This window comes from Salmo salar, chromosome ssa02 (assembly GCF_905237065.1).
Source record: "Salmo salar chromosome ssa02, Ssal_v3.1, whole genome shotgun sequence".
NCBI classification, from domain to species: Eukaryota; Metazoa; Chordata; class Actinopteri; order Salmoniformes; family Salmonidae; genus Salmo; species Salmo salar.
Window position 1 is genome coordinate 50,233,136 of NC_059443.1, and position 265,656 is coordinate 50,498,791.

Consider the following 265,656-nt stretch of genomic DNA (forward strand, 5'->3'; position numbering starts at 1 on the left):
TTTACAATTCCACCCCACAACCTGAGAGCTGAAATCTTGCCATCATGTTACTGACCAGTCCCCCTGAGTCAGGTAAGCCAGATAACATACATTATTCTCTCCTGTCCATCCTGTAGCAACTAGCAAGAGGAGCTCACTTTTAGTGTCTGTGCATTTACCTAATCACCAACCAGGCTGTCACTGTCACTCTTAGAAAATGTTTTTCAATAGCATTAAAAATGTTCCTCGTCGGTAGCTAAAGAACCATTCATCCAAAAATGATTAATCCACAAGTGGTTTATTTTTTCAATTCCAAACACTGATAAGAGTGCAAATACAGTTATAGCCAAATGGTGGCCCTAATATCTATTGAGAATAACCTTCCAAAGTAGAACATACCATAGTCTGTGTTTGGCATGAAAACTACCAAGATACCACAATTACTTTCTTACAAGTTATTAGCACTTGCCTTAAATACATCAGGAGTTGAGAGGGTCTACTCCTGAGCAATAGTTAAGCGTTCAAGTATTAAAATAGAGGTGAGAAACTCCAATTGCTGCCATTAGTATATCCACACCCAAGCTACCCCTCTTTAAAGCCACACAGTCAACTTCCACTCTTCTTTCGGCACACGACTTACAGTACTCGCCTAAAGTTCCTACCTCTGGAGGAATAACAAACGGAAAGCAGTCCTTACCAATTGACCCCACACATTTGTTAGGTTATGCCCCCCGCGTCCCTGCAAAGGCACATATATGATCCCGATAGAGTTTTTTTCCTCTCAAACTAGAAGGTTCAACCAGGATGCAAAAACAAATCTGCTAAATAATAGGAGGCCATGAACTCCACGGGGGAGGCAGGGAGGGGGCTTTAAAAAGGAGGGTCCACTCAGCAATTCTCACTGCAAACAGCAACGGATGATCCCGGCCAGCCAGCCAATCAGGGGGTCGACCACAGGGGCCCTGTTGCCATGACATCCGGCACTTGACCAATATAAAAAGCACAACACTTGGACAATGTATAAAGAGGTCAGCCAAACGGTCATGTCCCCACGGAAAGTGGGCACATAGTTGGATCATCTAACTTAAGTTCACTTACATCGGAATCTTTGCTTTTCTGGTGGAAGAAGATCTGGCCATTCATTTCCAGTACCTTTATTATTGCACTTTCACTACATTCTTTATCCCGGGGGAAATATTTGACTAAAATGTGCTCTACTGGCTCAAAAGCGACACAAACACTTAGACACAGCATATTTAGAACCCACCATGCTCAGAAATGTATCCTTTTACACTCACTATCAGCTATGACACCTTTTGTTAGTCCACCTTGTGCATTTAGTAATAGAAACCGCTGTAATTGTAGTGGCTACATAGTGCTCTCTAGAGGGAGCTGTGGCTTCAGCCAATACTTAATGAGATGCAGGAAATGTGTCCTCAGCCCAGGCAGGAGTGGGAGGAGTAGGACTGTAATGGCATGCTTAGTTGACAGTCTGCACAGCTCAGGATAGACTGCTGTTTTGGCACTGCAAAGATTGCTCAAGAAGAAAAAGGGGGAGGAGGAGGGTGGAAGACCTGGCACTGCATTGCAGATCATCAAATGGGAGGGAGGGAGGGGATTTCCAGAGGGATGCTGTGTGATTCCCTGTTGTAAGTCTTCAGAATATCAAATATGCCAGTCTAATGGCTCCTCTTACTCACTGCAGTTTAGTGTGTTAGGGTATGAATTTCAATTTGTCTTAATATTACAATTAATTTAATTGTATCATTATTTGTAGTTATCATCTTTGATTGAATAACTTACCCTCAATTATCCAGAGTAATTACCCTGATTATAATGGAACCTTGACTGATTGATCCTTATACACTTCACACATGGTTAAATAAAGTGTGAAGCCTTTATACATTGCATTAGGAAAGTATTCAGAGCCCTTGACATTTTCCACATTTTGTTACTTTATAGCCTTATTCTAAAACGTATAAATAAAAAAATTAAAAACATTTAAATAAGTATTCAGACCCTTTGCTATGAGACTCAAAATTGAGCTCAGGTGCATGTTCTTTCCATTAATCATCCTTGAGATGTTTCTAAAACTTGATTGGAGTCCACCTGTGGTAAATTCAATGTATTGGACATGATTTGGAAAGGTTCACATCTGTCTATATAAGGCCCCACAGTTGACAGTGCATATCAGAGCAAAAACCAAGCCAAGAGGTCGAAGGAATTGTCCATAGAGCTCCGAGACAGGATTGTGTCGAGGCACAGATCTGGGGAAGGTTACAAAAACATTTCTGCAGCCTTGAAGGTTTCCAAGAACACAGTGGCCTCCATCATTCTTAAATGGAAGAAGTTTGGAAGCCCCAAGACTCTTCCTAGAGCTGGCCGCCCGGCCAAACTGAGCAATCGGGGAGAAGGGCATTGGTCAGGGAGGTGACCAAGAGCCCGATGGTCACTCTGACAGAGCTCCAGAGTTCCTCTGTGGAGATGGGAGAACCTTCCAGAAGGACAAATATCTCTGCAGCACTCCACCAATCAGGCCTTTATGGTAGAGTGGCCAGACGGAAGCCACTCCTCAGAAAAAGGCACATGACAGCCCACTTGGAGTTTGCCAAAAGGCATCTAAAGAACTCTCAGACAATTACAAACAAGATTCTCTGGTCTGATGAAACCAAGCTTGAACTCTTTGGCCTGAATGCCAAGCGTCAAGTCTGGAGGAAACCTTGCACCATCCCTACAGTGAAGCATGGTGGTGGCAGCATCATACTGTGGGGATGTTTTTCAGTGGCAGGGACTGGAAGACTAGTCAGGATCGAGGGAAAGATGAACAGAGCAAAGTACAGAAAGATCCTTGATGAAAACCTGCTCAAGAGCGCTCAGGACCTCAGACTTGGGCTAAGGTTCACCTACCAACAGGACACTGACCTTAAGCACACAGCCAAGACAACACAGGAGTGGCTACAGGACAAGTCTCTGAATGTCCTTGAGTGGCCCAGCCAGAGCCCAGACTTAAACCCGATCTAACATCTCTGGACAGACCTGAAAATAGCTGTGCAGTGACGCTCCCCATCCAACCTGACAGAGCTTGATAGGATCTGCAGAGATGAATGGGTGAAACTCCCCAAATACAGGTGTGCCAAGCTTGTAGCATCATACCCAAGAACACTCGAGGCTGTGATCACAGCCAAAGGTGCTTCAACAAAGTACTGAGTAAAGGGTTTGAATACTTATTGTAAATGTGATATTTCCAAAATGTCTAAAAACAGTCTTTGCTTCATCGTTATGGGGTATTGTCTGTAGATTGATGAAGAAAATTGTACAAAACAGGAACACCTTCCTAATATTGAGTTGCACCCCCTTTTGCCTTCAGAACAGCCTCAATTCGTCAGGGCATGGACTCTACAAGGTGTCAAGCGTTCCACAGGGATGCTGGCCCAAGTTGACTCCAATGCTTTCCACAGTTGTGTCAAGTTGGCTGGATGTCCTTTGGGTGGTGAACCATTCTTGATTCACATAGGAAACTGTTGAGAGTGGTGCTACAGGCCAAATAAGAGCTTTATAAGAGCTAACTTCAGTAGCAAACTTCCTTGATGCTCACAGTAATGAATGAGACTTGAAATAAATGATAATCTAGGTTATCTAGGGAAGTTACTGTAAAGGGGGAAAAATGAATCCAAAGTACAAAATAATTTAATATGAACATTTTACACATTTTACAAATACTAATCTTTGTGACAGTATGTGAATAGAATGACATGTACAGTGCATTTTAGAAAGTATTCATACCCCTAGACTTTTTCCACATTTTCTTGTTACAAAGTGGGATTCAAATGGATTTCATTGTTATTTTTTGTCAACGAACTACACAAAATATTAAGTAAGTATAAGAACATTTTTAACATTTGTAAATAAAAATGAAACACTAATATCTTGATTAGATAATTATTCAACCCCCTGCGTCAATACATGTTGAGAGCTTCAAGTTCCTTGATGTCCACATCACCAACAAACTATCATGGTCCAAACACACCAAGACAGTTGTGAAGGGGGCGCGACAAAGCCTATTCCCCCTCAGGGGACTGAAAAGATTTGGCATGTGTCCTCAGATCCTCAAAAAGTTCTACAGCTGCACCATCGAGAGCATCCTGACTGGTTGCATCACTGCCTGGTATGGCAACTGCTCGGCCTTCGACCGCAAGGCACTACAGAGGGAAGTGTGTACGGCCCAGTACAACACTGGGGCCAAGCCTCCTGCCATCCAGGAACTCTATACCAGGCGGTGTCAGAGGAAGGCCCTAAAAATGTTCAAAGACTCCAGCCACCCTAATCATAGACTGTTCTCTCTGCTACCGCACGGCAAGCGGTACCGGAGCGCCATGCCTAGGTCCAACAGGCTTCTTAACAGCTTCTACCCTCAAGCCTTAAGACTCCTGAACAGCTATTAAAACATTTGGGGTTGATTGCCAAAATAGTAAACATGAAACAATTTGAGCCGCTACTTGTCCGCGGTTAAATAAATACCACACCCAGACTATTTGCAGTGCCCCCCCCGTTATGCTGCTGCTACTCTCTGTGTATTATCTATGCATAGTCACTTTAACTCTACCTACATGTACATATTACCTCGACTAACCTGTGCCGCCACATATTGACTCTGTACCGGTACCCCCTGTATAGAGCTGCACTACTGTTATTTTACTGCTGCTCTTCAATTATTTGTTATTTAGATTTTTTACTTAAAACTTATTTTCTTAAAACTGCATTGTTGGTTAAGGGCTTGTAATTTAGCAGACACTCTTTTTCAGAGTAACTTACAGGTGCAATTAGGGTTAAGTGGCTTGCTCAAGGGCACATTGACATATTTTTCACCTGGTCAGCTCAGGGATTCAAACTAGTGACCTTTAAATTACTGGCCCAATTCTCTTAACCTCTAGGCTACCTGCAGTTGAATTGGATTTGCCCCAAACATAACACTTTGTATTCAGGACAAAAAGTTAATTGCTTTGCCACATTTTTTGCAGTATTACTTTTACAATATTTACTTTACTGCATGTCTTGGAATATTTTTGTACTCTTTTCACTCTGTCAATTAGGTTATTACTGTGGAATAACTACAATGTTGTTGATCCATCCTCAGTTGTTTTCTCCTATCACAGCCATTAAACTCTATAACTGTTTTAAAGTCACCATTGGCCTCATGGTGAAATCCCTGAGTGGTTTCCTTCCTCTCCGGCAACTGAGTTAGGAAGGACACCTGTATCTTTGTTGTGACTGGGTGTATTGATACAACATAAAAAATGTAATAACTCAAAGGGATATTCATTGTCTGTATTTTGTTTTATTACCCACCTACAGTGGGGGGGGAAGTATTTGATCCCCTGCTTATTTTGTACGTTTTCCCACTGATAAAGAAAGGATCAGTCTATAATTTTAATGGTAGGTTTATTTGAACAGTGAGAGACAGAATAACAACAAAAATATCCAGAAAAACGCATGTCTAAAATGTTATAAATTGATTTGCATTTTAATGGAGGGAAATAAGTATTTGACCCCCTCTCAATCTGAAAGATTTCTGGCTCCCAGGTGTCTTTTATACAGGTAACGAGCTGAGATTAGGAGCACACTGTTAAAGGGAGTGCTCCTAACCGTAGCTTGTTAACTGTAAAAAATACATCTGTCCACAGAAGCAATCAATCAATCAGATTCCAAACTCTCCACCATGGGCAAGACCAAAGAGCTCTCCAAGGATGTCAGGGACAAGATTGTAGACCTACACAAGGCTGGAATGGGCTACAAGACCATCGCCAAGCAGCTTGGTGAGAAGGTGACAACATTTGGTGCGATTATTCGCAAATGGAAGAAACACAAAAGAACTGTCAATATCCCTCAGCCTGGGGCTCCATGCAAGATCTCACCTCGTGGGGTTGCAATGATCATGAGAACGGTGAGGAATCAGCCCAGAACTACACGGGAGGATCTTGTCAATGATCTCAAGGAAGCTGGGACCACAGTCACCAAGAAAACAATTGGTAACACACTACGCCGTGAAGGACTGAAATCCTGTAGCGCCCGCAAGGTCCCCCTGCTCAAGAATACATATACATGCCCGTCTTAAGTTTGCCAATGAACATCTGAATGATTCAGAGGACAACTGGTGAAAGTGTTGTGGTCAGATGAGACCAAAATGGAGCTCTTTGGCATCAACTCAACTCGCCGTGTTTGGAGGAGGAGGAATGATGCCTATGACCCCAAGAACACCATCTCCACCGTCAAACATGAAGGTGGAAACATTATGCTTTGGGGGTGTTTTTCTGCTAAGGGGACAGGACAACTTCACTGCATCAAAGGGACGATGGACGGGGCCATGTACCATCAAATCTTGGGTGAGAACCTCCTTCCCTCAGCCAGGCTCATTGAAAATGGGTCGTGGATTGGTATTCCAGCATGACAATGACCCAAAACACACGGCCAAGGCAACAAAGGAGTGGCTCAAGAAGAAGCACATTAAGGTCCTGGAGTGGCCTAGCCAGTCTCCAGACCTTAATCCCATAGAAAATCTGTGGAGGGAGCTGAAGGTTCGAGTTGCCAAACGTCAGCCTCAAAACCTTAATGACTTGGAGAAGATCTGCAAAGAGAAGTGGGACAAAATCCCTCCTGAGATGTGTGCAAACCTGGTGGCCAACTACAAGAAACGTCTGACCTCTGTGATTGCCAACAAGGGTTTTGCCACCAAGTACTAAGTCATGTTTTGCAGAGGGGTCAAATACTTATTTTCCTCATTAAAATGCAAATCATCTTATAACATTTTTGACATGCGTTTTTCTGGATTTTTTTGTTGTTATTCTGTCTCTCACTGTTCAAATAAACCTACCATTAAAATTATAGACTGGTCATTTCTTTGTCAGTGGGCAAACGTACAAAATCAGCAGGGGATCAAATACTTTTTACCCCCACTGTACCAATAGGTGCACTTCTTTGCAAGGCATTGGAAAACCTCCCTGTTCTTTGTGGTTTAATCTGTGTTAGAAATTCACAGCTTTGACTGAAGGACCTTACAATTATCTGTATGTGTGGGGTACAGAGAGGAGGTAGTCCTTCAAAAATCATGTTTAAAAACTATTATTGAACACAGAGTGAGTTAAGCACATTTTTACTCCTGAATGTATTTAGGCTTGCCATAACAAACGGGTTGAATACTTATTGACTCAAGACATTTCAGCTTTTCATTTTTGTAAACATTTCTAAAAACATAATTCCACTTTACGGGGGTATTGTGTGCAGGCCAGTAACAACAAATCTAAATATAATACATTTTAAATTCAAGCTGTAACAACAAAATATGGAAAAAGGCAAGGGGTGTGAATACTTTCCTTACTATTCATTATTAGTCCTTACAATTCGTTATTAGTATTCCTTCAAATCTGAAATTCCAGAACAGTGCATACAGGATATTACAGTTTAAAGGTCAAGTACAAACATTGTGGTGTAATCATGCACACAACAAACAAGGCTGTAGGAAAGACAGAAGATGTAAAAAAATAAGAATTGAATCCAATAATTTGTTTACTAATTTCAATTACTGGTGTTATTTTATGAATAACAAATGTGTACTCAAGACAGCTGCAAGGCGACCCAAGGTCAAGTTGGTCAGTTAATAAAAATAATAGAAAGGGAAAGTGTCAAGGGCCAGCATTGGGAGATACTGATTCATTTTCTATGTCTTTTATAATTGCTCAAGGAAAATACATTCAGATGCAGTTCTCATGCATTGACTACAATATTTCTTTAAATGACAAAAGTGCAACTGTGAGAATGTCCTTATTATATTCCTTATACATTATCTGTAAATGCCACACACTCAGGTGCAAAACTATTAGCACCCTTGATAAAGATAAGCAAAAAAAGACTGTATACAGTGCATTCGGAAACTATTCAGACTCCTTGACTTTTTCCACATTGTTACGTTACAGCCTTATTATACAATGGATACAATTTTAAAATGCATTAAATAACCCATAATTAAAGCAAAAACCGTTTTTAAAAAAAATCTTAGCAAATGCATTAAAAATATAAAACATAAATAACGTATTTGCATAAGTATTCAGACCCTTTGCTATTAGACTCAAAATTGAGCTCAGGTGCATACTGTTTCCATTGATCATCCTTGAGATGTTTCTACAACTTGGAGTCCACCTGTGGTCAATTCAATTGATTGGACATGATTTGGAAAGGCACACACCTGTCTATATATAAGGTCCCACAGTTGACAGTGCATGTCAGAGCAAAAACCAAGCCAAGAGGTCGAAGGAATTGTCCGTAGTGCTCAGAGACAGGATTGTGTTGAGGCACAGATCTGGGGAAGGTTACAAAAACATTTCTGCAGCATTGAAGCTCCCCAAGAACACAGTGGCCTCCACCATTCTTAAATGGAAGAAGTTTAGAACCCCCAGGACTCTTCCTAGAGCTGGCCGCCCGGTCAAACTGAGCAATCGGGGGAGAAGGGCGGGAGGTGACCAAGATCCCGATGGTCACTCTGACAGAGCTCCAGAGTTCCTCTGTGGAGATGGTTTTCCTTCTGGAAGGTTCTCCCATCTCTGCAGCACTCCACCATTCAGGCCTTTATGGTAGAGTGGCCAGACAGAAGCCACTCCTCAGTAAAAGGAACATGACAGCCCACTTGGAGTTACCAAAAGGAACCTAAAGACTCTCAGACCATGAGAAACAAGATTCTCTGGTCTGATGAAACCAAGCTTCAACTCTTTGGCCTGAATGCCAAGCGTCACGTCTGGAGGAAACCTGGCGCCATCCCTATGGTGAAGCATGGTGGTGGCAGCATCATGTTGTGGGGATGTTTTTCAGCAGCAGGGACTGGGAGACTAGTCAGGATCGAGGCAAAGATGAACAGAGCAAAGCACAGAGAGATCCTTAATGAAAACCTGCTTCAGAGCGCACAGGACCTCAGACTGGGGCGACGGTTATGAGAGCAAAATTACAAGATTATGTTATAATACTGTTATTGCATAAAATGGTTGTTTTATGCAACAGAATAGGGTTCTTAGAACTCTAATGTGTCTGTGTGAACTGAGAGTGGGCCTTTGGGGCTTAATGCTGATAGTAGATTTACGATGCCTTAGGTGATAAACCTAACAAGCCACATTCCATTCATGTGAGGGTGATTGCTCCAGTCTGACTGAAAGGTACCAGGGAGAGATGGCTCAGGTATGGATAATGATGAAGGGAACCTTGTCTTGGGGGCCAGACTCTGGTTTCCACACAATGAGAACAGTCTTTACAGTAGATACTGTCTGCTGTGAATTATTCATTTCTTTCATACAAATCCTAACCATGTGACCCATTCCACACATCTGTTGTTTGTCCTGTATACTAAGGTGGTGTATCTCTGCTATAGAAAATAGCTGTGCAGCGGTGCTCCCCATCCAACCTGACAGAGCTTGAGAGAATCTGCAGAGAAAAATCTGTAGAAACTCCCTAAACACAGGTGTGCCAAGATCGTAGCATCATACCAAAGAAGACTCAAGGTTGTAATCGGTGCAAAAGGTGCTTCAACAAAGTACTGAGTAAAGGGTCTGAATGCTTATGTAAATGTGATATTTCAGTCGTTTTTTTATACATTTGCAAACATTTCTAAAAAACAGTTTTTGCATTGTCATTATGTGGTATTGTGTGTAGATTGAAGAGGGGGGAGGGGGGACTATATAATCCATGTCAGAATAAGGCTGTAATGTAACAAAATGTGGAAAAAGTCAAGGGGTCTGAATACTTTTCGAATGCACTGTAAATATATTTTCTTACATTTTATTTTATACTAATACAATTGCACAGAGAAAATATATATCTAAAAAAGATGGGGTTAAAAATTATTGGAACTGCTAAAGATTCTTGTAAAAACAAACAAAATCTGCATTAACGTTCTACTTTTTAAATTAATCTCAGTTTAAATAACTGTATTGTGGTCTTTCATGGCTCTGTTTTACTGGGGTATAAAATGAGGTAACACGCATGTAAATATATCATCCATCGCCATGGGAAAATGCAAAAAACTCACAACAGGAACAAAAAATAGCTTATAAAACAAATATATCACTTACCACTATTATGTCAACAATTAAGAGGTTTAAAACCGTAAGCCTGCCTGATAGTGGATGCATGTGTATCTTGTCCCCACACACAGTAAGGAAGATGGTTTGGGATGTAAAGAAAAATTGAAGGGCCAAAGTTGGAGAATTATGGAAAACTTCAGGTCACCAAGTAAGTCTTTAAATCTAGAATTAGACGCCACCACCATGCAAATAGGCTCTTTGGAAGGGTTGCCAGAAAAACTTAATTGAGAGCAACCCACAATGGAAACGCTTGGAGTTTGCATTGGCACTTGGATTGGAACCTGTGCAAATAGAGCTCTTTGGCCACGCACAGGAGTGGTGGGTTTGGCATCAAAATAAGAATGCATATGCAGAAAATAACCTCATACCTACTTTAAAATATGGTGGTGGATCTTTTGATGTTATGAGCTATTTTGCTTCCACTGGTCCTGGGGCCCTTGTTAAGGTCAACGGCATCATGAGCATTTTAGCCCAAAAACCTTGTTGCCTCTGCCAGGAGGAACCCATCTTTATCAAGGGTTCCAATAATTCTAGTATCTCCTTTTACTCCTTTAACATTGCAATTCAAATGCGAAAGACACAAAATAGATGGCAATACTTTGCATATTATATCAACAGTGATGACCAAAAATGCACAACGGTTTCATAGTTTAGACAAATTCATATTGATTTCTTGCCATGACAATTTAGGATGGATGTTGGTTGAAAAGATGCCATGGTTTCCACCATACATTGAAAGTTCACAATCATGATTTTTCCTTCATTTTAATACCACAAGGAGAGAGCAATGGTGTAAATAACAAGCCACAATGCTTTCAAGATATTTGTGTAAATTTGCTTTACTAAACAAGTTTACAGTTGTTTCCAATGTGTGCTTTGAGCTAGCATAGCAACATTTGTTTGGTTGTTGACTGGAAAAAAACAAATAATATAACGGTTGGATGGGGGTGAAAACGCGTACTTTAGAAATGGCTCAAACATGTATTTTTGGTGTAACTTAAATTTAGCATCATACCGTATTATAATGACCAAGCATGCGAGGACATTTAACACACACAAAAATTCAAAATATCCAGCTTTCCCACTGAAATTATACCACACATGGTATGTGTTCATATTGTGCAACTGTGCTTATCTACATGTACCCGCTGCCATTGGGCAGTGATGGATATCCAACATAACAATCCATCATTATTTTACAAGATTGTACTTTATCCCAGTAATACATTAACCTTTGACAAACTATAATGAAAGCAAATCCATTCATGGACATTGTCATTTTAGATATGTGTATCCTCGCTGCTGCTCCACACTGCTCATGTTATCATGGCCACATCACCCCCTGCAAGTTGAAGTGCTTTGAGACCTGGTGAAAAACTATATAAATGCAATAAAATATTATTGCTAATTCCAACTGAGTGCACAGATTTTATGAAAACCTCCTTAAGGGGTTAGTCATTTTACCATGTGAAATGTGTGACCAAATTAAAAGTAAAACGAATCCAATTGAAAAGAAATTAGACAACAAATGCGTTATGCGGTTTACAGTTTGAACCCCTACAAAAGTAGATCGATTGAATATCGCACAGTATGTACCTCAAGGTGCAGAGATAATCCAGATGTGCATTTTTTTAAAATCCAGATTACCCCTATATCTAATAATAATAAGAAGAAGAAGAAGAAAATGGTAAGAAAATCCCTCATTACTCATCTGTACTAATTTAGGAACATCTTACTGCCCAAGTATTCACAAAACCTCTCTCACAATATTGCGACACCGCAGCCAGCTCCTGGATGAATTCTAGGATGTATTCACTTCATGTTCCATAGACCAATGTTGCACAACTCCAGTTCCAGTACCCCCAACAGGACACATTTTTGGTGTAGCACCGGACAAACTCACCTGATTCAACTCATTGAGGGCTTGATAATTAACAAGTTGAATCAGGTGTGCTTGCCTGGGGCTGCTGTTGAGGGTAATCAGGGACTGGAGTTGGGAAACACTGCATAGACTGCCAAAACATGCAGTGTCAAGGTTGTGAGAAGCTGTCGTCCTTATGGGAATTGGGGGATGCTGGTCGTGACATCTCAAAGAAACAGGATGAGTGAGAGGCCTTTCTCGAACTAGAGGCCTTTTTCGATTTTAGTAGTTGAAGCATCTCGGCCAGCTGTGCCTCCACCACCGCCATGCGGCCATTAAGAGACCCGATGTCTCCCCTAAGTTCCTGCTTCAGCTCCAGGAAAGAGGCGTGCATGGTCTGTACGGGTATAGGACAGACAACCAGCTTCCCTTCTGACTGCATAGAGCTCCGGTCCTGCGGAGTGTGGGAGTCACTCACGTTATCTAAGCGCAGGTCGCTCTTAGTAATACCGCTGTCACAAGAGTCCGTCTTCTTGAGAGACATCTCGTTATGGGACTTAGTCCTGTCCGGCAAGGTCTCCATGGACTCGGCCTTAGAAACGCTGCTCCACGACCCTGCTTTCACAACAGACTCCTTGAAACAACCCCAGCCCTTTTTGGTCTTTGGCGCAGGCTCTGCAGACTTGCAGCCTATGAGGTTGCCGTTTTGGATGGCAGGGGCATGAAGCATGACTCGGCTAGAGGGCCTGGAGGACAAAGACAAAGATGTGGATGAAGCTGTGGGAGTGGCAGGGCTCTCGGTCACCATGATGATGCTGGTGGAGGCGAGGACCTCATGGTCCTTGGTTTGCTCCAGGTGGACAGTGCCCTTCTCCACATCTGGTGGCTCCCCCTGACAGGTTCGCTCCACTGCCAGTCGTGCCTCCCTCTGCTGCCGGAAGCGCTGGAAGAGGCGACGGACGGGGTGGTCCGGAGGAAGGTTCAGAGGGGCCTCGTTATTCCTCTTGAGCATCTCCTCTTCCTCACGTTTCACATCACTGATCTTCCGGAACACTATCTGTAACAAGAAATCAGAACATCAGGTTGGGATCAAGCCTATCTTAAATGTATTGGGTCCAAAATGGAATTTGCTGCATAACATCTACTCAACACGTTACCCTTTAAGTATTTTAACTTTAAGTATTTCTTTGGACACTTAAACATTTCTAAACTGAAGGAAAATAGCATAATGTCCCTAAGCCTCCAAACATACACTACATGACCAAAAGTCTGTGGACACCTGTTCGTCAAACATCTCATTCCAAATCATAGACATTAATATGGAGTTGGTCCCCCCCTTTGCTGCTATAACAGCCTCCACTCTCCTGGGAAGGCTTTTTACTAGATGTTGGAACATTGCTGCTGGGACTTGCCACAAGCCACAAGAGCATTAGTGAGGTCGGGCACTGATGTTGGGCGATTAGGCATGGCTCGCAGTCGGCGTTCCAATTCATTCTAAAAGTGTTCGATAGGGTTGAGGTCAGGGCTCTGTGGAGACCAGTAAAGTTCTTCCACACCGATCTAGACAAACCATTTCTGTATGGACCTCACTTTGTGCACAGGGGCATTGTCATGCTGAAACAGGATGGAAGCACAGAATCGTCTAAAATGTCATTGTACGCTGTAGCGTTAAGATTTCTCTTTTTACTGGAACTAAAAAAGGCATATCCCGAATCATGAAATGTTCTTCGACATGGATGGTCAGATGGTGGTGATGTCCTAAGAAAGATGTACAGTAATTATTTCATAAAGCAAAAGTGTCGTAACAATAAAGTGTTGGCATTTGGGAATAGTTAATGCCTCATAAGGGAAGTTGGCACTGACTAACCAGGTTTGACTGTAATTCAAATCTCAATCGTGGAGAGTTTGGAAGTGGTAATGTTTAATTAGATCAAATGTAGGTAATATTGTGCAACATCATTACTATAAACATGTGGAACTGGCACGTTAGCATCGACTAGTAGGCAACTACTCTGAGGACAACCACTCACTGCCATAAAAATATCAGTGCGGGTTTTGTTTGTCTCATTTATTTATTTAATTATTACATTTTCAATGGCCAGATGGAAGCTCACAGGAACAAGAAGCCTGCATTGTGTTTATGTAACACAGTGGTCTTTATTTAGCTGCACTCAGCACAAACACAAAGCAGTAGCAGCAAAAAGTAAAGCAGCTACCCCTCACCATAGTTATTTATCAAGGCAGTGGAAATGCAAAGTGTGGCCCCTTTTAAAATGGAAGAATATATTGAACCACATTGAAATCATGGCAGGTGACACATAAAACAATACAAACACATAAATAAGTAATGTTGGGGATAGGAAACATAATCAAAAAGGACAAATCTTATATCGGTCTGCTAATACAAGACTATTAAAGGCCCAGTGCAATAGTTTTGTAAAAAGCAAAAACAATAATTATTTATGATTTTTCTAGGGGTGCTGTGGCTATGAGCACAGGTATGGTTTGAGAGCATTTATTTGAAACCTTGAAATTGTATTAGTCTAACCAAGTAACTGAAATTAATTGGTTTTCTCGTCACATCAGATATTTTAGAGTGAAGTGAGTGAGGTTAACATTGACCTAATGCCTGTCGAAATGCTTTAAGCAACGCTTTATTCAAACTTGCCAGATTAAGGCAAAGCACTGGTCACAATAACTTTCCATCTCAAAGCATGCAAAATGCAGCTTTAGCTGTCTGTTCAAACAGAGACCGTCTATGTCTAATACACATTCAGACTCTTCTCCAAAGACTGCTCCAAAAGGCATAGACTATCCCAAAGTGCAAATTACATTTGTGTATTCATAAAGCACAATCCCCTGAACAGCCAATCAGATCTTTTGTATTTTTGGCAGACCAGAGAGCTGAGATAACTGCTTGACCTGAGGAAGGATTCAGTATGGCTAAAAAGTAGTGCTGAACGATTAACCAACATCTGTTAAATTATTTTAATTCCATTTTGTTCATTTTTTTTCTGTGAATTCAATGCACACATTGCACAGTTTATCTAGAGATAAATCCTATCTAGCCTGAACTGTGCAATGTAGTAGGGAGTTGTAGTTTCCAACAGGCAAATATTTGAAAATAATAAATTGGCAAATATTGTACAATCCAGGTGTGCAAAGCTCTGCCAAAGGCGATTCTAACATATTGACCCAGGGGTGTGAATACTTATGTAAATTATTTTTTATGCATTTCATTTTCAATAAATTTGCTAAAATGTCTAAACATGTTTTCACTTTGTCATTGTGGGTTATTGTGTGTAGATGGGTGAGAAATCAATGTAATACATTTTGAATGAATCCGGTAACACAACAAAATTTGGAAAAGGTCAAGGGGTATGAATACTTTCTGAAGGCACTGTATCTACCTCTCCAGTATCCCTGCACATGTATTGGAACTGACCCAGTATATAGCTAACTCATGTTCTTATTTTGTATGTATTGTGTTGTACTTTCATGTTATTTTAGTACTAAATTGATATTGATTACTGCATTGTTGTGTTTTAGAGCTTGCAAGGAAGGCATTTCACTGTACTTGTGTACGTGACATTAAAATGTAACTTTTATTTTCATGACGGTCGTCATCCATAACCATTCGTTTATACGGTAATTGTGCCCGCACTACAGCTGTAGTGTTCCATCTTCAGCAAATTACAGCGCTACAATTACTCACCTGTAATATGTCGTCTAATCATGGCTACAAGAAGTCGCCACATTGCCCATAACTGTCCCCATCTTTATCTGTCTCTAGGAATGTGGCAGATTCATTCAGTTAATATTACTTTGTTCATGACCATGATACTATTTGAGATTCAGTATGGCTAACAAGAAAATGTGTTGTCCATGTAGTGACAGATCAATCTGAGTATCTTGTGTTATTAAATAGACCTTTCTCAGATCATGATTACATGTGGTCATGCAGATTGCAGAGGCTTTTCCAGAATCACTTTGGCATTAACCACGTAATCAATATCTTTATTACCCTAGTCGTTTTCATTTAGCCATTTCACCTGGTGAAATTGAATCGTGACAATGGATTAACATTTGGGTCAGGAGATTTTAAAAGTTCTTGGTAGTCGTATAATAAAACATAGACGAAGAACAAGAGAGTAGTTGGTACATAAAGCTTTGTAGAGTGGATTATTGTAGCTAGTTGTTTAATGTTATGAAACAGCTGGTCATGAAATCATGTAGATCAATGTGTTATTAGGAAATACAGCACAAATACTGTTGTATTAGACTTAGATTAGATTTAGACTTGTATCCCAGACCTGTATCCCAGATTTCTCACAAGATCAGTAATATTGGCTGAAACTTCACCAGCAACCTTTCCGTAGAGTTTCTTAATGGAGATATCTTCGATTGGTGAAAAATACAAAAGAACTTTATAGTGTAGAGGGATTATTTTTGTAAATCCTGATGTGTAATGTCAAAAGATCTGTCCTGTGAAGCGACTGCAGAGGATGCAGTATGGGGTATTGCAGGTGGAAGACCAGCACTGTGCCTACTCAAGCGAGTCAGGGTCATTTCTCACACAGGAGATCATTATTGCACAGTGCGGCAGAACGGGTCCCATGCAGCAGGGCTGGGTTTCAGATCGATCAGGGGAAGGGAGAGGCCATGAGAGGGGTAGAGACAACGAAAGGGAAATAAAGAGGAGAAAAAGATAATGGGAAGAAGATGGAGAGAGACTGGTGATGACAGACAATACCCACCTAGTGTTTAATCAGCCTAGGGTGGAGAGGTGTTACACATAGGATTCAGTGGAGGCTGCTGAGGGGAGGACGGATCATAATATTGGCTGGAACGGAGCGAATGGAATTGCATCAAACCATGTGTTTGATGTATTTGAAATTATTCCACTGATTCCGCTCCAGCCATTACCACGAGCCCGTCCTCACCAAATAAGGTGTCACCAACCTCCTGTTATAGGATTTGTCTTTTGATCAAAAAGTTGGTGGTACTTATCTTCTTAATAGTTATGTACTTTGTACAGTGAGGGAAAAAAGTATTTGGTCCCCTGCTGATTTTGTATGTTTGCCCACTGACAAAGAAATGATCAGTCTATAATTTTAATGGTAGGTTTATTTCAACAGTGAGAGACAGAATAACAACAAAAAGATCCAGAAAAACGCCTGTCAAAAATGTTATAAATTGATTTGCATTTTAATGAGGGAAATAAGTATTTGCGGAAAACTCGCACTGTCGTTGCACCAATGTACCTAACCATAAACATCAATGCCTTTCTTTAAAATCAATACACAAGTATATATTTTTAAACCTGCATATTTAGTTAATATTGCCTGCTAACATACATTTCTTGTAACTAGGGGAGTTGTGTCACTTCATTCTCATTCATTCAAACAGCACCTTAGTGTGTTTGCCAGCAGCTCTTCAAAATTCTTCAAGCATTGCGCTGGTTATGACTTCAAGCCTATCAACCCCCGAGATTAGGCTGGTGTAACCGATGTGAAATGGCTAGCTAGTTACCCGGGTGCGCGCTAATAGCGTTTGAAACGTCACTCGCTCTGATACTTGGGAGTGGTTGTTCCCTTTGCTCTACATGGGTAACGCTGCTTCGAGGGTGGCTGTTGTCGATGTGTTCCTGGTTCGAGCCCAGGTAGGAGTGAGGAGAGGGACAGAAGCTATACTGTTACACTGGCAATACTAAAGTGCCTATAAGAACATCCAATAGTCAAAGGTATATGGGAATATTACCTGGGAAAATTGAAGACTCATGTTAAAAGGAACCACCAGCTTTCATATGTTCTCATGTTCTGAGCAAGGAACTTAAACGTTAGCTTTTTTACATTGCATATATTGCACTTTTACTTTCTTCTCCAACACTTTGTCTTTGCATTATTTCAACCAAATTGAATATGTTTCATTATTTATTTGAGGCTAAATTGATAGTATTTATGTATTATATTAAGTTAAAATAAGTGTTCATTCAGTATTGTTGTAATTGTAATTATTACAAATAAATAAATAAAAGTTTAAAAAACGGCCGATTAATCGGTATCGACTTTTTTTGGTCCTCCAATAATCGGTATCGGTGTTGAGAAATCCTAATCGGTCGACCTCTAGTATGTGGTAGTACTGTAGGTACTGTATTGTAGTAGTAAAGTATTGCCCAATACTATACAGTGAGGGAATATGATTGTAGTGTGTTTTATCCCTGTTGGCTGGCTTCTACCATGCTGTGCTGGCAACATTGCCAGGCTCTGCTTTGACTTTGCCTTTAAAGGACAACTGTCTGGCATTGGTGGTCAATATTATGAACCCTGAACTATCTGATCAGCCAGTCAGAAAGGTATGGGTTTACCTCTCAAGGGTCTAGTTCTTCTTAAGGCTTTTTTTTTTACTCCAGTCACCTTTGCTCTTTGTGGATTTGAGGCCCATGCTTTTTTGTTGTTGACCACTTCATTTGTAAAAAGTGATATACACATGAAAATTAATTGAATGACTGATTACAAATTTCAATTATTGGCGCATGGACAGTGATAGAACAAGTTACTAATGTCTCTCTGTTGTAACAATATATTCCCAGAGCTTGTGTGTTAGTCTATGAATCACTTTTTGTGCAAAGTCCCTTGCTGCTGCACTCAACTGCAATGCTGGAGGTCTTTCACACTTCCTGTTTCTCACCTTGACCTTATGAATTCTGGTAAAGAAGGGAATTAAAAAAAAATAATCTTCATGGTAAAGCAGAACCGAGAAGAGGATCTGACCATAGCCCTGAAGGAGTTCCCCCACTCGCCACCTAGGTTACTTCCCCTTCTGAAATATCGCGTTTTTTTACTTTATGCCTTGGTTTGTGCAACATGATTTGGAAACAATTAACATCACTAAGGGGCAGTATTTCTAACCTTAGATCTGTGGGTTTGACAAACATTTTCCTGCAAGTCTCCCACTGACATCAATGAATGATTCACGTGAAAGTAATGCATGCTTTTCCATACTTGGAATGGGGCCCCAACAATCTAAATAAAGCATTTATGAATTGTAAACCTTCTTTTGCCAGGTAAGTTGATAGAACTGCGAAAAGTTACAGGGGCGAGGTTTGAGGTTGAATGAGTCATCCATAACTATTTAATGAATATGATGTAACAGTTAAATAAAGGTGATAAAGATTCATGCATATTTGACATCCATCTCGCAGGCACTATAAAACAAGAAGTTGAAAGCAGCCCTCTCGTCAAATGTAACAAATGTATCCACTTCGCTGTACTGTATGTCGCTTCGGATAAAAACTTTTGCTAAGTGACATTTATATACACAACCGGTCAAAGGTTTTAAAACGCCTACTCATTAAAAGGTTTTTCCTTATTTGTACTATTTTCTACATTTAAAAAATATATATTTGACCTTTATTTAACCAGGTAGGCAAGTTGAGAACAAGTTCTCATTTACAACTGCGACCTGGCCAAGATAAAGCAAAGCAGTGCGACAAAAACAACACAGAGTTACACATAAACAAATGTACAGTGAATAAGACAATAGAAAAATATATGTACAGTGTGTGCAAATGTAGAAGAGTAGGGAGGTAAGGCAATAAATAGGCCATAGAGGAAATAATTACAATTTAGCAATAACACTGGAGCATTAACACTCTTGCAAAAGAGCAAGAGGAAAAGTAACAATATGGGGATGAGGTAGTTGGGTGTGCTATTTACAGATTGGCCGTGTACAAGTACAGTGATCGGTAAGCTGCTCTGACAGCTGATTCTTAAAGTTAGAGAGGGAAATATAAGACAGAGAGGGAGATAAAAATGACATCGCTGAAGTCAAGGATCGGTAGGATGGTCAGTTTTACGAGGGTATGTTTGGCAGCATGAGTGAAGGAGGCTTTGTTGCAAAATAGAAAGCCAATTCTAGATTTAATTTTGGATTGGAGATGCTTAATGTGAGTCTGGAAGGAGAGTTTACAGTCTATTGTAGAATAATAGTGAAGACATCAAAACTATGAAATAACACATATGGAATCATGTAGTAACCAAAACAGTGTTAAAAAAAATCTAAATATATTTTATATTTGAGATTCTTCAAATAGCCACCCTTTGCCTTGATGACAGCTTTGCACACTCTTGGCATTCTCTCAACTAGCTTCACCTGGAATGCTTTTACAACAGTCTTGAAGGAGTTCCCACATATGCTGAGCACTAGTTGGCTGCTTTTCTTTCACTCTGCGATCCGACTCAATTTGGTTGAGGTCGGGGGATAGTGGAGGCCAGGTGATCTATGCAGCACTCCATCACTCTCATTCTTGGTCAAATAGCTCTTACACAGCCTAGAGGTGTGTTGGGTCATTGTCCTGTTGAAAAACAAATGATAGTCCCACTAAGCCCAAACCAGATGGGATGGTGTATCGCTGAAGTGCCTTGAATTCAAAATAAATCACAGTGTCACCAGCAAAGCACCCCCACACCATAACACCTCCTCCATGCTTCAAGGTGGGAAATACACATGTGGAGATCATCCATTCACCCACACCCCGTCTCACGGACACGGCGGTTGGAACCAAAAATCTCCAATTTGCACTCCAGACCAAAGGACACATTTCCACCGGTCTAATGTCCATTGCTTGTGTTTCTTGGCCCAAGCAAGTCTCCTCTTCTTATTGGTGTCCTTTATTAGTGGTTTTGTTGCAGCAATTTGACCATGAAGGCCTGATTCACACAGTCTCCTCTGAACAGTTGATGTTGAGCTGTGTCTATTACCTGAATTCTGTAATGCATTTATTTGGGCTGTAAATTCTCAGGCTAGTAACTCTAATGAACTTATCCTCTGCAGCAGAGGTAACTCTGGGTCTTCCTTTCCTATGGCGGTGCTAATGAGAGCCCCAATTTTGTGGTATCCAATTGGTAGTAGTTACAGTCTTGTCTCATCGCTGCAACTCCCGTACGGACTCGGGAGAGGCGAAGGTCGAGAGCCATGCGTCCTCTGAAACACAACCCAACCTAGCCGCACTGCTTCTTGACACAACGCACATCCAACCCGAAAGCCAGCCGCACCAATGTGTCGGAGGAAACACCGTACACCTGGCGACCTGGTCAGCGTGCACTGCGCCCGGTCCGCCACAGGAGTCGCTAGTGCGCGATGAGATAAGGATATCCCTGCCGGCCAAACCCTCCCTAACCCGGACGACGCTGAGCCAATTGTGCGTCGCCCCATGGACCTCCCGGTCACGGCCGGCTGCGGCAGAGCCTGGGCTTGAACCCAGAATCTCTGGTGGCACAGAAAGCTAGTTTAATGATAGAGCTTGATGGTTTTTGCGACTGTACTTGAAGAAACTTTCAAAGTTCTTGAAATTGTCCAGATTGACTGACCTTCATGTCTTAAAGTAATGATAGACTGTCATTTCTCTTTGCTTATTTGAGCTGTTCTTGTCATAATATGGACTTAGTCTTTTACCAAATAGTGCTATATTCTGTATACTCTCCCCCCCCCACACACCAAGTCACAACACAACACATTTGCTCAAACGCATTAAGATGAAAATAAATTCCACAAATTAACTTAACAAGGCACACCTGTTCATTGAAATGCATTCCAGGTGACTACCTCATGAAGATGGTTGAGAGAATTCTAAGAGTGTGCAAAGCTGTCATCAAGGCAAAAGGTGGCTACTTTGAAGAATCACAAATATAAAATATATTTGGATATGTTTAACACTTTTTTAATTACTACATGATTCCATGTGTAATTTCTGAGTTTTGATGTCTTCACTATTATTCAACAATGTAGAACATTTAAAAAAATTAAGAAAAACCCTCGAATGAGTGGGTGTTCTAAAATTTTGGGCCGGTAGTGTATATTATGCATTTTTACTTCTCTCACCTCAGATTATGCTGCAATGTCAATAGTTGCATTGCTATTTACTTTTTTAAACGAATAAATTTACAGCCTTGGAGACTTTTGATCATGTGTCATTAAATTTGGTTTATAAACTTGCATGAAATTAAGTTTACAAAATAAATCCAGACTGCATATCTCAGTATCTCTGCTAAGAGCTCATTTCATTTTGTAAAAATAGATCCACAATGGGTGTGTTCCTAATTATTCACTTTTCACAACCGATCTGAGTAAACCACTCAACAAAAATAAACTACACATATAGGAAGCTACTTCAATACTTGTTTGTGAATCTGGTCCCGTCTCTCCAGTGTATAGTTCATTCATTAAACTTATGTAACATAAACCATGTTTCCAACCACAGTTTTTATGCGAATAAAAAGGTCATACCGTATAAAAAAAAAAACACGACAGCTGTGATGGAAACAGGAAGTTTCGGTACAATTGTATAAATGCCGACAGATTTGTTCGCTTGTGTAACGGTTTTTGCAAGGAGAGGATCAAGGTGCAGCGTGGTACGTGTTCATGACGGTATTTATTAAAACTGAACACTGAATCAAAAACAAAGAGGAACAAAAAATTGAAACCTACAGTTGAAGTCGGAAGTTTACATACACCTAGGTTGGAGTCATTAAAACTAGTTTTTCAACCACTCCACAAATTTCTTGTCGACAAACTATAGTTTAGGCAAGTCGGTTAGGACATCTACTTTGAGCATGACACAAGTACTTTTTCCAACAATTATTTACAGACAGATTATTTCACTGTATCACAATTCCAGTGGGTCAGAAGTTTACATACATACAGCTTGGAAAATTCCAGAAAATTATTTCATGGCTTTAGAAGCTTCTGTTAGGCTAATTGATATCATTTGAGTCAATTGGAGGTATTTCAAGGCCTACTTTCAAACTCACTGCCTCTTTGCTTGACATCATGGGAAAATCAAAAGAAATCAGCCAAGACCTCAGAAAGAAATTGTTGACCTCCACAAGTCTGGTTCATCCTTGGGAGCAATTTCCAAACACCTGAAGGTACCACGTTCATCTGTACAAACAATAGTACGCAAGTATAAACACCATGGGACCACGCAGCTGTCATACCACTCAGGAAGGGGACGCATTCTGTCTCCTAGAGATGAACGTACTTTGGTGCAAAAAGTGCAAATCAATCCCAGAACAACAGCAAAGGACCTTGTGAAGATGCTGGAGGAAACAGGTAGAAACGTATCTATATCCACAGTAAAACGAGGCCTATATCGACATAACCTGAAAGGCCGCTCAGCAAGGAAGAAGCCACTGCTCCAAAACCGCCATAAAAAAATTCAGACTACGGTTTGCAACTGCACATCGGGACAAAGATTGTACTTTTTGGAGAAATGTCCTCTGGTCTGATGAAACAAAAATAGAGCTGTTTGGCCATAATGACCATCGTTATGTTTGGAGGAAAAAGGGGGAGGCTTACAAGCCGAAGAACACCATCCCAAACGTGAAGCACAGGGGTGGCAGCATCATGTTGTGGGGGTGCTTTGCTGCAGGAGGGACTGGTGCACTTCACAAAATAGATGGCATCATGAGGTAGGAAAATTATGTGGATATATTGAAGTAACATCTCAAGACATCAGTCAGGAAGTTAAAGCTTGGTCGCAAATAGGTCTCCCAAATGGACAATGACCCCAAGCATACTTCCAAAGTTGTGGCAAAATGGCTTAAGGACAACAAAGTCAAGGTATTGGAGTGGCCATCACAAAGCCCTGAGCTCAATCCCATATAACATTTGTGTGCAGAACTGAAAAAGCATGTGCGAGCAAGGAGGCCTACAAACCTGACTCAGTTACACCAGCTCTGTCAGGAGGAATGGGCTAAAATTCACCCAACTTATTGTGGGAAGCTTGTGGAAGGCTACCTGAAACGGTTGACCCAAGTAAAAAAATGTAAAGGCAATGCTACCAAATACTAATTGAGTGTATGTAAACTTCTGACCCACTGGGAATGTGATGAAAGAAATAAAAGCTGAAATAAATCATTCTCTCTACTATTATTCCGACATTTCACATTCTTAAAATAAATTGGTGATCCTAACTGACCTAAAACAGGGAATTTTTACTAGGATTAAATGTCAGGAATTGTGAAAAACTGAGTTTAAATGTATTTGGCTAAGGTGTATGTAAACTTCCGACTTCAAATGTATCTACTGTGTCAATTATGCAATCAATGTATTTCTGAAATCAATATGACTTAGTATACTCATCAATATTTTTATCGACATTCACTGTCTAAATGCCTAATCAGCTCGCGTTAATGCAAAAGTCTATGAAAAATGGTGGTTGTCGACAGATTTCCATGGGCATAACCTTACAGAAAGGGGCACCACGACACTATGGCGGAACCAGGCTTGTGTTCATTAGGGCACACGATAGAAAACAACAATGAGCGTTTCTAATTGGACAGGTCCAGGTAGTTCTACAATTTGGTTCCTAATGATCCCTGCCCTGTATCATACCTCACAGCAGGTTCTAGCATTAGCCAAATCAACACCTGTGGTTACCTAACCTGAAAGGTACAGTGGATTAGTGGCTGCCTGAAGAGACTTATGCACCTGAAAGCTTTTCTAGACTCAACAAAGCAATAACCTTGATGACCGCGAGAAACCGCATGCACCACGGCTAAGGGTGCAGATCGTGGCTAACCATAATAGGATATGCGGTAAAAGTGAGTCATCGTATTAGTCAACATGACCTCTATTGCCTAACATATACTCAAGTTTGAATTGCATGATGATGACAAGGACAGAGGATTGCATCTTGATGAATCAACAGCACCTTCTGATGAATAAGCTATGTCCTCCTTGTGAAGATGCTGTGCTTTCTTCAGCAAAGTTTAATCAATTTCAGTACTTGATGTTTTATAGGAAATGCTGTGGGTTTTCAGTGACGTTCTCAGTTTACAAGTTTTGAGTGGGTGTAAAAAGTCAATGAAGAAACGCGCTCATCACTACCATGGTTAAAGGCTACAAGATTATAGCACTGATATTCAGATCAATAAGACACTGCGGGCCATTTGTAAAAACAAAGGCAACATAAAAAAATTATCAATAAATCTGCATCAATAATAATCTGTGAAATTATGCATTTATAATATACTATTCAAACACCATGATGATTGTCATATTGTAACGATCCTCGCTAATGAGCCCACTTTACAATTCCCCCTAAGTGAATTAACCCTATTGGAGCAATGCGTAGCGTGTCTTTAACACAAGCGACCTGGGTTCTATAATATTTTGATAAAGGCTGATGGAGCATAGTGGAGTTGATACTTTGTTTAGAGGCCTTATCTTTTCACGGGTAAAATGACAGAAACAAAAGAGAAAAAAATGACATTTTGATAAAAATGGAGGACAAGGTGAATCCATTATTGAGTAATTATTCAACATTCTTCAAATATCACTTTGTGCATTTTACTTGTCTCTGAAAGGAAATATTGTACTATGCAATACAAAGACCGGGAACTGGCCATCATTTTGATCTCAATTCCTCTTGGTCCCAGAAAGTGAATCAATTATGAAAATCAATTATGGTGTAACCTCGTCAATTATGGTGTAACCTCGTCCCCAGCTATTGCGAGCATTGAGCGGATGTGTCTGGGAATGAGATTAACTATGGTGAAACAGCAAGGCCAGAGTCACAAATGAAGTGTGAGACACTCAGTACAACTGACTCTGCATGATGAAGGTATATTCAGCAATGACATCAGTTTTGGCAGATTGTTGTTGTTTATGCCTGTAAGGCAGAAGTCATTTTTTTATGCTGTTGTTGATGTCTAGCCAAAGGTTGCCCCACTGTGTTTGATGATGAAATATTGCTGAGTCTATCTTTAAGCTGTTCCCATGAAGAGAAGGTGCCACACCCACCAAAAAAAGCAAGCTTTGAGAAAGATCAATTGAGGTTGAAGTGTCAGCTTTTTTAAATAAATAAGAGCACCATTCATTGAGGGAGATGCCATCACCTTTGCTTTTTTGAACTACAGGACACAGAGAGATCTCTGTACCAATATCCTTAAATAGCTCTTGTTTCCCTCCAGACCACTGTTCAGAAAGGACTGGATAGGTGAAAAATAAATAACTTAGGAGTCTATCCAATCTTTTTGCCAATCAATAAGCTATTGGAGACTATCGAGACACAGTCAGAGAGAGAGCAGTGCCCCCGGGCAGCTTACCCTCTTTCTGAGGTTATAGGTGAGCAGCAGGTTGCGGGAGAAGTGGTTGGAGAAGGCCGTGTAGAACTCCAGAACTTTCTGCAGAGCGTCACGCTTGATGACGTGGAGGTCGCAGTAAGTCAAGGCCCGAACGTTGGCGCAAGCCTGGGCTAGGGTCACCTCCTTCCAGAAGACGTCCCCAAACACGTCTCCCTTTCCTGTGAAGATAAAAACAGGGGACAGAAAGGGGAGAGATAAATAGTGAGGTGAATGATAACAAGGGAAACCCCATCCATCCACAATGCTATGAATCAAACTGCCATGAAGCTAATCTTGCAGCCTTTCATGGTAATACAAAGTAAAAAGCCCAAGGTCATGCTTCTATGCTGAAATGTGCTTCAATGCAAACTGCCTGTACAATGTTAACACACAAAAAAATGGACCATTGAAAAATAGTGTGTTATGTAACTGGTAATTTAAAAAATATCTAGTTTGAGACCAATGGGGGGAAAATGATACACAGTGCATTTCTGATACCAATTGTAGAAGCCTTGTCGCCTACAAGGCAAACAGACGCTGTACTGAACCGTAAACAACATATTGTACCTCTTACTAATGTAAAGCTGCATCCCTCACTCCACCAAGCTCCTATTTTTCTGGAAACAGATCTAAAAAAGTATTAGCCAAGACTCTATAAGTCATGGTTATTAACACATATGCAGACCTTTTGTTTTTCACACATGAAAATACAAATCTGTCCCTTTCCAGTGTCCAAATACAGCTTATGGGAGCTTTTGGAGTTACAGTACAAAATCAAATGAAATTTTATTGGTCACATACACATGGTTAGCAGATGTTAATGCGAGTGTAGCGAAATGCTTGTGCTTCTAGTTCTGACAGTGCAGTAATATCTAACAAGTAATCTAACAATTGCCCAACTACCCATTTCAGTTTGTCCGTGATGTGTACGCCGAGGAACTTAAAACTTTCCACCTTCTCCACTGCTGTCCCGTCGATGTGGATAGGGGGGTGCTCCCTCTGCTGTTTCCTGAAGACCACGATCATCTCCTTTGTTTTGTTGACGTCGAGTGAGAGGTTGTTTTCCTGACACCACACTCCGAGTGCCCTCACCTCCTCCCTGTAGGCTGTCTCGTCATTGTTGGTAATCAAGCCCACTACCGTTGTGTCGTCTGCAAACTTGATGATTGAGTTGGAGGCGTGCATGGCCACGCAGTCGTGGGTGAACAGGGAGTACAGGAGGGGGCTGACCACACACCCTTGTAGGGCCCCAGTGTTGAGGGTCAGCGTGGTGGCTGAACCGATTCCGACAACACATCCCGAGAGAGCCATGTTTCCGTGAAACAGAGAATGTTACAATCTCTGATGTCTCTCTGGAAGGCAACCCTTGCTCGAATTTCATCTACCTTGTTGTCAAGAGACTGGACATTGGCGAGTAGTATACTCGGGAGTGGTGGGCGATCTGCACGTCTATGGAGCCTGACCAGGAGGCCACTCCAACTGCCCCTTCTGCGGCACCGTTGTACTGGGTCGGCTACTGGGATCAGATCCATTGTCCTGGGTGGTGGTCCGAACAGAGGATCCGCTTCGGGAAAGTCGTATTCCTGGTCGTAATGTTGGTAAGTTGATGTTGCTCCTATATCCAATAGTTCTTCACAGCTGTATGTAATAAGACTTAAGATTTCCTGGGGTAACAATGTAAGAAATAATACATAAAAAAACAAAATACTGCATAGTTTCCTCAGAACTTGGAGATGTACAATACAGCTTTGAGTGACTGGGTAAATATAGCTTTGTGAATAAAATAGACTGGGGGAAAAATATATACTGAACAAAAATATAAATGCAACATGTAAAGTTTTGGTCCCATGTTTCATAAGCTGATATAAAAGATCCCAGAGATGTTCCATTCACACAAAAAGCATATTTCTCTCAGATTTTGTGCACAAATTTGTTTACATCCCTGTTAGTGAGCATTTCTCCTTTACCAAGATAATCCATCCACCTGACAGGTGTGGCATATCAAGAAGCTGATTAAACAGCATGATCATTACACAGGTGCAGCTTGTGTTGGGAACAATAAAAGGCCACTCTAAAATGTACAATTTTGCCACAAATGTCTCAAGATGAGGGAGCGTGCAACTTGCATGCTGACTGCAGGAATGTCCACCAGAGCTGTTACCAGAAAATTGAATGTTAATTTCCCTACCATAAGCCGCCTCCAACATCATTTTAGAGAATTTGGCAGTACATTCAACCAGCCTGACAACTGCAGACCACGTGTAACCACGCCAGCCCAGGACCTTCACATCCTGCTTCTACACCTGCGGGATCGTCTGAGACCAGCCACCCGGACAGCTGATGAAACTGAGGAGTATTTCTGTCTGTAATAAAGCACTTTTGTGGGGAAAAACTAATTCTGATTGGCTGGGCCTGACTCCCAAGTGGGTGGGCCTATGCCCTCTCAGGCCCATCCATGGCTGTGCCCCTGCCCAGTCATGTGAAATCCATAGATTAGGGCCTAATGAATTTACTTCAATTGACTGATTTCCTTATCTTAACTGGTGACAGAAAATGTTCTGCCCTGCGTCCTCAGTGATGCCATTCACACACCAGCCGAATCGTTACAACTTCAGCTTTAAGATTTAGTCTGTCTGTGATGAACACAAAGTGGATATCTTTCACATCTACAAATTATGTTCTTTTATTTTTAAATTAAGCTCGAAATAAAACAATTTGCGTTTGTCATAGAGCAATGGGAATACTTTTTTTCAGCACGGAAGCTAAGACGCTCTCAAGTGGTATATGGCATGTCAGAGCGTGACATGTCCTTCCACCACAATAACAATAACAAAGTGAACTCCCCTCCTGTTTCTGTAAAAAGCTGAGGGCTGGAGAAATGTTATCACTCTCAAATTCATAGACAAGCTATGGATGCAAGGACTGACCATCCATGATATAACAATTAGTTTTAACCATGTTTTGAGGCTATATAATGTTTGTTTGGATTTACTTTGTTTACAAACATTGAACTTAAACAAGCTTATATTTTGGGTTCTGATGGGGTAATACAGTTGAACTAAGCCCATGAGCCATTTATACATTATATTCTTCAAGAATAAATGGGTACATATCATTGATTTATGTCCAGCACTTGATGTAGCAACTGCTGATTGTCCCATTATAAGGACATTTCACTCATAAATGAAAGTTGTCAGATGTTTTCGGGCCTCGAAAGTACAGTAATTTCAAGATGAAATAACCTCCCACAACATTGGTTGTGTAGATACCTCCCAAATGAATGGAAAAGTTAAGCACCGTCTAATTTCCTGGTTTCATTCGAAGCTTGACTTTTCTATTCATTTGGGGTGGAGGAATACAGCTGGATCTACACGTTGTCATGTGGTTTCATCTTGACATTAGATTACTTTAGAGGTCTGAAAACATTTGACAAACTTTGATTTGAAAGGGAAATTAATGTCCCTTTTTGATTCATTAACAGACAAACAGCTTGTCATTACACAATGGCTTGCTTTTGGGGAGACCCTTTCTTCCCTTGGCTGATATTTGAGGTGATATGTGAAAAATGGGTACGACAAGTCAAATTTCATCTGCTCAAGCCACATCTGGCACAAATTGCTTTAATGACACGTTACTCATACTAACCCAATGGGAAGAGGACATTAACATACACGACTTGGTAACATTAGCTAGGTAAATAAAATCATTTCTGCATTCTTACAAATGTAGCGGAATGCTGACGTTTAGCTGATCCATAGCTAGATAGGAGCTTTTAGGCTTACACTAGCTACCATATTAAAAGGTACCTTAGAACAAACCAGGCTTCATTTGCTCAATTTCATGGAAGTCATTATATTAGGTGGTTGGCCGAACAGAAAACCTGAATCCCCGATTTTTTTTTGTATATGTATTTTTTGTATATGGCCGTAAAACATTCTTATGACTATAACATTTGTTGGCACCTTCAATTCTTGAACATTTTCTTATAAGTGTATTTCACCACTCTGTCTGCTTAGGCAAGTTTTCAAAAATTCTGAACTTGGAACGAAATCCAGAACGCCCGTACATACCCCTCGTGATGACAGCAGCCAATGGCCTGCATCTATCTACGTCTGCGACGTAAACACAGCCTCTGGTGAAAACACTAGCTGCTGCCTGATGAAGAGGAGCGTGGTAAGCTCCCAAAGACTGAACTAGGATAAATATATTTTTAAGTGCACGTTAAATATGCAAAATGCAATACGAATTGTCTTGATCGTATGAAGCGGTAACTCTGTTAACCATTTAGCCAATTTATTGAAAGCTAGCCAATGTTACAGTTGGACTAGCGTTTCCAGCTACAGTAAACGTCAACTTGTGTTTCATTAGCCATCTGAATTACATTTTAGAATCATATTGTGGCCTGATTACATGTCTAATTTCATGTAACTAGCTGCAGGCTTAAAGAAACATTCCATCATATACTTTGTGTAGAAACCCAAATAAAAGCATGTAGATAGAAAGATGTGTGTGTGTCATGTATGCTAGAATGGACATGTTAATAAAGGAGATCTGCATATGCATATTAGCCAATACATATAGCATACTTTGCAATACAATATTCTCTAAAAACATTTGTACAATGTGCTCTGCAATAAGATTTAGAAACCAGACGAGTTCTCAAATAGCAGCTGCCCAATACCATGGTGGGCATGCATAATGTTGGATGCATTGGAATAATATAAGGTTTGAACAATAATAAAGAGCCTGTAGGCTTATAGAAAAAGCAGTTGGGGAAATGAATATTTATTTCAAATACTAAAATATTCAGTGAATGTGAGTATATTTAGGTGGTTTAAATTATTTACTTTTCTACTAACCTAGAAGTTGACGGTGCCAAAATCTTGCCAATCCATTCATTATTCTACTAACTATGACTGAGTATGAGTCATGTTTTCGTTTTCCATAATCTAAGTTTCATGCATATACATATGAACAAAGACCAGCATTACAAATAGTGTTTCACCATTTATTGAGTACGGAGACAAATAGCAAAAGGTGTCTCAAGCAGTATTTGAAGTATCTAAATATAGTGTAACCTACCAATACATGTATATCAAGTGCCGTGGAGGTAACAATCTTACAATATTGCAGTCCAGAAATGAAAGCTTTACCATCTATGCCAAAAGCCTGGGCCTCTGATGGAGATGTTACAACTGTCATCATGGCATGCTTCAGTATTCCCCCTTCTCTCTAAAAGCATTTGTGTGCCCAGGCCCCATAGGCATATCGAAAGGATCCCACCCTGCTCACCAATGTTGCTGACGGATGTAGAGAGAGACAAGTGCCTCTCACTCTAAAGCTTGTGTGGTCCAGAGACGAGAACTCTACCATCTATGGCGAAAGCCTGGGCTCCTGATTGGGGCAATATAATTCTCCCCACTGCATATTACAATAATCATCCATTTGTCACCTGTTAAACTGAATCTAAACTGAGACGCTCAAACAAGCATGTGTATCTGTAGTTGGTGTTCTTTAACTCTGAAATGCACTACACCTTGTAAGACAAAACCCACAAAGAAAAGACAACAGGCAAATGCATATGCAGTCTCAATGTCTAAATAGTGTGGATAGTACTTGGTTGATCTCTTGGAGCAGGACACAGGAGAGCTGAATAGATCATGTGAGACAATAATTAATAAAACAAATCACAGTAAAGGAATGTAGTTTGTGAGCTAGAAAATAAACATCCTTACAGTCTGAGGCAGGGTGCTCTGCAATCATCCTACTCCAACTATTGATAGGGATAATGTGACATTTCTTATTAGTCAGTATGAATTAAATTAGTGGGTCCTGCCTTGACTGTATTACACTCACACTACTTGTCCTATAGATTTTTGTAGTCTTAAATTATTACTTGAAATAAACTTGATAGCTAAAACGCTCCTTGTCTCAGAATGACATGCTAGCTAGTGATTAAGCTATCTGCTTCTGCTAGCTAGCAACATATCTACTTGCTGTAACTAGCTAGCTAACTAGCAAGCTAGCTACATTACCAATGTTGCGGTGTTCTAAATTAGGAGTAATTTTACAGTTTACATTGATGGTATCGTGTTTCTATAACTAAATAGTTAGATTACAAAAAATAAAATAAACACTTTACCTGATAGCAGTTTGTCGGACAGCAATCTCTCTCGAGGTTTCCTCAGCAGTTTACTACCTTTAGATACGGAAAACGTGGTTGGCTGACATGATCAGCAGAGATAGTACACGAGTTTTGATTAGTTTACAGTTTGATACTCGCCGATGTTTGCCTGTACAACTAGCGAACATTAAAAAAATAATAATTAAAGTGCAAGAATTGACATTACCTACCAACGGAAATACATATACACAATGTGTAAAAACCAGCTACTCCCTCGGCAGAGATCGATCATCTCGAAAACTAAAGCATAGCTTGCTACAGCGACTGAAAACGATTATTCCCTGGGGAGATGCTTCTTGCCTGGACCTCCACGCAGTCAAGCAAAACAACAAAACATTGTTGAGATTTAAAGCTACGGCGATTTTTTTTTTTTATGTAACAGGCTGTTACTACAATTTCAATTTCAGGTATTTTTAAAATCAATAAAACACGTTTTTAAAAATACGAAAAATATATGTACATTTCAGCCGTTTCAAAATCATTGCTATTACAATTTTACTGTAAGAGTGTTGTCTCAACGAGACAATTCTGTTTACAGTGCTTACAGTCTAAACGTGACAAACTCGCAAGTTTACATTCCAGTATATCTGTAGCTGAGGGTATTACTGCAAAAAGTCTAGTAAGTGTGGAGACCCTATTACTGCGGGATATTCTCCTGCTCATTTCTTAAAGGTTAAATCCCTGCTAGAGGGAGAGGGCAATCCAAATATTTATCCCTCGCGTAAATACGAGGTCCATCGTGATAACCAGTCTTCTCGCTTGACGATTTGGAGGAAAAAACAATCACCGAAAGGATGCAGAGGGCAGCCCTAGAGTATTGTAAATTCATCATCCCACTTCCTGCCAGCGTTTTTCTGTCTCAGTGACACAGCTAATCTCTGAGGATGAGTTATCAGACCATCATGCATCTGACAGAGGTCTGACTCAAGAGCGCCTCTTCTCTTTCTATTTGGAAGACACTACATGAGCACAGCATAACACCTGCAAAAGCAATTTATATTTTAGAAATTATATCACACAAGCATTTTAAAATAATAATAATTTTGATAATAATCCAGAATAATTTTGGTAGCTCATGTTGACCAATAGTGTGTGCCACAGAAAGTATTTGACTCTAGCCACAAAATTAAGGAAATTAGATGGGGGGATTTCGGCAAGGATATTTTCTTTCGTGCCGAAATCCCCCCCTCTATCTTGGGACTGCAAGGTCTGGCACACGTCAGAATCATTTTGGAAGTAACACAATGTAAACTGATGAGCACATGCCATGGTCTCCTCTAGTTCATATTGCTTTTATAATGTTAGCAAAGTACAGTATAAACAAGTGATTATATATGACATTAGAATTATGCCTTAATTAATTGACTTGATGGATCAGTTAAAAACAGTGGTAAAACATATCTTTATGATTCTGGTGGTCAATGACTTTATGTCAATCCATGGAAATGTGATGAGCATGATGAATTTGCGGTTTGTGAAGAGAATAAAGACGTTTATTCTATCACGAGGAGCGAACATTACAAGGATTGCTGGAGCGCACCTGATTAGTAGGGCTAAGTATGAACATTTTTAAACAACTGTGAAAAAAATCATTTTAAAGTGAGATGAGAAAATATGGTTAATATAGCTATTATGTAATACATTTTTGTCCGATTTAATACTGTAAGGCAAAATATTGTGGTGGCGCAACATTGCGATGTTGAGTTTATTTATTTACATTTTTGATCTTTCATTTTTTTTAAAGAAGCTCTCATGCTAGAAAAGGTTGGAGAACCCTGCTGTAGACCTACAATGCCTTTTAAATGAAAGTTTGACAAAGTTCTCTTCACATCAGGTCCCAGACAACAGAGGTTCAGTATACTCTCAAAGTATCATTTCAGAAAGTGTCGTTTGTCTTCATTTGACTTCTCATGTGGTTGAACACAGATGTAGGATCTTAATCATTATAAAAAAATATATAATGCAATGCAGGAATGTTTTACTTGTAGTGTATGAGGTTTTAAAAAGGCTTCTGAAGTTTGTAATTTCCACTTTGAAATTCCAGACTGGATTTTCAGACTGGATTTGTATCAACCTCTACAAATTTTTTTTACATCATAATGTATATAATAATTCACATTTCCTGTTGCTGCAGGATTATTTTCCTGCTGTAGCAAACTGGCTCAAATTAAGGTCCTACATCTGTACATCACCTCCAGAGATCCACACAAAGCTGATTTTGTTTATTACAGTTAGTACTACTACTGTTTGCTTTGACATGCTCACTGCTAATTTTCACAACATTCATTTCCGCATAATAACGGATTCACGAGATTCGCCCTAAGGGGTTGCACAGATGTTGTTACAGCTCTTATGAAAGTAAAAAGCATGCGACTATCAAAACATTTAGTTTGCTCAATGTAGGCCCTTGAGCATACTTCCTGAACAGATTGTATAGAGAATAGGGACTCTTTTATTCACTTTTCATTAACATTAAAAAGAAGCACAGATGTAATTTGTTATTTTGAGGCTGGCTTACGCTTTAAAGCAGCAGACGTGAACCTACATCAAGGGGTGGATCTCCGCAATCAGAGTCTCTATTGTCGTCTTGAATACTAATGTGATGCAATACCTTACAGTCAGGTGTACACAAACAGGAAACACATGTTTTTCAGCGCAATCCACTTTACTCTCACCTCAATTTCACAAATGAGCAATAAGCCAGGTCCATCAATGCTCTATGCATTTAAAGGTCACTAAGCGTAATATGGTCATAAAAACACACCATTTTATAATGCAATTGTTTTAGTGTCAAATATTGACTATACATACAGATACCAAAGATGGCCTCTTGACCATGTCTCCCTCTGGTCTTCTGGACTCAATGACACTTCCTGGATAAATTAAGGTTTAAAAATTAAGAATAAATAAACCCTCACCTAATATGGCCACAACCTCATCGTCCTGGATGACCTCCAAGGACCCGGACACCACGAAACAGAGGCTGTCTACGCTTTCGCCCGCGTGGTAGATGAGGTCTCCAGGGGCACTGTGGGTGGTCTGGAACTCCATGGCCAGGGCCCGTAGGCACCCGTCACTCGCCAGTCGGAAGGCTGGGTGCTCCTTGAACACCTTTCTGTTAAGATGGACGCAAATGTCCGCCCGCATGTCCTTGGGGCAGATCTGCAACACCTGCGGGAGATGAAGGTTACTTATACATATTCACATATTGGTTGTGGTATTTTCTTCGTGGAGTTGATAAACATCAACAAATAGGGCACTGACAGCTGTTAGTGTAGCTAGCTAGCATGCTAACCTTGTCTAACTAGCTAATGATATGGTGTTGCGTTTAAAAAATAATAAAAATGTACTACATCATATTCCAGCTCTATGGCTGGTTCTGGAGCTGGATTTGTCATAAGCATTGATTTTATTTATTTATATTTTTTATTTAACTAGGCAAGTCAGTTAAGAACAAATTCTTATTTACAATGATGGCCTACCCCGGCCAAACCTGGATGATGCTGGGCCAATTGTGCGCCTTCCTATTAGACTCCCAATCAAGGCCGGATGTGATATAGCCTGGATTCGAACCATGGACTGTAGTGACGCCTCTTGCACTGAGATGCAGTGCCTTAGACTGCTGTGCCACTCGTGAGCCCGATTTAGGGAAAGGTTTGCCACAGATGGAAACCACTGCCCTATCTTTGACTTCGCCATATATTGTCATCTACAAGGTTTTGGCATCGTTCATAAATTGCAGCCGTGAATCCACCTTATAAATAGATGAAATAATATGATGACGCTCCAGTAATATGGATAACTATTGAAAGATAGCTGATATGCGTTTTTCTACTTTGTAATGGACAAGGTGCAACCTTTGGTAGGAAGGTTTCTAGCAGGCTTTGCCTGAAGTACAGCAAAGTCAGCCTGTGCTCACAGGGAAAGTGAAATTATAGCCTACAATGACTGCTCGTGATCATGCACGCTGCAATTTTCTTTCGCAGCGTGGATAGCGGATAACGTTACACCAATCAAAGCAGTGGAGCATGCAGTGAAGCAAAACTTCGGTAGTCAAAAACGTTAATCTTGGGGCGACAGGGGGGGCGGGTTAGCAAAATGCTATCATACAGTTTTATAAAATGGTCCTGTATATATACTTTTAATACAGACTAGCTAAAATATAAGTGAAACGTGACAAATTATCCAATGGATTATGATAATGAAAAAATAATGTAAAAAAAAAAAGTGGAGGTTGAAATACATACGTTTGCACCCCCTAGTTGAATTTGTTCCATGGCTCAGGTAGCCAAGTGGCCACAAGGGTGTTTGGCTCATCTCAGTAGCGAATAGTAATAACATTGCAGCCTTTTCTGATTAATAAACAATGCATGCTGGTGGGTGGTTACATTAAAATAAAACCCAGCCCTGAAACGTAGGCTGACAATAATGTTTGTCATATCATAGGAAAAAACACCACATGCACACAGATTTGCGTGGAGTGGGCAGTTTGAATTTGTCACTTCAAGCCCAAAGATATCATACTTTGACTAAAACGATGTCTTATTGACTTAAATCATTGTGCAACATCATGGGTAAGCTCTGGCCATAGTCTTTCAGTTGAAAAAAAAGTGGATTTCTACTGGTATGGGCATTTAAAAAAGGTTTGAATGAAACAAGTCAAAAATAAGCTAAATCTCCCCCCCAAAAAAAATGAATGATCCCTGTAACATCAACTTCAAAAGGGGTGAATCTTTGCAAATTTCAGTCTCTCCCTGTTCTGGGAATAGAGGGCCAATTGCACATGATTACCTCTGCACCTCCTATTGTGTCAAATGTTAAGAGGTCATACCCAACAGGCATTTGCAGGACCAGGTCAGGAATAATTCTAATTTAGGATGAGCCGGAAGACAAATAGGACCGGTAATGTTGAAATATGACAGTAGATGACAGAACATCAGATTGTATTTGTAGTTCTGTATGAATCTATTCCCTTTTGACATAATACAATAATGATAATAATAAATTGTAGGGATGTGCATCATTCCCTTTCAAGACGATTCAAATCTAGATACGTGGGCTCCGATACGATACAGGAACGATAAGTTTTAGTTTGAAACTATTTGGTGCGATTCAGTTGAATTCGAGAATGAATCGATGCGATACAATTCGATGCAGTAATATTTGTTGTTATAAGCACATACATTTTCCATTCTAAATTTTAATCTGCTGGTGATGGAACTCATGAGCTGGGCCTCTCTGAGCTGGATCTGTCTGAGTGTGTAAATTATGCTATGGTGTATACTATGTAGGCACCTAATCTGATCCATAAAGGAGACTTTCCATCTACCACCCCAATATCAGATTAGGAGGGGTGGGGACAATGTAGCCTAATTTTTTTGTCCCCCCACTTTGGCTCTGAAATTACCATCACCCACTAATTAACTTCTAATTTTTGCAGATCAAGTGTTTGAGCTAGTAATGTACATGTATCAATATTTTTCCGTTACAAATTAGCTATGACATAGACAATAAATATATAGCACAATTTTGGATTATACCCCCATCTCAAAATCAAATGGTTTTGACCGTTTGGAAGTGTAGTGAGTTTATTTTCTCCTCCCGCTTTAGCCATGCAGTGCTCCTCCCAAAGGTGATTCCTCCTTATGAAATAATGAACTTTAACCTGTATGTCTAAAAATGACCATATACACTAATTGTTTAAAGTAAAACTACCCAAACTATTGCTGATGGGTTTCCTGCCGCAAAATCAAATCTATTGTAAACCCTGCTCAGCAGGTACATCTAGATGAGAATTGTGTTTCTGGTAGCTTACTTTTATTTTGGTTAAAACACACATTTTCAACAGTGCATTGATAACAATAACCTAGCAAATTACATACGTTGTCACTCAACTAATAAACCCTAATATCACGCAAGCCATTTTAGCATTTGAACACAGATGTGCAAAATCAGCAACACGCCTTTTACCTCGCATTGGTCAGCGTGAGAAGCTGGGCACAGTGTGCAGTTTGACTACGCTACTGATATTCCCTAGGGTTGTTCGGAATGCAAAATTACTTGTAGATCAATGACTGTCAACAGTTACATGCTTTTAGTTTGACACTGAAGGAGAGGACACATCAGTTGTCACAAAAGATGAGGTAGTTTTGGAAGGTAAAAAGAAAGTAATATGAGAAAAAAATGTTAGTGAATCGGCGATTCCTAACTTTGAATCAATTTTCTGACTAATGCATTATACATTTGGATCGGTATGGGGTCCGAGGAATGATGCAGTCATATCTTAAACATTTGAATCTGGGGCCGATGAGTATCGGTAAATCGGTAAATTGTATCAATATAATAATAATTATAATAAATTAATAATAATGTATAACAATGACAACATAATACCACCAACACATACCAGTAATATCCATGGTGATGCATAACTTTTGCTTCCTCTCACAGACCAACTTAGCCATGAAATAAAGATGCATACTGTGAGATGGTAACAAAATGGTATGGAAGTTTTTAGCCACGTTTGCGTTACCTTGTCTGTTTCAATGCCTCTAGACATGGACCATGTAGAGACAATGTAGTCCATGACGCGTTCACTGAGGCCCTTTGGCACCTGGTAGAGCTTGAGGAAGTCGCGGACGCTGTTGAGCATCTCGTGGTAGCGGTTGGTGTTGGCGTACATCTGCTGGAAGATGGTGGTCACGTTACCGAAGATGGTGGCATACAGGAGTGCTGGAAAAGACCGATAAAGAGTGTGGTCAATGTGCTGTTAAATATGGCATACTGTAGATGTGTCAACTAAAGGATTCTAGCAAACGGGACCCTTAAAATATGAGCTGGTAAGAATAATGGTTTTGAGTTTATTAGCATTTTTCCACTGACAAGACTGTTCTGTGTATTATTAATAGTGGAAGAACAGACCACTAGAGACCCAAAGGAACCATTCGTGATGTTTTCTTTTGGCAGACAACAGTCTGTAAATCTATCACAATAATATCCCCATATTCACAGTCATAACTTGGAAACATCATTATGTGCCCTTGCAAATGCAGCGATGTGTGTAGCAAAACAAGTGGCATGTTACATTTATCATATCTTCTTCTACAAGGACATTATCTCTCCATTGGTCATAATGGGCTTTGGGAGATGGTCTGTAAAGACAAATGGTGTCACGCTCCCTCTCACTTCCCACTGACTGCTGACCAATCAGCCATCATTCATTCTGTGTCTCAATCCCGCAGCTATCCAATCAATATCGGCTCTCACAATTCATACCCAAGTCAGCACTTTGCCTGAGAATGTGTCGCCCTATTCCCCTTCCAGTGTCCCACTCCTCCACAGCAGGGTCAGAGGAATCAATAGAGGTCCTGTCAACCATTAGTGATGACACTGGTGGCATCCATTTTCAAGGGAAGTGAAACATAGTGCTCGTTTTCAATCGTTCAGGTGGCACACCAAAAGCTGAAAATCACTGGCTTTATTATAATCAAAGGGTCATCATAATTGTTAAACTGAAGGGGATATTGAGCAACCTTGCCAAAGGACGTTTTAGAAGGTGGATGTCATGACTATATTATTGTTGTTGCTGACCCTCGCAGAGGCGGCGAGCGAGCACAACAGGTAAACAGTCAGGGAGACGAGAGAGGGCCTGTCATATACACAATGGGGCAACGCTCAGAGGCATTAGGCTGGGATAAAAACGTCTGTCATTTTTCCAGCTGCAGCAGTGATGAGTGATGGGCCAAATAGACCTGTCTGATCAAGCCACAGAACTGAATTATGGGTAGTCGCCTGGGATAAAAATGCAACAGGATACTGTTGATTACTGTTAAATGCAACATCTTGGGACTGTCCTGACAACATACACTAAGTTGGATCATTCAGTTATCAGAAGCAATTTAAGTGTGTCATTTAATTGTAACTGGATTCAGAGACTTGTCCCGAAGCCACTCCTGCATTGTCTTGGCTGTGTGCTTAGGGTCGTTGTCCTGTTGGAAGGTGAACCTTAGCCCCAGTCTGAGGTCCTGAGCACTCTGGAGCAGGTTTTCATCAAGGATCCCACTGTACTTCGCTCCGTTCATCTTTCCCTCGATCCTGACTATTCTACCATAAAGGCCTGATTGGTGGAGTGCTGCAAAGATGGTTGTCCTTCTGGAAGTTTCTGGAGCTTCTGGAAGGTTCTGGAGCTCTGTCAGAGTGACCATTGGGTTCTTGGTCACCTCCCTGACCAAGGCCCTTCTCCCCCGATTGCTCAGTGTGGCCGAGCAGCCAGCTCTAGGAAGATTCTTGTGGCTCCATACTTCTTCCATTTGAGAATGATGGAGGCCACTGTGTTCTTGGGGACCTTCAATGCTGCACAATTTTCTTGGTACCCTTCTCCAGATCTGTGCCTCGACACAATCCTGTCTCGGAGCTCTACGGACAATTCCTTCAACCTCATGGCTTGATTTTTGCTCTGACATGCACTGCCAACTGTGGGATTTTATATAGATAGGTGTGTACCTTTCTAAATCATGTCCAATACATTCAATTTACCACAGGTGGACTCCAATCAAGTTGTAGAAACATCTCAAGGATGATCAATGGAAACAGGATGAAATTTCGAATCTCAAAGCAAAGGGTCTGAATACTTATGTAGGTGTGTTTTTTAATTGTAATACATTTGCAAAAAATTCTAAAAACCTGTTTTCGCTTTGTCATTATGGGGTATTGTGTGCGAAAAATATATGATTTAATACATTTTAGAATAAGGCTGTAACGTAACAAAATGTGTAAAAAGGGAAGGGGTCTGAATACGTTCCAAATGCACTGTATGTATGTATATGTGTGTGTGTGTGTGTGTGTGTGTGTGTGTGTGTGTGTGTGTCTGTGTGTGTGTGTGTCTGTGTGAATGTACACTACCGTTCAAAAGTTTGGGGTCACTTAGAAATGTCCTTGTTTTTGAAAGAAAATCAGATCAGAAATACAGTGTAGACATTGTTAATGTTGTAAATGACTATTGTTGCTGGAAACAACAGATTTTTTTATGGAATATCTACATAGGCGTACAGAGGCCCATTATCAGCAACCATCACTCCTGTGTTCCAATGGCACGTTGTGTTAGCTAATCCAAGTTTATCATTTTAAAAGGCTAATTGATCGTTAGAAAACCCTTTTGCAATTATGTTAGCACAGCTGAAAACTGTTTTCCTGATTAAAGAAGCAATAAAACTGGCCTTCTTTAGACTAGTTGAGTATCTGGAGCATCAGCATTTGTAGATTCGATTACAGGCTCAAAATGGCCAGAAACAAAGACTTTCTTCTAAAACTCGTCAGTCTATTCTTGTTCTGTGAAATGAAGGCTATTCCATGCGAGAAATTGCCAAGAAACTGAAGATCTCGTCCAACTCTGTGTACTACTCCCTTCACAGAACAGCGCAAACTGGCTCTAACCAGAATAGAAAGAGGAGTGGGAAGTCCCAGTGCACAACTGAGCAAGAGGACAAGTACATTAGTGTCTAGATTGAGAAATAGATGCCTCACAAGTCCTCAACTGGCAGCTTCATTAAATAGTACCCGCAAAACACCAGTCTCAACGTCAACAATGAAGAGACGACTCCGGGATGCTAGCCATTTTACAATTTTACACTGTAGAATAATAGTGAGACATCAAAACTATGAAATAACACATATGGAATCATGTAGCAACCAAAAAAGTGTAAAATAAATAAAAATCTATTTGAGATTTGAGATTATTCAAAGTAGCCATCCTTTGCCTTGACGACAGCTTTGCACACTCTTGGCATTCTCTCAACCAGCTTCATGAGGTAGTCACCTGGAATGGAACTTCCAAACCAAGATGGCGTAGCAGTCAGAAGTCTTTATCCTTCATCTTGTCGTGTCCCATATATATATATTTTTATAACTTTTTCTTTGTATATCTTTTTATATTTTTCTAACCCCTTACTTCAAAATACTCTCCCGTAACCCGCCTCACCCAATGTGGTGTGGACCTGCTTTTTCTCTAAAGTATTTTTCTTTACCTCTATTACTGGAATCTCTCCAACATAAGCTAGCCAGCTAACTAGCCAGCTAACGGTCATCAGCTAACCTTTAACTCAGAAAGCGCTCGCCAGTTTGTACAACGCGATTCAACCAGAGCATACCGGACCTATTTTTCTCTCCATACCCCCGGATTCCTACCGCAAGCTCTGAACCTTCTCACCTTCCGACCTTCGCAGCTAACGTCCCCTGAATGCTAGCTGTCTAGAGCACAATGGACTGTTAGCTTACGAGGCCCATCGAATACATTCCGAAGCTACTAGCTAGCAGTCAGCTATCCTTTGCTAGCGGTCATCAGCTACCTTTATCCCGGATAACTCTCGCCAGTCTGTACAGCGCGACTCAAACCAGAGCTAGTCGGACTTATTCTTCTCCATATCTCCGGATTCCTACCGCAAGCTCTGAACCAATTTTATATATATATATTTCACCTGGAATTATAGCAGCTAACGTCCCCTGAACGCACAGCCACTAATCCGCGGCCTGCTAGCTATCTAAAGCACATTGGACTGCTGGCTTAAGAGGCCCTTCGGACATATTTCTTTGGCCACTATACATATTTTGCCAATTGGCCTGGTTTACCACACGGAGCCCTGCTGATCCGTCCGCTGATGTAACTGCACGAGGGGGCCACAACAGACTTTCCTCCGTCGCGTTGTCCCTCTAAGGCCTTTCTGTTAGCCTGCTAGCCCCATGCCGCTAGCTGCCTGAAGCCACGCACTGGACTCGTATGATCACCCTGCTACGCATGCCTCGCCTTAACCTGTTAGGGCTAGGGGGCAGTATTGACACGGCTGGATAAAAAAAACATACCCGATTTAATCTGGTTACCACTCCTACCCAGTAACTAGAATATGCATATACGTATTACATATGGATAGAAAACACCCTAAATTTTCTAAAACTGTTTGAATGGTGTCTGTGAGTATAACAGAACTCATTTGGCAGGCAAAACCCTGAGACATTTTCTGACAGGAAGTGGATACCTGATGTGTTGTATTGCCTTTAAACCTATCCCATTGAAAAACACAGGGGCTGAGGAATATTTTGGCACTTCCTATTGCTTCCACTAGATGTCACCAGCCTTTACAAAGTGTTTTGAGTCTTCTGGAGGGAGATCTGACCGAACAAGAGCCATGGAACGATGATGTCCCATTAGACACCTGGCGCGCGAGTTCATGTTGGGTACCCTCGTTCCAATACGTTATAAAAGAGTATGCATTCGTCCACCTTGAATATTATTCATGTTCTGGTTGAAAAAGGCCCTAATGATTTATGCTATACAACGTTTGACATGTTTGAACGAACGTAAATATATTTTTTCCCCTCGTTCATGACGAGAAGTCCGGCTGGCTTAGATCATGTGCTAACAAGACGGAGATTTTTGGACATAAATGATGAGCTTTTTTGAACAAAACTACATTCGTTATGGACCTGTGATACCTGGAAGTGACATCTGATGAAGAGAATCAAAGGTAATGGATTATTTACATAGTATTTTCGATTTTAGATCTCCCCAACATGACGTCTAGTCTGTATCGCAACGCGTATTTTTCTGGGCGCAGTGCTCAGATTATTGCAAAGTGTGATTTCCCAGTAAGGTTATTTTTAAATCTGGCAAGTTGATTGCGTTCAAGAGATGTAAATCTATAATTCTTTAAATGACAATATAATATTTTACCAATGTTTTCTAATTTTAATTATTTAATTTGTGACGCTGACTTGACTGCCGGTTATTGGAGGGAAACGATTTCCTCAACATCAATGCCATAGTAAAACGCTGTTTTTGGATATAAATATGAACTTGATAGAACTAAAAATGCATGCATTGTCTAACATAATGTCCTAGGAGTGTCATCTGATGGAGATTGTAAAAGGTTAGTGCATCATTTTAGCTGGTTTTATGGTTTTGGTGACCCTGTCTTTGAATTGACAAAACATTACACACAACTCTTGTAAATGTACTGTCCTAACATACTCTAAATTTATGCTTTCGCCGTAAAACCTTTTTGAAATCGTAAAACGTGGTTAGATGGCTAACAATTTAGTTCCACCTCCCACACACGCAGTGACATCACCTGGTTAAAATGCTATTTCTAGAGACAATATCTCTTTCATTATCACTACATGCACAGGTTTACCCCCACTGTATTCACATCCTACTATACCTTTGTCTGTACATTATGCCTTGAATATATTCTACCGTGCCCAGAAATCTGCTCCTTTTACTCTCTGTTCTGAACTTACTAGACGTCCAGGTCTGATTGCCTTTAGCCGTACCCTCATCCTACTCCTCCTCTGTTCCTCTAGTGATGTAGAGGTTAATTCAGGCCCTGCAGTGTCTAGCTCCACTCCCATCCCCCAGGCTCTCTCATTTGTTGACTTCTGCAACCGTAAAAGCCTTGGTTTCATGCATGTTAACATTAGAAGCCTCCTCCCTAACTTTTATTCACTGCCCTAGCACACTCCACCAATCCAGATGTCCTAGCCGTGTCTGAAACGTGGCTTAGGAAGACCACCAAAAACCTTAAAATTTCCATCCCTAACTATAAAATTTTCCGACAAGATAGAACTGCCAAAGGGGGTGGTGTTGCAATCTACTGCAAAGATAACCTGCAGAGTTCTGTCTTACTATCCAGGTCTGTACCCAAACAATTCGAGCTTCTACTTCTAAAAATGAACCTTTCCAGAAACAAGTCTCTCACCGTTGCCGCTTGCTATAGACCACCCTCTGCCCCCAGCTGTGCCCTCGACACCATATGTGATTTGATTGCCCCCATCTATCTTCTGAGCTCGTGCTGCAAGGTGACCTAAACTGGGACATGCTTAACACCCCGGCCATCCTACAATCTAAGCTTGATGCCCTCAATCTCACACAACTTATCAATGAACCTACCAGATATAACTCCAAATCTGTAAACACGGGCACCCTCATAGATATCATCCTAACTAACTCGCCCTCCAAATACACCTCTGCTGTTTTCAACCAAGATCTCAGCGATCACTGCCTCATTGCCTGCATCAATAATGGGAATGCGGTCAAACGACCAGCCCTTATCACTGTCAAACGCTCCATAAAACACTTCTGCGAGCATGGCTTTCTAATCAACCTGGCCGGGGTATCCTGGAATGACGTTGACCTCATCCCGACAGTAGAGGATGCCTGGTTATTCTTTAAAAGTGCCTTCCTCACCATTTTAAATAAGCATGCCCCATTCAAAAAATGTAGAACCAGGAATAGATATAGCCCTTGGTTCACTCCAGACCTGTCTGCCCTTGACCAGCACAAAAACATCCTGTGGCGTTCTGCATTAGCATCGAATAGCCCCCGTGATATGCAACTTTTCAGGGAAGTTAGGAACCAATATACACAGGCAGTTAGGAAAGCTAAGGCTAGCTTTTTTAAACAGAAATTTGCATCCTGCAGTACTAACTCAAAAAAGTTCTGGGACACTGTAAAGTCCATGGAGGATAAGAGCACCTCCTCCCAGCTACCCACTGCTCTGAGGCTAGGAAACACTGTTACAACCGATAAATCCACTATAATTGAGAATTTCAATAAGCATTTCTCTACGGCTGGCCATGCTTTCCACCTGGCTACCCCTACCCCGTTCAACTGCCCGGCACCCTCCACAGCAACCCGCCCAAGCCCCCACCATTTCTCCTTCACCCATATCCAGATAGCTGATGTTCTGAAAGAGCTGCAAAATCTGGACCCCTACAAATCAGCCGGGCTAGACAATCAGGAACCCTATCTTTCTAAAATGATCTGCCGAAATTGTTGCAACCCCTATTACTAGCCTGTTCAACCCCTCTTTCGTATCGTCTGAGATTCCCAAAGATTGAAAAGCTGCTGCGGTCATCCCCCTCTTCAAAGGGGGAGACACTCTAGACCTAAACTGCTACAGACCTATATCTATCCTACCCTGCATCTCTAAGGTCTTCGAAAGCCAAGTTAACAAACAGATTACCGACCATTTTGAATCACACCGTACCTTCTCCGCTATGCAATCTGGTTTCAGAGCCGGTCATGGGTGCACCTCAGCCCCGCTCAAGGTCCTTTCGACTCTGTCAATCACCACATTTTTGTTGGCAGACTCAACAGCCTTGGTTTCTCAAATGATTGCCTCGCCTGGTTCACCAACTACTTCTCTGATAGAGTTCAGTGTGTAAAATCGGAGGGCCTGTTGTCCGGACCTCTGGCAGTCTCTATGGGGGTGCCACAGGGTTAAATTCTCGGGCCGACTCTCTTCTCTGTATACATCAATGATGTCGCTCTTGCTGCTGGTGATTCTCTGATCCACCTCTACGCAGACGACACCATTCTGTATACCTCTGGCCCTTCTTTGGACACTGTGTTAACCTGTTAGGGCTAGGGGGCAGTATTGACACGGCTGGATAAAAAACGTACCCGATTTAATGTGGTTACTACTCCTGCCCAGTAACTAGAATATGCAAATAATTATTGGCTTTGGATAGAAAACACCCTAAAGTTTCTAAAACTGTTTGAATGGTGTCTGTGAGTATAACAGAACTCATATGGCAGGCAAAAACCTGAGAAGATTCTGAACAGGAAGTGGCCTGTCTGACAAGTTGTTGTTCATCTTGGCTCTTTTTATTGAAGACTGAGGATCTTTGCTGTAACGTGACACTTCCTACGGCTCCCATAGGCTCTCAGAGCCCGGGAAAAAGCTGAATGATATCGAGGCAGCCCCAGGCTGAAACACATTATCGCGTTTGGATAGTGGCCGATCAGAGTACTCTGAGACTCGAGGGCGCGAGATGTTTTTATTTTCTCTCTCTTTGTACGTATACACGCTTTCCAGGTCGGAATATTATCGCTTTTTCACGAGAAAAATGGCATAAAAATTGATTTTAAACAGCGGTTGACATGCTTCGAAGTACGGTAATGGAATATTTAGACATTTTTTGTCACGAAATGCGCCATGCTCGTCACCCTTATTTACCCTTTCGGATAGTGTCTTGAACGCACGAACAAAACGCCGCTATTTGGATATAACAATGGATTATTTGGGACCAAACCAACATTTGTTATTGAAGTAGAAGTCCTGGGAGTGCATTCTGACGAAGAACAGCAAAGGTAATAACATTTTTCTTATAGTAAATCTGACTTTGGTGAGTGCTAAACTTGCTGGGTGTCTAAATAGCTAGCCCTGTGATGCCGGGCTATCTACTGAGAATATTGCAAAATGTGCTTTCACCGAAAAGCTATTTTAAAATCGGACATAGCGAGTGCATAGAGGAGTTCTGTATCTATAATTCTTAAAATAATTGTTATGTTTTTTGTGAACGTTTATCGTGAGTAATTTAGTAAATTCAACGGCAGTGTTCGGTGGGAATGCTAGTCACATGCTAGTCACATGCTAATGTAAAAAGCTGGTTTTTGATATAAATATGAACTTGATTGAACAAAACATGCATGTATTATATAACATAATTACCTAGGGTTGTCATCTGATGAAGATCATCAAAGGTTAGTGCTGTATTTAGCTGTGGTTTGGGTTTATGTGACATTATATGCTAGCTTGAAAAATGGGTGTCTGATTATTTCTGGCTGGGTACTCTGCTGACATAATCTAATGTTTTGTTTTCGTTGTAAAGCCTTTTTGAAATCGGACAGTGTGGTGAGATTAACGCAAGCGTCCCACCTAGCCCATAGAGGTTAACTAACCTCCAGATGGGCTTCAATGCCATACAACTCTCCTTCCGTGGCCTCCAACTGCTTTTAAACGCAAATAAAACTAAATGCATGCTATTCAACCAATCATTGCCCGCACCTGCCCGCCCATCCAGCATCACTACTCTGGATGGCTCTGACTTAGAATACGTGGACAACAACAAATACCTAGGTGTCTGGCTAGACTGTAAACTCTCATTCTAGACTCACATTAAGCATCTCCAATCCAAACTTAAATCTAGAATCGGCTTCCTATTTTGCAACAAAGCATCCTTCACTCATGCTGCCAAACATACCCTCGTAAAACTGACCATCCTACCAATCCTCAACTTCGGCGATGTGATCTATAAAATAGCCTCCAACACTCTACTCAACAAACTGGATGCAATCTATCACAGTGCCATCCGTTTTGTCACCAAAGCCCCATACACTACCCACCACTGCGACCTATACGCTCTCGTTGGCTGGCCCTCGCTTCATACTCGTCGCCAAACCCACTGGCTACAGGTTATCTACAAGTCTCTGCTAGGTAATGCCCCGCCTTATCTCAGCTCGCTGGTCACCATAGCAGCACCCACTCGTAGCACGCGTTCCAGCAGGTATATCTCACTGGTCACCCCCAAAGGCAATTCCACTTTTGGTCGCCTTTCCTTCCAGTTCTCTGCTGCCACTGACTGGAACGAACTGCAAAAATCACTGAAGCTGGAGATTCCCATCTCCCTCACTAGCTTTAAGCACCAGCTGTCAGAGCAGCTCACAGATCACTGCACCTGTTCATAGCCCATCTGTATACTGCCAATCTATCTACCTCATCCCCATACTGTATTTATTTATTTATTTACCTTGCTCCTTTTGCACCCCAGTATCTCTACTTGCACATCTATCTTTTGCACATCTTCCATTCCAGTGTTTCATTGCCATATCGTAATTACTTCGCCACCATGGCCTATTTATTGCCTTAATTCCCTTATTTTACCTAATTTGCACTCACTGTATATAGACTTTTTGTTTTCTTTTTTCTACTGTATTATTGACTGTATGTTTTGTTCATTCCATGTGTAACTCTGTGTTGTTGTATGTGTCGAACTGCTATGTTTTATCTTGGCCAGGTCGCAGTTGCAAATGAGAACTTGTTCTCAACTAGCCTACCTGGTTAAATAAAGGTGAAATAAAACAATTTATTAAAAAAATTCAATTAACAGGTGTGCCTTGTTAAAAGTTAATTTGTGGAATTTCTTTCCTTCTTAATGCGTTTGAGCCAATCAGTTGTGTTGTGACAAGGTAGGGGTGGTATACAGAAGATAGCCCTATTTGGTAAAATACCAAGTCCATATTAATGCAAGAACAGCTCAAATAAGCAAAGAGAAACGACAGTCCATCATTACTTTAAGACATGAAGGTCAGTCAATCAAGAACATTCAAAGAACTTTGAAAGTTTCTTTAAGTGCAGTCGCAAAAACCATCAAGCGCTATGATGAAACTGGCTCTCATGAAGACCGCCACAGGAAAGGAAGACCCAGAGTTACCTCTGCTGAAGAGGATACGTTCATTAGAGTTAACTGCACCTCAGATTGCAGCCCAAATAAATGCTTCACAGAGTTCAAATCAACACCTTACAGTGAAATGCTTACTTACAAGCCCTTAACCAACAATGCAGTTAAGAAAAATACAAAGAAACAAAAGTAACAAATAATTAAAGAGCAGCAGTAAAATAACAATAGCAAGGCTACATACAGGGGTTACCGGTACAGAGTCAATGTGCGGAGGCTCCGGTTAGTCGAGGTAATTGAGGTAATATGTACATGTAGGTAGAGTTATTAAAGTGACTGCATAGATAATAAACAGAACAGCATCACCGTAAAAGAGGGGGGGGGGGGGCAATGTAAATAGAAGCCTCTTGGACCTAGACTTGGCGCTCCGGTACTGGTTGCCATGCGATAGCAGAGAGAACAGTCTATGGGCGGCTGGAGTCTTTGACAAGTTTTAGGGCCTTCCTTTGACACCGCCTGGTATGATGTACTGGTGATGTACTGGGTCGTACACACTACCCCTTGTAGTGCCTTGTGGTTGGAGGCCGAGCAGTTGCCATACCAGGCAGTGATGCAACCAGTCAGGATGCTCTCGATGGTGCAGCTGTAGAACCTTTTGAAGATCTGAGGACCCATGCCAAATCTTTTCAGTCTCCTGAGGCGGAACAGGCTTTGTCGTGCCCTCTTCAAGACTGTCTTAGTGTGCTTGGACCATGTTAGTTATGTGGACACCAAGGTAATTGAAACTCTCAACCTGCTCCACTACAGCCTGGTTGATGAGAATGTGGGCGTGGCTCGGTCCTCCTTTCCTGTAGTCCATAATCATCTTCTTTGTCTTGATCACGTTGAGGGAGAGGTTGTTGTCCTGGCACCACATGGCCAGGTCTCTGACCTCCTCCCTATAGGCTGTCTCGTCATTGTCATCAGAAAACTTAATGATGGTGTTGGAGTTGTGCCTGGCCATGCAGTCATGAGTGAACAGGGAGTACAGGAGGGGACTGAGCACGCACCCCTGAGGGGCCCCCGTGTTGAGGATCAGCATGGCGGATTGTGTTGTTACCTACCCTTACCACCTGGGGGTGGCCCGTCAGGAAGTCCAGGATAAAGTTGCAGAGGGAGGTGTTTAGTCCCAGGGTCCTTAGCTTAGTGATGAGCTTTGAGGGCAATATGGTGTTGAACGCTGAGCTGTAGTCAATGAATAGCATTCTCACGTAGGTGTTCCTTTTGTCCAGGTGTGAAAGGACAGTGTGGATTGAAATAGAGATTGCATCATCTGTGGATCTGTTGTGGCAATATGCAAATTGGAGTGGGTCTAGGGTTTCTGGGATAATGGTGTTGATGTGAGCCATGCCCAGCATTTCAAAGCACTTCATCGCTACAGACGTGAGTGCTACGGGTCGATAGTCATTTAGGCAGGTTACCTTAGTGTTCTTGGGCACAGGAACTATGGTGGTCTGCTTGAAACATGTTGGTATTTTAGACTCAGACAGAGAGAGGTTGAAAATGTCAGTGTAGACACTTGCCAGTTGGTCAGCGCATGCTCGGAGCACATGGCCTGGTAATCCGTCTGGCCCTGTGGCCTTGTGAATGTTGACCTGTTTATTGACGCTTTGCCTGTTTGATGGTTCGTTGGAGGGCATAGCGGGATTTAGAGTCCTGCTCTTTGAAAGCGGCAGCTCTACCCTTTAGCTCAGTGCGGACGTTCCCTGTAATCCATGGCTTCTGGTTGATGTATGTACGTAGAGTCACTGTGGGGACGACGTCATCGATGCACATATTTATGAAGCCAGTGACTGATGTGGTGCACTCCGGAAGAATCCAGGAACATATTCCAGTCTGTGCTATTAAAACAGTCCTGTAGCTTAGCATCTGCTTCATCTGACCACTTTTTTTATTGACCGAGTCACTGGGGCTTCCTGCTTTAGTTTTTGCTTGTAATCAGGAGGATAGAATTATGGTCAGATTTGCCAAATGGAGGGTGAGGGAAAGCTTTGTAACCGTCTCTGTGTGTGGAGTAAAGGTGGTCTAGAGTTTTTTCCCCTCTGTTCGTACATTTAACATGCTGGTAGAAATTTGGTAAAACGGATGTAAGTTTCCCCGCATTAAAGTCCCCGGCCACTAAGAGCGCAGCCTCTGGATGAGCGTTTTCCTGTTTGCTTATGGCCGCATACAGCTCAATGAGTGCGGTCTTAGTGCCAGAATCGGTTTGTGGTGGTAAATAGACAGCTACGAAGAATATAGATGAAAACTCTCTTGGTAGATAGTGTGGTCTTCAGCTTATCATGAGATACTCTACCTCAGACGAGCAAAACCTTGTGGCTTCCTTAGATATCGTGCAAAAGCTGTTGTTTACAAATATACATAGACCGCCATCCCTTGTCTTACTAGAGGCTGCTGTTCTATCCTGCCGATTCAGTGTGTAATGTGTAACCCGCCAGCTGTATGTTATTCATGTCATCGTTCAGCCACGACTCGCGATATCTCTGTCTTTTTCTCCTGCGAATGACTGGGATGAGGGCCTCGCCGGGTGTCTGGAGTAAATCCCTCTCGTCCGACTCATTAAAGAAAAATTATTTGTCCAGTTCAAGGTGAGTAATCGCTGTTCTGATGTCCAGAAGCTCTTTCCGGTCATAAGAAACGGTGGCAGCAACATTATGTCCAAAATAAGTTACAAACAATGCGAAAAAAACTACAAAATAGCACGGTTGGTTAAGAGCCCATAAAACGGCAGCCATCCCCTCTACTTAGTAACAGAAATCTCAATATCAACTGTTCAGAGGAGACTGCGTGAATCAGGCCTTCGTGGTCGAATTGCTGCAAAGAAACAACTACTAAAGGAAACCAATAATAAGAAGAGACTTGCTTGGGCCAAGAAAAATGAGCATTGGACATTAGACTGGTGGAAATCTGTCCTCTAACCGCCGTGTCTTTGTGAGACGCAGATTAGGTGAATGGATGATCTCCGCATGTGTAGTTCCCACCGTGAAGCATGGAGGAGGTGGTGTGATGGTGTGGGGGTGCTTTGCTGTTGACAGTGTCTGTGATTTATTTAGAATTCAAGGCACACTTAACCAGCATGGCTACCACAGCATTCTGCAGCGATACGCCATCCCATCTGGTTTGCACTTAGTGGAACTATTATTTGTTTTTCAACAGGACAATTACCCAAAACGCACCTCCAGGCTGTGTAAGGGCTATTTGACAAAGAAGGAGAGTGATGGAGCTGCATCAGATGACCTGGCCTCCACAATCACCGACCTCAACCCAATTTAGATGGTTTGGGATGAGTTGTACCGCAGAGTGAAGATAAAGCAGCCAACAAGTGCTCAGCATATGTGGGAACTCCTTTAAGACTGTTAGAAAAGCATTCCCAGGTGACTACCTCATGAAGCTGGTTGAGAGAATGCCAAGAGTGTGCAAAGCTGTCATCAAGGCAAAGTGTGGCTACTTTGAAGAATCTAAAATACATATACTTTTTGGTTACTCCATGATGTGTTATGTCATAGTTTTGATGTCTTCACTATTATTCTACAATGTAGAAAATAGTCAAAATTAAGAAAACCCATTGAATGAGTCGGTGAGTCCAAACTTCTGACTAGTACTGTATATTGAAAAATTAAAACAGCAATTGGTCTCACTGAGGATCGGAGATTCTGAGGTTGATTCGAGTTGTTATTTTACAGTAGTGGAACCCTCTACATGTAATATATGTCACGTTAACGAGTGGAAATGTAACCAGGCTTTGAGGCTAGGAGAAACTGGGGTAGTGAAACTATGCTGTGTGAGGTCTGCCGAACCAGGTGCTTTCATAGGGAACTGGATCATCTATTTTTACCATTGGATTCTTGAGCCTGCTCATGAAGTAGTCTCAGGTACTCAGTGCATCCCTAAAAAGATCAGTCCAAGTAATAAGGCACAGCAGATTAGAGTAATTTTTGATTGTTAAGATATTCACAAATTACTACGCTAATGAGCTAATATGGTCCACCTGGACGTTGGTTGCTATGGCAACGAGTTCCCACAAATCTAGTACCATGCAGTGGCCCAAACACACAGTGTGTTTGATTGTCCGTGGCACACATTAAGTGTGACTCCTAAATCTAAATTAAACGCAGAGCTTGCTGACAAGCCACATAGCTCATGTCTGGGGCTTTGTCCAGGCTGGCTCGCACACAGTCATTCTTCTGAGTGTAATCATCGAGACCTGAAGGCACAAACTCTCACTACTTCTCAACTCCAAATGTTGCCTCACGGGGAGTGATCACCATTAGGGCTTGCCGTCAAGCACAGGGTCTCTCTTTGGTGACACTTGGATAAGGCAGCAAGCTGGGCTTTAGCTGCAGGTAGCTAACTGTCAGAGTGAGGAATGTGTGTGTGCGTGTGTGCAAGGGTTGGATTTGCATGTTGCCTTGAGCTTTTGTTGTAGATCATTGACACCGAATGTGTCTGCTGGTTGCGGAATGTGTCTGCTGATCATGGACTTCAAGGAAACAGCGGAGGGAGCACGCCCCTATCCACATCGACGGGACCGCAATGGAGAAGATGAAAAGCTTCAAGTTCCTCGGCATACACTTCACTGACAATCTGAAATGGTCCACCCACACAGACAGTGTGGTGAATTAGGCGCAACAGCACCTCTTCAACCTCAGGAGGCTGAAGAAATGTGGCTTTTACAGATGCACAATTGAGAGCATCCTGTCGGTCTGTATCACCGCCTGGTATGGCAACTGCACCGCCCACAACCACAGGGCTCTCCAGAGGGTGGTGCGGTCTGCCCAACGCATCACCGTGGGCACTCTGCCTGCCCTCCAGGATACCTACAGCACGAGATGTCACAGGAAGGCCAAAAATATCATCAAGGACATCAACCACCCGAGCCAGGGGCTGTTCACCCCGCTATCGTCCCGAAGGCGAGGTCAGTACAGGTGCATCAAACCTGGGATCAAGAGACTGAAAAACAGATCCTATCTCAAGGCTATCTGACTGTTAAATAGCCATCACTAGCCAAGCACCACCCGGTTACTCAACCCTGCCCCTTAGAGGCTGCAGCCCTATATACATAGACATGGAATCACTGGTCACTTTAATAATGGAACACTAGTCACTTTAAAAAAAATTACATACTGCTTCATATGTATATACTGTTTTCTATTCTACTGTATTTTAGTCAACGCCACTCCGACATTGCTCGTCCTAATATTTATATATTTCTTAATTCTATTCTTTTACTTTTAGATTTGTGTGTATTGTTGTGAATTTATGATACTACTGCACTGTTGAAGCTAGGAACACAAGCATTTCGCTACACCCGTAATAACATCTGCTAAATATGTGTATGTGACCAATAACATTTGATTTGATTTGAACCAGCTACCTTGCGATTTACACCAAAAGGTCCAAACCTCTTGACAAGGTCACTAGTGCCAATAATGGCAGTTGCATGAATCAAAATCTTCAGTGAATATTCTTTTTAGGGGTAGGCAGGATGTCAGTCAACCTACCTAAGTGGTCCCCTGTCATCCTGTACCGGCCCTGGGTGCCAAGCGCCAGATAAAAAACATTCTACTTGGCAATTTTTCAACTGACTTAAAATTGCTGACAACTCAGAATCAGTATAAACTGGCACTAGGATTTTATCAGGGGGTCATATGGGCTCAGAAAATGTATTTCAATGCACTACATTGGCATCATTATGCTGATACATAATACCCATGGCCTTTAGCCAAGTCTCCCTGATTTAGCTCATATTTTGTTTCAGAATGGGTTGAGTCCTGTACTCCCCCTCCCCTTGGGCACATCACAGAAGTGACAGTTCCCACTGAGCAAGCAATGAGTCAAAGAAGGGAAAATGCGTACTATGACAAAATAGGCAGTTTACTATTCGCATGCAAAGCAATTGGTTGATATTTTGAAAATGCAATACCTGGCAGCGTCTGCATATACAATAGGGAACCGTTTGGAAGCAAGACACTTCAAATGTATATGAAGTGACTTTGCTCATTTGAGTCAATTCCTCTTTTGAGAACATTTCCATAATGTCGTCTATTCGGCACAACACTGAGGATGAAAACTGCTATTTTGAGTTTGTGTTCAAGCAAGTCGTCATTACTGGCCCAAAAGAGAACATGACTTTATCAACTTGAAAAGGGGAAATGATTAGTATTAGCTAACTCTCAGCTTACGTCAAATGTTAACCTGTCTCCTCCCCTTCATCTAGACTGAAGTGGATTTAGCAAATGACATCAATCAGGGATTATAGCTTTCACCTGGATTCACCTGGTCAGTCTGTCATGGAAAGAGCAGGTGTTTCTAAATGTATACTCAGTGTATATAAACAGTGAACAAGCCTTGTGGGAGAGAGAGAGGAGCGGGAGAGGAGGGTTGGTGTGCGTATGGGGACACAGAAGGGTATGACACGGCTGGCTGCACTGAGACAAGACCACTGTGACAGCCAGGAACAACTTGTCACACCGCCACAGAGACTGTCGTGTCATAAGCTCTGGACACCGCCAAAATGCACCGGGGGTGAGTGGACCTCCGTGTTTTACGGCGACAGTTTGCACGATTATGAATGCTCTTGTTGGGACTAAGATTTGCAGAATAGTGGCGAATGTATTTATCAAGACCTAAACAAGAACACATATTCAAATACACATACAGAAAATACAGAACATACTCCCTCACAAAAAGACCAAGACACAAATGAAATCCAACCCATAACACACACACACACACACACACTGGCAGGTGACTTAACTGGCAACATATTGTATGACTAAGCTTCTGTCCAGCTTCCAGGCTGTGGGTGGCAGACTGTCTTCCCACCACTGAGGAATAGCAGCAGGACCACCCCGCGCCCCCCGTCACTCTCGCTTCCCCTATCATCTGCCACCCTGCATCACTGTCACCCATGGGCAGTGCCAGTCTCTCCCCGAGGTGCTAAGAAAACCTCTTGATACTCCCCCTCACCTGCAACACCAACACAACAATGCTGCATATTTCTGTTGTGAAAGAAATCTAAAAACTGCTTCACTTGTGAGTTACTTAAGTTATACTATGTGTCTTATAATTTAACAACATAACATTGCATTGTTGTTTTTTACTCAAACTGATCTCCTGAGCTGGATAACTTTCCCCCCCATGTTTTATGTATTAAAAGCTAAATAAGATGAGGTTCTGTTGGTTGGAGTGTGATGCTTTGAACACTAGGATTGTGGTTTTGATTCACAATCAGAAATTGATACCAAGTCACTATGATAGCAAGTCAGTATGGATCATAATGTATTCTAAATGGTCAGCAATGCATTCTGGGATGGAATAGTAGTGGAAAGGTGCAGATCACGATTGATTCATTATTCCGCAACTGTGATATTTCACAGGGATGTTAAAGTTTACTGGTCTGTCCATAGTCATGTTAAACAAACTTTTTTTATACTTGTAAACTTCAAGCATGACACTGGCACGCAAATTGATGATGCCTGCCACAGTTGGCCCAGTCCTATCACATTTTATGTCTATTTCCAGGTAGATAATGAAAGTCTCAACTTGACCTAAAAAGACAAAACAGAACTCTCTTTCCTTTATGCAATCCATCATATTCCCCAATCTTGAGACCTGCATTGCAATTGACAATGCAATTTAAAATCACAACAGGGTTCTATGAAAAGCAATGTCCCACAATAGGACCGGGACAAAACTGTGTCAATCGCATCTCCCGTAGAAGGAGTAACCATGGGCACGCGATGAATCACTCAGTTGCCAGCTCAAAATGGATGAAAGCATTTGAAAATCCTCTTTAAATATGTACAATCTTCACAGCACAAAATTAAACAAATTGGCATACTCATAATAAACCTTAAGCACCATGTGAAATTCACAACCTGTGTCTTTTCGGAACTGATTAGAACCATCACAATGTTCATAAATGCTTCAATCAAGCATTTTTCTGTAATAACTTAATGGTAAATTTAGCTGTGATTGAGTTGTATAGTAAGTACATTAAACAGCATGTTATCTTCTACTGAATTCCTCAAGGATTCAGAGACATACTGGCCTGTTAACAATACTTCTCCCTGAAGAAGCAAGGGACACATCTGGCATGGTATTTCTTAATGAAATGTCAATTGTGTTTTTCATAAAGACAATACGGCAGTCAGAGGAGGCTGGTGGGCGGAGATATAATTGTAATGGCTGAAATGGAATCGGTGACAAGGTATCAAACATGGTTTTGATAAGGTTTAATTTGTTCCATTGATGACAGTGTGAAATTTCATGGGTAGGGTTCTTACTCACATCCGATCATCATCATTGCCACGGCGAAGAGCTTTTCTCCGTCGGTGGTGGGGGCGATGTTGCCGAAGCCGATGCTGGTCAGGCTGGTCATGGTGAAGTATAGGGAAGTGATGTAGACCGAGTCCTTGCTTGGCCCGCCCTCCCACCTCCCGGAGCCACTGGCGTTGAAGCGGTACGGCGTCCCCCCCGATTCGCTCAATATGTAGAGCCAGCTGTCCATCCTCACACTGTTGGTGTTCTCGTCGATGACCTCGTAGTCGCCGATGCTGTACCAGATGCAGGCCAACCAGTGGGCGGCCAAGCCAAAGACGCACACCAGCAGGACCAGGACAGCGGCCCCGTACTCAATATAGTGGTCCAGTTTACGGGCCACCCGACCCAAGCGAAGCAGACGGACTACTTTGAGGGAGCTGAAGAGACTGCTGATGCCCTGATGGGTAGAAAAAAAGAGGGGAATGGTTAGGCTTAGAGAGAGAATGAAAAGTAGAGCTTTACTAACCAACCAATAATTTTATTTTTTATTGAACCTTTATTTAACTACGCATGTCAGTTAAGAACAAATTCTTATTTACAATGACGTCCTACACCAGCCAAACCCGGACGACGCTGGGCCAATTGTGTGCCGCCTTATGGGACTCCCAATCATGGCCTGTTGAGACACAGCCTGGAATCGAACCAGGGTCGAACCAGGGTGTCTGTAGTGACGCCTCAAGCACTGAGATGCAGTGCCTTAGACCGCTGCGCCTCTCGGGAGCCCATTATCCATTGTTCATGGTTCTAACTATTTTAATAACTGTTCATTTATTGATTAAAGATAAACTGGAAGGGTCCCAACAGTGAACCCTGTGGAACTCCACTCCCTAAAACACTGTACAGTATATCCTGCATATGGATTTATGATAATGAATACAATGCTATTAGCAATAAAATAAAATAATAGCTGGAGGGTATGCTTTACAACATGCTACTTCCACAAAACATCACTTTTCTACAGAAGCGGGTTTAGTGAAGAATTCCACACTGCCGTGTGACAGAATAATGGTTATTTGGGTCCTGGACCAACCTCTGGAAAGTACAGTATTGGAATTAATTTAGCCCGGGGTTACTTTTGTTTTCATAGATGGGCACGGAGCAGGCACCCAAAATTAACGTTCCAGGATCTTACTCCGATAATGGAATGTGAAAGAGTACTAGGGAGGACAGGTTTCTGATCCATTTGGAGATGACACATTTAATTCCAGCATTTGAATGAGTCACTCGTATGTGGCTTTATCAAAAAATTCCATTACCCTCATTTGCTTGCTCAATTTGAATCAAGCTCTTGGTGTCTTCAAACGTCAAAATGTGATGTGAAATCAACTGCTCATCGAATCTAGATTCCCTAAAACATTTAAGACAGTGTGACATACTGTACAGAGAGGCTGAGATGTACCTGGCGCTTCCCGAAAGGGTGAATCTACATTGAGTACTGAAGGCAAACACATAATGCAGTGCGGTTTATGTAATCTCACTAGCCTCTGCTCGCATCCGCCTCCACGACGCGTGCAAACCTACTGCATCAAGCTATTTTCAGTTCACCAGGGACACATTCATAATGCAATTACGTTCAACTACAAAAAGCTGAAATGTGTCCCTGTGGCAACTTGAATGTCTCACTACAATTGTCATTGAATACAACAAGGTCACTGTGCTGAAAGCCTTTGCTTCAGAGGAGCAGAATGGATGCTAGCTGCACAATGCTTGTATCTGAAGCACAGCGCCGAATGAAAAGGAAGGATAACTGGCGTTGACAAGTGCAGCAAAGGCACATGCAACGCCCACAGGCTTTGTGGGAGCTCACTGTTGGGGTGCTATAATCTTTCGCCACACCACCCTTCGTACAACAACAGGCATACAACAGAACAGTACATAACACTGGAGATGTGGCGAGGAAATATGGTGGTTTCTGCACTTTTGTTTTGGTTCTAAGTTACAATGCCCAAAGGGCAAAAGCAGTGTTTTTACTTGTTAATTAAGCTATAATTGGCTAACAATGCTTGTTGTTTGACCCATGAAGCACGTGTTTATTCATTATTTAAATGTAATATTGACCTTTATCTGTGCCTTATGTAGTACAGAGTTATTTTTATGCTAATAATACTGTACTTGGGCGTAGGTTAGAATGGTATCACTTGCAGCATCTATTGATTACTTTAAGGTTATCAAGACTAGCGTGTGAATCAAGATGATCTGGACCATCCTACAAGGGCCTCTGTGCCAAGTTTGATTACAGTGTGTTTTACTACAGAATGTCTCGAAGAGGCATCAGAAAAATGTGCCTTACCAGCCTCCAATTCTTGTGTTCTTTTTAATATGTTAGAGGGATCTTGTCTGACTTTTTAGCCTCTATTCACAGTATTCCCCAGCAACCATTAGGCAACTGCAGGGGATGACATTTCTACTGCTGAGAAGTCCAGTCGGTGTCTATTATGCTATAATGATGTGGTGAGCTTTCCAAGAGTCAACGATGTGGTAAGCTTTCCAGATCCATAAACAATGTGTGTGTCTGTGTGTGTGTGTCTATCTGTGTGTCTGTCTGTGTGTCTCCATTCATATCCATCCATCCACAAACACACAGACCCCAGTTAGCAAACAAACCACTGACCTCGTCAACATTCTCGAAGGCGTTGATGACGTCGTACGGCAGGCAGGAGAGCAGGTCGATGACGAACCACGTCTTGACGTAGTTCATCCGGATCAGCTTGGGGTCCGAGATTACCTCTCCGGCTGGCCCCACAAACGTGGTATGGAAGTTGAGCACGATGTCCACCAGAAAGATGACATCCACGATGCTGTCCACCACCAGCCAGGTGACGTTGTTCTGCTTGGTCTGGAGGATTAGAGTAGAGAATCTTCGTTACTTAAGTAGTAGAGTAGAGAATCTTTATTACTTAAGTAGTTGAGTAGAGAATGAATATAAGTTATCCCTGAGTGGCAATTTACTTTACAGCTGGTACATAGTCAATAAAAGTACACACAAACAAAGTAAAAATCCCCAAAAACAGCTTGCTAAGGTTCGGTTTGGGGTTTAGAGTAAGGGTTAAGGTTAGGGTAAGGGTTAAGGTTAGGGTTAAGGTTAGTGGGTAGTTGAATAGAGTTTAGACCTTGAATGAGACGTTGTAGGGCACCATGATGGCTGTGTAGAAGGTCAGGATGAGGATGACCCAGTCCCAGGTGGTCTTGAAGGCGCAGTAGTGGAGGATGATGTGGGGAGGAGTTTTAGGCGTCTCCTGCTTGTACTGCGGGAGGATGTCTGAGCCCAGCTGGAGGACCTAGGTTGTTGGTTAAGAAACAGTTGGTAACAAGTCATGAATGAGTCAGTGTTTTGGCAGCTAGCTACCTTGAATTAGCCTGGTGGAACCAGCCTGATCGCTGCGTAGAATGGTGACCGCGATCAGGCTAGTTCCACAAGGCTAACACTGAATTGGACCAGCGTGTCATCTGTTTCTCCTGCTATTTACCATTTCAGGTGTGTGTTTTTACCTAGTGTACATAAAAATATGACAACATTTTAGTTTGTTATGACAGTGTCTCTTATTGTATGAGAGCGATAACTTTGACATAACACACATAATATAAAATAGTAAGTCATGGCAATATAATGACCATGCTCTGTAGTCTTTTGGACCGCACAAAGACAGTTCAGTGTTGCCTTGATTTCATCTCTCAGTATCTCTTGGAAAAAGTGACATAACTCTTTATCCCAATCAATATAACATACAAAAAAAAGTGGAATTCCTCTCTCCCTTAATATATTTTTTTAATTAATGTAACTTTCCAGGATCAACAAATAAACTAACTGTAGCCATTTTGTTTTACCTAAGCTACTGTAGCAAGCTCATCTTCCCATTAGTAAACAGAGCACCTTATCTGACCATCTAAACACAATTAGCTTTTCCACCATTTTTCAAGAAACAGGATGTTGCTAGAAGATGGTGGTGGTAAGACATCTTGGACTAGTCCCAGAAGATGTCAGAGGAGATATCTACCCAAACAATCAGTCCCCTTGGGATATCAGAGAACTAGATTTTATTTCTAGCCTAGGGATTTTCAGAGGACTAAGGACTATTCAATCAAACCAGCATTGCTGTATGGTATATGCACTGTAGACTGTAGTATAGACGGCTGCATTATTCAGAGTAAAAAAAGTGTACGTGTGCCAGTAATAATCAAGTCCATAAACAAGTCAAACATTGCTGAAGCAGATTTAATTGAATCCTGCACCTGCTGACATCTATCCTTTTACACACTGATTATAAGTGAGTGCACTGGTTATAAGTCACTCTGGATGAGAGAGTCTGCTAAATTAGTCATGTAAATGTACATTTAGGTTACACAACTCCACAGCAAAGGTCATAGGGCAGGGTTCCCCAATGGGCGGCTCACGGGACAAATTCTTTGTCAAATACTATATCTGTTTCGGCTTCTTGCGGTCAAATGCGTCAAATTATGTATAACTATGTTCCTGCCCCCCGACCATGCGCTCAAGCCCACTGCTGAATGTAATTGGGGACTTCTGCCATAAGGATTTATGGTCAGGACTATATATAGAGTGATCATTCATATTAGAGGTGTGTCTGTCTGCAGAGTAACAGTTGCCCAGGTGGCCAAGGGCTTGCGGTCTTCTGCTTTGGGAATGGAAAGACACACTTCATTAGCTCAGAAGTTGCGAGTGAGTATGGGGACAGGATTAGGCATTTCATCTGAAGCTAAACAGAAGTGGGCTTGGAAAAATGAGACGGGTGCTCCTTCCAGAAACACTTAGGCAGATGAGTGCTTATCAACAGGGACAGAGGCACACACTCTACCTCAGCCAGACGAGAGTGCTTGTGGACGTTTTCGCCCTTGTGGACGGTGGGTGCCAGCTGCTGCAACACTCCCCGGCTGCTCGTCAGGGCCCGGGTGAGCCGAGCTAATTTACCCCATCCTGAATGACAGAGTCAAAGAAATGTGGAATACCAAATCAACCCATATCCACTCCCTTTAGCCTTGAAATCAAGACTGAATCATGCTGCATTTAAACAAATGTGACACTGAGCTAAATTCAAACTGAATTTTCAGGCTACTACCCCGTAGGCATATCTGTAAATCTGAAAAGATTTACTAGGTGTATTCAATATTACGGAAATTATTCATAGCAAATTTGATGGCAAATGGAACTAATACCATATGCTTATACCTATCCATTTCTTTCAGATCTGCATGAACTGCCTAAAGACAAGGGCTAGCTAGCAGTTGATTTGGAATTGTGAGAAAGTCCAACATTACTAGCTCAAATTATCAGACAAAAATGTAAGTAGTAATGTGAAATGCTGCACTGTGGTTTCTCTCAATAATGTCAGCAACCCACATTTGTAGCTGTCTAAAACCAATCGCATCTACTATCCTCAGCGTGATCCTGTCCTCATTAAAAACAGAATCTTCCTTAGATTATCTGAAATTCAGTGTCACGCCAACCTTTCACAGAGTCATCCTCAATGGGCTGTTTGAATGCCGTGATGTCACTGAAGGTGCACAGAAACAACACCACCTTGTCCTGCTCATTCCTGATAGGAGCGATCGTAACAAAGAACCACACCGGCATCCCTGTAGGAAACACAAAATGGTGTTATGGTATCTGTTCATATTCTAATGAATCTCATAAGTAATTGATGTAACAATTTAATTTGATATGATTCAATCAACAGAGAGCAAAGAAACACTTACGATTTTTCTTATACATGAGAATTTCGAACGAATTCATCTCATAATTCTCAAAGATCTGTTGAACTTTCTCACCCGTCTCCTTGTCTGTGAGCTCCCCATACATGAAACTGAAAATTGCATTGTTGGTGCTAATTTACATACACAACAAATAAAACTGGATAATACATTCAGATTCTACCAGAGCTTAGGCAGATGTGACACTGTTCTTGAAACAAATTATCCCAGCTACAAAGGCCTCACGAAAAACATTGCGGCTCACAAACAACATGGTTAAGCCATCTGCATAAGCACTGGTCACAGCGAATGTCATGTTGAATTCACATACAGTTGAAGTCAGAAGTTTACCTACACCTTATCAAAATACATTTAAACTCAGTTTTTCACATTTCCTGACATTTAATCCTAGTAAAAATTCCCTATCTTAGGTCAGTTAGGATCACCACTTTATTTTAAGAATGTGAAATGTCAGAATAATAGTAGAGAGAATGATTTATTTCAGCTTTTATTTCTTTCATCACATTCCCAGTGGGTCAGAAGTTTACATACACTCAATTAGTATTTGGTAGCATTGCCTTTAAATTGTCTAACTTGGGTCAAACGTTTCAGGTAGCCTTCCACAAGCTTCCCACAATTAATTTGATTAATTTTGGCCCATTCCTCCTGACAGAGCTGGTGTAACTGTGTCAGGTTTGTAGGCCTCCTTGCTCACACACGCTTTTTCAGTTCTGCCCACAAATCTTCTATAGGATTGAGGTCAGGGCTTTGTGATGGCCACTCCAATACCTTGACTTTGTTGTCCTTAAGCCATTTTGCCACAACTTTGGAAATATGCTTGGGGTTATTGTCCATTTGGAAGACCCATTAGCGACCAAGCTTTAACTTCCTGACTGATGTCTTCAGATGTTGCTTCAATATATCCACATAATTTTCCTACCTCATGATGATTTTGTGAAGTGAACCAGTCCCTCCTGCAGCAAAGCACCCCCACAACATGATGTTGCCACCCCTGTGCTTCACGGTTGGGTTGGTGTTCTTCGGCTTGCAAGCCTCCCCCTTTTTCCTCCAAACATAACGATGGTCATTATGGCCAAACAGTTCTATTTTTGTTTCATCAGACCAGAGGACATTTCTCCAAGATGTACGATCTTTGTCCCCATGTGCAGTTGCAAACCGTAGTCTGGATTTTTTATGCCGTTTTTGGAGCAGTGGCTTCTTCCTTGCTGAGCTGCCTTTCAGGTTATGTCGATTAAGGACTCATTTTACTGTGGATATAGATACATTTGTACCTGTTTCCTCCAGCATCTTCACAAGGTCCTTTGCTGTTGTTCTGGGATTGAGTTGCAGTTTTCGCACCAAAGTACGTTCATCTCTAGGAGACAGAACACATCTCCTTCCTGAGCGGTATGACGGCTGCGTGGTTCCATGGTGTTTATACTTGCGTACTATTTTTTGTACAGATGAACGTGGTACTTTCAGGAATTTGGAAATTGCACCCATGGATGAATCAGATCTATGAAGGTCTACAATTTTTTTTCTGAGGTCTTGGCTGATTTCTTTTGATTTTCCCATGATGTCAAGCAAAGAGGCACTGAGCTTGAAGGTAGGCCTTGAAATACATCCACAGGTACACACCCATTGACTCAAATTATGTCAATTAGCCTATCAGAAGCTTCTAAAGCCATGAAATCATTTTCTGGAATTTGTATGTAAACTTCTGACCCACTGGAATTGTGATACAGTGAATTATAAGTGAAATAATCTGTCTGTAAGCAATTGTTGGAAAAATGACTTGTGTCATGCACAAAGTAGTTGTCTAACTGACTTGCCAAAAATATAGTTTGCTAACAAGAAATTTGTGGAGTGGTTGAAAAACTAGTTTTAATGACTCCAACCTAAGTGTATGTAAACCTCCGACTTCAACTGTACGTGTGCTAGTTCAGAGGCACATTTGAATTCCTTAGTGCCTATATTGTTTTCTCCCATTCCAAAACACTTGACTGCTGTTGACTGAAATTACCGGAATTTGCATGGAACAAACATTGTCAACTTATGTCTTATTTATATTGTAGTAACAATAGGATTACTAATGTATAGAATGTACTTGTATGTTTAAACATTTATAAACTGTGTCTCGAACCCAGATTAAGTCTATTCCTGGACTAAAAATCACTTTTATTAGATATTTTCCATTGAGTATGACTTTAAATCGGGCAATCTGCAGTTCAAACAATAAAGCGGGCACCCTGACATTTTTTGGGGTTAACAAGCTATGGGATGGGGCTGGAGAAATGTTACCACTCTCAAATTCATGGACAGAGCTATGGATACAAGGATTGACCATCCGTGATATTAAAATGATCGTTTTAACCATGTTTTGAGGCTATAAAGTGTTTGTTTACAATAATCTTTACCAACAAAAGAGTAAAACCAGCTTTTATTTTGGGTTCTGAAGGGGTATGACAGTATCTATAAGTTATATTCAAGAATCATTGGGTATATATTATAATAATTGGATGTACCAATTGCCCCTTTAAATCCAGGAGTAGGTTTAATCTGGGTCCAGGAAACCAGCCCGATATGTTTATATGTTATTGTAGATATACTGTATTTATACTCTACTGTATAGTATTGCTGTTAGTGAAACAAAATGCTGACCCACAAAATCAGTGGTGCCATAATGCAGTCATAAGTAGCAAAGTGAGTACCTGCAGGTGCTACTCTTCTGCATGACCTCAGCACGGTGGTAACCGGAGAGCTTGCAGAAGCCGTCGTTGCTGTACACAATGGGCCAGTTCACAATCTGGGCATTGCCCAGAACAAAGTTGGTATCTACCCAGGGAGGGAAAACAACATGAAATCTGTTGAGAAAGAACTGATAGAAACTACTACAGCCCTATTAACTGTCTAACTCATTATTTTACTTGGAAGTTATAAGGTACCTGGATGTAGGCCTACTTGTCTTTATTTCATGAAATCATTATTGTACTTTTAAAATTAAATTGAAAACATGGCTCAAATCTATCCAAACCTGTACACATAAGTTATCTGTGTTTCTCGTATGTAAGACGACAGTTGATGATAGTTTTTTTATTACGAATAAGTTATTGTTCTTATTCTATATTATTGGATGTAATGTATTTGTATATTGTATTGTTTTAGTGAGTATTTGTATTGTGGCTGTGTAACTGCCCATAGCTTCCCTGGGACTACAGGTGCAAATTAGCCTTTGACTTTTGTAATATTGATGTTGATTAATGTGTACTGTACCCTATATATATTTTTTTTTTATAAAAAAAAATGTTTAATCAAAATTAGTAGTCAGCTAACAAGTTAGAGTTAGGTAAAACCAGGTATTACTGTAATACTGAGCATTATGGCATATTGTTGAGTAATAACTGTTACCATCTACATCTATCTAGATAAATATCAAACAGACAAATTAGCGCATTGTAAAATAAAGTTTGAAGCATACTTAATATACTACCATACTTCTAAATATGTACTGCCAACTATAGTATGTGAATGTAAAATGTATTGGACATGAAATACATGTCGAACTCCACTATAGAAACAGGGGAAAGAAAGCATCTAAAACATTGCCATGATGATACAGCATATTGGCAAAGATGTTTTACTTGTTGTGGAAATTGAATCCGAGGCTACTGCAACAAGGTTGAGAGAAGAGTGAAAACGTGACAGTGAAATCAATATGCTGTACACAAAATCCAACAATTTCACTGTTGCCGATATGACCAATACATCATCTGCCAATATTAATCGGTCAATATTAACCTGAATATTGCATACTTTTTCATTTGCAGAAAGCTACTACATTAAACAATGTTTAAGATTCCACTGGTTCAAAGGGGTTACGATACAACACCACATATCCCTCTTGTATAGTATCGGACAGATTCAGGTGCCGGTATCCATTGTACCACAACTTTAAACCTGGTAAATGGGGTCTTGCCTGTTTTAATGCAACCTGACTAACATTATCATTGGCTGGGCAGTGGTGCCAATCATTATAACATTGTCTATCATTGGCTAGGTAGGCAGTGATGCAGTAGTAGCAGTGACCTCAGAAGGTGCTGTGTTGTGTTTAAATGTCAGGCGTCACTTTTAAGACTACATTCATTACAGTGTCATTAAAATGGCCCAGTTCTAGGTGATGAGCCAGCACATTTCAAGCAGCTGGGTGTTTTGCCCTTCGACCTTAGCTGCCCAATTCCAAAACTCTCTGAGCAAACTTTGAGCGGGGACTACCTCATTTGTGAAGTGGTCTTGGTACCATTATACATAACCTATGTGTCTATAATGGGGTGGGGGTAGAGAGAGCATAAGATGTTTTCCTCTCTTGTCTAGCACACTCAGGGGATGTATGTATCAAGCATTTCAGATCAGGAGTGCTGATTTAGGATCAAGTTCCCCCCCTCATCTTATTCATTGTGACCTAAAAGGCAATAAACACTGATCCTAAATCCGCACTCCTACTCTGATTTATTTTGTACTTACAGTATACTTAATCTCGCTCTTATCTTAAGAAAATATGTATTCTTCATACATATTAACAACACAGACCGACATGAGAATGTCACGAGACCATCACAGACATTGGGTATGTCAAAACATAATGTTTCACAAGACTGACACAACGCCTTGAAAACATGGGGAGTAGTACGGAAACTGGAGGGAGTTTATCTACTAGAGTATATCCCACATAGAATAGGATAGCATCAGGAATGAAAACTTGGGAAGCAAGTGCAAAGAATATTTGAGGGTGAAGCTATTCACCATAAGTGAGGTCTATGTGATAAAAAGTGGATAAGAAAAATGGGTCGACAGAACACAAACAAGTCTATGGTGGATGATTGGGGGAGGAACATAAAGGGGACATGACACCACTTTAAAACACTGCTTATACCTGTCTGTCTATGTGATAATGTCCAAACTGAAAAGTTAAAAAGAAAAGTAGTTAAAGCAAGAGGCAAAAAACAGTGTCAAAAACAGATAAATTAATTAACCTTTGCAAAAGTTCCCGTGGCAAGCATGTCACTTTCAGAATAAATCAACGGATTAATTTTGCCCAACAAGTCTGGGTGCCTCCGCAAACCAATACATTGAAAACCAGTTTTAATTTGGGTTTACAACATGAATCGAATAATTATGTGAAGAGGAAAATGTTAATCCATTCATTTAGTTATTTATTGCACAAATCATGTGGAATGCAGTGATGTTTTGGTTTATTTTTAGGTGCAGTACAGTTGACTGGTAAGGAATACAAATTGTAGACAGCTATTTATTTGAGTTTTTTGTTGTAAAGACAACATCCATTAAATGCCATTATTGTTTGAATTGTTGAATCATTCTTTGCATAGCATGCTGGCTGTATAAATGTATAAATCAAATAGGCTAATCAACAACAAAAAAACGGTTAACAATGACTAGTGTCAATAATCGGTTAGTTGTCCTGAGTGTTTTGGTTTTAATTAAATCAATGTTTTTCAATGATTGGACAATGGACTATCATCCACAGTGTTTCTTCCTACAACATAAAAACGAACACATTCCTACCATTGGATCTTCGGACGATGTTCTCGAGAAAAGTGTTTTGTGGGGCCACAAGTCCTCGACGTCCACCTGCCATTCCGCCTCGTCATTCAACGTCGGTATAAAGAGAACGCGTTTAGAGTGAAAGGATGCCTGAATTATCCGTAGGATGATACAGCTGCTCAAATCTCCACTCGGCTGCTTTCATGGTCCCTGTTCTGCTTAGATATGATGAGTGGAAGAATCCCTCACCTCATGCTGTTCCGACCGTTCGTCCCGTGGCAGTGCTCCCTCTGTTGAAGACGGGATGCAGGCAGACAGCGCATCACCTGTCTCTCGTCTCACATCTTTGCACATGAGTACCCCACCCCCACAATTGCGTGAAGGAATACCGAGTAGGTTACTAACAGCCCTGCGTATAGGCTATGAAGAACACGTTAGGCCTTATACTAGAACCCCAAAAATGGAAAACTGACTGGAAATGCGATTATTTTGCGCAGTGGATTCCGGGAAAACAACACAGATATATTGCACTTCACACTGGTAGGTGTTGCGACCTCATCGCTTTTTTTAGGCTAATAGGCCACAGAGGGGAATTAGAGCAGGTAGCCTGCCTTCAGGAGTGCAAGGACTAGCATCCCAAGGACTCAACACACACACACAGACAGAGAGACCAGGGTTGTGTAGGTTAGGCTACTTTCTAAATGTAATGTGTTAGTTAAGTTACTAGTTACATGTCCAGAATTGTAATCACTGATGTAACTTTTGGATTACCCAAACTCAGTAACGTAATCAGATTACTTTCAGTTACTCTTGGATTTCTTTCCCTTTAAAAGGAAAACTCCTCCCCAAAACTTCTTCTAAAACAATTTTGGTATTTGTTTCATCAGTCCATTGTTGATATAGTCCCAAAATGTTTTGCATCATGCGAAATGCATCATACTGGCTGTATTTCTGTATTTTGAAAGTTATATATCATTAAAACTTGATTGCTGACATGCAAAACATTTTGGGACTATATCAACAATGGACTGATGAAACAAATACCAAAATTGTTTTAGAATAAGACAAAAAGGATCCATCAAACGCATTTGGTGTGTCATCATAATGGTCGCTGACTTGTGGAACAAGTTTAAAAACTTTTTTCAAAACGGCCTTGAATGTCATTGAGACAACAAAGGTGTCAGTGTTTTTTTCCCCAAAAACATCCTTTATGAATTTAAAAGTAATTTCTGAATTTAGAAGTAATCTAGTTTTTAAAAAGCATCTGTAATCTGATTACAATATTTTTTGTTCAGTTAGTCCTAGTGGTTTCCCCGAGTTCAATATGGCACCATTGATTAACTCATTCTATAGGGCTTACTCAGATTGAAGAGAGTTGTAGCATAGGTATCATGGCGAAATTACATAAATTATTATGTTATGTGACAAAAGACCCCCTGATCTTGGGTAAACAGTTTATCTGTATGTGATTGAACTATGGCCTCTGCCAAGTGGCATAGTGCACTTATCCCCCCCCCCCCAATATTATGTTTTTGCCAATGAATAGATGTAAGCCTACATTACAGTTATTTACATGTGAGCAAGACTATTTTGTACAGAAATGCAGCTCATATTAGGTACACTACAGTGGCCTGCCTAATAAATTGAAAATATAGGCATTTCTTTATTCTTTATCCATATTTGTATCTTTATTCATATCCAGTTTGCCTCCTTCATAGCAAACTGCTGGGGTCCATCTTCACTGACCATCTAAAGGGCTTTGTGTTTTTTACCAACCATTGTATCCATAGTTTAGTTCATAGACTAGGCAGAGGATAATGGAATGAGGTCTACCAATGTGGATTGGGAGGGATAGCCTACTGACATTTTCAGTTAATTAGGCCCGTACTCATTTTGGATACCTAAATGGTCAAAACCATCTCCAAACGCTCTCAAAGTCACCACTCATCACTCACACGGACATAAGTCAATTACATATACCTAGTAAACATTTAATAGGCTTATACTTCCAAATCAATAAATTACATTCGAAAAACCAAATAAACAATTCATTAATTGTGGGATCTCTCGAAATAGGCTAGTGGTCTTTTGTCTCCATCTGCTGGCAAACCAAGGACAATGTTCAGAATAAAAAGTGGCTACCCAAACGACAGGTTATTTTATTTTGTACAGTTGGGCTATATTCCTCTACTTCTCATTAGCCTAATATGGGGCCATCATTGCAAACGTAGAGTTGTTTATATTTGCAAAAAATTCAAGTCAAAAATAGCCTACGTTGAAATGCTGAAAAGCTGTGTAGCCGCTTCTGTGAATAAAGACGCTTCTTTAAAAAAAAAGAGCCTCGGGTTCTATATTGGCTTTACAAAACGCATCCAACGTGTCCAAACAGACGTAGCCTATATTATGTGTAAGAAATTGTAACAAATGATATTGTTGTAGCCTATTCGTCTACGGAGCGTGACTGTAGACAACTCCATTTTCACCGGCGCACGCAGAGCCGCAGTTCGGCTTCATATAAGCAAGTGCGTAAAAGTCCTTCCGCTAGACGAATTAGTTCTTTCTGATTTTAAATATTCAAATCCTGCATGTCTGAACAGATACAAGTCGTGTGAATTACACTAAAAACAACCAATATCAGACTCAGGAACAGGCTTGAACAATGTTTTTTATATATCTTTGTAAAACCATAATAAGCTAAAAAAAAAAAAAAAGGTGGATTAATACTGGACTGTGGCACAGTGTCACAGCTGCGTAGCTGTGGGAGTTATTGAAAAGACAGTCTGTGAAAAAATATACATTGCATGGTTATATTAGGTATTCTCCAGAGGAGAACCCACAAAGATACGTAAAAATGCCTGGGATGATGGATAAAGGGTCGGAGTATCTCGGAAAGGGACGCTCTAACGGAACAAAAAGCCCTTCAAATGCATCGAATGGACATTTTTCTGATGAGAGCGGCAGTGACGACGAGCACGGTATAGCCTCGAACACTCCTTTTGCATGTCACACTGTGCATGTATTATTTTGAACGCGAAAAACAGAAAAGGTGTCTATTAATGTGTTATACACATTTTTCCTAATTGCAGATGTCGGAATGCGTGTGGGATCCGATTATCAAGCCAATATACCAGAATTTGATCCTGGTAAGGTTATGCTTGATCTACCTGACTGTATTCTGGTGGTAGCCTCGGTCTAGGTTATGACAGTACATTTAAATGAACCTTCTTACTTTACAACCCATAGTCAGTAGTCTTTTATTTCAGAATTGAGCCAGATGTGTTGAGAATTATGGGCCCATTGAAAGATGTTGTCCATGTTTGGTTTATAGAAGCGTTTTGAAACACATTTCTATTCCGAGGCTATACTTGCCCATGCTAGGCTGCTATTGGTCTCCTTCAACTGAATTGGCTTTTTGTTGCTATCTAAACAATATTAACAACAATAAAGCAGCCTCTTTAGTCCTGCATGTATTGCTTTAATTAGGCTGTTAAATAACATGAAATTACACTATATGAAAATGTGTTTTTTCTAATTATGTAATTATATATTTTTCTGTAGGTTCTACCAAGTACAGTGATAAAGATAGTGGGGGAATGTTGGTGTGGTCTCCATATCACACCATTGTCGACCCAAAATGTAAGTCCGTTTGGATTTCACAAGCATCTTATTTCTAAAGACAACTAAAAGTTGATTTTACAAAAATATTTATAAGTAGTTTAATTAAACTATGATTTTTCCCCACAGTGGATGAATATATTGCCATTGCAAAAGAGAAGCATGGATATAATGTTGAGCAGGTATGTCTGCTTTTAGGATTATTAGGGCCACTTTTACTAAGCTTTTTCACCAATGCAGAGAATCCACCTTATTTTTCAAAATCATATGAAAAACTTATTGAAGCATATTCCCAATTTTAACATTTTCCAATCCCCCCGACAGGCCTAAAATGTACAACTGTGTGAAAGCTCAGTAAATTTGACCCACAATGTATTAATAAACTACCACGACATACTTAAAAATAACATATTCAAGTGTTATTTAGGGGAATACCTACTCTACCTATTCTAGTTCTGATGCTCAAGCATTTCTGGCTTTGTGAAGCCCCATAGACCTGCCTGGTGTCCATTCTCAGTAGATTCCACTCGTTGCTGTCCCCCACAGGCATTGGGCATGCTGTTCTGGCACAAACACAACATTGAGAAGTCCCTGGCAGACCTGCCCAACTTCACCCCCTTCCCCGACGAGTGGACCGTGGAGGATAAGGTGCTGTTCGAACAAGCCTTCAGCTTCCACGGAAAAAGCTTCCACAGGATTCAACAAATGGTAACATACATATATTAATATACAGCATCTTTTACTTGAATGTGTGTCTGTATACTATTCATACAAACATACACAAGCAGTCTGGATGAATATTGCAGTTGAATTTATGGTAATTTACACTTGAGCCGACATCCGAATGCAACCTCTGTGAACGATTGCTTTTAAAAGGCGCATTGTCGACAGTGCAGTGCGCTTGTCGACAACGCGCCTTTGATTGAATCCCGGCTTTAATGTAAGTATAAATGATCGATTGGTACCATTTTCTCATCTGTTGTAGTTACCAGACAAATCCATATCCAGCCTTGTGAAGTATTACTACTCCTGGAAGAAGACCCGGTCCAGAACCAGCCTGATGGACCGCCAGGCCAGAAAGCTGGCAAACCGAAATGCCCACGATGAAAGGTAAGAGTTGTAGCTCGGCTTTTACTACTGTCTGTGAAATTCCAAGTGGTCGGAATCCAATAATGATTTGCGTTTCTTGACATTAGTGATGAAGAAATGGAGGAGGCCAACCCCATCGAAGCAAACGATAGCGATTATGACCCCACCAAGGAGACGAAAAAAGAGGTACGTTATCTAAACTTTAGAATTTAAACTGATGGAATGGCAGTTGGGATATATCAAAAAGTAATCTGACTAGCATTCACTTACAATGAGTAGTATCGTAGACAGACGCCAAAGAAAATAGTGAAATAAAATGCAAGGTGTTATGATGTGAGCGGGAAGGTTAGTGTTAGGATATACAGTAGACAAACACTATCCAGGATACACTTCCACACTCCATCCCCAGGTGGCAGTAACCTTGTCCAGGTATTGAGCCTGCTTGATAAGCGAGTCAGGTGCTGCGAATTAAGGATGATCATCTGTCAGTGTCCCAGCTTGCAAGCTGTGAGGTTGCTAGTTGGTTTGGTGGCCTAGAGGCCTTTCGTTTAGTTTTGAATCTTTAGTTTAGTCATACTTGTTTGTGGTTTCCTTTTTGAATGCATGTATTTTCGTCACCATCTGAACAAATGATAATCCACTTGGATGACCACGAGGTCAAGAGAGACATAGCTAGCCCTGGACCAAGATAAGATTGATGTCTCCCTGGGCACATGTGCATCCAACACGGTCCTCCAATGCTGATTTCTCACAAATGCACACATTCAGGTTACAGACCATGTAACTAGGCCTAGGACCACTGGATAAAGCGAGTGCAACAATATCCGTAGGCTAGTTATTGGGTTAGTAACAAAGGTCACACAAAAAATGTACAGTAAGCGATGCATAAAGTAAACGCAACAGGGCCGATTTCCACAACAACAAAGAGCGTTTGAAGCACGAGAATAAACTTTTACACAGTTTTGGTTCCATAGCTATTACGTTGTAGCAGTGAGAAGCACACCCATGCACTAGAATCCTGCATCGGGTTGGATACTCACTGTTGACCCGCAAAAAAACATTTCTGGCAGGTGGAATGAAAAGTCTTTCAACCCGTGGGTTGGATCGCAGTTCAGAACAATTATATTGCAGGTCAAAAGTTTTAAATCAACCTTTTTTTTTTACAAACCCAGGGGCTTGTTGAATTGTTGCGATTTCCATTATGTGAGCGGTGAGCCAGACATAGTCTAGGCTACCAGCCACACAGCGAGAATGGAGCAGGGAACTATTCATTATTTGTGTGTTGTTGAAACGTTCCTAATTTGTCCACGTGCTGACCTTACGTTTCCTTCCACCACGCAAGTTTATTTTCCCTGACTCCTAGCTCACGCAAAAATGGCTAAAGTAACAGGAGAAATGGAAAGAAAGGTAATGATGGTGGATTACACCATCGTGGAAACAGGTGCTCCGCGAGTGAAATCCCCGGTTTGGAAGGATTTTGTAGTCATTGTGGACAAGGAGGACAACCACCCAGTAGATGGACACACAGCCTGCAAAGTGCAAGCAGGTATTTGTTTACGATAATTCAGTTAATTATCAATGAATTACTACAATTATTCAGGCTTTTGTTCATTTAGACCATACGCAGGCTATATAAAGTCTAAACCTACTAAATAAATGTAGGATATATTTTTGCAGCCTATAGCTTATTCGATTCTGGGAATTGTTTATTTGTTTCAATTAAACAATTTGATTATCTAAACAATATTGAATGTAAAGGTATTGTTTCGTTATGTCGCCTATAGGCTTTAATTAGGTAAGAAGGCTAATTATAAGGCTTTTTTCAAAGCGATTTCAATTGTCAATGTGCACGCATTAAGAAAATAAGTTAAGGCTATCGTTCTTAATTCATGGCATGGTTTCCTTTTATCCAAATGTTTAATAGACATGCAGACAAATTCTTTCATGCAGGGAAGGGAAACCAAATTACATTTTATTTGTCACATGCGCCGAATACAACAGGTGTAGACCTTACAGTGAAATGCTTACTTACAAGCCCTTAACCAACAATGCAGTTAAGAAAATACAAAAAAAAAAGTAAGAGATAAGAATAACAAATAATTAAAGAGCATCAGTAAATAACAATAGCGGGGCTATACACAGGGGTACCGGTACAGAGTCAATGTGCGGGGCACCGATGTCGAGGTAATTGAGAAATATGTAGATGTAGGTAGAGTTATTAAGGTGACTATGCATAGATAATAACAGAGTAGCAGCAGCATAGAAGAGGGGAGGGGGGCAACACAAATAGTCTGGGTAGCCATTTGATTAGCTGTTCAGGAGTGTTATGGCTTGGGGGTAGAATCTGTTTGAAGCTTCTTGGACCTAGACTTGGCGCTCTGGTACCGCTTGCCGTTTGGTAGCAGAGAGAACAGTCTATGACTAGAGTGACTGGAGTCTTTGACAATTTTCTGGGCCTTCGTCTGACACCGCCTGGTATAGAGATCCTGGATGGCAGGAAGCTTGGCCCTGGTGATGTACTGGGCCGTACGCACTACCCTCTGTAGTGCCTTGCGGTCGGAGGCCGAGCAGTTGCCATACCAGGCAGTGATGCAACCCGTCAGATGTTCTCGATGGTGCAGCTGTAAAACATTTGAAGATATGAGGACCCATGCCAAATCTTTTTATTCTCCTGAAGGGGTATAGATTTTGTCGTGCCCTCTTCATGACTGTCTTGGTGTGCTTGGACCATGTTAGTTTGTTAGTGATGTGGACGCCAAGGAACTTGGTGAAAATTGGGGTGTGCTCGGTCCTCCTTTTCCTGTAGTCCACAATCATCTCCTTTGTCTTGATCACGTTGAGGGAGAGATTGTTGTCCTTGCACCACACGGTCAGGTCTCTGACCTCCCTATAGGCTGTCTCAACGTTGTCGGTGATCAGGCCTACCACTGTTGGGTCGTTAGCAAACTTAATGATAGTGTAGGAGTCGTGCCTGGCCGTGCAGTCATGAGTGAACAGGGCGTACAGGAGGGGACTGAGCATGCACCCCTGAGGGGCCCCCGTGTTGAGGATCAGCGTGGTGGATGTGGTGTTACCTACCCTTACCACCTGGGGGCGGCCCGTCAGGAAGTCTAGGATCCAGTTGCAGAGGGAGGTGTTTAGTCCCAGGGTCCTTAGCTTAGTGATGAGCTTTGAGGGCACTATGGTGTTGAATGCTGAACTGTAGTCAATGAATAGCATTCTCATATAGGTGTTCCTTTTTTTCAGGCGTGAAAGGGCAGTGTGGAGTCTGTGGATCTGTTGGTGCAGTATGCAAATTGGAGTGGGTCTAGGGTTTCTGGGATAATGGTGTTGATGTGAGCCATGACCAGCCTTTCAAAGCATTTCACGGCTACAGACGTGAGTGCTACGGGTCGGTAGTCATTTAGGCAGGTTACCTTAGTGTTCTTGGGCACAGAGACTATGGTGGTCTGCTTGAAACATGTTGGTATAACAGACTCAGACAGGGAGAGGTTGGAAATGTCAGTGAAGACACTTGCCAGTTGGTCAGCGCATGCTTGGAGTAGACGTCCTGGTAATCCGTCTGGCGCTACGGCCTTGTGAATGTTGACCTGTTTAAAGGTCTTACTCACATCAGGTGCGGAGAGCGTGATCACACAGTCATCCAGAACAGCTGATGCTCTCATGTATGTTTCAGTGTTACTTGCCTCGAAGCGAACATAGAAGTTATTTAGCTCATCTGGTAGGCTCGTGTCCCTGGGCAGCTCTCGGCTGTGCTTCCCTTTGTAGTCTATAATAGTTTACAAGCCCTGCCACAGCCGACGAGCGTCGGAGCCGGTGTAGCACGATTCGATCTTAGTCCAGTATTGACGCTTTGCCTGTTTGATTGTTCATCGGAGGGCATAGCGGGATTTCTTATAAGCTTCCGTGTTAGTCCCTCCTTGAAAGCGGCAGCGCTACCCTTTTAGCTCAGTGCGAATGTTGCCTGTAATCCATGGCTTCTGGTTGGGGTATGTACAGTGGGGAGAACAAGTATTTGATACACTGCCGATTTTGCAGGTTTTCCTACTTACAAAGCATATAGAGGTCTGTAATTTGTATCATAGGTACACTTCAACTGTGAGAGACGGAATCTAAAATAAAAATCCAGAAAATCACATTGTATGATTTCTAAGTAATTTATTTGCATTATATTGCATGACATAAGTATTTGATCACCTACCAACCAGTAAGAATTCTGTCTCTCACAGACCTCCTGTTCTCCACTCATTACCTGTATTAACTGCATCTGTTTGAACTCGTTACCTGTATAAAAGACACCTGTCCACACACTCAATCAAACAGACTCCAACCTCTCCACAATGGCTAAGACCAGAGAGCTGTGTAAGGACATCAGGGATAAAATTGTAGACCTGCACAAGGCTGGGATGGGCTACAGGACAATAGGCAAGCAGCTTGGTGAGAAGGCAACAACTGTTGGCGCAATTATTAGAAAATGGAAGAAGTTCAAGATGACGGTCAATCACCCTCGGTCTGGGGCTCCATGCAAGATCTCACCTCGTGGGGCATCAATGATCATGAGGAAGGTGAGGGATCAGCCCAGAACTACACGGCAGGACCTGGTCAATGACCTGAAGAGAGCTGGGACCACAGTCTCAAAGAAAACCATTAGTAACACACTACGCCGTCATGGATTAAAATCCTGCTGCGCACGCAAGGTCCCCCTGCTCAAGCCAGCGCATGTCCAGGCCCGTCTGAAGTTTGCCAATGACTATCTGGATGATCCAGAGGAGGAATGGGAGAAGGTCATGTGGTCTGATGAGACAAAAATATAGCTTTTTGGTCTAAACTCCACTCGCCGTGTTTGGAGGAAGAAGAAGGATGAGTACAACCCCAAGAACACCATCCCAACCGTGAAGAATGGAGGTGGAAACATAATTCTTTGGGGATGCTTTTCTGCAAAGGGGACAGGACGACTGCATCGTATTGAGGGGAGGATGAATGGGGCCATGTATCGCGAGATCTTGGCCAACAACCTCCTTCCCTCAGTAAGAGCATTGAAGATGGGTCGTGGCTGGGTCTTCCAGCATGACAACGACCCGAAACACACAGCCAGGGCAACTAAGGAGTGGCTCCGTAAGAAGCATCTCAAGGTCCTGGAGTGGCCTAGCCAGTCTCCAGACCTGAACCCAATAGAACATCTTTGGAGGGAGCTGAAAGTCCGTATTGCCCAGTGACAGCCCCGAAACCTGAAGGATCTGGAGAAGGTTTGTATGGAGGAGTGGGCCAAAATCCCTGCTGCATTGTGTGCAAACCTGGTCAAGAACTACAGGAAACGTATGATCTCTGTAATTGCAAACAAAGGCTTCTGTACCAAATATTAAGTTCTGCTTTTCTGATGTATCAAATACTTATGTCATGCAATAAAATGCAAATTAATTACTTAAAAATCATACAATGTGATTTTCTGGATTTTTGTTTTAGATTCCGTCTCTCACAGTTGAAGTGTACCTATGATAAAAATGACAGACCAGTACATGCTTTGTAAGTAGGAAAACCTGCAAAATCGGCAGTGTATCAAATACTTGTTCTCCCCACTGTACGTAGAGTCACTGTGGGGACAACGTCCTCAATGCACTTATTGATAAAGCCAGTGACTGACGTGGTGTACTCCTCAATGCCATCGGAAGAATCCAGGAACATATTCCAGTCTGTGCCAGCAAAACAGTCCTGTAATTTAGCATCTGCTTCATCTGACCATTTTTTTATAGCCCGAGTCACTGGTGCTTCCTGCTTTAATTTTTGCTTGTAAGCGGGAATCAGGAGGATAGAATTATGGTCAGATTTGCCAAATGGAGGGCGAGGGAGAGCTTTGTACTTGTCTCTGTGTATGGAGTAAAGGTGGTCTAGACTTTTTTCCCTCTAGTTGCACATTTAACATGCTGATAGAAATGAGGTAAAACTGATTTAAGTTTCCCTGCATTAAAGTCCCTTTCCACTAGGAGTGCCGGCTCTGAATGAGCATGTTCCTGTTTGCTTATGGCCTTATACAACTCATTGAGTTGCGGTTTTAGTGCCAGCATCTGTCTGTGGTGGTATGCAGACAGCTACGAAAAATACAGAAACTCTCTTGGTAGATAGTGTGGTCTACAGCTTATCATGAAATGGCCTAATACTCTGGTCATAATTTTTTTTAAATAAATTGATGTTATTTGGCGTGTCATAGATCGGCTCTTGGAACAATTCTATGCTGGCGGGTCGTGTTGCGGAAAAAAATCTAACTTGATATCGGATGGGGCTCGGAATTGATGTGGCGGGGATGGGTTCGGGTCTCTCTCCGTGCAGGACTCTACCATGCATATGTGCAGATACTCTGATACTGTGAGAGCACAGTCTTGCATTGCGCTCATCTGAATATCAATGGTGCTGCTCATGGCAACTTCATATCGCTGAGTCTCACTTTAATATGGCACTTCTTTGAACTTGCAAAAGCTTCAGAAAATCCACACATCCAGGTACTTTTTTGCAGGTGCGTCAGTTATAGGTGAACTCATTACCAATTAAAATGAGAGCGCCACACTGCTCTTCATCTTCCCAGGTGATTTTTCATTGATGCCTGATGAACACCGAAGAGTCGAAACGTATCAATAAAATCACCTGGGAGCATGAACAGCAGTGTGCGGCGTTTCCTTTTATTATACCTCTTAAAATATTCTCCCCGTTGTCATGTCATATGTCCTAACAATGACCCAATAGATGTTACGAACAGTTGTGACAGCTAATAGAAAGTTTACCCACGCCTTTCCAGAGCCACACGGAGCCCCAGCCCCTGAGCTCCTCCAAGATTGGGCTCGGCCGACGGGAGCACCTGACGCTCATGCACCGGCACCACTCACAGCGTTCCAAGTGCCGGCCGCCCAAGGGCATGTATCTGACCCAGGAGGATGTGGTGGCAGTGTCGTGCAGCTCCAGCGCTGCCAACACCGTCCTTCGGCAGCTGGACATGGAGCTGGTGGGCCTCAAAAGACAGGTGAGCGTTGGGGATTCTGGTCTCAATGCAGGGCAACCTGGGTCCTCAAGGTGTTGAGTTGAGGCTTTTTCACAGTACATTTTAGTAATTTATCCAGAGCAACTTACACGTATAGGAGCAATTAACGTCCTCTTAACCGCTAGGTTACCTGCCGCCTTAGTGCTTAAGAATCTTTGGCTGTATCCTGAAAGTAAAAGATAAATACACAAGATATATATATATAAAAGTTTGGCCACACCTACTCATTCAAGGGTTTTTCTTTATTTTGACTATTTTCTACATTGTAGAATAATAGTGAAAACATGAAAACTATGAAATAACATGTAGTAACCAATGGTGTTAAACAAATCTAAATATATTTTATATTTGAGATTCTTCAAAGTAGCCACACTTTGCCTTGACAGTTTGCACACTCTTGGCATTCTTTCAACCAGCTTAATGAGGAATGCTTTTCCAACAGTCTTGAAGGAGTTCCCACATATGCTGATCACTTGTTGACTGCTTTTCCTTCACTCTGCGGTCCAACTCATCCCAAACCATCTCACTTGGGTTGAGGTTGGGTGATTGTGGAGGCCAGGTCATCTAATGCAGCACTCCATCACTCTCCTTGGTCAAATAGTCCTTACACAGCCTGTGGGTGTGTTTTGGTCATTCTCCTGTTGAAAAACGAATAAGTCCCACAAAGGGCAAACCAGATGGGATGGCGAATCACTGCAGAATGCTGTGGTAGCCATGCAGGTTAAGTGTGCCTTGAATTCTAAATAAATCACTGATGGTGTCACCAGCAAAGCACCCCAACACCATCACACTTCCTATCCTCCATGCTTCACGTAGGAACCACACATGCAGAGATCATCCGTTCACCTGTTTTGCGTCACAAAGACATAGCAGTTGGAACTAAAAATCTAAACTTTGGACTCATCAGACCAAGGACAGATTTCCACTGGTCATACTGGTCTCGTGTTTCTTGGCCCAAGCAAGTCTTTTCTTCTTATTGGTATCCTTTAGTGGTTTCTTTGCGGCAATTTTACCTTGAAGGCCTGATCCATGCAATCTCCTCTGAACAGTTGATGTTGAGATGTGTCTGTTACTTGAACTCTGAATTTATTTGGGCTGCCATTTCTGAGGCTGGTAACTCTAATGAACTTATCCTCTGCAGCAGAGGTAACTCTGGGTCTTCCCTTCCTGTGGCGGTCCTCATGAGAGCGCTTGATGGTTTTTGCACTTGAAGAAACTTTCCACATTGACTGACCTTCATGTCTTAAAGTAATGATGGACTGTCGTTTCTCTTTGCTTATTTGAGCTGTTCTTGCCATAATATGGACTTGGTCTTTTACCAAATAGGGCCATCTTCTGTATATTGTGCCCTGTAAAAGTATTCATCCCCCTTGGAGTTTTTCCTATTTTCTTGCATTACAACCTGTAATTTGAATTTATTGGGATTTCATGTAACGGACGTACACAAAATAGTCCAAATTGGTGAAGTGAAATGAAAAAATATATTTTTTAAACATGGTAAAGTGGTGCGTGCATATGTATTCACCCCCTTTGCTATGAAGCCCCTAAATAAGATCTGGTGCAACCGATTACCTTCAGAAGTCATAATTAGTTAAATAAAGTCCACCTGTGTGCAATCTAAGTGTCACATGATCTGTCACATGATCTCAGTATATATATACACCTGTTCTGAAAGGCCCCAGGGTCTGCAACACCACTAAGAAAGGGGCACCACCAAGCAAGCGGCACAATGAATACCAAGGAGCTCTCCCAACCGGTCAGGGACAAAGTTGTGGAGAAGTACAGATCAGGGTTGGGTTATAAAAAAATATCAGAAACTTTGAACATCCCACGGAGCACCATAAAATACATTATTAAAAATTGAAAAAATATGGCACCACGACAATCTTGCCAAGAGAGGGCTTCCCACCAAAACTCACGGACCAGGCAAGGAGGGCATTAATCAGAGAGACAACAAAGAGACCAAAAACATACCTGAAGGAGCTGCAAAGCTCCACAGCGGTGATTGGAGTATCTGTCCATAGGACCACTTTAAGCCGCACACTCCACAGAGCTGGGCTTTACGGAAGAGTGGACAGAAAATAGCCATTGCTTAAAGAAAAAAATAAGCGAACACGTTTGGTGTTCACCAAACGGCATGTGGGAGACTCCCCAAACATATGGAAGAAGGTACTCTGGTCAGATGAGACTAAAATTGAGCTTTTTGGCCATCAAGGAAAACGCTATGTCTGGCGCAAACCCAACACCTCTCCTCACCCCGAGAACACCATCCCCACAGTGAAGCATGGTGGTGGCAGCATCATGCTGTGGGGTTGTTTTTCATTGGCAGGGACTGGGAAAATGGTCAGAATTGAAGGAATGATGGATGGCGCTAAATACAGGGAAATTCTTGAGGGAAACCTGTTTCAGTCTTCCAGAGATTTGAGACTGGGACGGAGGTTCACCTTCCAGCAGGACAATAACCCTAAGCATACTGCTAAAGCAACACTCGAGTGGTTTAAGGGGAAACATTTAAATGTCTTGGAATGGTCTAGTCAAAGCCCAGACCTCAATCCAGTTGAGAATCTGTGGTATGACTTAAAGATTGCTGCACACCAGCAGAACCCATCCAACTTGAAGGAGCTGGAGCAGTTTTGCCTTGAAGAATGGGCAAAAATCCCAGTGGCAAGATGTGCCAAGCTTATAGAGACATACCCCAAGAGACTTGTAGCTGTAATTGCTGCAAAAGGTGGCTCTACAAAGTATTGACTTTGGGGGGGTGAATAGTTATGCACGCTGAAGTTCTCTATTTTTTTTGTCTTATTTCTTTCACAAAAAAAAACAACATTTTGCATCTTCAAAGTGGTAGGCATGTTGTGTAAATCAAATGATACAAACCCCCCCCCCCAAAAAAAATGCCAAGGGGGGTGAATACTTTCACAAGGCACTGTACCACCCCTTCCTTGTCACAACACAACTGATTGGCTCAAAACGCATGAAGGACAGAAATTCCACAAATTAACTTTAACAAGGCACGCATGTTAATTGAAATCATTCCTCATGAAGCTGGTTGAGAGAATGCCAAGAGTGTGCAAAGCTGTCATCAAGGCAAATGGTGGCTATTTGAAGAATCTAAAATATATTATGATTTGTTGAACACTTTTTTTGGTTACTACATGATTCCATATGTTATTTCATAGTTTGTATGTCTTCACTATTCTACAATGTAGAAAATAGTACAAATGAAGAAGAACCCTTGAATGAGTAGGTGTGTCCAAACTTTTGACTGGTACTGTATATATACACAAATGTGGACACCCCTTCAAATTAGTAGATTTGGCTATTTCAGCCACACCCATTGTTGACTGGTGTATAAAATCGAGCACAGCCATGCAATCTCCATAGACAAACATTCACCGTAGAATGGCCTTACCGAAGAGCTCAGTAACTTTCAACGTGGCACCGTCATAGGATGCCACCTTTCCAACAATTTAGTTAATCAAATTTCTGCCCTGCTAGAGCTGCCCCGGTCAACTGTAAGCGCTGTTATTGTGAAGTGGAAACATCTAGGAGCAAAAACAGCTCAGCCGCGAAGTGGTAGGCCACACAAGCTCACAGAACGGGACTGCCGAGTGCTGAAGCGCGTCAAATTCATCTGTCCTCAGTTGCAACACTCACTACCGAGTTCCAAACTGCCTCTGGAAGCAATGTCAGCACAATAACTATTTGTCAGGAGCTTTATGAAATGGGTTTCCATTGCCAAGCAGCCGCACACAAACCTATGATCACCATGCGCAATGCCAAGCATCGGCTGGAATGGTGTAAAGCTCGCCGCCATTGGACTCTGGAGCAGTGGAAACGCGTTCTCTGGAGTGATTAATCACACTTCACGTCCGACGGACGAATCTGGGTTTGGCGGATGCCAGGAGCTACCTGCCCCAATGCATAGTGCCAACTGTAAAGTTTGGTGCAGGAATAACGGTCTGGGGTTTTTCATGGTTCGGGCTCTAGCCCCCTTAGTTCCAGTGAAAGGAAATCTTAACGCTACAGCACACCATTACCTTCTAGTTGATTGTGTTTCCAACTTTGTAGCAACAGTTTGGGGAAGGCCCTTTCCTGTTTCAGCTTGATCTAGCCTCCGTGCAAAGCGAGGTCCATACAGAAATGGTTTGTCAAGATCGGTGTGGAAGAACGTGACTGGCCTGCACAGAGCCCATCGAACATCTTGTGGATGAACTGGAACGCCGACTGCATGCCAGGCCTAATCGCCCAACATCAGTGCCCAACCTCACTAATGTTCTTGTGGCTAGATGGAAGCAAGTCCCCGCAGCAATGGTCCAACATCTATTGGAAAGCCTTCCCTGAAGAGTGGAGGCTGTTATAGCAAAGGGGGACCAACTCCATATTTATGCCCATGACTGTGGAATGAAATGTTCAAGCAACTGTCCATGTACTTTTGGTTCATGTAGTGTATCGGCACTACTTACTGCATTGTGGTGTTCTAAGCATATGTACGGTGCCTTAGAAAAGGATTCACACCCCTTGACTTTTTCGATATTTTGTGTTACAAGGTGGGATTAAAAAGGATTTGTAATTTTTTGTCAATGATTTACATGTCAAAGTGGAAGAATGTTAGTGTTTTATTTTTCTTAAATTCTCTTGAATACATGTATTCAACACGTATTAATCACCTTTGGCAGCGATTTTAAAGCTGTGAGTCTTTCTGGGTAAGTCCAAGAGATAAAAAAAAAGAAATGCAAATATTGTACATTCTTCAAGCTCTGTCAAGTTGGTCATTGCTAGACATCCATTTAAGTCTTGCCATAGATTTTCAAGCTGATTTAAGTCAAAACTCTAACTACACCACTCAGGAACTTTCAATGTCGTCTTGGTAAACAACTCCAGTGTATATTTGGCCTTGTGTTTTAGGTTATTGTCCTGCTGAAAGGTGAATTTATCTCCCAGTGTCTGTTGGAAAGCTGACTGAACCAGGTTTTGATCTAGGATTTTGCCTGTGCTTTGCTCTATTCCGTTTCTTTTTATCCACCTCCAAAAAAAGTCCTTGCCGATGACAACCATACCCATAACACGATGCAGCCACCACCATGGTTGAAAATAGTAGTTGTTGAAGTAGTTGTTACCCTTGCTCTGCAAGGGCCGCGGCTTTTGTAACGATGCTTCGTGGGTGTCAGTTGTCGATGTGTGCAGAGCGTCCCTGGTTCGAGCCCAGGTAGGGGTGAGGAGAGGGATGGAAGCTATACTGTTACATTGATGCTATTGACCCGGATCACTTGTTGCTGCGGAAAAGGAGGAGGTCAAAAGGGGGGTGAGTGTAACCGATGTGAAATGGCTAGCTAGTTAGCGGGATGCGCGCTAATAGCGTTTCAATCGGTGACGTCACTCGCTCTGAGACCTTGAAGTAGTTGTTCCCCTTGTTCTGCAAGGGCCGCGGCTTTTGTGGAGTGATGGGTAACGATGCTTCATGGGTGTCAGTTGTTGATGTGTGAAGAGGGTCCCTGGTTCGAGCCCAGGTAGGGGAAAGGAGAGGGACGGAAGCTATACTATTACACATGTTTGAGAAAACAATTCTGTACAGGCTTCCTTCTCACTCTTGACATTTAGGTTAGTATTGTGGAGTAACTACAATGTTGTTTATCCATCTCCAGCTTTCTCCGATCACAGCCATTTAAAGTCACTATTGGCCTCATGCTGTAATCCCCGAGTTTTCCTTCCTCTCCGACAACAGAGTTAGGAAGGACGCTTGTATCTTTGTAGTGACTGGGTGTATTGATACACCATCCAAAGTGTAATTAATAACTTCACCATGCTCAAAGGGATATTCATCGTCTGTTTTTTATTTTTATTTATTTTTTCATGTACCAGTAGGTGCCCTTTGAGGCATTGGAAAACCTCTCTGTGGTTGAATCTGTTTGAAATTCACTGCTCGACTGAACGACTTTACAGATAATTGTATATGTATGGGGTACAGAGATGAGGTAGTCATTTAATAAACATGTTAAACACATTGTACACAGTGAGTCCATGCAACTTATTAGGCACATAAAAGGGGTTGAATACTTGGACTCAAGACATTTCAGCTTTTCATTTTTTTATTAATTTGTAAACATTTCTAAAAACATAATTCTACTTTGACATTATGGGGTATTGTGTTTGGGCTGTAACAACAAAATGTGGATAAAGTCAAGGGATGTGAGTACTTTCTGAAGGCACTATGAATTTATCCCACAGGTTCAAAATGCAAAGCAACTGAACAGTGGTCTGAAACACAGGATGGAAGCGGGCATTGATGACTTCAGGCTGCCGGAGGTATGTGCCAAATGTTTAGATTTCAGTGAGAAAGGGACCTAGTACAAAGCTTATTTCTCAAATGGTGTGCACAAGTTTGTTTATATCCTTGTTAGTGAGCATTTCTCCTTTGCCAAATAATCCATCCACCTGACAGGTAGAAATGTTTACAAATTAATAAAAAAATGAAAATCTTATTAAAACAGCATGATCATTACACAGGGGCACCTTGTGCTGGAGACAATAAAAGGCCACTCTAAAATGTGCAGTTGTCACAAAACAATGCCACAGATGTCTCAAGTTGAGGGAGTGTGCAATTGACACGCTGACTGCAGGAATGTCCACCAGAGGTGTTGCCAGGTTATTTAATGTTCATTGCTCTACCATAAGTGGCATCCAACGTTGTGTTAGAGAATTTAATAGTAAGTCCAACCGGCCTCAACTGCAGACTTGTGTAACCAGGCCAGGACCGCCACATCCGGCTTCTTCACCTGCGGAAATGTCTGAGACAAGCCACCCCGACAGCTGATGAAACTCGTCGTCCTCACCAGGGTCTTGACCTGACTGCAGTTTGGCATCGTAACTAACTTCAGTGGGGAAATGCTCACCTTCGATGGCTGCTGGAACACTGGAGAAGTGCGCTCTTTACGGATAAATCCCAGCTTCAACTGTACCGGCCAGATGGCAGACAGCATATATGGCGTCATGTGGGCGAGCGGTTTGCTGATGTCAACGTTGTGAACAGGGCCCCATGGTGGGGGGTTATGGTATGGGCAGGCATAAGCTACGGACAACTGCATTTTATCTATGGCAATTTGAATGCACAGAGATAGCAAAGAGATCCTGAGGCCCATCATCTTGCCATTCAACCCACCACTATCACTTCATGTTTCAGCATGACAATGCACAGCCCCATGTCGCAAAGATCTGTAAACAATTCCTGGAAGCTAAAAAAATGTCCCAGTTCTTCCATGACCTGCATACTCACCAGACATGTCACCCACGACAGCGTGTTCCAGTTCCCGCCAATATCCAGCAACTTCGCACACCCACCCACAGGTCACAATCAACAGCCTGATCAACTATATGCGGAGATGTCGCGCTGCATGAGGCAAATGGTGGTCGCGGCAGATACTGACTGGTTTCTGATCCATGCCCCTACTTTTTTTTTAAGCTATCTGAGACAACAGATACATCTGTATTCCCAGTCATGTGAAATTCATAGATTAGGCCCTAATTAATTAATTTAAATGAACTGATTTCCTTATGAACTGTAACTCAGTAAAATCTTTGCAATTGTTACATTTGTTTTGTTCAGTGTATAATATCAGGTATTCTTTGTCTGTTCTAGTGCAACCAAAAAGTTAATGCCCGCTGGACAACAGACGAACAGCTTCTGGCAGTTCAAGGTAAACCTACGTTCTTTGTGCGTTTGTAGTCAGCGAATGTTCTTGTCCATGGCCCGCCAGTCTGTTTACCTTGTGCAATTTCAGAATATTTGTTGTTTCACCAGGTGTCCGCAAGTACGGGAAAGACTTCCAGGCCATTGCCGACGTTATCGGTAATAAGACGGTAGGGCAGGTAAAGAACTTCTTTGTGAACTACCGCCGCCGGTTTAACCTGGAGGAGGTGCTGCAGGAGTGGGAGGCGGAGCAGGGAACTGGCACCCCCAACGGTGACACTGCCACCTCTGGCGAGGAGGGGAAGAACAGCTCCAACACCCCTTCTGGGAAGAGTACGGACGAAGAGGAGGAGGAGGTGGTGGAGCGTTCCTTTATTCCCCTAAAACAATTTTTTTTTTACCTTCCCAGAAACCCCTTCTGTGATTTCGCTATAGTTAGCTATGGGAGTTGGCCCAACAAATCCCTAACACTGTTTCATAAAAATTCCTCCATAAAAAAAGTGTCTTAACATTATAATCAGGGCATAAGATGTCATAAGCAGTTCCTAACAATGTTAGTTGCATGTGGACATTCACACCCTGGGGGGGAAATATGCAAAACACTACATTTTCAATTCACAATTTATTATTCTACAAATTTCCCATTGACTTGATAACTTGTAGAATATCTGAATGTGGTTGACTAATGGTCTTTTACTCCTTGCATGATGTGTAGCTAAGTATTATTTCATAAGCAGTGGTAGATGACCATGCTATACAGTATAGAAAATAATCTAATACAAATACACTGCATGACCAAAAGTATGGACAACTGCTCGTCGAACATCTCATTCCAAAATCATGGGTATTGATATGGAGTAGGTCCCTCCTTTGCTACTATAACAGCCTCCACTTTTCTGGGAAGGCTTTCCACTAGATGTTGGAACATTGCTGCTGGGACTTGCTTCCATTCAGCCACAAGAGCATTAGTGAGGTCGGGCACTGATGTTGGGCGATTTGGCATGGCTCACAGTTGGCGTTCCAATTCATCCCAAAGGTGTTCGATGGAGTTGAGGTCAGGGCTCTGTGCAGGCCAGTCAAGTTCTTCCACACCGATCTCGACAAAACAAATCTACAATCTACACACAATACCCCACAATGACAGAGCAAAAACAGGTTTAGAAATGTTTGCTAATTTATAAAAAAAATAAAAATCTGATCACATTTACATAAGTATTCAGACCCTTTACTCAGTACTTTGTTGAAGCACCTTTGGCAGCGAGTGCAGCCTTGAGTCCTTGGGTATGATGCTACAAGCTTGGCACCCCTGTGTTTGGAGTTTCTCCCATTGTTGTCTGGAGATCCTCTCAAGCTCTGTCAGGTTGGATGGGGAGCGTCGCAACACAGCTATTTTCATGTCTCTCCAGAGATGCTTGATCATGTTCAAGTCCGGGCTCTAGTTGGGCCATTCAAGGGCATTCAGAGACTTGTCCCAAAGCCACTCCTGCGTTGTCTTGGCTGTGTGCTTAGGGTCATAGTCTTGTTGGACTGAGGTCTTGAGCACTGTGGAGAAGGTTTTCATCAAGGATCACTCTGTACTTTGCTCTGTTCATCTTTCCCTCGATCCTGACTAGTCTCCCAGTCCCTGCTGCTGAAAAACATCCCCACAGCATGATGCTGCCACCACCTTGCTTCACCATAGGCATGGTGCCAGGTTTCCTCCATACGTGATGCTTGGCATTCAGGCCGAAGAGTTCAAGCTTGGTTTCATCAGACCAGAGAATCTTGTTTGTAATGGTCAGAGTCTTTAGGTGCCTTTTGGCAAACTCCAAGGGGGCTTCATGTGCCTTTTAAGGAGTGGCTTCTGTCTGGCCACTCTACCATAAAGGCCAGATTGGTGGAGGACTGCAGAGATGGGAGAACCTTACAGAAGGACAACCATCTCCACAGAGGAACTCTGGAGCTCTGTCAGAGTGACCATCGGGTTCTTGGTCACCTCCCTGACCAAGGCCCTTCTCCCACGATTGCTCAGTTTGGCTGGCGGCCAGCTCTAGGAAGTGTCTTGGTAGTTTCAAACGTCCTTCATTTAAGAATGGAGGCCACTGTTTTCTTGGGGACCTTCAATGCCTAGACACAATCCTGTCTCGGAGCTCTACGGACAATTCTTTCGACCTCATGGCTTGGTTTTTCCTCTGACATGCACTGTCAACTGTGAGACCTTACATAGACAGGTGTGTGGACATGATTTGGAACAGCACAATCAATTGAATTTACCACAGGTGGACTCAATCAAGTTGTAAAAACATCAAGGATGATCAATGGAAACAGGATGCACCTGAGCTCAATTTCAATTCTCTTAGCAAAGGGTCTGAATATTTTTTATATTTTAGTCATTTAGCAGACGCTCTTATCCAGAGCGACTTACAGTAGTGAATGCATACATTTCAATTAATTTCATACTTTTTTTTTTCCCATACTGGCCCCCCGTGGGAATCGAACCCACAACCCTGGCGTTGCATACACCATGCTCTACCAACTGAGCCATAGGGAGGCTAATGAATAATATGTAAATAAAGTATTTATGTTTTTAATAGATTTGCCAAAAATTCTAAAGACCTGTTTTTGCTTTTTCATTATGGTCTGAATAATATGTAAATAAAGTATTTGTTTTTAATAGATTTGCTAAAAATTCTAAAGACCTGTTTTTGCTTTGTCATTATAGATATTGTGTGTAGATAGGAGAATACATTTTTTTAAATCAATTTTAGAATAAGACTAATGTAACACTGTGGAAAAAGTCAAGGGATCCCAATACTTTTCCGAATGCACTGTATGCTGTAATGTATTGCCCATCTGTGTTTTGGTCTGAAATCCCAACTCACGCCTCTCTCTTCCAGGGCCAGGTGACCCCCTCGTCAGGCCCTTCTCCCGCTGCAACTTTCCAGACACTGGTGACGTCGTCGGGAACCTCGCTCAACCAGCCGCCCCCGCTCCTACGGCCCTCCCTGCCGGCCACCCCAGCCCTCCACAGGCAGCCGCCCCCTCTCCAGCAGCAGGCCCGCTTCCTCCAACCCCGGCCCGTGCTCAACCAGCCCCCCCCACTCATCCGGCCCTCCAACCCCGCGCCCCCGCGCCTCAATCCCCGGCCGCTTGTCTCCACCTCCACAGGGTGCCCAGGCTCCAGCCAGCCACTCCCCACCCTGGTGGGCATCCCATTGGAGACGCCGTCCTCCTCCACGCTGCACTGAGTGTGTCCAATGGCGAAGGAAGAAAACTGAAAAATCGTGGTTGTTTTTTTTTTTACTTGGTCGTTTGTTTGCTTGTATTTTTCTTGACAATGATCTGTTGTTTTCCTGAAGGTCGTCGATCATTGGTTGTTATGAGGAAATTATGTATATTAATGAGAAAAGTAAAACCGTTGAAGTTTTTAAAGTTGATGTATATTAGGTTAGGTCTTAGTTTTTTTATTTATTTGAAATCACTTTTTTTTATTCACTCATCTTTAATAGACTTGCTTAGATGTTATGTGTTGGTGATGTTAAAGATTTACTAGAAGCATTGGTCCTTTTTGAAAGTGTTCTTGGCTTCTGGTTAATGTATATTTTACAAACTGGCAAAATTTGCAAGTAGTATATAAACAAAAGGTATATTGAAGACACTATGATGGACAATACACACAACTAGTGAAAAGGTGGCGTTGCCATATTTCTGTTGGATTCTTTGATTTGCTGTAACGCATATTTGTTCTTTGAGCGAATATAGACGTTTATCTTTTATATAAGCATTATTTATTTTTCTACTCGGTGCTATGGACTTGACTGATTTTTGCCTATGTCCAGTATAATAATAACCATTGTGTAAGTGCTCTTACACGTCTAGGACAACTGTATTTACGTGATTGAATTGATCTAAACTGGAAGAAACCTATTGAAAAAAATGATGAACCGGTTAATAAAATTAACTTGTTTAAATGTAATATTAAGCTACGAGGATGTCACTGTCAGTGAATTGATTGTTGTAGTCAGTGAGCCACATTTTCAGGAATTTGTTTAAATGATTTTCATTTAAGATATATTGAAGAACAAAATGTTTGACTTCTGTACAGTTGTGTCATTTGTTTGCTTAATTTTAAACCGTGATGATCATAACTAAATCCAAAAGCGTGGTTTTAACAGTCGCCTATCAGTAATTCCCCGTGTAAGATGTGGCATAGTCCCTAACATATCCATTCAAATATTTCTAACATTTTGTTTTATGTTGTCTGTCCAGCTATGACCAATAGTTTCTTTTACCAAGTTTTGGGAATTAATTAGTGCCACTTCATGTTCGGGGTTGAAAGATTCCGTAAAATGTTATATGTTCTCCAGAAATCCTGGTTGGAAGATTTCTGGAACATTTCTCAAATTCTGCCTAATCACTGTTAAGGAATGGAGGAAGAAATAGGCCAATTCACTACTGTACATGGTGACAAGCTTTAACATGTTGAAATGCGAACTTAAATTACCTTTAAACCACTAATACACTGAGTCATTAATCCTTTCCTGTGGAAATAATGTGGCCAGAAGTAAGTATAATCATGGACATTGAGGACTTGCATTTTGCCTTAAAAATACATGACATTGTGTTTACTATGCTATTCGCTTGCCATTATTTCGGTCTCTCGTTGCACTTGCATTTCAATCAAGCATCTTTCAAACATTTTTCAATTCCATGTCTATTGTAGTACATTTATTTGGTTTGTCTTTGTCCTATGTTGTCATAGTAAATTATTACGTTTCCCTGCCTGCTTAAATTGAAATGAATATTGCCCCAAAAATATAGCATACTAGTGCAATCCCAAATATACAACTATAAATGTAGCACTTAAATGAAAAACACACATTTGGAATTGTTGCATAGTTTGCCTTTAATTGATTTGTCTACTTTAGCCTATCATTTTATCAGCATCCAGCATTGTTTCGCTATTTGATATTTACATTTTAGTAATTTAGCAGACACTCTTATCCAGAGCAACTTACAGTAGTGAATGCATACATTTCATACATTTTTTTTGTTTTTTTGTACTGGCCCCCCGTGGGAATCGAACCCACAACCCTGGCGTTGCACACACCATGCTCTACCAACTGAGCCACAGGGAAGGCATATGATATGCCTAATTGACAATTTAATGGTTTCCCAAAATCATCACGCCTCAATGTAACTGCTGTGGAATAATTCTAAACAAATGCAATTAAGTAGTATAGTTAAAAAGCATAGGCTTATGTAAATAATACCTCCACACTGGGCAAAGACATCAGTTGATCTAGTTTTGGTTACCATGCCATTGGATTTAGGTTAAAGGTTGGGGGGGAAAAAATATGCCCTTACGTTGACTTTTTGCAAATACAGTCAGTTTCACGTTGATTCATCAGTTTTATATTGGTTAAAATTACGTGGAAACAACGTTGATTCAAGCAGTTTTGCCATGCATGTAAAAATATCAGCTGTGCTTCTTGGTGGTCTTGACTTACTAGGCCTAGGGCCTACATGATTCTGTTGTAATGTATTTGTTATATTAAAAAGCAGTATCAATGTGCTCAAAATTTCTAAATGTATGCATGTTATTTTTGACCACTTATTACATTTCCATATGCTCAAACGTGTAATACAGCAGTATTATAAGCACCACTATGACGTTTGATAGAACTACTAGCTCCGTGAACTGTAGCCTATAGTTAAATTATCACAATGTACTTGAAAATAACTAGAAACTTCTCCATTTTCAACTCTCATTTTCCAGCAAATACCATTTTAAACCTGTGGATGCATAAAAAAGGGACAATTTCTTCAGCACCCTACCTCGATACGCTTCAGGGAGGCTATGCAAGGTGCCAACCATACATTTTATTTTACAGCGTTTCAGGATACGGTCATTTAAAGGGTGTGAACCTCACACAGTGCCATTACATTCACTTCCTGAAACATTTTCCGCTCATATAGAATTTGCGGCACGCCGAGTTGTGACGTATAGCCTGGGCTACACACACTGTACTGTGCAGAAGTTTTTGCCATATGAACGTGGAGGTAAATTACAAAAGTATATCAAGAACATCGTCGCACATTCCGTTTTTAAAGACACGGTAAGAACGCACTGCATGCCTGCTCAGATCTTCAATCCAACAGTTTATTATGTAGGCTATGAAAACGAAAGCAAACTCATTTCAGTGTGCCGTTTTAACTAGAACTCCCTTGGATTTCGTCTTAACATTAAAATTATCTATTTTTATAATAATCATGACGTTTTCATCTATTGGAAACAACATTAATTATGCTGTTCTTCAGCAGTGGGGATTCCCCGACATTGTGGTGCTGCAAAGAGCGCATTATTCCGTCGCGGCTTTTTGTCTCTCTCAATATAACGTCAATGAATACCCTCGAACTGTTAATGCAATAATACAACATAAGACATGTTTTGCATATTTGTCCATTGTCTCATTAAGGATTTGCCGCGTACCATTAGCGTGGGCTGCGAGGGGGTTACCCCAAAGACAGAATCGCTGGTTCCATCAGCACTAAGCCACTAGGCTTGGGGGATTTTTGAAAGGGAGATTTTGATGAGACAATGCACTGACGACCAACGGTCCTTCATGGGTGCCGATTGAGAATTATAGGAATATTTGCTTGATTTAACATTAAACATGTTAGAAGATGGAAACTTTACCACACACTAATGCCTTAATGAACATCCCGACAAGCAGGGCTGTAAGCTAGGGTCTGAGTTTTAGTGAGGTCTGGAAGGACCCCCCACCCCCCCACCATTTCAATAGATGTTAAGACAGTTGAAGCTCATTAACTGCATTTCTATACAATTTAAAAACGCTATTTGGAGAACCTCAAAAATAAGTAAAAATGACCCCAGCCATTATAACATTGGTTGCTGTAGCGTCATTCACCTCAGTCGATCTACAAACATATACAGTTGAAGTCGGAAGTTTACATACATTTAGGTTGGAGTCATTAAAACTCATTTTTCAATCACTCCACAAATTTCTTGTTAACAAGCTATAATTTTGGCAAGTCGGTTAGGACATCTACTTTGTGCATGACACAAGTAATTTTTCCAACAATTGTTTACAGACAGATTATTTCACTTATAATTCACTGTATCACAATTCCAGTGGGTCAGAAGATTACATACTCTAAGTTGACTGTGCCTTTAAACAGCTTGTAAAATTCCAGAAAAGGATGTCATGGCTTTAGAAGCTTCTGCTAGGCCAATTGACATAATTTGAGTCAATTGGAGGTGTACCTGTGGATGTATTTCAAGGCTTACCTTCAAACTCAGTGCCTCTTTGCTTGACATCATGGGAAAATCAAAAGAAGTCAGCCAAGACCTCAGAAAAAAATTGTTGACCTCCACAAGTCTGGTTCATCCTTGGGAGCAATTTCCAAACGCCTGAAGGTACCACGTTCATCTGTACAAACAATAATGCGCAAGTATAAACAACATGGGACCACGCAGCCGTCATACCACTCAGGAAGGAGATGCGTTCTGTCTCCTAGAGATCAACGTACTTTGGTGGGGAAAGTGCAAATCAATCCCAGAACAACAGCAAAGGACTTTGTGAAGATGCTAGAGGAAACGGGTAGAAAAGTATCTATATCCACAGTAAAACGAGATCTATATCGACATAACCTGAAAGGCCACTCAGCAAGGAAGAAGCCACTGCTCCAAAACTGCCATAAAAAAGTCAGACTACGGTTTGCAATTGCACATGGGGACAAAGATCGTACTTTTTGGAGAAATGTCCTCTGGTCTGATGAAACAAAAATAGATATTGGCCATAATGACCATCGTTATGTTTGGAGGAAAAAGGGGGAGGCTTGCAAGCCGAAGAACACCATCCCATCCGTGAAACACGGGTGGCAGTATCATGTTGTGGGGATGCTTTGCTGCAGGAGGGACTGGTGCATTTCACAAAAAGATGGCATCATGGGGTAGGAAAATTATGTGGATATATTGAAGCAACATCAAGACATCAGTCAGGAAGTTAAAGCTTGGTCGCTAATGGGTCTTCCAAATGGACATTGACCCCAAGCATACTTCCAAAGTTGTGGCAAAATGGTTTAAGGACAACAAAGTCAAGGTATTGGAGTGGCCATTACAAAGCCCCGACCTCAATCCTATAGAAGATTTGTGGGCAGAACTGAAAAAGTGTGTGCTAGCAAGGTGTCCTACAAACCTGACTCAGTTACACCAGCTCTGTCAGGAGGAATGGGCCAAAATTCACCCAAATTATTGTGGGAAGCTTTTGGAAGGCTACACGAAATGTTTGACACAAGTTAAACAATTTAAAGGCAATGCTACCAAATACTAATTGAGTGTATGTAAACTTCTGACCCACTGGGAATGTGATGAAATAAATAAAAGCTGAAATAAATCTCTATTATTCTGACATTTCACATTCTTAAAATAAAGTGGTGATCCTAACTGACCTAAGACAGGGAGTTTTTTCTATGATTAAATGTCAGGAATTGTAAAAAACGGAGGGAATTTGGCTAAGGTGTATGTAAACGTCCAACTTCAACTGTAGCATATTAGCTATACAATTAGCCACTACACCTTAACTCACATCAACTCAGCACCGGAATTCAAAACTATAATTTTATATGTACAGAGGGATCTGTTGGCAGAAAAAGTATTTTGTCAACAAATAAGTTTGCTTTACAGATTTGTTGCAGTTTTACAGCCAATTTCCTGCAATTCTACACACTTTGCCATGTTTGTATAATATGAGTGAGAGTGACTACCAGAATGAATGTGGGCCCCTTGGAGGTCAGGACCCCTAGGTACATGCTTTGCGTTCCCGGTCGGTAATTCAGCCATGAAAGTTTAGCTGGCTAGACTAACGACTAATTTACCAATCTATAAAAGGTTAACAGTCATGGTCTAATTAAGTGACTGTCAGTCAGTGACAATGTATTTATTTGTATTCAAAAATATTACAGGAGGTCCAGACCTCGGTGTCCTCATATGTAGCTACAGCCCTGGTTATAAGTCCGTGTGAATAAACTCCTTAAAAAGATAGGTTTGTTTTACAATGTGGGGATTTTACATAAACCCCTCCCCCTATTTACTAAACACTTTCATGCACAAATGTTTGGCCTATATCTCATTATGGAGAGCTTTGAATGGGATTTTCTGAATGTCAAAGTCATGCAGGTAGTCAGTCAATTGCAGGACTTCTGGAATAGGAGTCTTTGTAGATGTACATTTGCATAGGTCTACAAACTGTCCAACATCTACCGCACACCTGTCAGTCTACAGGTTGGCATGGCAACAAAGGAGAGTGACCTGAGTGGATCCGGAGGACTCTCCAGGCAGAATTCGGGAGTGGCGGGACCGTGGGAATCGGACTTGACTGCAGTGCAGCACAGTTTGAAGTTTGTGAAGAAGCTGGAAGAGCACTATGTTTGTCCCACCTGTAAAGGAGTAGTTCTCAACCCACACCAAACTGGCTGCGGACACATCTTCTGCTACCGCTGCATCCAAGGGCTCCTGTAAGAATAGTAGTGATAATAAGACAGCCATTTACTGCATGTTATGTGTTCATATACATTTTTTGGGGGGGTATGATTTTGGGTCAAATCTATTTCAGTTCCAGTCAATCTAGGAGTTGAATCGAAATTCTATTTGTGATTTGAAAATGGTCCTTTCCCTTCTGAAGATTGTATTATTGTTTAAGTAAAAAATGTACCCAAGCTGACTGAAATCGAACTGGAATCAGCCCTCAATTACCAGCCCTCAATTGTGCAAGATCTGTCACAACTTAAAGGGGAAGTTCAGGATTTAGAAATTTGAAGTGGTCTTGTGTGGCTCAGTTGTTAGAGCATAGCGCTTACAATGCCAGGGTTGTGGGTTCATTTCCCACGGGGGGACCAGTACAAAAATGTATGCAGTCACTACTATAAGTCGCTCTGGATAAGAGTGTCTGCTAATTGTAAGTTAGGTGGTTCCTGAAAGTAGTCCAGGAGAAATGGTTTAGTTCTTTTTTTAAACAGCCACCACAAGACTGGAAATGAAAGCATTTGAGCATTGTTTTTTTGGTTTTTTTTAAACGGCCACATGACTATAAAGTAACATCAAACCAAATATGGAGTTAATTTCAGGTGATTCAGCCTTTAAATATATATTTATTTTAAATGCTCATGTTTGCAGTGGCTGTTTGATCTGCACTTGGAGCAGGGGTATAGAAGCAGCCCATGTCCAGGCAGTCGCACATGTCCTTGCCCAGGCAAGCAGCCATCCTTTGTACACTTTGTCCCCATGGTTGATTTGAATCTCTTTTAGCCCACCATGGGCTGGTCTTCCAAGAGTCCTTAAAGCTACAATATGTAACTTTTCGGGCAATTTGAACAAATTCACATGGAAATGTGAGATAAAGACCTGTCATCTCATTTAAATGAACTCTAATTAGCGGTAGATCTGTTCTAAGTTTTGTTTCTGCATCTTTCACTTTCGGTTTTGTAGACCAGCAAACAGCTGAACATACAATATTTTACTTGGTACAAGGATTCTCCACACTATACCTTGCTTATTTTGTCAAACTGAAATTAGGCGAACTATTAGATCCAGGAAATGTAAAAACATACAGAAATTTGGAAAAACTACAGAAGCAAAGTAAAAACAGATCCACATTCCTAATACCTTTACATATTACTAGTTACACCTGCCAAGAGGCATGTGCACATATTAATTTAAATACAACATTACATATGACAATAATCTCCTACCTATTCTAATTGTTCAAAAGGCTTTGTGAGTTAATCAAGTTGTACAATTCTGAATTTACTCTTTAATAATGTGTTAGCCCATTGAGCTAAAGGGCCATTCGTTGATACTGTAGGTAGCATATGTCATAAGTTAAAAGTCAGCAATCATATTGAAATGTGATGCTCTCTTTTGTGCAGGGAAAACTCCCCTGCCACCACCCCTGCCTGTCCTTTGGACAGAGGTTTGATCAAATCTGATGAGGTGAGATTAAGAAACCATGGTTCATTTGGGAAGAAAGCTAAATATGAAGAAATACTTTAGGCATACTTTATTCAGAATTACTTTTGCAGAGTACAGTTTTACTGATAACACAACTGATGTCTACTTTGTATTTTTATTGGTACACAAAAATATTTGGGGGTTTTACTTTTCATGAAACTTTAAGACACCCAACCTACTTCATTTGTAAGACAAACGATTGTATTGACAGAAATTAATCATGAGTTTCTTGAAATGTAAAACAATACTACACAATTGTTACCGTTTCCTGCAGGTTTTCCAAGACAATTGCTGCAAAAGGGAGATCTCAAATTTAGACGTTTACTGCACAAACTCCCCCAACTGCTCCCACAGAATGACATTATGTCGGTTGCAGGTAAATCCCACAAGACACCACAAGTACCCGATGTTACCCGTTGCTGTAGAAAATACGAGACAAACGCCAGCTGAAACAGGACTGTAAAATAAATCATTAACAAATGCTCAGACAGCAACATGACTAAACATTTGATACATGTCAGGCTCTCCCCTTCCCTCTCTTTCTCAGGAGCATCTACAGACATGTCAGTTTGAGTCATTGCAGTGTTCCAACGCAGGCTGCAGTGAGATCATGCAACGTAAGGACCTGCAGGAGCACCTCAGAATCAGCTGCTCCTATCGTATGGAGCCCTGTCACTACTGCAAGCATCCTTACACATGTTGCCAACTCGAGGTGAATGCCAGAGGAATTGACTGTTTTATAAGTCTGTTTTAATTTGTTCTTACTCTTGCAATGGTCAGGGTTTAAGTTTTCTGATATAAATGAGGACTTTCGATTTGCCGTTGTATTTGGGATTTTCTAAGATGGTGGAACGGTCCTCAGGTTCAACATAGTATTTTTACTCTGTTACGAAACCCATAACTAACCTACTGATATTGCTGCACCCGTTATGTCTAGGTGTCTTAGGCCTAGGTAACCGGATTTAAGATGTGCATATACAGTATGTGAGAAATCACTGTATGCACCTAGGTATTGAATGCATGTACCCAGGACACAGCTACCTTAACTTAGGTCCAAGGCCAGCTCCGTCTTGATCTTTTGGTCAGCCAGTCCAAGCTATTATTATTTGTTCAGATGGTGACAAAATAAATATGTACAAAAACCAAACTACGAAAAGGCCTGCCCATTCAAAGAGGTTAACTAACACAAAGAAACAAACAAAAGGCCGGCTGGGGGGCTTCTGGCCTCTCTTTCTCTTAGACTGACAATCATTTTAATTGGCTGCACCTGATGTGTTTCTCAAGGCTTAGCTCAGCATCTAGATCTGATTGCTGCCACCTGGGGATGGAATGTGGAAGTGTATCCTGGAAATGTGTCGCCTAACTCTGTGCTAACACTATGCTACCCCCCATATCATAACAAGTAATATTAAGGAAGTGGATTGTCCTTCAACTGTGTTCCCCCTCTAACCCTTGGTTGTACTACATTTAACCAAAGATTATTTTTACATAGTCTGGGAATTACGTATAGTAATTCTCCCAACAGGTGGCGCAAGTGACTTGAATATATGTTTGAATCCCTCACCCTTACTTCAGTCTCTTAACAGTTCACAAAACTACAAGTGCCTTTGACAACACTTGATCGAAGTTCTTTTCAGTCTATTATGATATGATACTGTAAGTCACTAAGAAGGAACATCCTTCTTAATAATCCCTTATTATTTCTGTTCGGACTCCACCAGGATCATGAGAGGCATTCATGCCCAGAGGTTGAAATCAAGTGCCCCAACAAATGCTCCCAGATGATTAAAAGATGCATGGTGAATATTCAGATATGACCATAATATTTGTTTTATTTGCTAAATGTATTTTTTGAAGAGACTCATTTATTGTTTGAAGAAGGATTTTCTATATTCCTTGACATTTTGCCACAAGTACGTACACTGATTGTACAAAACATTAGGAACACCTACTCTTTTCATGACAGACTGACCAGGTGAATCCAGGTGAAAGCTATGATCCCTAATTGATGTCACTTGTTAAATCCACTTCAATCAGTGTAGATGAAGAGGGGGGGGCGACAAGTTAAATAAGTATTTTTAAGACATGGATTGTGTATGTGTGCCATTCAGAAGCTAAATGGGCAAGACAAAAGATTTAAGTGCCTTTGAACGGGGTAGGTGTCAAGAACTGCAACGCTGCTGGGTTTTTCACGCTCAACAGTTTGTCTGTATCAAGAATGGTCCACCACCCAAAGGACATCCAGCCAACTTGACACAACTGTGGGAAGCATTGGAGTCAACATGGGCCAGCATCCCTGTGGAACACGTTCAACACCATGTGGAGACCATGCCCCAACGAATTGAGGCGGTTCTGGGGGGAAAAGGGGGTGAAACTCAGTATTAGAAAGTGATCCTAATGTTTTGTACACTCGGTGTATAATACACTGTACAGCTGTTTGTAAAACTGTATGAGTGTGTAGAGCTAATTTGGTTCCTGCTTCTACATCTCACCCAATCTCACTTATCCTTCTTCGTCTGACTTCTCTTCTCTATTCTCCCCTCTCTTTTTCACCTTTTTATACCCTCCCCCTCACTTTCCCTCTCTGACTAACACCTCTTTGCTTTTAATGTACTCTCTCTCTATCACACAGCTTGAAGACCATGCTAACCAGTGTCCTGAGGTGCAGACGGACTGTGTTTTTAAGAAATATGGCTGCTTTGTCCGGGTTGGTGGACATATTCTCCCACTCTCCGTGCTTTGGAATCCAATTCTACGCCAAAGGATATCTAGTTGTAGTCGGACAATCTCAATTTTTCGGTTGGGCTGGAAGCTCCAAAGTCGCAATGATTGCATTCTCAATGGGTCGAAGTCCTTATTCGACCCTCTTGGATGGGTAGTGGCTGACACAGATGTCGTGTGGTGATAAAACAATGGCCTTGTAACAATTCACTACAATAAGAAATGTCTATACGGTCTCCAGAATATCTGTCTGAGAGTGTCAGAATGAACAAAAATATATACGCAACATCCACGATTTTACTGAGTTACACATAAGGGAATCAATCAATTGAAATAAATTAATTAGCCTATGGGTGGTCATGGGAGGGCATAGGCCCACCCACTTGGGAGCCAGGCCCAGCCAATCAGAATGAGTTCATCCCCACAAAAGGGCTTTATTACAGACAGAAATACTGTCCGGGTGGCTGGTCTCAAACGATCCGCAGGTAAAGAAGCCAGATGTGGAGGTCCTGGGCTGGCGTGGTTACACGTGGTCTGAGGTTGTGAGGCCGGTTGGACGTACTGCCAAATTCTCTAAACAACGTTGGCGGTGGCTTATGGTAGAGAAATTAACAAAATTATCTGGCAATAGTTCTGGAGGACATTGCTGTAGTCAGCTTGCCAAATGCACGCTCCCTCAAAACTTCAGACATCTGTGACATTGTATTGTGTGACAAAACTGCACATTTTAGAGTGTCTTTTTATTGTCCCTAGCACAAGGTGCACTTGTGTAATGATCATGCTGTTTAATCAACTTCTTGATATGCCACACCTGGATGGAGGCGGCTGGATTATTTTAGAAAAGGAGAAATGCTCACTAACAGGAATGTAAACAAATTTGTGCACAAAATTTGAGAGAAATACGTTTTTTGTGTGTGGAACATTTCTGGGATCTTTTATTTCAGCTCATGAAACATGGGACCAACGCTTTACATGTTGCGTTTATATTTTTGTTCAGTAATGGTAATAGGTGTTTATATGAACTAGTCCTATACATTACAACCAAAAGACACATGAATTTGTCTTGGTTCAACAACAGCCTTACCCATCGTGACAAGTTAATGTCAATACAGTATGTATAATGAGTGTTATAATTTGTATGTCATTGTTTGGCATATCATTGCTAAACATGTCTAGACATGATAGGCAGTTGTATGGCAACAGATGATTGCCATACAACTAATTGTTATTTCTTTCTGTGTGGACAGGAGAGGAGAGCCCAAGTTCAAGTTCATGAGGAAACCGCTCTCAATGACCATATCCTCCTGGTTCTGGGGAGCAACACCAAGCTGGAGACACAGGTAGGACCAATCACTACCCAGAACCTTTCTCAAGTTAGGATTCAGCCCTTATAGTGTCTAGATCAGTGTACCAAAGGGCAAGTTGCACCTGGAGACTTTGACCATTCCTCTGACCCGGCAGATGGCAATCCTCCAGCAGGAGGTGCTGCTGAGGCACAAGGAGCTCCAGGAGAGGAGCCGCCAGGTCAGCGGTCTGGAGAAGGAGGTCCGCCCGCTGGCCCAGCAGGTCAGCCGATGTGACAACACCCTGTCTGCAGTACAGGTAAGAAGCATGTAACAAACTTCAAATAAATCACAGTACTTTGAAACAACACTGCATATAACTGTTGCCAGATAATTTTATGTTAATTTCTCTACCATATGTAACCAATACAACACCCAGAGGCCTGGCAGGTCTAGCGGTAATGTTTCTACAGTGTAGGTATAGGTTTGAATCTGGCCTACTGCCCTTTGACACAGCCGCTCTCCATCTTTCCCCACTTGCATCTTCTCTCTGTTTAATAAAATCTGAAAATACCTTATAAATATTTATGGAAATAATGCACTCTGTCTGCAGTACAGGTAAGAAACACTGCTGTTACTGTTAATGGAACCCAAAGCAGGAATCATTCATTCACACACTGCACTTAGTAGAATCCTTTGGTCATAGGAATCAAAACTTTAAGATTCTCATAAGAGAGACTACCTTGATTGTGTTTGAGGGCATGCAACAGAAAACGTTTTAAAACATTTTGTTTGGTGCCTAATGATTATGAACACTACCCAAGTAAATAGCAGTACTGAAAATAAAGTGTTACCGTTTTCTGGTCGTCCCTGTACAGAGGTCTCTGGAGGAGCAGAGGGACCACATCTCAAGCGTCCAGCTCCAGCTCGTGGAGCTGTCCAGTGTGTTTGGCCCTGGTGTGGCCCGGGAGGAACTGGGCCAAATCAGAGCGTCCCTGGACGCCCTCAGACAGCAGGTGTCCGTCACGGAGGGGCTCAAAGACCACCTGGGTGAGTGGAGGAGGTCCTTAATGGTCTGGGTGAACTAAAGGTGGATTAGAGATCATTATTATGGTTTCCACCGACAGTAAGTCCATGAAGTGTGAAAAGTGGGTCTTGTGAAATGTAACTGGCACTGGGTTATTTGAATTATGGTAAAACTGCCTCTGTCTTTGGCAGCATATTCCACAGAATTCAAGTAACTCAGTGGTTACCAATCCCGGGTTACTGGAAAGATGCAAGACTTTTAGGGCAATACGCTAAAGTCTCCAAGGCTTGTAACAGATTATGGAAAGACTCAAATGTTAGGCCAATGATCTTAAGTCTTTAAGGCTTTTAAGCGATTATAGGCAAATCATTAACATTGTACTGACATTTATTAAAATCACTTGTGGATTAATTAAAGTATAAAAAATTCCATCTCCCATCTTTTCCCCCAGGGGAGTTGAAGGAGACCTACATGCGCCACTCGCGCCTCCTCAGCATCCATACAGCACAGCTGGAATGCAACGAGAAGCACTTTAGAGAGCTCGAGTCCACCTCATACGATGGCAAGCTCATCTGGAAGCTCCGCGACTACCGCAAGAGGAAGGAGGCCGGGTCTCAAGGCCAGGGACCGTGCCTGAGCAGCGCGCCCTTCCACACGGGCCGCAGTGGCTACAAAATGGCCGCCAGGGCCTACCTGAACGGCGACGGGGCCGGCCGGGACACCCACCTGTCTCTCTACGTGGTCCTCATGAGGGGTGACTTTGACCCCCTCTTGCCCTGGCCCTTCAGACAGCCTGTGTCATTGTCAGTGCTGGACCAGAGCGGCACCAACAACCACCTGACTATGAGTTTCAAACCCGACCCAGAAAACACTAGCTTCCACCGGCCTGGCTCGGCCGCTGCAACCTCCAACGCCCCCACCAACGTGGCCTCTGGTTTCCAGTGCTTTGCCTCGCATGCCCAGCTGGAGACACCCAAGAACGCCATATACGTGAGAGACGATACGCTCTTTGTTAAGGTCAAAGTAGACACGAGCGGTTTGGAGGACTTGTAGAGAGGCCTTAAAGAACTGGTTCGAGATCATTTCAAAAACAGTTAGCTAATGCTACAAAGCTCAGTGCAGCTGTACTCCAAATTTAGCAAAGTAAGCAAACAGAAAGTGTCAGCAAGTCCATGCATTTTTCCCCAGATACTGAAACGATAAAGCAATACAGATATTTCAGTGAAGTATTTACATTTTTTATTGCTTTAGCCTTGTCTGCAGACTGCTTGTATGTGTTCCCTGAGGATTCCAGTGTTAATGCTCCCCACAGATATTGCATTTTGTGTTAAAGTCCTACAATCTATTAATTGTCAATTGATGACAACTCAGGGATTTTAATGGACAGCTGTTAAAAAGTAGTTGATGTTATTAAAATACACTTTAACAACTTTACTGAATAAGCCAATATACCGTACATGTTGAAGGTTTATATAAATGATTGTAAATTATTTAGAAATGTAAACATTATAAAAGTAAGAATGCTTATTCATAAAAAATATTATAAAGTGTTACCATTGAGTGAATTGTTTCATGCTTTTTTGATTCATGAATTGAATGAATGTGTTTTTCCTTAATCATTTATAAACAAAACGTATGTTTCTGCATTGTTTTAAGTAGTTAGGGAAACCAAATGTGCTTGTTCTAGTAGAGTTGAAGTGACATTATTTTGAATGCTATAAAGTAAACAAAATTATTAAATGGCTATTAAAATAAAATAACAATTCAAATGTGTGTAAGTTCTATGTAATTGTGTTACCACCTTGAAAATAAGACATACAAGGACCTTGAATTCCCTCCAATGGTAAACTTATTGGGGGAAGGGTCTATATTAAAGAAAACGATTAGCTAATCATACCCTTTTAGTATTTCTTTTTGACAATTTGAGGATTCCATTGAGGATCTAGTGTCTAAATAAAAAGTGTAGTTAGTTTTTTCCTAAGTGTCATGGCCAAATGCCAATTCCACAACAACTCTGATAGAAAAATTACATATTTACCTGATTTGTTTGATAATAATATACTGCTCAAAAAAATAAAGGGAACACTTAAACAACACATCCTAGATCTGAATGAAAGAAATAATCTTATTAAATACTTTTTTCTTTACATAGTTGAATGTGCTGACAACAAAATCACACAAAAATAATCAATGGAAATCCAATTTATCAACCCATGGAGGTCTGGATTTGGAGTCACACTCAACATTAAAGTGGAAAACCACACTACAGGCTGATCCAACTTTGATGTAATGTCCTTAAAACAAGTCAAAATGAGGCTCAGTAGTGTGTGTGGCCTCCACGTGCCTGTATGACCTCCCTACAATGCCTGGGCATGTGCCTGATGAGGTGGCGGATGGTCTCCTGAGGGATCTCCTCCCAGACCTGGACTAAAGCATCCGCCAACTCCTGGACAGTCTGTGGTGCAACGTGGCGTTGGTGGATGGAGCGAGATATGATGTCCCAGATGTGCTCAATTGGATTCAGGTCTGGGGAACGGGCGGGCCAGTCCATAGCATCAATGCCTTCCTCTTGCAGGAACTGCTGACACACTCCAGCCACATGAGGTCTAGCATTGTCTTGCATTAGGAGGAACCCAGGGCCAACCGCACCAGCATATGGTCTCACAAGGGGTCTGAGGATCTCATCTCAGTACCTAATGGCAGTCAGGCTACCTCTGGCGAGCACATGGAGGGCTGTGCGGCCCCCCAAAGAAATGCCACCCCACACCATGACTGACCCACCGCCAAACCGGTCATGCTGGAGGATGTTGCAGGCAGCAGAACGTTCTCCACGGCGTCTCCAGACTCTGTCACGTGCTCAGTGGGAACCTGCTTTCATCTGTGAAGAGCACAAGGCGCCAGCATTCAAAAGTGACCAAAACATCAGCCAGGAAGCATAGGAACTGAGAAGTGGTCTGTGGTCCCCACCTGCAGAACCACTCCTTTATTGGGGGTGTCTTGCTAATTGCCTATAATTTCCACCTGTTGTCTATTCCATTTGCACAACAGCATGTGAAATTTATTGTCAATCAGTGTTGCTTCCTAAGTGGACAGTTTGATTTCACAGAAGTGTGATTGACTTGGAGTTACATTGTGTTGTTTAAGTGTTCCCTTTATTTTTTTGAGCAGTGTATATTTAACTAATAGTATGACATTTATGTTCTATTAAATGTCTGTGTGAGCTGAGAGGAGCCTAAAAACCTACAGCTGGCATTCCATAGATAAATGTGGTGGGTGTAACCAAGAGATAGAGCCTGGAGGAATAGAACAAAACCTTTATTGTGTCTAGTCTTTCTTGCATCTGGGAAACAACACCAGAGGCAGATGACCACAGGATAAACCCAAAGTGGCTTATGGTGCCCCCAATCGGCATGGGAGGGGTGGATCCAGCCATGACTAAGCATCTTTAGTATCAGTTATATAAAAACTCTGCAATGTCTGTAAAGGTTAGGCTACTCGGCCCAACAGTCGAGTGTTGGGTTGACTAGTCTCATTATTGCAATAATTAATGAATATTAAATAAAGATGATTGTTTGAAGAAATGACAAAGTCTCTCTCAGTATGAATTTTCCACGACACAACCCATTCATGGTAAACACTGTGCATGTCGGCTCAAACGTAAATATACTTTAAAACGTAAAATGCAATGTGCTGCTCTATACCGAGTATTGCATTGAATGCCGGCCTATGTTTCCGGGATGAGTACAACAAAATGGCACTCAAGCATAACAAGAAAAAAATATTTAACACTGTAACCATTGTTTAGTGAACTACACAAATCCAAACAGTAGTTTTGCAGCACAAGACAAATTAACTAATGCTGGAAACCTAGTAGTTACCAATTATTAGCCATAAGTTAATTGTTTGAGTTGTTTAATTTTGCTCTCTTGCAGAGATACAGCAAGCCATCTTTAGTCTCTCATATCTTGCCACACAGAACTTTAAGCATACAACAGACAGTTGTTGTATAATGAGGGAAGGCATGATCATTTGGTCTCACAGAAAGCTAAAGTTGATATACATTTGATTTTTGCATTAAAACTGTTCTCATTATTCAATACGGCTATTTTTCAATGAATGTATAATGTTTGGCTCCATATTTTCTAGGCTGAGGCTGCAGATCCGAAGGTAACCGCCCTGTTAGCTCCCCTGGAAGCCTCTTCCCCAGAGCTGAAGATCCGAATCACATCCTGGCCATGTGTTTCTTTACCTCTACTTTACCCACCAATTTCTGTGGTCACCCTACCTTCCCATTTCTCACTGTCAATTGTGAACGATAATTATATTTACTAGTGAAATGACAATGCAGAATCTCCATTCCAACCATTTGATCCCAATAAGTTTCATGGGAATACGCATTAGATCTTCTTGAATTATATGCAGTGTTGTTTCAAAATACTATGTTTTATTTGAAGTTTGTTACATGGTTTGTTCCTTACATTGTGTTTACATGCATAACACTTATGTGCATCACATCTCATATTCAGCCAGTAAATATGTAGACTGTGGTTGTGAGATGCCATTCATTTGTTCTATAATGCCTTTGATAGAGATTGGCGGGGAACAATCTTTAGTAACATTTTCCTACGTACTGTATCTGAAACCACTGTGGGATGGACATGAACCTCCACAATGACAGTGTGTGCGGGTCATTATTCTCATGACTGTGTTAACGGTAAAGCAACATTATGTGAGCTTTCATGTAAAAACATTATGGGATGCCAATGCATAATAAAAAGGACACTTCAGATACAGGTATGCAGCTGTATTATACATTTCTATGGGAATGGGGTGCTTTTCTGGGTAAATACTGAAATACCAAGGCTGGGATTCAATCCGAGGCACGTTACAGAGCAGTGAACTAAGCGGAAGAAAATTTATGTGATCTATGAGAAAGAAATTGCCTTTAAAAAGGTGCATTAACGGCTAGTACGCTGTTCCATTATGGAATCCCAGCCTAAGCCTTAAAAATAAGGGAAGAGTAACAACACACATGAATGGACCACAACAACCATATTTATGAATTAATGGTGCTAGTTTATTCAAAAAGCTGACACTTCAACCGTAGTCTTGTCAAAATGACAGCCTTGTCATTCTGTCTGAATCTACAGAAACACAGTTATACTTTACAGAAATATGAAAGCAAATATATACATTACATGTATGTAAATGCCTTAAGTCTCATAAAGAAAGTTCAGCCCATCAGATTGGAACATTTGGGGAAAAAATGATGACAGACAGATCCAGTAACTTTGGGCAGGTGCTGGAAGTTAAAGTAAATGTTCAACAAAAAGTACAAGTAGACATGGCACACATATCTTGTGGTTTAAGGAAACAAATGTTAACATTTCAACATATACCTATGGTAGATAAATTACAAGATTATGTTATAATATTGTTTATGAATCGAATAGCTATGATGAGTACTCTCTCATCTGTGTCTGTGGGACTGAGTTGGGCCTCTGGAGCTTGAGTTGACAATTGATTCATGACTTGGTGATAAAAACCTACAGCTGGCATTCCATAGATAAGATGTGGTGTGTGTGACCCGAGATAGAGATAGCTGGAGGAGTAGAACAATCCGTTATTGTGTCTAATCATTCTTGCATTTGGGAAATGGCACCGGGTACAGATGACCACAGGATGCACCCAGGATGGCTTTTGCACCCAGGATGGGGGAGTAGAACCAGCCATGACTAAGCATTTTTGGGTCTCCTACTGTATATAAGATCTGTTTTTTCATTTAAGGTTAAGCTCACGGCAACACACACTTTGGAGTGTGTGGTCGACCAGCTTCATTCTAATTAATCAATATTAAATAAAGATGATTGTTTGAAGCAATGACAAAGTCTCGCTCAGCACTATGAATTTCCACGACAAAACTTAAAAAAAATAAAAAAAAAAAAGGGGCAATCTGCAGTTGCTACATCCAATTTGGAAATATATTATAAGTGATATATACCTGTTGATTCTTGAGCTTAGAGTTAAGCTGTGGTACCCTATCAGAACTCCAAATATAAGCTTGTATTTTGGGTTCTGATTGGGTACGACAGTTTATCTAAGCTCATGGCATTTATACGTTATATTCTTCAAGAATCAACAAGTATATATCACTAATATGTAAGTCCTCCAATGTTTTGTTATCTTGGTTGATCCGTCCTTGCATTCATAGCTTTGTCTATGAATTCGAGAGTGGTTACATTTCTCCAGGCTGACTGCTTTGTTATGTGGATTTCCCCTTAAAAGGGATAGTTTAACCTCATTATAGGTTTCCTTATCTTCAGACAAGATAATACAGCAATCCTGCTTTGTTTTAGTTTCCCTGGCCACTGTCTCCAAATGCTAACTTTTTAGCATGTGTGACCCAACAACAATCCCGTATATCAGCATTTTTCGTGTTTCAAATCTTATAGCTTAACTTAATTCAGCTACATAAGCAATTTCAGACACTTTAGGATGATTTGGACATGAAACGTGAACAATTATTAAACTACAACAATATTTGAAATGTAATAGGGCAGACATCTTACACAGAACAATAATAGTTTGGGATGGTTTACAGGAAAGTCGTCTAAGCCTTTTGAAATCTATGATTTAATACATAAATACACATGCCTTACATTATTGAAAGATACACCTGTGAAGATCAGAGAGGATTGGACCGATATACGCACGCACCTACCTCACCGATAGGATTTTACTGTCACAGCCACCTCTGATTGTCAGAGCCGTATATCACAGTTTAACTTCCAAACAGTGTTAATGACTGTAAACGTGTGTACTGTTGTCACAGAAAGCTAAAGTTGATATAGATTTGATTTTTGCATTAAAAACAACTGTTCTCATTATTCAATAAAGGCTATTTATTAATAAATGTATAATGATTGGCTGCATATTTTGTTGGCTGAGGCTGCAGATCCGAAGGTAACCGCCCCCTTGGAGATCCAAATCATGTTCTGGCCATGTGTTTCTTTACCTCTACTTTAAGCACCAATTTTTGTGGTCACCCTCCCTTCACATTTCTCGAAGGGAGGGTGACCTGTGAAATGACAATGCAGCATCTGCATGCCAACCATTTGATCTTAATCAGTTTCATGGGAATACGCATTAGATCTTCTTGAATTGTGTACAGTGTTGTTTCGAAGTACAGTGTTTTATTTGAATTATGTACAGGGAGCAAATTATAGAGCAGATGGTGTTAAGCTGTTAGCATACCTGTGTTTTGTTTCAAACAAAACACATTTTGCCTAGTGGTGCGCCTAGGGTTTTGGCCATGAGAGAAAAATGCTACCATTCTCACAATCATCCTAAATCTCATACGAAATTAGGTGGTGTTTTTTGTCTTACAGTAACGTTATACTATGCTATTATGTTCGGTTCTGTTATCCCACACATGCGCAGAAGCTTTGGATTTAGCTTTTGGGAAAATGGTTCTAGAGAATTTAGATCTGCAGCCACTCTGTATTTTGAAACTTCTCTTAATGGTCTATCAAGGGCACAATCCCTGATTCTGTTTCATTTTTTTACCAACTATATGGCAGCCCTGCTTTTTGGTGGCTGGACGTGGCTGGAGAAATGTAATCAGTGGGTATCATCATTCATTTATATTACCATCGAACAGCTGTAGATATTGCAGATTGCACCTTTAAAACAATTATTTACACTTTCTTTAGAAATATATAAAATGCACCAGTGATAATTTAGTCTGGTCCCAGATCTTTCTGTGCTTCATGTCATGTCTTTGTCACTCACTGTCATGCCAAATATGGAGTTGACATGTAGTTGACATGATGGCACAAACAGATCTGTGACTAGGCTAGCTGTCAGTAACTTTGACTAAACATTGAGCCCTGGGGGAACCTCCTCCAAATCAGGATTCTTCCATTTAGCACCATTCACTGCTATGGTGTGCCTATCCTAAGTCAACTCTACGTTTGCGTGAACACCCATCCACCACATCCTAGCAGTGCTAATTTACATTGAGTTATAAAAAGACTGACATTGTTAGGGCCACGCAACATGACACCGGCGACCGTCGCACCACTTTGTAAAGATGAGCGTGTCAGGTGGGACTTGGACAGTCAAAACTGGGGATGACGAGACTCCACTGCTATTCTTAGCTCTTTTGTTCAGCGTTGAGAGAAGAGTTGGGACCGTACTATCACCTCCACTACCACCCTATACCCAGGCCACGAAGTCCAGACTGCCAGCCACCAAAGTAGTTCTCATTTGACGAGATGTGGAAGATCAAACGTAAGTGACGCCACCATTTTGTGGCATAAATGCATGCTCGTTCACATTGTCAAAACGAAAATAACAAAATGACTGCAAATGGCAAGTTGTTTTTCCCTACACACACAGGCTACAGTTCAGCATGGCTGAGAGACATTTTCAGCCAGGCAACTAATAGAACTTGGTAGAGCTCACACCTTAAATTCCTTTGCGTTATGATTTTGATTAGAGATTAAGAATATAAATGCCACTATACTGCATTCCTGACGTAAAACTTCTCTTACAGCCCCCATCACGTACGCTTTGGAAGCAAAGTACAGGCCCCATCTCGAGGTAATACTTTTGGGAACCGTTTTGATCCAATCTAATTCACTGCCTAGCAGGGATTGATGTTCTATATTCCTACTGTGCAGGGTAACTAAGGACTAAGCTATGTGGACGAAAGCCATCGCAGCCTTGCAATTCCTACTGTGTTTTCAAACATCTGGTCGGACAACAAGGCAGACTCAAGACCAGCGTCATGTTCATTAGGCATCGAATGGAAGACAATGGACTGAAACAGGGAGGGATTACCTGGCCTTGTCTCCCCCCCCCCAAAAAAAATGCTCATTAGGTTTCCATTGCAAAATTGTGTTAAAACATTTTCTGTTGTGTGCCTTCTTGAAACCTACCAAGGGTCCAGTTAAATAATGAACTCAATTAGAATTTAATTCATGAACTGAAAATCCATCAGGAAAATCCGAAGATACTGTATGTAGTCATTATAAAAATAGAGGACTTTATATCTTTGTCATTATAGCGCATCTGTGACAGCATGGGCAACACCCGAGCAGTGGCGGTTCTAGACCATTTCAACTGGGGGGGGGGGCAAGCTGGGGCCAGTTGTAGTGTTAGAGGGGCCAGTTACATTAGACATTATTGTTGTCATATCGTTTTCTTCACTGCATTGCAGGCAAAAGACCATGTTCATAATCATCATCGTTGCCAGTCTAATAACGGATGTAAAAAAAGAACGATATCAAAAATGTATGTAAAAATGATTTCATACTCCAGATTTAGGGGGGCCACAAGGGGGTCCAAAATTGTTGTCACAGGGGCACTGCCCCCCCCAGAACCGCTAGTGCGCCCGAGGCAACAATCCATAGGAATCCCACCCAGTTGACTACTTGGAATACTTTAAAGTGGCGCTAACCATGCCAAATCAGCCTTTTGGCCACTAGAGGCCTCTATCGTTCTCTATGGTGGAGAGTTAATTAAAGGCGTCAGCATGCTCCACAGCCGGAACAGTTCGTGCATATATTATGACCGCATTTTGTGACGAACCGAGCAAGTGTGCCAGCATACTTCCTTAAAAGACCTTTGGTTGAAAATGAGAAAAAAAGTGGCAATAATACTGTTTGTCCATTTTGAGATACCTTAGCCAGTATACACTTACTCAAAATAGTCCGAATTAATCTAAGATTACTCAAGAAATCTGTCATTCATTTTGACATTTTTGCAGAGGACATCTTAAGCGTGCAATTTTACATCTAAGATGTTTGGTCCAGTATTTCTCAAGTAAAAAAATGTGCATGAAAATTAGTTGTCTCATTGAATGACAACGACTATTGAAGAATCCCTACTGTTAACCAATCACAGACACAGAGTAAACTTCGGCTACCGACTTCGGCTTGCCTTGAGAAAACATTTTGTGTGCCCGAACAGCCAAAAAACCCAACAACAAAAAGTCTAAAACGAACATAAGAGTCACAAAATGTCGTCATAATATATGCACAAATTCTTCTGAACTGTTTTGGCTGGGAAGCCGAAACAGTGCCTTCAGAAGGTATTCATACCCCTTAATTTATTCCACATTTTGTTGAGCTACAGCTTGAATTCAAAATTGATTAAATAGATTCTCTCTCACTCATCTACACACAATACCCCATGACAAATCATCACTCCCATAGAATTCTATGGTCACTCCCACTAAGGCCAACTTTGAATCGTTGATGTACCAGACTTACATATATGCGCTGTGTGCAATAACCTGGGGATGAGGTTACCTTAGAACTATTCTATTTGTATGGTATTGGTCTGCATCTTTATGTGTAGGCCAATATGGGCCATAGTGTATGCATTTCCATTTAGGAATTGAAATTCTCATGCTATTCTATGTAGTCTACTGGTATGTTCTAGACAAACGGCCTTCAAGGCCAATAACGTTTATACTCTATTATATTGTCCCGTCTGACCACATCCTGTCCGCCCAGACCTTGGTCCCTACAGACCCCATGTCCCTGTTCAACCTGAAGAGAGGTTCCCCCGAAGAGGAGTTCCCTACCCTAAAATACAACTACACGTGTATGGCGAGCATCCTGACTCCAAAACTGTATACTCGCCAGTTCAACCGTGCCACCCAGAGCGGGGTCATCTTTGATGATGTCATACGCCCGGGCCTCGAGGAACGAGGTGACGTCAACAGGCATTACGCAATCTATAGGGAACGCTTGTCGCTAGATCTTTATGTGCTGAAAACAAAGGGGATTGAGTACTGTGCTATACTGTACATAGTACTAGTACCACCAGTGTAGGAAGTGATAGAGTAGTATATAGACTGTCTCTATACTACTCTATCACTTCCTACACTGGTACTATGTACAGTATAGCACAGTACTCAATCCCCTTTGTTTTCAGCAAAAAAACAAAGAATTAGGGATTAAGGTTAGGTTAAGGGTGTGTGTGGTTACTGTGCTAAGGAATCATAACATACTTTTGTCTCCACCTTAAGCCTATATATAGCATGCGACGAGGTTAAGAGTTAGAGGTTAAGGTTAAGTTAAGGGTGTGTGTGGGAACTGTGCTAGGGAATCATAACATACTTTAAGTCTCCACCTGGTCGCAGGATATATATACACACACACACACTGAGAAAAAAAAGTATTTGATCCCTTGCTGATTTTGTACGTTTGCCCACTGACAAAGAAATTATCAGTCTATAATTTTAATGGTGGGTTTATTTGAACAGAGAGAGACAGAATAACAAAAAAAAACAAGAAAAACACATGTCAAAAATGTTATAAAATGATTTGTATTTTAATGAGGGAAATAAGTATTTGACCCCTCTGCAAAACATGACTTAGTACTTGGTGGCAAAACCCTTGTTGGCAATCAGAGGTCAGATGTTTCTTGTAGTTGGCCACCAGGTTTGCACACAGCTCAGGAGGGATTTTGTCTCACTCCTCTTTGCAGATCTTCTCTAAGTCATTAAGGTTTCGAGGCTGACGTTTGGCAACTCAAACCTTCAGCTCCCTCCACAGATTTTCTATGGGATTAAGGTCTGGAGACTGGCTAGGCCACTCCAAGACCTTAATGTGCTTCTTCTTGAGCCACTCCTTTGTTGCCTTGGCCATGTGTTTTGGGTCATTGTCATGCTGGAATACCCATCCACGACCCATTTTCAATGCCCTGGCTGAGGGAAGGAGGTTCTCACCCAAGATTTGACGGTACATGGCCCCGTCCATCGTCCCTTTGATCAAAGGATTTCAGTCCTTCACGGCGTAGGGTGTTACCAATTGTTTTCTTGGTGACTATGGTCCCAGCTGCCTTGAGATCATTGACAAGATCCTCCCGTGTAGTTCTGGGCTGATTCCTCACCGTTCTCATGATCATTGCAACTCCACGAGGTGAGATCTTGCGTGGAGCCCTAAGCCGAGGGAGATTGACAGTTCTTTTGTGTTTCTTTCATTTGCGAATAATCGCCCCAACTGTTGTCACCTTCTCACCAAGCTGCTTGGCGATGGTCTTGTAGCCCATTCCAGCCTTGTGTAGGTCTACAATCTTGTCCCTGACATCCTTGGAGAGCTCTTTGGTCTTGGCCATGGTGGAGAGTTTGGAGTCTGATTGATTGCTTCTGTGGACAGGTGTCTTTTATACAGGTAACAAACTGAGATTAGGAGCACTCCCTTTAAGAGTGTGTTCCTAATCTCAGCTCGTTACCTGTATAAAAGACACCTGGGAGCCAGAAATCTTTCTGATTGAGAGGGGGTCAAATACTTATTTCCCTCATTAAAATGCAAATCAATTTATAACATTTTTGACATGCGTTTTTCTGGATTTTTTTGTTGTTATTCTGTCTCTCACTGTTCAAATAAACCTACCATTAAAATTATAGACTGATCATTTCTTTGTCAGTGGGCAAACATGCAAAATCAGCAGGGGATCAAATACTTTTTTCCCCTCAATGTATGTATGCATACATACATGCATACATTACATTACATACATACATACATACATACATACATACATATAGCCTGCGACGAGGTGGAGACGAAAAGTATGTTATGATTCCCTAGCACAGTTCCCACACACCATTAATTTAACCTCTAACTCCAAACCTAACCCTTAAGCCTAAAATTGCATTTTAACAAATTCAGGCTAAATTTATAAGGGCATTCTGGTGACTTGTCAGGACATTGTGGTCCTGATACGGTAGGAAAACATCTATATGCTCATGCACACACACCTGTGAACGAGCAATTAAAATACATTTGCAAACCCGAAGCCATCTCTTCCACATTAAGCCATGCTCAGTTACATCATAAATGCCGGTTATAACGATAGTCACCCACTTAACAAATACTAAAACAATGTCCTAACATCTAGCTTATCCGAAATAACTGCTGCTGCTTATGCATAACAATGTGTGACTAGTGTGTGAGTGTGTACTTACTATATGTGTGTATACTGTTCCTGTACTGTCCTACAGGGGAGCTTCATGGACCCATGACTGTGGGTTGTGTGGCTGGTGACGCCCAGTCTTACATCCTCTTTTGTGACTTCTTTGATCGGGTCATTGAGGCCTACCAAAACCACAAGATGAGCAAGTTACAGGAGAGTGACTTTAATCACGACAACTTAAAGGTACTGTAGCGTGGACATAGAGTCTAGTCTTATAAGTGTATCTCAATTTCACATAAAAAAATTCAATATTGTTAAAAAGTTTTATTTTAAGGTTTCTTCATAATCCCAACTACGACGTTTCATGCCTTTATGAAAAAGTTAACATTTGTCACATATCGCTTGGACTATTCACACGATTTCAGTGTGCCACACTTCATAACAGACTTCTACCAAAGATGTGATGTGACATGTCATAAAAACTGTTGATAGATGTTATGTCAAGATCTCAGTCATGTTTATGACAACCACAGTGGCTTGCGAAAGTATTCACCCCCCTTGGCATTTTTCCTATTTTGTTGCCTTACAACTTGGAATTAAAATAGGTTTTTGGGGGGTTTGTATCATTTGATTTACACAACATGCCTACCACCTTGAAGATGCAAAATATTTTTTATTGTGACACAAACAAGAAATTAGACAAAAAAACTAAGAACTTGAGCGTGCATAACTATTCACCTCCCCAAAGTCAATATTTTGTAGAGCCACCTTTTGCAGCAGTTACAGCTGCAAGTCTCTTGGGGTATGTCTCTATAAGCTTGGCACATCTTGCCACTGGGATTTTTGCCCATTCTTCAAGGCAAAACTGCTCCAGCTTCTTCAAGTTGGATGGGTTCCGCTGGTGTACAGCAATATTTAAGTCATACCACAGATTCTAAATTGGATTGAGGTCTGGGCTTTGACTAGGCCATTCCAAGACATTTAAATGTTTCCCCTAAAACACTTTAGTGTTGCTTTAGCAGTATGCTTAAGGTCATTGTCCTGCTGGAAGGTCAACCACCGGCCCGGTCTCAAATCACTGGAAGACTGGTCAGAATGAAGGGTGGCGCTAAATACAGGGAAATTCTTGAGGGAAACCTGTTTCAGTTTCCCAGTCCCTGCCGATGAAAAACCTCCCCACAGCACGATGTTGCCACCACCATGCTTCACTGTGGGGATGGTGTTCTCGTGGTAATGAGAGGTGTTGGGTTTGCGCCAGACATAGCGTTTTCTTGATGGCCAAAAAGCTAAATTTTCGTCTCATCTGATCAGAGTACCTTCTTCCATATGTTTGGGGAGTCTCCCACATGCCTTTTGGCGAACACCAAACCTGTTTGCTTATTTTTTTCTTTAAGCAATGTCTTTTTTCTGGCCACTCTTCCGCAAAGCCCAGCTCTGTGGAGTGTACGGCTTAACGTGGTCCTATGGACATATTCTCCAATCACTGCTGTGGAGCTTTGCAGCCCCTTCAGGTTTATCTTTGGTCTCTTTGTTGCCTCTCTGATTAATGCCTTCCTTGCCTGGTCCATGAGATTTGGTGGGCGGCCCTCTCTTGGCAGGTTTGTTGTGGTGCCATATTCTTTCTATTTCTTTATAATGGATTTAATGGTGCTCCGTGGGATGTTCAAAGTTTCGGATTTTTTTTTGTAACCCAACCCTGATCTATACTTCTCCACAACTTCGTCCCTGACACGTTTGAAGAGCTCCTTGGTCTTCATGGTGCCGCTTGCTTAATGGTGTTGCAGACCCTGGGGCCTTTCAGAACAGGTGCATTTGTACTGAGATCATGAGACCCTCGGATTGCAGAAAGGTGGACTTTATTTAACTAATTATGTGACTTCTGAAGGTAATTGGTTGCACCAGATCTTATTTAGGGGTTTCATAGCAAAGGGGGTGAATACATATGTACGCATCACTTTAATGTTTTTTATTTTGTAGAATTTGAAACATGTTAATTTTTTCCATTTCATTTCACCAATTTGGATTATTTTGTCTAAGTCCATTACAGGAAATCCAAATAAAAATCCATTTAAATTACAGTTTGTAATGCCACAAAATAGGAAAAATGCCAAGGGGGATGAATACTTTTGCAAGGCACTGTATGTAGGGCATTGTGGCATGACATTCCAATAGTGTTACCCAGTACATCCATATCAGATGTGTTTAAATGCATATATGGCTCGCTTTGTCATTCAGTCTCTCTGTATGTGTGTATGGCTGGCTGATTAATGTATACTTTCTCTGTGTGTGTGTGTGTGTGTGTAGGGAGGTGATGATTTTGACCGTGATTACGCCTTGAGCTGTGAGGTGAGTGTGGTGCGCGGTGTGGATGACTTCGGCTTTCCGACACACTGCAGCCGGGGAGAACGTAGACAGCTCTTCATGCTGGCCAAGAAAGGTATTGCGTGCTCTGATCTACAGTTGTGGCCAAAAGTTTTGAGAATGACACAAATATTAATTTTCAAGGTCTGCTTTATCAGTTTGTATGATGGCAATTTGCATGTACTCCAGAATGTTATGAAGAGTGATCAGATGAATTGCAAAGTCCCTCTTTGCCATGCAAATGAACTGAATCCCCAAAAACATTTCCACTGCATTTCAGCCCTGCCACAAAAGGACCAGCTGACATGTCAGTGATTCTCTCGTTAACATAGGTGTGAGTGTTGACGAGGACAAGGCTGGAGATCACTCTGTCATGCTGATTGAGTTCGAATAACAGACTGGAAGCTTCAAAAGGAGGGTGGTGCGTGGAATCATTGTTCTTCCTCTTTCAATCACGGTTACCTGCAAGGAAACACGTGCCATCATCATTGCTTTGCACAAAAAGGGCTTTACAGGCAAGCATATTGCTGCCAGTAAGATTGCACCTAAATCAACCATTTATCGGATCATCAAGAACTTCAAGGAGAGCGGTTCAGTTGTTGTGAAGAAGGCTTCAGGGCGCCCAAGAAAGTCCAGCAAGCGCCAGGACAGTCTCCTAAAGTTGATTCAGCTGCGGGATCGGGGCACCACCTGTACAGAGCTTGCTCAGGAATGGCAGCAGGCAGGTGTGAGTGCATCTGCACGCACAGTAAGGCAAAGACTTTTGGAGGATGGCCTGGTGTCAAGAAGGGCAGCAAAGAAGCCACTTCTCTCGAGGAAAAACATCAGGGACAGACATATTCTGCAAAAGGTACAGGGATTGGACTGCTGAGGACTGGAGTAAAGTAATTTTCTCTGATGAATCCCCTTTCCGATTGTTTGGAGAAGTCCAGAGAAGACCAGGTGAATGCTACCATCAGTCCTGTGTCATGCCAACAGTAAAGCATCCTGAGACCATTCATGTGTGGGGTTGCGTCTCAGCCAAGGGAGTGGGCTCACTCACAATTTTGCCTAAGAACACAGCCATGAACAAAGAATGGTACCAACACATCCTCCGAGAGCAACTTCTCTCAACCATCCAGGAACAGTTTGGTGACGAACAATGCCTTTTCCAGCATGATGGAGCACCTTGCCATAAAGCAAAAGTGATAACTAAGTGGCTCGGGGAACAAAACATCGATATTTTGGGTCCATGGCCAGGAAACTCCCCAGACCTTAATCCCATTGAGAACTTGTGGTCAATCCTCACGCGGCAGGTGGACAAACAAAACCCCACAAATTCTGACAAACTCCAAGCATTGATTATGCAAGAATGGGCTGCCATCAGTCAGGATGTGGCCCAGAAGTTAATTGACAGCATGCCAGGGCGGATTGCAGTCTTGAAAAAGAAGGGTCAACACTGCAAATATTGACTCTTTGCATCAACTTCATGTAATTGTCAATAAAAGCCTTTGATACTAATGAAATGCTTGTAATTATATGTCAGTATTCCATAGTAACATCTGACAAAAATATCTAAAGACACTGAGGCAGCAGACTTTGTGAAAATTAATATTTGTGTCATTCTCAAAACTTTTGGCCACGACTGTCCAGTAACAACATAACACAAATATTACACACAGTGCAGGTTTGGTGTCAATTCCAACTTAATTTGAAATTCCAATTAAAATATTGAATTCAGTCATGAAGTGAATAATTTACTTTGAATTAAATTCACATGTTTAAATCTTCAAGTTATGGAATTGAAATTAGACTACTTTTTTAATTGGAATTGTAAAAACATTCTTTGAAATTTTAATTCAATATTTCTACATTTCCCAGTTAATGGAATTAACAGAGTATCAAAAATATAGTGTAGGATTTTTTTTTTGTAATTTCAACCTCTATTCCTATATTTACAGTATAGCTAGGCTGTCTGAACAGTGACATAAGTTAGAATTAGAATTGTTGGGGATAATATATAATTGGGAATTCAATTATTGGAATTGACCTAACATTGGAATTCAGAGGAATTGAATTTTCTCTGAATTGTAAGACTGACCTGGAATTTGAATTGAATTAAATGGAACGAGAACTGAATTCAAATGTAATTTGTGGAATTGACCAACTCTAATACAGTGTGATACTTTATCCTCAACTGCAATTAAAACTAAATGTAATTGAGCTCATTAACTCCAGCAGTTTAAGATGATATGTTTTAGACTATTCATTTAAATAATAACAATGAATATGAGGGCTGCTATCAATTTTAACAATCTTGAGGACACCAAGCAAAAGCAATCAATGCTCCTTCTCACACAGTAGTTTCAAGTAACATTATAATGGTACATGGAGTCAGGAGGAGGATACATTAATTCAGGTGTGCACAGCTCAAGGCTGAGTTCCACAGCTCGGCTGGTTTTCGCTTCACCCAATTGATGTTACTGGTTGGCCCAAATAGAAAGTCACTGGCTAAAAGGCAAGGACAAAAATCTGCAGAACTGCTGTCATTGAAGAATAGAGCAGAGCATCGCTGCACTAACCAATCAGACCTACTGTTACGAATCCCTTTGGCCCTGCAGTCTAGGGGGGATGGAAACGAGACCCGTAACATAACTCATGCAAATTATACTAGTGAAAAGGAACAATGAGAACAAAAACCACAGACAACTTAAGTCTACAGTCAAACACTCATGGTTTATTTTTAAACACACGGTAAAGGGGGGCGGGAAGAGGGGCTGAGTTGGACCCAAGGAAAGAAACAATCCCAAAACACCCCTAAACTAGACTAGCCTACTTGAACAACAGCTAGCTCACTAACCAATAAAATACAGTGGGTGGTCCGCCCAGTTCTAACTAGTGTACTTAGACAAAGTATTCCTACGGGTATTGTATGCTCATGGGCAACTTGTCTTGGTACCCCCTTTTCCCACCATCAAACAAACAGTCAACACTTCAACAAAACAATACTCACAGGTACCGGACAAATGTGACATGTAGGAGCAAAAACAAAAGAGAGCTCAATCCAAAGAGAGAGAGATGGAAACAGAGAGATCGAGCTTACAGAGAGAGGTTGAACTCGAGAAAACAACTGGCTGGGTTTTTAAACCAAGGGAAAGGGATGTGATAGGGTAATGTAAAAAGGAGCAGGTGTCTTCTGATTACTGACTGATTGGGGAATGATGATTGTCACCTGTGAGGGGAGAAGGAGAGAAAAACACACACAGGATACCTGTATCCTTAACACCTACTGCAAACATGATTGATTGACACTTCTTCCAGCCCTGGACCAATTGGCAGAGGAGTTGCCAGGGAAGCTGTACTCAAGGGCAGAACTGTCACATGACAAAGAAGACAAGGGAGTGACAGTGGGAGCTCCTTCCCTTTCCCAGTTGAGGAACGGGGTGGCCCGTGACTGGCCTGACTCCAGAGCTGTATGGTCAGTGCTGCTCTTTAAGTGCCACTGGCATGTTCCCTTCCTTACAACCTAAACAATTTGTGTGTGTTTGCCTTTTTATGTACTAAGATTCTTTGTGCAATGAAAAATGCGTAAATATAATGTAATGTTCACACGTTAATGTTGCAATAACTGCTCTAAGGTCTGTTTTGCCTTTTAGTTCACAGTAGTTGTAAACTGGATGGAGAAGTAAAACTGCTCTACGACCTGTTTTGCCATTAACACAGTTCGTTACTAATCTAGTGGAGAAGTGAGGCAGTGCACTCTTGTAAGTATAGGAGTAAATCATCATGAATATCTGTTTAAATAAACCCCATAGTATTCAAACCATTTTAAAGAAGCACCAAAAATACCATGGTGTCACAAACCCAGCTGATTCTGTAGCTCAACCCAGGTCCTGGGGTTAATCAATATTACTCAAAATGTACAAACAGTACAACCGAAAGTTAGATGGTGCCTTTACACAATGGGCCTTCTAACAGATTAAAGCTATGTTTTCAGCAGCACGCCACTTGTTTTAGTATATGGCTGAGGGACGAGGCTATATCTAACTACTCTCACATTCATAGACAGCGCTCTAGATGCAAGGACTGGCCCTGTAACTCCATTGAACAATGATACTGTTGTGATGACCATTACCACTCTGCAGGGTCAGTAAAGACGGGACCCTGGTGGTATGGGTCAACATTGACGACCACCTCAGATTGGTGACCACGCGAGATGACGCCAACATCGCAGAGGCCTTCCAATGTATCTGTGTCAACATCCTTAAGGTTGGTACCCTCGGAAGACACAGATCCTGAATGCATGATTACCTTAAAGTGGAACTGACAGGATTTTAGCAACATGAAATCGTATTAAAATCAGTTCATATACACCGAGGACAAATATGAGTTTTTTTAAGCGAGCACTTTTTTATTCTTACCGTTTTATTTAGTTTTTATTGCAACAATAATAACATTATTACACATCAATACAGGGACATTCCAGTGAATACAATGAACAAAATTAAATAATAAAACACCAGGCGAACCCCGCCCCCCAAAAATGAATAATTCAGGACATCATTAATATGTGACAATGAGACATTAACAGACATTCAGATACATGACTTCTAATACGTTTCAGGGATTTATACAATTGTAACAGTTCAATGGAAAAAAACTACACAATAAGGACTTTTTCCACCCTATTTACATTTGTGAATATAATATTTGGCCAAGAGAATAATAATGTTAATAAAATAGTTATGATCGGAATTACAAGGATATGTATAATGCCATTTAACATCAAAGGTAAACATAGGTCATTCTAGAGATTTTATACACAACCAGTCATGAAAGCACTTAGACATGGTCATTTACAAGTTTTCATAAATTATTTAAATGTTTGGGAATTACGTATACTAAGGCATTTGTGAAAATGCTATAGCAATATCGAGTGGGGACGCGGCCGTGCGCTTGGACTTAATAGACACTGCAGTAAATACAACCTAATAAAAACATCCGTCTCGTCCAGGACCAGAGTCTACGCAAATACAACCTAATAAAAACATCCGTCTCGTCCAGGACCAGAGTCTACGCAAATACAACCTAATAAAAACATCCGTCTCGTCCAGGACCGGAGTCTACACAGACCGATGCACCAAAGCCGATCAGCTCTAGTCTGACCATTTTACTCGCCCTAGCAGATCTGGTTAGGCGCTTTACATGTTATCTAGAGCGTTCGTGACTAACTATAACTAAACCAATATAAACCACAGTTTTGTCGTTTCAAATGGAAACAAATGAGTCATAGTTGGAAGAACAAGCACAAGCTAGCGAGATCCTGTTCATGCACTCCAGCATATTCTCGTTAGGGAACGGCTACCCTGCGAAGTGCAATAACGCAATTCGCCTTTGCACCCCTTCTTAACGCAATTTTTCAAAACTTTGGCAAAGGGCAAAGTCTACAAAACCTAGTTCACTCTGTTCGTAACATAATCTAGTTTTGGGAACAGAAAAATGCATTGAGATCAAAATCCATCTCGTTCCATCTTCACCCACTGCCTGCTACTGGGCTTCCTCTAACTAGCGTTTGATGAGTGGAAACGCCAAGCGGATGCCTCACATTTATACATCAAGGGAAATATATCCGTCTCATTGTTCTAGCTGTGTTATTACTTTCTTCGCCTCATATTGAGCGGATATTGCGCATTCGTAAATTCATCAGCTATTCTGCGCTCTGAAATCGGAGTAGATAAGATAGCCAGAGTGAATTTGCGAACGCAAGAGATATGCTAACTGAATAACAGTCGTTCAAGTTATTGCTAGCTAACCAAATGATACCTGCATCTCTAGCTGTGTATAGGCACCGAAAAACGATACGGAGGGGAAAATGTCAGTCAGTCACTCCTCCAATGACATTACATCCTCCTAGCAGCTAGCTAGCTATCTAGCTAACGTTAGGCTCCGTAATTTTAGCTTGCTACATAAATATACTGAACAAAAATATAAACGCAACATGTAAAGTGTTGGTCCCCATGTTTCATCAGCTGAAATAAAAGTTGCCAGGAATGTTCCATAGCTCAAAAATGTGTTTACATCCCTGTTAGTGAGCATTTCTCCTTTGCCAAGATAATCCATCCACCTAACAGGGGTGGCATATCAAGAAGCTGATTAAACAGCATGATCATTACACAGGTGCACCTTGTGCTGGGGACAATAAAAAACCACTAAAATGTGCAGTTTGTCACACAATACAATGCCACAGACGTCTCAAGTTGCTGACTGCAGGAATGTCCACCAGAGCGGTTGCTAGAGAATTTAATTGACAGTTTTAGAGAATTTGGAAGTACATCCAACCGGCCTCACAACCGCAGACCCCGTGTAACCATGCCAGCCCAGGACCTCCACATCCGGATTCTTCACCTGTGGGAAATTGAGGAATATTTCTGTCTGTAATAAATCCCTTGTGTGGGGAAAAACTCATTCTGATTGGCTGGGCCTGGCTCCCCAGTGGGTGGGACTATCCCCTCCCAGGCCCACCCATCGCTACGCCCCTGCCCAGTCATGTGAAATCCATTGATTAGGGCCTACTTAATTTATTTAAATTGCCAAATTTCCTTATATGAACTGTAACTCAGTAAAATCGTCGAAATTGTAGCCTGTAGCGTTAATGTTTGTTCAGTATAGATACGCTAGCCTATTAGCCACGTTATGACTGATGTGATCATTGCCCTTGCTAGTTTGATTGTATTGTCATTCCCAGCCTTAGTTAAATCTGTCAGTTTTTGTCCGAAATATTGAATAGTGGAAACTGAAACCATGCATCCCGAATGGAGGCAGCAAACAATGTACACGGCCAGCTGTGATTTACAACCTAAGAGCAATATGTTTTGGACTACCAAGAAATGTATTGGTGAATTATATTAACCATGCACAGTGGTGTAATACTTTAAAGTACTACTTTTGTCGTTTTTTTATATATTTGTACTTTAAGTAAAGGTTGTCTAAAAAGTAACTACATTCCTAAAGAAAATAATGTACTTTCTACTGCATACATTTTCCCTGACACCCAAAAGTACTCATTACATTTTGAATGCTTAGCAGGACTGGAAAATGGTCCAATTCATGCGCTTGTCAAGAGAACACGTGGTCATCCCTACTGCTTCTTATCTGGCGAACTCACTAAACACAAATGCATCATTTGTAAATGAGTGTTGATTCTGCCCCTGGCTATCCGTTAATGTTTTAAACAAGAAAATGGTGCCATCTGCGTTGCTTAATATAAGGAATTTGAAATTATTTACTTTTGATAAAGTATATTTCAGCAATTACATTTAATTTGGATATTTATAACCACATACTTTTAGAATTTTACTCAAGTCGTATTTTACTGGGTGACTTTTACTTAACTTTCTATTAAGGTATCTATACTTTTACTCAAGTATCACAATTGGGTACTTTTTCCATCACTGATAATGCATTGAACTGCATCAATGTATTCTGCCAACAATGCCTTAGTGTATGTCATGGAATGTTGAGGCAAATATAACCCATTTTTAAAACCTCTTATAAAGTTGCTTTTGTGGCATAAACTGGGAATTTGATATTTTTTACTGATGTTAGGATTGTCTGTTTCGTATCTGCAAAGTAGTTAACATGCTGTCAGTCCCACTTTAAGGCAGTGGTAGGCAATTCTGGATCTAATGAAGCACAGGTTGAACACGAGTGTACAGGCTTTTGTTCCAGCATAGCATGAAGGTGTTTATAATTCAACCATGTATCTGACCGCTGTACTGGTAAGCGATATTGTAAGACTCTGGTTAACAGTTCGCTTAGCCATAGGCCATTTGAATTTCTGATTCCTACCACCAAACTTTTACCCTTTTCACACTTCTGAGCCACGTCCAAACTAAGCTCTAAAGCGGTAGCGTATTGTTTGGGTCAGCATGATGTATGAAAGTGGTATGGATGTCCAATCCAAACTTCTGTGCTGGTGAAAAAAACAAGTCTATTAATAGATATTTAATGGAGCAAAGCTAATGAGCTATAACCATCTCTTGTTGTCCAGTTGGAGGCGCTGTACAAAAAGCTGAGGCACCCATTCATCTGGAAGCAGCAGCTCGGCTGGGTAGTGAGCTCTCCAGCAGATGTGGGGACCGGCCTGAGGGCTAGCGTTCGTGTCAAGCTGCAACACCTGCCCAGATACAAACGTCTGGAAGACGTCCTCAAGAGACTGCGCCTCCGCATGGACAACACCGGTAATGCAGATGGACGGGCTGAAATTGTTTTAGTGTAAACTAATTTGAGTAAAGAATACATCTATTCTGAATTTCAGCGCTTCCTTGGCACATTTGACAGAGTTTTGGTACAATTGGCATTGGTAAAATGTATATAGGTCATGAATCATTCTTCTAGATATTCTGATGAGTATAACTCTAGGTGTAATATACACTATAGATACAAAAGTATGTGGACATCCCTTCAAATTAGTGGCTTTGGCTATTTCAGCTACACCCGTTGCTGACAGGTGTATAAAATCGAGCACATAACCATGCAATCTCCATAGACAAACAGGAGAATGGGCTTCCTGAAGCGCTCAGTGGCTTTCAACATGGCACCCTCATAGAATGGCACCTGTCCAACATGTCAGTTCATCAAATTTCAGCCCTGCTAGAGCTGCCCCAGTCAACTAAGTGCTGTTATTGTGAAGTGGAAACATCTTGGAGCAACAACAGCAAAGCCACGAAGTGGTAGGCCACAAGCTCACAAAACGGGACCACCGAGTGCTGAAGAGCATAAAAATCGTCTGTCCTCAGTTGCAACCCTCACTACCAAGTTCCAAACTGCCTATGGGAAGCAACGTCAGCACAAGAACTGTTTGTCGGGAGCTTCATGAAATGGGTTTCCATTGCTGAGCAGCCGCACACAAGCCTATGATCACCATACGCAATACCAAGCATCGGCTGGAATGGTGTAAAGCTTGTCGCCATTGGACTCTGGAGCAGTGGAAACACGTTCTCTAGAGTAATGAATCACGCTTCACCATCTGGCAGCCCGACGGACGAATCTGGGTTTGGCGGATGCCAGGAGAACTTTACCTGCCCCAATGGATAGTGCCAACTGTAAAGTTTGGTAGAGGAGGAATAATGGTCTGGGGCTGTTTTTCATGTTTCGGACTAGGCTCCTGCAGCATACAATGACATTCTAGAATGATTCTGTGCTTCCTACTTTGTGGCAACAGTTTGGGGAAAGCCCTTTCCTGTTCCAGCTTGACAATGCCCCCATGCACAAAGTGAGGTCCATACAGAAATGTTTTGTAGAGATCGGCGTGGAAGAACTTGACTGGCCTGCACAGAGCCCTGATTTCAACCCCATCAAACACCTTTGGGATGAATTTTAACACCGACAGTGAGCCAGGCCTATTTACCCAACATCAGTGCCCGACCTCACTAATTCTCTCGTGGGTGAATGGAAGCCAGTCCCTGCAGCAATGTTCCAACATCTAGTGGAAAGACTTCCCAGAAGAGTAGAGGCTGTTATAGCTGCAAGTGGGGGGGGGTAACAACTCCACATCAATGCCCACAATTTTGGAATAAAATGTTTGACGAACAGGTGTCCACATACTTTTAGTCATGTATTGTATAATGTGTGTGTATATAGTATCTATATATGCTATATAAGTTAGTTACTTTAAATTATGAAAGGTTTTTTTTACAAGGATAAAAAAAATATATATACTGCTATAATTTCCTCCAAATTGACAAGGAAGTCCTTACATACCTTACTTTGATATGGTCGAAATAACTGACGTTTCTTACCTCTTTCTCCTTAGACTGCAGTGAGGTGTATAACATCAGTAATGCCCAGACAATCGGCTTGGACGAGGTGGGGTTCACGCAGCTAGTGGTGGACGGGGTCAAGCTGCTCATCCGCATGGAGAAGAGGTTAGAGGGTGAAGAGAACATCGATGATCTGGTGCCTTTACAGAAGTAGAGCCGAGGAAGATGGGAGGGAAAGGGACTGTTGTCCTAATCAACACAAACGTCACATTTTAGTAGTTTGACTGGGAGCGTGCTATTGTAATACTGTACAGGGCTTTTGAAGAGAAAGACATGATCATGAGTTTTTCTAAAACCAACAATGTTTTAACAGCTGACTATGTTAATGTTGATTGTACTGTGTTCTAATTAAATTAACACTGTGACATAGGTACAAAGACTTATTGCATCAAAAAGTAAAATACTGTTCAAAAATGATGCTTATGTGCTGAATATAAAAACTGACTTAAAATATTTTTGTATAATTTCACCTGTTTGCATGGCCATACACATTTGGATAATCAGCAGCTACAGAGCAATACATATTTCTTTACAAATTACAAAGCTCTTTCCAGGACGTATCATTACTCCATGTTACTCGGGTTATGTTAAACCGATTGGCTGTGAAGCCATGGTTACTCACACAAAATTGAATAGTAAATACTGGTAAAAAAAAAAAAAAAAAAAGACACCAGACATTTGCTTGAGACTCCTTTCAAGTAAGCTTTAATATTGTGCACGAGTGAGACTGAATCTAGATGACTCGAGCTTTCCTCGCATGTATGTTGTGGTAGGAGGGGTTTAGGTGGGGGGAGGGGTTAATGGAGATGAAAAGGGCGAGACATAATCATTTACATTTCTTTAACACTTTCTGCTTATCCTCTACACTTGATCTGCTAAGGCAACACAATAGACATCCCCTCTGGAAGTTGTACCGTTAACAATTAGGAATATGCATTTCTCTTCCACGTGCACTACCCCCTCCAACCCTCCCTGCTCCCATAATGCCACAGAAAGTCAGCGGTGGAGATTTCCCGCTCAGCTTCCAGAAGGGCTCACAGCTTTTAACCTTGTTTTCATTTTTTTTTTTTGATTACTCGCCTTTGCTTTTTCCTTTCTATTGTGTCTTTTGAAATGAGGAAATAAAATGTCTGCATTCTGTTTGCATTCTCTACGCTGCGTTAAAGGGTGCGGTCTAGGCCCATCTCTCATCTTTACAGTAATACAACATGGAATACCATTGCACAGTTGACCCTCATTACTTTTCATACAAAATAACAAGTAGAAACGTACCAGCACTAGTGGTTATTTTACGTACTCATCGCAATCACTAATTACAAAGGGGAAAAACCTAAAACAAAATAAAAATGTGCGAAACTAGTTATATCCTATTTTTTTTATCTCGTACAGGTGAATGCCTCAAATACCAAGCAGCACATTAAAAAGGCATAATGTGGTGGAATAAATACAATATATTTTGCAAGAAAATAAAATTGAGCACAAAACAAGTCAGACAGGTGTCGCACAGTAACTACCAATTAACTGCAGTTTAGAAGGGAGTAAGGGAAACGGAGGGATATAGTCACTAGTGAGGTCAAACTGCTTGGGCATCACTTTGTGTGAACCCTTCAAGCTTTGGGCAGTCTCAAGGAGAACATGAGATATTTGAGGCAGTTATAATAATTTATGTCTCTTCCTGACCTAGAATGGTGGCCGGTGCATTTATGCTACTAAAAGACCATGAATAGTGTTTTGAATGGGTAGTTTTGTCCCAATATTTGTTAGAAGAACATTTGATTATTCATCGAGCGCGATGCCAGCGACATTTGCAACACCGTGTTCAAGACGGCATAAAGCGGACTTTATGAGAGCAGGCATAAAATTGAGTGCAACTGAACAATTTGTGGTCCTGTTAGTCTACACTGTATATTTGGGTTCTCAAAGGTAATAAAAGGACATGGTTCGTCACATCTGACTTAGCCAACATAAGATCCCTTATGTAAATTCTATGCAATAAACTGCAGTGCTAACGTCATTATTCAGCTACGCTACATGAAAGAGGATTGTGAGAATGGCCAAAATAGTGCATTAGGAGGAATGACTTGATTAGGGCTTTGGGATGTGTAGACTTTTGCTTTTCAACACAGATCACGTCACTCGATCTCTCCTGTATTGGGAAAGGAACTGATTATCCATGAAAAGTAAAAAATAAGCTTGTTTTTTTTTATTTTCCTTGTGAGAATAAAAATGTTTTTTCTTCTTCTAAACATTAGACTTCAGTGGAGGCAAACAATCTACAAATATGTCAACAAGAAGGAAAGAACTCCAAACGAAAAGGAAAAATACAGTATGACACATTTAAACACTTTCTGTACAGAAACTCAAGACTATACAATACCTGCAGACATTATGCTGAAGAGTCCTGTTTTATACAACTCTGAACAATACAACAAAACATTCTCTATTTTATACTGTACATGTGGAAAAAGTAGCTTTGCAGTCTCTTATTTCAACCCCCTTTAATGGTAGTTTAGCAATGGAATTGAAATTTTGCAGGCCATTGATACAAATGTTTTCAAATTATTGCAATAATGGTCAGTTCTCACCTCTCGTTTTAATCAACGATTTTGTAATACAGGGGTTTGCCTTGGGGAGGGAAAATGGGAGTGTATTTTGTGTCGTTTCACCAAGCAATATGGCAGTAGTCTCGAATAGCGGTAAACTTAATATTGCGGCTGACTCTCTTGGGCCCGACACTTGGGGCGCCCGCAAACTCAAGGAACACCAGGATTATGTCCTCTGCCCCCTCCGTTTTCAATGTTGTATGTTAATTCTCTTTAGTTTGTTTAGTCTTCCCAAAAGTCACTTTTCACAGCTTGAGCTCGTTGGCTACTTTGGAAGCAATATTCTTGAAGGCGATAGACGTGCCTGAGATCCGCTTGAAGCGCACGCCGTTGAGTGACAGGCGTGGCAGCTTGCACACCTCCATCTCCCATTGGACCAGACTGTCCTGGCGGGCATCGCCGTGCACGCAGAAGAGCATGAAGCGCTCGCGCTGCTCGTAGTCGCAGTTGTTGGCATCCAGGACCTTCCGGATCTCACGCATCATGTCGCCGGGCTCCATGGATGAGGTAGTCTTCATGCTCCACGTGAAGCGCAGTGAACGGGGTTTGGAGTCCCGGGAACCGTCCTCCTTGGGTTCCCCTGACGCGCTCCTGGAGAGGAAAAGAACACAGGAAATAGTGTTAATTGAATGGGAGATAAGTAGGTAGATGCAAAACCAAAAAAAGTCAGTGAGGTGCTGACCATATATAAATATATACACTGCTCAAAAAAATAAAGGGAACACTTAAACACAATGTAACTCCAAGTCAATCACACTTCTGTGAAATCAAACTGTCCACTTAGGAAGCAACACTGATGGACAATACATTTCACATGCTGTTGTGCAAATGGAATAGACAACAGGTGGAAATAATAGGCAATTAGCAAGACACCCCCAATAAAGGAGTGGTTCTGCAGGTGGGGACCACAGACCACTTCTCAGTTCCTATGCTTCCTGGCTGATGTTTTGGTCACTTTTGAATGCTGGCGGTGCTTTCACTCTAGTGGTAGCATGAGACGGAGTCTACAACCCACACAAGTGGCTCAGGTAGTGCAGCTCATCCAGGATGGCACATCAATGCGAGCTGTGGATAGAAGGTTTGCTGTGTCTGTCAGCGTAGTGTCCAGAGCATGGAGGCGCTACCAGGAGACAGGCCAGTACATCAGGAGACGTGGAGGAGTCCGTAGGAGGGCAACAACCCAGCAGCAGGACCGCTACCTCCGCCTTTGTGCAAGGAGGAGCAGGAGAAGCACTGCCAGAGCCCTGCAAAATGACCTCCAGCAGGCCACAAATGTGCATGTGTCTGCTCAAACGGTCAGAAACAGACTCCATGAGGGTGGTATGAGGGTCCGACGTCCACAGGTGGGGGTTGTGCTTACAGCCCAACACCGTGCAGGACGTTTGGCATTTGCCAGAGAACACCAAGATTGGCAAATTCGCCACTGGTGCACTGTGCTCTTCACAGATGAAAGCAGGTTCACACTGAGCACGTGACAGACGTGACAGAGTCTGGAGACGCCGTGGAGAACTTTCTGCTGCCTGCAACATCCTCCAGCATGACCGGTTTGGAGGTGGGTCAGTCATGGTGTGGGGTGGCATTTCTTTGGGGGGGCCGCACAGCCCTCCATGGGCTCGCCAGAGGTAGCCTGACTGCCATTAGGTACCGAGATGAGATCCTCAGACCCCTTGTGAGACCATATGCTGGTGCGGTTGGCCCTGGGTTCCTCCTAATGCAAGACAATGCTAGACCTCATGTGGCTGGAGTGTGTCAGCAGTTCCTGCAAGAGGAAGGCATTGATGCTATGGACTGGCCCGCCCGTTCCCCAGACCTGAATCCAATTGAGCACATCTGGGACATCATGTCTTGCTCCATCCACCAACGCCACGTTGCACCACAGACTGTCCAGGAGTTGGCGGATGCTTTAGTCCAGGTCTGGGAGGAGATCCCCCAGGAGACCATCCGCCACCTCATCAGGAGCATGCCCAGGCGTTGTAGGGAGGTCATACAGGCACGTGGAGGCCACACACACTACTGAGCCTCATTTTGACTTGTTTTAAGGACATTACATCAAAGTTGGATCAGCCTGTAGTGTGGTTTTCCACTTTAATTTTGAGTGTGACTCCAAATCCAGACCTCCATGGGTTGATAAATTGGATTTCCATTGATTATTTTTGTGTTACTTTGTTGTCAGCACATTCAACTATGTAAAGAAAAAAGTATTTAATAAGATTATTTCTTTCATTCAGATCTAGGATGTTGTTTAAGTATTCCCTTTATTTTTTTGAGCAGTATATATATATTTTTTTAAAGAGTCATACGACGTGGTTGAGAGTATACAGAGCGTGCGACTATTTATTTTTCAAAGATGGAATGGGGGCATAATAGAGGACAAAAGGTAACGCACAGAACTTGTATAACCCATGTGTTTGGGACCTCGTAAGACTGACAACTGAATGACTCAAGTATATTTTATTCAAAGATTACACACCTATTACTTACTTCCGTGTAACACACACTCAGATCAGACACTTCTAGACAGTTTAAAACACACACGGTCCACCAAGGTCTAGCAAGAGCTTGGTATTCTGGTTCACACCACTTCGGCACAAAAAGCGCAAACACCACCACTGTGTGACAGAGGGCATGGGGACAAAGTACACACATAGCACAACAAAGAACAGAACAACAAGAGTGAACCGGTGACATTCGCTTTGGATCCTGAGACTAGTAGTGACCCTCATTGACATGCCATGCTTTCATTTCGAGGTTGTTGTTACTTTTTCTGTGGGTGGCTGTGCCAATGCCTCACCTTGGGGGGTCTGTACTGCCACTGGCCTCTCCTTCAACCGTGGCCCTTTGGGAAGCAATCAGAGTTCAGAGTTCAACAGAGCAGTAGAAGGGGTCGTCAGTGTACACACAGACGATGGGATATGTGAACGGGAAAAGGAAGAGGGTGGGATGGGGTCAAACCTATAAACATACACGGTCACGCGACTCGACTCGTTCTAGGGAGGCAACTGGCGAGAACTGCCAAAAAACCAATATGACACGTATATTGGCAAGCAAGCTAAAACGGAGGATGATACAATGTGGAAATCATGTGAACGGAGAGAGAGATGGATGATAGAAGTCCTCTACAGTACACAACACACTCAAACCAAACTACGAAACAAGAAGAAGTCGGAAAGTGAGTGCAGGTGTCTGCAAACTACAAGGCATCACAGGCAAGGCATCTCGGGAGTCTCAATCTCACTCTGTTAGTGGTGCAGGGTCAGATAGGGGGGTGGAGAAAGCGGAGCAGTGTAGTGCCCCTGCACAGTGGATTTTGGGGGGGGTGGGGAGGGGTTAGGGAAGGGGGGCTGGCACCAGGGCATGAATGATTGCATGTCATTGAAGAGGGCTTGGAATTGCGATGAAGAGAGGGTGTGGAGGTGACTCATTGTAGGGAGTGTAGACATGGTAACCATTCTGTGCGCTCCTACCTCTGGCCAGCCCTGAAAGACATAGTTCTAAAAAAAACAATGAAAGAAGTAATTTTAAAATAAATTGGTAATTTTTGTTTGAGTGTAACTATAGATGGAAATGGAAAGACAGAAAAGGGTGTTGTGGGAAATGTTGTTCAATGACTTTCTCATAATGTGGCAGACATGTACGATCAAATGGTGATGGGTCAACTATGTCAGCAAATCGATCCCAATTTTTCATTAAGAAATTGTGTGCTTAAATACACGTTACATATGCTTTCAGCAATAACCCTAAATTCACTATGGGCTGATTGAAGGCACTAAGAACCAACTAGTTCATACTGGTTGGTTCATAACCAGTTCATACCTACTACACATGGAAAGTCTGATTGACAATTGCTCTCAACAAACTATAAGAACAAAAACATTTCATCTTAAATAAAAAATCTTCATAAATAATGCACATTGATTGCTACAGTAGCATACGATGAGTGTATAGAACCTTTCAGTTATGCAGGCAGGGTGCAGTGTGATAGGTTCGTTTGTCATGCTCTAAGGGTGGAGCCCCAGGCTGGTGATAAAAAGCTGCAGACTCCGCACTCTCTCTGTGTGTGTGTGTGCGTGTGTGTGTGTGTGTGTGTGTGTGCGCAAAAGAGAGAGACTGCATGCATTTATGTATGCGTGTCTGTGCCTTTGCGTGTGGTCCTGCAAGTGTGTGAGCATATCTTTAAGCAGCCCACGTCTCTCTCAGACCAGAGCCTGCTCACTGCAGGCTCACCTAGGAGAATAGGGCCTGGACACGACATCTGTGGGCTTAGCGCTCCGGGGTTAAGTTTACCCTAGGAACAGATTTATGATCAGCTTTCCCTCCCCTCAACCATTTGTGGGAAATGCTAAATTGACCCAAGATCAGTGTCTAAGGTCAACTTCACCTGATGCAGGATTGAGAGAAAGAGGAACCCAACCACACACTATTATCCCTCTCCACACATTTTAAGCAGCCTTGTACCTTACATGGTACCCTAGTAAAGAACTAGATATACTGACTAGTACAAAATGTGCAGCTGTTACTTTCAATATCAGATGCAAACGCTGGGTAAATACGGCCCTAAGGAAGGGAAACATGAGACATGATATGTAGAAGGTCGGGGTCAATTCCATTTCAATAACGTCAATTCAGGAACTAAATTGTAATTGCAGTTTACTTGCTGATTTGAAATGGACTTAGACCATAGTCCTGCAGTGTAGTATTGTAAATACCAGACCTGAGTCAAATACATTGTCAGATACTTTTAAATAATGGAGATGTGCCCGGTACAATGGAACCTATAGAATGGGCCCAAAATTGCCAACTCTGCTCAGCCTTGCACGCAGTTGAGGATAAATCAAGCGCACCTAAAATATTTCAGGGTAGGCCATCTGACTATTTGTCCCAGGTTTGGCAAACATATCAGTATGATGCATTTTCCATCCATTTCCACTGACCTGCGGACAAACTTGGAGGTGATCTTGCTGATGATGCCCGTGGAGGTGCCCCTGCGTGCCTGGGACAGAGCCCCCGTGTCGTGGGAGAGTGTGGGCGAGGCGGGCGGACCGTTGTAGGTGGCCGAGCGGCGGTCGCGAAGTTGGGCCCCGTGGAAGGTGGAGCGGCTGGAGGAGCCGCGGGGGAAGCGCGTCCGGTCAGGCGGCGTGGCGGCCGTGCTGCTGCTGATGCTGTGCGCCGACGGCGAGGCCGTTGGAGGGCTGCGGAGGGAGAGGGGAAGAATAGATGGAGGGAAAGAGGAAGTAGAAAGAAGATATAGATAAGAAATATCACCTTTTTCTTCCCTCACCTAATATCAAGACATTAGTAGTAATAGAACATTATACAAATAAAGTTACATCTCTGACTTCTAGGAAATAGTATCGTTGGGCAATGAAAAAACATGGACGTTCTAACAAGTAATTTCTCACAGTTCCTCAACCCTCCATTGTCTTATACCCTTGCTCAACTCTAAATTTACCCCTACCTATAGGCACTTCATTTGACCTATATACTAGGTGGTGTCAGAGAAAGGGCCAAAAAATGGTCAAATACTCCAGTCACCCAAGCCATAGACTTCCCTCTGCTACCGCACGGTAAGCGGTACCGGAGCACCAAGTCTAGGTCCAAAAGGCTCCTTAACAGCTTCTACCCCCCAAGCCATAAGACTGCTAAACAACTAAACTAATCAAATGGCCACCGGACTATTTACATTGACCCCCCTCCCACCCCACGTTTGGTTTTACACTCCTGCAACTCGCTGTTTGTTATCTATGCGTAGACACTTTACAAATGACCTCGACTAACCTGTACCCCATACATTGACTCGGTGCCAGTACCCCCTGTATATAGCCTCATTATTGTTATGTAAATGTATTGTGTTACCTTGTGATATTTTTACTTTAGTTTATTTAGTAAATATTTTCTTAACTATTTATTGAACGGCATTGTCGGTTAAGGGCTTGTAAGTAAGCATTTCACGGTAAGGTCTACACCGGTCGTATTCAGTGTAAGTGACAAATAAAATGTGATTCGATTTTTTGATTTAGATCTGAAGAAAAAAAACATGTATAGGGTAGGTATTAGCAATTCATATAACTTGGGCCCCTTCCTATTTGGGACTTGAGCCCCTCTCACTCTCTCTAGCCCCCTAGCTCACCCCTTGTACTCCGCATTGTCGTCTATGGGAGGCAGCGGGGACTTGATGGGGTGGCCCGACGCCGACATGGACTTGACGTGACGCGGCCGAGTGGAAGGGACAGCTGAGGCTGCCCCTGACGATGGCGAGGAGCCACTGGCCGAGCCTGACATCTCAGTCAGACTGAGAGAAAGACAGCGAGAGAGCGAGAGACAGAGAGCAGGATGGTGAGAGAAATAAGGCGAAAGAAAGGGGTATAGAGAGGACAAGATGGGTCACAGGAGGAAGAACACAAGGAAAGCGGGAGAGAGGGGTAGAGAGGTGACAAGAGCAGGGAGAGAGTCAGTTCTAGAGTCACACTCCAACGCCTATGTATTTAGGCAGGTAAACATTGTCAACAGCAATCAAAGTTGCAAACGTTATCAACAGCAATCATCCCCATCGCCCTCCTAACCTGCTGTCCTTGCCATTGGGAATGGCTGTGTAGTGATCTGTGCTCGACCGCTCACACACGTACGTGTTCCTCCTGGTCATAGCGTTGCTGTTCTGTGGGTCACACACGACAGACAGACAGACGACAGACAGACACACACGACAGACAGACAGGACACACACACAGGGCAGACACACACGACAGGCACACACGACAGACAGACACACACGACAGGCAGACACACACGACAGGCAGACACACACACGACAGGCAGACACACACACGACAGGCAGACACACACACGACAGGCAGACACACACACGACAGGCAGACACACACACGACAGACAGACACACACACGACAGACAGACACACACGACAGACAGACAGGACACACACACACGACAGACAGACAGGACACACACACACGACAGACAGACAGGACACACACACACGACAGACAGACAGGACACACACACACGACAGACAGGACACACACACACGACAGACAGGACACACACACGACAGACAGGACACACACACGACAGACAGGACACACACACGACAGACAGACAGGGCAGACACACACGACAGACACACACGACAGACAGACACACACGACAGACACACACGACAGACAGACACACACGACAGACACAGACGACAGACACAGACACAGACGACAGACACAGACGACAGACACAGACACGACAGACACAGACACGACAGACACAGACACGACAGACACAGACACGACAGACACAGACACACACACACGACAGACACACGACAGACAGACGACAGACAGACACACACACGACAGACAGACAGACACACACACGACAGACAGACAGACACACACACGACAGACAGACAGACACACACGACAGACAGACACACACGACAGACAGACACACACACGACAGACAGACACACACGACAGACAGACACACACACGACAGACAGACACAGACAGACACAGACAGACAGACAGAGACACACACGACAGACACACACACACACACACACACGACAGACAGACACACACACACGACAGACAGACAGACACACACACGACAGACAGACACACACGACAGACAGACACACACACGACAGACAGACACACACACGACAGACAGACACAGACAGACACAGACAGACAGACAGACACAGACACACACACGACAGACACACACACACACACGACAGACAGACACACACACACGACAGACAGACAGACACACACACACGACAGACAGACAGACAGACACACACACACGACAGACAGACAGACACACACACACGACAGACAGACACACGACAGACACACACGACAGACAGACACACGACAGACACACACGACAGACACACACGACAGACACACGACAGACACACACACACGACAGACACACACACACGACAGACACACACGACAGACAGAGACACACACAGACAGACAGACAGACAGACAGACAGACAGACACACACACGACAGACAGACACACACACACGACAGACAGAGAGACAGAGACACACACGACAGACAGAGAGACAGAGACACACATGACAGACAGACAGAGAGACACGACAGACAGACACACACACGACAGACAGACAGAGACACACACACGACAGACAGACAGAGACACACACACGACAGACAGAGAGACAGAGACACACATGACAGACAGACAGACACGACAGACAGACACACAGAGAGACACGACAGACAGACACACACGACAGACAGAGAGACAGAGACAGACACACACACGACAGACAGACAGAGACACACACACGACAGACAGACAGAGACACACACACGACAGACAGACAGAGACACACACACGACAGACAGACAGAGACACACACGACAGACAGACAGAGACACACACGACAGACAGACAGAGACACACACGACAGACAGACAGAGACACACACGACAGACAGACAGACACACACAACAGACAGACACACACGACAGACAGACACACACGACAGACAGACACACACGACAGACAGACACACACGACAGACAGACACACACGACAGACAGACACACACGACAGACAGACACACACGACAGACAGACACACACACGACAGACACACACGACAGACAGACACACACGACAGACAGACACACACGACAGACAGACACACACACACGACACACACACACGACAGACAGACACACACACGACAGACAGACACACACACGACAGACAGACACACACGACAGACAGACACACACGACAGGCAGACACACACGACAGGCAGACACACACGACAGGCAGACACACACGACAGGCAGACACACACGACAGACAGACACACACGACAGACAGACACACACACACACGACAGACAGACAGACACACACACACAGACACACACACACGACAGACAGACACACACACGACAGACAGACACACACACGACAGACAGACACACACACGACAGACAGACAGACACACACGACAGACAGACACACACGACAGACAGACACACACGACAGACAGACACACACGACAGACAGACAGACACACACACACGACAGACACACACACACACACGACAGACACACACACACACACGACAGACAGACAGACGACAGATAGACAGACACACACGACAAACAGACACACACGACAGACAGACACACGACACACAACCCACGACAGACACAGCCTTCAATAACTTATTTCACAATGTAGACTATTTCTGTTCTGACAGTCCCACAAAATAAAAACCATAATGGAAGCTAAGCATCTAGTGACTGGTTATGACAGTCTAGATGGGTTCTAAATTACTTTGGGAATGACTAACTTTCCTGTACATTTTGGGATAGAAAACTACTTTGTGCCAGTCATCCCCTGCTTATTTGGAGGCAGAAACTGCTGAAACCTTAGCCCTTTGAATATTATAAAACATATCCTGCATAGCATTTTGACCCCCAGAAGGGCACTTTGACCCCTCACCCCTGAGGCGGTGGATGACTTCTTCCTCTCCTGTGCCACCAGCGGCGAGGTGGGCACGTCGGCCTTGGAACCGGCCGTGCCAAGCTTGTGGGCGGCATCACCCTTGTCGCTCTCCACGCTGTTGGCCTGCGCCCGTTTGGTGTAGGACATAGACGGGGGGATAGAGGGCGCCACTGAGGAGCCACAGAGCAATGACATGACAGTACGGACTTTATTCTTTTTTATTTAACAAGGTGGTTTCCGCAGAGTTAGGGCAAATACCATTTAAACTTCAGTCAATGCAGAACATTTATATAATAATGATAGTTAAACAGCTGAAACTACATTTGGATGTTTTATTGACTGGCATTCACCTAAAATTCCTACTGGTCTTCAGTAATTAAACATTTCCATTGGATGTACGATAGTAGGCCACATGTAAAGAAAGCTCTGCTTGCACGTGTTGCACACTGTTCAAGTGTAAAGGGAACTTCCTTAGGCTAATCAGTTCAACTTAAAAGGGATATTTCAGGATTTTGACAATGAAGCACTATCTACTTCCCCAGAGTCAGATGAACTCGTTCAGTTGGAAGGAAGTTGCCAACTACCGCTAGCACAATGACTGGAAGTCTATAGAGCCCCACAGTGGAGGTGTCATAATACCCATAACACCTAGTAGTAAAACAGGGAAATGGTTCCAATCATTTTCCACAATTCATTTTTACCATAGGGAATTTTAGACACACTTAAAATATGGGTTGTGTTTCGTGTAGGCTTACCCTGGTGTGACGTTTTGATAACTATGTAAATTGCTCTCGGACAAGATGACTTATCAATATATTCCATTTACTCTCAGATTCGAAAATACTCATTAGCATCAAAGTAGACATCACACAAGACTACAAATCCCTGCATGCCTCTGCACGTCATCTCTAGCTGCTAGTAGTGTCCCCTTTGGTAGGGTCAATTTAAAACTTGCACAAGACATTTCACAGAATTGCCAATTTAAAGAAATGTAGCCAATTTATTCATTACTACATTTAGCTAACAGACAGTTAATCCACAGAATCTTACCTTTGCCTCGACTCATCAGTCTCGTCCAGATCACCATGGCATTTGTAGTTCTTTATGATAACCACATTAGCAGCTAATTAGAAGCTAATTAGAATGTCATTTTTGGGGGGTAAATACAGGCAAATGTATTGATAAAAGCCACCTTGTCCTAGAGAGATTTACACGGTCATCAAAACATTACGCCAGGGTAAGCCTACACGAAACACAGCCCTTATTGTAAGTGTTTTTAAAATCCACTATGGGATAGATGAATGAAACCATTTCTTTGTTTGACTGCTAGGTTTTATGGTTATTATGACTTATACTGTGGCACTCTATGGGAACAGCTAGCATGCTATCGGTTTCTGTAGACAAGGGCTCTCCAACCCTGTTCCTGGAGAGCTACCCTCCTGTAGGTTTTTTAATCCAACCCCAGTTGTAACTTACCTGATTCAGCTCATCAACCAGCTAATTACAGTGCCTTCAGAAAGTATTCATACCCCTTGACCTATTCCACATACCCCTTGACCTATTCCACCTATTCCACAGCCTAAATGTTTTATGGATAAAATTATCCCCCCCTACCCATCTATACACAATACCCCAAAATGACAAAGAGAAAACATGTTTTTAGAAATGTTTTCAAATGTATTGAAAATGAAATATATACAGTTGAAGTCGGAAGTTTACATACACCTTAGCCAAATACATTTAAACTCAGTTTTTCACAATTCCTGACATTTAATCCTAGTAAAAATTCCTTGTTTTAGGTCAGTTAGGATCACCACTTTATTTTAAGAATGTGAAATGTCAGAATAATAGTAGAGAATGATTTATTTCAGCTTTTATTTATTTCATCACATTCCCAGTGAGTCAGAAGTTTACATACACTGAATTAGTAATTGGTAGCATTGCCTTAAAATTGCTTAACTTGGGTCAAACATTTCAGGTAGCCTTCCACAAGCTTCCCACAATAAGTTGGGTGAATTTTGGCCCATTCCTCCTGACAGAGCTGCTGTAACTGAGTCCTCCCTGCACACACACGCTTTTTCAGTTCTGCCCACAGATTTTCTATGGGATTGAGGTCAGGGCTTTGTGATGGCCACTCCAATACCTTGACTTTGTTGTCCTTAAGCCATTTTGCCACAACTTTGGAAGTATGCTTGGGGTCATTGTCCATTTGGAAGACCCATTTGCGACCAAGCTTTAACTTCCTGACTGATGTCTTGAGATGTTGCTTCAATATATCCACCTATAATTTTCCATCCTCATGATGCCATCTATTTTGTGAAGTACACCAGTCCCTCCTGCAGCAAAGCATCCCACAACATGATGCTGCCACCCCCGTGCTTCACGGATGGGATGGTGTTTTTCGGCTTGCAAGTCTCCCCCCTTTTCCTCCAAACATAACGATGGTCATTATTACCAAACAGTTCTATTTTTGTTTCATCAGACCAGAGGACATTTCTCCAAAAAGTACGATCTTTGTGCCCATGTGTAGTTGCAAACCGTAGTCTGGCTTTTTTTAATGGTGGTTTTGGAGCAGTGGCTTCTTCCTTGCTGAGCGGCCTTTCAGGTCTTTTGATTTTCCCAAGATGTCAAGCAAAGAGGCACTGAGCTTGAAGGTAGGCCTTGAAATACATCCACAGGTACACCTCCAATTGACTCAAATTATGTCAATTAGCCTATCAGAAGCTTCTAAAGCCATGACATCATTTTCTGGAATTTAAAGGCACAGTCAACTTAGTGTATGTAAACTTGTATGTAAACTTTTGTCCCACTGGAATTGTGATACAGTGAATTATAAGTTAAATAATCTGTCCGTAAACAATTGTTGGGAAAATGACTTGTGTCATGCACAAACTTGCCAAAACTATAGTTTGTTAACAAGAAATTTGTGGAGTGGTAGAAAAACGACTCCAACATAAGTGTATGTAAATTTCCGACTTCAACTGTATATCTATCCTACCCTGCCTTTCTAAGGTCTTCGAAAGCCAAGTTAACAAACAGATCCCAGACCATTTCGAATCCCACCGTACCTTCTCCACTATGAAATCTGATTTCCAAGCTGGTCATGGGTGACCCTCAGCCACGCTCAAGGTCCTAAATGATATCATAACCTCCATCGATAAGAGACAATACTGTGCAGATGTATTCATCAATGATGTCGCTCTTGCTGCTGGTGATTCTCTGATCCACCTCTACGCAGACGACACCATTCTGTATACTTCTGGCCCTTCTTTGGACACTATGTTAACTAACCTCCAGATGAGCTTCAACGCCATACAGCTCTCCTTCCGTGGCCTCCAACTGCTCTTAAATGCAAGTAAAACTAAATGCATGCTCTTCAACCGTTCGCTGCCCGCACCCGCCCGCCCGTCTAGCATCACTACTCTGGACGGTTCTGACTTAGAATATGTGGACAACTACAGATACCTAGGTGTCTGGTTTAGACTGTAAACTCTCCTTCCAGACTCACATTAAGCATCTTCAATCCAAAATTAAATCTAGAATCGGCTTCCTATTTCGCAACAAAGCATCCTTCACTCATGCTGCCAAACATACCCTCGTAAAACTGACTATCCTACCGATCCTTGACTTCGGCGATGTCATTTACAAAATAGCCTCCAACACTCTCCTCAGCAAATTGGATGCAGTCTATCACAGTGCCATCCATTTTGTCACCAAAGCCCCATATACTACCCACCACTGCGACCTGAATGCTCTCGTTGGCCGGCCCTCGCTTCATATTCGTTGCCAAACCCACTGGCTCCAGGTCATCTATAAGTCTTCGCTAGGTAAAGCCCCGCCTTAGCTCACTGGTCGCCATAGCAGCATCCACCCGTAGCACGCACTCCAGCAGGTATATTTCACTGGTCACCCATAAAGCCAATTCCTCCTTTGGCCGCCTTTCCTTCCAGTTCTTTGCTGCCAATGACTGGAATGAACTGCAAAAATCACTTAAGCTGGAGATTCTTTTCTCCCTCACTAACTTCAAGCACCAGCTGTCAGAGCAGCTCACAGATCATTGCACCTGTGCATAGCCCATCTGTAAATAACCCATCCAACTACCTCATCCCCATACTGTATTTATTTATTTTGCTCCTTTGCACACAAGTATCTCTACTTGCACATTCATCTTCTGCACATCTGTCACTCCAGTGTTTAATTGCTAAATTGTAATTATTTCACTACTATCGCCTATTTATTGCCTTACCTCATTTGCACACACTGTATATAGACTTTTCTATTGTGTTATTGACTGTATGTTTGTTTATTCCATGTGTAACTCTGTGTTGTTTGTGTCGCACTGCTTTGCTTTATCTTGGCCAGGTCGCAGTTGTAAATGAGGTTGCAGTTGTAATTTGTTCTCAACTAGCCTATTAAGGTGGAAAAAAAGAAGAAAAAAAAGCTCCGTCAAGTTGGTTGTTGATCATTGCTAGACAGCCATTTTCAAGTCTTGCCATAGATTTTTCAAGCTGATTTAAGTCAAAACTGTAACTAGGCCACTCAGGAACGTTCAATGTCAGTCTTGGTAAGCAACTCCAGTGTATATTTGGCATTGTGTTTTAGATTATTATCCTGCTGAAAGGTGAATTTGTCTCCCAGTGTGTTGGAAAGCAGACTGAACCAGGTTTTCCTCTAGGATTTTGCCTGTGCTTAGCTCTATTCCTTTTCTTTTTATCCTAAAAAACTGATGCAGCCACCACTATGCTTGAAAGTATGAAGAATGGTACTCATGTGTTGTCCCCAACCATAACACTTTGCATTCAGGACAAAGTTAATTTCTTTGCCACATTTCTTGCAGTTTTACTTTAGTGCCTTACTGCAAACAGGATGCATGTTTTGGAATATTTGTATTCTGTTGAGGCTTCCTTCTTTTCACCCCGTCATTTAGGTTAGTATTGTGGAGTAACTACAATGTTGTTGATCCATCCTCAGTTTTCACCTATCATAACATTTCAACAACATTTCACCTATCCTCCCTCCTGAATCCTCCTCCCCCTCCCCCCCCCTCCTCCCTCTCTGCGGATGACTTCGTCAACCATTTTGAAAAGAAGGTTGACGATATCCGATCCTCGTTTGCTAAGTCAAACGACACCGCTGGTCCTGCTCACACTGCCCTACTCTGTGCTTTGACCTCTTTCTCCCCTCTCTCTCCAGATGAAATCTCGCGTCTTGTGACGGCCGGCCGCCCAACAACCTGCCCACTTGACCCTATCCCCTCCTCTCTTCTCCAGACCATTTCCGGAGACCTTCTCCCCTTCCTCACCTCGCTCATCAACTCATCCTTGACCGCTGGCTACGTCCCTTCCGTCTTCAAGAGAGCGAGAGTTGCACCCCTTCTGAAAAAACCTACACTCGATCCCTCCGATGTCAACAACTACAGACCAGTATCCCTTCTTTCTTTTCTCTCCAAAACTCTTGAACGTGCCGTCCTTGGCCAGCTCTCCTGCTATCTCTCTCAGAATGACCTTCTTGATCCTAATCAGTCAGGTTTCAAGACTGGGCATTCAACTGAGACTGCTCTTCTCTGTGTCACGGAGGCTCTCCGCACTGCTAAAGCTAACTCTCTCTCCTCTGCTCTCATCCTTCTAGACCTATCTGCTGCCTTTGATACTGTGAACCATCAGATCCTCCTCTCCACCCTCTCCGAGTTGGGCATCTCCGGCGCGGCCCACGCTTGGATTGCGTCCTACCTGACAGGTCGCTTCTACCAGGTGGCGTGGCGAGAATCTGTCTCCGCACCATGCGCTCTCACCACTGGTGTCCCCCAGGGCTCTGTTCTAGGCCCTCTCCTATTCTCGCTATACACCAAGTCACTTGGCTCTGTCATATCCTCACATGGTCTCTCCTATCATTGCTATGCAGACGACACACAATTAATCTTCTCCTTTCCCCCTTCTGATAACCAGGCGGCGAATCGCATCTCTGCATGTCTGTCAGACATATCAGTGTGGATGACGGATCACCAGCTCAAGCTGAACCTCGGCAAGACGGAGCTGCTCTTCCTCCCGGGGAAGGACTGCCCGTTCCATGATCTCGCCATCACGGTTGACAACTCCCTTGTGTCCTCCTCCCAGAGTGCTAAGAACCTTGGCGTGATCCTGGACAACACCCTGTCGTTCTCCACTAACATCAAGGCGGTGACCCGATCCTGTAGGTTCATGCTCTACAACATTCGCAGAGTACGACCCTGCCTCACACAGGAAGCGGCGCAGGTCCTAATCCAGGCACTTGTCATCTCCCGTCTGGATTACTGCAACTCGCTGTTGGCTGGGCTCCCTGCCTGTGCCATTAAACCCCTACAACTCATCCAGAACGCCGCAGCCCGTCTGGTGTTCAACCTTCCCAAGTTCTCTCACGTCACCCCGCTCCTCCGCTCTCTCCACTGGCTTCCAGTTGAAGCTCGCATCCGCTACAAGACCATGGTGATTGCCTACGGAGCTGTGAAGGGAACGGCACCTCCATACCTTCAGGCTCTGATCAGGCCCTACACCCAAACAAGGGCACTGCGTTCATCCACCACTGGCCTGCTGGCCCCCCTACCTCTGAGGAAGCACAGTTCCCGCTCAGCCCAGTCAAAACTGTTCGCTGCTCTGGCACCCCAATGGTGGAACAAGCTCCCTCACGACGCCAGGACAGCGGAGTCAATCACCACCTTCCGGAGACACCTGAAACCCCATCTCTTTAAGGAATACCTAGGATAGGATAAAGTAATCCTTCTAACCCCCCCCCTTAAAAGATTTAGATGCACTATTGTAAAGTGGTTGTTCCACTGGATATCATAAGGTGAATGCACCATTTTGTAAGTCGCTCTGGATAAGAGCGTCTGCTAAATGACTTAAATGTAATGTAAATGTAATAACCATTAAGCTCTGTAACTGTTTAAAAAAGTCACCATTGACCTCATGGTGAAATCCCTGAGTGGTTACCTTCCTCTCCGGCAACTGAGTTAGGAAGGACGCCTGTAATTTTTTTTGTGACTGGGTGTATTGATAAGCCTTCCAAAGTGTAATTAATAACTTCAATGCCAATGACACACAATTTCAATTTAATCAATTTTAAATTCAGGCTGTAGCAACAAAATATGGAAAAAAGTCCAGGGGTGTGAATACTTTCTGAAGGCACTGTAAGGCGCACTACATTAGGGTTGGAGTGATACCTACAGGACAGTAGCGCTCCAGGAACATGGTTGGAGAGAGCCCTGCTGTAGACTTCCAGTCATTGTGCTCATGCTAGTTAGCATTGACTCGCAAAACTAACTAACTTGCTTTATACTGGACACAGAGACATAAAAATGCCATAACTCTTTAAGCTACGATTAGCCAATATATTATAATAACTATGTTTTCTGTAATAATGGTGATAAAACTCAAATCTTGTGCCATGAGATTCAAGATGGTCGACAATGACGTCCTTACCATGGTCGCTGAAGCGCCGCTGCTTCTGGTTGGCCGATATGCTGCGTGTGACCTTTGAGTGGGCTGGCGATTGGCTGGAACTGTTGTTGGCCTCGCTGCTGGGCCGTGACCTTTGACACAGGTTGCTATTGGACAGAGACTCGCTCCCCTCAAACTGTCCAATGAAAGGAGGGGGGGGGGCATTTGAAAAAAAAAAGAGTCATTGCGTACATTATAACGTGGTGGTCATGTAGACTTAAAGGTAGACTGCAATATGACATCAGTGAGGCGAATTCCTGTTTATAGAAATCAACAAGAAAATTCTAACCTACCAAGACCGCCACTATTGGCTCTTCCCAGGCTTCAAGGTAAATTGGGAAGAGGAAATAATGGCAGTCTTGGCAGATTACAATTTTGTTGTTGTTGATGTCTGGTAAGCAGGAAGTTGCCCGCTGTGTATGATTATTTCACAGTCCTTGATCCATAGCTCCTAATAAAAATTTGAGAGTGGTTACCCCTTCCCTCAGATTTATAGCAAACCAAGTGGTGGAACTGCCGGGTCGTGGTTTTCAAATAAAGGAATAAGTCTTTAATGTGCGTATCCATAGGATACATATGAATTGTTTGTTTGTGAAGTCTGTCATTAGTATGGCTATAGCGCATGTCTCACCTCGGCTGGTTTCCTGCCCAAAAGGAGGTAAGTGGCCATGGTCTCATCATACTTCTGTCCCGTTAACGCATCTGTGATGTCCTCTTTGGGGAAGCCCATGGTTATCATCAGTTCTGTAGGGAGAGAGGAGGGAACATAACACAATGAATGAATGACATGAAAAGGGTAGTAATATAATTTGTCTAATTCCAATGTAACACCTGAAGTTCCCTTTAGAATAATAACGTTATTGTATTTTATAATTTTGTGGCAAGGAATTTATATTTTTCATAAAATATAGCGTGTTACCAAACAGCCCATAAGTGAGGAAGGGAGAGTGTCCAATCAGACGATTATGATATTGGGCGTGTGTGACTGACCTATCCGTTTGGTGTCGTTCCAGTCGGGTTCCGGTTCCTGGTGGGGCTTCAGCTCCTCCTCCTCATGGCCCACATTCATCCAGCGGTCTCTCATGATTTGCTGAGGGGCAGACAGACAGATGGACCAATGGACAGACAGAGACAAAGGTAGAGAGGACTAAACAGCTTCAGCATAGTGAAAAACATGATACTTTGTACATCTGTATGCTCAAGTTGGATTTAGTAAGATGTAGAAGAAGAAAAAAAAAGAAAAAAACTCTGAGCAACACATAAAAGTGTTCCAGCGGCTAGAAGCCATCGGTTTAACATGTCTTCTTTAGTTCCATGAAAGCAACCTGTAGACGTTAACTAGAGATTTCTTTATCCACATGTTTGTATGAGCATGCACATGTGGTATGCGTTTGAGTCTATAAGTGTGTGTCCATGCATGTGTGTGTGACCGTACATTCGCGCATGTGTCAGTGTGTGTTGCTCGCACTCTCTTACCTCCAGGCTGCTCCGTTTGCCAGGGTTGAGCACCAACAGTTTCTTCAGCAGGTTTTCACAGTCTGTAGACATGTAGAAAGGAATACGATACTTCCCTCTCAGCACTCGCTCTCTCAGCTCCTATGGAGTGAGATAGAGTAGAGGTTTTGGGTTAGTCTCTAGACATGTAGAAAGGAATACGATACTTCCCTCTTAGCATTCTCTCTCAGCTCCTACACAGGACAATTAACAACAGGGGATGAGACTTTTTGGCCAAAGGAAGAGAAAGACTAACACTCAACACTTTATTTGGCATGAAAATGTTAAATATGTAACAGGACCATGTCAAGTAGTGTTACCAAAAACAGTGTTTTGTTTTGCAGTACTGTATAAGGCGACCGTAACTTTAAGTGTGACCAAAAACTTTCTAGAAATGAGAACTGTGGAACAACTGACACAGCAATATTCGACTACGGTAGCAACTGAAGGAGAATGATGTGTTCCACATCAGAAATAAGTAGCTCCACACACGTGCACACACCTCCCCTTGGGAGAATCAAAGGGCATAAAGGATAACCTCCAGGCTACCGTCCCTTTCGCTTTCTCCTTACATCTGTTCCATACATCCATCCCATGCCCCACCACACAATCAAGTATGTTGGCCTATCAAAAACAAAAAAATATGTTTTAAGTGAGAATAGGCATCGGTCTGAAGCCGAAAAAGGAAATTCACATGAGCACCACAATGCCTATTCCATCCATGCTATAACAAGGTTTTCCAGCACACAGCTTTGACCTACTACAGTAGCTATGTGTAGGCAGGTTGCTTAGGATTCAAACAGCCTGATTCATACTCTTAGAGGAGGTGCTTCCACAATAACGTGATTTGTAACGCATGCAAGGTAAAGAATTAGAGTCTTCACACACCACAGTAAGACATTATCCCATTACGCTACCTTTTCATGTTTTTTTTTCATTAAATGAACGCAAGCTTTTCTTTTATATACTTACAAGAATCAGGCTTCTTTTTGCCTGTATTTCCTCAACTCTTTACTTTAGCAAAACATGTCTTTTTTTTAATGTATATCATAATACTATCCTTTCTTGGTCAGTAGGTTCACAACTTAACATGTGGTGGTGTGCTGAACAGAGTAGCTCAGATAACAGGAATGCAGATGTAACTTTATGTAACTGTTAGCATCCCTGTTCATTGACATGAGCTCAAAATCACTTGTTTCAAACATGGCCCTGTTTTATCAATTCCTGTGCTGATCAATGGACAGTTCATAACCTCTGTCAAAATAATGTGTAGCTTAAAGTTGTTTGTTCTTGTATTTCTCTTTGCAATAAAGATGGTGACACAACACACATTTACAATAGGCCTACATCTAAAAATACATACAGCCAAATGAGATAGATAGATAGTGATATCACTATCTATCTATCTATACACTGAACAAAAATATAAAACACAATTTCAAAGATTTTACTGAGTTGCAGTTCATATGAGGAAACCAGTCAATTGAAATTAATTCATTAGGCCATAATCTATGGATTTCACATGACTGGGAATAGAGATATGCATCTGTTGGTCACAGAAATCCCCCAAAAATGGGCCGCAGGATCTCGTCACGGTATTTTTCAACATTCAAATTAGAGGTCAACCGATTATGATTTTTCAACACCGATACCGATTATTGGCGGACCAAAAAAGCCGATACCGATTAAATTGGACTAATTTTTATAGATATTTGTAATAATGACAATTACAACAATACTGAATGAACCCTTTTATTTTAACTTAATATAATACATAAATAAAATCTATTTAGTCTCAAATAAAGAAACATGTTCAATTTGGCTTAAATATTGCAAAAACACAGTGTGGAGAAGAAAGTAAAAGTGCAATACGTGCCATGTAAAAAAGCTAAAGTTTAAGTTCCTTGCTCAGAACATATGAAAGCTGGTGGTTCAATATTCCCAGTTCTTCAATATTCCCAGTTAAGAAGTTTGAGGTTGTAGTTATAGGAATTATGACGCGTTGACCATTTCTCTATATACCATTTGTTTTTCATATACCTTTGAATATTGGATGTTCTTATAGGCACTATAGTATTGCCATCCTAATCTCGGGAGTTGATAGGCTTGAAGTCATAAACAGCGCTGCGATTCAAGCATTGCGAAGAGCTTGCTGGCAAACGCTGGAAAGTGCTGTTTGAATGAATGCTTACGAGCCTGCTGCTGCCTACCACCGCTCAGTCAGACTGCTCTATCAAATATCAAATCATAGACTTAATTATAATACACACACAGAAATACGAGCCTTTGGTCATTAATATGGTCAAATCCGGAAACTATCATTTTTAAAACAAAACGTTATTCTTTCAGTGAAATACGGAAACATTCCGTATTTTGTCGAACGGGTGGCTGTGAATCGATGATAAGTCTAAATATTGCTGTTACATTGCACAACCTTCAATGTTATGTCATAATTATGTAAAATTCTGGCAAATTAATTACGGTCTTTGTTAGGAAGAAACACAGTTCGCAACAAGCCAGGCGGCCCAAACTGTTGCATATACCCTGACTCTGCTTGCACTGAACGCAAGAGAAGTGACAATTTCCCTAGTTAATATTGCCTGCCAACATGCATTTATTTTACCTAATTATGCAGTCTTAAAAAAATATACTTCTGTGTATTGATTTTAAGAAAGGCATTGATGTTTATGGTTAGGTACATTTGTGCAACGAATGTGCTTTTATTGTGAATGCGCTTTTGTTAAATCATGGGGCGGCAGGTAACCTAGTGGTTAGAGCATTGGACTAGTAACCGAAAGGTTGCAAAATCGAATCCCGGAGCTGACAAGGTAAAAATCTGTCATTCTGCCCCTGAACAAGGCAGTTAACCCACTGTTCCTAGGCCATCATTGAAAATAAGATTTTTTTTCTTAACTGACTTGCCTTGTTAAATAAAGGCAAAAACAAAAGTAATAATTTATATATATTTTTTTTTTAAATCACCCATTTGGCGAAGTTGAATTAGGCTGTGAATCGATGATAATTTAACCGGCACCGCATTGATTATATGCAACGCAGGACAAGCTAGTTAACCTAGTAATATCATCAACGATGTGTAGTAAACTTGTGATTATGTGAAGATTGATTTTTTTTTTCATAAGATACGTTTAATGCTATCTAGCAACATACCTTGGCTCATTGCAGCCACAAGGTCCTTCTGACGCTGCACTCGCGTAACAGGTGATCAGCCTGCCACGCAGTTTCCACATGGATTGCAATGTAAATCGGCATCCAAAAAGGTCGATTACCGATTGTTATGAAAACTCGAAAGCGGCTCTAATTAATCGGCTGTGCCGATTAAACGGTCGACCACTGATAAAATGCAATTGTGTTTGTTGTCCGTAGCTTATGCCTGCCTATACCATAACCCCACCATGGGGCACACTGTTCACAATGACGTCAGCAAACCGCTCACCCACACGACGCCATACGTTTGTGAGGCCAGTTGGATGTACTGCCAAATTCCCTAAAAGAAGGTTGGAGGTGGCTTATGGTAGAGAAATTAACATTAAAGTGTCTGGTAAGAGCGCTGGTGGACATTCCTGCAGTCAGCATGCCAATTGCACACTCCCTCAACATTTAAGGCATCTGTGGTATTGTGTTGTGTGATAAAACTATACCTTTTAAAGTGGCCTTTTATTGTCCCCAGCAAAAGGTGCACCTGTGTAATGATCATGCTGTTTAATCAGCTTCTTGAAACGATGCTGTGCGTTTTATTTAATTTATTAATTGATAAGATCCCAGCTCATAATCCTACTGATCATTGCTCAAAGCAAATTGGCAAGAGCAACAAACAAGGACTGAAGCAAATATTTACTATGCGACTACACAATGTAGCTGGCTAGATGACTACAGGAGCGTGAAATATGGATGAGCCGTTCTCAATGTGTTGGGAGCGGCCTGTCAAAACTAAACTATGTAACGGTCAAAATATCTCCTCCGGGAGGCAAACCAAAAATGTTCTGATCCACAAGCGCTAACTTTAACCATTACACTATGAATTCTGTTCTCATCACATTGACTTCGACACATCATTTAAATGTCTGGAAGCGTTCGTTCCAAAACTATTTCATTCATTCACTCAATAGTGATTGCACGTTTATTTCTCTTGCTTGGATAAATACAATAGTCTAAAACAGTGGATTTGTTGAAAACAGACTCATTTAATAATCAGGTAGTTAAGAAAAATGTCATTTTTATTTTGACTGAGTGCTGCTGCAGGCTGCAACCTGATCTCATAGCGTTTCATATTATTCTGTACATAAATCTGAGACACTCCATTTAGTAAGTTGTGTTTCATAATGTATGTATTATTATTTTAAGGGGGTGGATTAGCTTTAATATTGCAAATAGATTGTGGCTTCTATCAATGTAATTGTCTACATCATTTCCAATCCCCCAAATATTTATATAAATATATTACACACACGTCAAAAGTTTGGACACCTACTCATTCGAGGGTTTTTATTTATTTTTTTACATTGTAGAATAATAGTGAATATATCAAAACTATGAAATAAAACATATGGAATCATGTAGTAACCAAAAAGTGTTAAGGGCCATTTGACCAAGAAGGAGAGTGATGGAATACTGCATCAGATGACTTGGCCTCCACAATCAATCCAACCTCAACCCAATTGAGATGATTTGGACCACAGAGTGAAGGAAAAGCAGCCAACAAGTACTCAGCATATGTGGGAAGTCCTTCAAGAGTGTTAGAAAGCATTCCAGGTGAAGCTGGTTGGGTCATTGTCCTGTTGCAAAAAACACATGATAGTCCCACTACGCCCAAACCAGATGGGATGGTGTATCGTTGCAGAATGCTGTGGTAGCCATGCTGGTTAAATGGGACTTCAATTATAAATAAGTCACAGACCGTGTCACCAGCAAAGCACTCCAGCAAAGCACTCCCACACCACCTCCTCCATGCTTTACGGTGTGAAATACACATGCGGAGATCATCCGTTGACCCACTGCATCTCACAAAGACACTGCGGTTGGAACAAATTTCCACCGGTCTAATGTCCATTGCTCGTGTTTCTTGGCCCAAGCAAGTCTCTTCTTATTGGTGTCGTTAAGTAGTTGTTTCTTTGCAGCAATTCAACCATGAAGGCCTGATTCACACATTCTCCTCTGAACAGTTGATGTTGAGCTGCATCTGTTACTTGAACTCAGTGAAGCATTTACTTGGGCTTAGATTTCTGAGGCTGGTAACTAATGAACTTATCCTCTGCAGCAGAGGTAAATCTGGGTCTTCCTTTCCTGTGGTGGTCCTCATGAGAGACAGTTTCATTATAGCGCTTGATGGTTTTTGCGACTGCACTTGAAGAAACTGTCAAAGTTCTTGAAACATTCCGGATTGACTGAGCTTCATGTCTTAAAGTAATGATGAACTGTAGTTTCTCAAACGCATTGAGGAGAGTAATTCCACAAATGAACTTTTAATTGAAAGGCATTCCAGGTGACTACCTCATGAAGCTGGTTGAGAGAAAGCCAAGAGTGTGCAAAGCCATCATGGCAAAGGTGGCTATTTGAAGAATCTCAAATATAAAATATATTTAGATTTGTTTAAACGTTTTTGGGTTAATACATTATTCCATATGTGTTATTTCATAGTTTTGATGTCTTCACTATTATTCAACAAAGTAGAAAATAGTAAAAATAAAGAAAAACACTTGAATGAGTAGGTGTTCTAAAACTTTTGACCGGTAGTGTAGTCAATACAACAATTTGTTCAGCACTTTTGAAACAGAATTCAGAACATGGGCCGTTCTTACAATATTCTCCCTGTACACCATGTCAGAACCGTAGGAGAAATAAAGGGGTATATAAGCACAATGGTCTTACAATATTCAATGACATTTCTCTAAAACAGGCTACATGTGCCCCACCAAGTCAGAACAGTAGGCTAAATTATGAATTATGAGGGGGAAAGGGACAAAATTACTAGGATGAGGCACAACATACATGTAGTATTACTTTCTTATGTACACTGTTGCCATCTCCCTGGCATATTACAAAGAAACTTGTTTCTCATGGTCAGAGTCCTTTAGGTTCCCTTTTGGCAAACTCCAAGTGAGCTGTCATGTGCCTTCTACTGAGAAGTGGCTTCCGTCTGGCCACTCTACCATAAAAGCCTGATTGGTGGAGTGCTGCAGAGATGGTTGTCATTCTGGAAGGTTCTCTCATCTCCACAGAGGAACTCCTGAGCTCTGGCAGTGGTCATCGGGCTCATGGTCACCTCCCTGACCAAGGCTCTTCTCCCCCAATTGCTCAGTTTTGCTGGGCGGCTAGCTCTAGGAAGAGTCATGGTGGTTCTAAACTTCTTTTATTTAAGAATGATTGAGGCCACTGTGTTCTTGGAGACCTTTCATGCTGCAAACATTTTTTGGTACCCTTCCCCAGATCTGTGCCTCGACAGAATCCTGTCTCAAAGCTCTACAGACAAGCTAACATGCTAAGTACTAAGTAGTAGCAAAGTTGGTAATTAGCTAAAATTGTCCATGATGAGATTCGAACACTCAACATTTGGGTTGCTAGACATTCACGTTATATGCCTATCCTTCCACCCCAGCAAACCACCCTTGTTTTTGCCTTAACTGAGAATTGTCATATTTCTGAAGTAAATCTCTATTGTTGATGTACAGTGAGGGAAAAAAGTATTTGATCCCCTGCTGATTTTGTACATTTTCCCACTGACAAAGAAATGATCAGTCTATAAGTGTAATGGTAGGTTTACTTGAACAGTGAGAGACAGAAACAGAATAACAACAAAAAAATCCAGAAAAACGCATGTCAAAAATGTTATAAAATGATTTGCATTTTAATGAGGGAAATAAGTATTTGACCCCTCTGCAAAACATGACTTAGTACTTGGTGGCAAAACCCTTGTTGGCAATCACAGAGGTCAGACGTTTCTTGTAGTTGGCCACCAGGTTTGCACACATCTCAGGAGGGATTTTGTCCCACTCCTCTTTGCAGATCTTCTCCAAGTCATTAAGGTTTCGAGGCTGACGTTTGGCAACTCGAACCTTCAGCTCCCTCCACAGATTTTCTATGGGATTAAGGTCTGGAGACTGGCTAGGCCAGTGCTTCTTCTTGAGCCACTCCTTTGTTGCCTTGGCCATGTGTTTTGGGTCATTGTCATGCTGGAATACCCATCCATGACCCATTTTCAATGCCCTGGCTGAGGGGAGGAGGTTCTCACCCAAGATTTGACGGTACATGGCCCCGTCCATCGTCCCTTTGATGCGGTGAAGTTGTCCTGTCCCCTTAGCAGAAAAACACCCCCAAAGCATAATGTTTCCACCTCCATGTTTGACGGTGGAGATGGTGTTCTTGGGGTCATAGGCAGCATTCCTCCTCCTCCAAACACGGTGAGTTGAGTTGATGCCAAAGAGCTCCATTTTGGTCTCATCTGACCACAACACTTTCCCCCAGTTGTCCTCTGAATCATTCAGATGTTCATTGGCAAACTTCAGACGGGCATGTATATGTGCTTTCTTGAGCAGGGGGACCTTGCGGGCACTGCAGGATTTCAGTCCTTCACGGCGTAGTGTGTTACCAATTGTTTTCTTGGTGACTATGGTCCCAGCTGCCTTGAGATCATTGACAAGATCCTCCCGTGTAGTTCTGGGCTGATTCCTTACCATTCTCATGATCATTGCAACTCCACGAGGTGGGATCTTGCATGGAGCCCCAGGCCGAGGGCGGTTGACAGTTCTTTTGTGTTTCTTCCATTTGCGAATAATCGCACCAACTGTTGTCACCTTCTCACCAAGCTGCTTGGCGATGGTCTTGTAGCCCATTCCAGCCTTGTGTAGGTCTACAATCTTGTCCCTGACATCCTTGGAGAGCTCTTTGGTCTTGGCCATGGAGGAGAGTTTGGAATCTGATTGCTTCTGTGGACAGGTGTCTTTTATACAGGTAACAAGCTGAGATTAGGAGCACTCCCTTTAAAAGTGTGCTCCTAATCTCAGCTCGTTACCTGTATAAAAGACGCCTGGGAGCCAGAAATCTTTCAGATTGAGAGGGGGTCAAATAATGCAAATCAATTTATAACATTTTTGACATGCGTTTTTCTGGATTTTTGTTGTTGTTATTCTGTCTCTCACTGTTCAAATAAACCTACCATTAAAATTATAGACTGATCATTCCTTTGTCAATGGGGAAACGTACAAAATAAGCAGGGGATCAAATACTTTTTTCCCCTCACTGTATATGGGATGTTATAGAAGGGTCCATATACTTTTTTGTGTGATTTGGCTCGTTTTTGAGAGACTTACCCTATTCACGATTCACTTCCTAATTTCTCGTTGTGTAGTATCAGGGCACGTCCTTTTAGATACAGACATGCTCTCAGTATTGTAACGACCCTGGGCTTATAAACGCGGATATCAACTCTGCCGCTCGATCATGCTTTTGCGGCACAGTCGATAGCGCGCTGGACTTCAGGCTAGAAGGTCGAGGGTTCGAGACCTGCTCCCTGCTGTTTCATTACAGTATAGTGATACAGGTCTTTAGATGTTGTACACATGAAATTATATCATTCCGAACTTTATCTGCAATGTTATAATCCATTTTGTGTGACTCGAGACGTTTCTTCTACCAGCTGTGCTGCGCCGCCCACGGGACACGCTTGGCCTGAACAGTTCCGTAGGGGAATTTCATGTGTACTACATCGAAATACATACATAACTATACTGAGAGCGTGTCACATGCGCCCAATACAACAACTGTAGACCTTACAGTGAAATGCTTACTCACAAGCCCTTAACCAACAATGCCGTTTTAAGAGAATATATTTTGAGCTTTTGTTCATCGTTGTGTACTGATACTGCACAACGAGCAATGAGAAAGTGAATTGCGGCTGAGGTAAGTTTCTCAAAAACAAGCCAAATCACACAACAACAAAAAGGGTCCGGATCCTTCTATAACATGCCATTTACACCAAAAATAGAGATTAACTTCAGAAATAGGAACATTTTCCCTTAAGTAACTTTGTTTTATGTAACATATACTTATTTCAGTGTCCTTGATTTACATTTAGTATGTTGCTTCTAATCTATGAGACCAAACTGGCACACAGCAAGTCGCGTAACCAAGCAATGATTCTGATGTTGTTATTTTAACCTGGTGCAGCGTGTGGAGCCCCCTGACTATGTTTTACTTGTGTATGGCGATTTCGGATTTTCTGTGTACACACTGAAAAGTAATTTGACACTGTGTTGGTCAGTCAGCACACATTTGGGATATAAATGTAAAGACGGCAAGAGAGGGAGTTTATGCCAGAGCTGGAATTTATTCAACATGTGTTTGAAACAGCGATGCTGTTAACCATCAGTTGCGCTTTCCAAGGCTATCTGTACATGTGCGTTTGGGGTTCAACAATATATTATATGCGGTTCAACATAGCTAACTTACTGTTTCTTAACAAAGCAATTTGTTTTCTCTGTTATGGTTTGTGTTGTGGTCTTGGTTGTTCTTAGTCGAGGAAATGTAGCATGGCTAACTGCAGTGTTTGTCCTGTCTGAAATCTGGCTACCTCGTCTTAACGTTACCATAGCTCGGTCTGTACAATGCAAATGAAAGTGATTAGCTTGGCAGTTTCCCAAAGTAACATTAACTAACTAACTAACGCAAGAAAGTATGATATATTGTGGTGCATGATCTGGCCATCAACGTTAGCCAACGCTACAGTCTTCGGGTGGCTTAGGTTACTTAGCTAGTTAAAGTTAAATTGGCGTTCATAGCATCCAAGGACGTTCGCTAGTTTATTTGTGCATATTTGTTTGTGCTCCGATTGCACGCAAGTGTCTAGATCAGCAGTTAACACATGATGACTTTATGTGAAAAACCATACTTGGCTAAATATAGCTAGCTAGCTTTTTCACTTGTTGGTTAGCTACCTAGCCAGCGTTAGCTCTCATCTAACGCTACATTAGATAGCGAGCTATCTACCGAGCTAATCAAAACTACATTCATTGGCCAGCTACCTTTATTTGCCTGTCCATTATCTAGCTAGCTTTCAGCTGACAGGTGTTAACTGGCTACAAAGGCTAGCTGCTGGACTTTGTACAAGCTAATGTTCGCTAGTTAGCTACCTAGCTAACCAAAATATCTGTTTGCATTTATTGATTAACCTCAGCTTGAATACCACCATATAGCTAGCTATATACAGTAGCTTAGGTTTGTTTGCATACACTTCTTATGACTGGCAACATGGTGCAAGCAGCCATGTTGTTTCCGAGCAACCGACCCGGTGTTTTTACTCGGAGTTTGGGCAAAAAACAAATATGTTAACATTGTCAGAAATGCTACAAAAAGGTAGCACATCGTTGTTTCTTAAAGGATGGAAATGTGCACGTGAGTGATAAATTATACATTTAATAATAAAAGAAATAAAAAAAATGGCATTTAAGTCCAATGGTAACTTTATGGACGCTATAGTCTCGTTTTAATCCGACGTCCAGAATTTGAGAAAAAATATATATTTTTTAAATATACCATAACGGACGGCTCATGACGAAAGAGGCGGGGAGTGTGTTGTGTACCTCCAATAAAGTTGATTTGCGAATTTTTATCGAGATTGGTGTCATATTGGAATTTAACACTGAGCTTCAACCAATACCTATAACCCATAGGTTCCATACAGAATTTCCCCCAAAACCCACACACAACCACCCCCCACCAAACACACCTTTAGATTCTGTCCATCAAAGGGCAGTGAGCCGCTGACAAGTGTGTACAGTATGACCCCCAGGCTCCAGACGTCCACCTCGGGCCCGTCATACTTCTTCCCCTGGAACAGCTCTGGGGCAGCGTAGGGCGGGGAGCCGCAGAACGTGTCCAGCTTACTGCCCAGGGTAAACTCGTTGCTAAAGCCGAAGTCTGCAATCTTGATGTTCATGTCTGCGTCCAGGAGTAGGTTCTCAGCCTGATTGGAGATTGGAAGAGGGGGGTGAGTATCTGTATACAAGAGATACAGCAGACAGAAAGACGGATATACATTGATCGAGAGAGAGAGAGAGAGAGAGAGAGAGAGAGAGAGAGAGAGTCTGAGTGTCTGTCAATCTGTAACGATCAATGTCTACTCAGACAGTGAGTCACAGACAGACAATGTGTGTGTGACCCTTGATGGCGCAAAGTTCCAATGCTACAGCAGCATGTATGGTATTGGTTTTCACCTTCAGATCCCTGTGGACAATCCTCTTCTGATGGCAATACTGCACTGCAGAGACAATCTGAAAGAAAGAAAATTCTGTTGGAGGGGGACAATTTCTTTTCAATCCATTCCTAGGGGTCTCTCAGGCTGTACATTTCTACCCCAGCATTAACACACTTGATTTAACTAAATCAACAAATTACCAAGCTAAGCTAACAGATCTCAATGGTAGATTTAGCCGCTACGCTATCGCTCTACTGACGGCTAATGCTACGCTACAAATTAATTAGTCCCCATTCCTAGCAGAGGTTGGATTGCATTAGCCTCCTAGCAATAAGGCTCTCATCAGTCAACGCTCTCATCAGTCAGAGATGGGGTACTCTGTTTGAATGCTACATAAATAAGTCATCCTTCCTCCCTCGAGGTATGCTAACGCTACATCAATTCTGACAAGACTGGATAGGACAACACTAAAATGAAGTGGACGCCACACATTTTCCAGGGCCGAATTCATAAAGTATCTCCAGAGTAGGAGTGCTAACCTAGGATCAGGTCCCCTTTGTCCATATTATCTCATGATCTAAAAAGCAGATCCTAGATCAGCAGTCCTATTCTGAGACACATAATATGGGCACTGATCTGTTAGCTTAGGTGACTAGATTTTAGCTGCGCGAAAAATGGATTACCCCTCCATAGTTCTAAATCTTAGCATATCACCCAAGTTTGGTAGCTATGCTGTTGGAGGCACTTTCTGACCATGGGCATGGTCGTTCATGCAGTGGTTACAATATAGGTTATCACTGATAAATATTACCATAAAAGGAAAACGAGTTGGGTACAGTGAAAGACAGCATTTTTATATGTAAATCTGATTGGATACAGTGTTTGATTATTTCAATATCAGCCTCATTTTAACTTCAGAGTTGCTTTTTTCTTTGAGGGCTAATCAGGGACATTTCCAGGGACATGCCACCAGAATCTGGGACTGTCCTGGAAATTGGGGACATCTGGTCACCTTACAGTTAGCTCAAAGGAGAGATAAAGGAAGGATGCAAAGAAAAAGGTTAGACATTTGTCCCATTCCAAATGAACAGTTTAGACTTTTTGTGCAATTCTATATTGTCTCCTAGGTAGATCTGAAAGGACTGGATAGGGGACAGCAATATAGTAATAGATTGACCTTGCGCTATGATTTTTTTGCCCTGTTTCTTACACCTATCCAATCGCTTCAGATCTACAAATGTGCCAAGGTGGGTAGTGGATATGGGCTAGGGGTTGTTTCTGGACAGGGCCATTGACCAACACAAACCTTATATACTTGGGAGAGACACTTCATAAAAGGATTCTGCTATGCTTAAGGACTACCTCTAGAGTCTAGGGGAAAGACCTAGGACCTGTTTCTAGACGGGGCCATTGACTAACCTATACTTAAGGGGAATCGGAGCTTCCGCTTAAGTCAAATTTTAACTTAGTCACGCAAGGATGCTGTGATGCCAAAACACCACCACTAGAGGTCAGTGTGGGTTGACAGAAGTGCACTAGGGGAGTAATAAATGACTATAATGATGTTCTGTATTTCTGCTTGGTGAATCAGCATGAGGTCTGTTCGTGCTGAGTAACAGATATGGGAACTTCATGAGCACACACACACACTTTACTGAGATGTTATCAACGCACACACTGCCTGGCTTGTAGAATACACACAAACTGTAAGAGACATGCCCAACCTCGCCTGGAGGACTCAAAGTGGCATGACACACACCCTAATAGACAGCCGGTGCCGATGACGTGGATGCCGATTAAGGTAGCCCCCAGAGGGGTTGGGTTAAATGTGGAAGATGCATTTCAGTTGAATGCATTCAGTTGTACAACTGACTAGGTATCCCCCCTTTTCCTGTAGAACATGAACATACATGCAGTCATGAACTGTTCCTAGGAGGTCATTAACTCATCCATTTATTCAGAGCACGGACCCGTCTCTTGCAGTGCCTTTCTCTCCTTTCCTCCCTCCCCACTAGATTGATGACAGAGGATATGTCTGGTGACATCGCTGCACCTCTTCACACAGCGGTTTTCAGCAGTGTGTGCGCGCACGCACGTGCTTGTATCGCTATACTCTGTGTGTAAGTGTGTGTTTGCGGGAGTGTGTGTGAGCCTGCAGTTGTGTGTGACCGAGTGTGTGTGTTAGCAGTAACTCACCTGGCGAAACTTGGCTCGAGCTTCTTTTTCCTTCATCCTTCCATGTGCAACTAAGTAGTCAAATACCTCACCTGGACAGGGACATGGCGAGAGAAAGAAAGAGTGAGGTCTGGAGTGAGGGAGGAAACACATCTACTACTGCAAACCAAAAAGCTTCGGCAGCTCCAGTCCTGGAGAGCCGCAGGTGTGCAGGCTTTTGATCCAGCCCAACTAACACACCTGATTCAAGTCATCAGCTAATTACAATCTTCAGTTTGTACCAGAATAATAAGAATAATTTGGCGTCTTAGCTGAAAGCCTGCACACAACGCGGCTCTCCAATACCTGGGAGTTGTCTGCCAATGTGCTAGTACAGCTGCTCTTTAAGGTGCACACAAAATATACAAATGTCTCAAAAGAAAGAGAATGTGCGCTTACTGAAACGGGAAAAGACATTTATGGTCAAAACCTTTATCACTTGCCCCCAAAAAAATACTGTGCATGGGGGGGAAGCATTATAGTTAACAGACAGTCATTTTAGATTCAATCATTATTTTGTTCATACTCACCACCACTGGCGTACTCCATTATCAAATAAAGTGTCTTCTCAGTCTCAATGACTTCAAACAATTTAACTGGAGAGAAAAGGAGAGAAATAGAGGATGAGTGAGGACAGCATATCCTGTCAACTACTAGCTAACAGACGAAAAGGGTGCATCTATAACTGAACAAAAATATAAATGCAACATGCAACAATTTCAAAGATTTTACTGAGTTACAGTTCATATGGAAATCAGTCAATTTAAATTAATTAATTAGGCCTTTATCTATGGATTTCACATGACTTGGCAGGGATGCACACACTCGGCCATAGGTTGGCCTTGGAGGGCATAGGTCCACCCACTGGGGAGCCAGAACCAGCCAATCAGAATGTGTTTTTATAACAAAAGGGCTTTATTACAGACAGAAATACTCCTGCAGGGGAAGAAGCCGTATGTGGAGGTACTGGGCTGACATGGTTACACGTGGTCTGCGGTTGTAAGGCCAGTTGGATGGACTTTCAAATTCTCTAAAACAACGTTGGAGGCAGCAGAAATGAACATTAAATTCTCTGGCAACAGCTCTGGTGGACATTCTTGCAGTCAGCATGCCAATTGCACGCTCCCTCAAAACTTGAGACATCTGTGGTATTGTGCGACAAAACTATACATTTTAAAGTGGCCTTATTGTTCCCAGCACAAGGTGCACCTGTGTAATGATCATGCTGTTTAATCAGCTTCTTGATATGCCACACCTGTCAGGTGGATGGATTATCTTGGCAAAGGAGAAATGCTCACTAACAGGGATGTAAACAAATTTGTGCACAACATTTGAGAGAAATAATCTGTGTGTATGAAAAAAAAAAGCCATGTATTGTTCAAAGAAAGTGATTCATTTCTCATTGCTCTGGATGCATAAAGGCTCTTTCAAATGCACACGCGCACGCACACACACACACACACACACGGGGGATATGATGTGTGTGCGTGCGCTTTTGACTTAGACGCACGTCATAGACAAATACATTTTTCAATGAACTACAACGAAACCACACCAACCCCTTCCATCTAGCCATCTCCTCCTAGGACACCCCCCGCCCCACACACGTAGACACATACAGCTGCCTGACAATGTGGAGACCAGCACGCCGAGTCTGTTTCAACATGTAAAGGAATGAAATGACCTACCTGTCACACTTATTTCATTACTCTGGGCATAGAACGGGAAAAGAGAAAGGTAGTAAGAGACTGAAGGTTTGATCAGGGCTGGACTCAAGTCAAATTGACCTGATTATTAAAATATAATGACGATTACTTAATTGTCCATTGTCTTAACTTCACTAGGATAGGGGGCAGCATTTGGAATTTTGGATGAAAAGCGTGCCCAAACTAAACTGCCTGCTACTCAGGCCCAGAAGCTAGGATATGCATATAATTGGTAGATTTGGATAGAAAACACTCTAAAGTTCCTAAAACCGTTAAAATAATGTCTGAGTATAACAGGACTCATATGGCAGGCGAAAACCTGAGAAAAATCCAACCAGGAAGTGGGAATTCTAAAGTTTGTAGTTTAAGTGAATGCCTATCCAGTATCCAGTGTCAGTGTCTGTGGGGTCAGATTGCACTTCTTAAGGCTTTCAGTAGATGTCAACAGTCTTTAGAAGTTGTTTCAGGCTTCTATTGTGAAAGGGGAGCGAATAAGACCACTCAGAGTAAGTGGCTCAGCTGAAAGCCATGAGTTGCTCACGGCCACGAGCGATAAACGTGCCATTCGTTTGAGGAATTTTAATTAATTATGAGATTTCTGTTGTTTGAATTTGGCGCCCTGCAATTTCACTGGCTGTTGTCGAGGTGGGACGCTAGCATCCCACAAATCCCAGAGAAGTTAAGGAAACAGATTTGTCTTCTGCTTTATTCAAACTCCTCAAAACCCTACATGCACATCCCAGGAGCAGTTAAGAACCTAAGTGCCCTGCTCAAGGGCACAGTGGCAGAAGATGGCCTCTAAGATTCAATATCAGCGACTGCCTGCACAACCCACCCTAAACTATCCCACCTAAAACAATAAGCCAGTTATCGAGAGCAAAGCCACCCTAATAATTGCCAGCCCTGCCCATCCACTCAACTAGCCTGGTCCCAGATCTGTTTGTGCTCTTACCAACTCCATAGTTGTCATTGTCAAGCCAAACATGTTTGACATAATGCGTGACAAAGAGCTGGCATGATAGCTAAAACTGACTGGCGCTCAGGCTACCACAACTACTGCTTCAACCCGTTCCCATCAGGTCAGGTCAGATGTGTTAGATTTGGATTAGTTCTAAAAATGGGATACATCAGCCTAAATTTAACAATAAAAAAGGTACTGCAGACATTAACTTGATTTTAAACATAACCCAAAAACAGAAAGACACTACATGCCAGTTATGGCTGAAAGAAATTGTATCGGTTGGTGAATAATAGGTTGTAAAAAGCAACTAGGCGTGTCTGGGGTTTTAAGTGACACTGGTTACCTTCAGATAAATCTCTGCCCTTGCCTTGAAGTGTGTGTGCGTGTGTATTGTGTAATCATTCCCAGGCCCAGGGTCTTAATGACGCCATCGCCCAGTCAAAATTATGTTTTATGGGAGTACTTCCGACCCCCTGTTGGCTAGCCGGAATGGGCTGACCCAGAACAGGAGCATCTCAAAGCCAACCGGAATGTGATCCGGTCAAAAACAAATCATTCTAATAAGGGCTGCTGGCTCCCTTTTCCCTATTCGTCACTGCACAGCGACATCCCGGAATGCCGTTTCATCCTGGAATGCCACTTCGCTTTCCATCAAGTTCTCTTGTTATTAGTTTGTTATTATTTTATGTATCCTTTACCTAGCCTGGCAAGTCCCAAGTCCCAGAGTAAAATGTTTTGCTCTGGACAAGAAGTAGCATAAAAACATTAATAGGAAGACAATGCATACATGTACTTATCCTAGGTCAATTCTCCCGAGCTGGCGCAGGGGTCTAAGTCACTGCATCTCAGTGCTTGAGGTGTCACTACACACCCTGGTTCGATTCCAGGCTGTATCACAACCGGCCGTGATTGAGAGTCCCATGGGGCGGCGCACAATTGGCCCAGCGTCGTCCGGGTTAGGGTTTAGCCGGGGTAGGCCGTCATTGTAAATAAGAATTTGTTTGCCTAGTTAAATAAAAAATGAAGTCTTTGGGTGATATTCAATTTTTTTTTTATAGATGGCTCTGTTCTCAAAACTGTCCACGTCACAGAGTATGGAAAGAAATGGATACAAATGAACTGGATGTTGTACAATAGGTTTTGAAAGAAGTCGTGTTAAGTGGTAGTAATATCTCTCTTTCTGTCTTTCTCTCGGAGGACCTGAGCCCTAGGACCATGCCTCAGGACTACCTGGTATGATGACTCCTTGCTGTCCCCAGTCCACCTGGCCGTGCTGCTGCTCCAGTTTCAACTGTTCTGCCTGCGGCTATGGAACCCTGACCTGTTCACCGGACGTGCTTGTTGCACCCTCGACAACTACTATGATTATTATTATTTGACCATGCTGGTCATTTATGAACATTTTAACATTTTGACCATGTTCTGTTATAATATCCACCCTGCACAGCCAGAAGAGGACTGGCCACCCCTCATAGCCTGGTTCCTCTCTAGGTTTCTTCCTAGGTTTTTGGCCTTTCTAGGGAGTTTTTCCTAGCCACCGTGCTTCTTTCACATGCTTTGCTTGCTGTTTGGGGTTTTAGGCTGGGTTTCTGTACAGCACTTTGAGAATATCAGCTGATGTACGAAGGGCTATATAAAAATAAATTTGATTTGATTTGATTTTGATTTGATAGTGTTAGTATTAATAGGGTAGCATTAGGAGTAATCTTGCTTGACACTGGCATTGCTTTTGAAAATAACTTGCATTGTGAGGATAGAATAGATGTGTTGGTTGGTCTTACCTATATTGGGGTGATTCAAGATCTTCATGATCCTGACTTCACGAAAGAGCTGTGAAAAGAAGAGAGAAAGATGCCATCTACAATCATAATCTCCTGCAATCAAACTCACTGTCAGGGATCATTCGTAATTTTCATCACGGAAATCAAGGAAACAAAATAACCAAGAACAAAATCAGTTTTGAAAGTGAGATAAGATAATACTTTGTCTTCTTGCACAGAAGTTGGATTGTATCTTGACTGGAATGACTGGAGCATATTATTGTCATCTCCTGATGATAATTGTTGGTACTGTGAGTGTCCATGAGCTTCACTGACGTTTAAAAAAGCCCAACACAACAGGGCCACATTCAGATCATCGAGCAGTTGCATCAGTGTTTTTTGGATGACAATGCAGCTGCATTGAACAGATGTTTCAGATGAACAACATGAGCATTTCAGGGTACAACACCAAGATTAAACATCTGTTGTAAATAGTTTAGGGCAGAGTAACCCCAACTGGCGGCTCGCCGGCAGAATTTGGACCGCGGGTGATTTTTATTTGGCCACCCAAGTTCTGAGCTAAAAATAAATACAAAATTTGAGTTATTATTGATGGACACTAAAGACAAAAAAATAACACCAGCAAATCAGTTCTAAGTGATTTTAATTTTGGAAAATTGTTCCACAGAATTCCCACACATATTAGAGAGATACTGTATATGTGATCGTATACAAATGCAAGCAAGGTTTGAAATGATTATATATCTGTTTTGGCTTCTTGCAGTCAATTTGCAGTGTACAAATTATTTGTAATTAATGTTCCGGCCCCCTGACCATCCTCTCAAGAAAAGATGGGCCTGCGGCTGAATCTAGTTGATGATCCCTGGTTTAGGGTGTACATCACTAATGACACGAGTGGTCTATAGGATACTGTAACAGTATAAATCAAACTTCTGTCTAGGATCAAGACTTGGATGCTGCATTCTGGCTATTACCATTCAATGAGATTAAACTGCACACCTCTGGACATGTACTATACCAGACAGTCGATACCATTGCTGGGCAGCTGCAGTGACACACCTAATTGTAGAACCTCTGGACTGCCCCTTTTATTCCAACAATAACAGAACAATAGTTGAATGTTATCCAACAAGTCCACATAGACATTTTCCAGAAGTGTAACTAGAATATGGGCTTTAAAGAGAGCTGGAGATATGATTGACATGCCTGCTGAAGTGGAGTAGAACATTAGGCATTTTCATCTTTGACTGCTCATGTGTGCAGCGAATTTGTCACTGCTTCATATATGGATGGCAGGTTTTGTATCTGTGTGTGTGTTAAAGTGAGTGAGTGAATTCATAGTGTGCGTGCGCTTACTGTGTGTTTGACAGACTCCCATAATGGCTAATGGGGTCTGCGCGGCTACAGTCCCTGTGGCGCACCGTTACCTGTGTGATTAGGCAGCCTCTGTCAAGCGGTGACAGGGTGCTGTAACATGTGTTGGCTGCCTGTCCACTCCTCCCGACTCCCTCCTCTCCCAGAAGGCGAACGAGGACCAGTACAGAAAAATTCCATTCACCATGCCACATTGTCTGTAGTGTTCAAGTTACCAACAGTTTGCTAACAAAACGATACACCAAGTCAAGTATCACGATAAATCTTTATTTTTATTTTTTATTATGTCACATGCCCGGAATACAACTGGTGTAGATCTTTGTGAAATGCTTACTTACGAGCCCCTAACCAACAATGCAGTAAAAACAAAAAACACAGATAACAATAAATATAAACATAAGTAATTAAAGAACAGCAGTAAAATAACAATAGCGAGACTATATACAGGGGGGTACCAGTACAGAGTCAATGTGCGGGGGCACCGGTTAGTTGAGGTAATATGTACATGTAGGTAGAGTTATTAAAGTGACTATCCATAGATGATAACAACAGCGAGTAGCAGCCGTGTAAAAGAGGGGGGGGGGCAAATAGTCTGGGTAGCCATTTGATTAGGTATCTTATGGCTTGGGGGTAGAAGCTGTTAAGAAGCCTCTTGGACCTAGACTTGGCGCTCCGGTACCGCTTGCCGTGCGGTAGCAGAGAGAACAGTCTATGACTAGCGTGGCTGGAGTCTGACAATTTTTAGGGCCTTCCTCTGACACCGCCTGGTGTGGAGGTCCTGGATGGCAGGAAACTTGGCCCCAGTGATGTACTGGGCCGTACGCACTACCCTCTGTAGTGCCTTGCAGTCGGAGGCCGAGCAGTTGCCATACCAGGCAGTGATGCAACCAGTCAGGATGCTCTCGATGATGCAGCTGTAGAACCTTTTGAGGATCTGAAGACCCATGCCAAATCTTTTCAGTCTCCTGAGGGGGAATATCGCGAGTAGGGATGCACGATATATCGGAATCGGCTGATGCTTAGTTTAACACCGATGTTAAAAAACAATGTCAAAGCTACCGTGCATACTTATATAACCCCTTGGGTTGTGCCGTGGTGGAGAGCTTTGTGGGCTATACTCGGCCTTGTATCAGGATGGTAGGTTGGTGGTTGAAGATATCCCTCTAGTGGTGTTGTGGCTGTGCTTTGGCAAGTGGGTGGGGTTATATCCTGCCTGTTCGGCCCTGTCCGGGGGTATTGTCGGATGGGGCCACAGTGTCTCCTGACCTCTCCTGTCTCAGCCTCCATGCTGCAGTAGTTTGTGTGTCGGGGAGCTAAGGGCTGTCTGTTATATCTGGAGTATTTCTCCTGTCTTATTCGGTGTCCTGTGTGAATTTAAGTTTCTCTCTCTCCCTGATCCCTAGGACCATGCATCAGGACTACCTGGCCTGATGACTCCTTGCTGTCCCCAGTCCACCTGGCCGTGCTGCTGCTCTAGTTTCAACTGTTCTGCCTGTGGCTATGGAACCCTGACCTGTTCACCGGATGTGCTACTTGTCCCAGACCTGCTGTTTTCAACTCTCTAGAGACAGCAGGAGCGGTAGAGATACTCTGAATGATTGGCTATGAAAAGCCAACTGCCATTTACTCCTGAGGTGCTGACCTGTTGCACCCTCTACAACCACTGATTATTATTATTTGACCCTGCTGGTCATCTACAAACATTTGAACATCTTGGCCATGTTCTGTTATAATCTCCACCCGGCACAGCCAGAAAAGGACTGGCCACCCCTCATAGCCTGGTTCCTCTCTAGGTTTCTTCCTAGGTTCTGGCCTTTCTAGGGAGTTTTTCCTAGCCACCGTGCTTCTACACCTGCATTGCTTGCTGTTTGGAGTTTTAGGCTGGGTTTCTGTACAGCACTTTGAGATATCAGCTGATGTAAGAAGGGCTTTATAAATAAATTTGATTGATTTGATTGAGGTACATGACGCAATAACGCCACGTACAATTTTGCGCTACACGTGCAATACAACATTCCTAACCTAGCCCACACAATGTCTGCTGTGTGGATCGAGCAGTCAACAAGTCGAGCAGTCATTTGAAAGAGTAAGAACATTTCAGCGAGACAACTCAAAGGCGAAATCCATTAAAGCCAAGATAATGGAATTCATTGCCCTTGACAATCAACTGTTCTCTGTCGTGGGTGATGTTGGCTTTCGCCGACTGGTCGAGCACCGGTACACACTACCAAGTGCGCTATTTTCAGATGTTGCCCTACCGGAGTTACACAGTAATAGCTTCACTGCCATTAGCTTCACGACATACAGTACATATTAATGGAACGCCGTGTGGGTCTTTGCGTGTCAAAAAAGATACAGTAGCACTGTCAAAGTTGTAAAAAATAAATAATCAGCAAACACTGGCCATGACCGATCTGTTTACAATACCGCGTTGGTAATAAAGCATAATTTGTTTGACCGCAACTTCTGGGGAGCTAGCTTTAGCTTGGTACCTAGCTAGCACCAATACAACCAGCCTGCAAACAATGACCAGTAGAAACTGCAGTCATTTTCATTATTCTTAGGAATCCTTGTGAGTAAGTATTGTTGTTCGCCTATTGAAATTGCACTTCAGTTCATAAAAACAAATAGCTAGCCAGCTACTTAACCCTGTTGCCCAAAGACAAGCTAACGTTATAAGCAGCCAGCTAGCGTCATCTGGCTAGTGAGGCTCGACCGGACCGTGTTGTGAAGCTAGCCACAATAAGGATTAGGCACAAGTAGAATTTGCGGTTTGCCTTTAAAATAAAAGTAATTGATGGTGATGCAAATCTATACAAATAGTGTAATTATGCCATACTTTTATTTTGAAGGCTAACCGCAAAGTCCACTATTGCGGCTAATCCTTATTGAGGCTAGCTTCACAGATGGGTCCGACCACCATTAATCAAATAAGAACGGTCCTGTAAATTAGGGTTATTTTAGATGACACCTAGCTATATAGTTAGCTAGCTAACTATATAGCTACTGTAACAGATTTTGACGTGTATCTTTTTTGACACGCAAAGACCCAAACAGCGTTCCATAGAAATCCTGGTTGAGAATGAAACAACTGAACAACGAAACAGCAAGTAAGTGAAATAAATAGGTTTGGATTATGTTTCACTGGTAATGGGACATACGTAAATGTCAACAAAATAACTTTTTGGTCAGTGTGGAGGGTGTGTGTGTGTATAACCTGTTTTTAACTAGCCAAGTCAGTCAAGCACAAATTCTTATTTCCAATGACACTGGGCCAATTGTGCGCCGCCCTATGGAACTCCCAATCACGGCCAGATGCGATGCAGCCTGGATTCGAACCAGGGACTGTAGTGACGCCTTTTGCACTGAGATGCAGTGCCTATGACCGCTGCGTGCATGTGTGTGCGTTAACTATTTAACTGTACTAGAATGCTTAAAAGGCCGCTAAAATCTTTGATATCGGTATCAGGTATGTTGGCAAGGAAAATAACGGCCATCGGTATCGGCCAAAAATGTCATATTGGTGCATCACTAATCGCGAGTGGTATCGCAATACCACAGTGGAAAAAAATCTGAGTGGCCTAGCATCCTGTTCGCCCCATCCCCCGACACTTGTTCACGTTCTAAACGTTATGCACGTGCTACACAAAACCTGTCACCGATATTCACACTTCTACATATTGAATTTAACTTCACACTATATAATAGAATACAGCATAGAATCGCTGATTTGCTCATATTTGCAAAGGCCTGCCTGTGATTTGGCTGGAGGAATGGGAGGAAGGAATAGACATTCATAATGATCTGCATGTCATTGTGGCAGTATGAGGAAAACCCTGCATGAAACATTTAATCTTCAGTTAACACAGACACACACTCTCTCCTTCAAAACACACACCACTTTTTCCCACAAACCCATACCCTCTGCTCCCAACTTTAAAAAGTTGGGCACCAAACAGAAATGTAAGGAGCACCAGAAAGATAGGATTCATATAAGCCTAATGTAAACTACCTTTGAAGCACATCTCATGAGTAGCAGACCCTTTTGCTGTGTCAATCAAATTTGCCTAGACCTACTGTCAAGTTACCAGGTTTTTAGCGAGCTAGGTAACATGACTGAACAACGTATGTTATCCAAACAATAATTAGCGTCCCCGGATTAGTTTAAAAATGGCAAGCAGCACGGTTTGTGAAATTATAGAAAATGTGCGCGAAATCGCAAATCAAGGAAAAAAAGGTAGCTGCAGTAATATGAGTAATTTCTTAAACCGTTTGAGCTAGAGACGAGACGTTTAATTTGCTGTAAAGCTGCAAGCATGACCGTCTCAAAGCCGTTTTTCCCTCTCTGGCACTGCTGCGTTGCGTGACAGCAAACATGCAATGCCTATCAGACTGGCCTGTGCTCTTGGTTATACCAGGGTTGAAATTATATACAATGCATCCACTTTGTTCGCTCTGAGCGCTGCTCCAATGTGTCAAATGTAACAACAGAAGACTGATCTGGATCTGAATAAATGACATGTTAAACTGATGGAGGAAGAGAGACCCGGAGAGTGGCTTCGGCTGGCGGATTATAGCCTCCACACCTGATATGCACATGAAACAGGATCTGTTAACCGGTAATAGCCGGCTTTTTGCCTATATTTTTGTTGTTGTTGAAAAGCCGATTAATTTAACATTGGAGCCAGCCAATTTTCCATTAGAAAAAAATCCCATAGCGAAATAAAGCTTTTTTACCTATTAATTGGTGAAAATACCAGTCGACTGGTCAATTAATTGGCATAATTTAATGGAATTAAAATTAGCGCGTGTGAAGGCTACAGTATATTCCTTGTGTATCTGATTTATCACGGCGTATATCCTATGAGAGGAAAATATGTCAGACAGCGCGAGACCTACTGCAGCAGCATCAAATGGGAGGCAGGCTTCATCAGCGCTTCACACACTACTTTGCAATGTAACTTTTATTTAACTAGGCAAGTCAGTTAAGAACAAATTCTTATTTTCAATGATGGCCTAGGAACAGTGGGTTAACTGCCTTGTTCAGGGGCAGAATGACAGATTTTTTACTTCTTAGCTCAGGGATTCGACCTTGCAACCTTTCGGTTACTAGTCCAACGGTCTAACCACTAGGCTACCTGCCGCCCTGAAACCTGAACATTTTAATACATGAGGTATATCTTACCTTGCTTCAAAGTAGCTGAATAGATTTCCTCTGGGTGGACGCCCTAATCAGTTTACGCACCCAATGCACATGGGTCCGTCAGATTTCTCAAATGTCCAGTAAATGTAAATGTTGCCAGTCAAATGTCCTGCACCACATTTTCCTAACAGAAACCCTGGCACGAAAATGAAGTGGACATGATTGGACCTGCGCATACAAGTGACTAGTTGCTGTTGCTTAAATTTAACAATTTATAAACACTGACTTAATAAACATTTTATAAACAGGCAGTAGCGGGTTCTTTAGATCGGTAGGGCCCAACAATTTGGTAGTATCATCAAACGGTACTACAGTATTCAAAAATGTAGGTATCATAAGTAACATGACGTCCGTGGTACCGGTATACCTTGCAACACTAATTTGTCTACATCCCAAATGGGAGTGGTGGAAAAAGTACCCAATCTTCATACTTGAGTAAAAGATAATCGAAAATGACTAAGGTAAAAGTGAAAGTCACACAGTAAAACAATACTTGAGTGAAAGTCTAAAAGTATTTGGATTTAAATATACTTAAGTGTCAAATGTACATTTCATTGAACAAATATACTTTAGTATCAGAAGTAAAAGTAGAAATCATTTCACATTCCTTATATTAAGCAAACCAGATGGCACCAATTTATTTATTATTATTATTTTTTTTTTTTTAAGGATAGCCAGGGGCACACTCCAACACTCGGGCACACTCAGACATAATTTACAAACAAAGCATTTGTTTAGTGAGTCAGTCAGATCAGAGGCAGTAGGAATCACTTTGGATGTTCTCTTGAGAAGTGTGTGAATTGGACCATTTTCCTGTTCGAAATGTAACGAGTTTTGGATGTCAAGGAAAATGTATGGAGTAAAAAGTACATTTTCTTTAGGAATGTAGTGAAGTAAAAGTTGTCAGAAATATAAATAGTAAAGTACAGATACCCCAAAAAAATACTGTAGTACTTTCAAGTATTTTATGGCACCCTATTCCCTATATAATGCACTATGTTTGACTAGGATCCAAGTAGTGCGATGGGCCCTGGTCAAGGTAGTGCAGTATATACGGAATAGGTGTGCCACTTGGGAGGTAGCCATCATCCTCTGACTGAACCAGTGGGAATCCCCTCAAGGTATTTCAAGGTGAGGGAAAAAATGAAAACCTACAAAAGACAGAACTATGGTATGCACACAAACGCTTAACAGCATGCATTTAACAGGTATGGAAATCAACTGAGAAAGTAGAGAAGCTTGTACTTCTGTAAATGTTGCCTTTTGGTTGCATTAACATAGTATTGTGGGGTATGGTGACGCTATTGCTCAAAACATTTTCTTCCTTGCTTTTCCTGCAAATATAATGCTCTACAATTTACACACATGCCTGGTGAGAGAATCCTCCCCCGCATCCCCTCCCTGAAACAAAGGGAAAACCAAACCATGACCCTATGAATCATTATCACAATGAATAGAAGGTAGGGCTGGCCGATATCGAATTCATTCTTATTTGTTTTAGCACAAATGTTGCAAATGCCTCCATCGCAAGAATCGAGGTCCAAATATATTTTTTCATTTTTATTAGTGGTTTTTTTGGGTCTCGTCTCCTTCGCATCTTCTGTGCCATCTGTACTGTGCACCTTCCCGCTCGGAAGCCACTCCCCTGTCACTCACAACAACAAAGACAAACAGTTTCAACTCGCCATTTGCATTTGGAGGTTTGCTCAAACAGAACTGATCACAAGGACACCGAAACACAATAAGACATTTTACTGTAATAGAGTAAACCTTTCGAACGATACCATTTGTATGTCTCAACTCCTCAAATTGTGCGAAGAGCAGAACCTACTAAAACGGGAGTATCAATGAACATTGATTCCGAATGCTGAGTTCGTCACACGCCTCATTGTGGTACCACTTACCGCTAGCAGCATTTGTCACATACTGTTATACTAGCTGTCTGGTACACGTTTTATAAAATGTGCAATGAGCATAAAAAAATATTATATAAGGAATTGGCAACTTTCTCATTCTGACGAATAAGGTAAACCACTTGATTTCAACATCTGAACAGTGGACAGCCAACCAATCTGTTCAAACAGTTGGAGATAGACAGAAGGGTGTGTTCTACTTTGTTTGCTTGCAAATATAACCAAGTTGGCTAGACTTTAAATATAAAGATTAGCTGCCTACCAATTAGCACGTGGACTTCTGCTTGAGAGATTGTTTATATGAGACCTGTGCTAATTTTTTATAATGCCTGCTACAAGAAGTTGGTAATTATTAGTAAATGTGCATTATGCATGGTTCTGGTTAAATTTAACAAAAAGGGAATTTTCATAGACAGACTTAAAAAGCCAGATCAGTGATTGCAAAAATGCTGATTAAATTAATTTCATAAAACAATTACATTACATTTACATTTTAGTCATTTAGCAGACGCTCTTATCAAGAGCGACTTACAGTAGTGAATGCATACATTTCATACATTTTTTTTTTTGTACTGGCACCCCGTGGGAATCGAACCCACAACCCTGGCGTTGCACACACCATGCTGGCGTTGCAAACACCATGCTCTACCAACTGAGCCACAGGGAAGGCCTGTACAAAAACATTAGTGGGTCTTATGGTTGTGGAAGGCTTATATTTAGCCCAGGTATAATTTCACAAGCCCCGAAATCATTAGATTATTGCTGATATTTGAAATACAGTGCATTTCACCTTTAAATAAGCTTTGTTGAACAATTAGAGGAAACATTCAAACCCGAGATGTATATCGTGAATTGGCCGTAAGTTTGTAATAATCAAGATATTTTTAAGCCATAATCGCCCAGCCCTGATAGAAGGTGCTTCATCTTCAGCCATTTCTATGGGGAAAATGTTTTGGGGTAAAGTTTACTCTAGGTACCGATCTAGGAACAGCTTCCCCTCCTCCAATCCTAACCATTACCAGGGTAAATGCAATACTGACTCAAGATCAGCATCTAGGGTCAAGTTAACCCTACACCATGGAAAACACTGTACACAGGTGCACTATTAGAATGAGGTGTCAGTGTACAGAAACGTAGTGACGCTGTAGTGGGCAGGAACAGTGGTTGTATTTTTAGATCAGGGGCTATAAATATCCCCGCTCTTGGATACGGGAGAGCCTTGTAGCCACGGGACTCAACTCGATTCATATTCATGACATTGTGGCTCGTGATTGGCTCCTCAAAAAGCGAGGCTGGGTGGGAGCAACGAGCATTCGTGAGTAACGGATTGTGTGTATTTTTAAACGTGTGGATGTGTACATTGAATATGTGAAATCCATGCATGTTTATATCTGAGCATCGGGGTACTTCTGCCCAGTACACCCAAACCAGTCTACCACACAAACCACCCTCTTTGAAATGCACAAAGAAAATTGTGAGGGAACTGTAATAAACAAACACACACTGAATTTGAGCATTAACTTTGGTTTTTATTCATGATTTGCGTCATTCACTGTCTCGGACCACGTGTCTTACACAGTCTTGCTCTTAAGAGCCCCTCTAGAGAGTTTTCATACATCACAGCAACGTCAGCCCTCTCACACACCAGGCACTCACACGTGCACACAAGCATGCACTCACACATACATTTCTCAATGAACTACACAGACATCGCCTTTTTTACCTAGTCCTCTACTCCCTTTGCATCCGAGGCACCCCTTAGGGTGGCCTCTTGATGCTTGACTGGCTGATGAGGAGTGACAGACATGTGGGCCAGACCTCCCCCTCCCATGACGCAAGTAGCAAAAGGAGTCTAGTCTGATCTACTGCAGAGACCTGGCTTGCGTTCAGCAGGCACCACTGTATGAAAGTGTTCTCAAACGGGAAATGAAAACGTATGTTTTATTATCAGTCAATTTTAGGGTAGTACTGCCTCGGTTGGTGCCACTCCCCGCCCCCCAAAAAAATCTGGTTTCATGCCCCCTGAGCTTGTACCTGTGTTAGACAAACCAAGAGCCTACTTTCAACCAATCTAATTAACCTAAATGAAAGCTGCAATGTAGTGATACACCGATGACAATTTTGGCCGATACCGATATCCAATATTTTCCTTGCCAAAAAACCCCCGATACCGATAATTAAAAATGAGAGCGGCCTTTTAACTATTTAACTGTACTAGAATGCTTAAAACACACACACACACACACACACACACACACACACACACACACACACACACACACACACACACACACACACACACACACACACACACACACACACACACACACACACACACGCAGCGGTCTAAGGCACTGCATCTCAGTGCAAGAGAAGTCGCCACAGTCCCTGGTTCGAATCCAGGCTGTATCACATCTGGCTGTGATTGGGAGTCCAATAGGGCGGCACACAATTGGCCCAAAGTCGTCCAGACCGTCAGTGTAAATAATAATTTGTTCTTAACTGACTTGCCTAGTTAAATAAAGGTTACACACACACCAAAAAGTAATTTCATTGGCATTTACACATGTCCCCACTAGCAGTAAAACATAATCAAAACCTATTTCTTTCACTTACTTGCTGTTTCATTGTTCAGTTTCATTCTCAACCAGGATTTCTATGGAACGCTGTTTGGGTCTTTGCGTATCAAAAAAGATACACGTCAAAATCTGTTTTAGTAGCTATAGTTAGCGAGCTAACTATATATCTAGGTGTTATCTAAAAATAACCCTAATTTATAAGACAGTTCTTATTTGATTAATGGTGGTCGGACCCATCCATGTATAGCTAGCCACAATAGTGGACTTCGCGGTTAGCCTTCAAAATAAAAGTATGGCATAATTATACGATTTGTATTCATTTGCGTCACTGTCAATGACATCCTTTATTTATTTTCAAGATTGCTTCGATCACGTGGACTGGGATATGTTCCGGATAGCATCGAACAACAACATTGATGTATACGCTGATTCGGTGAGCGAGTTTATTAGCAAGTGCATTGGTTATGTTCTACCCACAGCGAAAATTAAAACCTTCCACAACCAGAAACCGTGGATTGATGCCATCATTCGTGCAAAACTGAAAGCGCGAACCACTGCTTTTAATCAGGGCAAGGCGACCGGAAACATGACCGAATACAAACAGTGAAGCTATTCTCTCCGTAAGGCAATCAAACAAGCTAAGCGTCAGTATAGAGTAGAGGGCGATCGATAAATCGGAATGGCTGATTAATTAGGGCCGATTTCAAGTTTTCATAACAATCGGTAATCTGCATTTTTGGACACCGATTATGGCCGATTACAATGCACTCCACGAGAAGACTGCGTGGCAGGCTGACTACCTGTTATGTGAGTGCAGCAAGGAGCCAAGGTAAGGTCCTAGCTAGCATTAAACTTATCTTATAAAAAACAATCAATCAATCACAATCACTAGTTAACTACACATGGTTGATGATATTACTAGTTTATCTAGCTTGTCCTGCGTTGCATATAATCGAAGCGGTGCCTGTTAATTTATCATTGAATCACAGCCTACTTCGCCAAACGGGTGATTTAACAAGCGCTTTCGCGAAAAAAGCACTGTCATTGCACCAATGTGTACCTAACCATAAACATCAATGTCTTTCTTAAAATCAATACACAAGTATATATTTTTTAACCTGCATTTTTAGTTAATATTGCCTGCTAACATTAATTTCTTTTAACTAGGGAAATTGTGTCTCTTGCGTTCCGTGCAAGCAGAGTCAGGGTATATGCAGCAGTTTGGGCTGCCTGGCTTGTTGCGAACGGTGTGAAGACCATTTCTTCCTAACAAAGACCGTAATTAATTTGCCAGAATTGTACATAATTATGACATAACATTGAAGGTTGTGCAATGTAACAGGAATATTTAGACTTAAGGATGCCACCGGTTAGATAAAATACATAACGGTTCCGGTATTTCACTGAAAGAATAAACATTTTGTTTTCGAAATGATAGGTCATTAATATGGGCAAATCCAGAAACTAAGGCTCATATTTCTGTGTTTTATTATATTATAATTAAGTCTATGATTTGATAGAGCAGTCTGACTGAGCGGTGGTAGGCAGCAGCAGGCTCGTAAGCATTCATTCAAACAGCACTTTCCTGCTTTTGCCAGCAGCACTTCAAGCATTGCGCTGTTTATGACTTCAAGCCCATCAACTCCCGAGATTAGGCTGGCAATACTAAAGTATCTATTAGAACATCCAATGGTCAAAGGTATATGAAATACAAATGCTATAGAGAGAAATAGTCCTATAATAATTACAACCTAAAACTTCTTAACTGGGAATATTGAAGACTCATGTTAAAAGGAACCACCAGCTTTCATATGTACTGAGCAAGGAACTTAAACGTTAGCTTTTTTACATGGCACATATTGCACTTTTACTTTCTTCTCAAACACTTTGTTTTTGCATTATTTAACCTGTTTAGGATAGGGGGCAGTATTGACACGGCTGGATAAAAAACATACCCGATTTAATCTGGTTACCACTCCTACCCAGTAACTAGAATATGCATATACTTATTACATATGGATAGAAAACACCCTAAATTTTCTAAAACTGTTTGAATGGTGTCTGTGAGTATAACAGAACTCAAATGGCAGGTCAAAACCTGAGAGATTCCTTTACAGGAAGTGGCCTGTCTGACCATTTCTTGAACTTCTTTTCCATCTCTATCATTTACTAAGGATCTCTGCTCTAACGTGACACTTCCCACGACGTCCATAGGCGCTCAGAGCCCGGGAAAAAACAGAATGTCGTCATTCCAGCCCCAGGCTGAAACACATTATCGCCTTTCTCAAGTGGCCGATCAAGGGACACTGGGCTTATGCGCGTGACCCCGACCGCCCCCGCCTTTGGGATTTTTTTCCTCTGTTTGCCGAAAAGGAGATTCCCTGTCGGAATATTATCGCTTTCTCACGAGAAAAATGTCGTAAAAATTGATTTTAAACAGCGGTTGACATGCTCGAAGTACGGTAATGGAATACTTAGAATTTTATTGTCACGAATTGCGCCATGCGCGCGACACTTCTTTACTATTTCGGATAGTGTCTGGAGCATACGAACAAAACGCCGCTATTCGGATATAACGATGGATTATTTTGGACCAAACCAACATTTGTTATTGAAGTAGCAGTCCTGGGTGTGCATTCTGACGAAGACAACAAAGGTAATCAAACTTTTATAATAGTAAATATGATTATGGTGAGTGCTAAACTTGCCGGGTGTCTAAATAGCGAGCCCGTGATGCCTGGGCTATGTACTTAGAATATTGCAAAATGTGCTTTCACCAAAAAGCTATTTTAAAATCGGACATATCGAGTGCATAGAGGAGGTCTGTATCTATAATTCTTAAAATAATTGTTATGCTTTTTGTGAACGTTTATCGTGAGTAATTTAGTAAAATGTTAGCGAATTCCCCGGAAGTTTGCGGGGGGTATGCTAGTTCTGAACGTCACATGCTAATGTAAAAGCTGGTTTTTATATAAATATGAACTTTGTTATACAATGCATGCATGTTTTGTTCAATCAAGTTCATATTTATATCAAAAAACAGCTTTTTTACATTAGCATGTGACGTTCAGAACTAGCATACCCCCCGCAAACATCCGGTGAATTTACTAAATTACTCACGATAAACGTTCACAAAAAACATAAATTATTTTAAGAATTATAGATACAGAACTCCTCTATGCACTCGATATGTCCGATTTTAAAATAGCTTTTCGGTGAAAGCACATTTTGCAATATTCTCAGTAGATAGCCCAGCCATCACGGCTAGCCATTTAGACACCGACCAAGATTAGCCCTGACCAAAGTCCGATTTACTATTACAAAAGTTTGATTACCTTTGGTGGTCTTCGTCAGAATGCACTCCCAGGACTGCTACTTCAATAACAAATGTTGGTTTGGTTCAAAATAATCCATCGTTATATCCAAATAGCGGCGTTTTGTTCGTGCGTTCAAGACACTATCCGAAGTGTAAATAAGGGTCACGAGCATGGCGCAATTCGTGACAAAAGATTTCTAAATATTCCATTACCGTACTTCGAAGCATGTCAACCGCTGTTTAAAATCAATTTTTATGCTATTTTTCTCGTAAAAAAGCGATAATACTCCGACCGGGAATCTGCGTTTAGGTAAACAGACGAAAGAAAACAAAGCATTCGGTCGACGCGGGCACGAGCCTGAGTCTCACAGTACTGTAACCAGCCACTACCCAAACGCGCTACTTTTTTTTCAGCCAGAGACTGCAAAGCCACGATTCAGCTTTTTGCCGCCTTCTGAGAGCCCATGGGAGCCGTAGGAAGTGTCACGTAACAGCAGAGATCCTCTGTAATGGATAGAGATAATCAAGAAGGGCAAGAAATTGTCAGACAGGCCACTTCCTGCATGGAATCTTCTCAGGTTTTGGCCTGCCAAATGAGTTCTGTTATACTCACAGACACCATTCAAAAAGTTTTAGAAACTTTGGAGTGTTTTCTATCCAAAGCTAATAATTATATGCATATTCTAGTTTCTGGGCAGGAGTAATAATCAGATTAAATCGGGTACGTTTTTTATCCGGCTGTGAAAATACTGCCCCCTAGCCATAACAGGTTAATGGATTTCGCCTTTGAGTTGTCTCGCTGAAATGTTCTTACGCTTTCAAATGACTGCTCGACTTGTTGACTGCTCGGTCATATACGTATGCACGGTAGCTTTGACATCGGTTTTTAACATCGGTTTTGAACCAGACATCAGCCGATTCCGATATGTTCACCGATATATCGTGCATCCCTACTGCAATGTGTAACTTTTTGGGCGACCTGACCAAATTCACATTGAAATATGATTTATACCTCTGTCATTCTCATTGAAAGCAAGTCTAAGAAGCAGTAGATCTGTTCTATGTGCTAAATTTCTATGCGTCCCGTTTTTATGTTTTGTTTTTGCGTCATTTACTTCTTTTTTTTTTACCCCAGCGTCAAACAGCTCAAAATACAATATTGTCGGTTATGGAAAATATATTTCACAGCGATTTAGATGGTACAATGATTCTCAACAATATACATTGCTTGTTTTGTCACAAACTGAAATTAGGTTAACATTAAGAATTTTAGCAACCAGGTGGATTCATTAGGATACAAGATGGCGCCGGAGAACAAGGCTGACGTTTCACATATTCCTAACCAATTGTGTTTCTTTGCATTGTCTGTAACTTATTATTTTGCATCATGTTGCTGCTACAGTCTCTTATGACCAAAAATAACTGCTGGACATCAGACCTGCGGTTACTCACCACGGACTGGCAGAATCCTTTTTTCCCCATTAATGAGTCCGACGTGAATGATATACTGCTTTCCCGGGAACAGGCCAAGATCCGTCATATGCGTTTAGAGAAGCGAAGAAAAAAGGGGTCAGAGGGCGGGGCTGCCTTCGGATTATTTGTAGTCGATCGAATAAAGCCCCACTTCTTTCCATTCTGCTTGCAAACGTGCAATTTTTGGAAAATAAAAATCGATGACCTACACGGAAGGTTAAACTTCCAACGGGACATTCAAAACTAATATCTCATGCTTCAGAGAGTCGTGGCTGAACGACGACATTATCAACTTACAGCTGGCTGTTTATATGCTATGTATTTTTGTAAATAACAGCAGGTACACGATATCTAAGGAGATCAAGGTTTGCTCGTCTGAGGTAGAGTAACTCATGATAAGCTGTAGACCACACTATCTACCAAGAGAGTTTATCTGTATTTTTTGTAGCTGCCAGCATCAGCATAGACTGATGCTGGCACTAACGCACTCATTGAGCTGTATACCACCATAAGCAAACAGGAAAATGCTCAACCAGAGGCGGCGCCTTACACCCACCCGTCTTCCAAATTTCATGTTAAATATGGAACCAGAGGGGAATTATTATTTTTTTTTAATATTTTTTTTTTTTTTTAACTCTGGACCACCTTTACTCCACACAGGGATGCGTACAAAGCTCTCCCTCACCCTCCATTTGGAAAATCTGAACATAATTCTATCCTCCTGATTCCTGCTTACAACAAAAACTAAAGCAGGAAGCACCAGTGATTCGATCAATAAAAAAAAGTGGTTAGATGAAGCAGATGCTAAGCTACAGGACTGTTTTGCTAGCACAGAGTGGAATATGTTCCAGGATTCCTCCGATGGCATTGAGGAGTACACCACATCAGTCATTGGATTCATCAATAAGTGCATCGATGACGACGTCCCCACAGTGACCGTACATACCCCAACCAGAAGCAATGGATTACAGGCAACATCAGCACTAAGCTAAAGGCTAGAGCTGCCGCTTTCAAGGAGCAGGACTCTAAACCGGAAGCTTATAAGAAATCCCGCTACGCCCTCCGATGAACCATCAAACAGGCAAAGAGTCAATACAGGACTAAGATCGAATCATACTACACTGGCTCTGACGCTTGTCGGATGTGCCTTTACAGACTACAAAGGGAAGCACAGCCGAGAGCTGCCCAGTGACACTAGCCAAACTACTTCTATGCTCGCTTTGAGACAAATAACACTGAAACATGCATGAGAGCACCAGCTGTTCCGGAAGACTGTGTGATCACACTCTCCGCAGCCGATGTGAGTAAGATCTTTAAACATGTCAACATTCACAAGGCCGCGGGGCCAGACGGATTACCAGGACGTGTACTGCGAGCATGCACGTGCCTTCCCACCAGAGACTAGATTCAATTCCTGCATCTTGTATTCCTGCTATATCTCCTCCTTCCATTCTCTCTCTGTTTCTAAACTATCTGTAATAAATCATTAAAAAAAAAATACAAAAAGGGGAGTGGAATTCCACTCTAAAATAAATAAAAATTACCCTTATAGGACAAGCAGTACTACTATATTATGACTGTCATGTTGTACAGGCAAAGACCAGTGAGTTCCATAAGTGCCAGCTGCCAGCCAAATAGCTGACGACTAACCCTTATGTTATTGGGGTGTTAAAGATGTCACCAAATTTGATTTTGTAGGGCAAACGTTGTGTGGTGGGGCATGCCCCTAGCTTGCTACTGATTTTATTCCAGTGTCATATACCCATTGGTGCCTTATAAGACACTTATTTAGTAATATGTGCACAAAACAAACAACTAAATTACATTTAGCATGTTATACACAAATGGCCATAGTAAGAACAGCTGCCATGTCACATTATAAAAACAATACATTTCTCGTTCTCCCCATGTAGAAAAAGATCATGAAACCCTATCACAGAAGAAGCAGTACAAATGTGGGGGTGGGGGGGGTGATCAGCCACATAGGAACGAGTGAGGACATCTACGAAGTGATGTGCACAGTGCTTTCACAGTGTATGAACTTCAAAATATGGTGAACATTTATCACAGGTTTGTGTAGGCGCGTGTATATGTGAAGACAACATACATAAGAGCAAACACCACAATGAATGTGTCGCAGACACGCACAGACAAGGGGTGGAAAAGTCGGGGAGCGGAAAGGTCACCTACCTGCTTAGAATGCAAGATGCGAAACTAAAGAAGAGATGGAAAGAGGGAGAGAGAAAGGCACAACGCTAAATGATGGAGCAACACGAAGCAGGAGAGGGGTCGGGCCTCTTTTTCATGACACCATCACCACCGGCCCCAAAAATCTCCTCCAACAATAGTGACAGATCAATTGATCACATTTGGATGCAGTCCTATCCCTTTGTTCCCCTCACTACCATTGGAGCGCTCCAAATTCTCCGACTTGTCTTTCGTGAACGCAACAGAGTCTAGTTCTGACACGGCAGACAGACCAGAGGGGTACCAGCCAGGGAATATGCAGTGCTAACTAGTATTGTATTATTATTATTCAATAGTTGTACAACTAACATCATTATCCAGCTAAGGAGCGACACCGGACACCTGTCAACAACCTGTCAACATGGCATCTGCCATGTTGACAGGAAGCTCTGGAAGATCGACTTTTCAAACCGTCAACCCCAGACGACCAGATTTTATTATTTAACTAGGCAAGTCAGTTAAGAACAAATTATTATTTACAATGACGGCCTACCCCTGCCAAACTCTAACCCGGACGGCACTGGGCCAATTGTGCGCCGCCCTATAGGACACCCGATCACGGCCGGTTGTGATACAGCCTGTAATCGAACTAGGGCCTGTAGTGACGGCTCTAGTACTGAGATGTAGATTATTATAGTACAGTTACAGTAGTTTTAGAATTGAAGGCTTTATATCAGAGCTGTTCAAGTATTACTATGGTAACTGCAGCGTATAAGTGGCCTTACAGCTCAGACTGAGTAATTATAAAAGGAACACGCTTGAATACACCAATTGAAAATAGACAAGCCAATTAAAGCAAGCCATTTAAAGCAAATCAACCTTAAACTGAGAGGAAACAAACTAAAACAAATGAAGCAGCCTTACTACTTAATAATGGGTAGGAATATATGGAATAAGGCTGGGCGATATGGCCAAAATATCATATCGTGGTATTTTTCAAATTTGTGACGGTATAACGGTATTTTATGTTTTTGATTAATAAAAGTTCTACATTTGCTTTATGAGTAGTGCGTGACCCTAGAGTGGCAAGACATATATTCTAAATTACTTCAATGGGTCTTTCTCCAGTCGGATTGTTTTATACAGTTCAATTCAACTTCAACGTAAAATAATTTCCTGCATTTCCATCAATTTCTGCATTTCCTGCACTCAATTTGAGATTATTTCCACACTGCCACGATATGGGAAAAAAAATACTAGGCCTTATTTTTAACCAAATTGCGATTTAGATCAAAAACACTTGGGTGAACTTTTGGAATCATGGAAATAGAATGTTTATTTTAATTCTATAGTTAGAATATAAATAATAGTGGGCACTTTGAATACAGTGTTTGACATGACAACGAATGAAAACGCCATGGATTAGTTATTTTAACAGGGTAGGAAGCAAAGTTATGTTCAGTGTTTCTTAGGGGACCTATAATCTTTGGCTACATTAAATCTTTATTCATATAGCCAACATATTCATGCTTCGCCTATTCCTCTTTGATTTAGAAGATACTGTTGCACAAACAACATGCTGATTTAAGCCTCCACCAGTACTGGTATTATCAGGCTGTATTAGCTAACTACGCTTGCTCTGACTCTGTACTTTTATTAGCTAGTTAGCCAGCTAACTAGCGGCTAACACGATTTAGCTTAACTTGCTAAAAAAATACAAACTAGCTGTTTGCAGAAGATGTAATAAACACAAACTAATATTGTAATTATAGAACACTTGTGGATTTATATTAAGATCAAAGTGGAAACATTGTCATCAGTATTGTTGCATGTGCTGAATTGACCATGCAGACTGAACAAAAGAGCTCCTTGAGTGACAGGGTGGGACCAGGTCTGTGTGGAAAGCGGCATAGAGAGAGAGGGATGACTCAAGTAGAGGAGTAAACTATAAAAATGGACGTTACACACGGCATCACATTTAACAAACCAAACATTCAAATACCGTTATAGAAGGCAGAGTAAAAACCCAAACTGGTCCGTGCATAAATACCAGTAGATAGTCAAATACATTATACCGCGCAGCCCTAGTATGGAATGGGATACGTTTTACATTACAGCAGCCTTATAATACTAAAGTTATGCTTAGGAAATAGCTTATGTAAGCAGTGGGACCAGAAATTGTCATGGGCATTTATAACACAGCATGTTATTGAGAACCATCTTGTCAAATTAGATATATATACATATTTTTCTCATTTGAAATTAAACACTACCCTGACTTCATTCTGTTATCATTTTTCTCAGTAGGCTCCTCACAAAACATACCCATTTGACTACCAAACACATTCTATTCAGAGGTCCTTAAGGATGCTCCTTCCTCTTCATTCTTAATATGAAATTTGTAATGCATTCTTGTGCATTGAGCTGAGCAACTGACATGGCGAAATCTATGGGATATTTTTAGCAAGATATTTCCAAATTCCACCACAACAACATTCCGAGCTGCCTGAGAGGTGTACAACTTCCTGCGAGGGTGGAATTATTTGACTGTGTGAATGTGGATAAATGTCTGTGTCCATCTTTCCGACTCGCTCTTGGTTCCCTCAAACACTTTCTCAGGCGCACACACACACAGTACGTTTGTTTATTCCATGTGTAACTGTTGTTGTTTTTGTTGCACTGCTTTCTTTTATCTTGGCCAGGTAGCAGTTGTAAATGAAAACTTGTTCTCAACTGGCCTAGGTGGTTAAATAAAGGTGAAATACATTTTATTTTTAAATCCCACACCATTAATCTCTGTTCAGTGCAGAAGCAGGGGTGCACATTTCTTGAGACAAACACACGACACAATGACGCACACGCTGAAAAATGTTGTCTTTTCAGCTAGGCTTGTTAAGCTAGGCTTGTTAAGCTAGGCTTGTTGATTGCTTCCAGAAGTTGAGCCCTCTTTCCATTATGGCACAGATAGAAAGGCTCATCTTTGTATCTCGGCATTGGGTTGTTCCATGTCATATCAGCAAGCCATGACACCCACCATCTCAGATTGCTCTGAAATCATTTCTGTTGTTAGAAACAGATAAGATTAGCGTTCCTGCAACATTATTTTGTTGAAATATAAATTTGATCTGAGAAATTAAGCTAATTGATTGCACCCTTATTGGCCATTTTATTTGACAGGATTCATATAAATAGAGTACCTAACATCCGATTTGGATGCTAGCTTTCCTTGCTAGCTTACAGCTAAAGCGAACATTAATTCACTAGCCTAGTGCTTTGTTATAATATGCAAATAACGCAAATTACGCTGATTTCTGTGACTTGCTAATATGCATATTTTTTTGCCGTGCTATCAAGTATCGTTATGGTATCGAGTATTGTGAGAATAAACCTTGTGTCGGTATCAAAATCAAATTCTGGTTTCGTGACACTAATCCGATCCATGTGTACATTCACACAGTAGTGTACAGCAAGCAGTTCAGCAGTTACACAGCCGGGCCCTGGTGGCAATAAATTAACACAACCGAAAGCTTACCTTGACTTGGAAGAGTTGCCGTGTTGGATAGCCTTAGCCAGCTAGCTAACATAAATAGCATTCCTCTGAGTCAGGTTATTGAGTAGGCAAAATTAGCTGCATTAGCTAAGTAAAAAGGTAAACCAAGAAGAAAAAAAGCCATCTCTCCCTCTCTCTTGCTGCTGCTTCTCCTTACATTTAAGAAATTAATTTGTTTAAAACTGTTCAACTATTGTCTCTCTCTTTCTTTGAGTCAACCACTCACCACACTTTATGCACTGCAGTGCTAGCTTGCTGTATCTTATGCTTTCAGAACTAGATTAATTCTCTGATCCTTTGATTGGGTGGACAACATATCAGTTCATAACGCAAAAGCTCAGACAGTTTGGAGGACATCCTCCAAAAGTCGCCATAATTACTGTGAAAGTCTATGGAAGGGGGTGAGAACCATGAGCTTCCTAGGTTTCTTACTTAAGTCAATGTACCCAGAAGAGGATGGGGAAATAGCTGTCATCTGGCAACACCATGGTGCTACCTTATAAAGTGCTGTTGAAGCTACTGTAGACCATTGCAAAAAAGTGTATTTTAGTTATTTGGTGAGATGTAAATTAGGGCTGTCAAAGTTAATGCGTGACATGTTTATCGCCATTTTTTTGGACGGCGTTAATCACGTCTCCATTTCTTCACCACACGGACCCTTTTAAGCGCAGAACACAACACTGCTGCAGGCAGTGCTTGCTGCTTTGCATGGCTGAAGACCGTGTGCCTCTAGCCAAAATCATGTGAAAAGTTATGCCTAATATTACCGGAGCTATGTTTTTTCTTTCTGCCGTGGATTGTTGCGCATGTCACAGGCCGTTTTAAACTACTCGTGAGCCGCTATTTGTTGATTTAATAACAAAATATTTTTAGCTAGCTAGTCATGTTACCTACCTTTGTTACTTAGCTAGCAAACTGAACTTGACCACTGACTAGGCTATGCACAAATTTGAATGGCACAGGAAGAACTGAAAAGGAATAGGCTCTTCAAAGAGATGCTTCAAAAGGTAGGCTGCATATGCAAGAGTGGGGTGCAAGAGTACAGTGAAATGCGTTTCTTGCTTGCTCTTTCCCAACAATGCAGTAATCAATATCATAGTCAAGTGTGAGCGCGGGAGTAAGTGAGAGTAATTCTCTACCAGAAAGTTGGTTGGCCCTCTGTCACGTAGGTTGTCACGTAGGCTATGCTATCATTTATAAAGCCATTTTACAAAAAGTCACACTGTACCTAACATCATTACTAAACTTTAAGTTACCACACCCAGTCTCAAGGATGGCTAACCCTGTAAATTCCTTTGGTCTGTAGTTAGGTAAATCAACTCTTAGTTCTCTTGCACCTTATTTGCACACACTGTATATAGACTTTCCTATTGTGTTATTGACTGTACGTTTGTTTATTCCATGTGTAACTCTGTGTTGTTGTTTGTGTCGCAGTGCTTTGCTTCATCTTGGCCAGGTCGCAGTTGTAAATGAGAACTTGTTCTCAACTGGCCTACCTGGTTAAATAAAGGTGAAATAAAAAATAAATAATTTAAAAACATTTGTGGAACAATCTTAAATTTTTTGTAATTTTTTTTTTTACATTTGATGTTCTGGCAAGTCAAAAAGCTGATTAAGGACCGTATTACTGAAGAAAACATTCGTGTTTTTCCTTTTGGTTTGCATGTCTTTTTTGTACTTCAGGGGTCATCTGTAAAAAAGAGACCCTGGTCTCAGTATATAAAATACAAGGCTAAATAAAAATGAGAGTGTGCAGGCCTATGTGTGTAAAGTTATCTGAACAGTACAGATGGTTAAAGTGTTTTAATAACATCGTTGGACAAGTTTAAGAGCTCTGTTCTTTGTATCCCCTATAGTCCAGGGATCATCAACGAGATTCAGCCGCAGGCCAGAACATAATTAAGCCTACAAATAATTTGACTGCAAGAATCCCAAACAGGTAACATTTGACTAAATCATAATAATTTAAAATCTTGCTTACGATTGTACACGATCACATATATCCCTCTATTATGTGTGGAAATACTTTGGCACAGATTTCCAAAAAAATAAATAACTTGGAGCTTATTTGCTGGTATTTTTAGTGTTTAATGTCCAACAATTATACTTTTTTTAAACAGTTATTTTTTTGTTTAGCGAACTCGGGGGGCCAAATAAAATCATCAGCAAGCCAAATTCGGACCGCGGGACGCCAGTTGGGGAACCCTGCTATAGTTACAATCATTTAGAATGCTTGAAGCGTTAACAGTAATTAAAGCTGTGTGTGTGCGTGTGTGTGTGAGTCAGTCAGAGAGACTGCTGTGTGCAAATGTTAAACTTCAAGAACATTGATATGAGCGAGTAGACCACCTTAAAGCTATGTGGAAAACGCTATTAAAACATTCTGATGTAGATAATTTTGTGTTTCCGTACCTTAGAAATCAAAGCATAGTTTGCCTGTAACTCAATGCAATGCTTTTTAAATTGAAAAATCTTTCTTTAGGGCCAAATTTGAGCGAAAAAAAAGGAGTCACGATTAACTAATGCTATTAACTCAATTATTTTCATCATTTGACAGCCCTAATGTAAATATAATTTAGTATAGTTTATCTAAAACAGATAACTTAAATATTTCACAATGCCTTGCAAAAGTATTCACCCTCCTTGGCATTTTTCCTATTTTGTTGCCTTACAACCTGTAATTAAAATAGATTTTGGGGGGGGTTGTATCCTTTGATTTACACAACATACCCACCACTTTGAAGATGCAAAATATTTTTTCTTGTGAAACAAACAACAAATTCGACAAAAAAAATAAACTTGAGCGTGCATAACTATTCACTGTGGGGATGGTGTTCTCGGGGGTGATGTGAGGTGTTGGGTTTGCGCCAGACATAGCGTTTTCTTTGATGGCCAAAAAGCTCAATTTTAGTCTCATCTGACCAGAGTATCTTCTTCCATATGTTTGTGGCATTTCCCACATGCCTTTTAGCAAATATTTTTTCTTTAAGCAACGTCTTTTCTGGCCACTCTTCCGTAAAGCCCAGCTCTGTGGAGTGTACGGCTTAAAGTGATCCTATGGACAAATACGCCGATCTCCGCTGTGGAGCTTTGCAGCTCCTTCAGGTTTATCTTTGGTCTTTGTTGCCTCTCTGATCAATGCCCTCCTTGCCTGGTCTGTGAATTTTGGTGGGCGGCCCTCTCTTGGCAGGTTTGTTGTGGTGCCACAACTTTGTCCCTGACCTGTTTGGAGAGCTCCTTGGTCTTCATGGTGCCGCTTGCTTAGTGGTGTTGCAGACTCAGGGGCCTTTCAGAACAGGTGTATAGATACACTGAGATAATGTGACACATCATGTGACACTTAAATAAAGTAAACCTGTGTGCAATCTAACTAATTATGTGACTTCTGAAGGTAATTGGTTGCACCAGATCTTATTTAGCGGCTTCATAGCAAAGGAGGGTAACACATGCATGCACCACTTTTCCTTTTTTATTTCTTGAAACAAGTTATTTTTTTCATTTCACTTCACCGATTTGGACTATTTTGTGTATGTCCATCACATGAAATCCAAATCCAAATCCATTTAAATTACATGTTGTAATGCAACAAAATAGGAAAAACGCCAAGGGGGTGAATACTTTTGCAAGGCACTGTATTTGTATGCAATTCACTGATAGAAGAGGAAGGGGAGGACCATCCTAAGTAGCCGCCATTGCCTCGGGATAAAGATAACATAAGGATACTATTGTTTATCATCCAATGATATAGCAGCATGAAAAACAGAGGCAATAGCAGACAAATTAAATCACAAATAAATTATATATACTTGATACTCGGAGGGCAACACACACAATTTGGACATTCTCTTGCCAATATGTAGCCTTCAAAGCAAGTTTACAGATCAGACTTGTTCACTGACGTTTACTGTTCCAAAAATGTTTCACTCAGACCCCCCCTTCCAGCATTGGGGCACATCCCACCCCCTCCCGCCATGTCTATTTCCACAGGCACAAGCACTGTTCATGACAAACTGTTTACGCCCCTCTTGTTGACCGAGAGAACATTTTGCAGGTTTAAAGGTTATTTCTTGCAATTCTATACATTTTGTTATGTCTAATGTGTATTCATGTGATATTTGAGTGACTCAAACATTACCACAAAATCTATTGGCTAAAAACATTATCTGACATGGGCTAGTTGAGCTGGACATTTCTGACAAGTTATAAATAGCTCTAAGGTATTCAATGACTGACATGACAAAAGGAAAACAGATGCTGCACTACCAATTTGGACCTTGTGCATTCTACTATTACAACTTTCAAGCGTAAGCTGAAAGCCCCCCCTGCTGACCCCTCGCACCCCCTAGGGGCTGCGCCCCACAGTTTGGGAACTATTCAATGCTGGCCAAATTCCACTTAAGATTTTAGAGGGGTAATTTATGAGTATGGGACTATAGGCTGCACAAATCCATCAAAATGCCCTGGTCAAGTCTACTGCTCCACCAGCAAGCCAACAGAGATGTGTCTTGTGGGGAATCAGAGAGCAGACTCAAATGATTCATCAGAAAACAGGCCCTGAAAATTCCTTCCCTTGGGAAGTACTTTGCAGCATGGTCAAGTAATTGACGGGCAGACCGTGGGCCAATTTCAGCTTTTCCGACCACACCGGAAAAAAAAACATGTAGCAGAATAGTAGCAGGGTAACAGGCCTGCGGAGCTTTGACAAATCCCACCCCGTGTTTTTATAACGCGAGAACTCATGGCGCGTGCGTCTCGATAGTCCAATGTGGCTTCATCTCCATCTGACAGATCTGAAAACACGGGATAAAGGGACAGCAATATGCCGAATGCCTTTTAGGAATTTGCTTTCACTTGGAAATAAAACGAGGTCTCTAAACTATTTATATTCAAACTTATTTCAGGTATGCACAGATGGAAGAAAAGGAGACGAGGGGAGGAGGCCTTTTTAGACTATTGACGTGCATCCTTTGTGTTGAAGGATAAAGCACCCATGGCTGGGGGAGGATGTGGCCTAATGCGAGCTATTGATCAGCTGGAATACGATAGCGTGGATGGCCCTCGCATTATAAGTGTCTCGGGCCATTAGCGACAGATTCTGCCTCCTGTGAAGTCACAAGCCAGCCTATGTCCTGTTTCATGTTCTAAAAGAAAGCTTTACCTAAAAGATTATATTTTTCTGTCTGTAACTCTGCATGTCCATCTATCAGTCTATCTGCTGAGATCATCCATACATCCACCCACCCATCCTAGACAGGCCGATGCAGGGTGTTCTGAATGACATCCACCACCAGAACTGCTTGTTGTGTGAGAGAAAGAGCGAGAAAGAGACTCTTGCGTGACTTATTACTGAGCTGAAACGCGAGCACACACTGCGTGGTGTGTAAACAACCGGAAGCCTGTGATGCGACTTCCGCTTTTGGAAGTTAACAAGGCGACACTCCATCCAAACCCTTTACATTCGTGAGAATTGGCCTATATGGATAGGACTAAATTGAAATGTTTCTTATAGAAGAAATATGAAAAGCATAAGCATGGTAGCAATTGAAAGGGAACAGTTTGGAGATTATGGGAAAATGATTAGACCAAAGGTAAGGACGCAGCAGTTCACCAGATAAGACTGAATCCAAATACAATGTTGACTTTGTGCATTTCACATTCTGTATTTTGCCGGATTTGTTGTTGATAAAATCAGAAAACACTCTTGATTTGATATTAAGATGAAAATGCATTGGACCTTTAACTTGTTATGGATAGGGGGCAGTATTTTCACGGCCGGATAAAAAACATACCCGATTTAATCTGGTTATTACTCCTGCCCAGAAAGTAGAATATGCATATAATTCGTAGCTTTGGATAGAAAACACTCCAAAGTTTCTAAAACTGTTTGAATGGTGTCTGTGAGTATAACAGAACTCAAATGGCAGGCCAAAACCTGAGAAGATTCTGTACAGGAAGTACCCTGTCTGACCATTTCTTGGCCTTCTTTGTCATCTCTATCCAAAACAGAGGATCTCTGCTGTAACGTGACACTTTCTAAGGCTCCCATAGGGTCTCAGAAGGCGCCAGAACGTTGAATGATGACTCTGCAGTCTCTGGCTGAAAAACAGTAGCGCATTTGGATAGTGGTCGATCTGAGAACAATGAGACGGGCGCACGCGTGCACGTGAAGAGTCCATTTTACATTTTCAGTCTTTGAACGAAAACAATGACTCCCGGTCGGAATATTATCGCTATTTTACGAGAAAATTCGCATAAAAATTGATTTTAAAACAGCGTTTGACATGCTTCGAAGTACGGTAATGGAATATTTTGAATTTTTTTGTCACGATACGCGTCCGCGCGTTACCCTTCGGATAGTGTCTTGAACGCGAACAAAACGGCGCTATTTGGATACAACTATGGATTATTTTGAACCAAACCAACATTTGTTGTTGAAGTAGAAGTCCTGGGAGTGCATTCTGACAAAGAACAGCAAAGGTAATCCAATTTTTCTTATAGTAAATCTGACGTTGGTCAGGGCTAAACTTGGTGGGTGTCAAATTAGCTAGCCCGTGATGGCGAGCTATCTACTCAGAATATTGCAAAATGTGCTTTCACCGAAAAGCTATTTTAAAATCGGACACCGCGATTGCATAAAGGAGTTCTGTATCTATAATTCTTAACCTCTCTAGGGTCGGCGGGACGAAATCGTCCCACCTACTCAACAGCCAGTTGAATCCCGTGGCGCGTTATTCAAATACCTTAGAAATGCTATTACTTCAATTTCTCAAACATAGGACTATTTTACACCATTTTAAAGACAAGACTCTCGTTAATCTAACCACACTGTCCGATTTCAAAAAGGCTTTACAACGAAAGCAAAACATTAGATTATGTCAGCAGAGTACCCAGTCAGAAATAATCAGACACCCATTTTTCAAGCTAGCATATAATGTCACATAAACCCAAACCACAGCTAAATGCAGCACTAACCTTTGATGATCTTCATCAGATGACAACCCTAGGACATTATGTTATACAATACATGCATGTTTTGTTCAATCAAGTTCATATTTATATCAAAAACCAGCTTTTTACATTAGCATGTGACGTTCAGAACTTCCGGTGAATTTACTAAATTACTCACGATAAACGTTCACAAAAAGCATAACAATTATTTTAAGAATTATAGATACAGAACTCCTCTATGCACTCGCTATGTCCGATTTTAAAATAGCTTTTCGGTGAAAGCACATTTTGCAATATTCTGAGTAGATAGCCCGGCATCACAGGGCTAGCTATTTAGACACCCACCAAGTTTAGCCCTGACCAAAGTCAGATTTACTATAAGAAAAATGTTATTACCTTTGCTGTTCTTCATCAGAATGCACTCCCAGGACTTCTACTTCAATAACAAATGTTGGTTTGGTTCAAAATAATCCATAGTTATGTTCAAATATCCTCTGTTTTGTTTGTGCGTTCAAGACACTATCCGAATGGTAAAGAAGGTTGACGCGCACGACGCATTTCGTGACAAAATATTTCTAAATATTCCATTACCGTACTTCGAAGCATGTCAACCGCTGTTTAAAATCAATTTTTATGCCATTTTTCTCGTAAAAAAGCTATAATATTCCGACCGGGAAAGCGTGTTTACGTTCAAAGACAAAAGAAAATAAAACATGGGGTCGACTCGTGCACGAGCCTCAGTCTGATGGTACTCTGACCGGCCACTATCCAAACGCACTAATGTTTTTCAGCCAGAGGCTGGAATTACATCATTCAGCTTTTTCCCGGGTTCTGAGAGCCTATGGGAGCCGTAGGAAGTGTCACGTTACAGCAAAGATCCTCAGTTTTCAATAAACAGAGCCAAGAAGAACAAGAACTTGTCAGACAGGCCACTTCCTGTAAGGAATCTTCTCAGGTTTTTGCCTGCCATATGAGTTCTGTTATACTCACAGACACCATTCAAACAGTTTTAGAAACTTTAGGGTGTTTTCTATCCAAAGCCAATAATTATATGCATATTCTAGTTACTGGACAGGAGTAGTAACCAGATTAAATCGGGTACGTTTTTTATCCGGCCGTGCAAATACTGCCCCCTATCCCCAACAGGTTAAAATAATTATGTTTTTTGTGAACGTTTATCGTGAGTAATTTAGTAAATTCACCGGAAGTGTTCGGTGGGAATGCTAGTTCTGAACGTCACATGCTAATGTAAAAAGCTGGTTTTTGATATAAATATGTACTTGATTGAACAAAACATGCATGTATTGTATAACATAATGTCCTAGGTGTGTCATCTGATGAAGATCATCAAAGGTTAGTGTTGCATTTAGCTGTGGTTTTGGTTTTTGTGACATTATATGCTAGCTTGAAAAATGGGTGTCTGATTATTTCTGGCTGGGTACTCTGCTGACATAATCTAATGTTTTGCTTTCGTTGTAAAGCCTTTTTGAAATCGGACAGTGTGGTTAGATAAAGGAGAGTCTTGTCTTTAAAATGGTGTAAAATAGTAATATGTTTGAAAAATTTACGTTTTCGGATTTTCGAGGAGTTTGTATTTCGCGTCACGCCCTATCATTGGATATTGGAGTGGTGTTCCGCTAGCGGAACGTCTAGATGTAAGAGGTTTTAATATACCACAGTATATAGATATGCAGGACTAAGTTTAAAAGGCTGAAAATGCAATGGTGACTTGACCAGCTAGTTACACCTAGCACAAGACCAGCTAGTTACACCTAGCATATTTGAGGCACAAAATAGGCCCACATATTGATTTTATACAATCGTCATGCCACACTTTTCTTCATCCATTGGTTGTAACCCATACCCAAAACACTAAGATAATAACATGTCCCTTGGTCTTTTTCCCAACAAAATCAAGATAAATGTATGAATTACTCGATAGAAATCTGTAAATCGCTAGTTTATGAAATTACAGTTCAGCAATCCCACAAATTCTTGTTTTTTTTGTGTGCGTTGCTAGGAGCCCTCTGCATGTAAACCTGTAATAATGGTATTGTAATGACCAACGTTTCATTCCCCAGGCCGCACCAGATGACATATCCTGACAAAGCTCTATCTAGGGGATTTTGGTGTTTGGATTTCAATGCAAAAAGAGGAGACCTGGTATGCTTCCCTGTCTCCCCCTTCAAGCTCGTATTTCTAGTGAATCGAGCACACTTCCCCTGAGAACACTGATAGAGCTCACAAACAAGCTCTGGGTTTGAAATGGAGAACTGTCAGAAGCTTTTGGTTCAGGTTCATTGTTGTATCACGGCTAAGTTACTTGAAAGAGAAAGGTCTTGCAGGTGTCCCAGATGCGTTACGTTTCAAAACACAGGACAAAATAAAAATAAAATACTTATGCTGGAAGGGATCTAGTGAGGGTGCAGTTCGCACCAAGACACTGTCAACCAACACCGTTCTAGGTACACGTCTCCATTAACAACCGATCTAGGACCAGCTTACCCTCCCCGTCATACCTTTGACAATTAGGTGGTGAAAATGGCTCAACTGATGTTAGATCAGTGTCTAGGTGCAACTGTCTAGGTGAAACTTAATCCTATTCCACCAAACCCAGATTATCTACAGCTAAACCCCTCCTATCAGACCTAGACACAACAAGGTTGCTCTAATTATCACAAGGCCTAGCCATAGGCCCAACCACATTTCCGAACTAAGGGAAGCGCTGCATCAAAGGTAATAAGCATTTACTGTTGGTCTCTCGCAGAGCCACAGATAAACCCAGTTGGCTAAACTATGTTTAAGATGTTGAATTTCCATTGGCAGCAAAAGTCATGTGACATCACTATCCAATTAAAATACATATCATGTTGTTGTTATGGAAGGCTTGGAGCCAAAATGGAGGAAGGTTTAACGAACGCTGGGGGGGGGGGGCAATACTCGTGAACTTTTGCAAAGACCATTGGTTTAAACCGTGTCCCTTGTCAGCCCATCCACTCACTGGACCCATATATTCACTTGGCGATGCATGCCTCTCTCTAATATCAATATGCCTCGTCCATTACTTTCCTGGTTAGTGATTACTGTCTTATTTCACTGTAGAGCCTCTAGCCCTGCTCAATATGCCTTAACCAACCATGTTGTTCCACCTCCTACATATGCGATGACATCACCTGGTTTAAACATCTCTAAAGACTATATCTCTCTCATCATTACTCAATGCCTAGGTTTACCTCCAATGTACTCACATCCTACCTTACCTTTCTCCGTACACTATGCCTTTAATCTATGCTATCGTGCCCAGAAACCGGCTCCTTTTACTCTGTTCCGAACGTGCTAGACAGCCAGTTCGTAAAGCCTTTAGCCATACCCTTATCCCACTTCTCCTCTGGTGATGTAGAGGTTAATCCAGGTCCTGCAGTGCCTAGCTCCACTCCCACTCCCCAGGTGCTCTCATTTGTTGATTTCTGTAACCGTAAAAGCCTTGGTTTCATGCATGTTAACATTAGAAGCCTACTCCCTAAGTTTGTTTTACTCACTGCTTTAGCACACTCTGCCAACCCGGATGTCTTAGCCGTGTATGAAACCTGGCTTAGCAAAACCACCAGAAACCCTGAAATCGCCATCACTAACGATAACATTTTCCGCCAAGATAGAACTGCCAAAGGGGGCGGTGTTGCAATCTACTGCAAAGATAGTAATACAGAACTCTGCAGGCTATCCAAGTCTGTACCAAAACAATTCGAGCTTCTACTTCTAAAAATGCACCTTTCCAGAAACAAGTCTCTCACTGTTGCCGCTTGCTACTGACCTCCCTCTGCCCCTAGCTGTGCCCTCGATACCGTATGTGAATTGATTGCCCCCCATCCATCTTCTGAGCTCGTGCTACTTGGTGACCTAAACTGGGACATGCTTAACACTCTGGCCATCCTACAATCTAAGCTTCATGCCCTCAATCTCACACAAATTATCAATGAACCTACCAGGTACAACCCCAAATCCGTAAACACGGGCACCCTCATAGATGTCATCCTAATTAACTCGCCCTCCAAATACACCTCTGCTGTTTTCAATCAAGATCTCAGCAATCACTGCCTCATTGCCTGCATCCGTAATGGGTCTGTGACCAAAACGACCATCCCTCATCACTGTCAAACGCTCCCTATAACACTTCTGCGAGCAGGCCTTTCTAAATCAACCTGGCCGGGGTATCCTGGAATGACATTGACCTCATCCCGTCAGTAGATAATGCCTGGCTATTCTTTAAAAGTGCCTTCCTCACCATCTTAAATAAGCATGTACCATAAAAAAAAGTAGAACTAGGAATAGATATAGTCCTTGGTTCACTCCAGACCTGTCTGCCCTTCACAAGCACAAAAACATCCTGTGGCGTTCTGCATTAGCATCGAATAGCCCTCGAGATATGCAACTTTTCAGGGAAGTTAGGAACAAATATACACAGGCAGCTGGGAAAGCTAAGGCTAGCTTTTTAAAACAGAAATTTGCATCCTGTAGTACTAACTCAAAAAAGTTCTGGGACACTAAAGTCCATGGAGAATAAGAGCACCTCCTCCCAGCTGCCCACTGCGCTGAGGCTAGGAAACACTGTTACCACCGATAAATCCACTATAACTGAGAATTTCAATAAGCATTTCTCTACGGCTGGTCATGCTTTCCACCTGGCTACCCCTACCCCGGTCAACTGCCCTGCACCCTCCACAGCAACCCGCCAAAGCCCCCACCATTTCTCCTTCACCCAAATCCAGATAACTGATGTTCTGAAAGAGCTGCAAAATCTGGACCCCTACAAATCAGCCGGGCTAGACAATCTGGACCCTCTCTTTCTAAAATTATCTGCCGAAATTGTTGCAACCCCTATTACTAGCCTGTTCAACCTCTTTCATATCATCTGAGATTCCCAAAGATTGGAAAGCTGCCGCGGTCATCCCCCTCTTCAAAGGGAGTGACACTCTAGACCCAAACTGCTACAGACCTATATCTATCCTACCCTGTCTTTCTAAAGTCTTCGAAAGCCAAGTTAACAAACAGATTACCGACCATTTCGAATCCCACCATACCTTCTCCGCTATGCAATCTGGTTTCAGAGCTGGTCATGGGTGCACCTCAGCCACGCTCAAGGTCCTAAACGACATCATAACCGCCATCGATAAGAGACATTACTGTGCAGCCGTATTTGTCGACCTGGCCAAGGCTTTCGGACTCTGTCAATCACCACATTCTTATTGGCAGACTCGACAGCCTTGGTTTCTCAAATGATTGCCTCGCCTGGTTCACCAACTACTTCTCTGATAGAGTTCAGTATGTCAAATAGGAGGGCCTGTTGTCCGGACCTCTGGCAGTCTCTATGGGGGTGCCACAGGGTTCAATTCTTGGGCCGACTCTCTTCTCCGTATACATCAATGATGTTGCTCTTGCTGCTGGTGATTCTCTGATCCACCTCTACGCAGACGACACCATTCTGTATACTTCTGGCCTCTCTTTGGACACTGTGTTAACTAACCTCCAGACGAGCTTCAATGCCATACAACTCACCTTCCGTGGCCTCCAACTGCTCTTAAACGCAAGTAAAACTAAATGCATGCTATTCAATCGATCACTGCCCACCCGTCCAGCATCACTACTCTGGACGGCTCTGACTTAGAATATGTGGACAACTACAAATACCTAGGTGTCTGGTTAGACTGTAAACTCTCCTTACAGACTCACATTAAGCATCTCCAATCCAAAATTAAATCTAGAATCGGCTTCCTATATCGCAACAATGCATCCTTCACTCATGCTGCCAAAAATACCCTCGTAAAACTGACCATCCTACCGATCCTCGAGTTCGGTGATGTCATCTATAAAATAGCCTCCAACACTCTCCTCAACAAATTGGATGCAGTCTATCACAGTGCCATCCGTTTTTCACCAAAGCCCCATACACTACCCACCACTGTGACCTGTACACTCTCGTTGTTTGCCCATCGCTTCATACTCGTCGCCAAATCTACTGGCTACAGGTTATCTACAAGTCTCTGCTAGGTAAAGCCCCGCATTATCTCAGCTCACTGGTCACCATAGCAGCACCCACTCGTAGCACGCGCTCCAGCAGGTATATCTCACTGGTCACCCCCAAAGCCAATTCCTCCTTTGGTCATCTTTCCTTCCAGTTCTCTGCTGCCAATGACTGGAACGAACTGCAAAAATCTCTTTAGCTGGAGACTCATATCTCCCTCACTAGCTTTAAGCACCAGCTGTCAGAGCAGCTCACAGATCACTGCACCTGTACATAGCCCATCTACCTGCCTCATCCCAATACTGTATTTATCTTGCTCCTTTGCACCCCAGTATCTCTACTTGCACATCTACCATTCCAGTGTTTAATTGCTATATTGTAATTACTTCGCCACCATGGCCTATTCACTGCCTTAACTCCCTTATCCTACCTCATTTGCACTCACTGTATATAGACTTTTTGTTTTGTTTTGTTCTACTGTATTATTGACTGTATGTTTTGTTTATTCCATGTGTAACTCTGTTGTTGTATGTGTCGAATTACTATGCTTTATCTTGGCCAGGTCGCAGTTGCAAATGAGAACTTGTTCTCAACTAGCCTACCTGGTTAAATAAAGGTGAAATAAAATAATTAAAAAAACATTGGTCTTAAATGGCAAGCTGACAACTTTTCTCATAGGTCAACCTGGCAAAATTAGCCACGATTCTGGGGATGGCCAGCTGAGGAGATAATTACATCCGGTAAAAAATAAATAAATTAATCAACCTATCAGAGACCTTAACCTGTTATGGCTAGGGGGCAGTATTTTCACGGCTGGATAAAAAACGTACCCGATTTAATCTGGTTACTACTCCTGCCCAGTAACTAGAATATGCATATAATTATTAGCTTTGGATAGAAAACACCCTAAAGTTTCTAAAACTGTTTGAATGGTGTCTGTGAGTATAACAGAACTCATATGGCAGGCAAAAACCTGAGAAGATTTCATGCAGGAAGTGGCCTGTCTGACAAGGTGTCGTTCTTCTTGTCTCTGTTTATTGAAGAGTGAAGATCTTAGCTGTCCCGTGACACTTCCTACGGATGCCATAGGTTCTCAGAAGGCGGCAAAACGCTGAATCGTGGCTTTGCAGGCTCTGGCTGAAACAAAGTAGCGCGTTTGGGTAGTGGCTGGTTACAGTACTGTGAGACTCAGGCTCGTGCCCGCGTCGACCGAAAGCTTTGTTTTCTTTCCTCTGTTTAGCTAAATGGACATTCCCGGTTCGGAATATTATCGCTTTTTTACGAGAAAAATGGCATAAAAATGGATTTTAAACAGCGGTTGTCATGCTTCGAAGTACGGTAATGGAATATTTAGATTTTTTTGTCACGAATTGCGTCATGCGCGCGACCCTTCTTTACCATTCGGATAGTGTCTGGGACGCACGAACAAAACGCCGCTATTGGGATATAACGATGGATTATTTTGGACCAAACCAACATTTGTTATTGAAGTAGCAGTCCTGGGAGTGCATTCTGACGAAGACAACAAAAGGTAATCAAACTTTTATAATAGTAAATCTGATATTGGTGAGTGCTAAACTTGCCGGGTGTCTAAATAGCTAGCCCGTGATGCCTGGGCTATGTACTTAGAATATTGCAAAATGTGCTTTCACCAAAAAGCTATTTTAAAATCGGACATATCGAGTGCATAGAGGAGTTCTGTATCTATAATTCTTAAAATAATTGTTATGCTTTTTGTGAACGTTTATCGTGAGTAATTTAGTAACTTGTTAGCAAATTCCCCGGAAGTTTGCGGGGGGTAGGCTAGTTCTGAACGTCACATGCTAATGTAAAAAGCTGTTTTTTGATATAAATATGAACTTGATTGATTGTATTGTATTGTATAACATAATGTCCTAGGTGTGTCATCTGATGAAGATCAAAGGTTAGTGCTGCATTTAGCTGTCTTCTGGGTTTTTGTGACATTATATGCTAGCTTGAAAAATGGGTGTCTGATTATTTCTGGCTTGGTACTCTGCTGACATAATCTAATGTTTTGCTTTCGCTGTAAAGCCTTTTTGAAATCGGACAGTGTGGTTAGATAAAGGAGAGTCTTGTCTTTAAAATGCTGTGAAATAGTCATATGTTTGAAAAATTGAAGTTTTTGTATTTTTGAGGAATTTGTAATTCGCGCCACGCCTATCATTGGATATTGGAGCAGGTGTTCCGCTAGCGGAACGTCTAGATGTAAGAGCTTAAACAGTAGAGACACCATCCAATTGCAATTGTTAAAACGGGTCAACTTGGCCACTAGATGGAGATAGTTAAACTATCCAACTAATATATGCCATTTATCAGATGCTTTTATCGAAAGTGACTAACAGTCATGCATGCCAACTGCTTGGTTTAGTTTGTTACCATTTGTCTTGGTAAGTGGAGTGTGCCAATATATAGTGTACAGAACATTAGGAACAACTTCCTACTATTGAGTTGCACCCCTTTTTCCCTCAGAACAGCCTCAATTCGTCTAGGCATGGACTCTACAAGGTGTCAAAAGCATTCCACAGGGATGCTGGCCCATGTTGACTCCAATGCTTCCCACAGTTGTGCCCAGTTGGCTTGATGTCCTTTGGGTGGTGGACCATTCTTGAGTCACACAGGAAACAGTTGGGTGTGAAAAACTTGAGTTGCAGTTCTTGACACTCAAACCAGTGTGTCTGGCACCTACTTACATACCCCGTTCAAAGGCAATTCAATATTTTGTATTGCCCATTCACCCTCCATCCAATTTGCCACAGATTTATGCAAATATTTTCAAATCTGCATTTTCCCACCAGAGAGGTTTCCATCAAACAGGCTTTTTGCAGATAAAAGGCTATTCGTGATGACGTATTGCACATAAGTAACTTTTGCTGTTATAGTTTTCATTAGGGACATGGGAATTTAAGTTAAATGTGTTTCCATCGCATTTTTAACTGATGGTTTTGTCACAAATCTGGAGCATTATATAGCAAAGGTCCCCACTCTGGTCTTGTCACATGCGCTCTAGCCAACAGCTCACAGATTCAGTGCTGGGAGGCTACCTACATTGAGATTATTATGGATAAGAGCGGTAATTACTTGTATTTGTCAAATGGCAGCCAAGCATCAATCATCATGTCACCAGAATAAGAACCTTGATATTTATATATTCAATGTAATATTTATTACCTTGCACACTGGCCACCCAGGGAAGTTCATCTTCATTTATTTGATCTGTAGTCTAATAAACTGCATGCTTTCCCCGAGTCGTAGTGGGAGGACCACACAACATATCGCGTGACTAAGTTTACTTCAATATGATGGTTATTATATCAGTATTTGCACAGAAAGGCATTTCGGCTGCCATTTCTCGCATATTTATTTTACCAACAAAAAGATCCCACCATGTCGAACAAACAAATTGTTGGCATTTACAAAATTGTACAGGCATAACATGTTTCCATGAGCCCGGTCGTGACTTGTTTTATGCGTCAGGTAATTCATCCGCATGAAATGGTTGGATGGAAACGTGATTACTGGCACACATACACTAGCCATGTCTCAAGGCTTAAACATATTTTTTTAACCAAGCTTCTCCCCTTCATCTACACTGAATGAAGTGGATTTAACATGTGACATCAATAAGGGATCATAGCTTTCACCTGGCCAGTGTCACAGAAAGCAGGTGTCTAATGTTTTGTCAACTCAGTGTATTTTGAATGATGCTTCCTTGACTAGGCTGATGTTACACAAAATTGAAAAGGCAGTAAGGCACGTTTCCGCATACATACCAAATTTCATGTTCTTGCTCACTGCTTCGTACACATTCGTGCTTTTACGTGATTTTTATTTTATTTTAATAGGAATATGCATTTATATTCGTATCTACATCCATCATAAAAAGATTGAAGAGGATGGTGGTCTTGTCGACTGTTCGGTGGCATAGTCCATGCAGTATGATTATTAGGTCCTAGCAATGTGTTTGTGAACAAGGCTGAAGACATACATGTATTTCCTTATGGAATTCATTCTTAAAAACTTCATTTTCATGGTGATGACAGAATTGTTTTTCTTCAACACAATACATCAATGAATGTTAGTTTACATTTCAAAGGAAAAGTGATGATGGGGATTCAAAATTACAGAGCAAGTTGTGATAGATAGATCAGGAACTAGGCACTGTTCACCGAGCTAATTGTCAAGACACATTTGCATGGGATGTAGTTCATTGGATTATCGGAAATTGCAGTGGATTTCTGGTAAGGATGCTTTAGTGAAAAAGTGTTGGAATCAGATCCAACTACGTCGACAATTTTAATTGGCTGCTAAGGATTTAGTTACTGGATATAATTATCTGCTCAGCTAGTCGGCCCCAGCATCGTGGCTAATTTTGCCAGGTTGGCCTATGAGAAAAGATAGCAGCTAGCCATTTAAGACCAATGGTTTAAACCAATGGTCTTAGAAAAAGTTAATGAACATGGCCCTTGTCTGGCTCTGGTCTCTTTTACACAATGTCATCCGGTGTCTGACGCAAAACCCAAAAGGGAGGCTGTATAGATATCATCTGATCTCTGTGCTGACGTGACCCATCATAGACCATGTTTAACAAAGAGAGCGAGAGAGGGGATCAGAAGAAAGAAGAGAAAAAGGGAGAGAGAAAGAAGTTTGAATGTGAGGCCTTACCTTCTGTAGACTAGTGGGGTTCAACTGCGTTTTGTCTATTATCTTCACGGCAACCTTTGGAAGCAGAGACAAACAAGAAAGAGACATTACACACCAATCACATCAGGCCAAAGCCCTGTGACATCACCATTTTGTGTTTGACAATGGAAGGTTTTGATCCTCTAATCCTGACCCAGGTTTACCGGAGTCTGAGGAGCTTCCGAGAGAGAGGCTGTGTCACAAATTGCACTATATTCCCTCTATAGTGCACTACTTTTGATCAGCGCCTTATGGGCCCTGGTCAAAGGTACTGCACTATATAGGGAATATGGGGCCATTAGGATACAGCCAGAAAGTTATGATTAAATGGTCATTTAGCATCATGGTTAGCACCACACGAGGTGTGCTTTCCTCAGAAAAGGGGGATCAAGTCGCCAGAGTGCAGATTCGACAGCCTTGGGTTGGGTAACTTGAGCTCAAAATTGAAAATCTATTCAGGCCCAATTCTTGCAGTCTGCCGGCGAAACAAAATAGATAAACGCTGTCCCTGTTATGAAGGCTGCAAATGCACAAACTGATGAACATTTTGAATGGAGGACAGTATGAGAATGTAATTTGGATGCACACACCAACACAGACACACAGTGACACCCGCCAGCCCCACACACAGATGGTGGTTGTAATGACTTTCCTCAACAATAATTTCAAGCGAGACTGGTCTTAGAAATGTCTAGAGATGACTGCTGAGGTATACACAGGCTCTGTTGGTTCCTTTCATATTGGTAAATAAAAACGTATCCTGGCCACTGAGTGAGGGATCTTAAAAGGAAGCCTCGGACGTGATTCCGATCTGCCTACATGCTCATAGTGTAAGACGGTAGGCGGCCAATTTCATCTATCAAGGTCTAGACCAGAGGCTCGTGTCGATCCATAATTTCTAAGATTAACCATTCAAAAGAGACTAAGCGTATGTCCAACAGTTAAAGCGACACTCCTTAATTTGACTGTGGCTATTTAAACTTAAGGCTCGGGGGCAGTATTTTGATGTCCGGATGAAAAGCGTACCCAAAGTAAACTGCCTGTTACTCAGGCCCAGAAGCTAGGATATGCATATGATTGGTAGATTTGGATAGACAACACTAAAGTTTCTAAAACTGTTAAAATAATGTCTGAGTATAAAATAACTGATTTGGTTATTGGTTTTCTATGGGAAACCCTATTTATGAGGAACCTGGTTGCAGTTCCTATGGCTTTCACTAGATGTCAACAGTCTAGAAATTGGTAGATGTTTATCTTTTGAGAAATGAAGAAGTAGGGCTATTCATTCCATGTGTCACTCTGAAGGTCCCTACTATTTTGGTGCGCGTGAACAGGAACGCGCTTCAAAGTTGTTTTTATCCGGTATTAGAAACAGTTTATCCCGTCTTAAATTTGATCGATTATTTACATTTTAGGATACCCGGAGGTTGGATTGGGAACATTGTTTGAACCGTTTGGACCAAGTATACAGGTAACTTATTAGATACTTTGTAGTCATGTTGGGCGAGTTGGAACTGGTGTATTTCTGAATCAAACACGCCAAATAAATGGACATTTTGGGGATATAAAGAAGGAATTTATCGAACAAAACGACCATTCATTGTGTCACTGAGACATTTGGGATTGCAAAAAGAAGATCTTTAAAAAGGTAAGGCATTTATTATATCGTTATTTCTAACTTTTGTGTCGCACCTGCCTGATTGAAAAATTATTTTCATGTGTTTGTATGCGGGCTGCTGTCCTCAGATAATCGCATTCGCCGTAAAGCCTTTTTGAAATCTGACAGCGGCTGGATTAACAAGAAGTTAAGCTTTATTTTGATGTATTATACTCATATTTTCGTGAATGTTAAATATTGATATTCCTGTAGTTTGAATTTGGCGCTCTGCAATTTCACTGGATGTTGTCAAATCGATCCCGCTAAAGGGATTGGCGCGTGAAGGGATCCATAAGAGGTTTTATGGACAATGAATCAGAGTTCAAATCTTGGAGTTGGTTCAAATCTGAGCTGGTGCAGTGCTGCTGTTTTGTCCTCCTGGTGCAAAATATTAACTGCTTCATAAAGTGGAATTGAGAGGAGGAATAAGGTGATTTATTTGGGCCTGTGTTGGTGTACAAACTCCTCAGAAAAAGCATCATTTAAAAAGACACTATAATAACTCACTAGCTGTTTCATTTGCCCAGATCCACCCCGACAAATTATAAACCACTCAAAAGGGCTGCTGCTGCACTTGAGGTGAAAGTTACAGATTGTGACTTTAAAGACGCATATGAAATTCTTCTTGTACACCCCAGTGTGCCATAGATCATTTTAAAGCGTCACTGAGAAAGGTTGCATCAGTCTCCAAGACTACAATTAACCATAATCAACGAACAATCATTTTTGGGATAGGATATGACACTAGCACAATACAAATCATAGGCACCGTAGAATATACCTCCTTTGCAAAGAACAGTGCCTCGTCTTCTGAAATATGGATATGAAAATCGGACACCATTACTGGGTAGAAACAGCAGGCTCACGAGACCATAAGCATTCGCATCCTATCAGCCAATCTCTGAGTAGGCATACTGGAATGTTTGATTTCACACGTAACATCTCACTCAACACTCTGGCGAGAGTACTGACGTACATTGCATCAATAATTTAACTTATACTGTGGCTCATGCTGGGTCAGAGTACCCAGCCAAAGTTATTTCCACTTTTTAAAATGCGGTGAGGTTTTGGTCAACACTGAAAGAATTGTTGAGTGGTTGAGGTCAACCAGTGCAGCCATATCTTGCGAACTCTTGATTTGTCTTAAAAAAATCTGACAGCATTTTACCAACATCAAATCGTATTAAAATATGTTCATATACACCCCCAGGAGAATGACACTATTTTAAAAAAAATGTTCTGATAAGCAACCACTGATAAGCAACCACCATTTTCACATTTTCATAAATTCTTAGAATGTTTGGAAATTACATATAAAAAGGCATTTAATTATTTTTTTTTATCTACAGCAATATAGAGTGGGAAAGCGGCTGTGCGTTTGGACAATTAATAAACACTGCACTAAATAAAACATGTCTCGTCCAGGACTGGAGTCTACGCAGACCAGTGCACCATAGCCAGTCGGCTCAGTTAGTAGAGCATGGCGCTTGCAACACCAGGGTTGTGGGTTTGATTCCCACCGGGGCCCAGTACAAAACATATGAAAACATATGCACTCACTACTAGGGCTGTGGCAGTCATGACATTTTGTGAGCCTTTGATTGCCAAGGAAATAACTGCCGGTCTCACGTTAATTAAACATAAAGCCACTGATGCAGACTTTTGGAACATCTACATTTTAAAAAGTCTAAAATCAATTTAATATAGCCTACAGCATCACAATAAATCCATTATTCATTTTACACAAATCTAAAGAAACATCATCTGAAGAGCAAGAACAAAATAGCATAATCTGAGTTGTCCTTATGTTAGGCCCTGATCTTGCTATGCCATATGGCTGTGGGCTACAATAGTTAAATTTAGCAGACAAGATTTGCTTAGAATACCGTGGCATTATTTTATAGTACGAAGAATACAACTGAACATAGGGGAATAAAATATACTGCTCAAAAAAATAAAGGGAACACTTAAACAACACATCCTAGATCTGAATGAAAGAAATAATCTTATTAAATACTTTTTTCTTTACATAGTTGAATGTGCTGACAAAAATCACACAAAAATAATCAATGGAAATCGAATTTATCAACCCATGGAGGTCTGGATTTGGAGTCACACTCAAAATTAAAGTGGAAAACCACACTACAGGCTGATCCAACTTTGATGTAATGTCCTTAAAACAAGTCAAAATGAGGCTCAGTAGTGTGTGTGGCCTCCACGTGCCTGTATGACCTCCCTAAAACGCCTGGGCATGCTCCTGATGAGGTGGCGGATGGTCTCCTGAGGGATCTCCTCCCAGACCTGGACTAAAGCATCCGCCAACTCCTGGACAGTCTGTGGTGCAACGTGGAGTTGGAGCGAGACATGTCCCAGATGTGCTCAATTGGATTCAGGTCTGGGGAACGGGCGGGCCAGTCCATAGCATCAATGCCTTCCTCTTGCAGGAACTGCTGACACACTCCAGCCACATGAGGTCTAGCATTGTCTTGCTTTAGGAGGAACCCAGGGCCAACCGCACCAGCATATGGTCTCACAAGGGGTCTGAGGATCTCATCTCGGTACATAATGGCAGTCAGGCTACCTCTGGCGCGCACATGGAGAGCTGTGTGGCCCCCCAAAGAAATGCCACCCCACACCATGACTGACCCACCGCCAAACCGGTCATGCTGGAGGATGTTGCAAGCAGCAGAACGTTCTCCACGGCGTCTCCAGACTCTGTCACGTGTGTCACGTGCTCAGTGTGAACCTGCTTTCATCTGTGAAGAGCACAGGGCGCCAGTGGCAAATTTGCCAATCTTGGTGTTCTATGCCAAACGTCCTGCACAGTGTTGGGCTGTAAGCACAACCCCCACCTGTGGACGTCAGGCCCTCATACCACCCTCATGGAGTCTGTTTCTGACCATTTGAGCAGACACATGCACATTTGTGGCCTGCTGGAGGTCATTTTGCAGGGCTCTGGCAGTGCTTCTCCTGCTCCTCCTTGCACAAATGCAGAGGTAGCGGTCCTGCTGCTGGGTTGTTGCCCTCCTACGGCCTCCTCCACGTCTCCTGATGTACTGGCCTGTTTCCTGGTAGCGCCTCCATGCTCTGGACACTACGCTGACAGACACAGCAAACCTTCTTGCCACAGCTCGCATTGATGTGCCATCCTGGATGAGCTGCACTACCTGAGCCACTTGTGTGGGTTGTAGACTCCGTCTCATGCTACCACTAGAGTGAAAGCACCGCCAGCATTCAAAAGTGACCAAAACATCAGCCAGGAAGCATAGGAATTGAGAAGTGGTCTGTGGTCCCCACCTGCAGAACCACTCCTTTATTGGGGGTGTCTTGCTAATTGCCTATAATTTCCACCTGTTGTCTATTCCATTTGCACAACAGCATGTGAAATTTATTGTCAATCAGTGTTGCTTCCTAAGTGGACAGTTTGATTTCACAGAAGTGTGATTGACTTGGAGTTACATTGTGTTTAAGTGTTCCCTTAATTTTTTGGAGCAGTGTAGAAAGAATATTTTCTCCAAACAACTTGAGGCAGTGCTCGCATGTGGCTATTCTGTGTTGAGCGGTTAACAAAGGAACAGGTACTCCTACAGTGAGGGGAAAAAAGTATTTGATCCCCTGCTGATTTTGTACGTTTGCCCATTGACAAAGAAATGATCAGTCTATAATTTTAATGGTAGGTTTATTTGAACAGTGAGAGACAGAATAACAACAAAAAAATCCAGAAAAATGCATGTAAAAAATGTTATATATATTGATTTGCATTTTAAATGAGGGAAATAAGTATTTGACCCCCTCTCAATCAGAAAGATGTCTGGCTCCCAGGTGTCTTTTATACAGGTAACGAGCTGAGATTAGGAGCACACTTTTAACCTCTTAGGGCTAGGGGGCAGTATTTACACGGCCGGATAAAAAACGTACCCGATTTAATCTGGTTACTACTCCTACCCAGTAACTAGAATATGCATATACTTATTAGATATGGATGAGTATAACAGAACTCATATTGTAGGCAAAAACCTGAGAGATTCCTTTACAGGAAGTGGCCTGTCTGACCATTTATTGGCTTTCTTTGACATCTCTTTCCAAAACAAAGGATCTCTGCGGTAACGTGACACTTCCCACGGCTCCCATAGGCTCTCAGAGCCCGGGAAAGAGCTGAATGTCGTCATTCCAGCCCTAGGCTGAAACACATTATCGCCTTTGTCAAGTGGCCGATCAAGGGACAGTGGGCTTAGGCGCGTGCACTGGTCGCCCCAGTCTTTCTTTTTTTCTCCTCTATTTACCGAAACGCAGATTCCCGGTCGGAATATTATCGCTTTTTTACGAGATAAATTGCATAAAAATTTATTTTAAACAGCGGTTGACATGCTTCGAAGTACGGTAATGGAATATTTAGAATTTTTTGGTCACTAAATGCGCCATGCTCGTGACCCTGATTTACCATTTCGGATAGTGTCTGGAACGCACGAACAAAACGCCGCTATTTGGATATAACGATGGATTATTTGGGACCAAACCAACATTTGTTATTTAAGTAGAAGTCCTGGGAGTGCATTCTGACGAAGAACATCAAAAGGTAATCAAACTTTTGTAATAGTAAATCTGATTTTGGTGAGTGCTAAACTTGCTGGGTGTCTAAATAGCTAGCCCGTGATGGCTGGGCTATGTACTTAGAATATTGCAAAATGTGCTTTCACCAAAAAGCTATTTTAAAATCGGACATATCGAGTGCATAGAGGAGTTCTGTATCTATAATTCTTAAAATAATTGTTATGCTTTTTGTGAACGTTTATCGTGAGTAATTTAGTAAATTGTTAGTAAATTCCCCGGAAGTTTGCGGGGGGTATGCTAGTTCTGAACGTCACATGCTAATGTAAAAAGCTGTTTTTTTTATATAAATATGAACTTGATTGAACAAAACATGCATGTATTGTATAACATAATGTCCTAGGTGTGTCATCTGATGAAGATCATCAAAGGTTAGTGCTACATTTAGCTGTGGTTTGGGTTTATGTGACATTATATGCTAGCTTGAAAAATGGGTGTCTGATTATTTCTGGCTGGGTACTCTGCTGACATAATCTAATGTTTTGTTTTCGCTGTAAAGCCTTTTTGAAATCGGACAGTGTGGTTAGATTACCGAGAGTCTTGTCTTTAAATAGCTGTAAAATAGTCATATGTTTGAGAAATTGAAGTAATAGCATTTCTAAGGTATTTGAAAATCGCGCCACAGGATTCAACTGGCTGTTACGTAGGTGGGACGATTTGGTGCCACCTAGCCCAGAGAGGTTAAAGGGAGTGCTCCTAATCTCAGTTTGTTACCTGTATAAAAGGCACCTGTCCACAGAAGCAATCAATCAATCAGATTCCAAACTCTCCACCATGGCCAAGACCAAAGAGCTCTCCCAGGATGTCAGGGAAGGGATTGTAGACCTACACAAGGCTGGAATGGGCTACAAAACCATCGCCAAGCAGCTTGGTGGCAAGGTGACAACAGTTGGTGCGATTATTCGCAAATGGAATAAACACAAAAGAACTGTCAATCTCCCTCGGCCTGGGGCTCCATGCAAGATCTCACCTCGTGGAGTTGCAATGATCATGAGAACGGTGAGGAATCAGCCCAGAACTACACGGGAGGATCTTGCCAATGATCTCAAGGCAGCTGGGACCATAGTCACCAAGAAAACAATTGGTAACACACTACGCCGTGAAGGACTGAAATCCTGCAGTGCCCACAAGGTCCCCCTGCTCACGAAAGCACATATACATGCCCGTCTGAAGTTTGCCAATGAACAGCGGAATGATTCAGAGGACAACTGGGTGAACGTGTTGTGTTCAGATGACTCATCAGATGACACAACTCAACTCGCCGTGTTTGGAGGAGGAGGAATGATGCCTATGACCCCAAGAACACAATCCCCACTGTCAAACATGGAGGTGGAAACATTATGCATTGGGGGTGTTTTTCTGCTAAAGGGACAGGACAACTTCACCGCATCAAAGGGACGATGGACGGGGCCATGTAGCGTCAAATCTTGGGTGAGAACTTCCTTCCATCAGCCAGGGCATTGAAAATGGGTCGTGGATGGGTATTCCAGCATGACAATGACCCAAAACACAAGGCCAAGTCAACAAAGGAGTGGCTCAAGAAGAAGCACATTAAGGTCTCGGAGTGGCCTAGCCAGTCTCCAGACCTTAATCCCATAGAAAATCTGTGGAGGGAGCTGAAGGTTCGAGTTGCCAAACGTCAGCCTCGAAACCTTAATGACTTGGAGAAGATCTGTAAAGAGGAGTGGGACAAAATCCCTCCTAAGAGTTTTGCCACCAAGTACTAAGTCATGTTTTGCAGAGGGGTCAAATACGTATTTCCTTCATTAAAATGCAAATCAATTTATAACATTTTTGACATGCGTTTTTCTGGATTTCTTTGTTGTTATTCTGTCTCTCACTGTTCAAATAAACCTACCATTAAAATTATAGACTGATAATTTCTTTGTCAGTGGTAAAACGTACAAAATCAGCAGGGGATCAAATACTTTTTTCCCTCACTGTATATGCTTATTTCAGAGTTCAGTTGTAATAAAAATCAACACATATAGCCCAACATTTGTAAGACATTCTAAGGCTGCATGATGGAACTCTAATGATTTAAATACAGTTACATGAAAAGGCATGAGCTCTGCTTTGTTTTGCGCAGGCTGTACACACTTCAGTCTCTCATTCACAATTTGACAAGCACTTGATAATGCCTCAAATTTCCCGGCTGCATCCCCTTTGTGGCCTTAATGCCCCCTAAAAAAAATCCATGCCTTTTGCGGCCAGTGGCCGTTGTGCCCTTGGGCTGAATATAATAATTATAATTCCCTTCTCCCAACTGCGTGCCGAAGCACCTCTCACTTACATGGCTCTCCGTCCACGTGATTGGGTCTCTCACAGGCTACAAGTGAAGATGGACACATCGGGGATGCAACTGCACGCATCCTTATCCAATTCCGAAGTGCATATTGAAGATATAGGAAGAACTGTAATTTACTTTTCATCAGCCAACAAGATGAGTTGGCCTAACGCACAGCAAAAGCACTAGCCTATTTCAATCTACTATCCCCGATAGGTCAACTTCTGTACTATGCTAGAAATAAATATTCCAAACAGTCTGGGACAGTTGTGGGATGCGATAGATCACAAATTAATAATACAACCACAAGCATAAAAAAACAGATCAGAACGTTTAGCTTAAAAATGTTGCTAAACTATTAGGCTATTTCTTCACATTATAAGCGCAGCAATGCGCACATGGCAGTAGGCTATAAGCGCGAATGTTCCATTAGCAGGAAACGCCATTCTCAAAAGTGAACGCAAATGCGATTATGCATGTAACGCTTTTATAATAAAAGGTGCATTTGTATGGTGAAAATTTTCCCCAAACTTGAATCTCACGTGCTGCATATGTATGCCAGTTACACTCTACACCCAGTGTAATGCGGATTAATCCGTATTAATTTTAATAAGTTATTTGGCCATTTTAGTTGTGATACAAACCTTAAAACATATAGGCCTATGGGCTAGACTACATGAGGTGTGCGATTATGATTGGAAAAAGTCGCAAAAAAATCCATGGCCGTTTCTTACCTTAAGCTGGGCATCATTCAAGTGATAGGCTAATATTGTCACCCTTCAGACTATTTTTGATTCAATCTGGTCTTTACATATACTAAATAATATATATATGAAGTTAGTTTTTATTTAGAATAGACCACTATCATGCACCTGTCTCAAAACAGGGGGGGGAAATGCATGTCATCTAAATAGCGAATGGAGGACGCTTTTCCCCCAGTTAATTTTCATGCCAAGCAGATAGACTATACTCCTGTTGTCAAGAGAAGCAATGTGCTTAATATTAGGAAAGTAGAGAAATAAATATAGGCCTAGCCTATAAAAAAAAGGATCCCATCAGCTTTTTAAGAGGCCATCACTCCGTTTTCTCACGTAATTGCATAGCCTATAGAAATGCTGCGCAACATGAGCTCATGGGCTCTCATGAAGTGTTTGATAAAATGTTTGATACCATTTGCATTGATGTCAGAGTGTTTAGAGGGACAATAGAGCGCTGAGTACCAGGCAGTTAGCAAGTTTGGTAGGCTACAAACGACCATCGGCAGCATCAGAACTTGGGGAAACCTAATTAACGTGACTAAACAGTCACGTGGAATTTGACTGCCATCATGACTCGTGACCGCCGGTGTGGCGATAATAAGTCACTGTATGAGCGCCTGCTAAATTACTCAAATGTAACTACAGTAGGCCTTTACGCAAACAAGCCATTTGCCACACAAGCCTGCCATCATTCACTTTGAACTGGACTGTGTGTTTACAGGGAGTTGCGACTAGAGGTCGACCGATTCTGATTTTTTTAGACGCCGATACCGATGCCGATTATTGGAGGCCCAAAAAATGCCGATGCCGATTAATCGGACGATTGTTTTTGTTTATTTATTTGTAATAATGACAATTACAACAATACTGAATGAACACTTATTTTAACTTAATATAATACATCAATAAACTCAATTTAGCCTCAAATAAATAATGAAACATGTTCAATTTGGTTTAAATAATGCAAAAACAAAGTGTTGGAGAAGAAAGTAAATGTGCAATATGTGCCATGTAAAACGTTTAAGTTCCTTGCTCAGAACATGAGAACATATGAAAGCTGGTGGTTCCTTTTAACATGAGTCTTCAATATTCCCAGGTAAGATGTTTTAGGTTGTAGTCATTATAGGACTATTTCTCTCTATACGATTTGTATTTCATATACCTTTGACTATTGGATGTTCTTATAGGCACTTTAGTATTGCCAGTGTAACAGTATAGCTTCCGTCCCTCTCCTCGCTCCTACCTGGGCTTGAACTAGGAACACATCGACAACAGCCACCCTCGAAGCAGCGTTGCCCATGTAGAGGAAGGGGAAACAACTACTCCAAGTCTCAGAGCGAGTGACGTTTGAAACGCTATTAGCGCGCGCCCGGCTAGCCATTTCACATGGGTTACACAAGCCTCGTCTTGGGAGTTGACAGGCTTGAAGTCATAAACAGCGCAATGCATTGCGAAGGGCTGCTGGCAAAACGCACTAAAGTGCTATTTTGAATGAATGCTTACGAGCCTGCTGCTGCCTACCACTGCTCAGACTGCTCTATCAAATCATAGACTTAATTATAACATAATAACACACAGAAACACGAGCCTTAGGTCATTAATATGGTCGAATCCGGAAACCATCAGCTCGAAAACAAAACATTGTTCCTGTTACATTGCACAACCTTCAATGTTATGTCATAATTACGTAAAATTCAGGCAAATTAGTTCGCAACGAGCCAGGCGGCCCAAACTGTTGCATATACGCTGACTGCGCGCAATGAACGCAAAATGACACAATTTCACCTGGTTAATATTGCCTGCTAACCTGTATTTCTTTTAGCTAAATATGCAGGTTTAAAAACGTATACTTCTGTGTATTGATTTTAAGAAAGGCATTGATGTTTATGGTTAGGTACAGTCGTGCAACGATTGTGCTTTTTTCGCAAATGCGCTTTTGTTAAATCATCCCCGTCTGTCTTTGTTAGGAAGAAATAGTCTTCATAGTTCGCAACGAGCCAGGCGGCCCAAACTGCTGCATATACCCTGACTCTGTTTGCAAGAGAAGTGACACATTTTCCCTAGTTAAAAGAAATTCATGTTAGCAGGCAATATTAACTAAATATGCAGGTTTAAAAATATACACTTGTGTATTGATTTTAAGAAAGGCATTGATGTTTACGGTTGGAGCAACGTGTACCTAAGCGATTATATGCAACGCAGGACAGGCTAGATAAACTAGTAATATCATCAACCATGTGTAGTTAACTAGTGATTATGATTGATTGATTGTTTTTTTTATAAGATAAGTTTAATGCTAGCTAGCAACTTACCTTGGCTTCTTATGCATTCGCGTAACCTCGTGGAGTGCAATGTAAAGCAGGTGGTTAGAGCGTTGGACTAGTTAACCTTAAGGTTGCAATCTGTTCTGCCCCTGAACAAGGCAGTTAACCCAATGTTCCTAGGCCATCATTGAAAATAAGAATGTGTTCTTAACTGACTTGCCTAGTTAAATAAAAGGTGTAAAAAAATTAAAAATATAAATACAATTTAATCGGCCAAATCGGCGGTCAAAAATACCGATTTCCGATTGTTATGAAAACTTGAAATCGGCCCTAATTAAATCGGCCATTCTGATTAATCGATCGACCTCTAGTTGCGACTTTAGTCTATCGATCATTAGAACGCATTCGCCAAAAGCCACAAAATACACCCGAATGGATTTCTGCAAAAATATCAATACCACGGGAGTCTTCTTACATTTGTGAACTTTACAGTCCTATTGATCAAACAACGATGAAAAGGTAGGCTTTCTCCCCCTGTTATGCACATCAACAACTAATGCTAGCCTGAGCAAGATTAGCTAAAATCTTACGAAGGAACATTTTATAAACCTTCAAACTGTTTGAGCTAGTTGGCCGTCAAAATTGCAATGATAAACGATGGGGAATTGTAGCCTACTCATCCTTGTGCAGCTTGCCTGCAACCAAGCTAACTGGCTAAAGTTGGCTAGCTTGCTACTTAGACACAAATGAGAGAAGACCGCACTCTGACCAGCTAGGCTGTTTACATGTTATCTAGAGCGTTTGTGACTAACTATTATTTTTTTGGCCCATGTTTACTGACACCGTCCATATTCAGCCGGTGTTCATCAGTTATTAGTCTTACTCTGACAAGAGTGCTCTGAAATTGGAGTAGATCGCCAGAGTGAATTTGTGAACACAAGATATGGTAACAGGATAAAAGTAATTGAAGTTCTTGCTAGCTACTGTAACCAAATGACACCTGCATGTCAAGCTGCGTATAGCCACCAAAAAAAACGATATTAGGGGAAATAGTCACTCATCCACTCCTCCAATGACATGACATTGTCCCCCAGATCCTCAAATGGTTCTACAACTGCACCATCGAGAGCATCCTGACTGGTTGCATCACCGCCTGGTATGGCAACTGCTCAGCATCTGACTGTAAGGCGCTACAGAGGGTAGTGCGAACGGCCCAGTACATCACTGGGACCAAGCTTCCTGCAATCCAGGACCTATATAATAGGCGGTGCCAGAGTAAAGCCCATATAATTGTCAGAGACTCCAGTCACCCAAGTTAGACTGTTTTCTCTGCTACTGCACGGGCAAGCGGTACAGGAGCGCCAAGTCTAGGACCAAAAGGGTCCTCAACAGCTTCTACCCAAACCATTAGACTGCTGAACAATTCATAAAAATCACCACCGGACAATTTACATAGACATCCCCCCTCTTGTACACTGCTGCTACTCGCTGTTTGTTTGTTACCTATGCATAGTCACTTCACCCCCACCTACATGTACAGATTACCTCAACTAGCCTGTACCCCTGCACACTAACGCGGTACTGGTGCCCCTGTATATAACCTTGTTATTGTGTTTCTTTTATTTTAGCCTACTTTGTAAATATTTTCATCTTGAACTGCACTGTTAGTTTAGGGCTTATAAGTAACCATTTCACAGTAAAGTGTTGTATTCGGCGCATGTGGCAAATAAAGTTTGATTTGACATCCTCCTAGCAGCTAGCTAGCTAACGTTAAGCTAAAAACACAGAGCCTGCTACATACAGTTGAAGTCTGAAGTTTACATACACTTAGGTTGGAGTCATTAAAACTAGTTTTTCAACCACTCCACAAATTTCTTGTAAACAAACTATAGTTTTGGCAAGTCGGTTAGGACATCTACTTTGTGATTGTAAACAATTGTTGGAAAAATTACTTGTCAGACAGATTATTTCACTGTATCACAATTCCAGTGGGTCAGAAGTTTACATTGACTAAGTTGACCTTCAAACTCTCTTGCCTCTTTGCTTGACATCACAAGAAAAATCTAAAGAAATCAGCCAAGACCTCAGAAAAAAAATTGTAGATCTCCACAAGTCTGGTTCATCCTTGGGAGCAATTTCCAAACGCCTGAAGGTACCACGTTCATCTGTACAAACAGTAGTACGCAAGTATAAACAACATGGGACCACGCAGCTGTCATACCGCTCAGGAAGGAGACGCGTTCTGTCTCCTAGAGATGAACATACTTTGGTGCAAAAAGTGCAAATCAATCCCAGAACAGAAAACAACTTTGTGAAGATGCTAGAGGAAACAAGTACAAACGTATCTATATCCACAGTAAAATGAGTCCTATATTGACATAACCTGAAATGCTGCTCAGCAAGGAAGAGGCCACTGCTCCAAAACCGCCATCAAAAAGCCAGACAACGATTTGCAACTGCACATGGGGACAAAGATCGTACTTTTTGGAAAAATGTCCTCTGGTCTGATGAAACAAAAAAAGCTGTTTGGCCATAATGACCATCGTTATGTTTGGAGGAAAAAGGGGGAGGCTTGCAAGCCGAAGAACACCATCCCAAACGTGAAGCACGGAGGTGGCAGCATCATGTTGTGGGGGTGCTTTGCTGCAGGAGGGTCTGGTGCATATTGAAGCAACATCTCAAGACATCAGTCAGGAAGTTAAAGCTTGGTCGCAAACGGGTCTTCCAAATGGACAATGACCCCAAGCATACTTCCAAAGTTGTGGCAAAATGGCTTAAGGACAACAAAGTCAAGGTATTGGAGTGGCCATCACAAAGCCCTGGCCTCAATCCTGTAGAAGATTTGTGGACAGAACTGAAAAAGTGTGCGTGAGCAAGGAGGCCTACAAACCTGACTCAGTTACACCAGCTCTGTCAGGAGGAATGGGCCAAAATTCACCCAACTTATTGAGGGAAGCTTGTGGAAGGCTACCCGAAACACTTGAACCAAGTTTAAAAAAAATGTAAAGGCAATGCTACCAAATACTAATTGAGTGTATGTAAACTTCTGACAAACTGGGAATGTGATGAAAGAAATAAAAGCTGAAATAAATCACTCTACTATTATTCTGACATTTCACATTCTTAAAATAAAGTGGTGATCATATCTAACCTAAGACAGGGAATTTTTACTAGGATTAAATGTCAGGCATTGTGAAAAACCGAGTTAAATTTTATTTGGCTAAGGTGTATGTAAACTTCCGACTTCAACTGTAAATATATATCGTTGCCTATTATCCACTTTATGACTGACTTGTGATCATTGCCCTTGCTAGTTTGATTGCATTGTCATTCCCAGCCTTAGTTAAATCTGTCAGTTTTTGTCCGAAATATTGAATAATGGAAACTGAAACCATGCATCCCGAATGGAGGCAGCAAACAATGTACAAGGCCAGCTGTGATTTACAACCTAAGAGCAATATTTATTGGACTACCAAGAAATGTATTGGTGAATTATATTAATCATGCATTGACCTGCATCCATCTATTATGCCAACAATGCGCGAGTGTGCATCATGGAATGCAGAGTCAAATGGAACTTACTTTTAAAACCCTTTATAAAGTTGGTGTTGAAGCATAAACTGGAAATTTGATATTTTTGACCGATATGATTGTTTCATATCTGAAAAGTAGTTAAAATGCTGTCAGTACCACTTTAAAGGGTCAGTTCACTTCCTTGTTTTAAAGGGACAGTTCACTCCAAAAACCAAAGTGTCAGATGTTTTCAGACTAAAAGTGGTCAGATGTTGATAAATCCACATCCCTCCTGTAATCCAAAATGAAAAGATAAGCACTGTTTATTTGGTGCTCATCTTTTTAAATACATTTGTGTATGAGGGCATAGACTGGATCTACGCAACCAAAGGCATGTGATGTGAGGACATTAAACTACCTTTAAAGTCAGAAATACATACATTTTCCTTTAACATCTGCTTTCATAGAGATATGGGACAGTACTTCAGTACTGTATTTCTCAAGATTCACTCAGTTGTTGAGCCCATAAAGCAAAAATCCAGAGAAATTTGGACATGCAAACAATGTAAAAACGTTAGGAACTCCACACCTCTTGAGTCTTTACATGGAATCGCTAAGCTGTTGGCATGAATTCAATGTCTAAATATTTCCGTGAGTGTACCAAACAAGACAGACACATGCAATTTCCAACAAGGTCAATAACAGCAACAAACTTGACATGCCACGCGCTTGAGACCAATTCGAAAGAAGGAAAACTGGGTAATTTTCTGTTTAGGCATTTAAAATAATACACTCAAGAGATAGAATCAACATGACCTCTTAGAACAGGGATCATGAATTAGATTTAGCCGAGGGCCAATTGTTTCTTAAGCGGATGGTCACGGGGCCGGAACATAATTACAAATAATTATAAAACAGATATAATATGACTAAAACATAACTTCAAACCTTGCTTACATACATACATACACATACATACATACATACATATTATGCGTGGAAAGACTTTCAAAATTAACATTTCTTGGAGCTGATTTGATGGTGTTTTTACAGTCTTTTGATCAAAAAAAACATTTCATTATCTGTTCTAATTGTCTGTTGTGGGGAATGTATCCTGAACAAAAATATAAAAACTCAACATGCAACAACTTCAATGATTTTACTTAGTTACAGTTCATAAAAGGAAATCAGTCAATTGAAATGAATTTGTTAGGCCCTAATCTATGGATTTCACATGACTGGGCAGGGGCGCGGCCTGGGAGGGCATAGGCCCAGCCACTGGGGAGCCAATCCCAGCCAATCAGAATTAGTTTTCCTCCACAAAAGTGCTTTATTACAGACAGAAATACTCCTCAGTTTCATCAGCTGCCCGTGTGACTGGTATCAGATGATCCTGCAGGTGAAGAAACCAGATGTGGAGGTCCTGAGCTGGCGTGGTTTCACGTGATCTGCGGTTGTGAGGACGGTTGGACGTACTGCCAAATTCTCCAAAACAACGTTGGCTTATGGTAGATAAATTCTGACAACAGATTTGGTGAAACATTCCTGCAGTCAGCATGCTAATTGCACACATACCTCAAAACTTGGAGATATCTGTGGCATTGTGTTGTGTGGAAAACTGTACATGTTAATGGCCTTTTATTGTCCCCAGCACAAGGTGCAGCTGCATAATGATCATGCTGTTAAATCAGCTTCTTGATATGCCACACCTGTCAGATGGATGGAGTATCTTTGCAAAGGAGAAATGCTCACTAACAGGGATGTAAACAAATTTGTGCACAAAATTTGAGGGAAATAAGCTTTTTGTGCATATGTAACACTTTTGAGATATTTTATTTCAGCTCATGAAACCAACACTTCACATGTTGCATTTATATTTTTGTTCAGTATAAGTATCTTTAGCCACATTTAAATTGAAAACAGACCCTGGTTACGCCTGGGTTAATCTTTGTCTAAGTAATCAGTCCTAAAAGAAAAGGAATCACAAAAAGACCAACTTGCTAAATGACAGTGACAAATTCATAACGGAGGAAACGTACCTCTCGTCCTGTCAGTATATGCCGGGCCAGCTTGACTTTGGCGAAGTTCCCCTTGCCAATGGTCTTGAGCAGCCGGTAGTTCCCGATGTGTGGCTGCTCCTCCGTCGTGGACGCCACAGAGTTCCGACATCTCGGCAGGCTGTGCCGACTCCCCGACTTGGCCGGCGGGGCCGGAGGCTCCTGGTAGCCCTCCACAGAAGTGTGCTGTAAGAACGTGACATGTGTGGAGATGAACAACGTGTCTGTTTAAAAAATATGTATTTTTATTGAACAGATAGAGGATGTGGAACGATAGAGGTTGTGTCAAAGGGGAGTAGGCCAGATTCAAACATCAAAGACATATGCCAGAGGCTGAGGCATTACGACTAGACCAGCTTTCCACCAGCAACATGCTCGTCTCTTCTACACAGTCACAAAGCTAAACAGCTAGCGATACTATATCTGCTACATAAACCAGGTCTCCATCCAGTAAAAGTATGTCAGATAAAAAAAACGAATCACGACAAGCCTGATGGAAACAGAAAATGTTACTGTAAAGTTTTTCAAATGTCGACAAAACAAACAGGTTAGACAAGAGGTGGGATCTATGCGTGTCGGTAAAATTACGCGAGAAATGGCAATGGAAACGCTTTTATGCGCAAATATTGATTATAATAACCATCATATCAAAGTAAACTTGAAGTTACGTGATGATATGTTGTGTGGTCCTCCTACTACAATTCGGGAAAGCATGCAGTTTATTAGGCTACTGATTAAATAAATTACGATGAACACCGAGGCCAAGTGCACAGTGATGAGCTTCATGCTCCTTTCCAATAAATATTGACGGTCTTATTCTGGTGTCAGAATGATCGATGCTTGGCTTCCGTTTGACAAATAATCTTGCTCTTTTGTCCATAACAAAACCAGTGGCCCCATTCGCTATAGCCTATAATGCAACATTTTTGCAACATCAGTACAGTTGAAAATGCGATGGAAACCCTTGTATTTTTCATTCGGTACATGGGAATTTTAACAAACTATTTTTATGTGAACTACATCATCATGCACAGCTTTAATCCTCAACAAGTCAATTTGATGGAAACATGCACATAGTTTTTATGCAGATTTTAGAGTATTCGCATGAAAATGTGTTGCCAGTTGGATGCATCACATTGAAAGTCATGTTCTTTTCCACACAGATCATACACAATTGCGTGATGATCTTCCCTGAACTTCCCAATAGCTCCGATGCATTTCAATTCACTTCAAAACCATACTTCAGATTGACTTTTTATTTTATAGTATTTCAGACCGAATTTTAAAAAACTGTCATAAGCCCAAATAAAAAGTAAAAACACTGGCTGTTGATTCTAACACCTTTTTCACAGGGTGAGGTCGCAATACCAAAACAAATTGAGTTACTAGATCTCAACTTGTTGACCTTGGACTTCTAACCTGGATATGTGATCTGACTGTTTACTTTGAAACCCTGTCAGCTGTACCCTCGGCATGCGTAACAAGAATTGAGGTGTCAGCGTCTACTTCCGAGGTGGCCCATGTGTGATGCCTTAACTTCCTAGACATTATCCAACAAAACTTTTTTGCAACCACAGAAATTAGTGACTCGTGTTCGTTAGTGACGCATTTATACAGCAATGTAGTAGTTAAGCAAACAGTTTTATCCAGTGTGTATAGTGCACATCTAATTTGCTTTCAAAAGTCAACATTTCTTCCCAATAGCAAATACATGGAGTTTCTAGATTTCTTTTCCCTCAAAGACGTTGCTACTGGGCACAAACCTCTCAACACACAGCTCCTGTTACAGATGAATTCAGATTATGTGCCTCTGGTCTTGACATTTTGATGGACTGATGCCACCGAAATGTGAAGCCATTTTCAGCTTGCTTGAATGTCACTGTACACATAAGCAGTGGGATCATAGTATACTGATATACTGCACAATCAAATTATGAAATAGGACTGAGATGAACTACAATGATATGCCTATGGCTTCATAACAACGTAACAGGGAAGGAGTGTCGGGGATTAACCCTGTAACAATTGGGAAAGTACATTTAAGCTGCCGAGAAGCGCAGATATTTGTCATGACCATACTTCTCCTTGCGCCACACTGAGTTCTTAGCACTTTGTAGCACTGACATTCACCTTTTATTTTAGTTGAAGTCGGAAAAACTAAAATCAGATCCTGACTGCATTTTATGTCTAACAGAGAGCCAGACCTATTCTCCATATCATTTCAACACTAGAAGCCCAGAGCTACCATCTAGAACAGACGTTAGTTAGCATGATTAGCTACCATTTCTTGTTAACAACTGAGGACACAGATGTCCAAGTAATAAAATGTTTTGTTGCAAAAAGCTGTACAATAAAAACACCAATACGCCTAGACGTTTCTGTACCCAGGCTGCCAATGCTGGGGCCCAATTCATTAATGCACACGTATCAAAAACATTTTTCGGCCCATTTGCTTCTGTTTGTTTCCTAGTGAATACATCCCAGGACTCTCTCACTGGAGTAATTCATCACTGGTGAGGGTTTGTCCTAGGAAAACCTTGCCTAAAAGATAGGGTCGTACTTGGGGACACAAGGTGGTAAATTACGGTAATGATAGAATAAACAAGACGACCCATAACCCGCCACTAACTAACTAATGGAGTTACACTAACTAAATGTAATACATCTGGAGAGGAGATGTGGCCTTGGGCCAAACGCAGGAGTCGTCGTTAGCTGTTAGCTATTAACGGTTAGCCTTGACACGTTCGTCACTGCAGATGGGAAAGGGACGGTGGTGGGCAGACCTCACAGATCATTTAGCGACTGATGACTGAAGGGAGTGGCGTAAAATCAGATTTGTGGGGTGTTGTCCAGGAGTGTCTACTTAAGGGGAGTGATGAATTCCATATTATAGGTAATTCCTTAAAAATCATAAAAACAGGTGGGGCTGCACAACTAAAACAAGTGACAGCAGCGTATAGAGGTGGAGCGCTGTTATTGTTTTTTTATTCTCCATCCTTTGGCAGGAGCCTTGTGCAGTTGTGGTCAATAATACTTTGTGAGCAATATCAACACACTACTAGTCACCTCCATATGTGGGCTACCATTAACAATCAACCCAGACAAAAATATGAGAAACAGAGGGATAGACGAGGGACAGTGGCAACTCCCTTCAATAAAAATGGAAAGCATATCATTATACAAACAGACTGATATAGTCAACAAAATAGGTGAAGTTGGGAACTGCTTAACACTATGGAAAAGTATTATAATCAACAATATTATCATAATGACAGCATTTTACTGTATAGTGGTAATATAATAACCGACCAGAACGTTGAGGATTCGCAAACCACACTTCCTCTCGTTTCATTACTGTATTATAACACCTATTTAGTCTAATTAATCAGATGTTTGATGGATGGTTTGTTTTCAAAATCAGCCCATTACACGGCACCAGTGCCCATTGTTGTTTTAACCAATTCTTTCCATCCAGATAATTCATGATGCCTACCTTCTGAATGGGGGTTAGGGGCATTTTGTGTTTGCCCTTGCTTTTAGCCGTTCGCCACTTATTTCTGCTCAACTTGCTCGCTCGTTCACGCTTGCATGGCTCGCTAAGCCCTAGCAACAGAACATTGTGTTTTGTAACACACGCTTTTCTGAATTCTCCTTCCTCGTCTGCCACTCAAGGGTCTGGTTTGATCACTAAAGGTAAAATGAAGCTCTCAGGTCCTACTACCTTCACTCCTGAGCCTGTATTCATAAAGCGTCTAAGAGTAGGAATGGACTACAAGAAAAGGAGGGCCAAACAGGCCCCCATTAACATTGACGGGGCTGTAGTGGAGTGGGTCGAGAGTTGGTGTCCACATCACCAACAAACTATCATGGTCCAAACAACAAGACAGTTGTGAAGAAGGCACGACAACGCCTTTCCCCTCAGGAGACAAAAGATTTGGCATGGGTCCCCAGATCCTCAAAAGGTTATACAGCTGCACCATCAAGAGCATCCTAACCGATTGCATCACCGCCTGGTATGGCAACTGCTCGGCATCTGACCATAAGGCGCTACAGAGGGTAGTTGGTACGGCCCAGTACATCACTGGGGCAAAGCTTCCTGCCATCCAGGACCTCTATACCAGGCGTTCACAGAGGAAGGCCCTAAAAATTGTCAAAGACTCCAGTCTTCCAAGTCAGACTGTTCTCTCTGCTACCGTACAGCAAGCGGTACCAGAGCACCAAGTGTAGGTCCAAAAGGCTCCTTAAAAGCTTCTACCCCCAAGCCATAAGACTGCTGAACAATTAATCAAAAGGCCACCCGACTATTTACATTGACTGACCCCCCGTTTATTATCTAGTAGTATATAGCCTCGTTATTTTATTAGTGCTACTTTGAATTTTTTTACTTTAGTTTATTTAGTAAATATTTCCTTAACTGTTTATTGAACTGCATTGTTGGTTAAGGGCTTGTAAGAAAGCACTTCACGGTAAGGTCTACATCTGTTGTATTCGCCGCATGTGACCATTTTTTTATCGATCTCGGATCAGGTCCCGACAACTCAATTTTATCCATTATGTTCTAGAAGGCAAAACTGATCCTTTATCAGCACTCCTAATCTGACACACTTTGTGGATATGGGCCCTGATCTAGGATCAGCTTGGTCTTTTAAATCGAAATGAATAAGAATTCCTACTATCTACTCTCATATTCAACTCTCAGCTACCTAACTACCGGTCCTTCTAGTAACCAGTAGGACATTCCTGACAAGTGGCATGTTGTGTAAAGAAGCTGCCTTAAAACCGCCGTGTCTTTGTGAGACGCAGAGTAGGCGAATGGATGATCTCTGGATGTGTGGTTCACACCATGAAGCATGGAGGAGGTGCTTTGATGGTGACACTGTCTGTGATTTATTTAGAATTCAAGGCACACTAAACCAGCATAGCTACCACAGCATTGTGCAGCGATACGCCATCCTATCTATTTTGCCCTTAGTGGAACTATCATTTGTTTCTCAACAGGACAATGACCCCCACACACCTCCAGGCTGTGTAAGGGCTATTTGACCAAGAAGGAGAGTGATGAGTGCTGCATCAGATGACCTGGCCTCCATTATCACCTGACGTCAACCCAATTGAGATGGTTTGGGATGAGTTGCACCGTAGAGTGAAGGAAAAGCAGCCAACAAGTGCTCAGCATGAGGGAACTCCTTCAAGACTGTTGGAAAAGCATTCTAGGTGAAGCTGGTTAAGACGATGACCGCTTTGCACACTTGGCATTAAGGCAAAGGGTATCTACTTTGAAGAATCTAAAATATTTTGATTTGTTTTACACTTATTTGGTTACTACATGATTCCATGTGTTATTTCATAGTTGTGATGTTTTCACTATCATTCTACAATGTAGAAAATAATACAAATTAAGAAAAACCCTTAAATGAGTAGGTGTCCAAACTTTTGACTGGTAATGTATGTACAGTTGAAGTCGGACGTTTACATACACCTTAGCCAAATACATTTAAACTCAGTTTCCACAATTCCTGACATTTAATCCTAGTAAAAATTCCCTGTCTTAGGTCAGTTAGGATCACCACTTTATTTTAAGAATGTGAAATGTCAGAATAATAGTAGAGAGATTGATTTATTTCAGCTTTTATTTCTTTCATCACATTCCCAGTGGAATGTAATTGAAGAAATAAAAGCTGAAATTGACAGTGTCAGGTCTGAATGAATGAAACAACAGCATGGGACTCACTCCAGCTGTGGACTTACTTCCCTTTCACTGCCAGGGTTTGTCTCACACAAAACACAACAGAGGGCTAGAGCGCTGACGAATTACCTCAAAATCAACAGCCACTTGCAGAGGCTCATCTAATGGGAACATACTTTAGGTCATTGTAAGAGCAAGAGAAGTTTATCTGAACTACTGAGGAAGCTTTGTCAGGTCCATTTACTTTGGCGCTGCTTTTTATTCATTTCCACCTCTTGGGGATTTCAGAATCAAAAGTTTTGAAAAACTATTGTCCAGTATGGAAAAGTGAAACTCATGAGATTCAAATAAATGTATCTGAAAAGGGACTACTTCAAGAACTCCTGTGGGAACTAATATGGTTTGACCCTCATGACTTTCAGTAAAACACTCATTTAAAACAGTACATCTACTGACCTCTGAACTCAAGACATTTTGAAAAGGAATATGGTCTTGTTGAACAATATCAAAACCACACAAAGGTTGTGTATCAGCTTATTACCTGTGCTCATTTTGACAGTGATGTTAAGGTTAAGCTTCACAAAGTAGGAAATTGTAGCCCTGCAAGGACGTGAGGGAATTAATTGACCAATTCCTCCCAAGCTTTGAAAGCAGACCTTCCCATACCTCATTCATGTCATCTAGAGCGCTGACATCTGTAGGGGAAACTCCAATTATGGAATTTCACCAACATTCTCTTCTCCCTTGGCCCCTGAGGGAAGCGTTGATCAAATGAACCCAGGCAACTGCTCCAGCACCAACCTCAAACGTGGTCAATTTTGTACATCAACATGGTTGAGGACGTAATGCAGGCATGCCACAATGGTATCCGGCTTCACGGTCCCGTCGATAAGCTGTCCGACCACGCAGAAAATGACAGAAACTGGGACCGGTATAGGGATAGCATCTGACTAAGAAGAGCTGTTGCCACTTGTATCTGCGCTAGAGGTTGACCGATTATGATTTTTCAACGCCGATACCGATTATTGGAGGGCCCAAAAAAAAGCCAATCGGTTAAAAAAAAAATACAAAATCGGCCGATGTATTATTATTATGTATTATATTAAGTTAAAATAAGTGTCTATTCAGTATTGTTGTAATTGTCAATTACAACAATACTGAATAGACACTTATTTTAACTTAATATAATACATAAAATGTATTTAGTCTCAAATAAATAATGAAACATGCTCAATTTGGTTTAAATAATGCAAAAACAGTGTTGGAGAAGAAAGTAAAAGTGCAATATGTGCCATGAAAAAAAGCTAACGTTTAAGTTCCTTGCTCAGAACATGAGAACATTTGAAAGCTGGTGGTTCCTATTGAGTCTTCATGAGTCTTCAATATTCCCAGTTAAGAAGTTTTAGGTTGTAGTTATTATAGGACTCTCTCTCCCCACACCATTTGTATTTCATATACCTTTGACTATTGGATGTTCTTATAGGCACTATAGTATTGCCAGCCTAATCTTGGGAGTTGATAGGCTTGAAGTCATAAACAGCGCTGTGCTTCAAGCATTGCGAAGAGCTGCTGGCAAAAGCAGGAAAGTGCTGTTTGAATGAACGAGCCTGCTGCTGCCTACCACCACTCAGTCAGACTGCTCTATCAAATAATATACTTAATTATAATAAAACACACAGAAATATGAGCCTCAGATTATTAATATGGTAAAATCCAGAAACTATCATTTTGAACCGTTCCGTATTTTATCGAACGGGTGGCAACCCCAAGTCTAAATATTGCTGTTACATTGCACAACCTTCAATGTATGTCATAATTATGTAATATATTGGGCAAATTAATTACGGTCTTTGTTAGGAAGAAACAGTTCGCAATGAGCCAGGCGGCCCAAATGATTGCATATACCCTGACTCTGCTTGCAATGAACGCAAGAGAAGTGACACAATTTCCCTAGTTAATATTGCCTGCTAACATGAATTTCTTTTAACTAAATATGCAGGTTTAAAAAAATATACTTGTCTATTGATTTTAAGAAAGGCATTGATGTTTATGGTTAGGTACACATGGGTTTAACGATTGTGCTTTTTTTGCGAATGCGCTTTTGTTAAATCCTCCCGTTTGGCGAAGTAGGCTGTGATTCAATGATAAATTAACAGGCACTGCTTTGATTATATGCAACGCAGGACAAGCTAGTTAACTACACATGGTTGATGATATTACCAGATTAACTAGTGATTATGTGAAGTGATTGTTTTTTTATAAGTTCAATGCTAGCTAGCACCTTACCTTGGCTCCTTGCTCCACTCGCGTAACAGGTGGTCAGCCTGCCATGCAGTCTCTTCGTGGATTGCAATGTAATCGGCCATAATAGGCGTCCAAAAATGCCAATTACCGATTGTTATGAAATCGCCAGTCCCTAATTAACATAAGCGTACCAGAACCAATGAGCTTTATTACCTGCTGAAGTGGATAAACGTGAGAAGATTCTTTATGTTTCCATCCAATCCGAGCCTTCATTGGCTGCTAGTAAGTGTATGCAACACTTGTGCTTATGCAGCGCCAAAGATGATCTGTATCGACCATTGCTGGTCTCTTGCGGGCACTAGCTATAAACGTTACCATATGTGCCACAGGGTTGCAAGGTTACTTGGCTACACATCAAATGTGATCTAAATGGAACAGTGCCCAGAGTGGGTGCATACTGTTAATCGTAAACACATTTACAGGACACCAATGGAACCATTCCTTTTCTTGCTTCACCCTTACGAGTCAGGGCCATGGACTGATGTGTAGTTTGAGAAATTAAATCCATTAGTTGCTTCTCAAGAAATGTCTGTTTATGATTCATGCCAAGGGGACTATTATGTGTAAGCTAAGCTGAACAAGGGTAATTTAATATGAAAGGAGCTGTAGAAAGTTAGCCATACTTTGATGTCCACTCAGAGCCATGTTCTCTTCACAAAGGGGTTACGAGTCAAGGTTGTTCTGTGAGAAACATTTTTCACTGTAGGCCTGTATTTCAGCATTGCACCATATCTTGAAGATACTGCTAAAACACTAATAATCAGTTCCTGGGAAGCAGAAGATACTAGTAAAAGTATGCAACTGCAATTATCTGCAATGTTAAGGGCAATGCAACAAAAACCATCGGATACAAAGCAGTCCACTTATTTCAAATTAGCAGCAAGCTATAGGTAGCAGTAACCGAAAGGTTGCTGGATTGAATCCCCAAGCTGACAAGGTAAAAAAAAAAAAAAAAGAAGATCTGTCATTCTGCCCTTGAGCAAGGCAGTAAGTTGTTTTCATGCTATCCAGATGAACGCAGTGAAAGACACCAAGGAGCCACTTCTCTGTCAGCCAACAGTGGATTCTGTTTCCTTTCCTGGAAAGCTGGTAGGCGCACCAGAGGTTCTTTCTGTGGTGTTTTCTATTAACAGCGATAACACCACTAAATTGCCAGCGTTTATGTGACAATGAGCACACTGCCTGGACACAGCATTCCAGAAAGGTACATTAGCCCGCCCCCCGGCCCGCCTCTTAGAAAGCCTCACTCCTTTCTCGGACCCCTTGACACTTGTTATGCAATTGTTGGGCCGGTTGAAAAACCATGCAGTAATATGGTAAGCTTCAGTGAACTCCTCTCTTTCCCTCGCTCAGTCTTCCACTCTCACTTTCTTTACAGAGAGTTACTGGTTCCTTTCAGCCTGAGGGCTGTTAGTTAGTAGTGCAATGCCTGCGGCAACAATGGGCGGTCTTCTTTATGCCAATCTGATGGAAAGGGCAACATTTCCCCCCAGAGGCTAATTTTCTTCTGATTTATTATCATAATTTTTGTAGCAAGACCAAAAGGGTTCATTTATGCGCAGGAAGCAACTTTATACATCCCATAAAGTGATACAAAATGATGAGCTCTTGGACTTTAAAAAACACATTTCTCAAATCTTACCAACTCTGTCCTGCTTTTGATAAATATTTGATGAGGTTATTTCCATCTCAATATATACCTTTTAATATGTGGAGAGAGGCAGATATTTGGCGAATGGGGGGGTATTGAAGCCAGTCAAGCTACTTTGACTTGGCCCAGACAAGTTGCAGTTGTCAGATATTCATCGACAAAGGCCCAAGAGACTTGTCACCTGCATTTAGTCACATTACTCTGATACAGGCTCTCCTAGAAGATTTAAAAACAAACCAAAAAGCAAATCCCCCTCAACTTATTCCAAGCAGTCTTGAACACAGTTATAATTTTCTTTAGGAATTCACAATGTTTCACTACATAGAACTGATTCTTTCGACAGCAATATCAAGATTCTAATCATTAGCCTACTATTACACTGAACACAATAGTCAAAGACAGTGATTTGCAATTTATTTTTCGGCATTACACAATGTCTTGTAATAGGGCACTTAACTGGATTGTAATGGAAATTGGCCCTGCTACTGCAGTTAAGAGGAAAAAGGACCCAGTTCTGTCAACTTGCATGTCTTCAAAACCCATTATCTTTCAGTGCAGTATTTTACAGCAAGTTGACAAAACAACTCGTTCTGGAATCAGAAATGGAGTAAAGACTTCAAAATATATCCCTCCTGACAGCAGCACTTTGCCTTTCCATGTGGCATGCTATGCTTAAATGTATTAATTTATTTCATTAGTCAGCCATTAAATCTAGCTTGTATTGAGGCAATAAGCAGACTAGAGACAGACAATAATAATGGAAGTGACGTATAGATTCACAAAACAAAAAAGTAAAGAGGTAAAGTGATGTGGAACTCATAGAATGTCATTCATCCAATGAGCAGTGCATATGTCAAGGGATGCATTTGCTACATACATTTTTTGGTGGCCCACTGATGGTTGACTGAAGAGATTTTATATCCAAATGAATTATGCCAAAAACAGCAGTCCGCAGATATTGCTGACCCAGTCTAGGTGGAACGCTACCAGTTGTAGATTAGGTTACAAAGGGTGGAATGATTATATTCATTAAAAAAAAGTTGAGAAGTGAACCTTTTTTGTGGGATACACAAGGCAATTCTAGGTCTTGTGGCATATTTTGGTTAAACTATCCCCAATTCAATGGAATTGCAACCCTCTGCATGCACAGTGCACTCTTCCATCACATGTACAGCTGATTCTAAAGATCTTGCACACTAATGAGATGCTACTGAGCCCACACTACTACACTGTATGAGCCAAGGACTACATGCTTTCTGGTATGTTTTTATTACAATACTGGGTGGGGTGAATATATTTTATATGGCATACCAATTTTTTTTGTTAACTAGTAAATAGTAGCCTACAGCAAAGTGTGTTTAAATCATTTCTAACTTGTTAACAATTTTGGCTAGTTAGTTTTTGCTACCATGTGGGTTTTATCTGGCTTGAGCCTGCTAACTGAGGAGTGTTAATTCACCCGTTTCATTTTAAAACATGTATCTTACAAAGGAGTTGTTTAATCTAACTGCTTAACTATTCATCTGTACATGGAATTGTATTTGGGCTTTTTAACCATTTTTTCTCTCAAATCTTTACAGGGAAATGCCACGGGCACTATCTGATGTGTGGAGACATTTCACTGCAGCTAATGTAGAAGGAAAAACTGTGTACATTTGCAAATACTGTGCCAAACCATATGGGAAGAATGCAACAAAGATGCAGAATCATCTGGCCAAGTGCATAAAGTTCCCTCAGCGCTCACAACAAGCAACCTCTGACAAAAGTCCCTCTACTTCTATTCGAGGTGAAAATGATGAATCAGACACCTTATCAATAGCAACAGCTCATGGTCCTCCTGGAATCAGAAGTTTTGACTCAATGGAGAAACATAGTCAGAGAAATGCTGATGAATGTCTTGCTCGAGCTGTGTATGCAACTGGATGACCTCTGATACTCACAAGCAATATGTATTGGAAGTAGACCGATTAAAATCGGCATGGCCGATTAATTAGGGACGATTTCATGTTGTTTTCATAACAATCAGTAATCTGCATTTTTTTGGACGCCGATTACATTCCACGAGGAAACTGCGTGGCAGGCTGACCACCTGTTACGCGAGTGCAGCAAGGAGCCAAGGTAAATTGCTGGCTTGCATTAAACTTATCTTATGAAAAACAATCAAACAAGCACTAGTTAACTACACATGGTTGATGATATTACTAGGTTAACTAGCTTGTCCTACGTTGCATATAATCAATGCGGTGCCTGGTAATTTATCATCGAATCACAGCCTACTTTGCCAAATGGGGAGGATTTAACAAAAGCTCATTCGAACAAAAAGCACATTCGTTACACGAATGTACCTAACCATAACTATCAGTGCCTTTCTTAAAATCAATACACAGAAGTATATTTTTTTAAACCTGCATAATTAGTTAAAATAAATTCATGTTAGCAGGCAATATTAACTAGGGAAATAGTGTCACTTCTCTTGCATTCATTGCACGCAGAGTCAGGGTATATGCAACAGTTTGGGCCGCTCGCTCGTTGCAAACTAATTTGCCAGAATTTTACATAATTATGACATAACATTGAAGGTTGTGCAATGTAACAGCAATATTTACACTTAAGGTTACCACCGTTCGATAAAATACGGAATGGTTCCGTATTGCACTGAAAGAATAAATGTTTTGTTTTCGAAATGATAGTTTCTGGATTTTACCATATTAATGACCAAAGGCTTGTATTTCTGTTATTATATTATAATTAAGTCTATAATTTGATAGAGCACTCTGACTGAGCAGTAGTAGGCAGCAGTAGGCTCGTAAGCATTCACTCTACTGTGTTTGCCAGCAGCTCTTAGCAATGCTTGCTTCACAGCGCTGTTTATGACTTCAAGCCTATCAACTCCTGAGATTAGGCTGGCAATACTATAGTGCCTATAAGAACATCCAATAGTCAAAGGTATATGAAATACAAATGGTATAGAGAGAAATAGTCTTATAATTCCTATAATAACTACAACCCAAAACTTCTTAACTGGGAATATTGAAGACTCATGTTAAAAGGATCCACCAGCTTTCAAATGTTCTCTTGTTCTGAGCAAGGAACTTAAACGTTAGCTTTTTTTACATGGCACATACTGCACTTTTACTTTCTTCTCCAACACTGTTTTTGCATTATTTAAACCAAATTGAGCATGTTTCATTATTTGTTTGAGACTAAATAGATTTCATGTGTTATATTGAAATAAAAGTGTTCATTGTTCATTCAGCATTGTTATAATTGTCATTATTACAAATAAAAATTGTCCGATTAATCGGTATCGGCTTTTTTTGGTCCTCCAATAAATCGGTAAAATCATAATCGGTTGACCTCTAATTGGAAGAGATTTCTGAATGTTCTTCGCCCAGCATACACCCCTCCAACCAGACATGCTTCATCTACTCATTTGCTGAATGCAGAGTTCAACAGGGTTCCAGGTCCAGCAAATCATAGAGAAGGCAAACTGTATTGCAATCATCTCTGATGGGTGGTTGAATGTTCGTGGGCAAGGAATAATTAACTACATCATCTCCACCCCTCAACCAGTATTCTACAAGAGCACAGACACAAGGGACAATAGACACACCAGTCTCTACAAAGCAGATGAGCTGAAGGCAGTCATCAATGACCTTGGACCACATAAGGTATTTTCACTGGTGACAGACAATGCTGCAAACATGAAAGCTGCTAGGTCTAAAGTGGAGGAGTCCTACCCTAACATCACACCCATTGACTGTGCTACTCATGAATTAAAACTGCTCCTCAAGGACATCATGGCACTGAAAACAAAGGATACACTCTACAAGAGAGCCAAGGAAATGGTTATAGCAGCAATCTTCCACACCAAGCAAAGTGAGAAGAATAAGAGCACCACATTGAAGCTGCCCAGCAACACCCGTTGGGGGTGGTGTTGTCATCATGTTTGACAGTATCCTGGAGGGGAAGGAGTCTCTCCAAGAAATGGCCATATCACAGTCTGCCGAAATTGGACAGCCCCATCAAGAGGATCCTCCTGGATGATGTATTTTGGGAGAGAGTGATAAGCAGCCTGAAACCTATAGCAGTAGCCATTGCACGGATTGAGGGAAACGATGCCATCCTGTCTGATGTTCAGACTCTGCTTGCAGATGTAAGAGAAGAAATCCTTATTGCCCTGCCCACTTCACTGTTGCTCCAAGCAGAGGAAACTGCAGTTCTGAAATACATCAAAAAGCGTGAAGACTTCTGCCTGAAGCCCATACACACCGCAGCATACATGTTAGACCCCAAGTATGCTGGCAAGAGCATCCTGTGTGGTGCAGAGATCAACAAGGCCTATGGTGTCATCACTGCCATGTCTCGCCACCTTGGCCTGGATGAGGGCAAGGTTCTTGGCAGTCTGGCGAAGTACACCTCCAAGCAAGGGCTTTGGGATGGAGATGCAATCTCATCAGCCACATGGTAAAAGGGACTTTGTGGATCTGAGGCTCTTTCCCCTGTTGCCTCCATCATCCTCCAAATCCCACCAACATCAGTCACCTCAGAGCGCAACTGGTCCTTGTTTGATAACACACACACACACACACCAAAGCACGCAACAGGCTGATCAATACAAGGGTTGAAGAATTCATGGCCATCCTGGCAAATTTGAGGCTTTTTGAGCCTGACAACAAGCCATCCTCAACAAGGTTGAAGGTGACAGTGAAGATGAGGCCTCAGAGTCTGATGTTCAAGAGGTGGACATTGAGGAGGCCCAAGATGAAGACATGGAAGCCTGAGAGGAAGACAGTCTAGAAACTAAAGCTTTGGGTATCATTTCACAGATGTATGTTGAAAATGTTTTTGGGAGCTGCGATTCAATATTCCCTTTCTTTTGTTGTTCAGTGAAATCATCCCATGTGAAGAGTCAACTCATTTAATTAAAGTTCAATTCGTAACTACATTTTTCTATTAGAAGGATTTAATAATTTGCAATTATGTCTACTTATGATAAGGTAAAAGGTTTATGTTTCTGTCCCCATATGATATGGTAAATATTTCCAATGCAAAAAACATCTACATTTAAAAATGGTTTTCATATTAATTTGCATATATTTCCGTTAATTCCCATATATTCCCACAGAAAGTATCCACCTCTGAATATTCCCCAAAAAGAGCAACCCTAGTTGTAGGCCTATTAACCGTGTCATGTGACATTCCAAAAGAATGATAGAATGGTTCGGAAAGTTTAGAAAATCTCCACAATACCTTTATTCTCACAAGTCAGTCTACTGTTTATAAGGCCTAAAAAGGCAAGATTCACCCATTTTGAACGTTACTGTTTTTGTGCATCTCTGAGGGAAGTTCTATCGATTCCCTGGGTAATTTAATGTTTTCATGTGTATCTGAGCTATTCGCCGTTCAAGCAGGCAGAAATACGGTATGACGAGTTATGCTTCATAAAATATATTCGACCATTGGCTTTCATACTTTACTAATTCTGCATGCTGCCCATTCAGATGAAAAGAAGTTGCGTATGCGAAGCTGCGTTGGTTGGGAATTTCGGAGAGGTGTGCATTCGGGCTGGGCATTCCCCGCGGACAGTCTCAGAGGCACGTAGCTATGTCACAATGGGACGCCAGACTATCACGTCTCTGCGTCGGTGGACTCTGAATTACGCTTTACACCTGGTGCCAACAGTCATTCATAAACATGCACAATCGCAAACCCTTTTCTCAGTGACAGTTCAAAAACTTGACTGGCTTCATTATTAAAGTCCAACTGAAAGCGTTTTAGCAACATAAAATCTTGTTAAAAATCTGCTCATATACACCCCCAGGAATAATGACACTTTTCTAAATTTTCTGACAAGAGAGCACTTAGTCATTTTCACGTTTTCATAGATTGTTTGGAAATGACGTATGGGAAAGGCATGAGAAAATTCTACAGAAATATAGAGTATGAATCAAAGCAGCAGTGCTTTTGGACAATTACTACACTGCAGTAATTAAAACATAATAAAAAAAAAAGCATCCGTCTTGTCCAAGACTGTAGTCTACATAGACCGGTGCACCATAGCCAATCATAGCTACACTAAGCCTATACGCAAACAAGCCATTTGCCACATGGCCCTGCCATCATTCACTTTGAACAAGACTGTGCTTACAGGCAGTAGCAACAGCGCAACTTTAGATCATTACAAAGCATTCGCCAAAAGCCACCCGAATGGATTTATGAAAATATATCAATACAACGGGAGTCCTCTTACATTTGGGAACTTTACAGTCCTATTGAGCAAACAAATGAAAAGTAGGCTCGCTCTCCCTCAGTAGACTATCAACAACAAGATCAACAACTAATGTTAGCCAGAGAGAGATTAGCTAAAATCTAAAGAGGGAACAGTAGATAAGCCCTCAAACTTTTTCAGCTTGTAGTTGGCCGTCAAAATTGCACTGATAAATGACAGTGAATAGTAACCTGCTCGCCCTTCTGCAGCTTGCCTGACCTAGCGGTTAAGAGAGTTGGGCCAGTAACTGAAAGGTTTGTCTATGTGCCTTAACCTTAATTGCTTCTGTAAGTTTATCTGGATAAGAGCATCATTTAAATTACTTAAAATGTAAGTGTCAATGCATGCTTGTTCCAACCAATGATTTATACACACACACACACACACACACACACACACACACACACACACACGGCGCTGTGTTGATGCCACCGTGCCTCCATCTTGGCACTCCCCCATCATTGTAAAAAAATATTTTGGGAGCTACAGAAACACATTTATAAATGTCTACATTGACACGTTTATTATATTATACACTTTTTTTTATACACTTTAATGCATATGTTTAAATTATATTATGTGAGCTAAACTTCAAAATAAAAATAAAAAATAAATAAAAAAAAGAATTCCTTAAAGTAATTAATTCTACTGTCCACATCAAAAACGTTAAATCTATGTAATTTTGCATTTAAAAACATTTCATTGAAATAATGTAGAATTCCATTCATTCCTATGGAGGACTGCGTCTACTGGGGAGTGTCAATATGGCCGACCGGTGGCTTCAAATCCTGTCAATGGCCAATACACAGTATCAACAATCCAGGGTTTATATACATCATTGGTCACAACCTACGTTTTGACATCTGAATGTTCAAATTCATAGACAGCTGTGTGGATGCAGACTGACCATCGATGAGATCAAAATAATATTTCCATGTTTTGAGTGTTTAACAATGATGACATTGCTTACAAACAGGAGCTTATATTTGGGGGTAAGACAGTTGAACTAAACTCATGAGGCATTTCGGAGTTATATTCTTAAAGAATGAATGGGTATTTAGCCTATCATTAAATTACAAGTAAAAAAAATTGTATGTAACAACTAGGCCTACCTGTAACAACTACCTGAAAGCCATGTTAATTGTCTTAAATCAGAGCAAAATGCGTCATTAACGAAAGACGATAATCATTCAAGGTACTTAGACGGCCTGCTGAACTAGATTTCTTCCCGCACGTAGGCCTACCATGGTCTCAAAGTTGAGTCACAGCTTTTGAACATGGTCTACATCTAATGTTGCAGTAAGCTAACAATAGCAATTGTCCTATGCTATGGCACATTTTAAAAGCGGCCTCCTCCAGAAATTGAGATGGGGTGTAACTTTGGCTGTTATAAATCAGCGAGGACCGACAGACACAAGGTAACATTGTATCGGATTTGTAGACTACGGTTTCCCACACATAGATAACCGAAAGCATCAGAACACAGTCTTCCACGCTGACATGGCCAAATTCGAGCTACTACAAATATGAATGTTTACGTGTAGTCTGTTATAGTCTACAATGGCATGCGTAAAATTTGATCCGACGAACAATTTCAAATGCAATAATGTAAAAATAAAAAAGACAATGGCAGAGGATGGGTAACGTTAGCTAAATCCCCATTGCCCCAGTGGGCTATGCGGCTAGCTTGCTGACCGATATGTACCATAGACAAGCCCAATTTAAGCGTTATGATGATTCACACGTACCACCACACAAACACATCAACAAAAAAAGTATATCGTCCTTAGAAAAATATAGGCCATAGGGGAAGAAGGAACATTGGATACTTACATTCTCTGTATCACGCTCATTCACTGTGGGCAATGGCGTTCTGGTCGACATTTTGTGTGTACAGGGCCGCTAAGCACCGAGCTTGGCAGCCGCCGAGAACAGTGCTACGAGTGAAAATATTAATTTGACCTTTTTTTTTTTTTTACACCACCGGCATTTCCTACCCGACGGTCCAAACAGCAGTATTCCAAACTACAGCATATCTACCTCAAGGCCCGCTCGGAGCCAGCGCAGGTCTATCTATGCTGATAGATGCGCCCCCGGGTACGAGGCAAGCGAGTGTAGCGGGCCGAAAGAACGGATAGGAGTTTTGTATGAAGGAAAGAATCCAGCATTGATCCACCCTGATATATAGGCTGACACACTAGGAAAACGAACGCGAGATGGGGGAGTAGTAGTGAAAGGAACACCCTACACAGGAGCGACCTTCATTCTCCCTCCCAAAAGGCTTGGATGGATGCATGCATGCAGGATAGCCGACGCGGGTACAACCAGTGTTCATGGAATATCTTTTATAGAACGCATGCGAGAAAAAACATATTCCTTCGCAACGCTGTAAGACGAAAGAATATGACAGTAGCAACGCCAGGTGGCGAGAGAGGGATCGAGCAACCTAGATCAAAGGGATTTTTTTTTTTTTCAATATGAATTTAATAAAAATATTTATGAAGACGTCTTTGTGGTAGCAGGAGGAGGTTCTTGATTGTTGACATATGCTGCCAAGGATATGCATGCATGTGCGAACTGTTTTTTTTTTTTTTTGGAAAGCATCATAATGATCATTATTCTTGGGCGGTAAATCATCTCGAGATTTAAAGAATGACCTTCCTCAACATTCAAAGTACCCTATTTGTAAGCATACCATAATTTCTAAGCATATTGGTCATTGATTCCTGGTCAAAATGCATCGACTTGGTATACATTCATTAAAAATGCAAGGAAATTACCCCCTTGTTTAGTAATAGCAGAACTAAAAAGCCATAACTAAGACTTTCGTCTATTATTTGCAACGTCAAAAACTAGTTAAATGTGCCAATGCCCCCATCTAGCGTTTATAATTCGGAATCGCATTGATAATGTTAATTTGCCTTTATGCTGTACCCTAAAACGCCTGAGACTGAATCTATATGCTAGCGTTCAGTTATACAAGTGACTAGGTATCACCTATTCTCTTTCCGCCAATGTCATCATCCTATGTTATGCTACATTTCTGGTACCCCGTGTACATAGGCAATTTTTCGTTACTCATTGTTTTCTATTTCATTTTTTCCCTCTGCATTGTGAAGGGCCTGTAAGTAAGCCTGTAAGTAAGCATGTGACACGATTTGATTTCAGGTCCTATGTGTAATTTGCAAGGTAATGAAGTGCACTTTACAGTCGTGCTCAAATAGTGTGGCACCCTTGCACTTTACAATGGAGCAGAATGTTCTGTTTTCTCTTTTCAAAACTGTTTGAATGGCAATTGTTTACCCTGTAGGGTATGTTAGGTAGGGCTGGGGAGTAACGGATTTCATGGAATCAGTTACATGTAAGGGATTACAAAAACGGTAACTAATCCGTTACCAGCAGAAATATTGTAATCAGTTTGGAGACTTTTGAAAAACAAGATGATTACTTTGAAGATTAATTTTAAATTCAGTAAGGATGTTTGCGAACAAAAATATTTGACACTGCTGTTTCCTCAATGACATTCAAATCAGCATTGAAAAAGGCGCAAATGTAAATTTGGACCAACTGAGCGAGTCTGACCACAAGTCAGAGACTACATTGATGACACACCAATTGTGTTTGGGAAAAGAGCACGAATAGGCTTTTGTTGTCTAGAGTCCAAGCAATATCTTCCAATGGTGCGACTGCTGTCGGGATTCAAAGATTATCCAACTTGAATAAACGCTTGGAGGAAAGGATGACAGCAGTGTAGTCTACGGCAATATGGATATCACTTATTATTGATATCTACATAGCGTGTTGATGTGAATCACACTGCTGCTCTCTCATTTAGCTATTTACAGATTGTGGTTGTTGTGGATGGCTATTCACAAATCTAAGTGTGTATTTGAACCCAATAATGGTTGAATTCAAAAAGTTCAAGGTGCCTATCAATCATTGTTTTTGAAACCAATGGACAGCCAGTGAAAATTGCGCTCTTGCAACAGCTGCATAGTGCGGATCCCAGCCTATGAGCGATAAAAGCCCCACTATTATTCCAATCTAATTCATGCTGATAAAAAAAAACGTAGGCCTAATGGACACATGCTCAAACTCATACACTTTTGACTGTCCCTTTAAGTCTATCTGTAGTTGGTATATCCATTTTTGGACTTCTAAATTATATATATTAATGTAAAGATATCATTTAATTGTATTATTGTATGTAGTAGAAAGTGATGGGTTAGAAGAAGTCTACATAACCAACCATAAAGTAAAATGTAATATTCATATGGCCAGGTATGTAAACTTTAACGTTGATCTATCCTGCAATAGATGTTGTTCAATTGGTAACATACAAAAACTTAAACACCATTTGATTTTTGCCCAAAGTTTAGAAGAAAACTCTAAATATTAAAGATAAGTATTCAGACCCTCAGTACTTTGCTGTAATTGCTGCCTAAGGTGCTTCAGAGTCTTCTTGGGTATGACGCTACAAGCTTGGCACACCTGTATTTGGGGAGTTTCTCCCATTCTTCTCTGCAGATCCTCTCAAGCTCTGTCAGTTTGGATGGGGAGCGTCGCTGCATAGCTATTTTGAGGTCTCTCCAGAGATGTTCAATTGGGTTTAAGTCCGGGCTCTGGCTGGGCCACTCCAGGACATTGAGACTTGTCTTGAAACCACTCCTGCATTGTCTTGGCTGTGTGCTTAGGGTTATTGTCCTGTTTGAGGTCCTGAGCGCTCTTCATCAAGGATCTCTGTACTTTTCTTTTCCTCGATCCTGACAAGTCTCCCAGTCCCTGCTGCTAAAAAACATCCCCACAACAGGATGCTAACACCACCATGCTTCACCGTAGGGATGGTGCCAGGTTTCATCCAGATGTGACACTTGGCATTCAGGCCAAAGAGTTCAATTTTGGTTTCATCAGACCATTGAATTTTGTTTCGTGTCTTTAGGTGCCTTTTGGAAAACTCCAAGCAAGCTTTCATGTGCCTTTTATTGAGGAGTGGCTTCCGTCTGGCCACTCTACCATAAAGGCCTGATTGGTGGAGTGCTGCAGAGATGGTTGTCCTTCTGGAAGGTTCTCCCATCTTCACAGACGAACTCTGGAGCTCTGTCAGAGTGACCATCAGGTTCTTGGTCAACTCCCTGACCAAGGCCCTTCTCCCTCGACTGCACAGTTTGGCCGGGCGGCCAGCTCTAGAAAAGAGTCTTAGTCGTTCCAAACTTCTTCCATTTAAGAATGGAGGCCACTGTGTTCTTGAGGACCTTCTATGCTGCAGACATTTTTTGGTACCCTTCCCCAGATCTGTGCCTCGACACCATCTGGTTTCGGAGCTCTACGGATAATTCCATGGCTTGGTTTTTGCTGTGTGCGTGCGCACCTTTCCAAATCATGTCCAATCAATTAAATTTATCACAGATGGACTCCAAGTTGTAGATAAATTGAAAAAGGATGCATTTGAGGTCAATTGAGTCTCATAGCAAAGGGTCTGAATACTTATGTAAATAAGATGTTTATTTAATACATTTGTAAAAATGTCTAAATCTGGTTTTGTGTAGATGAGTAATTTATTTGATTTCATCCATTTTAGAATAAGACTAACATAACAAAATGTGAAAAAAGGTCAAGGGGTCTGAACTTTCCGAATGCACTGTAAATATACCAGCGTTGCTAAAAGCAGCTAGGACTGCAACTGCTCTCTGCTGTGCTGGAGGATCCACACTAGACTGGAGACACAAGTAAATGTGGGCTATAGCAGGGTTGGTCTTAATGCCTTGTCTGTCTTAGTCCTCTAGAACCATTGTGGAGAATTTTGCAACTCAGTAACGGTTAACATTTGTGGACCATTTGATGCTGCAACAAACCAGGGCTTCAAAACTTTGTCCTAATATAGCTGGGGGGAAACGTATTTGAAAACGTACTCTTCAAAGAATGTTATTATGTATTTTTACAGATCATAGGGACTATGTCTTAGGCCTAGCTATGACAAATGATATTAGCAGTCTGATAGAGAAATCTCTGTTCCCTCGGATGCCACTGTAGGACAGAGGAAACCAGGAGGATGAGCCAGGAAGCCAACATCTCCCGTTGAACCTCAACAACCCAAAGGGATTTTGTGTCAAGAGCAGCTATTGGGCCACTGCTACTGGGAGGGAGAGTGGACTGGAGGAGAGAAACCCAGAGCCATATCAGTGGGGGTGATGTCAAAACAGACTCAGGAAGAGTAGTGAAGGAGTACATGGAGCAAAATGCAAAGGCTGGGGGATCAAGTTCTATCCTTACTCTTGAGAGCTGGCCTGCGCTCATCAGTCAGTTTGTGGTTTATCTGAACTGGCCCAGAGACGGCCTGTAATTCTACCTAATCGATTCACTTGGGTCAAGTGTTCCTCTGCATGCATTCCACACCACGTTCACAGAGCCACACTATGCTGGATTTAGGATTCACAGATCTTCATCCTCCACTCTCTGCAAGCTGGACTGACCCTCAAAGACAAAACAATACAGACTTGCTGAGTTTGATGATAGCGATATTAACTTTGGATAAATATCAGATTTGGACAAAGCTTGAATATCCTTGCAGAGGGTTATTTTTTGTTAAACTGTTGATAAAAAAAATATCTAAGGTATACTCTTACTCAAGCCAAACTCTACATGTTACCGGTGAGATCTTATATTCGTTAATAATGCTGTATGCACAATATTTCCCAAACGGCATACAAACAGAAAAGGTACATTTACAACAAAAATATTTTATTGGACCAGCGGCAAGTATATGTGTTTGTATAAACATACTTAAAATAGAACCAATATCCAAATTACTACAATTCAGATGAAAGATGGATTTTGTACATAAAAACAAAGGGGAAAAACTGCAATGTATAAAAATGTTCAAGTAAAAAAGTAAATATTCAATCAATAGCAAGACTGATGCAAAGTCCTTCATTTGCCAGGCACTTAATTTCTTTTACATTTCAGGATAACCTTAATTCCATATGTTTTGGTTCAATAAATGACAAATGAACTATTCCACACAAATCCTAAAATGCCTTGCACATAAAAAAAAATGTATATCAAAGAAGCTTAGTACCTTTCTATACAGTGAAAACATACAAAACAGGACCTTGAAAATAAGTTAACAGGTCTCCGAAACAACCCTTCTAGAATACAAAAAGGTATAGTTGTGATCAGTGCATGTTTTAAACATGTATACAAAGCACTATTAGACGAAGGTCTACAAAGAAAGGTTTCTCCCACTCTGATTGGAAAAGCTCAGGTCGCGATAGGATTGGATGATTGATGGGCAAATGAAGCAGTAACAGTCAGAAATCTTTGATAGGAGTACAAAACTGTTCATGGCAGGATGGCCTATAATGCTACAGCTCAGATCTGTTACCTTAACTCAAATAGCATGTTGAAGCCAATTCAGGGCCCATATACTGTCACGACTATACTTTACATCAACCAAAGATTTACCTTCAAGGAAAACTTGTGAGCGTTGATTCCATCCACACTCCAGCTAAACACCACACAAGTTTAATAATGCCACCGCTGGCCCTTTACCTTGTTCTGATCATATCTAACAGGGTGAGACATTTGATTTTTACACCTGAGGAGGTTGTACCTTACTGTTCCGTTTGGCTCTGGGCAGAAAATTGACCTTTTTGTCTTGTCCATTCACAAACATGAGCAACAGAAAAGATCCAATTGGGGTGAAAACCGTGCCAATATTAACTGTCATTAGTTTGTAGATTAAATGTTATAGACACCATTTGACCTGCTAAGGCACAATATAAGTCCTCATTGTAAAAAATTGTCATTTTAATCCATAGAGACGTGAAGGAGAAGCTCGTCGGATGTTGATCTCTTCTCGGCTGGGTCCTCATTTGGGACCAAAGTTCCTTGTTGTTAAGAGTCTCTTTCTGCTCTTGCAGACGCTAACTACAGAGGCCAACAAGGCAGAGTAGGATCGTCCTGGAGTGCGAGACACACAAACTCAAAGGCCAAAACATACATGCTCACGCACACACACCAACACCTCTATACGTCCTTCACATACACACTGATCCACCGGTTTGTGTGTGTATGGACTTAATCACATTCGTACACAACTGCTCTCTCACACACACACACACACACACACGTCACCTCCCCCCATTCCTAACACATTCATACCCTTACACACACACACACTGCACCTGGGCCGTGTGTGTGTTACACCTTGCTCTCGGAGGGCAGTTCGCTGAGGGCAGAGATGATGTCACTAAAGCAGGAGCGGTCCTTGGGGCTGGAGGCCCAGCAGCGAGTCATCAGCTTGTACACCCGTGAAGGACAGCCTTGGGGCAGGGGCAGCTTCCCCCGGCCCTCTCTCAGCTCTGGTAGAGGGGAAGACGTGAGAGAAAGACATACATGGGGTGAGAGCGAGCGAGCTGCAGGGAAAGAGGTGAAAGATGGAGGGATAGAGAAATAAAAAGGACAGAACAGGAGAGAGCAATAAACCTTAAAGGGGAATTCCACCACTTTTGAACCTTATATTCATCTCCAGCATTACCGCAATGTCAACAAATGCGAAAACAGTAGGTATCCATGTTTTTTTTGATAATATCCTCCAGTGACATTGATGACGTCATCTGGTGTGCATTGTGTGGTTTTAAACAACTATGAGCAGGCAAAGGTTAGTAAAGTAACCATTAGGAGGATGACAAAATGTGTGACCCTAGAATAGTGGACTTCTCCCCCCATCTGGGGTGAAGTAGCATCCTTCAATAACACTTCCAAGCTCCAGTTCGACTGCCCTCACCTTCGAGGACCTTGTCGTGGTCGAGCGCAGCGTGCGGCAGCTCGCCCAGGCTAAACACCTCCCACATGAGCACGCCGAAGGACCACACGTCCGTCTTGGTGGAGTAGTCGTCCTCGAACACGGCCTCGCTTGGCAGCCAACGCAGAGGGATCCACGCCTGCCGGTAGTGATAGTACTCACTGGAGGGGGAGAGAGGACAAACAGGTTAGCACCAGGACTAAGGTAACCTCCACTTTGAGTGTTGTTTGGTAGTCTGGCCACTGGGTGTCGCCACAATTAAATCCGTCAATTCATCAAAATCAAATTTTATTGGTCACATACACATGATTAGCAGATGTTAATGCGAGTGTAGCAAAATGCTTGTGCTTCTAGTTCCGACCATGCAGTAATATCTAACAAGTAATCTAACAATTTCACAACAAAAAAGGAATTAATAAGAATATGTACATATAAATATATGGATGAGTGAATGCCGAACGGCATAGGCAAGATGCAGTAGATGGTATAGAGTACAGTATATACATATGAGTGGCTAGTGATACATTTTATTACATCCATTTTTTAATTATTAAAGTGGCTAGAGATTTGAGTCAGTATGTTGGCAGAGTGAACAGGCAGTGGCTTGGGTGGTTGTTGTCCTTGATGATCTTTTTGGCCTTCCTGTGATATCGGGTGATCTAGATGTCCTGGAGGGCAGGTAGTTTGCCCCCGGTGATGCATTGCGCAGACCGCACTACCCTCTGGAGAGGCTTATGGTTGTGGGTGGAGCAGTTGCCGTACCAGGCGGTGATACAGCCCGACAGGATGCGCTCGATTGTGCATCTGTAAAAGTTTGTGTTTTTGGTGACAAGCCAAATTTCTTCAGCCTCCTGAGGTTGAGGAGGCACGGCTGTGCCTTCTTCACCAGCTGTCTGTGTGGGTGGACCATTTCAGTTTGTCCCTGATGTGTATGCCGAGGAACTTAAAACTTTCCACCTTCTCCACTACTGTCCCGTTGATGTGGATAGGGGGGTGCTCTCTCTGCTGTTTCCTGAAGTCCACGATCATCTCCTTTCTTTTGTTGACGTTGCGTGCGAGGTTATTTTCCTGACACCACACTCCGAGTGCCCTCACATCCTCCCTGTAGGCCGTCTCGTCGTTGTTGGTAATCAAGCCTACCACTGTAGTGTCGTCTGCAAACTTGATGATTAAGTTGGAGGCGTGCATGGCCACGCAGTCATGGGTGAACAGGGAGTACAGGAGAGGGCTGAGAACGCACCCTTGTGCAGCCCCAGTGTTGAGGATCAGCGGGGTGGAAAGGTCCTACCCTCACCACCTGGGGGTGTCCCGTCAGAAAGTCCATGACCCAGTTGCACAGGACAGGATCGAGACCCAGGTTCTCGAGCTTAATGACGAGTTTGGAGGGTACTATGGTGTTAAATGCTGAGCTGCAGTCAATGAACAGCATTCTTACATAGGTATTCCTCTTGTCCAGATGGGTTAGGGCAGTGTGCAGTGTGATTGCATCGTCTGTGGACCTATTGGGGCGGTAAGCAAATTGGAGTGTGTCTAGGGTGTCAGGTAGGGTGGAGGTGATATGATCCTTGACTAGTCTCTCAAAGCACTTCATGATGACGGAAATGAGTGCTACGGGGCGATAGTCGTTTAGCTCAGTTAACTTAGCTTTCTTGGGAACAGGAACAATGGTGGCCCTCTTGAAGCATGTGGGAACAGCAGACTGGGATAGGGATTGATTGAATATGTCCGTAAACACACCAGCCAGCTGGTCTGCGCATGCGCTGAGGACACGGCTAGGAATGCCGTCTGGGCCGGCAGCCCTGCGAGAGTTAACGTTTAAATATGTTTTACTCACGTTGGCTGCAGCGAAGGAGAGCCCGCAGGTTTTGGTAGCGGGCCGTGTCAGTGGCACTGTATTGTCCTCAAAGCGAGCAAAGAAATTGTTTAGTCTGTCTGGGAGCAAGAAATCGGGGTCGGTTTTCTTTTTTAGTCCGTGATTGACTGTACAGTTGTGGCCAAAAGTTGAGAATGACACAAATATTAATTTTCAAAGTCTGCTGCCTCAGTTTGTATAATGGCAATTTGCATATACTCCAGAATGTTATGAAGAGTGATCAGATGAATTGCAATGTCCCTCTTTGCCATGCAAATGAACTGAATCACAAAAATACATTTCCACTGCATTTCAGTCCTGCCACAAAAGGACCAGCTGACATGTCAGTGATTCTCTTGTTAACACAGGTGTGAGTGTCGAAGAGGACAAGGCTGGAGATCACTCTGTCATGCTGATTAAGTTCAAATAACAGACTGGTGCTTGGAATCATTGTTCTTCCTCTGTCAACCATGGTTACCTGCAAGGAAACACGTGCCGTCATCATTCCTTTGCACAAAAAGGGCTTTATAGGCAAGGATATTGCTGCCAGTAAGATTGCACCTAAATCAACCATTTATCGGATCATCAAGAACTTCAAGGAGAGCGGTTCAGTTGTTGTAAAGAAGGCTTCAGGGCACCCAACAAAGTCCAGCAAGCGCCAGGACTGTCTCCTAAAGTTGATTCAGCTGCGGGATCGAGGTACCACCAGTACAGAGCTTGCTCAGGAATGGCTGCAGCAGGCAGGTGAGAGTGCATCTGCACGCACAGTGAGGCGAAGACTGAGGAAGGCCTGGTGTCAAGAAGGGCAGCAAAGAAGCCACTTCTCTCCAGGAAAAGCATCAGGGACAGACTGATATTCTGCAAAAGGTACAGGGATTGGACTGCTGAGGACTGGGGTAAAGTCATTTTCTCTGATGAATCCCCCTTTCCGATTGTTTGTGGCATCCAGAAAAAAGCTTGTCCGGAGAAGACAAGGTGAGCGCTACCATCAGTCCTGTGTCATGCCAACAGTAAAGCATTCATTTGTGGGGTTGCTTCTCAGCCAAGGGAGTGGGGTCACTCACAATTTTGCCTAAGAACACAGCCATGAATAAAGAATGGTACCAACACATCCTCCGAGAGCAACTTCTCCCAACCATCCAGGAACAGTTTGGTGACGAACAATGCCTTTTCCGCCATGATCGAGCACCTTACCATAAGGCAAAAGTGATAACTAAGTGGCTCGGGGAACAAAACATTTATATTTTGGATCCATGGTCAGGAAACTCCCCAGACCTTAATCCCATTGAGAATTTGTGGTCAATCCTCAAGAGGCGGGTAGACAAACAAAAACCCACAAATTCTGACAAACTCCAAGCATTGACTATGCAAGAATGGGCTGCCATCAGTCAGGATGTGGCCCAAAAGTTAATTGACAGCATGCCAGGGCAGATTGCAGAGGTCTTGAAAAAGAAGGGTCAACACTACAAATATTGACTCTTTGCATCAACTTCATGTAATTGTCAATAAAAGCCTTTGACACTTATGAAATGTTTGTAATTATACTTCAGTATTCCATAGTAACATCTGACTAAAATATCTAAAGACACTGAGGCAGCAGACTTTGAAAATTAATATGTGTCATTCTCAAAACTTTTGGCCACGACTGTAGACCCTGCCACAAACCTCTTGTGTCTGAGCCGTTGAATTGCGACTCTACTTTGTCTCTATACTGACGCTTAGCTTGTTTGATTGCCTTGCGGAGGGAATAGCTACACTGTTTGTATTCGGTCACCTTGCCCTGATTAAAAGCAGTGGTTCGCGCTTTCAGTTTTGGGTGAATGCTGCCATCAATCCATGGTGTCTGGTTGGGGAAGGTTTTAATAATCACCGATGCACTTGCTAATAAACTCGCTCACCGAATCAGCATATACATCAATGTTGTTGTTCGATGCTATCCGGAACATATCCCAGTCCACATGATTGAAGCAATTTTGAAGCGTAGAATCAGATTGGTCGGACCAGCATTGAACAGACCTGAGCACGGGCGTTTCCTGCTTTAGTTTCTGTCTATAGGCTGGGAGCAACAAAATGGAGTCGTGGTCAGATTTGCCGAAAGGATGGCGAGGGAGGGCTTTGTATGTGTCGCGGAAGTTAGAGTAACAATGATCCATAATTTTTCCGGCCCGGGTCGCGCATTCGATATGCTGATAAAATGTAGCCTTGTTTTCAGATTAGCCTTGTTAAAATCCCCAGCTACAATAAATGCAGTCTCAGGATGTGTGGTTTCCAGTTTTACATAGAGTCCAATGAAGTTCTTTCAGGGACGTCGAGGTGTCTGCTTGGGGTGGGGATTCTCTTGGTAGATAATGCAGTCAGCATTTGATTTTAAGTAATTCTACGTCAGGTGAACAAAAGGACTTGAGTTCCTGTATGTTGTTATGATCACACTACAACTCGTTAATCATAAGGCATACACCCCCACCCTTCTTCTTACCAGAGAGATGTTTGTTTCTGTCGGCGCGATGCGTGAACAAACCAGGTGGCTGTACCGACTCTGATAATGTATCCCAAGTAAGCCATGTTTCCGTGAAACCGAGAATGTTACAATCTCTGAAGTCTCTCTGGAAGGCAACCCTTGCTCGGATTTCGTCTACCTTGTTGTCAAGAGACTGGACATTGGCAAGTAGTATACTCTGGAGCGGTGGGCCCGTCTACGGAGCCTGGCCAGAAGACCGCTCCGTCTGCGGCGCCATGGTTTTGGGTCACCTGCTGGGATCCGATCCATTGTCCTGGGTGGTGGACCAAACAGAGGATCCGCTTCGGGAAAGTCGTATTCCCGGTCATAATGTTGGTAAGTTGACATTGCTCTTATATACAATAGTTCCTCCCGGCTGTATGTAATAAGACTTAAGCTTTCCTGCTAGCTACTGCCCTCATTCAATGCCATTTTGACTATGCTAGTACTTCCTGGTTTGGGGGCTTATCTAAACTTTTGAAGGGGAAGCTCCAGATAGCCCAGAATAAGCTGATCAGGGTAGTATTGAAGGTGAGTCCACGTACTCACATAGGTAGGAGCTGCTTTCAGGAACTAAACTGGCTGCCTGTTGAGGCTAGGGTGTCCCAGATTAGACTAGGTTTGGTTTACAGGAGTATTTATGGTCCTGCGCCCAGATATCTAAGTGATTACTTTCCTTGTGTTAGAGATGCACACAATCACAGCACCAGATCAGGTGTTGCTGATGTGTGCTTATACAGGTTCAGGAGTAATGCTGGGAAAGGTACTTTCTTGTAGAATGGAATGAGTTGCCTCTGCCTATAAGAACAACGTCCTCTCTGGACAGCTTTAAAAATAAAGTAAAAATATGTTTGATGTCTTCTGTGCCCATATGAATAACCCCTATGATGTAACTGGAATGATGAGATAGATGTTCTTCTATGTTTTTGTTTTATTATTTCTCTGCCATACTGTGTTCGATCTTGTCTGGCCATCTTGTCTCAAGAGGACCACAATGGAAATAATTCCCAGACTTTATTGTGCGTTATAATCAATGATTTTATTCATGTGCATGTATGGCTTTTTGAAGTTGTGTGCTTTTTTTTTATGGTTGAATTAATAAACTAAACAGTAAGAAATAATACATAAAAAAACGAAATACTGCATAGTTTCCTAAGAACGCGAAGCGAGGTGGCCATCTCTGTCGGCGCCTTTTTCACTATACATATCACAGGTCTCTTTAAATGGAGACTTTGGGAAATCTAAATTACCGATACAATTATGCTGTGACTGGATTCATTGAAATGAATAAAATCCTTAAATGTGGTTTTCAACCGCAAGGGATCTTTCCTGGTTAAATCAAGATTTAATCAAATGTAATCTTACTCGTTGTAGACATCTTTGCTGAGCCCCAGTGCAGACACCTTGACCTGTCTCTTGGCGCTGATCAGACAGTTGCGGGTGGCTAGGTCCTTGTGGACGAAGCGCTGATTGGATAGATGCTCCATCCCCCGGGCAACCTGCAGACACACCCCCACCTGAGGGAGAGAGAGAGAGTGGGACATACGGTGCATTAAATCAGTGTTTTCAAGTATGTGTGCGCCTTCAAGTGAGTGAGTTAGCGTGTGTGTTTAAGCACTTGAATGGCTTTTTTTTTTTTATTACATCTTCTGGTTAATCTGTTTCTCCTTCTGAGTGGTCCAACAGACACAGTGAAAGCCAATGGCATGATGCAGCAGGAGAGACTTACTGTAAGCACCAGCTACCAAATCCTGGCCTACTGCACTGAAGCCAAGACCTGATTAAGATGCAAATTTTTGTCTTCTTGTGTGTGTAAACTGACCTTCTGCTTGGTGCTGAGGTGATGGGACTTGGGTTTCTCCTCCTTGTTCTTGGACATCTTGAGGTATTGCTTCAGGTCCCCCTAGGAACATATACACAGGTCTGGGGTCGATGCTAAATCATGGATGATTTTAAAAAAGTATACCCACACACGTTTTTCAATGCACTGGGGTCAGTGTGTGCATAGGTAGCTCATATTTTAAATAGTCTTTATTTTATCAAGGCATTTTACTTTAATACCCATGTATTTCAATTATGCAATTGACTGCCATGTAGGATACATAAATAACGTGTGTGTGTGTAGGGAGTAGGGTGAAGTTCAGTTGCCCGAAGACACTGATCTTGGGTCAGTTTAGCATTTCCCCCACTAATGGTTAAGGTTTGGGGGAGGGGAAGCTGATCCTAGATCTGTACCTAGGGGACACTTCACCCTGGAGCATAAGCAGGTAGCTCCCTCCTTACCAATTCAGCATACTCCAGTATGAGGTAGTGAGGCTCCTCTTCTCTACACATGCCCAGTAGGCACACCAGGTTGGGGTGGCCCAGCTTGCCGAACATCTCAACCTCGCGACGGAACTCCAGGTGCAGGGTCTCGTCCCGCGTCTGCAGACTCTTCACCAGCACCACTGTCTCCTCCTCATCCTCACTGCCTCTTCCTCCTGCCGACATGATGCCCTTGGCTTTGGCCAGGAACACCTCGCCAAACTCACCTTTCCCTATGTAGGAAAGGGGAATCAGTATAATTTTATATAGCCTTTATTTCTACAGGTAAGTCAACGAAGAACAAATTCTTATTTACAATGATGATGTGTGTGTGTGTGCACATGCATGCGTTGCTCTATACCCAGAGTGGTGATGGTGGTCAGGTTGGCGCGGGGGTAGTGCCCTTTGTCGTGGCTGCTGTGGCGCTTGTTGGCGCTGCTGGCCGTGGTGCCCATGTTGGTTAGTGCCACCTCCTGGATCTCAGCGGTGGCCTGTCCGTTGGTCTGCACCGTGCCCCCTGTAGTGCCAGGACAAAATGGCATCCTTCAATACCGGTAACTAAACATGATGACTGCTTGTACATACTCCATAGTCCTCTTCTTATTTCTAGGTACAGAAATGTTAAAGAAATACAGCCATGGAAATGAATCACTTGAAACAGTTCCGTTTTGGAGCCCAACTCAGGAGGATAAGCGGTTTTTATTTTAATTAGCCATTTATTGATATCGTATAAAAAATTTAAAAAATGCTGACAACATTGACTTTACATATCGGTGCCTGTCACTAGTAATAAATGTAAACGTATAGTTGTACTGCATATTTGTAATGTTTTCAATACATTTCAACTCAATTTGCCTCACACTACCAGGAAAACCAGACACTATTGAATTCAACTGAATGGAATCGACTGCGAACGCTGACCGTTGAGGTGCTCTGTCTCGGCCTCTTCTCCCTCAGGGCTCTTTAGTCTTTTGGCGTTGCGTCTCTTTTTGCAGTAGAACATCAGGCCCAGGACGATGATGATGTAGGCCACGGCGGCGCCCACCGATAGGCCGATTGTCTGGATCATCTTGTAGGGCGCCTTTTCGTCGTCCTCCAACGAGTGGTGCACAGGCTTCTCTGTTGACACACGTAAGTGCACACACACACACACACACACACACACACACACACACACACACACACACACAAAGACAGGTGACATGATGTGCTTCTCTTATTGAATTAAAGTCTATTGGAGTCTCTACTGAATCACCATCTCAACCTCCGATGTCAAGTGGACATCTCAAGATGGCACCTCTCAATTACATTCTTTCTAAATGAGACATTGCAGTGCCGAAATGTGATTTGTTTGTCTTGACCCCGCTACTATCAATACACATTCAAGCGCCAAAAGAGGTAATTACAGTTTGGTGCACTGCTTTATTTCCTCCACCTACCACAACCATTAAAATACTTTAGACAGCTGCGGCAGGCACACAAAGTTTACTTTTTCATTTTTTCCCCCCTGGTGTCTTACCTACGACATAGAGCTCTGCCGATGTGTGGCCAATATTGCAGCTGTTGCCAGCGATGCATGTGTAGCTTCCCGTGTCCTCCACACTCACGTCGTGGATGACTAGAGAACCGTTGGGCATCTTCTGAAACCTGGAGAGCAAACAGCAGAGGAGGACAGGGGTGAGGCCGTGGCTGCATTCAATTATTTTCCCTCGTTTACTCCTATTCACGGTTGATCCAGTTCTATTTCACTTCCTACCCCTTCCCCCTGGCCTTAACCCTTTAATATCGGAGGGGTCTCGAGTTATAAGCAGTGTAGTGGAAGTACTTCCACCATATTGCATTTACAAAACAATGAAGGGTTAGGCCTAAGGGAAGGGAATTGGGACTGGCTGATAGCAATATGGCAAAGGCTAGACAGTGACATCTTCCCTACCATGATAAACTATCAAAACACACTATCCAAACATGCTGTTTGGCAAAGTGTTCAGAACAAAAAACCCACAAATGAGAAACCAAATACTACAAAATTACTTATGGCCTTAACAAAACAGACAGTTGTGTTTCTCTACCTGCTCTTGCGAGGCTCCAGGAACTTATCTTTCTTCTTCCACTGGATAAAGGGCTGGGGGTCGCCGGTGGCCTGGCAGTGCAGAATGGCTGTGTGGCCCTGGTAAACAGTGGTGTGCTCCGGCTCCATATTAAATGTTATATATACTGGGAGAGAGAGAAGGAAATAAAGACATGGTGGAAGAGTTGGATAAGATGGATTAAGTGGCGATGGAGTCTAGAGACATCTTTGGTGATGGTGGCATTAGCACTGTTGAAATCAGATAACGTAGTTCTGCCATCTTGAATACTGCCGTTTTTGTTTCTAAACCCTGGAACTTAATCAATTACTGTCACAGGTTGGCTGGAGCATACATACATTTTTCACAGGTAGAAATCAATCTCAGGTTAAAAGTAGAGGACGACAACCGGAGGACCTTTGGTCTGTGTAGTGTCTGGTTGTATAGGTGGCAGGTTGTGGTGTGTCTGTGACCTGCATTGGTGTGGTTGGCATTAGTGTTAGTGAAGGGATACCTGCTACGGTGAGCTGTACGGCGGCTGTGATCTGGCCCTGCAGGGTGTTGGAAGCCAGGCAGGTGTAGTTGCCCGCGTCGTCCCTCGTCACCTTTGCAAAGTGGAGCATGCCGCCGGTCTGGACTACATGCTCTGGCATTTCACTGCCATCTGCAAGGGGGGAATATTAGAGATTCAGAGTCACATTTATTGTCCTACAAGTGGAGCACAGCTCACACATTAGATGTGTTTTCTAAATAGACAAAACCTATCAGGAAACAAACAATGTAACAGTTGAGAGAGCAGTTCAATATCAAACCCTAGCCCAGGCTTATTAAATTCCATTCCTGGAGGGTCGAATACTCTTCTGGATTTTATTCTAACCTTCATGTGTCGGAGACTGACTTAGACATGGGATAACAGGTACGTGCAACTTCCATGTAGAAACAAAAGTATTTTAGCCCTCTAGCACCTCGATTGAATAGCCCCTCGACCGTACCCCTAAACATATACATCTACAATTAAACAATGTGTGTAAAAAGATGTCAGAAAATCTTACTATGCCAATAAGCTAGGAAGTTATTACCATATTGCTTACACCCATGTTATCCTTTGAGATCAACTAGAAGCGTCTAGGTACAAGGGGTAGGGGCTACGAGTAGATTTTGGATTGGATTGAGCAACATAGGACTCAGACACACACGTACAAGGAGGTCCGCGAACACCCACCTGCTTTGGTCCACTGGACGGTGGGGATCTCGCGGCCCTTGGCGGAGCACGGCACAGTGCCCTCCTTGTCCAACTCCAGACACTGGGAGGGCTGGGGGGTGGGGGTGAACTTCAGCTTCTCTGGAGGAAGGAGACAACCGTGTTGGAGACAGAACGTGGAGTAGAGACAGGCACAAGCATACACATCTCCAAGCACATACATACATACACCAGGAAGAATAGATTTATCGGACATTTGATACATTTACCGGTCATCCATAGGCATTGGACGCGTAACCCATTAGGTCTTCCACTCATGCAGCCAGCGCCATCAATAAATTAGCAAAATTGGCCAAAAGAAACACTTCGATGTTACTAAACAGCCTATAACTAATTACAAAATACTATTTATTCCTTGTTTCGATGTGTAGCATATGCAAAACTGAATTTCTTTATACTTGTCAGAAAGGTGACTGTCTGCTGTACAGATATAGGCGTTCAGAAGGGGGCTAATTCGGTAATTTTCTAACAGAATATTTTTTGGGGAAAGATAATGCGTTTATTGTAAGATTATATTAGTAACTCTGGTAGGCCTAAAACATTCTTCCTCACCTCAAATGTCGAAGTCAGTTGGAGCGCCAGTGTGCACTGCCTTCAAATTATAGGCCTGTAGTATAATAGGCTACACAACACCAAACCTTCACAAAAGCTTTTAAACTTTATTAGGGTAATATCAAAAGTATAAGAAAACGACTCAACAAAATGAAACGTCGTTGGACACTTAACTAACCTCCAGATGAGCTTCAATGCCATACAACTCTCCTTCCGTGGCCTCCAACTGCTCTTAAATACTAGTAAAACTAAATGCATGCTCTTCAACCGATCGCTGTCCGCACCCGCCCGCCCGTCCAGCATCACTACTCTGGACGGTTCTGACTTAGAATATGTGGACAACTACAAATACCTGGTCTGGTTAGACTGTAAACTCTCCTTCCTGACTCACATTAAGCATCTCCAATCCAAAATTAAATCTAGAATCGGCTTCCTATTTCGCAACAAAGCATCCTTCACTCATGCTGCCAAACATACCCTCGTAAAACCGACCATCCTACCGATCCTCGACGATGTCATTTACAAAATAGCCTCCAACACTCTACTCAACAAATTGGATGCAGTCTATCACAGTGCCATCCGTTTTGTCACCAAAGCCCCATATACTACCCACCACTGCAACCTGTATGCTCTCGTTGGCAGGCCCTCGCTTCATACTCGTCGCCAAACCCACTGGCTCCGGGTCACCTACAAGTCTCTGCTAGGTAAAGCCCCGCCTTATCTCAGCTCGCTGGTCACCATAGCAGCACCCACTCGTAGCACACGCTCCAGCAGGTATCTCTCACTGGTCACCCCCAAAGCCAATTCTTCCTTTGGCTGCCTCTCCTTCCAGTTCTCTGCTGCCAATGACTTGAACGAACTGCAAAAATCTCTGATGCTGGAGACTGAGACCTACCTCACTAGCTTTAAGCACCAGCTAACAGAGCAGCTCACAGATCACTGCACCTGTACATAGCTCATCTATAAATAGCCCATCCAATCTACCGCATCCTCATACTGTATTTATCTTGCTCCTTTGTACCCCAGTATCTCAACTTGCACATTCATCTTCTGCACATCCTACCATTCCAGTGTTTAATTGCTATTAGAGGTCGACCGATTATGATTTTTCAATGCCGATACCGATAATTGGAGGACCAAAAACACCGATACCGATTAAATCGGCCGATTATTTATTTTTTGTTTGTAATAATGCCAATTACAACAATACTGAATGAACACTTATTTTAACTTAATATAATACATCAATAAAATCAATTTAGCTTCAAATAAATAATGAAACATGTTCAATTTGGTTTAAATAATGCAAAACAAAGTGTTAGAAGAAAGTAAAAGTGCAATATGTGCCATGTAAGAAAGCTAACGTTTAAGTTCCTTGCTCAGTACATATGAAAGCCGGTGGTTCCTTTTAACATGAGTCTTCAATATTCCCAGGTAAGAAGTTTTAGGTTGTAGTTATTATAGGACTATTTCTCTATACGATTTGTATTTCATATACCTTTGACTATTGGATGTTCTTTAGTATTGCCGGTGTAACAGTATAGCGTCCGTCCCTCTCCTCGCTCCTACCTGGGCTTGAACCAGGAACACATCGACAACAGCCACCCTCGAAGCATCGTTACCCATGTAGAGCAAGGGGAAACAACTACTCCAAGTCTCAGAGCGAGTGACGTTTGAAACGCTATTAGCGCGCACCCGGCTAACTGGCTAGCCATTTCACATCGGTTACACTAGCCTCATCTTGGGAGTTGATAGGCTTGAAGGGGTGGGTAGAATTTGTGGAACGTTCCAACAGGAATCTGTTTCAAAAATCTTAAAGTAAAAGGTTGCCAACCAACATACATACAAAGTAGCAACGCATACAAACCTAGCTAACTAGCTGCCGAATAGGCATCAACTCACCACGTAGTTTATTCTTAATGTTTTTCCATAGGCAACCAGAGTGAGGACAGACATTTTTCGGAATAAACGTGATGAGTGAAAAACGCAATGAAATAGACCACTCCCTACCCGGTATCTTATTCTGCCGCTATACAACTTTGTATGCGTTGTTTTTTGGCAACCTTGTTATTTACGAAGTTTTTGGAATAGATTCCTGTTGGAACGTTCCACAAATCATACCCACCCGGCTTGAAGTGATAAACAGCGAAGAGCTGCTGGCAAAACGCATGAAAGTGCTGTTTGAATGAATGCTTACGAGCCTGCTGGTGCCTACCACCGCTCAGTCAGACTGCCCTATCAAATCATAGGCTTAATTATAATAAACACACAAATATGAGCCTTTGGTCATTAATATGGTCGAATCCGGAAACTATCATCTCGAAAACAAAACGTTTTTTTTTCTTTCAGTGAAATACGGAACCGTTCCGTATTTTATCTAACGGGTGGCATCCCTAAGTCTAAATATTCCTGTTACATTGCACAACCTTCAATGTTATGTCATAATTACGTAAAATTCTGGCAAATTAGTTCGCAACGAGCCAGGCGGCCCAAACTGTTGCATATACCCTGACTGCGTGGAATGAACGCTAGAGATGTCACACAATTTCATGTTAGCAAGCAATATTAACTAAATATACAGGTTTAAAAATATATACTTGTGTACTGATTTTAAAGAAAGGCATTGATGTTTATGGTTAGGTACATTGGTGCAACGACAGTGCTTTTTTCACAAATGCGCTTGTTAAATCAACACCCGTTTGTCGAAGTAGGCTGTAATTCAATGAGAAATTAACAGGAACCGCAACACAGGACACGTTAGATAAACTAGTAATATCAACCATGTGTAGTTAACTAGTGATTATGATAAGATTGATTGTTTTTTTTATAAGATAAGTTTAATGCTAGCTAGCAACTTACCTTGGCTTCTTGCTGCCCTCGTGTAACAGGTAGTCAGCCTGCCATGCAGGCTCCTCGTGGAGTGCAATGTAAGGCAGGTGGTTAGAGCGTTGGACTAGTAACCCAAGGTTGTAAAAACGAATCCCCCCCGAACAAGGCAGTTAAACCCCGTTCCTAGGCCGTCATTGAAAATAAGAATGTGTTCTTAATCTGACTTGCCTAGTTAAATAAAGGGTGTAAAAAAAGTTTTTAAAATACAAATTCTTATTTTTTTTTTTTTTTTTTTTAATCGGCGGCCAGAAATACCGATTACCGATTGTTATGAAATCGGCCCTAATTAATCGGCCATTCTGATTAATCGGTCGACCTCTAATTGCTATATTGCAATTCATTTGCCACCATAGCCTATTTGCCTTACCTCTTATCCTACCTCATTTGCACATGTTGTATATAGATTTTTCTACTGTATTATTGATTGCATGTTTGTTTACTCCATGTGTAACTCTGTTGTTGTATGACAAACTGCTCTGCATTATCATGGCCAGGTCGCAGTTGCAAATGAGAACTTGTTCTCAACTAGTCTACCTGGTTAAATAAATAAAAACACTTGTACATAAAGTTTTGAACAGGCTATATTGCAGCAATTACCAAGGCAGGCTAATGCCTAACGTACCCAACAAATGCAAGCAATAGGCTAATGATATTTATATTACAACAGGCCTACTTAAAACTAAATACAGAGCACACCATTAAAAAGACAGATCAAACTTAAATTTAGCCAACATTTTGCATATTTAAAGAACTGGTTTAGATTAATAAATAGGCCTACAATAAATAAATATTTCAAAATTGCATCCTACCTGAATATCAAGTTGCAGCCTGCATTTGGCCATGCCAACATTCATCTCATCTTTGTCCACTACAATATTAGAACTTGTCCATACAGAGGACATGCCCCTTGTAGCAGGGATCCAGACTAACATTTTTAAGTGCCACCAAGTTTTTTTCAGTTGGTAGCACCAACCCATGATTTGGTCACACCAAAAATGTTCACAGCATCACGCAATATAAAAAAAAAAATGTGTAGGCCTATCATCTTATAATGTAATTCAGTGCTTTATTAAAAGGTGTATTAGACTGCTGAGATGGTATTGAAGTAAGTTGTTTCATCATCTGATTCAAAATATTTATGTCCAACCATACTCCAGTGATTGTCATGCATTTTGGGTAGAAAATTATACTATTATATTTTACTGTTAATATTATCATTTTTTGGGGGTTCAAAAGAGATGACTTTGCCTGCATCTTTATGTGATCTAATATCAGACTAATTTATTTGAGGCCTATTCACCACCTGAGTAAATGGAAACTCAAAACACATTTGCTAGATCACTAGCTCTAAATTGAATACCCACTGCTAGTAGCCATGTATCAAATCTAACAGTACATTTAATGTCCCCAAAAAACATTGCCGTTGTAGCCTACTGTCCAATGACGCCTATGCACTCACAATGGCCAATGCGCAGTTCGTGCGCTCCGTATCACACAGCCATATCAAATATCTAGTTTGTAAAATAGTTACTATCGAGCTCAAAATAGAAAGTTGAGAAATACAAAATATATCTACAGAAAGCTGAGAACATCCTCTCTCCACCTGTGACAACTGGATAGCTGTAATAGTTTTTTTTAAATGTTATACAATCAGAACACGTCATTCTCCTGGAAAGGAAAGCGTGGCTCGCTTGACACAGCAGCAGGCTCCAGCAAAACCAGTACAGGGGCAGGTAAGCAGACACTTTCATTACAGGAATCATGAGGATAATGCACTTTACTGTTTGGAGTGAGGTGAATGAATGTGCAGCTCGCACTGATGCGACCAATAGTTTTTTTAACTCGTACAGCCAAGTCAAAGGTCCTCAATATGCGACTAAATGGTTGAAGTCTGGAGCCCTGCCTTCTAACTTTCGTTTTACTTCAATGAAAAAGGCCCAATCTTCGTAATCAACAGTAGCCTAGGCCAAGGCTCCTCTCCCTCAGTGGGGCAGCCCCAGGCACTTTGACCGGCTACAATTTTATTTAAAAATTAAAAAAATAAATAATAATAAACAAAATAATAAAAAAATATTATAAAAAAATTCGGCAAAAAGCTGGCAATTACCAGCTAACGGAAACCCTGATACACACATATATAACATGGCACTCCCACACACACAAAGTTCTTTCTTTCTCTCGCTCACATACATACACTCACTCTCACACATACACACAGGGCACACCACAAACACATTATGGCACTACCACACACTTGCATGCTGTCTCTCCCTCTTACAAACTCACACCTACGCATGTGCACACACACACACACTCACTCACCAAGAACAAAGACCCTGGCCCGGCACTCCACCCTCCCAGCCTCCGTCTGGCTCCGGCACATGTACAAGTGGTTATCATACACCTCCACGCTGTTGATCCTCAGGGTCCCGTTGGGGTACAGCTTAAAGCGAATGTCCTACAGTCAAAAG

General features: G+C 41.8%; 6 protein-coding genes and 1 long non-coding RNA gene across 13 annotated transcripts in view; 3 read left to right on the plus strand and 4 right to left on the minus strand.

The window, feature by feature from the left end:
* Positions 1–10,079: 10,079 nt before the first annotated feature.
* On the minus strand, positions 10,080–69,730 carry LOC106585074 (potassium voltage-gated channel subfamily H member 1). Its single transcript, XM_014170860.2, has 12 exons — positions 69,151–69,730; positions 66,282–66,405; positions 63,577–63,683; positions 63,328–63,456; positions 62,679–62,797; positions 60,975–61,142; positions 60,476–60,700; positions 57,832–58,261; positions 38,804–39,003; positions 35,190–35,442; positions 26,070–26,266; positions 10,080–13,015 (listed from the first exon to the last, which is right to left on the minus strand). The coding sequence occupies exons 1-12, from the start codon at positions 69,221–69,223 to the stop codon at positions 12,128–12,130; spliced, it is 2,913 nt and encodes a 970-aa protein (XP_014026335.1). The 5' UTR covers positions 69,224–69,730; the 3' UTR covers positions 10,080–12,127.
* Positions 30,690–33,144, minus strand: LOC106585081 (uncharacterized). The gene is made up of 3 exons (XR_001323906.2): positions 32,230–33,144; positions 31,823–31,860; positions 30,690–31,736 (listed from the first exon to the last, which is right to left on the minus strand). It is a non-coding gene; the product is annotated as an uncharacterized lncRNA (long non-coding RNA).
* A 2,137-nt stretch (positions 69,731–71,867) lies between the features above and the next one.
* LOC106585063 (REST corepressor 3) lies at positions 71,868–94,116 on the plus strand. Of its 2 annotated transcripts, none has more exons than XM_014170827.2 (12): positions 71,868–72,104; positions 72,216–72,272; positions 72,688–72,765; positions 72,874–72,926; positions 73,291–73,452; positions 73,730–73,854; positions 73,941–74,019; positions 80,621–80,842; positions 87,089–87,166; positions 88,497–88,554; positions 88,659–88,903; positions 91,424–94,116. In XM_014170827.2, exons 1-12 carry the CDS (start codon positions 71,981–71,983, stop codon positions 91,772–91,774), a joined length of 1,632 nt encoding a protein of 543 aa, XP_014026302.1. In that variant the 5' UTR covers positions 71,868–71,980; the 3' UTR covers positions 91,775–94,116. The 2 variants fall into 2 exon arrangements, with proteins under 2 accessions (XP_014026302.1, XP_014026312.1); XM_014170837.2 differs by having other exon boundaries at positions 88,659–88,726.
* A 342-nt stretch (positions 94,117–94,458) lies between these two features.
* On the plus strand, positions 94,459–106,362 carry LOC106585043 (TNF receptor-associated factor 5). 3 transcript variants are annotated; one of them, XM_014170798.2, is made up of 11 exons: positions 94,459–94,645; positions 97,827–98,066; positions 99,477–99,540; positions 99,833–99,934; positions 100,106–100,270; positions 101,280–101,357; positions 102,191–102,265; positions 103,527–103,619; positions 103,741–103,881; positions 104,441–104,612; positions 105,041–106,362. In XM_014170798.2, exons 1-11 carry the CDS (start codon positions 94,578–94,580, stop codon positions 105,640–105,642), a joined length of 1,800 nt encoding a protein of 599 aa, XP_014026273.1. In that variant the 5' UTR covers positions 94,459–94,577; the 3' UTR covers positions 105,643–106,362. The 3 variants fall into 3 exon arrangements, with proteins under 3 accessions (XP_014026273.1, XP_045561393.1, XP_014026281.1); XM_045705437.1 differs by having other exon boundaries at positions 103,756–103,881; XM_014170806.2 differs by having other exon boundaries at positions 94,506–94,645; positions 97,834–98,066.
* A 6,169-nt stretch (positions 106,363–112,531) lies between these two features.
* Positions 112,532–130,136, plus strand: zgc:172076. The gene is made up of 9 exons (XM_014170818.2): positions 112,532–112,881; positions 113,147–113,193; positions 115,113–115,311; positions 117,611–117,765; positions 119,827–119,959; positions 123,184–123,340; positions 124,008–124,131; positions 127,913–128,102; positions 129,677–130,136. Exons 1-9 carry the CDS (start codon positions 112,866–112,868, stop codon positions 129,835–129,837), a joined length of 1,182 nt encoding a protein of 393 aa, XP_014026293.1. The 5' UTR covers positions 112,532–112,865; the 3' UTR covers positions 129,838–130,136.
* Positions 130,137–130,365: 229 nt separating this feature from the next.
* Positions 130,366–243,362, minus strand: mark1 (MAP/microtubule affinity-regulating kinase 1). Of its 4 annotated transcripts, XM_014170758.2 has the most exons (19): positions 242,795–243,362; positions 225,032–225,235; positions 207,888–207,941; positions 186,691–186,714; positions 168,643–168,691; positions 164,725–164,790; positions 164,177–164,247; positions 162,000–162,056; positions 161,513–161,749; positions 150,757–150,876; positions 150,271–150,370; positions 149,912–150,024; positions 149,263–149,416; positions 141,806–141,978; positions 138,847–138,938; positions 138,414–138,575; positions 137,218–137,475; positions 135,078–135,122; positions 130,366–132,877 (listed from the first exon to the last, which is right to left on the minus strand). In XM_014170758.2, the coding sequence occupies exons 1-19, from the start codon at positions 242,843–242,845 to the stop codon at positions 132,532–132,534; spliced, it is 2,376 nt and encodes a 791-aa protein (XP_014026233.1). In that variant the 5' UTR covers positions 242,846–243,362; the 3' UTR covers positions 130,366–132,531. The 4 variants fall into 4 exon arrangements, with proteins under 4 accessions (XP_014026233.1, XP_014026240.1, XP_014026248.1 ...); XM_014170765.2 differs by lacking the exon at positions 186,691–186,714; XM_014170773.2 differs by lacking the exon at positions 135,078–135,122.
* A 4,316-nt stretch (positions 243,363–247,678) lies between these two features.
* Positions 247,679–265,656, minus strand: part of LOC106585011 (inactive tyrosine-protein kinase 7) — a 54,149-nt gene continuing 36,171 nt past the window's right edge. Inside the window, exons 9-20 of the mRNA XM_014170745.2 lie at positions 265,508–265,643; positions 259,706–259,825; positions 258,998–259,147; positions 258,487–258,631; positions 257,937–258,064; positions 257,339–257,536; positions 256,779–256,934; positions 256,397–256,650; positions 255,936–256,016; positions 255,479–255,630; positions 249,747–249,925; positions 247,679–249,321 (exon numbers count right to left, since the gene is read on the minus strand). Coding sequence (XP_014026220.2) covers positions 249,161–249,321; positions 249,747–249,925; positions 255,479–255,630; positions 255,936–256,016; positions 256,397–256,650; positions 256,779–256,934; positions 257,339–257,536; positions 257,937–258,064; positions 258,487–258,631; positions 258,998–259,147; positions 259,706–259,825; positions 265,508–265,643 — 1,860 coding nt within the window. The 3' untranslated portion in view covers positions 247,679–249,160. The remainder of the gene's footprint in view (positions 249,322–249,746; positions 249,926–255,478; positions 255,631–255,935; positions 256,017–256,396; positions 256,651–256,778; positions 256,935–257,338; positions 257,537–257,936; positions 258,065–258,486; positions 258,632–258,997; positions 259,148–259,705; positions 259,826–265,507; positions 265,644–265,656) is intronic.

What these genes read in the sequence shown, in the direction of transcription:
- LOC106585043 (XM_014170798.2), top strand. Translation starts at nt 94,578, where the DNA reads ATGAACGTGGAGGTAAATTACAAAAGTATATCAAGAACATCGTCGCAC. An exon ending in CGCTGCATCCAAGGGCTCCT is followed by an intron (nt 98,067 to 99,476) that starts GTAAGAATAGTA and finishes TCTTTTGTGCAG; the next exon opens with GGAAAACTCCCCTGCCACCA. An exon ending in ACACCAAGCTGGAGACACAG is followed by an intron (nt 103,620 to 103,740) that starts GTAGGACCAATC and finishes CTGACCCGGCAG; the next exon opens with ATGGCAATCCTCCAGCAGGA.
- mark1 (XM_014170758.2), bottom strand. Translation starts at nt 242,845, where the DNA reads ATGTCGACCAGAACGCCATTGCCCACAGTGAATGAGCGTGATACAGAG. An exon ending in TGGGCAGGAAACCAGCCGAG is followed by an intron (nt 149,417 to 149,911) that starts GTGAGACATGCG and finishes TTCATTGGACAG; the next exon opens with TTTGAGGGGAGCGAGTCTCT. An exon ending in GCGGCGCTTCAGCGACCATG is followed by an intron (nt 141,979 to 149,262) that starts GTAAGGACGTCA and finishes GTGGCTCCTCAG; the next exon opens with TGGCGCCCTCTATCCCCCCG.
- zgc:172076 (XM_014170818.2), top strand. An exon ending in AGTACAGGCCCCATCTCGAG is followed by an intron (nt 113,194 to 115,112) that starts GTAATACTTTTG and finishes CTGTCCGCCCAG; the next exon opens with ACCTTGGTCCCTACAGACCC. An exon ending in CCCGGGCCTCGAGGAACGAG is followed by an intron (nt 115,312 to 117,610) that starts GTGACGTCAACA and finishes ACTGTCCTACAG; the next exon opens with GGGAGCTTCATGGACCCATG.
- LOC106585063 (XM_014170827.2), top strand. Translation starts at nt 71,981, where the DNA reads ATGCCTGGGATGATGGATAAAGGGTCGGAGTATCTCGGAAAGGGACGC. An exon ending in TCCACAGGATTCAACAAATG is followed by an intron (nt 73,453 to 73,729) that starts GTAACATACATA and finishes CATCTGTTGTAG; the next exon opens with TTACCAGACAAATCCATATC. An exon ending in CGGACGAAGAGGAGGAGGAG is followed by an intron (nt 88,904 to 91,423) that starts GTGGTGGAGCGT and finishes TCTCTCTTCCAG; the next exon opens with GGCCAGGTGACCCCCTCGTC.
- LOC106585074 (XM_014170860.2), bottom strand. Translation starts at nt 69,223, where the DNA reads ATGGCAGGTGGACGTCGAGGACTTGTGGCCCCACAAAACACTTTTCTC. An exon ending in TCTCATGTATAAGAAAAATC is followed by an intron (nt 63,457 to 63,576) that starts GTAAGTGTTTCT and finishes TGTTTCCTACAG; the next exon opens with GGATGCCGGTGTGGTTCTTT. An exon ending in GGCAATGATGATGATCGGAT is followed by an intron (nt 39,004 to 57,831) that starts GTGAGTAAGAAC and finishes GGTCTTTTCCAG; the next exon opens with CACTCCTGTATGCCACCATC.